Below are 267,521 nucleotides of genomic sequence, written 5' to 3'. Positions count from 1 at the left end.
TTCAAATGCTTTCACCTCAAGGGATTAATTTGGCATTACACTTTATAATAAAATTTCAGTGCAGATTATATTCCGAAGAAAGAAACCTCTAATTAATTGCCAAAAAAGCATACATGGAAATGAAATATTATAACATTTATAAATCTTGTTCATATATCCTAAACAATTGTAAACAGTAATTTCTATGTAATTTGTAAATCGTATTTTTTATTCTTTTGTACTTTTTGTTACAAAGACCTTAAATTACTTTAAAATTTCATTAGAAATTTCAATTTATGATTTCAGTGTGAACCTTAAATTTTATGTGAACTTAAAAAAGCATTCAAGTAGGATATATACTGTTGTTAGGATAGTAAATACAAATATAGTTAGCATGGAACTGTTATGCTCTTGAGCCTCTAAATCTATGTTTTTTTTATTTTTAAGTGTAAACCTTAAATCTATGTTTCTTATTTTTAATTGTAGATGCTCAAAATTGTAATTCCACATTCAATTTTTGGCAACAATTCGAGGTAGTGATTGCGCTTTAACTAAATTTTAATTTTCTATTTAATCAAACAGTGTCATTTAATAAACTTAGATTTTAGAATGATTAGATTATAAATAATATATTATTTTTATTATTTTGAATCTTTTATTTTAATAGATTCAACCTACTACTAGATGAATCATTTTATTTGCACAAATGATTATCATAACTTGATTTAGCGGATAGTCATTGCAAAATGTACCTACTTTTAAGTTAGAATATAATACCAGAAGCAAACGTGTTTGTGCGTCGCTCGCTCGTCGACTATAAACAAAGACCATTCGATCCCGAAGACACACGCAGTAGGCCAAAACCTCCTATGACAAATAACCATTGACGATTTTTATGAAGTACAATTTTCATTGGACGACGAAATGAATTCCTTGCGAACAAATTAAATGCATGATAAAGTATTATAAATGGCATAGTGGTTTTACTACCGCAACATTGACAATCAATCTTTTGTAGCTTCAATTTGTTTGTCTTTCTAACACTAAACATATGTGCAGTTATCAATTCAAATTTTCATTATTTCTCTTGTCAATAAAAAAAATTAAAATCTTGAGGTGTTTATCGAGGTGCTAAGTACACAAGCTCAGTCCCCAGCCATTTTTCAAACCCTAGCCGTCTCTCTCTTTGAGAAACCTCTCAAACCCTAGTAAGTTTTCTTCTTTTTGTCATTTGGGAGGTGGTTTTTGGCCATTCTTGGCCTAAAATCACCTCCCTAATATCTCATATTCAGTCTTTTTAGCTTTGTTCATAGTTTTTATCTTTAATTTTGAATAAAATTTCTTTCTTGGCCATTTATGGTCTAGATCTAGAAAATATTTTTTATTCTAGTATCTTAATTTCATTAGATCTGATCTAATCGAAATTAAGAATAGTTTATTTTCATCGTTAGAGATGAAATTGTTTTTTGCGATGCAAGCGACTTGGATCTCTAAAACAATTAGAGCCACCATCTTACGACGGATTTCATCAAATATCGGTATGTTTTGCGTCAATATCAATGATGTCTTTAATGTTCAAGAGAAGAGATATGTCACAGAAGATGTGATCAGAGACTTTAACGATGAAGTTATAGCTGCTAGTTGTAGCAGTCGTGCGATTAAAGGTAGTATTATCATGGCGAGCGAAGCTAATCTAATTCCCTTTATTTTAAAGGTTGTAATGGATGTCTTCAACAACAACTCTTTGCTTTGTAATATTATCAGTTTGATAGCACATGACTACTTTACCTTAATTAAGATGCATAAATGTTGTTTTAATAGAAAATCTCATGTGGTAGCATATGACTATTTTAGTTTATCTAATTGGTCGGGGCATGTCCCTCCGATTATCAAATTCTATGTATTGGCTGATCAATCAGCTTTTGATTAATAGAACTTTTTATCTCAAAAAAAAAAGTACACAAGCTCACAAAGTTAATATTTCTAGATTGATTTGATATCTAATGTTTACTTTCTTCAGCATGTAATTTTATAAAATCAAATTACTATAGTTATAAAGAAAACAAGTTTTACTATCGAATTTAATGAAATTGAGTAAAATTGTATATAGATGATAAAAAAATTACTATCTTTGTTTCATAAAAGTAGATCATGATGGTTTTATATAAAAGTAAAGAAGACAATTAAATGAGTTAAATTTTTATTATATTATTAATTTAAATATTAAGATATTTTAATTTAAATAATTATAACTTTTGGATTTATAAATTTAAAATTTTATTTAGAATAATAAAAAATTTAAAAATTATGGATCAAAATATTGTTTAACTTGTTTATATCGGATAAAAGAACAATTTAACTTTTTAATAAAGAGCTCACAAGTCAAAATGCAGATATCCACAATGATATTAAAAAAAGGTTTAGATGTATTATAAATTAATCGTTTTAAAATAATAGTTTATTTTTTTAAACAGTTTAAAAAACATAATTAATACTTAAATTTTTTTATAATTTCTCTTTATTTTTTTTATAATCTTATTAAATATTAGGATTAATTTATTTTTTTAACTTATGATAATAAATGATAAACTTTAAATAAGGACAATATAAAAAAAATCAACACTTTAAATTATATTTACTAAAAAAGAAAAAAGCTGATTATTATTTTGAGACGGGAAGAGTATATGTTTGTGGTTTTAATTTTAATAAATATATTATAAATTTTTATTATTTTTATAATTCAAAGCATCTAGTTTTTGTGGATATTAAAATATATTTTCTTCTGTCTTGCTAAAAATCTTGGAGTTCACAACAACGATTACTAATTAAAAGTTATTCTGATATTTGAAATTATAAAAATTTAAATTTTGATATCCAGTAGCATAAACATCAAAATACATTTTTAATTTGTAAAACAAAATTAAAATTCGTGATTTTAAAAGTTTTTAAGCGTTAAAAATAAGAGAATGTTGTCATCCACGCTGATTCTAAATGAAAGCGGGGAAGACCGCACATGACCACATGAAGGCAGTGTCATGGTCAACTTTTAATTCAAACGCGTCACTAATCCAATAAAGCAACGCCAACCAATGTCGCAAAGTGTAATGTCCAAAATCAGCCACATGGCAGCATAAGAAAAGCACGTATAACATACTCTCGTCAGGTGCGAAGCTAAATAAAAGAGCCATGAAGATGAGATAAAAGGTGAGGTTTCAGACGTCGACATCGATTTTAGGACCATCACACAACTGATATAGGACCCACCCCCTAAAAGTTACGGGAGTTCTGGCCGAAAAATGATAACGGCGTTACATGTTTGGCTGTCCTTTTTACTCCGTCTTTCGGGATAATTTTCATTTACTGCCCCTGACTTTTTCTCTTTTACATTAAAATCTTTAAATTTCAATTTATGTCTAGAAAGTCCCTAATTTTCATTCTATATCCTACCAAAATCCTTAACACTTCAATTCGTACATTGAAAATTCATAAAATTTCGTTAAATTCTCATGAAAATATTTTTATCTGCTATTTGGGACTTATGTGGCAGCTTAAGTCTTATAAAAAAACATGAGTAGGACAAAAGAAAAAAATGTTTTTGCCTAGTTTTATAATTTTTTATTAATTATTAATATTAATATTAAAAATATTAATTATATTGTATCACCATCTTATATTACTAGCCAATAATCTCACTTATTTTGAAACATAACAGTATAAGAACTTTTTCTTTATAAAATTATAAATATAAATATACATCGACTTAAGAGATAATTATATACTCCCTCCGTCCCGTAAAGATAGAAAAAGTATCACCTTTTTTTGTCCCATAAAAATAATAAAAGTGGAGTTAGTTAAGTCAAAAATTATCAAAATACCCCTACATGTTTATCATAAAACATTACATGCAAATTTTGAAAAAGATAAATAAATGAGTTGTAAGTGCTATAATTAGTAAAGTGGCTTTGGAAAATGTACATAACTAATTGATTACAAAGGGTAATTTAGACAAATTATCACAAGTTACCTATAAATAACTACTCCCTCCGTCCCACTTTGGAAGTCCCATTTGACTTTACACACAGATTAAGAAAATATTAATTATTCTTGTCTTTTCATGTTTTTTCATGTTTTGCCCCTATTAATGATAGTGGAATTTTCCATAGAACTCTTTTAAGATAACTAAAATAAGGGTAAAATAGGGTATTTAATGGAAAAATATTCTAAAAATAATAATGGGACATTTTAAATGGGACATCCTAAAATGGAATATGGGACTTCTTAAACGGGACAGAGGGAGTACTTTCTTAATTCTTGTAAAATGGGTGCTTTTTCTATTTTTACGGGACGGAGAGAGTATAATTTTACAGTATTACTTGATGAATTTTATAAAACTCATACTCCTTTCAGTCCGTATTATTTGTCTTATTTGACTTTAATATAAAAATTAAGAAAAAAAAATATTATACCTTAATGTATAAATATTTATATCAAGTTGGTCATATCTTAAAACTTATTAATATTTTACCATTCTTATTTTTATTTGTATCATTGTAAAATTATAATAATTAATAGAGATAAATTCTAAAATTAGTGATAAATACTTTTTTGATGTTTTAAAATGACAAATATCAATATATTATAGGACAATTTTTATTTTAAAAAACGCTAAATATTATAAATTGCAGGATAATTTTTTCTTTGCAATGATAACATCTATCGATGAAATAATCATTCAAATTTAAAATAGAATAAAATTATACATTCGTTAAACTAAAATATTAGTAACGACATTATGATTATTTAGAGATTCATTAACACAAATAGATTACTTCGTTTATGTCCTTGATTTTTCTTCTTAATCTTCAATTCATAGCCAGAATATATTTGATTTTTCTTCTCTCTCACCAATTATAAAAATATTAGTAATATATATATATAAATTTATTAATTAATAATATAAAATGGTAGCACGATTTAATTTAATTTTTATAATTTAAATTAACAATCGGGATTAATTTATTGTTATTTTTATTAAAAAAAGCTAATAAAACATCAGAAAGTTTTTAATTACGAGTTCTTAGTATTTTTTTTTTAGTGGGATGGGATAAAGAAAAGGACTATAATGAAAATTACTCCACAGACAACATAGAAGTTTAAGGTGTGGGGCCATGGCCATGTGATTCTGCCACGTTACCTCCAGATTCTCATCTTGTGGTGGTCCCGTCATCCATCATAATCTTCTTTCTATACACTTCTTGTGTCCCTCTTACATTTCTTCAGTTTTTCACTATCACACAATTTAACAAAATGAATTTAATATAAATAAAATGTTGCAATTACTTTTATTATATATTCTTTCATCCGTGATTGTAGAAATATTTTTACTTTTAATTGTACTTTAAATTTCCATATTTAGATTTTTAAAAAAATTATTTATTTATATAATACAATCACTATAAACTAATATTAATAGTTTTAGAAAAAATCATTATAGCCAATTGAAATATTTTGTGAGGAAGGCCAAATTTTTTTTGCCAGAAAAGATAATGAAAGTAGAATAATTTTAAAGATTATTTTTAGATATTATAAAAAAGTAAGAAATATTAACGTTTTTTTTAATTTATGTCAAGTTAAAAAGAGCTAAAACAATTCTATAACTATATAACAAAAGAAATATTGCGAGCAAATTACTTTTCTAGAGGAATAACTGCAAATAATTAAATTTAAATAAATATTATATAGGAAAAAATTTGATTTGTTGAAAACGTCCAAAAATTTAGAAAAAAAAAGAGAAAATAGACAATAAAATGAAATAGAGGACAGTCAAAATTTCTTATTTCTTCACATGTTTTATTAAATATAAATAAGTACTAATTCGTAAATGAATTTTAAGTAAGAGAAATTATAAAAATTAAATTTAAGATTTTTTATTAAGAATGAGTAAATTTTTTAAATAAAAAAACAAAAAAATTGGACAATCCTGTTAGAATTGGAAAAATATTTTATACAATAAGAGTATAGTATGCATGTCCAATTTAAGCCAAAGATTAAAAGATTTCAAAATTTTAATTTCATATGGAAAAAAAATACAATTTATGAATTTTGAGTATGATTAAAAATCTAAATGATCTAAAATAAAAAAATTTCATTTTAATTATAAGTTTTATATTCTTTATTTATTATTCAAAGTTGGAGAGCCAAATGAATTTTCCTTGATTATTTCATTACTATTTTTCTCTTTCATGAAAAATAATATTTTTACTAATTTTATATATCAATAAAAGAGGATTATTGTTCATGTATAGTCGGTTTATTAATAATAATTAGGTAAATAGATAGTTGAATTTTAAAAAACTAAAAAAAAATCAACAAATAATTATAATAAAATAACTAAATTATTGCATTTGTTATTTTAAATGTTAAATAAAATAGATATATAATATTTCAATTTAATTAAATGGATAGGTAATTGAATACTAAAAATAAATAAATAAATTGCTATTTTTTATCATAGTTTATATAATTAAATTAATTATTTTAAAAAACTATAAGACAAGTAAAAATTATATATTATATTTAATCTAAAATGCATGATTAGAATAAATTAACTTATAGTTAAAAATTAAGTATGCAAATAATTAACAAATATTGAATCATGAATCTTTCAAATTGATTGAATACATTATGTCTTTTCAATCAATGTATACTTTTCACTGTAAAAATAAAAAATTCATATTTAAAAGTATATATTTTTTAAATTAGTTTACATCATTCATTTTGCAATAAAATTCGTATACCGATCAAACATAACATGTTACGCTCAATTAATGTACAACGAATTTGTTTAATCATTTGAAAATGGAGGATATTTACATATAAATATAAATACAATTAGAGAAAATATTAAATAAAATAATACACTCAAGATATGCGAGAAAACCGCAATACATATTAAAATATTATATTTAAATTTTTGACTTATATTCAATCAAAATATAAATCTTTTCATTTTAATTTAAGTAAACTTCATTTTTTCTTAATTATACTCTAATTTTGATAAACTATACTTTAATTTAAAAATAAGTATTAGATTTAGTTACGATTAAACAAAATAACAAAATTATAAATATCTAATTGTCTATGATTGCAATATATTCTGAAAATTAGTATACAATGGACAAAATCAAGATATTTAATCATAGATACAAAAGTTAAAAAAACCAGTTTTTTTCATTGATTAAGTATAAAGTTTTAATTTGATTGAGCTTTTCAAACATAACATTCCATTAATATTTTATGATCCATTAAATCAAATTTAAATAAATCAGACAAATTATTTTTCAAATATGGGGTATTTTTCACTCCATTCAACAATTTTATTATATCATAAATTAATTATTAAATTTTTAAATTGAGTCGAATAAGTGTTTAGGTTAATAATTTAATAATTTTTGATATTTAATTAAATTTATTTATGTTAGTCAAGACTAATTAACAAAATGACACTGATAGTAAATAAAATCAACTATAAACACAGTGCTAGATATATATTTAAGACTGTGATGCTACCGCAAATTGCATGTATACATAATTTATTGCTTTTAAATCACATGCTATTAGATGAATAAATAAAATAAATTAGATAAATACTAAAATATAAGATAAAATTTTATAAATAAATTACGAAATACTAGTATATGAACCTACTATGGTTGGTGCAGTTTAGTGTTCCATGATGGAATTCAGTTACCGTTCGAATTTATAAAAGATATCTCGATTATACCGGGTGACGAATCCTAACCTTCGGGCTAATTTTCTTGTTTAGAAATACGGTTTCAAGTTTTATTTAACAATATCGTGATTGCTACAATCTTGAGTGTGTGTCTCACCCGCCGCTCACAATGGTCCATTTTATCAATATGTCGAGTTACATGGACAATGAATTCAATTTCATGCATTTGTTTACGGCGAATGTAATTAATATGCGCTCTTTTTTCATTTAAATAAAAATTTAGAAATTTAAATTAAATCAAACTAAGTATAAAGGCTAAATAAAGATAAAAAAATTAGAATTCTTTTAGATGAATACTCGAATTTTAAAAGTATAGAAATCTAAAAATAGGTTAGTGCAAAGTTAAAGTAGAAAATTACCATTTGTTCCTAAAAGTAGCAACCTTATCTTGTTCTGAAGATGCATCAGGTCTGGGCACTGCCAAATGAGTTTAAAATGAATAATTATCAGTCCATCTCATACTCCTCTTTTACCAAATTTAGTACCTTTCATTATTTCATTCTCCATGTGTCCGACGCAGAATCAAAGATATATTACGAGGACGGTCCTATTATTATTTTTTATTTAATATAGTACTCTGTCAATTTTTAGTATGGATCTGAGTTAATAAATTTAGAAATAAACTACATATGAGAGACAAAATCGTAGAAAGAAATAAAAATGAGAGATCACATCTTTTTTTGATATTATTTTTTAATTTAGTTATTTGACTCGGTTGATCAACATTAAAATTAGACAAAAGACTGAATTGATGACTCAGTTTATTTTCAAATAGGAAGTCCGAAAGTGTAAATTATGACATATGTGAAGGTTCATAGTAATTTGTTCGTTTATTTAATTTATAATTTAATTCGAGAAAAATTCTGATACACGTTTCTTTAATTTAATAACAATTTATAAAAAGTGTTAAATTTATACATCAATTTTTATTTTGTACTATTAAATAGTTAAAATATGATTTGAGTTGAAAATTATTTTCTAATGTAATTTGTTAAAGTAGAAGCTGTTTTTGAGCTTAAAAGTCTCCACCTCATCAAATCACAAATTTTAAAACATAGTATCATTGAGACATAAAATAAAAATAATTAGTGTATAAATTTGACACTATCTATAAATAGTGACTGGATTAAAAAATATTAAAATTTGTGAATTGAAACATTGCAATATAAGTTTAAACTTTTGTATGCAATGTTCATTAACCAATTTTTTTTACTTCAGCATTCCAATTAGTTTGCGGTTGAGCATATTTAAGATGGTTAATTTTTTTTAGATCAACTTATTTAGAAATTGATATGTTTTCAATTGAAGCTGGCCATTTTTACAATATTTTTGTCAAAAACTTTGCTTATTCCGTTATTCGCAAACAAAAATATATGAGCTCCCATTCAATGACGTAAAAGGGTGAAAATGTGAACTTCTTTTTGTGAAGAATGTTTAGAGTTAAAAATACCCATGAAATATTGAATATATCTTAAATATTATTTTGTTAAATCATGATTTTCGTAGATTTAATTTTTCTTACAAGCACTATTTTTTATAATTATTTAAAACAAAAGAGTTCTATTTAAAAAAAATATTCTTTAGCATGAGCTGATCATATAATAAAAATAGATATTATGGGAATCATAACTCATAGAAATAAAATTTTCAAGTATTGTTAAGATTATAAACTTTTTCTACTAAAATTATTGATGAAGATAGCGACTGAGATCCGACTTCCGTTTGGACGGATCGAACAAAGATGAGAAAGATGAAAGTAAGAAAAATGAATGGGTGGCGCTATTTCCAGAGCAAGAATTGATAAGCACAGATCAAATTTTTTTGTTATGACAAATTCACCCTTATTTATGATGAATCTATATCTCTCTTATTTACAAAAGAAGGCTAATTTTGTGAAAATGTGAAGATTTAATCTGTTCCTATCAATTCTTGCTCTGGAAATAGGGCCACCCAAAATGAATTTGGATTTTAAATTCCAAATTTACTCTAATACTTACTAATTTAGTAAAGATAGTTCAATCTATTAAATAAATAATAAATGAATTGAGCAAAAAAAGAAAGAAAGGCGACACTAATTTAGTGTTGTCTTTCCTTTATTGACGATGTAGAATTTTATGACGTTTCATCAATTATACTTACCGTATAATTGTTTTTTGTAATTAATTTTAAAAGACAACTAAAGAATAGGCTTTATAAATAATTACACCCAGATCTAAACAATATATAACTTTTATAGTTAGATTAATATAATTTTACCATGATATTTATAATTAATAGATTTAATTTGTCTAAATATTTACTGATATTAATATAAAATAAAAAATTAAAATTAATAATTAATTAGTTATCATTTGAAAATCTATATTTTGAAACGAGTAAAATAACATTAAAAAAACAAGGAATTGTTCAGCCTTGGAGTGGTCAAAATCATCAAAACTCCGGCAATTGTCTACCTCAATCCAAACCATCATCACATGGTTGTCCATTTTGTGACACATGCCATGTTCCAGAAATATACTAGTAGTAGTTTTTCTTAGTAGTAAAAAAATGGTGTAAATAATAGGTGGGGCAATTACTTTTACAGTAGAAGAAATAATTTGTCCCTCTTAATTAAAAATTGTCTTAAATATTATCAAAAAAACTCTTCAATATTAATATAAATTTAATCAATTAACATTTTTAAATTGTCGAGCCCCTTAAGATTATATTATTCTCTTAATGCATACTACTAATATAATTCAAACTGTTTCAATGCAACATATAAAGTCCATGAAGAATCATAAATAGCAATAATATTTTTATTTTTTAAAATAAATATTTAACAGTACTCTTGGATACTGTTTCATTTTTTTAACGAGTTTGATGAGTTTTAATTTTTATAGAGATATTATACATTTTTTGTGTTTTTTTATTTAAAGTCATAATTACGCCATTGTAAAACTCCATTTTATTTTAATTTGTCTATTGTAAAAAATATATTTATATATAAATAAAAGACATTTTAGATGACTTTTATCAATTATATTTTACATTTATTATTTTTATTTAATCATTCTATTAAACTAATATTTCAATTTACAAAGTTAAATTTTTCCATAAGTGGAGTTAATAAAAAAAATATTTAAATTTAAGTGCTTTAAAAATTGCGAGTTTTAACGTCTTTGATAAATTTAATGAGAATTTTTAATTTCATAAAGGTGTACATTAATTTTTAAATTGATACAGTTTAAAATACCAATTAAGTTTTCATTAAATAATATTGATGTGCGCGCTATAACAATGTATATTATCGTGTTCACACCTTTTTTAAAGAATTTTTTTTGGTGTCACGAATCGTAAAATAATAATAATTCAATTCTAAATTTTTAGACATAAAAATACATGTTAAAATTATGAAACATAGTAAAATTTGTGGTTTAAAAATAATTGAGCATAGTATTTGATGCTTAAATTTAAGACAAACCAAACAATTTTAAATATTTGTATTAATTTTAAAAGACAACTAAAAAATGGAGTGAATAATTATATTTTTATATATCTTTTTAAACCAGAACTTTTCGTTGTTCAAATACAAGTCGATATTAATATTTGATTGTCAGTTAGAACTTGAACAAGTGACTATTAAGGCGTTTTAGTGCATTCTTAAATTTTGAGTCCCGATAGTCTCAGTGTTTTAAGACCAATTTTAAAAATAAACAACTATTACTAATATAATTGAATTCTATCGTTATCAACCAAAAAAATAAAAAATTTGATTCCTTTGCTGTAGATGGAGATCTTATCAGATTGATACCATGTTGTCTCATTACGCTAATCCCACGATTATTTAGTAATAAACTTGTTTTTGATGATCGATCTTGGTGCCGAAAACCATCTTATGATAATAATATACCTTATGAGTAATATACTATTATTTAAAATCTTGTTAATCACAAAAATTATACATACTGGTCAATTAATATTCTCTAATTAAATAATTATTTTTGCCGGCAGCAACTGATACAATCAAGGTACATATGCCAACATTTGATTAAGGATTACTTAATTTGCTAATCTAAACTTCAAAAAATATATCTAACTATTTAGATCTTGTTGTACCATTTAAATGACATATTTTTATTTGCTCAATTCTTTTTCAAAACTGTATGCATCAATTTCATTAGAGCTAATTTTAATATTTTTCTATAGAGTTGGATAATACAATTGTCACGATCCAATTTTAGAAATCGTGACCGACGTTAGAGTATAAGTATGGTTAAATCGAAACCCGTAACTAGTCTCATGGATAAACACTCAATACAATTAATCCTGCACAAAATTAATGACCGGGGACAACCGTGACTCCAACTTAAACTAGCAATTTATATACACAATTATATAACCAGATGCTCTGCTCGAACCCGAGACTTCAACAACATTCCTTAAATAAATAAATTGGATCAAACGTATAGCATTGCTAATAACATAACAAACAGTCAGATCAATCCGACAACCAAAATATAAATAAATCAAAAGGTAAATTAGTTCTACTGCGGTCTAAGAATGTAAAACAGTTGACTAGTTTAAATAAAACAAGAAACCTCCGAGAAAAGAAAGAAGTCGGAGATCAATCCAAAGCTATCAAATCATAAACCTAAAAAAATGAGAAAAACAACAGGATCAAATATACTGATATAAGTTCATACAACTATTTACATTTATTAAATGAAAATCTTTAAAACCTTAAAACACTTTTATACTAGTATATAATAATATGTAAAACAGTATTAAAATGATCCCAACATAAGTGTGACGTATCACACTGAATTCCAGAGTGGACGAGAACAAATCCTCGTCAATTCCTAGCGTAAGCAAGACATTTGCCTGCTAATCTCAGAGTATTCACTGGTACACACAGTCTCGATAAAAGCTTATTGAGTAGCTCGTTTCAATCCATATCCATAATGATTTAAAACTGGTTCGTAAACATTTATATATTAAAATATACAATTTACTTAATAAAACGGTAAATGCGATATAAACTCACTGCTTTCGAATCTACGTGAAAACGTGGTAAGCAACTAAACCTGCTCCAATTTTGAAACACGAACAGACGATGAGTTTAGAAACTAATCATAAGTTAAAATCAACTCACCTCCTAACTCTAAGAATACTACACACCATATAGAACTAGTATCACATCCCACAATCCAAATATATGCCAAAGCATAACAATCAAACATATACATTCCACAGCTAAAGTAATAACCAAGTAACACAGCAAGTGAAGCACAATTGAGTTCCCGTTGATAATATAATCCAGAGTACTTAATATTTTAGTTTAAAACTCTTAAACCAAGTGAAAATCCCAGAGTAGTGAATTAGCCTTCAAGCTAATCTCACATGTCGAGTGACCCAAATCTAACCCGACCCAAAGAACCAAAGTTAAACCAATGTCAAATCCAAAATCTTTAAATTACAACATCAGTGATTTGAAAATCATGGAACTCAATTTCATAGCTTAACAACTCAATTAAACATATATACAACATGCATAAACCTCTTATCAACATTTGACAAAGTTCACCCAGAATAGACACACTTGTGTCAAGCATATAGATGATCCATACAAGGTCTAAATACGCATTTGAAACATCCAATTCAGATCTGAAACAAGAATTGATCTTTAACATAGGCATGGCATGAAATTCCCAACTTACAAACAACCAACATGAATCAATTTGCCAATTAAATTTAAGCAATACCAACATGCCACAATCAAATAAACTGCCCCAACATTGATTACAGACAGCAACTACAACCTCAAACGACAACCAAATCAGCCATTGCACAATCAGGCACTTTAGGCCAACAATCCAACAAATTACCAAACAAATAATTGAATAACTCAAGTACCAATGCCAAGGTACAACTCAGCCCAAGTTCATGCATTCTCAACCAACATATCATGCCCATAACAGTAAATAGACCAAGCCAAAATCATACGAACCACTTTAGCATGCAATCCAAGCAATTAACTTTATAAATCCGAGGTAAAACCCAACAAATAAACATGCTAAAGCCATCTAAACCAACATACCCATATTACACATGATAAAACAGTAGGTAATATCATAACAATCGCACATCAACGAATCGAGGAAGCAATAACACGTTTTAGCGTGAGAAACGGCACATACCGAAATAAGAATTACGAATCGAATCCAGGAACAATTGAGATTAGGTTAGGTCTGATCCTTGAACACCCAAATCGCTGGAATCAAGGAATGGGTAGTCAAGAATCAAAACAAATATTAGAACAACGATTGAACGATATATAGGATGTGCGAAACACTTACCGAAATCAAAAACACACAAAAGAAAGGATGAAATCGAGTGAATAACGAGTTTTTATGTAAATAAGACAGATAGGGTTAGCAAAACTGAAAGGAGTGTTTGTGTTAAAAAAAAAGGTCTATTTATAGGCCCATGAAAATTTTGCTAACAGGGCGCGATGGTAGGCGCGTCGCAACGAGCCCATCACGCCCTACCACAAGGTTTTAGGCACGATGCGAGGCGCACCGGCCTTGAGAAAAAATTATATGAAAAATTATATTGATAATACAAATGTTTTCTTAGTGCTTTTCTAATTTTTATATAAAATAAAATGAAATTTTTAATTAGTATATTTTTATATTATTTTTTTATTATAATGTTGATATCATAGTCAACATAAGTTTTAACTCAGGGCACTTAGAATACTTATGATAAAAGAAATTTTGTAATTATTTTAAATTGAAGTGTTTCGGTCTTAATTTTAGAATCATAGGATGAAATGAGTAGTATTCTTATGATAACTCCTATCGTTTAATTATTAGCTCTGTATATATTTTGTTGCCTATCTGGTTTTCAGAGACTTGTGTCGTACACTTGGTATGGTGGGTGAATCTGCCAGCGGGAATTTTCTGCATTCACAAAATTTAAATACAAAACTTTAATTAAGTGATATTAAGTCTTTTATCACTTGAATCAACCCCTTAGTTATGTAAAATGTCGTTTAATAGAAAAAGGAGAGAGTAATTTGCAAGATTGGTGAGTATAGTATTTGATAGGAGCATTATTAAGTGGTGTCTGTCCACTATTGAAACTGGAATCGGCACCATCAAAAATATGTTTAAGAAGTGGGACCCTAATCATAGATTGGTTGGTTGGTTTACGATCGTGCCTCAGGGGTCAAGGGGCCGAGCTGATTTCACTCGTACAGATCTTTTAGGTATGAGTTTGACATTTATAATTACAAATCAATTGCAACCACAATTTTAATAAACAAAAATTAAATTCAGGGTATCCTATGTTTTCAATCTACTTTTTTTTATTTTAGGGTAAAAAAAAAAGAATAAGTATATAATTGATTTCATTAAATTTTAAAAAATATGCTAGAGTATTTTAAAATTTCATAAAGTCACTAAAATTTGAATAAAGTATAATTATTTAGCGGTAAAAATAGCAGAATTAATTTAATAGAATTACAAAATATACATTTAAATGAATCTTTCAATTAACTAAATATAAAACGGGTCTAACTCGAGTGAGTAAACTCTCCAAAACATTGGTTAGGTATCGATTTCGAGATTCGGTAGAGTCAAAGATTTAAAGCTGATTTAAAATTTGAAAATATAACTACTAATCACTAATTACTGACGTAATTAGATTCTACTTCTGTTAATAGATATATAATTGTTTTTGGTTTTTTGTATATATTTTATAGATTGACTTATATTAAATATTTATATACAACCATATGACCATCTCTAATACAATTTAACACATAATAAACTAGTTATTATAGTATATCGTTTTTCAGGTTAAAACATATCATGGATTCCAATCAATAAAGATTATCACTAGGTTTCATGAAAATGAACAGCAACTTTTTCTTGAGAGCCAAACTATTTGCAAATTCTCATAGTAGCAAATTTTTTAAAAAAATTGAAGAAAAAGTCCAGCAAAATGCAACTGGAGGCATTTAGTAAAAATAACTAATTTCCTTTATGACTAAGCACATGAACTAAGATGGGTTAAAATATTCACAATTCAAGAGCCATTTCTTCTCTATTTTCATGTCAATAATGATTCCCTTGATAGACAATGATTCATTTATTTCCATATGATCCTATGTTAGTCTACATTCAATAACTATGCATCTTTTTAGATTTTGCTATTTTTTTGTTTATGAATATCTTTATAGCTTCCTTGGTATATCCTTATGGACATTATTTATGATATTTTGTGAATTTAAAGCATTCATAACAACTAATCGTTCTACTAGTGTTCTTAAATTGAATTTATTAAAAATATATAATATAAAATTTTAAGTAAATTTATTGTACGAATGCTAAATCAAGGAAATTACAAAAAGATATGAGGATGATTTATAACTACTTGTGATTTTTTTTTATATTTATAATTTATATATTGTTATAATCTAATGTATATTTTATGAGATTTTTGGAAAACAAAGAGCAATGCAATTATTTGTTTCAAAGTAGTAATTTTCCTCCAATTGAAAAAATCTATAGCTATAACATTAAAACAATTCAAGAAATTGTCATGTCCATGTGCATTACAATTCCATATACATTTGATAGTACAAAGTATGAATTAGACTTAGAAAAAAATGTTTTTCCATATTTTGATAAGTTTCTTTGAATGTGTGATGTCACAGTTAGTTGAGGCAAATGGAAAGAAATGAAATAGGTGATGAATGGTCCTATATTTAAAGGGTGGTTTGTTGTGTTGTCCCCGATCCCAAACAACACCCACATGCAATTACATGTGACTTTGGGACACCCAAAAGTCCTACTAATCGCCATAAAGGGTGATGTAGGCCTAAGGCAAAATTCACCTACATTATAACTTATCCTCTTCTGCCCATTGAGTGGGCACAAACTTTTGGGGTCAACAGTTGAAGATTTTTCAGCCCAAAATTCATCCCCCACCATTTGTGTGAGCTTGTGTGATTTTATGACCATTGTTTATCTTGTTATTTACACTTTGATTTATCACTAGTACGCTTCCGTTTAACTAAAACATAATGAGATTTCAATTTGAATAAAATTTATAACTTGATAAAAAAGTTTATGAATTTAACAAGATAAACAATAGTCATAAAATCACACAAGCTCGAGCAGTTTCATTTATACTTCATCCGTTCGTCAAGTCATCTAGTAACCTCGAGCAGTTTCATTTATACTTCATCTTAAGCTCGAAGTAACATGCTCATCTCGTCGAGTTTCTGCAAGTCTTCAAGCATTTTTTATGCTTGCTTCATTTTAGACTTGAGATGTCTCCATTAGCTCCTCGAGCCATGATGGTAATTTGAGATAAAATTCTCATGATGCTCCTTTTTCTATTACTATTTTGGAAAGCTATTTGAACTTGTGTCTCACCATCAGTGTTTTAAAAACCGAACCGGTGGCCGAGCCGGTGAGGCCACCGGTTTCCGGTTCAACCGGTTGAACCGGTTCAATGACCGGTTCAAACGGTTTGATAAATTTAAAAAAATTAAAAAAAATTATGGTTCATCGGTTTTTTACCGGTTCAATCCGATCCGATCCGGTTCAACATCCGGTTTTTTTACCGGTTCAATCCGGTTCAACCGGTCCAACCCGGTCCAACTAAAAGATCCGGTTTTTCGCAGTTTCAGACCGGACCACTGGCCGGTTCGCGGTTCAACCGGTCTGACCGTCCGGTCCGGTCCGGTTTTTAAAACACTGCTCACCATTCAATTATTTGCAATTTATTGTTATAAATGTATAAATAAATAAATATAAAGAATCATATAATTAAGGCTCTAAGTGTAATAGAAAGTGGACCACTAAATTGATTCAAATGTTTGTGTGACCTTAGCCCACGAAGCTAAAAGTAAGAAAAAAATTATACTATGTAAATTTTAAATATATTGTAGTTAACTTTTATTTTTTTACATTTTTAACTCTTTCTTAAAAAAATACTATGATACCTACATTTTAATTACAAATATACAACTTTTACTTTTCATTTACCTATTTTTTTGGCTAAACCGATTCTTAAGTAATTTTACTATTTTATTTCACTTTATTTTTAATAAATAATTTTTATTTAAATAATTTTATACATCTGTAGTTCTTTTGTGAATGGAATTATAAAAAGATTGTTTTCATTTAAAATTCATGATTTTTTTCCTAATTAGAGCCAGCCCAAACTGTTACTTAAAAGTCCAGGCCCATCAACAAAAGATATCCAACGTGCACAAATCACAAGAAACACGTGTTTAAAAAAAGAAATGAAGTGGGAACAAGGCCACGTCAGAGAAGAGACCAGTCCCGAAAGCAACTGCACCGGCGCAAATATCTGACCACAATCCAATCCAAACCAAACCAAACCCAATCTCTACTCTATCTCAGTTCACCACTAACAATGTCGACGGCAACAATCCAACCATCAGCTGCATTTTCATCTGCAATCGCCAAACATCACCTGCCTCTCGGTTTCCGTTTCAACAATGTCGTTCGAATGCCTCAAAACAGCGCCGTTTTCAGAAGACGCAGCCAACGAATTTCAAAGATTGCAATGTCTGCTGCCGTTTCTGAACCGCTTGAAATTTGTGTCAAAGCTTCCGTCACTGTCCCTAATAGACTCGGCGATTGTGAGAATTTATCATTATTTGCTAGTTTATTTAGATTAATTGACGTTCATTTATGTAATTATCATGTGTTTAGAAATTATTTTGAAATTGAATTGAGTAGCAGTAAGATTCGTAATGAGTAAAAAATTGTAGATTAGTGCTAATTGAATCATTAACATGAGTTCTTAATGTAAGATATTTTTTGATAATCAGGCCCATTTTGCCAGAGAGTGTTGTTGACTTTGGAGGAAAAGAATGTCCCTTATGACATGAAATTTATTGAATTCGCTAACAAGCCAGAATGGTGATTATTCTATACAATTGAGATTCATAAATAAATTATTAGTTGGTTCTGTTTGGTTTTCTCAGTTCATATTTTATGTTTACTTTTCGTTTGGGTGTCCAGGTTCTTGAAAATAACCCCGGAAGGTAAAGTTCCTGTAATTAAATTTGAAGAGAAATGGGTTCCGGACTCGGATGTTATTACGCAGGCACTAGAAGAGAAGTTTCCTGAACCCCCACTGGCAATCCCACCCGAAAAGGCTTCAGTGTATGTTACTAATAATATTCCTGCTCAAGCTTTTTCTTTCTTTTGTTTTTCTAATGTTCTGAAGCTTGGTTATTATATTCTTCAAAAAATGTATTGCACTGAACTGTGATTAAATCACATGACTTAAGATGCATGGATAATTTTTTTTATTTATTGGTAAGTATATACCCATTACCATAGGTTTTCAAAATGTTGACTAACTTGTAATTAATTGAAAATTTCATTTCTTTTGGGTGATGCAAAGTGATGGAATTGCTGGCACACTCTCAGGTTGTAAAGAAATGCTGCTCTGAGCTAGATGCGTAGTCGTTTTCATTATTACATACCTTCATTAGCAGTTAAGCATCTTTAAGTTGGCAACTTCCTGCTTTTTGAGTTGTTGCTTGCTTTGGTAATTTCCTGCATTTCGAGTTGTTGCTTGCTTATTAATTTATCATTAAATGCAAGCCTGTGAGAATGTACCCCTTTTGCTATATCTTGCTTAACGTTATTCTATTTGTTCTTGATTGTAATTTTTAAAAGTTACTCTATTCTTGTTTAACTTTTCTAAAGCAGTTTCTGATTTATACTGTGGTTCTATTCTTGAGCTGTTTTAGTTTCTTGATGTAGTGGCTCAAAGATCTTCTCCACATTTGTTGCTTTTCTAAAAAGCAAAGATGCCAGTGATGGAACAGAGCAGGCATTACTCAGTGAACTAGATGCTTTCAATGACTATATCAAAGAAAATGTGAGTTTTTCTTTACTAATTTTAAGATCAGCAATGTGTTTCAAAAGAGAGGATTTACATCAAATGCTTTCACTGAAGTGAGAAGAGAGAAATTTGAATATCGGCGACTAACCCCGATATTTTAGACCTTGCTCTAACTCATACCACACACGTCCGATTGCTAAATCCTGCTCCAATATTTGTTATTTTATGATTGCTTCTGTCAATGGCAAATCTATGGGCTATTTGGCTTCACTATAGGATATATCTTTTGATTTTAAATTTCATTGCATTTGTCAATTTCATATTTCTTAAGGTGCAGATTAATATGATAAGTTTTTTTTTCATTCGTTCTTTGAAGGGCCCTCTTATCAATGGAGAAAAAGTCTCTGCAGCTGATTTGGCTCTTGGACCTAAGCTGTACCATCTGGAGATCGCTTTGGGGTATTTTAAGAAATGGTCGGTTCCGGAGTCGCTCCCCTACGTCAAATCCTACATGAAGGTACATCGATTAGAAACATTGTTACAGAATCTGAATGGCCTTGACAATTGCTTCCTTCAATACTTTTCCTTTCAGCGCTCTGTTTGCTTGATGTCCATTTAAACCTTTCATGTTCGTACCCTGTTACGGTATTTGTTTTGCGGAGATAACCAAAAAAAAGACTAGTGAATTACTATGAAAATATCTGAAAACGAATCGAGTGAATACAGTTCCTCTCATGAAAGCATATACCCAATATTATTTTAACTTTCCAGAAATGTCATGATATGAGCTGTTCATATGAATAATCTCTATATATTCAAAGTCTTCATGACAAAATGAACTTTGTATTGTTCAGGCAATATTCTCTCTGGAGTCCTTCGTGAATACACGCGGTCTCCCTGAAGATGTCATTGCGGGTTGGCGCCCGAAAGTGATTGGTTAGTGTTTTTCAACTGCTGCTATTCTCTCTTGAGGAATGAAAACCTGTAGTTGAGGATAGATGAACTTGGCTAGGGTCAATTCTACATTTTTTTTTCCGGGACATATATGAAGCTCTTCCATGCTGTCCCGTGGAATTTATCAGCAAGTTCAAAACAAAATGAGAAATTTTCAAGCAGTAGTCATGAATCTTGTGTATGTAAATGAAGGATCTATAGAACTCGATCATCTTTAGACATTTTTGTATTTGTGTTTCTAAAGATGCTTGCTGTAGAATCTGTGGTTTCTCTATATTAATCTGACTGATCGTTGTTGCTTATCATGTGATATTATGGTAGTTATATGTTGACATCATGGTTTGCCGTTACATTACATAGAGGCCTTTATTTAAAGGATTTTTCAACTTGCCGTTACTATTTCTACTGTTACATAAGTGTTATTGTTATTTTGCATTAGTAACGAACGGCCTTTATCTACCTAAAGGTAAAAGCCGTTATAAAGTACCGGCCATTACTACCTTTATCTAAACTAGTTTCGCATTACGTGCTATGCACGTGGCTCGTAACGTAACACGTCAATGAATATATTAGTAAATTTATTATAATTATATCAATTTTTTATTTATAATTAATATTAAATTAGTTAAGAATTTTTGTTAAAGTAAATATAATATATTCGGTTATTAAATTTGTTCCATACTGAATTTATTCTTCTTTTGATTTTATAATAACCATAATTAAATAATTAATTTAATTTTATTAATAATATCTTTAAAAATAATAATAAGATAGAAATTTAAATATTAATATATTGATCAAATACAGTATTTTAATTTTGTAGTTCAATCAAACTAAAAGATAGGTATTCCTACTAATTTGGAGACAATTTAGTTATTTTTTACATATTAAAACTAAATTGGAGATAAGTTAGCTACCTATTCTAATTAAGACTTTAATTACAATAGTGATTAATTAAATAACTAATTAGGTAATGACTATAAAACCTTTATTTAATATTAAACTGAAAAGGATTATTCGGTAAATTTGCCTGTCCCCCCCCCATCCGTGCTTTTATATATAGTATAGATATAGATATAAATAACAGTGCTGTGCAGAGAAAACATTTTTTTTCATATTATTTTATATTCTGTTATATAATTATCTTGAATTTCTAAGCATATTTTATTTTACTATGAATACGATAATATATTATTATTAAATAATGAACAAAGCATATATATATATAAAGTTCTTTTCCCTTTTAACTCTTTAAAAATCTATTAATTTCACAGCTTTACAATTGTTTTTTTCTTAAATTGCCACGTTTGACCATTATTGATATATTTCGGTTATAAACGGTCTAACCTTTCATTTTTTTGGCATTGTCTAGCATTGAGGTATTTTTTTTCTTCAACGTATAATATTGCTTTGGCGAATTTTTTTAATTGAAATGACATCGAATAATGATTTTAATTTTTAATCTCATTTATATTTTCTTTTATCTAAAATCAAATAAAACAAAAATGATGTACATTTATTGTGAAGCAAATTCCTAAAGATCTACTCCATAATCGAAAATTTGGTCAACTAATTAAAAGTTCAAATTTGTTATTGTTAGAAATGCAGGTAACATAACAGTACACTAAGGCCTCGCTTGGTTCGTTTTATAACAATTTCTGAGAAGTAACTTACCGGGAAGTGTATTTTTTGGGAAGTTAACTTCCCAGGAAGTTTGGTAAATGTTACTTGTTTCAATTTTTACTTCCCGGAAAGTATAAAATTAATTTTAATATAATATACTATATTTTTAATTAAAAGACATAAATGTCATTTGATAATTTTTATATTGTTAAACAAATAATTTAATTTAAAAATTGAGCAATAAATAATTTAATTTTTGCTTATTATCTCTTATTTTACGATTCAAGTACTATTTAGGAGAGTTTTTAAATATTAAAATTTCAAAAATTATATTTTTTATTTGAATTTTACATAATATAAAATATTTAATAAAAATATTTACTTATTATAAATAACAATTATAAAATAATATAAGTATATTTTTTGAAATAAATAAAAATATTTTTATATGAATTTTAAAAGAAAAAAAAAATTAAGGTTAAATTAGGAAAAACCAACAAAAGTGCTAGGGAAGTTCTACTTCCTTGGATTTTGCTAGGGAAGTTACTTCCCTAATCAAAAGGAAGTCAAACATCCAACTTCCCGGGAAGTAAAATATAAAAATTGAACCAAGTAAAAAAAATTTGCTACTTCCCGGAAAGTATAACTTCTCTAATCTATTTACCTCCAACCAAGTAAGGCCTAAGATTACTGTTCTCCTTGTTAATGAAAACAACATTAGAATTAATAAGAGTCGTTCTCTCTCTTTAAAAATTATCCTCTCTCTCTTCTCTCTAAAAAAGAAATTTATAGACAATTTTTCTTTTTAATTTTGAGCTCTTTATAGAGAAATTCGAAGGTAGATTGAGTTTATCACGTCATCCATAAACTAAACCACTCATAATGCAACACCTCATTAAAATGATGGCAATATCGTAATATCTTCATTAAGATTTCATTTTAATGAGGTGTTACATTATGTGAGCATATTATTACAAAATTTAATAGTTAAAAATTATCAAGCAATAAATTAATATTATTATTTTAAACTTATAAATTCAAAAGATGCATTAAACCAATACGATTTTCTTAGCAAAATAATGTTATTAGCAGTCACACAACAACAATGATATAAAAAAGCATAGCTCATTTTGCTGCAAACCTGTTGCGTTGAAAATTGCTTCCCAGGTGATTGAGCAAGCACTACCTACATGATTTAATTTGTTACTCAAAACAACATTCCAATTTATAAACCCCAAATCATTAAGAATTACACAGTATTTATATCTTTTTTTAGAATTAAATTATTAAAACAACAGATAAACTGAGAATTTGGTACAACAAATTGTTAATTAATAAAAATTACCAAATTTTTTTTTTAGTTTTGTCGATTAGCAATATAATTAGCAAAATGGTATAACGGGGCAGCTTTAGCAGAATCAAAATAAGCAAGTTCTTGATTAGCTTGATGAACCAATTTATCAGCAAGTTTTCTAGCCTCATCAATTCCCATCAATTTCGGATACGTAGCCTTATCGGTAATCAAATCTTTTCCGGCCGTTTTCCCGAGCTCCTCCGATGACTTAGTAACATCTAAAATATCATCAACAACTTGAAACAACAATCCAATGCACCTTGCATATCTTCTTCCTCGTTCAACACTCTCATCGTCAGCTCCGCCTAGAATTGCACCGCAAACCACCGCCGCTTCTAAAAGCTTTGCCGTCTTATGAATATGAATATACTCTAACTCTTTAACGCTAATATCTTTGCCTTCACTGTCGATGTCAACTATTTGCCCAGCGACTAACCCTTCTGATCCAACCGCCGAACCAAGCTCACCTATGACTCGAACGATATTTTCAGGTGACACGTCCTTGGTGGCCCTGGCTACATGTTCGAAGGAAAACGAGAGAAGGGCGTCGCCGGCTAGAATCGCTGTTTCTTCGCCGAAGACTTTGTGATTAGTAGGTTTTCCACGTCGGAGATCGTCGTTATCCATGCAAGGAAGATCGTCGTGGATAAGTGACATAGTATGGATCATTTCTATAGCACATGCAGCTGGCATGGCGGTGGATTCATCTCCGCCGAATAATTCACATGCAGCTATGCATAAAACTGGGCGGATACGTTTGCCGCCGGCGAGAAGAGAGTATCTCATGGCGCAATGGATTTTTAGAGGATGTCGAAGTGGAACTGCATTGTCTAATGCTTTATTCACTTGCTTTGCTTTAGTCACCATATATTCTTGAAACGGGTTGCCGGAAAATGGTATTAAATTGATAGATCCCTCAGGAGGAGCCTCCACAACCGCCGCTGAGGAGGATTTTGAAACTATCATCATCATTCTTGTGGCGGATGAGTGTTATGCTTTTTTTTATTATTGATGTTAATGGAAAGCTTTTTTGATTAATTGTAAAAGTTGCAGCTTATATAAGAAAACATGTGACACGTGTAGTAGGCTAATAGCTTGCCACACTATTAATAATGAAAAATTCTTGTGTGAACCTAGTTCGCCACATAGGATTATGAACTATCCATTAAATGCATGACAAGTGACGTAATTAAATGTCATAACTAATCAAAAAATAGCATTTAATTCTAATTAAAAGATCACTAATTAATGTTCTATTTATTGATTGGTTATAATATTTAATTACGCCACGTGTCATGCATTTAATGGATGGTTTATAATCCTACGTGGCGAACTAGGTTCACACAAGAATTTCTCATTAATAATAGTACTTTTTTTATTATATATATTCTCAGTATGAGTACATTGTTTTAAATAGATTTTACTATATATATTACATCTATAATAACTTATATTTATCTAATTCTAACTTTATATTTATTAATTAAAAGTAATTATATGATTATTAATTTAAAAAATCAATTGCAAAATTATTAAATATATTATTTTATGTGATAAATCTATAAATAATAAATATTGGAGGAATATTAAAATAGGAAAAATAACATTTGGATGATTATACTTTTGTGACAAAGACTATTTTTTCATATTAAAATTGGGAGAAGGTATTAAAATAAAATAAATATATATTAAAATATAACTATAGAAATTTAAACTAAATTAAAAACATAAATAACTACATTATGTGAATTTTGTTTGCACCAACAAACCAAATTCAATACATTTGTTCCCTCTTGCCTAGTTAATTTACTATCATTAAAGTGTCTCATGCATATAGATACTTTCTTTGATCATGAAAAAAAATGTAATGATTTTTTTTTTTTATAATTGTGGAAGAGAGAGCGTTTGTGAGAGGAATTGAATTCACGACCTTGACAATTTGCTGCCTAGCGCTTATAATATTTGAGTTATAACTCATTGGTGTAATGATTGGTTTAATAGAGGGTTTTCTGTATTACACCATTGTAGATTTATACTAGCGGTCCTTTGTTATGTTTTAGGAGAAATTTTTTTAAGGGAATTTACACCCATACTACAGAAAAGTGAAATATTTAAAAAAATATTATTTTATTTTTTTTCTTTACAAATTCTTATCTAGGAATACCTCCTAAAACGTATGCACACGTACTGAATGCAATTATGCTTGAATCTCACTGAGTTGATCATTCCTTTTTGTACTGAACACACGTACTGAATGCAATTATGCTTGAATCTTACTGAGTTGATCATTCCTTTTCGTACTGAATGTAAATTCTTCAAATAATGATTCATTTATTTTCATATCATATGTTAGTGCAGTTTCAATAACTATACATGTTTTTAGATCGACTTAATCACCGAAAAGAGTAGAGAAACATCGGGTGTGGTAAAATTGTTACCAAATATTTTAAAAATGCTTCATTTAATCTATTTTGCATATTGAACTTTTAATTATAGCTATTATCAAATTTAATAGTCTATATTCATTTAAAAAAGCTTAGCCTTTTTAAATTCTTTCATTTTTAATTCATGGAAACCGAATTTCAGAATAAATATAACGAACTGAGTCGTACATGATCCGTTTGCCAGAGCGAATCCAAGAAATACGGACAATGTCCGAGTCTTAAAGGTCTTCCCATGACTAAAGACTATATAAGAAGATTCGCCCGAATCCATAATAAGGCCGAATCGCATATGATTCAGTAAATCTCAAAATAATTTTCGAAGTGTGTCGCCAAAGGACTTGATTGCACGGAAACGGAATAAAAATTCTAGAAGACTTAATTTAATGAAGTCCTTTCCTACTTGAAAACATATTCATATCTAGTAAGATAATCCTATTTAAGAAAAATATAACTCTTATTGAATAAGAAACTATTTTTCTATTTAAATTCATACAACTAAATATGAATCACTATCATATTCCAAGTCTAAAAAATATTCACCATACTTGCTATATAAAGATATAAAGTATGCCCAAACATAATGACATTTAAAGATGGTAAATGAGTGTTTTGAATGGGTTTGGATGGGCTTATTTTGGGTTGGGTAATTTTAGATCATTAATATTGAATATGCAAATACTTCCTCAAGCCCATTACTGATTTAGACATTAGAAAGCTAATTAGATAACCACTGTCCGATTGATCATATATCTTGTTTTGCATTGCAGGTTTAAGCTATCATCAAGAAGGCAGACTCCATTATTAATCAAATTCTTAATTTCATTAGTTGTATTCTTATTTTAATATGATTAAATTCACTTTAAACTCTTGAACTATTAGCTTTTATTTCACTTTATCTCAGTAAATAACTTAATTTTTAAGTACTTATTTTATATATTTGTGATCTTCTTTTACATGAAACTTTATCGTTTTGATTGATATGAAACTATATTGTTTTTTTTAACAATTACGTCCACAAAAGAACCATGGTGTACAAAAAAGAAGTTCAACATTAGATGCGAAATATTTATTAAGAAACAAGTGGAATAAATGCTAATAGTACGTGGATTTATGTTGAATTTAACCTTCTAATGAGTTATTTATATTAATTTAGTAATTAATGATAATAAATTACGATATATGTTTTCTTCTAAAGAACATTAAAATAAAAAAGATTAAGTGGAAAATTTATCAGAAAGAAATTTTATTGGAACTGTCCATATCCAGTTTATCCTTCAAAACCATATCACATCCCGGATCTGGTGTCTGCAAATTAAAAAGGTTTAATTATTTAAAAACCACCCACCTTAAACTTTTTTTGTATTTATATCCTGATTTAGAAAAAAATTCATTTGCATCCTAATTTGGATTTTTATGTCTTACCTCTACCCCAACATTAAAAAAATATAATTTATTGAAAACAACTAAATACAATGTTTATTTCATACTTTTTTTATTAAAAAAATTACAAACAAATCCTTCATCTTTTAAAAACGTTTAAATAAATTCTAAAAATTAATTAATTTATTTTATTAAAAAAAAAATATTTCCATCGGACCGCTACCTGACTTCCTCAGACCTTCCATCCGAATTTTTCAAACTTGCCGCCAGAATATCTCGAAACTGCCGCCGCCGTCCTCCTTCCGTGAAAGGTGGAAAATTTGATATGTTCCTCCTTCATGAAGGAGGAACGATGATTCCTCCTCTTGAAGGAAGAACATATCTGTTCCTCCTTCACGGAATCTGTTCCTCTTATGAAGGAGGGACAGCCTCCTTCCGGTATTCTTTTACGTGTTTTAATTATAAATATTTATTGATTAATTAATATATATTAAATAAAAAATTATTATAATTTGTTAAATTTTGTGAGAAAGAATATTCTTTTATATTAGTAATAATTTTAACGTGTAATTAGAATATATGTTAAAAATGAAGGACTATTTTATATTTTTTTCAAATAAAAATAGGTCAATTTGGTATTTCGAGTGTAGAGGTGAAATATAGGAACTCAAATTAGGGCGTAAATGAACTTTTTTAAAATTAGGGTATAAATGTAAACAAAAATTTAAAATGAGTGGTTTTTAAATAATTAAGCCATTATAAAATTAGACCCGATATTTGATCAATAAAGGCTGAATATATATATTTCTTGGTGTCTTTTCTTCTTGTGCTGAACTATAATTTATTCTGACAAAATTTCTTATATAAAGGAAACACATTTATTTAATTCCCAAATTCAAAGTGCCACTTTTTTCCAAGTTCTTGAAATTCAGTTGATAGTGTGCCGTTTTTGACTGTCGACAAACTTTTCCATCTTAAAAAATATTAATCCACGAGTCCATTCAAATATCATCTACTAATAGTATGCTTTTAATCTTAATTTTATTTGTATATAGCTTGAATTAAATGCTTGATTTAGCTTCTATGGAAAAATAAAATAACATACATTTGAACTGACACGTAAATAAAAAAACTCCCTCTATAGTTTATGCTATTATATATAGACAAATTTATTTGGATAAATAGACAATTAAAAAAATAAAAAAATAAACATTTCATGTATTTTAACAATTTATAAATTTAAACAAAATCAATTGTTTGATAAATTTAAGAATGGTAAAAATTTATCATCTTTCTAATTCTTTTATTAAATTTTCTGCTTAAGAGTGGAAAGTCAAAATCTACCAATCTTATATACATCGATATTGGGGTTGAAGAGTTTAGTAAAATCTATAGAATATGGAATTCATGAATTTATAAATTTTATAGTTTGGTTTGAACATAAAATTTATGAATTTATCATAATGTTCTAACAAATCTACTATATTTAAAAAATGACTGTATTTAGAATTTCCAGTTAGAATGTAAGAGTTGAAATGATGGATTTTTAAGAGTGTAGGCTTTTATGTTTTTTTTATCCAATCAAACTATAGAGTTTATTAAAATTTACGGATAGTGTAAAGTCTATGAAGTTTATTAAAATTTATAGATAGTGTAAAATCTATGAATTTTATTAATATTTACGGATAGTGTAAAATCTATAAATATTGATCACTTAAAATGTCTCATTTCAAATGGTATCATATAATCGATTGCTGTAATAATTTATTATTATATCTTTAAAATTTTATTGATTTTATATTTAATAAATTGCATATTTTATGAATTTATAAATTTTATTAAACTAATGAATTTCAAAAATATCAATCCAAAATGTTTCAGTATTTGACGTATCTTTGTGTAATTCAAAAGATTCATGCATTTACCTGTACATATTTAATGGCTTTTCTATATCTATTTTAATTTTATCTATTTTACCGTTAGATGGAAATGATTTCATCAAAGGGTGAAAAATAGATAAAGTATCCTTTAATTTGTTAAAATTAATAAAGTAACTATAGAAGATGTATTATCAAGTTGGCAGAATCTTTTTATCTTGGCAGGAGTTTGACATTTTCGATTATGTGCGAAGTATTGAGATTTTAAACGTTGACGGAGGAGCTGTTATTTACAGACTATCATCATTTCATAATATCAAAAAAAATTCTTTTAATGATGATAGAATTATTTAGGTGATAGTTTTTCTTAATATGTTATTATTATAATTGGGTGATCCATTCTGTGGCTAAAAAATCTCTGCATTTGCAGCTCTCATCATTTGATTTTGGAATGGCGCCTGACTCAAAAGTGTCGAGGAGTTGTTTTTTTTATTAGCCCATCTGGTTTTCAGGGTTTCGCCCTGACTAATTCGGATTCGACCAGTATCGCGCACCTGACATGGTGGGTGAGTCTGTCGGTGGAAATTTTCTGCATTCATAAGACTCGAACCCAAGACCTTACTTAAGCAATACTAAACCGCTTACCGCTTGGACCAATTTTTATTGGTAGTGTCGAAAAGTCGTTTCATTGATGTATATTTTTATATTTCATTTGATGGAGTTTAATCTATGAAAAAAAGATTAATGCATTTAATGGGTCATATCCATGAAGATGGAATGCAGAAAAATCAAATATATTTATGAGATTCTTTTTCTAATACTATACTTTGTTGACGGCTTTGAATTAAAAACAGTCAAGTTTTTTTTTTATTACGAAAAATAGTCAAGTTAAGGTAACTATTTTTTTTCTTTCCTAATTCCTCAATAACAATAATAACTATTCCATAATGATAGAAAATATGTCTAATTTGAGTTGTCTTATAAATAATGTTTTTTTTATATTTAATCGTATATTAAATGCTTTAATTTAGATTATTTTATAAAAGAAAATAGTATTCATTTTCTATGAGTACATTATAGACAAAAATTGGCAGTTTCTACTAGGGGTGGGCAAAAAAACCGATCAAACCGATTAACCGAACCGAAACCGGAAAACCGAACCGGAAAATGTGGTTAACCGGTCCAACGGTTTAGGTTTAGGTTTTTGATTTTTAATTTTCATGGTTAATGGTTTAGGTTTAGGTTTTGGATTTCTAAAAACCGTGGTTAATCGGTTAACCGGTTTATATATATATATATATATATATATATATATATATATATACATTCATATATTTTTAATAATTAATAAGGTATATTTTATGATCTATAAAATAATATGGATTTTATAATATACACAATAAAATCTAAATATAAAAATATATTGATAGATATTTTATTTAGGAATATTTCTATATTTTAGGAGAATTTATATGTAAAAATATTTTGAAAGAAATTTGTTTTCCTTATTAAAATATTTACTTAACAGAAATAGGAATATTTAAGTATATAGATAGCAGGAAGTGGACGTGAACAACACCACAAACAATTCAAAAAATACAAACCTATCTTTAATGTTACTTATAAATTATTTGTAAATAATAATAGTTTTAAATATTTGCATTGACTTAATTATTCATAAGATAGTTTAGATTTATATTTTTAATATAATTTGAATTTCTATGGTTTTTTTTGTTTGCTAAAAAATTAAATAGAATTAAAATTTTATCTTTTTTTGTCTTTAATTTTTCTAATGGTTATATGGTTAAAAACCGCAAAACCGAAAAACCGAACCGTTTTTGATGGTTAACCGATTTACCGGTTAACCGTTTAAAATTTTAGGTTTAGGTTTTTAATTTTAAAAACCGTATTACAATGGACCGGTTTACAAATCACCCTCATGGACCGGTTAACCGGTCCATGCCCACCCCTAGTTTCTACATACGTTTTAAGTTTAACCAATTAAAATATATTAATTATAATAAATTTAAAAATCAGTTTTAGAAAATTATTATAAAAGTGTATAATATTAATCAATGATATTTCTTAATAGGCAAAAAGAGGTAAAACACCGTTTGGATAGAAAATTTTGGAGGAACAAAATCAATGAATTTTATACAATTCATATTCATCGCAATTTATTGTTTGGTACGAAAAAATAATATGACAATTCATGAATTTTCTAATTCCATCCTTCCTCTATAAGAGGTGGAAAATCAAATTCCATCATTCCTCTATAAGAGGTTGGAATCTTTACTTAAACTCTTAAATATTTTTAGAGTAATGTATAAATACGCCTATAATATTCATACAATGAATAAATGTCCCTCTTGGCAAATTTTATTCTTATGTATTTTTAAAGTTTTTGAAATGGCTTAAATTGTGCCCTTATTATGAAACGGAAAATTACACTGTTTGGACTTTGGAGGAGGAGCATAATTGAGCCGTTTAACTTTATGGTATATTTGGAACAAATTTGTCACGAGGGCTTAATCCGGGCCACATGCCAAACATTAAAGGATAAACAAACCGTTTGCCTAAAAATATTTAAAAGAAATCCAAGCATTAATTAATTAAGATTTTGACTTTTTTTTTTAAATTTCAAATACATTTTATTTAAAAATATATGCTTCAATTTCATACTTTAAATTGATCGGCTCATTTGTTGCCACGTGAGGTAGTACAACAAAATGGATTAAATTTGTCGGGTTAATAGCAATGCTCTTGTTAATAAAGTGCAGGCAACAAAATTACTCCAGTATAAACCCCAGATCAATTCAAGATTAACCCAGTATTTTTATATTTTATTAAAATTAAATTTTTAAAACAACAGATAAACAGACAAATTGGTACAACAAATTACAAACTAATAAAAATCACCACAAAAAAATTAGTTTTGTCGACTAGCAATATAATCAGCAAAATGGTATAACGGAGCAGCTTTAGCAGAATCAAAATATGCAAGTTCTTGATTAGCCTGATGAACCAACTTATCTGCAAGTTTTCTAGCTTCATCAATTCCCATCAACTTCGGATACGTAGCTTTATCGGTGATCAAATCTTTTCCGGCTGTTTTTCCGAGCTCCTCCGACGACTTTGTAACATCTAAGATATCATCAACAACTTGAAACAACAATCCAATGCATCTTGCATATTTTCTTACTCTTTCAACACTTTCATCATCAGCTCCGCCCAGAATTGCACCGCAAACCACCGCTGCTTCTAGAAGCTTCGCCGTCTTATGAATATGAATATACTCTAAATCTTTAACACTAACATCTTTGCCTTCGCTGTCGATGTCAACTATTTGCCCGGCGACTAACCCTTCTGATCCAACTGCCGAACCGAGTTCACCTATGACTCGAACGATTTGTTCAGGTGACGCGTTCTTTGTGGCCCTAGCTACATGTTCGAAGGAAAACGAGAGAAGTGCATCGCCGGCGAGAATCGCTGTTTCTTCGCCGAACATTTTGTGATTCGTCGGTTTTCCTCGTCGGAGATCGTCGTTATCCATACAAGGAAGATCATCATGGATTAATGACATAGTATGGATCATTTCCATAGCACATGCAGCTGGCATGGCGGTGGATTCATCTCCGCCGACCAACTCACATGCAGCTATGCATAAAACTGGCCGGACACGTTTGCCTCCGGCGAGAAGAGAGTATCTCATGGCGTCATGAATTTTAATCGGATGTTGAATAGGAATAGCATCATCCAATGCTTTGTTGACATGTTTTGCTTTCGTCACCATATATTCTTGAAATGCGAATTCAGGAAACGGCATCTTTGGCGCAGTCACGTCGACAGATTCTTGAGAAGGAGCCGCCGCCGCCGCTGCGGCAGAGTTTGAAACTACCATCACTACTCTTGTGGTGGAGGATGATGTTCTTGTTTTGATCGGAGCAAGATTGAAATTGAAGTGAGTGAGTGGGGTTTTGTAGTGGTTCTTGAGGAGGCCATTGAAAGAAGATTTCTTGAAGAGAAGTGAAGTGTCGGAGCTTGGGATTGTTGCAGAAAAGGCCATTTTTGAGTAATGGGATCTTTTTGGAAAAGGATTGAAGAATCAGAAATTTTGTTGGTGGTGAAGATGATGAGGATAGTTTGGTTGTATTTATAAGTAAGAAGTAAAGATGTGGAAAAAAAAATTCAAAGTTGGGTGCTAAGCCTTTGTTTCTTGATTATTCCTTTGGGTGTTCTTTTGGACTCTTCTGCTATTCTTCGTTTAAAAAATAAGTGTAATTTAATCACAATTTATAATCATTTGTAATCACAATTTTTTTAAAAAAATAAGTGTAATTTTAGATTTAAATATATCCGTTCAAATTTATAAAATTGTCGGTTCATAATGTTTTATATATAATTTAAAAAAAAATCTGACAATAAATAAAGTTGTGGTCCTATATATGGATGTAAAAAATCATTTTGTCAATGACAATATGATTGATAAATTGATAAATAGGTTTTTAATTTAATAATCTCCAATTTATACATTTTCAATTAAAAAGATTAAATTATATATTTAATTTTAAGTAAAACTAAATCAGGCTGATTTTTGGTTTGTGATAACCGGCCAGTCCAATTTACTTCGATTCTTAAAACAGTGGTTTCTCATCTTTTCTATCTTACGTACGTACATTAATTTTATTTAAGGCTGTTTTCTAATTTTCTTTGGTGTAATAGTGGACTATATTTATTCAAACGTTCAATTAATATAAAAGACTTTTCATTTTTATTTTTTTATTTAGTTTATTTTGAAAATTAAGTAGTACGAGAAGTTTTACCAAGAAATCAAAAGGTGGGCAGGTGTTTGTGGAATGGCCAAAGGTATCATATGGATTCTCATATTTAGTTCTGTTTTCACTTTAAATCTTACTACTTTTTTATTTTCATTCTTAACATTATAGTCCGGTTACCGTTTTATAAAAATAACTATAATTCGGTAATTATTTTACAACTCTTTATAGTTACGTAACCTTTTTATAGTAATACTATAAATCGGTAACTATTTTATAATTTTTTATAATTCGGTATTATTTTATAAAATTATCATAGTTCGGTGATCTTAAAAATATTTAACCCTTATTTAATTGTTATCTTCTGCTTATATGGATGATGCGTATCATTTTTTAAATAACTCTTTTAAAGTGCCCAGTCGTAGATAACATGCCATATATGTGGGAAGCAATACAAAGTATTTCATTCAATTTAAACCTTACTAATTCTTTTATTTCCATTTAAAGCCTGACATTATAAGGAAGTACAATATAATAGACCTTCTATTAAACAAAGAAACAACTAATATTCTATCAAATTTACCAAAATGATATATAAATGGTTATAAGCTCTCTCTCAGACAAACAAAAAATCCCTAATCTTCTACCGATATTTATTTTATATTTTTAATAGTGTTATGAATTAAATAGAAATAAAAAATATTTTGATTCAAATTATCAAAAAAGAGATATTATGATTCAAAGCAAAGTTTAAATCTACTATGAGAATTCTGATACTTACGCATGCCAATAATTTTCTCAACATATAATTGTTTATTTTATTTTATTATTATTTTTCAACATATGATTTTTTTTCATAATTGGGGAGGGAGAAACGCTTGTAGGAGGAATTAAACTTACGACCTAAACAGTTTGTTGTTCGACACTTGTACAATTCGAGTTATAGTTCACTGGTTATATGATTTTTTTATTATTTAGAATATTTAATAAATACAAAGTTCAGTCAAATCAATTTACATTTTTTAATTAATAATACTCTGGATTCTAAGTCTTACTTAAGAGAATTAATTTTTTTAATATTTGGCTCATACACATCCAGGAGTGGAGGGAGCTTCCGCCCTCCAAACTATTTTTAAAAGCTCAGATCAATTTATTTTTAAATTTGGATTTTTATATAAACTTCATTGAAATTCATCATAAACATTATGTTGGAGTTTGAAAAACAAAGTCTAAAGGATTTATCTTTAATCTAATATTGTTTGAAGTGGATGGAGTAAGCTTTCTTCCACTCTATTAATAAAATTACAAGTCACTGTTAATTTTCAGTGCTTGTAGTTTGACGAGACCAAAGTGCAATCTTACATATTTGAAGATGAATGATATTTTAATAGAGACAAAACAAACGAATTATTATTTGACAATGTTACTCTTTTTACTGTTTTTTTATTAACCAATACTTTATATAAATACGTATGAGCTATACAAATGATAATAAACAATGAGCAGCAATACTAATAGGTTCTACGTTTAATTTTTTCCTCAAATGCTATATCTTTTCTCTTCCATGATAATAAAATATCTTATATAAATTTTATTATAATTAAGAGATGCAACTTGTGAATTTTAACATTTTCTAGGAATAAAAGTTTAAAATTTGCATTGTAAAATAATCCTAAAATATTAAAATATTTGACATAATTCTTTGTTTTTATATAAAAAGTATTTGATATTTATTTGTTATATATGTAATATAAAGGACTACAATTATATAGAGTAGATTAGCGAATCATAGTGCATGGAATGGGAAGTAGTGAAGCATGTGGATTCCGTCCTGCGCCACATTTTGTTGACTGATCTGATTCGTATATTACCAAGACAATTCGTAAACTGCATTTTTAATTATTTTCTTTTAGTACTCAAAACGAGACTTTTGATTTGCTAGTAGCAATTGTTTTCAATATTAGATTGAACCGTTCGGTCTAATCAATTAAATAAAAGAATAGTTAATAGTTAGTTTATATTATTTCGTATATTAAACAGTTCAATTATATATTAAACAGTTACATAAAGTGCCATTATTTATCAAATATTTTATGATACAAATAGATATATTATCTAAATTGATATTTTTAAATTTTGATATAATTATATTAAATAATATAATAATAAAAGTTACTGTATAATTATAAAATTCAAATATATAATACATAATTACAGGAGTTACATGCATAAATTAATTTTTTGATGGGTTAAATATATAATTTATAAAGTTGAAAAAAATTATAAAAAAAATGAAGATTGAATATTGAATTTTCAAATCGAAGTTTTTCTACTCACAACTTCAAAATTGAGTTGGACTCAAGAATCTGGCTGTTGATTAACTTACTCTTGCTTCATTTTTTTATTTGGGGGAAGATGCCTAGATGCATGTGGATATACTGTTTTTGAGACCTTCCATGCATTATCAAATACTAGTAACACTTATTTAGCCCTTCACAAAAATTAAAATTAAACATATAGTACCACTTTTTTCTTAGATCTCACTTAGGAGTTCGTTTTTTTCTTCGGAAATTGATATTGTAAGGGGGGAGTACGGTTCGGTTTAGTTTGATTTGATGTGCAAATTTTAAAATCAAACCGAACCATCTCGTCGTGTCTCTCGCTTTCGTGTTTTTTCAGTGGATTTCTCATCGCCGCGGTTTTTGCATTGATTTTCTCGTCACCGCATTTTTTCGATGGATTTCTCGATATCATTTTTAATTTTTTTTTATAATTTTTTGTGATAATTTAGATTTTTTGTAAAGAGATTATTGTATATCTATTATTTTTTTGCTTATAAATTTTTTCTATTGTTCATATAATTATTTTATTTTTTTCTTGTTCATAGATTTGTTCTTTTGTTTTGATGCTACCGATTTTGTAAATATGAACTGATTTATGGTGTATTTGCAGTTTTTTTATAGTGTATTTATAATGTCTTTGTAGTGTATGTATAATGTATTTTTTGTGTAGCTATGTTTTTATGGTGCATTTGTAGTGTGTTTATATCATACACTATAAAAAACACTATAAAACATACAGATACACTATATATACATCATAAATACACTATTAAAACACTACATTCACACTAAAAAACACCATTTATACACTGCAAAAACAATATAGTTACACTAAAAGAACACGATTAATAAAACACTAGAAAAAAAAATCTTCAAAAAAAATCTTCAGAAGAATTTATAAAAAAATATATAAATCAGTAAAAAGTAAAAAAAATAAGGTATCTTAGAATTAAAAAAAGAAAAAAATATTTTTAATTAAAAAAAATACGATATGTAGAAATATTTGAAAATAATGTAAAGTTGAAAAAAAAAAACACAAAATAGTGTACTTAAATGCATCAGTTTTAAAAAGCTAAGTGGCTCACCGGAATTAACGACCGGACTAGTCCATCACTATATAATACTAGTCTCGCTTTGCGTGCTACGCACGTGGCTCGTAACGTGACTCGTCAGTTCATGTATTATTATTTTAAAACAAAATTAAAAAAATCAAATTAATTTTTTTTTATAAATTTACACATAACTAAAAGATTTGAATAATATTAATTGTGTTGCTAGTGTAGTCAAACTAAAAGATTGATATTCCTATTAATTTGGAAAAGATTAGCTATTTTTTCTATACTCAATTAATATTCCTCTATCATGATACAATTTTATTTTAACTAAAACTCTAATTATAATAATTTTTTAGTAATTAATTATTATAATTAATTTGTTAATGACTATAAAACCGTTATTTAATATAAATTAAAAAGGGTTATTCCGTAAATTTGCCTATATTCCTATTAATTTGGAAAAGATTAGCTATTTTTTCTATACTCAATTAATATTCCTCTATCATGATACAATTTTATTTTAACTAAAACTCTAATTATAATAATTTTTTAGTAATTAATTATTATAATTAATTTATTAATGACTATAAAACCGTTATTTAATATAAATTAAAAATGGTTATTCCGTAAATTTGCCTGTCCCCCCCATCCGTGCTTTTATATATAGTATAGATAGATAAAGGCATATTTAGTTATTTATCTCTTTTTCATAATTAGATTTTATAAAAATACAATTTATATTTATATTTTTGTTAAAATTAAATTTAAGAACTAATGAAAATTTATATCCAATGACAAAGTAAAATATTAAAATATAGGTTTGATTATTAAATAAGAAAGATAAAACTATAAATTCTGATAAATATTAGGGGTGATAAAATAATTTACTCCTTTTCTCCTTTGTATCTTTGCGACAAATAAACATAAAATCATAAAAAATCATATCCAAGTAGGCTATTTTTCTGCCACTAAAACCCTTAACCTGCATATTCTCCAATTCACCAGCTAGGGTTTATCAACTCAAATTATCCAGTTTTACAGTTCAATACACTATCATCTATGCTCATATAAACATTTGTATCACTATTTACTACTAATAATGGCACTTCAAGCAGGTCTCTCCACTCCATTTCTCTTATCTTCATGCTCTGCTCACAGACTCAATCCTCTATTCTTCTCTCAACGACGTCGTTGCATTGCTTTCTCCAATTGGCGTTTCCATCGACCAAAACCTCGATTTTTCGCTGGTAAACAATTAAAACAAAATTAAGTGAAGAAACTCTACTTTTTTTTTAAAAAAATCGTAGTTAAATGCTTATTTACTATGTTGTAAATGAATATTAACTATATCTTTGGAATTTCAATAAAAAAATAATGTAAGAATCTTTATCTTTACTGAATTCTGTTAAAAAATGTATAGCTGCTTGCTAGCATTCAGCTAAAACATGAATATGCTGAATTGAACTATTGAATGCGATACATGTTCCAAACACCGCCTAAAAGTTTTGTTGAATGAAATGTGGGGCTTTTGGAAATATGATTTTATTTTCTATGATTTAGAATTGTTATTGTTAGTTTGTATTTAGCATTTTGCTGTTGTTGTAATTACAGTTGCTGCGTCGGAGAATGGAGTATTTACTTCTCCAGAGATCACAAAGTCGTTTGATTTTTCTTCAGAGGAACGGATATACAATTGGTACTCTGTTTTAAGATGAAGCCCCTTAGTTATATATGGTATTTGTTTTTCATGTAATATGCTGTTCTTGATTTGTTAACTGGTTTACTTGGACCTGCAACTTTATTTAGGGAGGTTCTTAATGTGCATAGTCATGTACATGGGTGTTTTCAGCTTTGCTTTTCTCTTTCAATATTGTTTTCCTTTTACTGATAACAAAAAATTGAAAAGATTTTATGGCATTGATCTAATTCCCTAACAAACAGAACCACAAATATTTCGTCTAGCAGCAGTTGAATCTACTCTTTAGAGGATTTTTAACCGTATTATTAACTTCCCTTGAATATAATAATTCAATGGAGTCAGACTCAGCTTCTCTGCTACTATGAGAACTTTGAATACGAATGGAAAGCAGCTAGAAGTGAGGGTGGCGCAGTTGATAAAAACCATAAATTATAACCAACTTGTTATGCTATTAGAAATTCTGAAAATGCTAATACATTAGTAAATAGCTGCGGGAACTAACCCATGTATCAGTGGGTATTTATTGGATCGCTGCAGGATTAATGATGGAGGGGCAATGATCATTGATGGCAGTCTGTTTTTGAATAGACAATTACTTCCTTGGGTTTAAATCCTATTTTATTTTCATTATGGAGGAAAAGTACACTTGCTGAGAAAGAGATATTTTCCATTCCATGCTCGAAGATAGATGGCTGTTAGTTTTATACTTTTGGTCCGCTTGTTGATTGACCATTAATGGATAGGCTGTGGTTAATTGTGCGATGGGTCAATACAACAACTGTACTGTTTTTCTGTATGATCCAAATAGCGTTGCTTGTCATAAATTCTATTGCCACTTAAAAGATCCGCTATTTCCACAAGAAATGGACTTCAAAGAGTGTCTAAGTTACATTTTTGCATTTCCTGTCTGAGTTTAAAATATGAAGATTATTCAGACTCTATGCTCTTAACCTTGATGGACTCTACAAAGATATTATATCTTTTCAGTTTACTAGATTTTAGTTGAAGCTTAAAATATTTTTATTCAGTGGCACTGATAGTGTGTTCAAAAATATCAGTTTATTTCTCTACATTCCTTAGAATTCTTAAACTCTGGGATATAAATGAAGAGTTTGATTCTTGTAATTCCTCGTTTCTTTTCTCTGCTTATGTGGATTTTTTAAATACAAACTTTGATATCGAAACTACAAACAAGAGTATTTTATAGGATAAGTCAGAAATTAAGAAACTGTAACATATAGATATAGAAACAAATTAAAAATTGTGTGGATATGTTGATTTTTATGTAAATGTCTTTATGATTAAGAAGATGAAAGACATGAAAATGCTACATTCTGATTTCTCAAAATATGGATACGGTGAAGTTTTTAAATATAACATAATGGTTCTGGTGTTGCTTCTTTACATAAGCTATATCAAATGATGTTTTTGATTTTGTATGTTAGGTGGGAGTCCCAAGGTTATTTTAAGCCAAACTTTGAGCGAGGAAGTGATCCTTTTGTGATAACAATGCCACCTCCTAACGTTACTGGTTCACTGCATATGGGGCATGCAATGTTTGTGACTCTTGAGGTGGTGGAAGTTAATTTAGTATATTTGTATCCTATTTAATATCACCCTACATTCTTGATTTTTCTCCCTGGCTGAATTCATCAACAGTAGGCAGAAATTACATTACACTAGGGCTGTTACACTTTGCTGGTGCATATTATGTTGATTCACAGATAGAATAAACTGGCACTTGCACTGTCATTGTTCTTCATATTCTTCTTTTCTGAATAATTTGAAGCATGCGATGTTAAATCATCATCAGAAGTTCAATATGCTGCGTAATCAAAATATTTTTAACATATATGACCGTCTCTAGTTTATTTGGGTGGAGCAAGCAAATCCCTTTTCCTGTTTTATTTGAGTTAAAATGTGAAATTCATTTGCTTATTTTATTGAAAAATACATCTATGTTTACCATTCTACTAAGAATTTAATTGCATATGTGCTTGTTTATTAAAAATTTAAAGCACTACGTTTAATGATTATGGATAGTGCTCTGGTTATATCACAAGTGCTTTGCAATTCTACTGCCTGTTCTTTTTGTTTTTGTTTCAAGTAATTGATTATTCTCACTTTGTCTAACTCTGTGTTTATCCTTGCCAGGATATTATGGTTAGGTACAACAGAATGAAGGGAAAACCAACGCTTTGGCTTCCTGGGACCGACCATGCTGGTATTGCAACACAGGTTTGTATGCAGACTCAGAGTATATGCTGGAACATAGGGCAATTTCCAGTGTCAGCATTGCCCCAGAGTATCCAATTTTTTTCTTGGTGTTTCATCTCGAAATTTCAGCTATGATACTTAAAGCAAATTACATTCGTATTTTACTTCTTATTCATGTATGTATCTGTGTATCTTAGTGTTGCATTGCCTTTATTATGGTAGAAAGTAAAAGAAATAAGTTTATGATGAGTATATCTTTATGTTTCCCATGCTTTTAATCTCTTTAAGCTGATTACAATTGCAACTTCTACTAGTTGGTTGTAGAAAGAATGCTTGCTTCTGAAGGAATAAAAAGGACTGATTTGGGGAGAGAAGAATTCATAAACCGAGTTTGGGAATGGAAAGAGAAGTATGTATTATAACTTTACGTGCAATATTTTCCTTTTGTCTTTCGTTTGTTTCATTCCCAAGTTGTTTGGCTTTCTATATGCTTTTCTTGATACTCGTGTTTGAACTAGCGTGCTTCATGATTTTTCATGTTGGCCCTATCAGGTTGCTTTTTAATTGTTTTTTCTTTTGGATTTTATTAAAGTTTATAATGATTATAGCTCACTCTACGTGGTAGTATACTAGTATGAATTATTATGTTATGTCAGATTTAAAACTAATGCTGATAAATAATTACCGACAAGCAGGAAATAAGCCATCATATGCCTTAACCAGATAATGATATGTTTGGTATCAATTTACTGGTTAAAACTGAAATGACGATGCTGTTCCAAAGGTTGAGGATTTTGAAAGATAATTGATCTTGTGTTTGCAAAATTATGATGAATTAGAAAAATAAGTGGTAGATCTTCTACTTTGTTCATTTTTGCTGTAAATTGGGTGTCTATTTTGTTTGATAATATGTTTTGACATTAATTGCAATGTCTGCAATGATGAGTGGTTTCAGATAATTTGTTTTCTACACATTCAATATTTTGATATGTGTTGAGCGCCTATTTATTTTTGGGTGGGGACTGTGATCGGTTATTAAGTGCTGGTTTGGGCCTGGGCCTGGGGAACAGTGCATTTAGGAAGGCTTTAAAGGAGAAAGTTCAGTATAGAAAAAATTTATAAACTTGCTTTATGATAATACAATTCAAGAACCATTATTGCTTGGTTGTTTTTATTCACTTTAAACATTAATAGTAATAAAGCCTAAGTATTTATAGACTCGAAGTAATGTTCAGCTTACATTTACTGGTAATCTTTCTTGAGACACCGAGCATAATACTACAATCAACTACTAGTCTTACTTGAGTTTGTTGACATTGTTGTTTGAGCTGCTATTAGTGGTAAGATTGTTTTCAAAGATGAAAATGTAATCTTAAGGTAAATTTAACATGATTTCTACATCTAAACAGGTGCTTTTTGAACAGACAGTTTGATACTCAATGCTAGGCAGGCTTATTAAGCCTCTCATGAGGCACTTGTTGGTTTTATTTATTTTTCCTCTTTTTTCTAGGAAATAAGGACAGAAATGTAGAATTTTAATGAATTTGAAGATTGTGTAATCGTTTGTGTTTTCTTAACCTTTTTCCTTTACTCCGTTTTACTCTTTTAAAAATATTTTTGAACATTTCTTACCTGTCATGGTTTCAGGTATGGCGGAACTATTACAAATCAGATCAAGAGACTTGGGGCTTCTTGTGACTGGACAAGGGAGCACTTTACTCTGGATGAGCAGCTAAGTCGTAAGACAGTTTTGTAACTAGTAGAAGTATATGACTCGGTTCCTGTGATTGGAGATAGGATATATGCATGAAGTGTTAAAGTGCTATTGCGGAGGCTGATATTTTTTTTTTCTTTCTTCCTCTCTCTAACTTTCTCAAAATCTTTCTGGTACCTTATTGAAGGACTAAATGACTAAATGAATCCCCAAAGTAGGGGTATGCAAAAACTGAATTGGACTAATTTTCTAAACCAAAATTACGTAATTGATTTGCTTCTATTAGATTACTGGTTCAGTTTGTTCATTTACAAAACCCAATTTTTTAATCTTTTGGTTCAGTTTGATTTTACGATTAGAAAAAAAAATTAATGAAACAATTTTTATATCTATTATTTAACATTTTGAAGACAATAATTTTTATTAATTTTTACTGATTTTTATAAACAATTAAATGTTTCTACCTAGATATTCATAATTTTTGTTGCTATAAATAAATTTGTTTGATCCTTGCAATAATAATAATTTATTTAAAAAATAGAAAAAAAACTTATCATTAAACCGGACCAATATTTTGAATTTCTGTTAGGTTCTGTTTTGGTTTATATTTTTTTTAAAATTTAAGTTCTCAGTTTTATTTTTTTCATTCCATTTTCTTTCGGGCCAAACCAACGGATTACAGACCTCTACTTCGAAGTGTCCCCTAACTGCATTTATTAGTTTCCATGCTGTTTAATGTGATGTATCCTGAGGCCATACCGTCAAATTTTTGCAGGAGCCGTGATTGAGGCATTTATCAAGCTTCATGAGAAAGGTTTAATCTATCAAGGTATAGGCCTAAGTTCCATTTAAATGCTTTTGTAGTTAGCTCATGGATTTATCTTTGAGTTTTATAGATACGTTTAGTTTTACTTTTTCTAATCAGGTCTTTTCCATTTTCCTTTTTCACTCTCTTACCTCTGGTTATGGTGGATAAATTAAACAAAGTTTGTATGGGATAACTGTGGTAGTTTTGGTCTTGTTTTCTGTTTCAAGGTTTTCTAGTTTGTATGATTCGTGCAACTTAATGCCATTATTCTTATTATTTATGAGACTACGTGGTTATGTTGTGACAATTTTGGCTGAGAAAGTTGATATTTTTTCAGGATCGTACTTGGTTAATTGGTCTCCTAATCTGCAGACCGCTGTTTCAGACTTGGTATGCTAATTTTTGCTGAGGCTGGTGAGTGAATCTATTTTTTCTACTGATGATGAAATCTAATGTCAATTTACTTTTTTAATGATTTCTGCATAGGAAGTTGAATACTCTGAAGAACCTGGTACTCTATATCACATCAAGTACCGTGTTGCTGGAGGTTCAAGGTAATCATAGGAATGCGAGACACTTTGTTTTCTTTCAAATTTATAATGCTTTCAATTACAGTAAGTTGATTTTAATTTGCCATTGCTGTGAATTGATTTTTGTTGCTGGGATAACAACTTGCTTGTATTTTTATTTGGTTAGCCTTTGCAGCAACTTTATAGGCTTTGATTTGCTCTAAAATAAAAAGGAAGAAAATTCATTGCCTTATAATTATAATCTTAAGTTTTCAGCCTTAACATGAGATCAGAAACTAGAGAATGTGCAGAGAACTCATGTTTCAAGATATCGAAGTAGTAGTATTACAGAGTTTAGAAATCAGGTAAGTATTATGAGCTGAAAATGATCCATAAGGTATGGACCTGCTTTGTCCAGGTATCTTTTCAACATTAAGACAGCCTAATGGATCTGTTACTAATTAGATTTTAAACTTCTGATCTTATGAATTTTAATTAGTTTAGTTGGCCCTTTGTACAAAAATTTATGAGTTTATGTAAGGGGCGGCTTTTGATAGTATGTGTAATAATCCATTTAATTTCTTTTGCAGGACTGACTTTTTAACAGTTGCAACAACTCGCCCGGAAACATTATTTGGTGACGTAGCCATTGCAGTGCATCCTAAGGTGTGCCTATTTGTACAGTATTGATAATGGCTGTTACTTGATGACAATGTTAACTTCAAATTTAGATAATCATTTACGAATATAAATTTTTGGACTCAGACTTAGAAGTGCATTTCGAGTCGGCAGTTAAAAGTTCAAAATTTAACCTTCTACTCGCCCCTATTCCAATTTAACGAGAAGATTATGTTAGCAGAAATTTAACAATTTTATTTTTATATCCTCATATTATTTTAAATACATCATCTCCCTAAAAAGTTACCTTTCTAAAGACGTTAATTAAGAGGGTTAAAAAAGAGAATTAGGATAAAAAATATTCTATGAATTAAAATTGTCAATTAGAATGAGACACCCATAAAGGAAATTTGTCAATCTGATTGGGAAGGAGGAAGTAGTATTTATTACGGGAACAGTTTACATAAGGGTTTATGATTTGTGAATATGTTGATAAGTTGAGTTTGGTGCACAAAATGACATGTAATGCTATTAGGATTTAAAACACACAAAACCATTAATCATATAAAAAATACATGAACAAATCTCATTGTGGAATGTTTGAATAATTAATAAACTAAAACATATATGAATATAACCTGAAATGAATAAGGAATAAAACCAAACTGGCTCTTTTGTTTTGATTTTATTCACTTGTCTGACCTTTTTCTACTAGCTTGGAATGTTTTTTACTTAATGAACATTCTATTGTAACTACCAATTCAGTTTAATTTTTATGTACTTTGGAATCATATAATTTGTATGCATGGCATATGTTATTCATTCTTATACATTTTATTTATATGAAAATACAAGAAACCGAGTCTACGAAGATTTAAAAAAGAATCTATATTGAAAACAGGAAACTGACATTATCAAATTGACTGACAGAAATGTCAAATTATAGAGCAAAATATATTAAATTGTCTCTTTTTGGTTTGAATATAGACACCAATCAACCTTCATCTATACATGTTGCATGAAGAAGTGTTGAACTTCTTTGCCTCTGAAATATTAATTTTACTTTGAAGTATTTATCAGCTAGCAATATTATTCTGATAAACATATGTTTCTTATAGGAATACACGAGTTCAATTTTATGTTACGTAGAGTCTGTTTGTAATTTTTTCCATAAGAAAAGGATTTGTCACCCATGCACCCCCTTATCAGCTGAGTTATATTACCTGTGGAATGCTATCCACAAGATTTTGCTTCTTCTCCAAAACCTTGAATGATTGAAATAAGCTATGAAAAAAATTCGATTTAGAGCTCTAATCACATTATATGAAGTAGAAGATGGAATAGATTTGTTAAGATTTTACTTCCCAGTTGAAGTTTGAAAGTGATTCAACTATTGTCTATTTCTCTCGTGATTTAATTTTTTGTTTATGACTTTGTGTGCGTCATACTCTTTTCTTATGAAAAGATCTTTCAGGTTAAAGAATTTTTTATATAAATATATTTTGCAATTGAAGTACTGAAATACAATGCTACTGATGGTAATCAGGATGAACGTTATTCTCAGTACATTGGAAGGATGGCAATTGTGCCTATGACATATGGCCGCTTTGTTCCTATTATCTCCGACAAGGTAAAATTATCATCTACCTTTGTTTGATTTACAGAATCATTTCAGTTTTGATGCGATATAAACCTATTTTGATATGCCCAATACCTACCGATTACACATGAACAATAAATCCAAACAAGGTGCTAATGAATGAGCATGCAATAGAAGTCTAAGGTAAGGAAGTATTGTAGCAATCATGAAAGAAGATGTTTTCACATTAGAGTATCACAAAAATCATGAAAGAAAGGCTTCAAATGCTAAACTCTCTGCTCAAAAGGCCTCCATTTCAACTTCCAGAATTTGAGGGGCAGTCCTTTCTTTCATTAAGCTTTCACCCTATCTTTATTTTGTGCCATATACATGACATGTTGACTTAGACACCCAAAGCAAAGAATTATGCAGTTTAATTTCCTAATTGATAGGCTGCCTTACTATTTTTGCGTCCCAAATTATGGTTTTATTAATATTTATAAATTATGAATGAAAAGTCGAAATTCATTTTAGTTAATTGAAATTAAAATTTAGAGCCCCTCGTCTGAAAATAATTGTCCATTTTTTCATTTACACACAATTTATAACACAATTAAACTCTATTTTTTTTTGATAATTGGTGGAAGGGGAGCGCCTATAGGAGGAATAGAACCCACGACCTAACAAAATTGCTGCCTAGTTAATAGATAAAATTTATGATGAAGTTGACTATATTATATTTCCTAGACAAAAATGAAGGATATAATATTATAATGTATTTTTAATAGGTGTGAAAATGTAAAACAAACAAAAAGGGACGGAGGGAGTAATGTTCTTCATATATTGTTTAATGATATTTCATTTCTTGAAATATTCAACATCTGTATTTCGGTTAAATATAAGAAATTTTGTATATTTAATTTTTTAAATTTGATAAATCATTTTATTTGAAGAGTGAGTTATTTCTATGATACTATGTCCATAAATTATACTCCCTCCGTCCTAATAGAGTTGTCCACTTTGAGAAATTTTTTTGTCCCAAAACTCTTGTCCACTTTCAAAAAGTAACAATATTTATACTCAACTTTTCTATATTACCCTTATTTAATATCCACTAATGAGTAAATTGAAAGTAAATTGTAAGTGGACCCTATATTAAATAAGGGTATGACAAGAAAAGTAAGGAAAAATTAATAAAACCCATAGACAATGATTGTTTTTCTTAAACTGTGTGATAAAGGCAAAGTGGACAACTCTATTAGGATTGAGGGAGTATCAACTAATTCGTCGTAGTAAATAAGAGTAAAAAAATTAAATAACATCAGGTAACTCAAATTTTCAAATTTAATAAAACTATTTAATCACGTCCGCCAATGCGCTGGCATTTTTCTAGTTTCAACTAACTCCAGCAAATAACTATATTTAGATTTTGGCAGCATGTTGATAAAGACTTTGGGACCGGTGTGTTGAAGATAAGCCCTGGACATGACCATAATGATTATCTTCTTGCGAGGAAATTGGGTCTCCCAATACTTAATGTAATGAACAAAGATGGGACCCTTAATGAGGTTGCTGGACTGTACGGGTAAGTGTTCTAAATTATATCATTAGGCTGTTTGAAGAGTTATTGCATTGCCGAGAATATATTTAGTTGTTTAACATGCGGCATAACTGTTGGAATTTTAGTGGTCTTGATCGGTTTGAGGCACGCAAGAAATTATGGGAAGATCTTGAGGAGACAGGCTTAGCAGTGAAAAAGGAGCCACACACTTTGCGAGTTCCCAGATCGCAACGTGGTGGAGAAGTATGTGCATATAATTTTCTGTCAACAATATGTGCAATTGAACTTTTATGAATGTTTGCCTCTTCCGCTGGAAATTTAATGGGTTTTCCCTCTTTTTAGGTTATAGAACCATTGGTCAGTAAGCAGTGGTTTGTGACCATGGAGCCCTTGGCTGAGAAGGCCCTTCGTGCAGTTGAAAAAGGGGAATTGACCATTATGCCAGAAAGATTTGAGAAGGTATGAGAATAATAAGAGTGGTCTATTATATTTTCCATTTGACTCCTAAGAAGTGCAAGTTGACCCTGTTATATTCATACTGATTTGCATTTGTATATATCCCAGTAGCTTGCAACTTTTGAACAGTCTCAGTTTAGTTATCCTTTGTTAATATGTATATTTTTATTGAACAGAATACTATTTACCCTGAAAACCTTCATGATGTTTGGTTGCTAGTCATCATTCCACCTTATTTGCTCCAAATAAATTATATTCTTTCTATTAGTATTGAGAAGAGTTGGTTATGCCTTTCTTTTCTTGATGACAGATATATAATCATTGGCTTACAAACATTAAAGATTGGTGTATAAGCAGACAACTGTGGTGGGGACACCGCATACCTGTTTGGTACATCGATGGGAAAAATTGTGAAGAAGAGTATATAGTTGCTAGAAATGCTGATGAAGCTCTTGAGAAAGCTCATGAGAAGTATGGCAAAGATGTCAAAATTTATCAAGATCCCGACGTTCTTGATACATGGTTTTCAAGGTATGTTATCCCATGAATATATGCTTTATTTAAAAATGAAAAGATGTAAGAGACTAGTGAAGTACTTGTACTTGTACTAATGGCTGCAACACGCTTGAAATAATAGAAAATGTAGAAGGACCGGGAAATGATTCATAAAACACTTGAATTGATGGTGCAAAAGGCACTTTTAGCAGGTTTTATTATGTCAACAGTCCATTTTGGTCTGTCATAAAAGCTTGATTTTACATCTAATTTACATAGTTTCTTAGCATCTTCCCTGTGTTTTCTCTTCAATCTCTTACAATTAAGTACATGATTTGTTCGAACTCAAGAAATTAGAATCATCTATCAATATTATGGAATATTGTTTTATACAAACTGGTACCCTAATTACTTTATTACACAAACAATTAGAGTAATGCTTGCACTTCCAATCACTTTGGATATGAAATGATTTTATTGTTTCTCACTCATGCATTCTTTGACTTCTCCCTACAGTGCATTGTGGCCTTTCAGCACTCTTGGGTGGCCTGATGTATCATCAGAGGATTTTAAGAAATTTTATCCAACAACAATGCTTGAAACTGGGTATGAGCTCATCTCTCCGTCGTTATTCTGACTTATCCATTTGTTCTCATGCTTGAAAATGCTGCTTCTGTTGAATGATTTTACGTGGAAGGGACTCATTTTTCAGAAATTCGACGGTGTTGATGACTATTACCTAGCGGGTTTAGTGTTGGACCCATAGTCCTGGGTGGTATACTATTTGGTTTTTAATGGGTTACTCCTGGCAATTTCGGTATTAAAATGTTAAGTCTGAGTGTCATTTATGATGGGCCTCTCTCTCTCTCTCTCAATATTTGTCGACAGTTCACAATCTGGAGTGTTTATTCTAAGGCTGCTAGACTGTCATTTGCTTTCTTTGGTCCCACATCTTTGAAGTTCTGAACTCTGAATATGAATCAAAATGTTCTGTTAGCACTCATCTGAAGTATGAGATTTCTGTGAGATTTGTCTTATTAGTAAATGTTAACATTTCAGAGTATTGGGTAAATGAAAAGAGCATAGAAAGTTTTAGAAGTTCAATTACCAATTTAGAATGCATCACACTCCTCACTTTAATGTTGAGTGCCTTGTCTATGCCTTGTAGGGCTGTGCTTGGAAAAATTGTTCCGTTAATTATTAGTCTAATGTGCAACATGTTATGCCGTGTTTGAAATGGATGAACACCCAACCTGCAGTTTCACTGCATTAAAACTCCAAATTCCCATCCAATACTGTGGTGTCATTTGGTCTGACTTCTAGTCTGTTTAACAAAGGTGTCTGTGCAAGATGGATTTTAGTACAATGAATTTCAGAGGGTTTGTGGTCAATGCTTATTGATTCGTATGTCACTCTATTTTATGTTACTTCCATGTATTTACTTTGTGACGATTTCTGGCATTGATATTTACTTCTGTATTTGGACAGGCATGATATATTGTTCTTTTGGGTGGCAAGGATGGTGATGATGGGAATTGAGTTTACCGGAAATGTGCCATTTTCAAATGTTTATCTTCATGGTCTTATCCGGGACTCAGAAGTTAGTGGAGTGCTTATTTGTTTACATGCATCTATACTCTTAATTATCTACATATGGCCCCATTCACAATGGAGAATAACTATTCTATCAATTCTTTTGTAATTTTATTTGTTACTAATCTGATGCTGAATGTTAGGGTTTTTTTTTTCAGGGAAGAAAAATGTCAAAGACACTGGGGAATGTAATAGATCCCCTTGACACAATCAAGGATTTTGGTACCGATGCTTTACGATTTACTCTTGCTTTGGGAACTGCTGGGCAGGTATAATTTCTTTCCTATAATCCTTATAACTGCTCTCAGAGGAGTGTTTTTGTCAGGAGAGAATGATGCTGTTGATATGCCTCCTGCTGCATGTAGATGTTTTTTAGCTTATGTAATGTTGTTTTACTGGCTTATGCAGGACCTTAACTTGTCGACTGAGAGGTTAACAGCCAACAAAGCCTTCACAAATAAACTGTGGAATGCTGGAAAGTTTGTATTGCAAAATTTGCCTGGTCAAACTGATATCTCTGCTTGGGAAGCTGTACTGAGCCATAAGGTTATTTATTTTTTCCATTTGGATAAGATTAGACTTCTTCCATCGTCAGGTGTACGTGTTTTGATAATGCATGACCTGGTTTAAAAAAATAAAATTATTTTGATCTATTTTCAGTTTGATGAAGAGGAATCCCTGCTCAAGTTACGTTTACCAGAATGCTGGGTGGTGAGGAATACTTGATTTATTGTTTGTAATGCTGATTCCAGATGCCTCTCTAGTTAAGAGAGAAGCTTCCTTTACTTTTCAGGTCTCAAAACTTCATATGCTTATTGACATGGTCACTAAAAGTTATGACAAGTACTACTTTGGAGATGTCGGAAGAGAAATCTATGATTTTTTCTGGAGTGATTTTGCTGATTGGTAAGTTATTTTTCCAAATACACATTGTTGATTTTAACCGTGTAGATTTAAATTTCTCAGTCAACTATGAAAATGCTACCTTCTGTACTGATACAAGTAGATTATAGCTAACGACAAATTATACTACTTGCTATTACCTGATTTTGTAAACATAAATTCTGGATAACTTCACTTTCTCCTTCCCCCTTGAACAATGTTACATCACCTTAACAGTGCATTTGTGGAGCATGACTCATTGAGCATTAAATGAGTTTCTTTGTATAACTGTTCTTAGCAGATCATTTTGTTCTAGCTTCCAGTTCAACTATTATTTCAATTTTTTCCTGATCGAGAAAATACCTAATTGACCATGTCTTAAACTCTATGAAGCACCGACACTTCTCGAAAGTAGTGTATGCAAGGGGGACACAGACACAGGAACAAACCGTGGACACGGCTGAGACACATACTGGACATGGCAAAATAAGTGTCCCAACATTGTTTACTGTAGAGAGGTGGCGCCATGCCAGGAACACTCCTGGGGACCTCCGGGAGTGTTTAAAACTTTTGTTAGAATTAATTTTAAAGAATTAAACTTCTTCCAAACATGTTATTTTATTTGTATGTAGGCAATCATAGTATTATATATATATATATATATATATATATATATATATATATATATATATATATATATATATATATATATATATATATATATATATATATATTCATTATTACTAATTTTCTATGTCCCCGCCTTGTCCGTGTCTCATTTTAAAAAAAAAGAACATGTTCGCCGAGTCCGTACCCGTACCTGTACCCGTGTGCTTCATAGCTTAAACTCTTCTTCTTCTTTCTCCTTGAACTGTGAAGTATCAAAAATTCATATATAACACTTTAACTGACTATTATTTTAGAAAAAAACTATAATGTCCGTTTAAGAGTCCATTAAGTATCAGATCTCTATGTCCTATGGAACATGCCTTTTTCATAGAGTTTTCTGCCTGAGTGAGCAAATTTTAGCTGTTTCTACGGCATGATGCTTTCACTTTTGACAGGTATATAGAAGCCAGCAAGGCCCGCTTTTACAACCCTGGAGTCAATTCAGAAGCATCAGTGGCACAGGCAATTCTATTGTATGTTTTTGAAAATGTACTGAAGCTGCTACATCCATTCATGCCATTTGTCACTGAAGAGCTCTGGCAGGTGGTTGTTTCCTCCTTCCATATTTTAAGTTGTGTAGACGGTCTTGACTCTTTTCATCAGAGTTAGGTAAATTTTGAGAGAATTTTCTGCCATTTTTCTTTTTCCAAGAAGCTATTCTTCAATATTCAATATTCATTTTTCTTTTTCCCTTCCATCTTCCCATAGTTTCTTTTGTGATTTGCTCTATGAGCAATGAGCATATTCATATTTTACACTACCTTATTGCTAATTGTCACTTTTGGTGTTGAGCTTTTGTAGTGGTAGCTTTATTTTAAATTATGGTATTTGATTTAAATTCACCATTGACTGACTAATTGACAAGCAGGCACTCCCTCAAAGGAAAGAAGCTCTTATAGTATCCTCTTGGCCCCAGATTTCACTTCCACGGAATGCTAACTCAATTAAAAAATTTGAAAATTTCCAAGCATTGGTGAGTTTACAAAGATTGTTTCTCTTTTATTAGTTCTCTTCCTGAGAACTCTGCATAACCTTTCATTTGCAATTTTTCCCTTCCTATTTTTCAACTGAATTTTTTCTGGGTTAATTAGACTAGGGCAATCCGGAATGCTAGAGCGGAGTACTCTGTTGAGCCAGCCAAACGTATATCTGCATCTATAGTTGCAAGTGATGATGTCACCCAGTATATATCTGTGAGTTTGCTTAAATTCTCTTTTCTGTAGGTGAACATGGCTGCGCAAGTTTGTCTTTTGTTTTAAATTGATTTCTGAGATGAATGCTGTAGTATATATATGTAAGAATGTTTTCTTAATTGGATTTATGGAGAAGTGAGAAAATCTGGTGTCCCAACTTGGGCACCAGCAAAACATGAGTAAACCCATTCCTTAAAGTGAGAATTCTAAATGCTACGTAGTGCTCCATCAGTTTATTCTATTTGAACTACTGGATTGAGACCACAACTGGGAAAAGGTTTGGACATTTTGTCTCAGCTTGGGAATTTCATATGGCAGTTTAATCTTTTCTACCGGTTCCACTGCTTATTTCCCATAAATAGATAGAGAACATTATACTTATGTTTTATATTTTTTATTTTGTTCTCATTTGCTTGACCAACACAGTCCAATACACAAATCTGTAAGCTAGCACAAATCTTACCCTGAAGATTATCGGTCAAATAATCTGGGTTTAGATTCAGCAGGAGTCTGTTAGTAGTTTAAGAATCCGGTTGGCATGAAAATAGGCACGTGATTGCAATTATTTATATTTGGTCATCCCCATTTTGCCTATTTTTAGTTTTGTGTTAGCCAATAGACTTTCGTTCTAGTTTTATAGTTTCGTTAACGGAGCACAATTTTGTTTGACACCAATAGTTTGAATGCGGGCAAAAGTTGTGTGAACTATGTTATTAATTTATTTGGATGTAAGAAGCTTTTTCAGTAGTTTTATTTTTCAAGCTATTACAACATAAAATATATTGATATACTGATTCACATTTCTCCACTCCTGGTTGATGGTTATATGCGAACCTCATGTTATGTTTGCACTGCAGAGGGAGAAGGAAGTGTTGGCTCTTTTATCCAGGCTAGATTTAGAAAATGTTCATTTTGCAGATTCTCCACCAGGTAGCTCTACCCTGAAAAAACTTTTTCCTTTCTCCTTTTTAGTCTTTATTGTGTATATATATATGTAACTACCTTTGAACATGGGCTAGAGAAATTCACTTATTCTGCTTCAGATTGTGTTGGTAACCTGATGTGTGCTAGTGGTGTTGAACTGTTTGTTCTGGTGAATCTAATTGCTCCGACACTTCAGGGGATGCAAACCAATCAGTACACCTAGTTGCCAGTGAGGGACTGGAGGCGTACCTTCCTTTAGCTGATTTGGTTGATATATCTGCTGAAATTGACCGCCTTTCAAAGCGGCTTTCCAAGATGCAAACAGAGTACGATGTTTTAGTAGCTCGCCTAAATTCTCCAAAAGTACGAACTCCTCTCTTCTTGTACATGTATCTCGCAGTCTTTTATTCTGCATGTCTAGCATTTGTTCTTTGATTTTTTTTGTTTCATGTATGAACTGGTATATGCTTACACAAGTGTGATTTATCATGTGTGTGATTCTACAGTTTGTAGAGAGAGCTCCAGAGGATGTTGTGAGCGGGGTTCGGGAAAAAGCAAAGGAAGCAGAAGAGAAGATAAACCTTACCAAGAAGCGCTTAGAATTCCTCAGGTCGTCAGTTTTGGTATCTCAATAGCCAAAACCAATACCCCTTCCAATAAATTGGTTTTGTGGAACCATCTTCCAGTTAAACTAATGTTTCATTGACGATCATAGAGAAGTTGATAATTATCGGTGGACTAAATTCGAAAGGAAAGCAGTCCAATATGAAGATTTTGACAACACAGAAATTACAAGCAACCAGAGATTCCAAAGGAGGACATGGCCCATGTAAATGTACACTTCTTTACCCAGTAGCATTTTTTTCTGCCATCTTCGTCTGCCGCCATGGAGAAATCTTAAAATTCCCATCTTTATTTAAGGACTTGTGCTTTTTCGTGAATTGTAAAAAGCTGAAGTTCTATTTTGGTTTAAAATTGTAAAAAAGTGATTCTTTTATTAAATGGCTAACTGTATCAACTGGTTTTGATTTAAAATATTTAAATTCTTTAAATTAACGGTTGCTGTTATATAAATTTACAGACTTACATTTTGGTAATATGGTCATGGTTTCTAAAAAGTTGGCAAATGTGCACTAACTGCAACTTATTGCAAATCGATATATCAACCGATAATCTTGTGAATATTGATGATGTAGAATTCCGAGTTGGCCACATCATTAACATATTGAATGGTGCATTTAAAAATTTGGTTTTCAAGTCATTAATTTTTACTCCCTCCATTTTTTTTAGTTGTCACTTTAGGCAAATGTGTTTTTCCATCAATAGTTGTATTTTTAGAAATTCAAAATAACATTAGCTAGTATCTTCCAAATTTATCCCTCTCATAATAAATGACTTTATGGCTCAATTTATAAAAGCATTTATTAAATCGTAGGGTTATTTGAGTATTTACTCTCATAATTTAAGACAAAAATTCCACTTTCTTAATATGTACAATTTTAACTAAATGGACAACTAAAAAAAATGGAGAGAGTATTAGATTTTTAATCGGTGTATCAAATTGTGTGCTATTATTTTGTGAATTTATATAATAATAATCCTAAAATTAAATTGATTTCATAAACACAGTAACCTCTAAAAAAAACACGGTACACGTGACAGACACAGTTACATACATAAGTAGCTTCTTTTGATACAATTTTACCCTATTGTCTTCACCAATTATTCGGTTCTGCTAAAGAAGCTCAAGGAGATTAATCATACTCATAGACAGGCTACAATGTAAACTAGCAAGGATAATACTCACTGCTTTGCAGTATAAATTGACAGTCCAAATGATGGTGAAACTTGTCATTAATTCAGCAATTTACAACAAACAAATTTCCTCATAAACAAATTGCCAAAGTTAAGGGATGATGAGACAGCCCTTAACTTTGGCAAAATGAAACAACTCTCTGAATTTCCATTAAAATTATAACTTTGGTGTAAAAAAAAATGTGTTTGCAAGCTTCCTGTATCTGATGTCCATGCCATTTTATAAGTTTCTAATGCAGCAAAAGCTCTTTTTTGTGGCTTGTGTTCATTTTTCTACTCTGAAAACAACGAGGAAAGTAATTTATAGCTATACACTTCAGCCATCCATCTCTGAGATGGCGATCACTTAAATCAAATTCACCGGCTTAGCACCACGACTGCAGAGTACTTCCAGTAGGTTGTGCAGTATTTGTAAATTTAAATGAACCTTGCAAATTCCTTTGAATCTGCGCTTTAAAATGCTCATTTCAAATTTACCTCCAACTCTCACGTTCTATCAAAATCATAAGAGCAGCAAGGTTTGAATCCTTTGGAAATCATCTCATTGTAATGGTGAAGAGCTTTAGCTCCATCCTTCTCAATGTAGCCAGTGATCAGAGCCTCATAAGTATCCTCACTTGGATCCAGTGAACGTTCTTTCATAATTCTTAAATATCTTTCTGCTTGATCTAGATTTCCACACTGACAAAGACTCCTAATCAAGGATGTGAAAGTAAGTAATCCAGGGGAGAGCAATCGATACTCCATTTCATAGTAGAGTTTGAGAACTTCCTGAATCTGATCGTTTTTCTCATAACCACGAATAAGATATGAGTACGTAGTCTCGTTTGGTGAGAACCCTTTATCTAATATACGAGTAAGCATTGCATTTGCTTGCTTTACTTCCCCAATTTCCCGTAGCTTCCCCACCATTTCGTTAAAAGCCAACAGGCTAGGAACGAGTCCTCTCTCAATCATTTTCTCACAGTAACTCAAACTTTCCTCCAGTTTTCCTGCCTTAGCACAACCCTCAATGAGAGAGTTAAAAGACTCGCCATAAGGCTTCAAGCCCGTGTTTTCCATTTCTCCAAACCACCAATTTGCTTCATCAATTTTCCCTTCACTGCAATAAGCCCCTATGAATGAGGTATGGACAAAAGAATTTGCGCTGAAACCTCGCTTGAGCATTTCTTCATAGACCTCCAACGCCGAATCAAAATTTTGAAGCCTAAGTTTGGCATAGACGGTTAAAGAGTGGGCAACGGTATCAAGAATCATATTCCTTTGTAGCATTCCCTTCAATAAAGCCATACCAACTTCAATTCTCCCCTCTTCTAAAATCCTGTATATCAAACAAGTATTTATAATCACTAGCGGGGGACATCTTTTTCCATTAATTCTATCCAATATATCCACAGTTGCTTGTAATTTCCCTTCCTTGCATAAACCATTGATCATGATTCTGATTGTTGCTTCATTTGGATAAATTTTTCTTCGAATCATGTGCTCATAAATCTTCCAGATTAGAGAATTCTGATTAGATTTTTGGACAACATGAATCAAACTATTATAACTTGTAACGCTCAGAGAGAACCCATGTTCTTCCAAATAACAGCAAACTTCAAAGCCAATTTCAAACAATCTCAACTTAGAATAAGCCTGAACCAACAAGTTAAACACCAATGGACTTGAGACAATAACCTTATAGCTAGCAAGCAAGGAATCTGCAACCAAAAACGTTGAAGAGTCTCCAACATTTTTTTTCAAAACTGATTCAAGCAATGCCTGAGCATCACTAAGCAGTTGGGCCCGAACTAGTATACTAACCATAAGACCATAGGACCGAACCTCGTGTGCAAAATTCTTCCTCTGTGCGGACCAGTGGAAGAATCCTAGAGCCCTTTTTGCATCAATTGGCTCCTTCAGTTCCAACAGTACATTTTCAACCAGCAAGTGGTTAAGCTCAACAGACTGAAACTTTCGACTCAGAGTGTCCCAGTTATAGCCTTTCCTTAAAGAGTAACAGATGGCATTTACAACTGTATCACCTTCAGGTTTTGCAGCATTATGAAGAAACCGAGCTACGAATAACTGATGATAGCAATGGCATGGATAGCTGGAATTCCTGGCTGGCGTTGAAAGCGAAGACGCAATAATTCGACGCAGTAAACCCATGATCATCACCATGTTTAACCTATCATAATAATTAGGGGATGATATACGAATGAGGCAAAGATAATAGAATTACAGATCTCAGCATAAGCACATATAAAAGTGACTGTAACTGCCAGTAACATCAGAATCTAGCATCGAAAATAGAGAAAAAAGCAAGGTTGAGCTAAAAAGAGCTGATATTTTTCCTCAACTATCATAAAATGCACACTAACAGCCGAAATTAGAACAAAAATAAACAGAAAATTCAGCGATTAATACACTCACGGTCATACCATCATTTGCAATATTACTGACATTGCATAAAAATCAGGTGACAAGGCGAGAATAACAGGCATTGATTTCAGTATCACTAAAAAAATCAATTAATCTATAACAAAGTCTTCACTGCATAAGAATCAAAACTGACTTTGGAATGTAATAAAATATGCTACAATTGATCAATAAAGAAAAAAAAAATCATATAAACACTGAAAAGAGATGAACAGAAGCAAACAAAAATCATATAATAAGTGTAGAGAATCCCGAAGAAGAAAAAGATTGCAAATTGCTCATATATCTGCGAGGACCATTACCGTATAAGCATCCATGAGTTCTTTCATTAGCGCACTGTGCTCATCTACTCTATTTTTTAGGTGTTAGTATTACTAGTGCTTTCAAGAGATTGCTCATAATTGCTATTTATTTTATTTATTATTTATATATTTAATATTAATTTTTAATTATTTATGAACTATTAATATTGACTTCTTTTTTTATAATTAGTGCGGGGGGCGCTTGTGGAAGGATTTGAATTCACTACTTTAACAGGTAACTGTCCAGCGCTTATATTATTAATATTGACTTAAACAAAATAAATTTGTACTAGGATTTATTATTATTTTTTATGAAATTTAACTTGAAAAATATTATTCTATAAAGTTATAATTATATTTTAGTTTTTGTCTTTCTCAATTTATATATTATTATTATAAAATATATAGATATTCTTTTTTTTTTCTTAAATACTCAAATTCAAAATCATTGAACTTTGATTGTAATAATATATGAGAAGTTAAAAATGAAGTCTTAATAATAATAATCAAAATTTAAGTATGAGGTAAATAGATTTAGATTTACCTTTAATAAGATTTTCATATGACAAGCCTCTACAATAAAAAACCTCAGTACAAATTTTTGTTTAGAATGAAAAATAACATTTCTTCTATTATATTAAGCCTCCGAACAAATATTAATAATGTTTAAATAAATAAAAAAAATAACAAACGCACAACAAACAACAACATGAGAGCACAGAACAAGCAACAAATGAGAATAGTAGAAACTGTACAGCTTGACTGTAGAATTGAAGCAACAACTACAACTATCACAAATTGATATACAGCACTTCAATTCAAAGAAATGAAGATTTACATAATCAGAAAACAGCACCATCTCATTAAACCTCTTGATGCAGTTTTCACGCCAACACTTTAACACGGTCAGCTAGAGAATCAATCACCGTTCTGTACCACTCTCCGACTAGCTTCTGTGTCATTCATGTGAATGCATCCGGAGATTACTATGTGATGAACAAAAAAAATCTCATCCTGTATAGCTAGCTCAAAATGGTTTTCCCATTCTTGAAGTAACAGTTTCGGAGTTAGTTGCTGTCATCAAGTTTCCGCTATCAGACATGTAGAAATAGTTGTAGTTGATTCTAGTAACCAGATCAGCCAAATGAGGAAAGTTTCCCACATTGAGTTTAAATGAAAGAATCTGCACCACCAGAAAGAAGCAATGTCGGTGAATAAATAGATATTTACTAGAAAGCTAGCGGTCAAGGCAACATAAACTCATTCAGCATGCAAAGAAAGAAAGTTGACAAAAATAGGCCGAAAAGAAAGGACAGGGAGGAGGAGGAGAAGAGTACTCTGAGTAGAAAACCAATGCAGTCATCAAATCTTTTGTCGATCCTATCCACTTCCATTTCACATCTGGCCTTCATTGCAGAAGTTGCTCCACCAGCATTTAGTGTCTGCTGTATGGAGTAGAAATCCAGAGCTAATCCAAGAATATTATTGATTCGACTTGCAATCAAGGCCCACTGAATTCAATCAAAAATCATCAAATATAAAAAACTGAGTCCTCATAAAAACAAGCACTTAAGAATACTATAAACTCCAAAAACAAAACAAATGAGGTAGATAACCACCAGCTTATCTGGAACAACAAAGCATTGCCGCTGAATGGACAATAAATACGCCTCATGTACTTCAATGACTTCATCCAGAGATCCGGCTCTTGCCATACCTTCACAAAGTTCATGCCATGCGCTATGATAGACCTGCTTATTCAAAATCGTAGTTAATGAAGGTTGATAACAGGACGCTAAACAAACTATCAACAGCTTTAACGATGCAGTAAATAATTATGTAAAGTAGCTTTCTGATTTCTGTCTTTACATTTCAACATTAAACTATTAAGAAAATCATTAAGAAAATTCAATAGACTAATAGCAATCATAAATTTGACAGTTAATAATGTTTGTCTTAGCATCCATTTTTGTGTCAACACTATTCTCATCATCCACTAACCACAGTGACAGAGACGTTCATTGAAGTAGTTTCACCTTATCAGAGAAAAAATCTTACCCTATCCATTACATACTGGTGAAAGGCATCTACAAAATGTAGTAGTTTCTGTTCTACCAACCAGTGCTGCTTGCAGCTGTTGTTCATAGTGCCTCTACCCTGCAAAGGATAATAACAGATGATCACGCTGTAAGTAACAAAACAATGGCAGTACAATATAAAGCACTTAAAATAACAATACTTTCTCTCGCTGTCTCTTTAGATAAAGAGGTAAGCAACATAACAGCACTCTTTTTATATGCCTTCTTAATAGCACAAGGTTGTGTGCTTCAATCAATCAAACTAATGGCTACACTAAGAACTGCAACTCAAACAAAATTAGTGAAAAAGAAAAAGAAAGAACCTTCCACATCCACCTCCGGACTTTGTCGAGAGCAAATTTTGCCCGTTTGACCTTCAACAAAAACCTCATCACCTACAACACAAATACAACACCTAAAGAACAAGAAAACCTTAAGATTAAACCTTCAATAGCAGCCACATTAAAAAATAATACCTGGTTATACTTGTTAATTGCCTCTGTATTAAAAATAAGTTCAAGTGGCCAGGATACCTGTAACATATTTGAATGAGTTTAAAAGAGAACAAAAAATTTGAAACTAACTCGAGCATCCTTTACTGTATAACAGACCTTGTATGTAAATTTCAGAGAATCGAGACCATCTATTCCAAAGCTGTGTGAACGATTCTTTCGAGGTGTTGAGGTAAAAGTTGGCGAACTAGGTAACTCATCACCATCAAAACCATGACTCTTGGTGATAGCTACAAATAACGAGTCTGGAGCAATTAGCAGCATGCTGTCAGAAGAATTTCTGATGGATTCCTGTTGTACACAGTGACACCACATCATAATTAATTTGGAAAGGGAAATTTGCTACTATACACTAATGTCTTCTGTTTAGAAAGGTAGATGCTAGTAAGTACTTCTACAGAATTCAGCATTGTAGTCGGAGCCCTCCTCAAATAAAACACAAATAATGATAGATTTCTTTTTTATGTCCAAACAACCATAACAGGAAAAATTGCAAAAATGTATAGATTTAGCCATGTGTAAAGCAAAATACTAATACTGTGTCGTGTCAGTAACCTGCAGTGTCAAGTTTAGCTCAAAATCATCATCCAAGGTCTCTCCTTTGTCCAGTTTGCTGAAAATCAGGGTCAAAAAGTGTTGCAGAAGGTCACCTGAGGATAGCATATAATCAATTTAAAATTCAAAGACAATTTTAGATATCTATTGACCAACATAAACCAGATATTAGATACTTAGAGTACAAGAACAAACCTGAACCTAACAAGTAAATGGCGCGCAAAACTGCAAGCTCCTCCATCAATCTCCAATCTTTCATCAACTTCGACAGTATAAGATGGCCAATATAATCCACCTGTGAAGTAAAAAGAGTTAATAATCAGGACATGCAAAGGGCATACTTTTGACTGAAAAAGAAAAAAGTATGGGAAAGAAGATATAATTTCATATAATAAATTTAACTGATTCACCTGCTTCTTAATGTATACTGTAAGGCACTCCTGCATAATAACCAATGGAAGTGGCATTGCTCTTGGTTCAACACTTTGGAGCCAGCTGAGAAGTCTTGATGAAAGAGTGCTATTCTTCTGAAGAGGCAAAAACTCTGACATAGAAATATCATCCTGCTTCCAGATAGCAAGTATTATTCATATGGACTGATAAAAAATTCATAATGGCAAGTAAATTGTCAATCTAGAATTACCTGAAAGTAAGGAAGAAGAGTGGGAAAAGGAAACAAGGCTTCTAACAATCTTGTATTATCCTGTGAAGGAAAGTGCTCGGATTTGTCAAACTGAAAACCGAAAGCGTAATCTGTTCCTCTAACTGCAGACATCTCCCCACTCTCACAGCCAAATATAGCTTCTCGTAACACCTCATCATTTAAAGGGGGTAAATGAAAATGTTTTGATATGTTCAACATATCCCAGGAATCCTTATGCTTGTCAAGTAAACTTCGGCACACGGTGAGAACTGGATTTTCTGGACAGAGTGATCTTTGTAAGGGCTCCGCTGGAATATACCCTTCTTCTGTATCAGGAAAGGCAATCCCATCGATACTTGCAGATTCTACATCAGGCACTTTTTCAAGTGATGATGAGTTGCCCAGGACCTTATCGCCAATATTGTTGGAGCATGCAGAAGCTGGAAAGCTTTTACCATTTCCTTTCCCCACATTTTCCATGATTATATCAGAAGCCAAAGAATGGACAATATCAGAAGCCAAAGAATGGACAATATCAGATTTGCATACATCATTTTGTAAAAGGTTTCTATACATGTGGTCGCCATGGTCTATGAGACCTGCTACTGATACACAAAAAGTTTCAGATAAAGTTAAGCCTGACATGCTTAGTTGCTGGCTGCATAAATTACCATCAATGTCACTGTCAATACTTCTCCCAGGTGCTAGATAGACAGGAACATGGCGAATCAGCTGCAGTGATTTTCCAGCAGAGACAATGGATTTTGCAATGGTCTGAATAAACAAAGGACATAGTTGAATTCCCTTGTTATTCTGCTCTTTACCCTTCATATGTTTCAGTTGATAACTCTTCTCCCAGAACTCAGACTCATCAACTGAGATTCCTCTATTAGCATAAAAGAACATCTACAGAAAGAAGAAAGATGAACAGCTCAATGTCTCTTCAGGTATAGTATTTCAATTTCCAATTACTTTAAAAGCCGAGAAAAAAAATCCTGAAAACACAAGGCGGCTAAAAATATGATCAGTGATTTGGCTTGCAAAACCTCAATCATTCATAGATGCCTCACAAATATCATATCATATAGAAAGAAATGCTTATTTTTACTAGTTTTAGAGTAGTTGAGATATATTGCACAAAAACGGAAAACGCCGAAACAGCGAAACCATATTTTTTACAGTCATTGGATATGAATTTGAAGTTTTGAAATTTCAGAAGCGTAGCTACCAAAACGTAGGAATCCACAAGTTTTTGTGCAACAAATGGGACTCAGATACTAACTAGACTAAACTGTATTCAGATTTTTGATGCAACAGAAAGGTTAGAACTTACATTACCTCCTCAAAAGGATCATCAAACGTTCCCTTAAAAAGCCATGAATTTAGCCCCTCAATGTATGGTAATAAACTTCCGACAAGAATATGAAGTACCATCATATACGGTTCCTCCTGAAATTAGCATAATAGGCTTTAAAATTATACACAAAAAAAAGGGCTGCAAAAAAAAAGCAAAGCAAGATTCAAGCAAGGGAAATAATCACAACCTCACCACCTTGCACAAGACAAACTTCGTCCAATTTCTTGTAAAGATGGTCCAGGATATGAACAGCGACTTCATTAGGAGAAATAGATGACTTAAGCTGAAAATACACTTGAGGTATGGATCCATGTACTATTTGCAATAAACACTCAGCACCTGAGCAAAGACTAGTATCAATAATATTTCATCAGCAAAAATTCCACAAAAAGAAATATCCACCCCAATAATCTTAATTAAAACAAAACATGATAAGAGAAAGTTGTCTGAAAGATGACAATCTCACATACTCGTCGGAGGAATTGAACCCGCGACCTAGAGCGTTTAGGTACAGCTCATCGGTAAAATAAGTAATATTTCAAGCACAAAAGAGCGAAATTTCAAGGTAACCAAACTATAGCCAAGAAACTCATAATTAAAGAACTCGAAAACTAAAACACACAAACCTTGATAAGGAACTTGACAACCCCAAAAGAGTATGAGTAACTTCAACATTGGATTCACACATCTTCATTTCTTCCTTCAAAGCAACATCTCTCAATCTCTACAAAAAAACCAAACAATCAAAAAACAAACAAACAAACAAACCCCAATAAAACACATAATGGAACATTTACATAACATACACACCTTAAGCCATTGAGAAACAGAAGATGAAAAAGCTCTCAAAGTAGGCATATTAGACTCCAAATTCAATCTATCAACATAAACTTCAACAAGTTGCAAACAAGTAGCAGAGTACATAAACTGGGAAACAATGTTACTGAGGCTGCTGTAAGAAAGGTGAGTGACAATGATGCCATTTCTAACAACTGAAAATCTCTGAGTATTGTTGTCCCAGTAAAAAAGAGAAGTTGAAAAGCCTTGCATCATTCTGAGAACACACTTTACAATCTCTGGTTCAGTTGTTTTGGTTGTGGATAGAATTGGGGTTGCGTAATGTAAGCCATTTCCAAGAATTGAGGAGGTTTGAGTTTGAGCAGACATGGGTGAGAACTGCAAGAAAATGGATCAAAATCGTAGGAAAAGGTGTAAATATGAGGTACCCAGATCGATGAATAAATCAAAGTTGAGAAATTTGTTTAGTTACAGAAGAAATTTTAAACATGGAGTATCGAATTGCGCCTTTCTGGTTCTATTTTGGGTTCAACTGGGTTCAGTTTGTTCTTTAAATCTATGGGTTCAGCTTAGTGCGGCTTAATTTCACCCCTCGTCTCTGATTTTCAGGTCTACTGTCACTTACACCCCTTAAATTTTAATTTTGGCTTGTAAATCACTCGAATTTCAATTAAAAGCCAATAGACTCTTTTTGTGCATTTTTTAATTGGCATTGAGATATTGATATAGCACTTAAAAAGTGTATGTTTTATGAAAATATTTTTAAAAATGCTATTTTAAATTTATGTTTTTTATAAATATGAACTTTAAAAATACTATTTCTATTAAAAATATTTTACATTATAGTTTGGTTTATATATACCTTTTGAATTGAGAGATTTTACTTGTATAATTATGATTTTATATAATTTATGTATTTAAATTAATATATAATCTGATTGGACAAAAAATTATTAAAATTTATCATCGATTAATATCATTTGAATTTCTGCTTTCTAAAAAAAAGTTGAGATTCGTCATTTTGTATGTAACGAATTTTTTTTTAAATTTAAATTTTTTAAAGTTGCTTGCATAAATTTTAAATTAATATATCCATAAATTTAAAATCATGGATGTTCTTTTTTAAATGACATGTTGTAATTTTTAGTTTTGCCCATTTTTATTACAATAAGCCCTTGTTAATTGAAAAAATACAAAATATTCGAAACCTAATGAATTCAAATAATTCTTTGTAAGAATTAAAATAATTTTTTTAGAAATAAGAATTAAATAAATAAATAAAATAGATAAAGTACAAGCATCTTGAGATGTATTTTGCCTTATACTACTATACCCCTTAAAATATTGAAAAAGGGGAAGCAGCACAACGACTACAGGCTAAAGCTGAGTCGTCAAGTCTCATCATTCAAACTAGCCATTGGCTAAGAACGCAATGAACTCCGCCGCGACCATCCTAACCCCTGAACCCAACCACCGCCACCTTAAACCCTCTTTATCTCCTTCGTCCTCTTCATCTGCCGCCAAACTTCCCATCAAACGCAAATCCCCTTCCGATTCTCTCATTCCTACGCTTGATCCCGATGCAATTCCAATCTCCACCGTCAACTTCACCCCCCGTAAACCACCGCCCTCCAAATTCCACCGCATCTGGACCGAACCCGACGAGATCCGACTCCTCCAATGCCTCCTCGACTCCTCCTCTGATCTCACCACTTTTTACAACCGATTCGCTAACACGACGTTGTTCCCTTTCTCAAGACCCCAACTCTCTCAAAAACTCCGCAGATTACGGAGGAAATTCCGCCTCTTCTCTTCCCGCCTCTCTCACGGCCTAAACCCCTCCCAATTATCCCCTCACGATCGCACGCTTTTCGATCTCTCGAAAAATCTATGGAGCCCTCATGTAAACTGCAGCGTAAAATCTGACTCTAAATTTAACACGAAATCTGAGTCTGTTAATGTTGAGTATGCTGAGCGGATCAATTTAGTTGGTGTTAGGGTTAACTTTTCGCCAACTATACCCGATTTAAATAACGGTTTTGGGCCGTTAGATTTGGATGAAATGGATGATGTTGATGCGGAGAAGAAGAGTGGCTCGGAGTGTGTTGTGTTGGAGAAGAATGTGGTGGTTAGAAGTGTGTTAAATGTGTTTGATGAGTGTCTCAAAGAGGCTAGAATGGCCGTTGAGAAAGAGAGATTGCGGCATAATTCGGAATTGGAGTTTGAAAAGAAGTGGAAAGAGCAGGAGGCTGCTGAGATGGATGTTTTCGCCAAGAGGTTGAGGTTGGTTCTTGAGCATTCTGTTAATAGGCCGTCGGTTTCTTGATCTTTGTGAGTATTCTATGCATTTAATTTTTGGAAGGTTGTATATTCTATCTATGATCTGTGTAATTAGCTTTTTTTAGTTTAATGATTATGCATAGTAGTCAGTCAAAATAAAAAAGATTATACATAGTGCAACATTTTGTGAGATTTACTAGTTATTGATCATTCCATTTGAAAATTGATGAATGGTTGATTTCTTCATAAGTTGATTTATGAGGAAACTCTGAAATTAGGCAATTGCATACGTAGTTGCTGTGTCGACAGCTCTGCTTATTAAAGATTTAAGCTTAGTTTATGGAGTTGAATTTGTTTGTTTGTTCATCATCTTGTATTCATATTCTTCTTCTTTTATTACTACTTTTCTTGGGTTTTTGACATATTTGTGTCTGATAGACACAAAAATTCCGGTTTTGTGCCTCCCACCCCCAGCCCGCTATCTGAGATAGCGGGCTGCTTGTTTTTAGAACCAGCCCGCCATATGAGATGGCGGGCTGGTAGCTAATTAGGGTGATTAAGCTAATCACCCTAATTAGCTACCAGCCCGCCATCTCATATGGCGGGCTGGTGAGTGATCCCCAATCATTGGGAATCAGCCCAATGATTGGGGAGAGAGTTGGGGAGAGAGTAATTACATTTGAAGCTGATTGGGCAATAATTGCCCAATCAGTTTATTATTTTGAAAAAAAAAAATTTATTTAACCAATGAATTGTAATTTACGTTAACTATTTTTGGGTTATTTTCGGACACTTCCGAGCGTTATTTTATAAAACAAATTTAAAGAATATTGTAGTTGATCTTTCAAACTTTATAAATGTCATTTGTAATTATTGTTTGAACCAATCTAAATAAGAGTTTTAATCGATAAAAAAAGGTAGAAAAAAACCTGATTTGAATATGAAAATTTAAGAAGTTAAGTTTGACATTAATTTTGAAGATCTTACAAATGTCGAATAAAGTTCGAGTAAAAATGAAAGTCGTAGACGGTGGTGCGGACTATATTAATATCCAATTTATTTTGAGTTAGATCTATTTTAATTAAGTGATTTTAATAGTTAAATTTGCATAATAATGTAGTATTTGATTAATTGATTATAAGTTAAATTTTAGTAATTCACGCTTTTAGTAAAAAACACGACATTGCTATGCTATACTTTTTAAAAATAGATTAACAAATTTAGGGTTTATGATTTTGATTGTTATGAAGTGTTTTTACTGTTTTTAAGCATTTAAAAGCCTTTTTAAACGCTTGTCGTTATGAATTTTTCAAATATCAGATAATAATAAATCACTAGGGTTTTGTAAATAATTATAAAAAAGCCATACAAAGAAATTAAAATAAGTCAAATAATCAAAAATATGTGTACAACAATAAAAAAAGCTATAAAATACAACTACATGTTTGTTCTATCTGGGGTCCGTAAGAGTGTCCTCAAGTTTCGACCCCTGTTCTGACGCCGACTCATCTGGGTATGAGTCAATGGCCGATAAGGTCTGAGATCTGGGCCGGAGCTGTTGTCGCTACCACTTGGACTGACCACATCGTCATCCTCGTCATCAGGAGCCTGTGAGGAGGGGTTCCCTAACCCCAGGGAAAATGAAGGAGGCGTCATGTTAGCAACATCACCAAGTGGAGGTGTGGGAGCCTGCAAATTGCTCACCCACTCATAAGTTAGAGAAAAATGCATTAGCGATGGGCTCTGAGTTGGGCGGGTAGAGGAGGAAGGCGGCTGTGGAATGTACCCCTGAAGAAGCTGGCTAAAACTACCTACTGCAGGCGTTTGAGGACAGGACAAGTTCTCTTCAAATAGTCCTCCGTACTGCTGGGCTGGAGGTGTCTGTGTCGGGGGTGGTGGCTGAAAGGGGGTAAAAGCGGAACCACGGTAAGTGGAGAAGTCCTGCGGTACTGAATAAGACGAAGATGGTGGCGCCTCGGGCTGTGAAGAGGTGCTTCCATAGTGCTGTGTATACCCAGTATACCGCCGAATGAAGTCCTCGGTATTCCCCTGATAATCGACCTGAAAAAAAAAATTATGTAATTACGGTTATTGATGTTATAACTCAAAAAATGTAAATTCAAATTCTAACATACCGGTGTGCCCAGAGGGTCCGGCGTGGCCAGCGGAGTAATGTAAGCGGTCTCCCCAAACCATGGGTCAACATAAGGCACAGAAGAAGGCGGCAATGAAAAAGAGGAAGTCGATGGGCCCTGGGGCTGCGAAGATGTGATGTCGTGGTGCTGCGTATACCCGGTATACCGCCGAATGAACTCCTCGGTATTCCCCTGATAATCGACCTGCAAAAAGAAAAAAAATAATGCAATTAGGGTTACTGATGTTAGAAGAAAAAAAAATATAAATTGAAATTCAATCGTACCCGTGTGTCTAGAGGGTCCTGCTGCGTGGCTAGCGGAGTCGTGCCAGCGGTCTGCCCAAACGATGGGTCGACATAAGGCATAGAAGCAGGTGGTACTGAAAAAGAGGAAGCCCGTGGCCCCTGGGGCTGCGAAGAGGTGCTCCCGTACTCACGCGCAGACCCGTAATAACGCCGGATAAAGTCCTCTGTGTCCCCGTGAAAGACGACCTGGACAAAGAAAAAGCCAGTTGGTCACTGTAATTAATGGATGTAAATTATTAAATTGTACATTGAAATTGAAACGTACCGGTGGGGGAAAAGGGTCTGTCGGGATCTCACGGGTCGGCTCTGGCTGTCTGGGTCTGCCTCTACGACGTCCTCGTATGCGCTATACATCCACGGTCGGCGGATCGATCTCTGGAATAGCGTCTGGCGGAACAGCAGGGTCTGGCGGTGGCCCGCTGACGTTCCGCCGGTCTTCCCTAGTGACTTCTCAGCTAGCCACTAGGGAAGACCGGCCCACCGCCAGACCCTGCTGTTCCGCCAGACGCTATTCCAGAGATCGATCCGTCGACCGTGGATGTATAGCGCATACGAGGACGTCGTAGAGGCAGACCCAGACAGCCAGAGCCGACCCGTGAGATCCCGACAGACCCTTTTCCCCCACCGGTACGTTTCAATTTCAATGTACAATTTAATAATTTACATCCATTAATTACAGTGACCAACTGGCTTTTTCTTTGTCCAGGTCGTCTTTCACGGGGACACAGAGGACTTTATCCGGCGTTATTACGGGTCTGCGCGTGAGTACGGGAGCACCTCTTCGCAGCCCCAGGGGCCACGGGCTTCCTCTTTTTCAGTACCACCTGCTTCTATGCCTTATGTCGACCCATCGTTTGGGCAGACCGCTGGCACGACTCCGCTAGCCACGCAGCAGGACCCTCTAGACACACGGGTACGATTGAATTTCAATTTATATTTTTTTTTCTTCTAACATCAGTAACCCTAATTGCATTATTTTTTTTCTTTTTGCAGGTCGATTATCAGGGGAATACCGAGGAGTTCATTCGGCGGTATACCGGGTATACGCAGCACCACGGCAGCACATCTTCGCAGCCCCAGGGCCCATCGACTTCCTCTTTTTCATTGCCGCCTTCTTCTGTGCCTTATGTTGACCCATGGTTTGGGGAGACCGCTTACATTACTCCGCTGGCCACGCCGGACCCTCTGGGCACACCGGTATGTTAGAATTTGAATTTACATTTTTTGAGTTATAACATCAATAACCGTAATTACATAATTTTTTTTTTCAGGTCGATTATCAGGGGAATACCGAGGACTTCATTCGGCGGTATACTGGGTATACACAGCACTATGGAAGCACCTCTTCACAGCCCGAGGCGCCACCATCTTCGTCTTATTCAGTACCGCAGGACTTCTCCACTTACCGTGGTTCCGCTTTTACCCCCTTTCAGCCACCACCCCCGACACAGACACCTCCAGCCCAGCAGTACGGAGGATTATTTGAAGAGAACTTGTCCTGTCCTCAAACGCCTGCAGTAGGTAGTTTTAGCCAGCTTCTTCAGGGGTACATTCCACAGCCGCCTTCCTCCTCTACCCGCCCAACTCAGAGCCCATCGCTAATGCATTTTTCTCTAACTTATGAGTGGGTGAGCAATTTGCAGGCTCCCACACCTCCACTTGGTGATGTTGCTAACATGACGCCTCCTTCATTTTCCCTGGGGTTAGGGAACCCCTCCTCACAGGCTCCTGATGACGAGGATGACAATGTGGTCAGTCCAAGTGGTAGCGACAACAGCTCCGGCCCAGATCTCAGACCTTATCGGCCATTGACTCATACCCAGATGAGTCGGCGTCAGAACAGGGGTCGAAACTTGAGGACACTCTTACGGACCCCAGATAGAACAAACATGTAGTTGTATTTTATAGCTTTTTTTATTGTTGTACACATATTTTTGATTATTTGACTTATTTTAATTTCTTTGTATGGCTTTTTTATAATTATTTACAAAACCCTAGTGATTTATTATTATCTGATATTTGAAAAATTCATAACGACAAGCGTTTAAAAAGGCTTTTAAATGCTTAAAAACAGTAAAAACACTTCATAACAATCAAAATCATAAACCCTAAATTTGTTAATCTATTTTTAAAAAGTATAGCATAGCAATGTCGTGTTTTTTACTAAAAGCGTGAATTACTAAAATTTAACTTATAATCAATTAATCAAATACTACATTATTATGCAAATTTAACTATTAAAATCACTTAATTAAAATAGATCTAACTCAAAATAAATTGGATATTAATATAGTCCGCACCACCGTCTACGACTTTCATTTTTACTCGAACTTTATTCGACATTTGTAAGATCTTCAAAATTAATGTCAAACTTAACTTCTTAAATTTTCATATTCAAATCAGGTTTTTTTCTACCTTTTTTTATCGATTAAAACTCTTATTTAGATTGGTTCAAACAATAATTACAAATGACATTTATAAAGTTTGAAAGATCAACTATAATATTCTTTAAATTTGTTTTATAAAATAACGCTCGGAAGTGTCCGAAAATAACCCAAAAATAGTTAACGTAAATTACAATTCATTGGTTAAATAAATTTTTTTTTCAAAATAATAAACTGATTGGGCAATTATTACCCAATCAGCTTCAAATGATTGGGGAGAGAGTAATTAACTCTCTCCCCAACTCTCTCCCCAATCATTGGGCTGATTCCCAATGATTGGGGATCACTCGCCATCTCATATGGCGGGCTGGTTCTAAAAACAAGCAGCCCGCTATCTCAGATTGCGGGCTGGCGGTGGGAGGCACAAAACCGGAATTTTTGTGTCTATCAGACACAAATATGTCAAAAACCCACTTTTCTTCCCTCTTGCATGTGAGCTTTTACTTGACTTTGTTTATAGTTGTATATGTACATTTATGTATGCCCACACCTTAGTTTATTGTTAAATTGGGAATTGACAACAGTCTATTTCTGTAAACATCCTTCGACTTTCCACTAAAGTCGAAGATGATATGAAACTTCCAGTTTTTCATTAAGGTGCAAACGCTCGGTTGACCTGTGAAGCGTGGATGTAAGGAACTTCATCTATGAAACCTTTTCAGTTAGGTACTTGAAGCCTGCAGCTTAGATTTTGAGCTAATATTGGTTAAAATTAAGCTGGTATAGATCGACTAGATCGGTGCGGGCACACCTTGCTGTTGACGGTAGGGAAAGGGTGGTTAACCATCTTTATAATTAAAGATCAAGTAAACTTGGTTGTTTGAGGAGTTTTGTTAGGCAAGTTCTATATGATTTTAGCAATATGTGTTAACTGAAAAAAGAATTCTAACTTATAACATGGTTTTCTGCTTAATGCACATTATAACATAGATTCAAGAAATAGATCCAGAAAATTTAGATACGGGCAGTAGTTTGATGGAGAAACCTTGATAAAATAGACAATTGTTGAAATTGTATCTAGTCAGAATAGTATTGTGCATCGGTTTGGTTTAAAAGTAGCAAAATTGAATTAGCCGAATGATAAACCTTTATTTTACGTTAATATTAGGGTATTAATGTAGTCTGTTGTAATAGTTTATTAAGTGAAATATGAGGTTCATAGTACTTGTTAGTTTTGTTTGGACTATATGTGTAAATTTATAGTTTAAAAGAGTTCAACTTTAATATATGGAGCCAAATGAAGAAAAGTTCTAACTGAATCTGAATGAACCAAGCCAAGTTAAAGAATAGTGGAGAATCATATCCAAATACAGGCAAAGCATCCCCTTAATCGGCCTCAGATGAACTAAGCACCAAGACATGTTTAAAATCAGTTGAATTAAGCAAGGTAGAGCCTTAACTGGTGGGGAACTGGCCCTGATTGTGAGGGCCAGGTCAGGGCCAGTTCAAATATGGGAGTTAGCATTTCGGACAGAAGCTTAACTGGCCCGGTTTAGGATTTTTGGGCGTCTTGCTAGGTTTAAAGTGGATTAAAAATAACTATATATGCAAAATAACAGTTTGCTTTTTACTTTGCGTTTCTGCCTCAGATAATGACCAATATCATGAATCTGATTTTATAAATAACTAAACAGTGTTCCTCAAATAGTGGTAAGATTTGTTGAAGTTTTTTCTTTCTATTATTTATTTATAACTAAATTAGTAGAAATTATTGTTGTATTTTCATTCTAGTTCCCTTTGCTTTGGTATTATTTATAAATTACTAAATTAATTTAATTAAAATAGATAAGCTATATGTTATTATTATAATTTACAACTCTTTGTTTTTCACATTTTTATATTGCCACAGATGTAACTTATTTCTTAATAATTGGGGAAGGGGAGCGTTTGTTGGAAAATTTGAACCCATAATTTTGACTGCTTGTCGTCTAACGCTTATACCATTTAAAATACAGCTTGTTGATCACAGATGTAATTATTGGAAATGATTTTCATTGTATTTTTTTTTTAAATATTTAAACCACACGCTTAAAATATTAGGTACCACAACCTATATATAATGAATTTTTCTATAATAGTTATCTTTTTAAAATAATATTAAAACTTAGCTATTAAAAATATATATATGCACGTGGAAAACAAACTCACGCATTAAGACTTAAGTAGCAATTTGCCTCTCAATTTGTAAGCAATGGGCAATTAACACATAAATTAACTTTGTGGACAAATTAGTCATGAACTTGCTGATTATGGTAATTAGCCCCATTTTGAAAAAATAGCTTAAAATTTGATGGGGCAAATTGCCAATTGAGGGACAAAGAATTTACAAGTTCAGGGGGCAAATTGCAAAATTGGGGCTAATTGCCCATAATATACAAGTTCATGACTAATTTGCCAATAAAGTTAATTTGTATGTCAATTGTTTATAAATTGAGGGGGGAATTGCTACTTAAGTCCACGCATTAATGGAATGATGTTTGGTAATTAGAAAATGAAATGTAATTCTCATGTTTAATTTGCTTTTAAGTGCACCTTCACTCCCATTGTCGTCTCATATTTTTCATTCACAATTGATTTTACTGTTTTAATTCGGTTAATGTTATGTTTAGACATTATAGTAGTCAATCCCTAAATGTATTACCTCAATGAGAAATCTTTTCGTCTACCCTTTTCTACATCAAAATATATCTACCCTTTCCTACATCAAAATTTATCTAAAATACTGGAGGACACTAAAAATATATATTATATTTTGATAACAAATTTTGTTCAGTACGTTAAGCTTTTCCTAAGCTTTTGTTTTTTCATCTTTTTTAAAAATAAGTTTATAACTCTTTGTTTTTGTATGCGATAAATTACAATCTTTAAATCCAAGTAAAAGATGTTGGGAAAAGTTGAAAAATACTTGATTTTGTTAAAATAATCTCAAAAATACTTATATTCGTTTTTATTTGCGGACAATACTTACAAAAGAAAATAAATTGCACCTAGCACTTGATTTAATAAAAACATTAAATCAACACTTAAAATCTTATTTCTCTAAACCCTAAATCCTAAATTATACTAAACCATAAACCCTAAATCATGCTAAAGCCTAAAGCCTAAACCCTAAACTCCAAACTCTAAATCCTAAAACATGCTAAACCCTAAACTCTAAATTTTAAATCTTAAACCCTAAACCCTAAACCCTAAATCATGCTAAACCCTAAACCCTAAATCATGCTAAACCCTATATCCTAAATTTTAAATCCTAAACCCTAAATCATGCTAAACCCTAACCCTAAAATCATAATCCCTAAAATTCTAAAATCTAAATTCTAAATCTTAAAAAAATGGAGTTAAATGTTGGATGAATAAAAAAATGAAGTTAAATGTTGGACGAAATAAAAAGGTTGAGTTAAGTGTTGGATGAAATAAAAAGGTGAAATCAAATGTTGGATGAAATAAAAAGGTGGAATCAAGTGCTAGATGAAATAAAAAGGTAGAATCAAGTGTTGACAGAAAAAAAAAGATGCTCAAGTATTTTTGGAATTATTTTTGATAATCAAGTGCTGAGTCTAATTTTCTCAAAGATGTTTGACAAACTCCTAGAGAAAGAATTATAACAAACTCTGTTATTGATCGATTGTGATACTTGTAAGGTACCCCTTCAAATATCAAATTTTTGAACAACACCAAAAACATTGGTAGTGTAAAGACAAACATCATAGTTGATTTTAATGGTTTTATTTGGAGGAGGGATCTATTGATATTGCGTGAAAACTGATTGCATGATGCTGGAGCTGAAGACTTTGATGTTCTCATCTGATTACATTTTGGGTGTTTGTAAATTTTGAATAATTTAATAAATTATAATATTATATATGATCCCTTGATGACGTGAAAATCAAATGTCATTTTATTTCATGCTTTCTAATATATCACATAAAATGGCAGAATATTAATACAGTGTTGTCCGAACTATCTAAATTTTACAAGTTCTGGATAATCTTTAGCCAACTATTACTAAAATTAGCATATGAATTATGATTAGAATAAAAGGCCAGTGGGGAGGCGAACCGAACTCTTTGCACAAATTGGCATGTAATGAGTCAACATTTGTTACAAATATTGATTTTTTTAATAAAATACATAACCTAAAAATTGATTTTATTGGGTGTTAATGTCATAAAATTACTTGTCTAGGCCCCTTAAATTCTTGGGTTTTTTCCCTAAAAATTGCCCCATAAAAAACTTATTCCCAAGTAGTTTATTGAGAGTGAATTTGTAGGTTATTAATAGAGGTGGCAAATAGATGCCCAACCCAAGCACCCAACCCAACCCGCCCAAAGAAATACAACCCATTTGCACCCAAAAAAAGTTTGGGTAATTTTTGACCCAACCCATTTTAGCCCAAAATTTTTTGGGCTAAAATGGGTTTATAAGAATGACCCAATGGGTGAAATTAAGTCCAAACAAATTTCAATATGAAGAGTATTTGAGTTTTTAAAATAATATTTATAAGTTGTATAATTTATTTTTCAAAATAATTTTTTCCGGAGATTTTTTTTTTCGGAATTTTTTTTTTCCAGAACTTTTTTTTTTTCAAAAAATTTATTTTTTTCAGAAATTTATTTTTTTCTAGAAATTTATTTTTTTTTCGGAAAATTTATTTTTTTCCAAAAAATTATTTTTTTCGAAAAAATTATTTTTTTTCAGAAGTTTATTTTTTTCCAGAAAAATATTTTTTTTTGAAAAATTTATTTTTTTTCAGAAATTTATTTTTTTTCGGAAAATTTATTTTTTTCCAGAAAATTATTTTTTTCGAAAATTTTTTTTCCCGGAAAATTTATTTTTCCCAGAAAATTATTTTTTCGGGAGAATTATTTTTTTCCCGGAAAATATTTGTTTCTGAAAAATAATATTTTGAAAAGTAATTTCTTTGAAAAAAATTTAATTCGGTATTTTTTATTTTGAACTTTTTATCTCAAATATAAATTTCAAATATCTCACTTTCTATTTTGGGTAATTTTGGGTTTTCATGACCCAACCCAACCCAAAATTACCCAACCCAAAACTGCCCAAAAATATTGTGACCCAAAATTACCCAACCCAAAAATGCCCAAACCCAAAGAAACCTACCCAAACCCGCCCAAGAACACCCATTTGCCACCTCTAGTTATTAACTTTAAAAGTTTAAAATTTAAGAGAACCACTCTAAGGTTTCTAATTTAATTAAAATAAAATTGATAAATTAATTATATTTTAATATCAAATCATATTCAAATATTAAATTTGAACTTTTCAATCTTGAAATTTCAAAGATCAACTTTATTTAATGAGGCGCCAACAGAACAAATTATAAAACTTGTGCAGTAACAATTTAAAGAAATTTATTATTTCGGCAAACTTGTAAATTTTATTAATAAAATAATTAAATTAATTAGAAGGAGTGAGTTAGTCACACAAAGTTCATAACATGCAAAACCATAAAATCATGAAGTAGGCCATGTTCCCCTCACTCTCACATGCCTTAACGACCGTACTACAACAGAACGCACATATAAATCTTATTCCTTACTTTATTTTAATTCACCCAAAAATTAATTTCAACTCTCCTTTAAAATAATAAATAATAAAATTTTATAAATATTGGACAGAAATTTGACTGTATCACTTTAATGACCAATTTGTGATGAAAAAGAAAAAGCAAGATCATCTTGATTAAATGAACATTTTGTTAGAGTTTAGTACGTCATTTTTACAAGTCATGACAAATATATCCAAAAAGCAAATATAAAAGATGAAGAGTCTAGTTAATAGAAACATTTTACAATTTAATATTTTAATTTATTTTTATGATAATTTAATTCATATCTAATTGAATTTTATATGAGACTATTATAATAAATAATATATAAATTTTACAAACAGATACATAATTTCTTAAAACTTTATAGTAATTTTTTCTTTCAATATTTATGAACTAACTTTTCATAAAAAAAATAAGATTATGGGCTAAAATTATCAATGATATAATTTTATCATTTTTATTTAAAGCTTGGATACAATTGTCAAGATATATAAAATTAATGAACCATACTGTCGAAATTATGTTTTAAGAATATTTCTCTCAATTTAATTATTGTTACGGACATAAAAAATTTATTATACCGAACAATTTATTTTCAAACTATATTCATACTTAGAAGAATTTACAGTTGCTTTTTTCTAACACAATCTCTATTTTTATCAATCTAATGATTTTGTATGGAGAAAGGAATTTATTGACTTTAAAATAAGAAATTAATGATTTTAAGTATATTTAAAGTAATTAAATTAGGATTAGAATTGAAAGTTTATGGAAAATAAACAATGTAAATAATTTGATTACCCTTTATAAAGCTTTATATAAATGTTTTCTTTTGCTTATTTTTTATTTGAATATTCACATTAAAATCTTAATCTTAGTGGATTTTCGCTAGAGCATACAGAATCAACTAATAAATTTTCACCTTTATTAGCTTGATATAATTATATAATATATATATATATATATATATATATATATATATATATATATATATATATATATATATATATATATATATATATATATATATATATATATATATATTGATATTGTAACACTTACATATAGATTAATATTAAATATTTATAGAGATCTAATTAAGAATAATTAAAAATATTATAGTAAAATTATACTATTTGAGCAATAAATAAATTTATTTATTTTTGATCTGAAATTTACTATGGATCTACATTAAAAAAAATTGGCTTGGGACATATGCATTTATAGCGAGATTAAATCTGAGAGTGGAACAATAATAAAAATGAAATGGGATCTAAATGAACATTTTTAATGATGTATTAATTATTTTATATACTGAATGATACAGTTCATGAATGACGTAGTCATATAGAGAGACGCCGGATTGAACGCGAGCTGTTTGTTTGCATCTTCTTCTTCTTTGAGTGTAGTGCCTCCCCCATCATTCACGCCATAAACCTTGCCATTTTTTCATTTTTTTCCACTAACTTTCAACTAATTACCAAAACTATAAACTCACACATATTCAACTAACCAATATAACCCTTTTTCATAATGGGCAGAAGAGTATAATGTAATCCAGTCACATCCAGTTAAAACACTACTTTTTTCAGTCTGTAACATTTATCGTATTTGGCTATTTGAAGTAATTTAAAAAATTATTCATATTTTTTTATTTATATTAATAAAAAATTAACTAAACAAAATGAAAATTCAATTAGACAAACTAGTCTATCAAGACGAGTACCTTAATGTTCAAACTCAACTCAGCAATTAACACCTCAAACTCGAGTATAATTAGTTGTAATAAACTTGCGAGCTGACTCGATTCAATTGCACATATAATATAATAATGGGTCACCTTAATCAATTCTGCATTAATGTGTTGGATCGTATTGATCAATTATCTATGCTTCAAATCCCTATAAATAAGCCCTCCATTTCTTCAGTTTTCCCATCACACAATATTCTTTTGCGTACTACTTAGCTCTAAAAGAAACAAAAAAAAGATGGGTAGCCTCAAACGCAATTCCCTCTTCTTGGTCCTCTCTTTGCTTCTCCTGCTCACTTTCTCTGATATGGCTGAGGTTCGTTCATCAAATTACATTTTTCTTTTGTACAATTAATATTGAAAAATTCTCAAATTCTTGTCTAACTTGAACTGTTATTCCTTGTATGCATATATCTCGGAAAAACAGGCTTATAAGAAGCTTCGGCCTTCAGGTAAAAAAATTGGATCGGAAACTTATCGAGTATTCTATTTCGGCGTTTTATTTCCATTTCCGAAAACGTTTCTGAAATTTTAGTAACATATTTTTTACAAACCGTTGCAGATTGCAAGCCGAAATGTACGTACCGGTGCTCAGCAACATCACACAAGAAGCCATGCATGTTCTTCTGTCAAAAATGCTGCTCAAAGTGTCTGTGTGTTCCTCCTGGTGTTTATGGTAATAAGCAAGTTTGTCCTTGCTACAATACCTGGAAGACCAAAGAAGGAAGACCTAAATGCCCTTGATTACTTACTATATTTTCGTTAAGATGTTGGGATCTTTAATTGTTGAATGAAATGCACTCTTTTTTTAGTGCAAAATGCCCAATCATGGGTAATTAAGTTATTGATAATGATCTTGATTAAAATCAGTTATTGCTAATGATTTTTGTCTGAAAGTTATGGAATTAATTTACTACATAAAGTATCAAATTAATTTCTATTGCTTTATTATTTGCTATTAACATGATACGTACTTACAACCTGTGAATTAATATCGAGTCATTAATTATAATCAATTAATACCAAAAAAGAGAAGGAAGAAGAGAAAGTATGATAAAAATGATTAAGACAAATAAAAAAAATTAGTAAATTTTAAGGCGGAGTAATTACATATAAAATCATAATTTTTACAATGAAATGCAATTTTATCACGATTTTAAAATGTTGTCAATTTTATTCACCGTCTTTTTTTGCAATTCTATTATCATTCGAAAATTCGGCGACTTATAGCTGACGTGGCATGACAAGTTAGATACCACAAGTAATTGATCATGTTGTTAAGTTGATTAATCACATATAAAATAAATACTTTGCACTTCTCACTGAGTAATCACCTCTACATGATCAATTTCAAAGTAAAACTTGTAAAATTCAGTTGTCACATGTCAATTTCCGGCGGCCACCTAAGCATTTTTAGCCTGAAATACCAAAATGAAAAGAAAAAAGTTCAGTGATCAAAATGAAAATAAAAATAGTTTAATGACTGAAATGAAAAAAATTGAAAGTTCAATGATGGTCAGAATCAATTACTCCAAAAACCTTTTTATCCAAAGCCTGATTTGAGTTTTTTCAAGCAAATTTAAACAAATCTCTCGCATTATAATTTTGTATCTCTGGATCATGTTTAGAGAAAAATCTAAAAATCTGGTTATTAATTCACATAATCCTTCCACATATGGAGTGCATGATCCGTGACATTCAATGATAACAATATGCAAAAGCCAAACCTTGATCCTCAACTAACTAGCGAAGCGCCGCAGATAAAAGACCCGCAAGCGGTTGTTGACAATATGAACATGGACATTAGTACCGAGACCTCCTCTCACCAATGTTATCGGGTCAAAATGGATATACAAAAGCAAATTTAAAAAGAACAGTAGTTTCATTCGCTACAAGGCTCCGTAGTATATACTCAAATTCATGAGATTAATTTCAATGAAACTTTCAACTCAATTATAAAAATTACTACAATTTGGTTTGTGCTTGCTATTGATGTCTTCTCAAAGCGGTTGACTTGATAAATGAATTCTTACACGGACAATAGAGTGAAGTAGTTCTTATGGAGCAACGATCGGAGTTCAAGAGGATGTGCATCTACCACATTCTGCTGTATGCAAACCAAATAAAAAATTAGCTATAGCGACAGCTTGTTAAAAATTATTGATATGATCTATTGATCTTGATTAAAATCAGTTATTGCTAATGATTTTTTGTCTGAATGTTATGGAATTAATTTACTACATAAAGTATCAAATTAATTTCTATTGCTTAATTATTTGGTATTAACATGATACTTACAACCTGTGAATTAATATCGAGTCATTAATTATAATCAATTAATACCAAAAAAGAGAAGGAAGAAGAAAAAGTATGATAAAAATGATTAAGACAAATAAAAAAAGTTAAATTTTAAGACGGAGTAATTACAAACAAAATCATAATTTTTACATTAAAATGCAATTTTATCACGATTTTTAAACGTTATCAATTTTATTCACCACTTTTTTTTGTAATTCAATTATCATTCGAAAATTCGGCGACTTATAGCTGACGTGGCATGACAAGTTAGATGCCACAAGTAATTGATCGTGTTGTTAAGTTGATTATTCGGCTTAAAATTTAATTCAAAACTACATGTGTTTGTGAAAAAAATGTCAAACAACAAATTATATTTCTATTAGTGTAAATTACAATTAATTATTTGTAGCATCTGATTTTCACACCATATACTGTTCTCTAGTTGCCATATCAGCTATAAGCAGGCCCGGCCCTAGACATAGGCCACTCTCCAATTTTGAAGGGCCCCATATGTATATGGGGTCCTTAAAAATATATTAAATCTTTTAAAATATATACTCCCTCCGTCCCATTTTATTTGTCCACTATTCTATATTTGTATGTCCCAAAATGATTGTCACATTTGTATTATATATACATATGTTCCTCTTTTACCCTTAATATAAATGGATATAATTCATAGAATATTGTGTACCATAAATACATATGTTTGACTATCTTATATTTTTAATGCAAAAATTAATGACGACTTCTTTTTTAATATAGTAATTCTAAATTAACTCAAAAATCAAAAAGGGTATAAAGGGAAGAATTGTTAGTAATTAAAGTTTTCTTAATATGTATGAAATTAGAAAGTGGACAAATAAAATGGGACGGAGGGAGTATTTAAAATTATTAAAAATGTATAGTTATTGAAAATTTAGTGATATGTATTAAATAAAATATTTTAAAAAGTAATTATATACTTTAATAATTAGAGTTTTAAATTTTAAAGGGCCCCACATTTATCTTAGGCCCTTTAAAAATATATATACTAAACATTTTAAAATCAATTAATACCAAAAAATTATTATTTTTAAAAGTCGTGATAAAATTGCAAAGTATTGATTTTATATGTGATTAATACTTTTAAGATCAAATAAGCAAAAACCTTTGCAAAGTATTGATTTTATTTGTGATTAATACTTTTAAGATTAAATAAGCAAAAACCTTTTTATCCAAAGCCTGATTTGAGTTTTTTCAAGCAAATTTAAACAAATCTCTCGCATTATACTTTTGTATCTCTCGATCATGTTTAGAGACAAATCTAAAAATCTGGTTATTAATTCACATATTCCTTCCACATATGGAGTGCATGATCGGTGACATTCAATGATAACAAAGCGTCAACTTACTTATGCAAAATCCAGAGCTTGATCCTCAACGAACTAGCGAAAAGACCTGCAATATGAAATTAATTACAATGAAACTTTCAACTCAATTATAAAAATTACTACAATTTGATTTGTGCTTGTTATCGACGTCTTCCCGAAAAGGGTTGTTGCAACAATTAACTCGACGTGAAATATGATTCTTACACGGACAATAGCGTGAAGTAGTTCTTATGGAGCAACCATCGGAGTTCAAGAGGATGTGCATCTACCACATTCTGTATGCAAACTTCACAACTTCACTTATGAATCACTTAAACAAGCTCCAAGAACTTTGTTCCATTGGTCATCAACATTCTTAATTAACTTTGGCTTTATATATAGCAATGTTGACTTTTCATAATTTATTTTTCGTGCTAAATCTAGAATTATGCGTATGCCCTTTTATGTTAAGAATTTGTGTTAACAAGAAATGATAGATCAACTCATTCAACAAGTTATTACAACTTTGGGTCAAGAATTTGCTATTGAAGATCTCGGAAAGCTTCAATACTTTCTTGATTTGCAAGTTCAATACACAAATATGGGTTTTATAATCTCTCAACGAAAATGAGCTAAAGAGTTATTAATTAAGGCTGGATCGGAGAAAAACTCTCACTTCAATACTCCAATGTTGCTAAATTCGAATATCAAATCAAGACAAACACGACTTTGATGCTAAACAACTTATGTCAGCTTGGCATGATAGCCGGCCGACATTGTGTTCATAAGATTTGTTAAAAAGTGCAGCAACCGATAGTAGTAAAATAAAGACTCGTACATAATATTACTATTAAATTTAAGAGAAATTCTTAGATAGACTCGGTTTACCACGTCATCCGTAGACCAAACCTATCACATTATGACACGTCATTAAAATGATGGTCTTGTAATATTACTATTCAAAGGTGTAAATAAATAAAAAAACAAATTTATAAGATTGCCATACGTGTCATAATGTGATAGATTAGTCTACGGATGACGTGGTAGACCGAGTCTACATAAGAATTTCTCTAAATTTAGATGGTGTCAAAAAGTCAAATATTTCTCACTTTTTAAAAAACTATCCATACCTTTTAAAAATTATAAACATATTTCTGTTTTATCAATTTATTAGAAGTTTATTTAATTTTTTAAAATCAATATAATATTAATATATGGCAAAAAATTGATTTGGTCAATTTTATTGTTTTATGAAAACATGTTGTTAGAGCTATGTATGTACATAAGGCATGATATGGTGGGGTGACTACATCTAGGTAGCTAGTGAGAGTTGGATTCTAGTATTTTAGGTTTAAGATTTCACATTTTAATTTCAAGAGATTTTTTTGGCTATCATTTTCATGACTGGAGACTCATGCATTATTAATTCAGTGATATTATGGGTGACTATTACATGAATTGGGACTCCTTATGTTTAATTTAATTGCATAAATTTCTATTTGAGAAAAAAAACTCATCATCATGTAATATATAATTAAGTCTCACACTCATTTCTCAATTTAATGATCCAACGTACAGAAATAATGAAGTTGAGAATATTAATATAAACTGATATATTGGAGGAAATTAATGTAAATGAAAAGTATAACTATTTAAATATAAATGAATTATTATATGTTAAAAATATAGAGGACACAAAACATTATTATTGGTTGAAAATATATATAGACTAGAAAACACAAGTCAATCATGGTCTTTCTCCTCATCTTTCTTCTTGTGGTCCACACGTACATCTCATCCTCTAATCTGAAATTTTTAGTGTAATGTTTTAAAGAATGAAGCTATTCATATAGAATCTATTCGGATAGAATTTTTTTTTTATTTAATAATTTAATTAAAAATTAATTATTATTCTAACCTTTTGTAAAAGAAATTTACCATCATCAATTTTTAAATATCATTCACTTTAAATTTACTTTTAGTAATTTATACAAGTTATTCTTTTTCTAATTAATTTCTATCTTTGGTCTAACTACTTTCTAGATTAACACTTTATATACAATTTAAAAGATAAAAAGTTCATAAATTTAGTATAATACTCCTTCCGTTTAAAATTAATAATCACTTTAAAAAAATACAAAAAAGTATAAATACTACCTTAAGAGTTAAATGTTATAAAATTATAAACTATTTAATATTTTTGTAATATTATGAACTTTTAATTTTTATAATTTGAAAAATAATTTTTTTTTATCTAAGATCCATAATTGTACCAATTAAATTTTTAGTTCGGTTTGATTCGGTCAAGCAAACTGAAAGGAAAACTCAACTTTAAACTGATTATAAAAGAACTGGACCGGAATACTGCCTGTGAATTATTATCTAGTCATTAATTATTATCAATCACTACCGAAATAGAGAAGAAGGAAGAAGAGATAGCATGATAAAAATAATTAAGACAAATAAAAAAAATTACTGTATTAAATTTTAAGGTGGATTAATTAATTACATATAAAGTCACCACTTTATACTAAAATGCAATTTTATCACGATTTTAAAAGTTGTGAATTTCATTCACCCCCCCCCCCCTTTTTTTTTTGCAATTCTATTACCATTCAGAAATCCGGCGACTTATAGCTGACGTGTCAACCGGTGCATGATGCGGCATGACAAGTTAGATGCCACAAATAAATGATCATGTTGCTAAATTGATTATTCGACTTATAATTTAATTTAAGATTACATGTGTTTGTGAGAAAAAATGCCAAACAACGAATTATGCTTTAAAATATCAGTACAAATTATAATTAATTACTTGTCACATCTTATCTTTAACACCACACTGTTCTCTGGTTTACATAAGTTGCCGGAGTTTTAAATTGTGATAGAATTGCAAAAAGTTAAAAGATATAAATGAAAATACAATTTTTTAAAAGTTGTGATAAAAATATAAAGTAATAATTGTATATGTAATTAGTCTTTTTAAGATTAAATAAGCAAATAACTTTTTATTCAAAGCCTGATTTGAGTTTCTTCAAGCAAATATAAACAAATCTCTCGCATTATAATTTTGTATCTCTCGATCATGTTTAGAGACAAATTTAAAAATCTGGTTATTAATTCACATATTCCTTCCACATATGGAGTGCATGATCCGTGACATTCAATGCTAACAAAGCGTCAACTTATGCAAAATCCAAACCTTGATCCTCAACAAACTAGCGAAGCGCCGCAGATAAAAGACCCGCAAGCGGTTGTTGACAATATGAACATGGACATTAGTACCGAGACCTCCTCTCACCAATGTTATCGGGTCAAAATGGATATACAAAAGCAAATTTAAAAAGAATAGTACTTTCATTTGCTACAAGGCTCCGTAGTATATACTCAAATTCATGAGATTAATTTCAATGAAACTTTCAACTCAATTATAAAAATTACTACAATTTGGTAATGTCTTCTCAAAGCGGTTGTTGTAACAACTCGACTTGATAAATGAATTCTTACACGGACAATAGAGTGAAGTAGTTCTTATGGAGCAACGATCGGAGTTCAAGAGGACATGATAGCAGGCCGACATTGTGCAAGGAGTTCATAAGAATTGCTAAAAAGTGCAGCAACCGATAGTTAGTGTTTATAAGCTAATGAAATGAAGATCAAAACATATTATCATTAAGGTTTCATGGTGTCAAAAAGTCAATTTTATTTATTTTTTGAAAATTTATTTAAATCTATTAAAAATTGTATATTTATTTAATTTTATCAATTTGTTGAAACTCTATCTAATTTTCAAAATCGATATAAAATGAAAAAAATTAATTTTATCGTAAATGAATAAAAAATCAATTTTTTATTTTTTTTAGAGAATACATGTCGTTAGAGATGTATGTACATAAGGCATGATATGGTGGGTTGACTACATCTAGGTAGCTAGTGAGAGCTGCATTCTAATATTTTAGGTTTAAAATTTAACATTTTAATTTCAAGAGTTTTTTTTGGCTATAATTTTCATGACCGGAGACTCATGCATTATTAATTCACTGATATTATGGGTGACTATTACATGAATTAGGGCTCCTTATGTTTAATTTAATTGCATAAATTTCTATTTGAGAAGAAACTCATGATCATGTGAATATATTGAAGTCTCACACTCATTTCTCCATGGTCGGATGTACATAAATAATGAAGTTGAGATATATTAATATGAAGTGATATATTGGAAGAAATTAATGTAAATGACAACTACAACTACTTAAACATAAATGAATTATTGTTTGTTAAAAATATAGAGGACACAAAACATTATTATTGGTTGAAAATATATACAGGCAAAAAAATACAAGTCTCGTTGAGCTCTCGCCCCAGAAAAGTTTATGATTTCCTCTCCATCTTTCTTCTTGTGGTCTACACGTACACCTCACCCCCCAATCTGAAATTCTAAGTCTAGTTTTCTAAAGGGTGATGCTATTCGGATAAAATCTATTCAGATAGAAAGTCTTTTTTTCATTATTTAATTATTTAATTAAAAATTAATTACCATACTGTCTTTTCGTAAAAAAAACTTACTATCGTCAATTTTTAACAGAACTAGAGTTCATAGTTCTTTATGTTTAAATTAATTGCATGAATGTCTATTTGATAAGAAACTCATTTTTATGTGAATATAGTTGATTCACGATCATTTCTCCATTTAATGGTTAAAATACATAAACAATGAAGTTGACATATATAATATGGACTGATATATTGGTGGAAATTAATGTAAATGAAAATTCTAATTATTTAAATATAAATGATACTATCATTTTCATAAATAGCCGGAGACTCATCCATTATTAATTCATTGTTATTGTGGGTGGGTATTATATGAATTAGGGTTCGTTATATTTAATTTAATTGCATGAATTTTTATTTGAGAAAAAACTCATAATTTGTGAATATATTTAATTCTCACACTTATTTCTCATGGTCAAATATACATAACTAATGAAATTAGATAGTATATAATACTATTTGTCGTATTTGACTTTAACACAAGAATTAAGAAAATAATAAATATATTAATATTTTTAAAACCGGACCGAAACAGAAACCGGCTTCGTCGGAGGTTCATGGTTCAATCGGATTTTTTAATTTTAATAAATATAATTTTTTTAAAATAAAAAATATATAGTATTATAAAAAAATGATAATATATATAATACTGTTTTTTAGATTTTTTATGTAAAAATTAATATATAATTATAAATAATTAATGTTTAAGAGTATATAGAATGATTATTATATATGAGAAATAAAATTAATTTTAATAAATTTATTATTTGAAATATAATAATAAAGAATAATATTTAAAAATATTTAGCATAATTAATTTGTGTTAGAGAAAAAAAAAGAGTGTTGTATATGAAAGAGAAAATATAATTTATTATAAGAGAGAAAAAAGTGTTGAAGAGAGAGAAAAATATATATGTATAAGAGAGAGAAAAGTAAAGTGTGAATAAAAAGTAAAATGTGTGTAAAGGGAGAAAAAAATGAACACATGAGATCTAGACATGTGTAAAAAGGGACCACATAAATATTTTTTGAACAAAAAAAAATACTCCCTCCGTCCCAAATTGATAGGCAGTTTAGGACAAATACAAGTCTTAAGAAATTGTACTTATCAAGATAAAATGAGTAAATTTATAAATAAATACCGCACTTACCCTTATTTATTATAGTAGCAATTTTATCTTTTAGCATTTTTTGTGTTATTTTCAATGCATTCAACTATAATTAATGAAGGTATATATGACAATTAGTCATTCAAGCAATAAATTACTGCCTATAATTTGGGACAAAAAAATGCAAATAGTGCCTATCAATTTGGGACGGAGGGAGTACTTTTAGTGTAATTTTTTGAAAACCGGATCTGGCCGGTTTCGGTCAAAAATCAGATTTTTCCGGTTCGATTTGGTTTTGACCGATTTTTAGAAAAGTTGACTATTGTATATAACCGGACCGGATAGAGGTCCGGTTCCCAATCAACCCGGTCGGACCGGCCGGTCCGGTCCGGTTTTGATACATTGAAATATATCTCAATTTAAAAGCATTTTACTAAATTAACAATATCTTGAAATTTGTTTACATTTATAACTATTATTTTTATTTGTGTATTGTATTCTTTTGATAAATTAATAGGAGATAAATTTGGAAAATAACCAAAAAAAAAAGAATATTCAAATGCGATAAATATTATGGACTGAATAGAGTATGAGCTGATATATTGGAGAAAATTAATGTAAATGAAAACTACAATTATTTAAACATAAATGAATTATAGTTCTTTGACAATATGGAGGACACAAAACAATATTATTGGTTGAAAGTATATACAGCGCAGAGAACATTAGAATCGTGAAGCTCATGTAAGATTAAAGGAGAAAATTTTATGATTTCCTCTGGTCCACACGTACCAGTCTGGAATTCAAGTCTATATCCATATTCGTAATTATGTTGATTAGATTTCTCATGTTGAAGTTAATTAAATTTGTACAGTAAGATACACTTCTCAGTAATAATTGCTATTAACCAATGTAAATGACACATCATGAGATTCTCTGTACAACAAATTCAATCAATCTTTCTTCAATCTTTTGGGTTCTGGCTCCTCCTCACCGCTGCTTTTTCTAACCGGTTTTGCCATATCATTGTCGACATGAAGAACGTTAAGATTCTCATGAGTAGTAGAGCTACAAATTTGACTCATTTTCTGATTGAACATCATAACATCTTGCTCATATATTACACGCACCCCAAACGTCTTTACATGAAGGCCTACGCCATGCGCTGTGAACATAACCTCGGCATGAGAACCCACCTCGGCTACATCCTTCCTGCAATCTATATCCAGGAATTCATTACGAGGCAAATAAAAGAGCCATAGTTGATCTGAACCGACCAATTCCATCTCTATAAAACTGTAGTCAAGTTCATGCCGATAAGTGTGTCCCCTGATTTTGATACAACATGTGAGATCTAAGTCCATGAAGTTTAAGAGTGGTTCAGGGTAGATAACAAAAACAGCACAAATAGCAAATCCTATACTATCCGACCAAACCGGTGGTAGCTCGATACTTATTGAAGACTCTCCGGAACTCTGATGGGTTAACCAATCTGGAACATGACTTCCAGGAACAATAATGTCAAATCCAGATTTTGGATTCGACAAGCCTTGTAAGTAGTTTCTCAGAATCATAAATGCTACATTGTTGCAGGCTTGATTACTCGCAGCCAACTTAAAGCAATTGGTAAAATTGAATCGCGGAGATTGCAAACCAGATAAATCAAAAGTTTCAGGTAATGTTTCCAATGCAGAACATGCCTGTGCACTTAAAAGTTTCACATTTGAAGGAATTGCCTGTAAGGACTGAAGGTTTCCGCAATTGTCTAAATATAAATTCTCGAGCTTGGTAAGGCGGCAGATACTCGCAGGTAGACTGCTAAAGCTGTTACCACTCAGATATAATTCTGTGAGAGACGACAAGCAACTGAGATCACTCGGAATTGTTTCTTCCTGTAGATTGCAGTTACTTAAATCTAATACCATCAAAGAGTACAAGTCCGATGCATTCGAACTGTTCGCTTGCAACAAAGATGACTGAGACTTCCAAATTGGTTGTGGTCGTCCCGTGCATCCGCGAAGAGATAGTATCTTGAGGTTCTTGAACTGAGAGAAGGAAGAAGTTGGTTGGTTTATTGTGGTCATGCTTACATCAAGCTCCTCCAACGATTTCATGTTCCCTAGTTCCTCCAACATGTAGTCAAGAACTATGCAACCAGAAAGATTTAGAATTTTAAGTGCCTTTAAACAATATATACTCTCTGGAAGACTTGAAAGCTTTCTGCAGTCTTTCAAATTCAGTAAAACCAGCCTTTCGAGAACTCCGATCGACTGATCAATTTCAAGCAATTCATCACAGCCTTCAAGAATCAGCTTCTCAATATTTGGTAGCCCTCTAAAATCTGGTGTATTGATGAGGTTTTTGGAGTGACTGAGTTTCATAATTTGCAGCTTGTTAAATTGCTGCAGACAATGACAGTCCAACCAAATAAAAATTAGCTATAGCGATTAATTGGCCATAGTTTTTCAGCTATATTGCATGGAAACTTGTAGGATCCTATGTTTTGGCATTTTCATTTCTAGAATTCTAAAACTCTGCTCAACTTTATTTCTAACCTATTCTTATAATAAATATCATTTGGTTGTTTCCTGTTTCAGCATTTTCCATTTCGATACCTCCATTTTCGTGCAACATTGGATTATAGAGTCCCCTCTGGAGATGCGAGGTCTAGAACCTCAATTGGAACTATTTACCAAAAAATCTTAGCTAAAGAGGAAATAAATGAGTAATGTTTATACCTTTGTGCCCTTCCATAGTTGTTCAACTTGACTATAGCACATATTAAGTTCAACAAGCTCCTTTGCTTGGAAACTACACGGCAATTCTTTAAAACCATATCCATGCCATTTCAGAAAACGTAACTCATTAGAAAGATATTCAAGGCTATGGCTGAAGTGCACATTACGGAAAAATAATAATCTCATTTTCTTCAGTTTCAAGAAAGCTTTGGCATCCAACTGCATCTCTTCTGGTTCCAGCAGGTCTAGGACCATGCCTTCAACATCATTTGTTCCCTAAACAATTAGGTGAATGATTGTAAGCAAAAGAAAACATTATACAAATGAAAATGATAGGATTTCATGAATATTAGAGGCCTTACAGTATTCTTTGTCAAGACATGAAAAATATCCTTGCAAAGCCATAGCCTACTGCGCTTTCCCGGCTCGTCTGGAGATTCCTGCCGAACAATTTTCCATCCCATCTCTTGCAGCAAGTCATGCATCCACAATTTTTCTTCACCTACTACAGTAATGAGAGATTTTTCAATTAGAACTTTTAATCCAATATCAGGATAGAATCCACAACCTTCCAATCTTTTTGTTGTGTGATCTTTCTTCTTCCCTTTGAAGAAACATGCAATATCTAAAAAAATTTGTTTTTCCATATCCTCTAATCCATCAAAACTTAGTTGAAGAGTATCAAGAATTTCATGTTCAGGATTTTCTTTCATCTTGTTTAATGCACTTCTCCATTCATCTAATGTTTTATTAAACAAAAAGGAACCCAAAACTTCAAGAGCTAATGGAAGCCCATTAGCATAATGAACAATCTTAGTTGATAAAACTATATTATCTTTTAGGGGTTGGCTATTTTTGAATGCTTTCAAGCTAAAAAGTTGAAGAGCTTCGGAATGATTCAATCCCTTCGCTTTATATATCTCATCCACTCCATGACTGATAAGCAAATGTTCGTTTCTAGTTGTGATGATGATTCTACTTCCTGAACCAAACCAATTCCTCTTTCCAGCTAAGTTTTGAAGTTGGCCTAATTGATCAACATCATCAATGACAATTAAGACTCGTTTAAAGCGTAGCCACTCCTTATCATATCCATCCCTTTATATAGATTCCATATTTTCACCTTCTTCTCCATTAGTGTCTCAGAAATGAGTTGTTCTTGTAAAGAGACGAGACGACCTTTTGATGAAACTTCCCTAACATTAGCAAGGAATGCTTTTCCCTCAAATTTACTAGACATCCAATTGGAATAAGCTTTTGCAATGGATGTCTTTCCTATCCCTCCCATCCCACAAATTCCAACAACGCGAACATCATCTGATCCTACGCCTATAAGTGAGTTCAGCTCCTCAAGGCGAGAATCCATTCCCACTAAGCCATGTTCAAGAAATGAAGGAGCAGAAGATGCAACAGCTTCTTGGTTGCTAAGGGAATCTACACTGACTAACTTCATCCTGTCTTACTATCGAACCTTGCTAAGCAAGTACTCTCTGGTGATGATGTAGAGAATTTAAATCAGCTGGAAGCACACAAAAAAAAGTAGCCAAAAATGAATCTTGTTAGATATATTTGACTTCATTTCCTATATATATTTAGCTCAATCTATCCTTATATAACTAAGTAAAAGAAATCAAACAAGTATTCCCATCGTTATAGTGAATGAAAATAAGGGTAGAGCCAAGGGCGGACCAAGGAAGAGCTTATGGTGGGCCGTTGACCACCTTATTATTTCGAATCTTTAAAAAATATGAATATACACGTTAGTAGTATAGTTTTCCGGCCTTAAAATGTATAGCACTGACCACCTTAAATTCTTAAATTTTTCCTTCTTATAAATATTTAGTACAATCTTGCCGACCTTATAATAAATTCTGGGTCCGCCACTGGGTAGAGCACTATAAGATCTCCAGCCTTCCAATAAAGATTAAAGTTGCTCAAAATCCATTCAATAATGAAATTCAAAACTGCCCAATATGCAATAAAATGCTTAAAATTCCCAGTAGTAAACCAAAATCCCCTACACGATTACTTACAAATACTTTTTAATAGATATTGGATGCAATAGTAAGTTTGTGTGAGCCAAAAACCTATTAACAGATACGAACATATTCCAACCAACTTTAAAAAAAAAAAAAGTTTGTATGACAATATGAACCCATTATATACTGATCACAAAATTGAAGCTATAATCTTTGAACACAAACAGTACTATGCAATTGAACAGCGGTATTATAAGCTAAAAGCAAGTAAAGGTTTCTCGTGACAATTGAATTTTTCAGCATGTTATAAAATTCATGAGTTTTGCTTTAACACCTAAGTATACAAACTTGGCAAAGATAAGATAAAAAAATAATAAATAGGGATCAGGAGCAGAAAACTTACAAGATCCACAGTTGGTGAAGTTTGAGTCAACTTTATTGAAATTTATAGTACTGATTGCTGCTACACAGAGATGACTGATTTTAAGCTGCGAAATTAGTTGAAAAGGATTAGGTGGACAGATTCAAAAGCATCTTGCCAGTCTTTAAGAAAATTAAAAACAGAGTATTTTATATTAAAGTATTGGAACATGTGGTAGTTCACTACTCACTAGTGATCAGTAATTTAAAAGTATTCCAATTCACTTTTCTATCTAATTTAATTTAGAAAAATCTAAATTTCGGCACTTGAAGTCTTTGAAACTTTTGCTATTGAATCCTTCCAATGAAGTTATTTTGTTTTCAAGTCCTGGACATATGTATTAAAGATGAATATGGGAAGTAGGTAGCTGAAAAGCTGTTCTTAATATTCTGCAGACCAATTATATTACATAGAATCCTCCACTTAGAAACAAATATTTCTTTGTGTAAATAATACAGCTGGGTTCAGAAATTACATCAGTTCTTTGAACATGAAGAGATGCCTGTTTGATTATGAGATCTTTCCCAATTCTTTCCATCATAATTCTTAATTTCAACATGGGTGAGCGTTCCTGGATCTACACATCTGAATGTAACCGCAACTCCATCGGGATTTGATCGCGGTGTGTAGAATGAAGTTATCCCACACACCTTACAGAATGTATGCTTTGCTGTATGTGTACCGAAAGTGTAAGTGGTAAGGTACTGTTTAGAATCTCCCAAAAGCTCAAACCTTTTAGATGGGACAATAAAGTGAATGTTTCCTCGCATCGAACAATCAGAGCAGCTGCACTCCCAAACAACAATGCTGCTTGGAGCTTCGACTCGCCATCTCACTCGCTGACAATGGCAACCGCCGTTGTGAACTATCATTTGCGAATCCGTATCTAAAACGCCAAATTCTTCCAAAAAAAAAAAAGAGAGAATGTCATATAAATAACAATAACCTTAATAAATAGATTGTGGATGATACATGTAACTGAAAAGAAGCATATAATTCCATGGAAATAAAAACTCATGTTTGATTGCCTTCATTTGGAGTAATATAATTGTTTATGGATTTTAAGTGCAAAAGCTCACATTGAATCTAGAATATAAATCCATATACTATCTTAATTGCTTCATATGAAACTGCATGATAAAAGAAATCTACCAAACCCAAAATGAAGTACCAGCTGTTAATTTAACTTTATAGCTCAAAATCACTCTTTGGTTAGGTTCATAATAAGAAAACCAAGTTCAAGTAATGATATCCCATTTCAAGAGACAATATAGAGATATTTATAAGTAATTTACAGGATGTACACCAAAGCAGCGTATTGACATAGGAAAGTCCGAACATAGGAAAGATATCCACTGTACATGTAAGGAGCAGATATGAGAGAATGAAGTGCACAGAAATAAGATTCTAAAAACTGCTGATATAGAAAATAATTTTTTGTTGTCCCAAAAACTATCATATTCACAAACACCACAGAAGTGAGCAGAACAGCAACTACGATAAAGGTTTTACCAAATGTAATTATGTTAACACAACTTTTAGTAAAAGAAGCTGCCATTATCATCTGTATTAGGAGCACTAAGGTCGGACAGAGCCTAAAATAACCTTTTTTTTTTCTTAAATTCTTTTGATGATCAGTTCATACTGGGAAGAAATGGAACTAAGCAGTAGCAAGAAAGAAGAAAATGCTTACGTATCCTAAGCTTTTCAGACATAAACCTAACAAGTAACACCTGATCTTAGTTTAGTGTGAAAAAACTGAAAATAATTGCACAGCCAACTAGAAAAGACAACAATACTTCACCCTTATTATCACATCAACTCAAGATTCAAAAGTTTGTCTCCCCACACCGAATAGTTATAGAATTTAAACCTACATGAGCTTCATTAGAAATCCTTAGTTTTCTTGTTTCCACAGACAGAGAGTCTGCTCCATACATAAATAAAAGGATAATAATAGGAGTCCCGACCCATTGATGCTTCTAGCCACGCCATAAGGTTACATCGAAACTATCCAAACCAAAACCTACTCTGCATGAACTAAGACTCTCATGAAAGATGTAACTCGAACATTAGTATTTTGGTTTAAAAATAAAATCTCAAAGTATTTATTTGTTTGCGTTCAGACATTTCCTATAAGATTAAGGCAAAAGCAACAGCTTCTTGTCAACTATGCTCACTAAAAAAAATTCTTATTTGAAAATAACAGGTTGTGCAAATGTCACCTATACAAGTTTCCAGACAATGAAATTGAGATTTTTACACGGGCAATATAACCTTAAAATACATCTTTATTGAGTAACCTATCTGATGAATCCCAAAACATAGCTATTCACCATGAAAGTTCCATTTCGGGTAGATAAATTATTACAAGGTTCATTGCGAGCTACATCCTGTCAGAGTTTGCTAAAAATTTCAGATCGCCAAGAATTTTGAAAGCAACAGAACTAAGTCAAAGATGCAATCATGAACTCATTTTCAAGTCCTCGACTAACAAGATTCAACAATCATCCCAAAAAATAAATTGATAACAATAGATTAGTCAATCTTGTGTGAAGAATTTATCATATTTCCCTGCATAGAGAACAAAGTTTGGCCTCAGCTAAAAGCTTTATCCAGAATTTAAAGTCCCATCAAGTAAAATTTAAACTAGACCTAGGATTGAGTACTTGAACAGTTAAAAAAATAATTAGACAGTGGACGAGGAAACTAAGACAAACAATTAAAAACAATAATTAAATTTTTAAAGAAGGGAATTTACCTGAAAGTGGTAGGTTATAATAAGTTGCGGATCGCAGAAGAAAATGAAAAATCGGGTAGAAATGGGACAGTAGCCATGTTTTTGTACATATGAAGAAATGAACTAGTTGTCTAAAAAGGGCTGGGCTTTACGTGGGGACGGTGGCTAATGACATCACACCAAAACACAGCTAAAATTAGACTGTTCATAAGTAGATAACAATACATAGATTTAAGATTCAAAATAATCTACAACTTTCAAAGAAAAATCTTCAATTCCTTGAAGTTGAACCAATGCCCGTCTGATGATAAGACCTTTCCCAATTTTTGCCATCATAATTCTTGATTTGAATATCAGTTAATGTCCCTGAATCTATACATCTGAAGGCAACCGCAACCCTATCTGGATTGGACCGCGGCGTGTAGAATGAAGTTATGCCGCAGAATTTACAGAATCTATGCTCTGCTGTATGTGTTCCGAAGCTGTAGAGAGTAAGGCACTGTTCGGCATCGCTGAGAAGAACAAATCTCTCCGATGGAACGCTGAAGAAGACGACTCCTCTCATTGAACAATACGAACAGTTGCACTTCCAAGATACTACGCTGCTCGGCGCTTCGATCTGCCATCTCACTCTGCCGCAGTGGCATCCGCCCGTATGCACTTTTCGTTCTGAACTCATATCTGTTTTTTTTTTTTTACAATCAAACTCACAACTTGTTGTTTTATTTAGGCAAAACCCATACGAAGACTCTTGTATTGTATCACTTTTATTCAAGAAGCCCCTACTCCAAACTTATTTATGTTCGGGTCCCTTTATTTGACAAAACTTAAAATTTCACACCCTTCAATGAATGGAAATTGGAATTTGTGTCTCACTCTCCGTTAAAGAGAGTGAGAGCATGTGTGCAAGCAACAAGTCAACAATTTTGTGCCAACATGGATATTGACCAAAATATATTAATACATAAACATTTCTCTTTAAAAAGTATATACACATCTGTCAATTTTATCAGTTTTACAAAAGATTAATTTTTAAATTATTTATTATTTAAACTCTGAATGATCAGTTGATAATTTAATTAAAAATACCATACAAATACTTATCTTAATTAACCTCAAAGATAATTAATACTCCCTCCGTTCTTTATTAGTTGTTCATTTAGCTAATATTAAACATATCAAGATAATGCTCCTTTTGTCTTAAATTATAAAGAAAAATATTAATATAGCCCTATTAGTTAATAAATGCTTTTTAAATGAAAACATGGAGTCATTTATTAGGGATGGATAAATTTAGAAGATAATAGCTAAAATCACATTGAAATTCTAAATGGACAATTAATTAGAGATAAATATTGCTAAATGGACAACTAAAAAAGAACGGAGGGAGTAGTACTAATTTCTAACAAAGAGCAGGGGAATTAAATGGTAATAATAATCCAAACACTTAAACTTTTGAATGTTGGATGAACAGAACGTATTAGCAATCCCTTGTTACCAAGATTGAATGAACATAACATATTGTTAACTTTGATTGTAGATCCATCTTCTTAGAAACCATTTCCCACAACCACCAACTGAACCCTAAAGCTTCTCAGATTCCCATCAACTAATAACAACTCAAACAATAAGGGAAATAAAATCAACAAACACCGGATTTCACATATACAACACCCTCTTCTTCCCTCTTCTCTATTCGCCGGAGTAGTTCATCCAAGGATACCATGCCAGTTCCACGTCAGTTCAGCAGTTCACTCCCACCTAATTTGCACATAAAAATGTCTTTGTACTGCTAGATCTGACGCATGTGTGTTTCTCTCTTATCTTCATCCACTCCCTCTCCAATTCACTCAACAGTTCTTATCTCTCTAAGTGGACTGTAATACCCCAAAATATTTTAAGATAATTACGTCGTGCCACGTGTCGTGATTTCCGATAAATTAATTAAAGAGAATTTAATTTAATTATATCGGAAATTCAAGAATAAAATCTAATGAGTCAATTAGCGGGATTTAAGGAGTTAATGTTGAAAATTTGGATGTGGAGGTATTTTGGGGCTAAATTGCAAATTATGCAAAGTTTAGGGGCTAAAGTGCAAATTAGCCAATTAAGCCCGAAAATAGAGATTTGAGGATTTTTGATGGAAATATGTATTTTTGAGTTAGTATTATTTATTTGGAGATAAATAATACGTAGTTGAATTAATAGAAAGATTAATTGATTTCGATTTGGACTAAATTGTAAGTTTTGAAAAGTTTCAAGGACCAAATGGCAAGTTAGCCATTATATATATAATTCATACCTTCAGATGAAGGTTACAGAACCTTCATCTTCTTTTTCCTTTCTCTCGTTCTAAACGGCGATACCGTATCGTTTCCGTCGCTCGATTCCGTTTCTCGTCCGTTTCCGACGTTCTATAACTCCAAACGATCGTATTTCGACGGGTAATCACGGTAAGCTTGACGTTTTACCGTTTCGTTGATTATATTTTAAGTTATATCGATTCAAAGTTTTAGGCCACGAAACGATTTTATCGTTTTATCGAGTTTAGGATTGATATATAGCGTTTTGAGCTTAGAATACGCGTTTTGGTTGAGTTTGGAGCGTTTTTGCGTATATAGCAGGTCGGGAACCCCGGAAATCGATTCCGGGGGATCGTGCACGACAGTACACGATCGTGTACTGTGGTACACGAACGTGTACTGTGGTACACGAACGTGTACTAAAGTACACGAACGTGTACCATCATATGGTACACGAACGTGTACCAAGGTACACGAACGTGTACCTCCCTGCACGAGCGTGCACCCTCCGATTCTCGCACCTTGAGTCTTCGTACTTCGACTGAATTAATGGAATTCACGTATTGAATCAGAAATCGAATAGTAGTTAACCTAATGAGGTTATAAGAAGATTGAATTGGGAGTAACTTACGATCCATAAACGAGTTTGATATCGTTTAATGGGATATGCGTGAGAAGCACGACGATTAATAAGAGTTCAATGTGTCGAGTCTCGAGTCTAGAGTCAATCTTAGAATAGGATTCTGATGTGAGTCAAATGTTTTAAAATTGTTTTAGATCCAGCGAGGCAAGAAGGAGCTGGACCAGGAGCTCGGGAAGCTTGATGTTTCTAAAGCCCCGACGTATTTTTGGATAAGCGTTTTCTGTGAGTTTATACGATTTGCTTTTAAAGTATTTAATTAAGCAATTATTTTATATTGCCTTATATTTGAATTGCATGATTTATATATTAAATCTTTAAGTGAGTTGCACGTATGCTTGATTTGAAACCAGTATTGATCCGATGGAACGTGCTACCTATTGAGCGGCAATAGGACTGTGTGATCACCAGTTTTGATTTGATACAGCTGTGAATATGATTAAGTATATGAGTTCTGAAGGTAGATGTATGATTGTGATACGAGAGTGAACTCGGTTACAGTGTAACCTGAGCCCCGTATCTAGTGGGTTAGACCCACCACTGGGATTAAGAGAAGTGTCGCGACTGACGTGGTAGAGTGTGAATACTCCCGGGTCGGATTATTGGATAAGTCTTCCTCTGAATATATACGGTTAACATATTTGAGGATTAGGGTTTCAATCGGATCTTGTACTTGGCTACATATGATTGATTACGACTTTATGTTTTATTTGAATACTTATCAGTAAATGTATGAACTCACTCAGTATATCCCAATATACTGACCCCTCACAGATTTCCTTTCAGGATAAAGACGCTTTGAAGCAACGGACTTCTATCCTACTTCCAGAAGTCTGTATTTTTGAGTATGTAAAGAAACAGTACTTTACTCTTAGAGCTGCAGTAGATAAGTGTTTTGTAAGTCAGCTTGTATGTATAGTTTTCTGTAAATATAACTTTAACGTTTTAAAGTTTTAAACGTTTTACGCTTGCTGCGTTATATATATTGTGACTGCCAGAGGATATGTGTACCTGGCATGTGTGCTTCTGCATGACACGTGTTTGCTTATGTCATGCATGACGTTTATGTTTCGCAAAAAAAAAATTATTTTACGTTTTTAGGCTTGCTACGGGTTTCGGAGCAACCACTCCCATTCCCTAGCGCCGGTCTCGGCTCTGAAATTGGGTCGTGACAAAGTTGGTATCAGAGCATGGTCCAGTTACCATTGCTTATGTTAGAAGAGTGATTGATTTTCCTAGGATTCTACTGCAGCACATAGGACTCAAGTCTTGTCTTTGTTACGTATTCGTTTGATTTTCAAACTTTCAGCTTTCCCTCTAGGTTGTGAGTCTGTCTTACGTGTGTGTTCATATGTGAAGAGATGCGCGTTTATTACGGTATGCGTTTGCGATAATATGCGGTTATGTGGCTAAGTAACGCTGTTTGTCTTGGTCAGGATGTCTGACCAACGACAAGAAGTAGAGCGAGCTGCCGCTGCAGCACGAAATGTTATAGAAGGGGCGCATGACGTCCATCCAGAAGCTCAAGATGAGTCTTCTGTTCACGGAGGAGGTGGTGGCCAAGAGGCCCAGGCGCAGGCACCTGGAGTGCAAGCGCAAGCCCAGCAACCTAATGTTGTGGGTTTTGATCTGAATCAGTTTCTTACGGGAATTGCGGCTATGCAAGCTAATCAGGCTGAGGTGCAGAATATGCATCGTGAGCAACTACAGCAGCAACAGTTGCGTAATGTGGCTTTCACTGACCGAGATATCGTATTGGCTTATATGCGTCTCAAACCAACTAAGTTTGACAGTACAGGCGATGCTCTCGATTTCCTCGAAGAAGTAGAACGTAATGCTCGACGCCTGCAAGCTAATGAGAGACAGACCATCATTATGGTGGAAATGTCATTGAAAGGACCTGCGAAAGATTGGTTTCAGCAGTATATTCAGCCAACCATGGATACTATGACCTGGGCTGAATTTGCAAACCACTTTAGGGAGTACTTTTTACCATATGCGGTGACGGAGAATTATCGTAGTCAGTGGTTGACCCTTAGTAGAGGCAATCGGTCTGTGCAGGAGTATGTGACGGAGTTCACCAGAGTGAGTAGGTTTGCACCAGACCTGACTACAGACCCTGTTAGAGTGAACTCAAGGTTTGTAGAGGGTCTAGGAGCTGAATTTGTGAGTCTGACGTCTGATATCGGAAGAACCCTAGTGCATTTGATTGATAGCGCTAGGCAAATGGAAGTTTCTTTGATCCGTTTTGGAAGAATTCCTGACCCTTCCAATGTTGCACCTGTGAGAGATAATACGTTTCGTAGCGTACAGAGTGCGCCTACTCAGTCATATGTTGGGAATTATTCTCGATACACACAACGTCAGCGAGAACGCAAAAGACCTCGACGCGGAACACGAGTTAGTACCTCAGGCACCGGATTTAGTGCCAGATCGATGAGTGACATGGGAGGCGGAGTTCCTTTATGTCTGAACTGTAATAGGAGGCACTATGGCGCGTGTTACACTGCTAATGGAGCATGTTTTAACTGTGGTCAACGAGGTCACTTTGCTAGAGATTGTCCAAGGCAGATGCCCCAAGGTTCGATGACTACTGTAGTACAGCCTTCCTATCAGCAGCAGAGAACTGCGCAGCAGATAGCGTCAGGATATGATCAAACAGGAAGTACCTTTACTGGCCAGAGAGGCCGTGGTTATGCGAATCGAGGAGGCAGAAATGGCGGAGGTCGTGGTACTGGCCAGACTTCGCAGGCTGGCGGGAGTCAAGCTAGGGTCTTTGCACTGAATCCTCAGGAGGCTCAGGCTTCCAATGCGGTGGTGCAAGGTACCTTTTCTATCGCTTCTCAAGACACATTAGTTTTATTTGATCCGGGCGCTACACATTCGTTTGTTTCGCCTAGTTTCGCTAGTAAGTTAGGAGTACAACCAGCGTATCTTAGGAATCCCTTATCTGTAGCTACTCCAGTTGGAGAAAGTGTGGAAGTTAGTATCGTTTATCCGTCTTGTCCTGTGAAAGTTCAAGGACGAGATTTGTTAGTCGACTTAATTTTACTCGAGGTATTAGCTTTTGACGTCATTCTAGGAATGGATTGGCTAGCTCAGCACTATGCCAACGTGGATTGTCGGAAGAAGACGGTGACGTTTAACACGCCCGGAATTGAAGCGGTTTCAATTCGGGGTGATAAGATGGAATCTTCTACGAGTATTATTTCAGCTATTAAAGCTTGTAGTATGTTGAAGAAGGGACGTCAAGGATTCTTAGCGGTAGTACGAGACGTGGAGAAGAAAAGTGTAAATTTAAGTGATGTGCCAGTTGTGTCGGAATATCCAGACGTTTTTCCAGAGGAATTACCTGGATTACCTCCAGATCGCGAGATTGAATTTTGTATCGAATTGGCTCCTGGCACGAAGCCGATATCGATACCTCCTTATCGAATGGCGCCAGCAGAGCTCAAAGAGCTTAAGGATCAGCTAGAAGAATTGTTTGATCGTGGTTTCATCAGACCGAGTGTATCCCCGTGGGGTGCACCAGTGTTGTTCGTGAAAAAGAAGGATGGATCGCTTCGACTATGTATCGATTATCGACAGCTGAATAAGGTGACGATCAAGAATAAATATCCGTTACCTAGAATCGACGATTTGTTCGACCAGTTACAAGGAGCGAAGTTTTTCTCCAAGATTGACCTGAGATCAGGCTATCATCAACTAAAGATTCGCGATGATGATATTCAGAAGACTGCCTTTCGAACTCGATATGGACATTACGAATTTCTCGTTATGTCATTCGGATTAACGAATGCGCCAGCAGCCTTCATGGATTTGATGAATAGGATATTCAAACCGTACTTGGATCAGTTCGTGATCGTGTTTATCGACGACATTTTAATCTATTCACGTTCAGAAGAAGAGCACGCTCAACATCTGCGGATAGTACTACAGACGCTAAGAGAGCATCAGCTTTACGCCAAATTCTCTAAATGTGAATTTTGGCTAACGGAAGTGGCTTTCTTAGGTCATGTGGTTTCACAAAGCGGCATTAAGGTTGATCCAAAGAAAATTGAAGCTGTGATAGAATGGAAACGGCCTGAATCAGTTACGGAAATTAGAAGTTTCCTTGGTTTAGCGGGATATTACAGACGATTCGTACAGGACTTTTCGAAGATCGCTGTACCTTTGACGAAGCTAACTCAAAAGAACGCGAAATTCAACTGGACGGACCAGTGTGAACTCAGTTTTCTGAAACTGAAAAAGTGTCTGACAACGGCACCAGTCTTAGCATTACCAGAAGGAACGGAAGGATTCACAGTTTACTGTGACGCGTCAAGAGTTGGACTAGGATGTGTCCTTATGCAACACGGTCGAGTGATTGCATACGCTTCGCGACAGCTCAAGAAGCACGAAACGAACTATCCGACGCATGATCTAGAATTAGCGGCGGTAATCTTCGCGCTAAAGATCTGGAGACATTATTTATACGGTGCTACGTGCGAGATCTTTACAGATCATAAGAGTCTCAAGTACATTTTTGACCAACGAGAGTTAAACCTCAGACAGCGGAGATGGATGGAGTTACTGAAAGATTACGACTGCACGATACAATACCATCCAGGCAAGGCCAACGTAGTGGCAGATGCCTTAAGCAGAAAGTCAGCTGGAAGTCTCGCGCACGTTACAACAACATGGCGGAGGCCATTAATCAACGAGATACATACGATGTTTAGCCAAGGAGTGGAGTTCGAAATCTCATCTCTCGGAAACCTAATGGCTCAGTTAACGATACGATCGACGTTGATAGACCAGATCAAGGAGTTACAAGCAGACGACCCTCAATTGAAGCATCTAATTGAGGAAGTTCAACAAGGAAAGAGTCAAGATTTCAGTATCGTCAACGGAATCTTGAAATACGGCAGTCGAATGTGCGTTCCAGATGCGGAAGACTTAAGACAAAAGATCATGGAGGAAACTCATGGAACGATCTATAGCGTTCATCCTGGTTCCACGAAGATGTACCACGACATCAAATCAACGTATTGGTGGAGCGGAATGAAGAAAGACATCGCAGAGTTCGTGGCGAAATGCCCGACTTGTCAGCAAGTCAAATTGGAGCATCAGCGACCTTACGGATTTCTTCAGCCGTTACCCATCCCGGAGTGGAAGTGGGAGCAGATCACGATGGATTTCGTAATCGGTTTACCCAAGACGCAAAAAGGGTTCGACTCTATTTGGGTAATTGTGGATCGTTTGACGAAGTCAGCACACTTCATACCTATCAAGACGACTTATTCTGCAGCAAAGTTAGCAGAGATCTACATCGATAAGATCGTGAGCCTACACGGAGTTCCCGTGTCAATCGTTTCAGATAGAGGTTCCGTATTTACCTCTCATTTCTGGAAAAGCTTACAAGACGCGTTAGGAACGCGATTAAATTTCAGCACTGCGTTTCACCCTCAGACGGATGGACAGTCTGAGCGAACGATTCAAACGCTAGAAGATATGCTTCGACTTTGCGTATTAGACTTCGGAGGTAGCTGGGATACGTACCTACCTCTAGTCGAATTCGCTTACAACAACAGTTATCATTCGAGCATCGAGATGGCTCCATACGAAGCATTGTACGGGCGAAAGTGTCGATCTCCTATCTGTTGGGACGAAGTCGGTGAACGAAAGCTCACTGGAACAGAGATCATCCAGATTACGTCAGAAAAAGTACCATTGATAAAGCAGCATTTGAATACTGCTTCCAGTCGACAGAAGAGTTATGCGGACCCCAAGAGGAAGGATATCGAATTTCAGCTCGGAGACTACGTGTTTCTCAAAGTATCACCGATGAAGGGAGTAATTCGTTTCGGAAAGAAGGGAAAATTGGCTCCGAGGTATGTCGGACCATATCAGATCGTGGAGCGTATAGGCTCAGTTGCCTATAAGCTAGACTTGCCACAGGAGATGTCGCAAGTTCATCCGGTCTTCCATATTTCCATGCTTCGGAAGTATGTACCAGACCCTTCTCGAATAATTCAACCACAAGTGGTGGACGTGAGCGAGGAACTAACTTACGAAGAACGGCCAGTGCAGATTGTCGATACGCAGATACGACAATTGCGGACAAAAAGAATTCCGATGGTGAAAGTTCTATGGAGGAGTCAATCCATAGAAGAGTGCACGTGGGAGACAGAAGAGGATATGAGGCAGAAATATCCATATCTGTTTACTCAAGGTACGTGGCTAATTTTAAATTCGAGGACGAATTTATTTTAAGGGGGGGTGAATGTAATACCCCAAAATATTTTAAGATAATTACGTCGTGCCACGTGTCGTGATTTCCGATAAATTAATTAAAGAGAATTTAATTTAATTATATCGGAAATTCAAGAATAAAATCTAATGAGTCAATTAGCGGGATTTAAGGAGTTAATGTTGAAAATTTGGATGTGGAGGTATTTTGGGGCTAAATTGCAAATTATGCAAAGTTTAGGGGCTAAAGTGCAAATTAGCCAATTAAGCCCGAAAATAGAGATTTGAGGATTTTTGATGGAAATATGTATTTTTGAGTTAGTATTATTTATTTGGAGATAAATAATACGTAGTTGAATTAATAGAAAGATTAATTGATTTCGATTTGGACTAAATTGTAAGTTTTGAAAAGTTTCAAGGACCAAATGGCAAGTTAGCCATTATATATATAATTCATACCTTCAGATGAAGGTTACAGAACCTTCATCTTCTTTTTCCTTTCTCTCGTTCTAAACGGCGATACCGTATCGTTTCCGTCGCTCGATTCCGTTTCTCGTCCGTTTCCGACGTTCTATAACTCCAAACGATCGTATTTCGACGGGTAATCACGGTAAGCTTGACGTTTTACCGTTTCGTTGATTATATTTTAAGTTATATCGATTCAAAGTTTTAGGCCACGAAACGATTTTATCGTTTTATCGAGTTTAGGATTGATATATAGCGTTTTGAGCTTAGAATACGCGTTTTGGTTGAGTTTGGAGCGTTTTTGCGTATATAGCAGGTCGGGAACCCCGGAAATCGATTCCGGGGGATCGTGCACGACAGTACACGATCGTGTACTGTGGTACACGAACGTGTACTGTGGTACACGAACGTGTACTAAAGTACACGAACGTGTACCATCATATGGTACACGAACGTGTACCAAGGTACACGAACGTGTACCTCCCTGCACGAGCGTGCACCCTCCGATTCTCGCACCTTGAGTCTTCGTACTTCGACTGAATTAATGGAATTCACGTATTGAATCAGAAATCGAATAGTAGTTAACCTAATGAGGTTATAAGAAGATTGAATTGGGAGTAACTTACGATCCATAAACGAGTTTGATATCGTTTAATGGGATATGCGTGAGAAGCACGACGATTAATAAGAGTTCAATGTGTCGAGTCTCGAGTCTAGAGTCAATCTTAGAATAGGATTCTGATGTGAGTCAAATGTTTTAAAATTGTTTTAGATCCAGCGAGGCAAGAAGGAGCTGGACCAGGAGCTCGGGAAGCTTGATGTTTCTAAAGCCCCGACGTATTTTTGGATAAGCGTTTTCTGTGAGTTTATACGATTTGCTTTTAAAGTATTTAATTAAGCAATTATTTTATATTGCCTTATATTTGAATTGCATGATTTATATATTAAATCTTTAAGTGAGTTGCACGTATGCTTGATTTGAAACCAGTATTGATCCGATGGAACGTGCTACCTATTGAGCGGCAATAGGACTGTGTGATCACCAGTTTTGATTTGATACAGCTGTGAATATGATTAAGTATATGAGTTCTGAAGGTAGATGTATGATTGTGATACGAGAGTGAACTCGGTTACAGTGTAACCTGAGCCCCGTATCTAGTGGGTTAGACCCACCACTGGGATTAAGAGAAGTGTCGCGACTGACGTGGTAGAGTGTGAATACTCCCGGGTCGGATTATTGGATAAGTCTTCCTCTGAATATATACGGTTAACATATTTGAGGATTAGGGTTTCAATCGGATCTTGTACTTGGCTACATATGATTGATTACGACTTTATGTTTTATTTGAATACTTATCAGTAAATGTATGAACTCACTCAGTATATCCCAATATACTGACCCCTCACAGATTTCCTTTCAGGATAAAGACGCTTTGAAGCAACGGACTTCTATCCTACTTCCAGAAGTCTGTATTTTTGAGTATGTAAAGAAACAGTACTTTACTCTTAGAGCTGCAGTAGATAAGTGTTTTGTAAGTCAGCTTGTATGTATAGTTTTCTGTAAATATAACTTTAACGTTTTAAAGTTTTAAACGTTTTACGCTTGCTGCGTTATATATATTGTGACTGCCAGAGGATATGTGTACCTGGCATGTGTGCTTCTGCATGACACGTGTTTGCTTATGTCATGCATGACGTTTATGTTTCGCAAAAAAAAATTATTTTACGTTTTTAGGCTTGCTACGGGTTTCGGAGCAACCACTCCCATTCCCTAGCGCCGGTCTCGGCTCTGAAATTGGGTCGTGACATGGACTCTCCTCAAATCAGAGCTAAACGGGTTAGAATGACAATGGAAGAGGCGGAGGCGGCGGAGAGTAAACAACAATGGTAGAGACGGAGGCGGCGGAGAGCAAACAACAATGGTAGAGGCGGCGAAGAGTGATGGTCGGAGGCAGAAGCCGCAGGGAGCGACAGTCGGAGGCAGCAGAACCGCCGAAATTGGATTGTTTTCAAGCACCATCGTAGAATCAACGTCCATTGCAAAATTACTCTTTAATCGAAAACTTAATTTCAGTTTACTTTTCAGTTTGTGATAAAACTGATGTGAGTTGTTTGCCATGAAAAATGTGATGTTTTAAATTTTGTTTTTCAGAGAAAAAGTTTTAATTAGTGAGAGAAAAGAGAGATAAGAATAATATCATGGGAGACTAAATGGCAGGCAGTGGCGGAACGAGGGAGGGTCGAAGAGGGTCGGCCGACCCTCCCTCGCCGGAGAATACAAGGGACCGGTGCTATTCCATCACTGGTCCCCTTTAACTTCGACCCTCAGCAGATCGAAGATCTGCTGGTTATCATCTCAGACCAGTTGCAGCGGCGCTGCAACTTGTCCTTTTTTAGGTTTTTAATGGGCCGAACGACATGTCGTGTCGTTCAGCCCAGTTTTAATTTATTTTTTTTCAAGTCGTTTGGAACATATCCAAACTACATGCCGTTTGGATTTCACGCAGAAACAGAAAGACACAAGTCTGTTTCTGTTTCAAACGCACAAAGCTGAATATTCATAATCAACCCCTCATTTTCTTCACTTTTTCTCTTTTGTTTAAAACCCTAATTATTAAATTGAATCTCTTTCACTCAATTAATCACTCTATACCATTTAATTATTGAAACCCATCATTATTTCTACTCAACAATCAAAGGTATTGTGATTTTAACCTAATTTTTTATATTCTTTGTAATTAATTTAATTTTTTATATTATCTAACATTAATTTTAAATTATATCTTTTTAGGTTATGTAAATTGATTTAGCAATGTTAAGTAGTAGGTTATTTTAATTTGAAATTTCGACCCCCCTAATTTACCCTCCTGGTTCCGCCACTGATGACAGGTGGAATTCTTTTCTTTAAAAACTGCTCTGTTAATCTATCTATACTATATATAAAAGCACGGATGGAGGGCAGGCAAATTTACTGAATAATCCTTTTCAGTTTACTACTAAATAAAGATTTTATAGTCATGAACTAATTAGTTATTTAATTAATCACTATTGTAATTAAAGTCCTAATTAAAATAGATAGCTAAATTGTTTCCAGTTTAATTTTTAGTATGTAAAAAATATCTAAATTGTCTCCAAATTAGTAGGAATACCTATCTTTTAGTTTGATTGAATTACAAAATTAAAACACTGTATTTGGTCAATATATTATTATTTAAATTTCTATCTTATATTTTTAAAGATATTATTAATAAAATTAAGTTAATTATTTAATTATGGTTATTATGAAATCAAAAGAAGAATAAATTCAGTATGGAAAAAAAATTTAATAACTGAATATATTATATTTACTTTTACTATTAATTATAAATAAAAAATTGATATAATTATAATTAATTTACTAATATGTTTATTGAGGAGTTATGTTACGAGCTACGTGCATAGCACGTAATGCGAAACTAGTTAATAGAGAAGGAGAGTGAGATAAAAACACCAATTTCCGTCCATCGGAGGGTATAAAAATTAGATATTGCCAAGTAAAGGGACTTGGACGTGAACAAGTTTAGAATAAGGGCTTTCTGAACAAAAATGATATAATATAAGGGTCTTCGTATGGGTTTTGCCTTTTGTTTATAGTGCTACAGTTTTACCAAAAGTATAAACGAACAACTTAAAATATTGAAGAGGAGTTTATTTATTTTGAAGGTAAATATTGGGGATGTATTTGTATCTTTTACTCAAAATTAAATTGTGAGAGAAGCCCATAAAACAAATCTTGTCGATGTCATCTTACTGTGCTGACTTGACACTTGTTTGGATTCTACATAGAAGATTCTATTGTTGAATGATAGCATAGTGTGTATAATTTGTGTAATTGTGGAGGAATTTTTTATGTGCTGTGTATTTATGATTATTAAACTTTTTGTACGAATTTTATGATGCTATAGTGTCCCTGGAAATCTTGAAACATACTAAGCTAAGGTTATCAACAGAACATGCTTTACATTTACTCGACAAATACACTGTTCATCTATAGACAACAATACGTACATTTAAGTTTCAAAATAATCTACAACTTTAACACTATGGTATGCCGTATGCCTTACATCAATTCCTTGGACTTGAACCAATACCCGTCTGATGATAAGACCTTTCCCAATTTTGACCATCATAATTCTTGATTTCTATATCCCTTAATGTCCCTGAATCTGTACATCTGAATGCAACCGCAACTCTATCCGGATTCGACCGCGGCCTGTAGAATGAAGTTATGCCGCAGACATTACAGAATGGATGCTCTGCTGTGTGTGTTCCGAAACTGTAGAGTAAGGTTCCGTTGGGTGTCGCCGAAAAGTACAAATCTGTCGGACGGAACACTGAAGGAGATGATTCCTCTCATAGAACAGTAAGAACAGTTGCACTTCCAAGCCACGACACTGCTCGGTGCTTCGACTCGCCATCTCACTCTGCCGCAGTGGCATCCGCCCGTATTCACTTTTAGTTCTGAACTCATCTCTGTTGGGAAATCAAATGTTGAATAGCGGTGGTTGTGTGTCTGTAGACTGTAGCCACCTCCAGTTTACTTTTTACGTGAAATGGAGCATCGACACCGTCTAAGTTTGGGAGAGGGACAATCATTAAGTGGAAAATCATAAATTTCATTAAAAATATATATTAAAAATAGGCTAATTACATATTAAATTACTTTTTTTAATTTTATTTTTCAATTATCATATAAAATCAATACCTTTCAATTCTATGACCATTTTAATATCCGATGATTTTAAGCTGACTAGACAAATAAAAAGTGATGTGGCAAAACACGTCGGATTCCACATATAAAGGTTGAATGAAAGAGTCCACATAGATATGGAAACAATTTAAAAATCATTGCACCGAGAAGAGGCAGACAGTAAAACATATATAAAAATAGATTTCATATATATTTGCCAGTTTTCAAAATTTAAAAAAAATATTATAATTTAATATATAATTAGTTATGATAAATAAAATAACAGTATAATTCCTCCTGATAGTATATGAAATGAAAAATATTCAGAAGCAGTTTACTTTATCATTTAGGGTAAACATTAGGGATATATTTATATCTTTTTCCAAATGAGCATTATAAATGGCAATAGATATATTATATTGGGATGTAAAACTGATACATTCAAATTAATTATATAAAATTAAACAAAACTATCAAATTGAAATAAATTTATTAGTTTTAAAAGTTTTAAATAAATTTATATAAGTCACAAAGATTTTACCTATTTAAACCATTAGATCTACAACCACGAAATGAAGATCTCATGTTTGATGTAATTGCAATATTTTTACTCGTAAAAGAAACTCGTGATTTTGTGAATACAAATAAGTTCTGTTATCCATTCATTTTGTAACTATCAAACATAAATAAATGAAATTGAAATTTAAGATATGATTTGAATTGATATATTGGAGGAAACTAAGTCAAATAAAAATTATAATTATAATTATCTAAATTTATTGTCTCTCTGTTTAGTGTTCATTAAAAATAGATTGAGGAAAGAATCAAACTAGTTACTTGTATTAAATAATAATTCCAGAGCTTCTCTCGTCTGTTTACCTCTTATATAATTAACAATGGGATAAGAATCAGAAGTACACACAATTAATAAATTTTCAATATAGTCAGCATGTAAAAAATTTACAATGTCTAATTTTTTTCACCAATAAAAATTACTCGTAGAACCTAATAAATTTCATGGAGAAAGTGTACAAAAATTCTGCTACAATATTGTCATGAAAATTGTGATAGTATCATTGTTAAAGAAGTTTTACATTAGATGTCCACTTTTTATTTTTAATTAATATATTAAGTAAAATTATTTTATATTGATCAGAGCATCAAATTTTAAAATTTATGTTGTAGTTGCAAAACACGTTAAACTTTAGGATTATTTTCACAATTTATCGTATTCTATATGATCTATTTTACTATTAGTAATTAGTCATCAAAATAATATATATATCTTCATTTAAAAAATATTTTTTTATTAGCAAAACAAATTGTAAATATACCATGGGCATCTTCCTCAGGCATAATAAGCCTTTTTTAATTTTATTATTTCAAATACACCTTTAAATTTTAAAAACAGTTTAATTATACCTCCAAACAAGCATTAACACCGTTTGGACGAGGGTATAACTAAGCAGATTTAAATAGTTATCAGATTTTTAAAATAAAATATTGAAGAGGAGTTTATTTATTTTGAAGGTAAATATTAGGGATATATTTATATTTTTTCCTCAAAATTAAATTGTGAGAGAAGCCCATAAAACAAATCTTGTCACTCGTTCTGTAGCGTGTTGGCCTTCATTGTGCCACATACTGTTTGTATGGCTACAATTGGTTTCTCTCAAATTTAGCCAAACCCCACTTATGTTCCATATAATGATGCAACTCTTCGTCACTTCAACTTCTCGCTCTCTTCAGGTTAGTTTAGTCGAACTGTTTTGAGTTTCTTACTCTTTTTATCCGTTGATTTTCATGTTCCGATTGCTCCTTTTCTTTTGCGGGTTGGTTCGTTTTGTTTTTATTCCTAGCTGAGTATATTTCTCGTGTTTTTTGGGTCAAGCTTGTCCATGTCATCTTACTGTGCTGACTTGATACTTGGCTAGATTCTGTATAGATGATTTTATTGTTGATTGATTGAATAGTGTGTAATTGTGAAGGGATTTTTAATATGCTGTGTGGTTTATGATTATTGAAGTGTTTGTAAGCATTTTATGATGCTCTAGTTCTTGGAATTCTTGCAACATACTGAGCTAAGATTGTTTCAGAGCTAGATGCTAAAATTAGAAGAAAAAAAACTGTAAGTTTTTAGGCAGAATTTGTAGAAAAATGTTCCACAACTTATCTTACTTAAAAACCCCCTAATCTGAAATGGACTTGCTATGTAATATAACTCAATGACTGTATTATAGTATGCTTCTAAAATAAGAGTTCTCTTGGTATTCTCTTCTCTTAAGATTTTTTTTCACTCGAGTGCGCACAGTACAGTAGTTGACCCTGAAATCATGTGGTGGTTGTATTTTGTGTAGCTTTGAGCTGTTGTAAGGGAAATGCTGGCTGGTTTCATATCATTCTTCTATTGATCTTTCCCATGGCACTTCAAGCAAACAAGGTTTCTGGCAGAACTTTTGTGAGTCCGAGGACAAGTACCTCTAGATCCTATGGAGCTATATGCTCTTTTGCAAAGTCAATGCCACAATGTAAGCTACAGTCTCAAGATCATGGAATTGAGTTGCGGCAACTGAGCAGTGCTCATCTCTTGACAGCAAAATTAGGTTCTGGTGATAATTTGTGGGGAATACATGTGCAGTCAGTTAGTCACATTGCCTTTCGGAGGTCATCCACATTGTGCCATTCCACACGAAGTCCTGGGACTGAGGAGAAAGAACGTGTTAGATCTTATGGTGATTGTTCTGATACCAGGTCACATTTTTAAATAGTGTTTGTAATTTTTACTTTTCAACTTCCATTCAACATCAAACATTTTTCCATTTAAATGATTGGACTTTCTTTTTAAAATTCATGCACACTATACTTCTTTTTTTGTTTATATTTCATAAGGGGGAGTTGATTTCTTCTTGTTGCATGAAAGGATGCACTGATATGAATTCTGGGAAATATCAGTGTCCTATGGTCTATCCCACCAGACAACCAATATTGAAACAGAATTCCCGACCTTCTAGGCATTTGGTACATGATGGACCGTTGAAATTGTGTTGTCACTTCTTATGATCTAATGGTAAGGGGTCATTAGGTTCAATATAGTGTCGAGGTTTAAATTCTACCATTGTGGAAATACAGAAATGAATCTGTTTCTCTGTTAACATAGAACAGTAGGGTTGAATGCTGATGAAATAGAAATTGTGTAACTGCTTTTGCAAGCTGAAGCATATTAATTAAGCACATATGTGCACATCCCTGTGGGCATTTGTGGAGTAAATGAACATATGTCTTTTGTCAATCTTAATACTTGAAGTGGATTTGCCATCGCCTATCACAAAGAGCATGTATGCTGATTTTAAGACATTAATATATCATAAACTATATAAATTTGAGAAGCGCCATTTTAATGTTTCAGTCCTTTTCTACTTTTAGAAATAAATGATATTTCATGATTTGGTTTTATGACACTAACTGTTATAAATCTTGAGACGATAATCTTGAGTGATATACGTACAATTGTTAGATATGTGATGTTTCATTCTAATTTGAAGAAAATGATGCAAAAAGAGATTTAAGTTTTGTAGTTTTCCATGATTTCATCTTTAACATGGTTGTCATTGGTCTATGCATCGGTGCTTCTTGCTTGTTGATATGCAATTCTTTTCATATCCTGTTGATATTCTACTCCTTGCACATCCATGTATGCATCTGTTGACTATGTGGGGAATTTCTTTGAACTCAAAGTACAAATGGTATTGTCAGTGCACAAATTAGAGAAGAAGATGAATGCTCAGTTGCGTCTGGGACAATTCTTCACCCAAATCAGGGATTAGCTGAAGCTTGCAAGTTTGTGTACAATGATGCAAAGTTTGTAAATGAAAGAGCTCGTCACGACATGATCTTGATCTCACGGTAAATTACTTGCTTCATGTTCTCCTTATCATATATGATTAGATTGTAATGATTTTCAGTCATCTCCTACCTTTATAATAGCCTATACAAGATAAAAAAGCAAACGTTTTTGAAGCTAGAATAGTGCAGAAGTCAAAGCCACACCCTAACAGAAATTTTCTATTAGGCTGTGGCTTAAAGTAATGGATTAACAATAACTTGGTTCTTTTCATATTTTTTATATTTGGTGTCTCTAATTATTTTGGAAGTTTTCCCCAAGGAGATTTTTATTCACGGTTTTTCCAATTTCGTTTTCAGTGGAATTATGAGACTGGATGCCCGTGCACGCAAAGATATTGCTATTATTAGCTCAGGCTTTCTTAAACTCGATGGTAAATTCCTTTTTTCTTCTTCCTCCATAAATGACATATTTACAAGGAATTTGAAATACTATATTACCTTTACTGTTGCTATCTAGACACTAGAGTGGAATAATTCCCAATTTTGTGCGATGGAGAATGTCATATGGGCAATGAGTTCCCGATGAAAGCTTTTGTAATTTTTCTTTTCCTTTTATACTCTCGGAGAGTAGGATGAGCTATGTTTTCTAAAAAAGGAAATTTCCATTTAATTTTTAGAAAAAAAGAGTAATGTATGGTAAAAGTTTTAAAGTAAAGGAAAATAAGATAAGGTTATTATTAATTCTTACCCAACTCTTCAAAACTTTTGCCTCCTAATAGTTTTTTCATTCCAAACATGGGTTGAAAGCTACAACTTTCTGAAACCCTCCTCAACCCTCAATCTGAAAAGGCTGGAAGTAGACCGTAAACCTTAAGCTATTAACACAATGGATGGGGAGACTATATTGTGAAACTGGAAAGAAAAAAAGAATTTAACCTTCTATATATGATGTTTAAATCCCTAATTGTTTCAGGATGTCTTTATTCTAATTTTTTTTATTTCCGTATCGTTTTTCTCCCTGGTAGCTCGAGCAAGACAGGACACGGAGAAAATTGATCGCAATGTGAAGAAAAAAGCCGAGCGTCTTCATCGTCTTGCAGAAGTATGTACATGGGAAAATAAGGTTTTAAAAAAAAAACAGTTGTACCTATTATTATTTAATGGTTATTTTTATCTTCCTGCAGATTTTAAAGGAAAGAGCTGAGTCTAGACTAAAAACTGCTGCTGATAAGCATTGGAGTGATGGAGCTTTAGAGGTACTGTACCAGCGTCTTTTCTGCTTCACGGTCTTTCATAATTGCTTCGTATAGTGATTAGTGAATATGGATCTAGAAGAAAATGTCCGGTATAAAAAATATTATTAAATGTCTCTGCATTTAATGGTGTTCGTATTTTAGACAGTTAAGTTATCTTCTACTTTTGATTCAAGTGTTAAAAAAATTCAATCTTGAGTACGAAATATATAGAAGAATGTCAGGTTGTGCTCTTCATTAGTAGCTGCTTTTAACTCTCTCGTATCATTTAAGCACAGCGATAACATTATTTTATCCCTTGACGTTGTTAAGTGACGTATTGTTTCAGGACTATTTTGGTTGTTTGCTAGCTGTATCTCCATGTAACACATGCAATGTTGCCATTTGTGTTTTCAAATTTGTTGCTCTTATGGTCATATATGCATGAAACACAGAAGTTCATATGGATCGGGCAGAGAAATAGGGAGGGAAGATATTAGCTTTCAAAAGATTGAGTAAATGATGAAATAAGCAAATAAATGGCCAGATTGGAGTCAAATCGGGAAAAGTAATCCTTTAATATGTTGTTTATATCCTTGGTCAGCTTTTCTGTTGGATATGTTTGTTTTATGTGCTCTGAAAAATTAAACCTTGTATGTGGTGTGGACGTCAAATATGATATATGTTGATAGAACCTTCGTAATTTTTTCAGGCAGATATACGCCGTGCTGACTTACGTGCCAAGCAACGAGCAATGGAAGATGCCCTAATGGCTTTGGAGGTGAGTTTCTTTCCTGTAGGCGTGCTTGTAAACATAACTTCATTTCACTTCTTTATTCTCTACATTGGATGACTTACCTGTAGTATTGCTGTTAATTTGTTACTACTATATGTTTGTTTTTCTTATATTGTCAACTTGCCTCTTGGCAAAAGACTATTTACAAATATTAAATGATGTTCTGCGTGCAGTTTGTCAAGAATATCCATGATTTGATGGTGAGCAAAACGTACAGCTTGTAAGTTTGTTTTCAAATGACTCGTCTCCCTTGTCTCTTTCTTTTGTTTAATCAATATTTGAACTCTCCCCTGATTTATGTAAAATTCTTCAACCCTGAACCCACTAATTTCTGAGGTTTTATTGGATATCAGCTCTCTGCAGAAGGAAAAAGGTTCAACATCAACTAATGAGTTTCTGGGACGTATTATGCTTGAGAAAAATGGAAGGACTCTGGATTTCTTTCCTGGAGAAATTTCTACAGATCGCATTACTGCTATTCAGGTCCTTATATTAATGGCCAATTTGAATGCAGTTTTCTCCTCCCATTCTCCCGGGAATCATAATTTAACTGTCATTTGAACTGATGAATTGCAGGAAGCTTATTGGGGTATGGCATCTGCATTCTCTGAAGCTGATGGTATTGACTATACTGATCCTGAAGAGGTCTGCCACAGTGTCCTTGGTCCTAAATCTAATTCAATTTACAAATTGATGTTATTATGATCACTATATTTGATTATTGTCCTTTTCATATCTGGACCAGCTTGAGTTGTTAGTTACAACTCTAATAGATCTTGATGCAATGGACGGCAAAAGCAGTGTATCTTTATTGGCAGAATGTTCAAGTTCTCCAGATGTTAATACGAGGTATGGATCTTGCGCACAACTTTCTTTTTCGATGATTCAATGTAATGATACCTGATTTTCACCTACATTTCTTTAAAAAGGAGTAGCAATCTTATTATAGTTCATACTTCTTAGTGTACCTATTTAATGAAATGGATATCGTGGCATTTATAAATTCTTCTTTATATCCCTTGGTGCTTTGGAAAACCAATCCACAGAGTCGCTGCATCATATGATCGTCCATGACTGTTAGTTTGTTCTGTCATTTCCAGTACTATACCTATGTAACCCTTGCCTGCTGGAACTAGAAGTACTAAAAAATGAATCCAATAAATTTTGTTTTGTTTGATCTAGTTCATGAATCCGGTCGTTGCATAAGAATCTCTCAACTCTTTTTTTCCAGTAGACATTACTTCTGTCATCCGAGTGTTTGTAATCACTTCTATTTTGTTGAGCCTGTATCAGAACCGTATTAATGGATGTTAATTGCTGGTATGGAGGTAAGCTTTTTAAGCTGCTTATCATGCTGCTGGATGAATTCTGAAAAAGATGGAAGGATATGAAAATTTTACACATTTAAACTTCTTAATGGTTGTGTCGGTTTAGTCAATAAAATCAAAAACTAAATCATTTTATAAGAGAGAGAAAATCAAACTATACCAAATATTTATATTAAATGTCGGTTTGGTTAACTGAAGTTTATAATTTTCTTCGATTTGGTTTGGTTCAGTTCAATTCATATAGGTTTGGATCAAAATATATATGGTAGCTAAATCTATACATTATTAATTTACTTGCATATTTATTTATTTGTAATTTATGTATATATCAATTATCAAAATGATGTCGTTTTGGAGTTTGGTTTTTCAATTAGTTTGGTTAATCAATCATAAAAGCTAAACCAAAATCGAAAGCCAAACTTTCTACTCATCCACATTCAAATCAATCATGTTTAACTATTTTAATCAAATCAGAATGAACTTAGGTCTGGTATGGATTTGAAAAAGTCTAATTTGGTTTTTGCTCAGTCCTAGATGTATCTGTTCCTGGCTCCTGCATGACTATTTTATTTGGTTAAGTACTGTATTAGTTATTTTTTTCTTATGTCTGGCGCTCAGGCAAGCATTGGCAAATGCATTAGCAGCAGCCCCATCAATGTGGACACTTGGGAATGCAGGCATGGGAGCTCTGCAGGTACTTCACATTTTTATAACAATTAGCAATTCAACACTTTTTATTTCCAATAATGTCAGTCAGAAACGTACACTGGCTCTCCTTGCAGAGACTGGCAGAAGACCGAAACCCGGCAATTGCTGGTGCAGCATCAAGAACTATTTATGAACTGAAGAAACAGTGGGAAATAGAGGAAGGAGATAGCTGGAGGTTCATGATGAATAAAAAATTTGAAGAGAATGATGCAGCTGACCAAGAAGATACAGAATGAGAATTGAGCAGCACATCCATACACTTAACACTGTAGATATGTATTTGTAGACAGTAGGTCTATAAATTACAGGTTTAACCCATTAATCCAACCAGATGTAATGAAAAGGGCCATCATATTTTAGTGGTCCTTTAAATTTATATCCAAGTTATGCTCAAGGATTTAGATCTGCCAGTCTTATTCCAATTTCAGGAATTTATTTGGTGGATTCTACCAGCTCGTTCTTCATGGATCATGTGCAAGAAATTTCCTATGAAATATGTGCTCATATTTGTACCATGTACAAGCATTATGTAAGGCCATTTTGGCTCCTAATTGTTTACAGAGGTGTGTATTTGCTTTATTAAACAAAATTACAAACTTAACAACCATATTTATAAAAAGTAAAGGTGTTTAAGAAATAAATGAATTGGCCCCCTCAGCCTGAAGGGCTGGTTTTGCCCATGGTTTGCTCATGAGAAGCTCCATTATGTGTGTATTAGAGGTTCATAATTATGATACTCCATTCCAATTGTTATCATAAGTTCTAAATATCCAGCATCTACAAACATCCCACATGGTTGCTAATTCCAAATTTGATTCAGTTTAGGTCCACCATTACACCTTTGCATTGTTGATGAGCTCCATTTCATCACCATTTCATTTTCACAAAATTGTAGGCTCCATATCATTCCTTAAGTTAAGCTGCCAAAACTATGAATCTGCAGTGAAACGACTAAAAACTAAACCGTACTGAATCAATAATGATCGATTCTGTTCATTATTAAACTATATTATTCTTAATTTTAGCTTACTTTAGTATTTTTAAAAAGGAAAAATTGCTACTGTATTTCGATAAAACCAAACTGAACCGAACCATACGATAGTAGAGCTCTAACTAAAAGTCCAATGCTGGACCTAAATTCCTTTAAAAGGATAGAAAAAGGAGAACTGAGCCTTGAGAACTTTTGGCACATTGACCCTTAAAATAGTTTAAGAATTGCATTTAGGAGGTTTGTAATGTATAATTAAATTAGGTTAATTAGATTCCTTAATTAGCACTCTGTTAGTCTGTAATCCAGGCATGAACTTTTAAAAAGCAAAAGCAGAAACAAAGGGACCATTAACCCTAATTTGATCCACTTTCCCTCTCTCTTTTCTTCAATCACTTTTTCTTTCCATAATGTCTGCCACTGTTTGACACCTATGTTTCTTCATCATTCTTACCACCTTTGCTTTCCCTTTTATTTTTCAATATACTTACTATCCCAAGTTTCTCCCCCTTTTTTCCTTATAAATATCATTACAAATTGTACATTTTTTTCTTTTTAATTTCAAGTGCATGCATTTGAAAGAAAAAGTTATGATGCTATAACCCCAAAATATTTTATGTATAGTTGATACTATTATACTAGAAATTTAAATGTAGCTCCGTATTATTATTCTGTAACCCACAGTTTTTTTAATTATTACAATAGAAAAGGAAAATCGAATTTAAAACTCTTGAATCGAATATAATGCCTTTAGGAACCACATTTTTTTATGTTCTCTATAGTTTTATGTTTCAAAATGTGGTATTAAGTTTTTCTCCTCTTAAATATATATTTTTTGATTATCCATTTAAAATATCTTTCACTTTATTTGAGCAACTACATACCTTAAGTTCCAAAAAAATTATTAACTAATTTACTTAATGATGATTTCCAAAAAAGTTCTTTTTTAATAAACAACTAGATTAATTTGGTTAAAATAACTATTATTCACACGAATAAATGCTTCTACTTATGTTTATGTTTCAATAATTTTTACTCATAATATTAGATTTTTCATTATGTCTATCTAAACCTCACAAGTCTGTCCAAGCAAAAGGAAAAAAAAACAATAACAATAAGTTAAATTTAACTTACTAAGTTACTATAAGCAATAGTTATAAAATTAGCTAATAAATATAACAGTATATATACAAACATAAAAATAAAACTGCATGCACTGAATTGATAATTTACCAGTTTATAAAATGAAAAGAGAAAAAAGAGAAAAATAATAATTAATAATGTTAAAAACACATGAAAATTTTTACTACTTTTTTTTATATAATTGGAGGGAGGAAGGGCGCTTATGGAAGTAATTGATGCCACGACCTAATAAATTGTTACCCAACGTTTATATCATTTGAACTATAACTCATTGGTTGAAAATTCTTACTAGTTACTAGTTAGTAGTTAGGTAAAATGTCAATTATCTATTATCCTATTTACCTTTCATTCTTGCTAGAAATGGCATCAAAGATGACTAAAGAATCTATCTTAAAGAGGCAAATAAGTAACAAAGCTAATATAAGTAAGAATTTAGAATTAATCAAGAGAGATTAGTTGCTAATTAAAGAGAGCGTCTGTCTTAACAGTGGCACTGCAGGTGGGCCCATCTGTATTTTACAGAAATATGGCCCATCTCCGAAAGAATGTGGGCCATATCTTGCGCGTGTTTCGCCAAAATCAATTAAAGTGGGACACTAATGCCTAAATTGGCTCTGTTTGGATGCAATGATAACATTGTTCTTGCTTTAGTTTTTTTGGTGTATGATTCTAAATTTGAATTTCTGTGATATTTTTAATTTTTTAAATAGGCACATAAATTTGTGAAAAATAGCAAAATTTCTCCCTATACTATAAATAAAAAGGCATGGAATTTTACTTTCACGCGTTTTTAATTTTTTATTGCATAAGATGAGTGATTTATTTATTTTATTACAATAAAAAAGAAGAATCATGTTTGAAATTTACGGCCGAAATATAATATTAATATCACTTGATACTGTAAAATAGAGGGGAACTTTATAATCCAGTGCTTTATTTTCAACAGATTAGTTTTAGTTTCATTTTCTTAAGTAGATTAAGTAGCAAAATATGGATAGCAAAAGAGGATTACATAGAATCCGTAGGTTTTACAACTATGTGACAGGCCAGACTAGAAAGTGTCACCTTTATTATGACATTACATTAGTATATAGAATATAGTTATTCATTATTCAACCCTTAATTTCTAAAGTATTAGTAGATTAATTTCTAAAGTATTATTAGATTCACCAATTGGGCATAAATAATTAGTGCAATGATTATTTGCAATTTTTTTTTAATAATTGAGGAGAAAGGAGCGCTGATGGAAAAAAATAAACCATGACTTTGACAATTTATTACCCAACACTTATATTATTTAATTTACAGCTAATTGGTATTTGCAAAATTTGAATCATGTATGCTGAATCATGCACATATAAAAAAACCAAAAATCACTTTGGAATACAATTTTGTACGATCAATAAATCGGCCATAAGAGCACCATAGTGGTATAATGTCTTGAAGTTCAGTAACGGATTTAGTCAAATAAATAGTTCGTACACCGAATTAGTAATTTCAAGAAAAAATCGAGCACGATTTATTGTTTTTACAAATGTAAAATCGTAGCTAATGAATAATAATACAAAATTCTATTATTAGATTAGATTTGATTAAATAACAAATAAAAGTATCAAAGCAAAACATGACAAACATTCTTCAGTTTCCTCTTCATATCTCTCTCTTTCTCCATTATCATCTCTCAGTTTGTGTAAATAAACCAAAAAAACCCGAAGAATATAGAATGGCAGCCAACAAATTTGCAACCATGCTGCAGAAAAACACCCACAAATTTACTGTAATTCTAGTGTATGCACTTCTCGAATGGATTCTAATCATTCTCCTTCTCTTAAACTCTTTTTTCACTTACCTTATTACCAAGTTCGCCAACTACTTTGGCCTTAAACCACCTTGTCTTTGGTGTTCAAGAGTTGATCATGTCTTGGAATCCAAGAACAACAATTCTTACAGAGATCTTATATGTGAAACTCATGCAACAGAGATTTCCAAGCTTGGTTACTGCTCAAAACATCGAAGATTGGCTGATTATACGCACAGTATGTGCACTGATTGTTCGGTTTCTCGGCCTAATGATCATACGAATACCAATAATGAGTGTGTTCCGATTACGGCTTTTCTTTCTTGGATTAGTAGCAGGGAAACACTTGAAAGTGGTGACGAGATTGTTAGATGTTCTTGCTGCAATGAGAACTTGAACAACAGCAGCGATCTTTATCCGCCGTTTTTGTTGTTAAAGCCTTCCTGGAAAACTTTGAAGTATACCCAGAAAGGTTTGGTCATAGAAGCAATAGATGATGATGATGATCGGAATGGAAACGATGATGATCTATGTAAAGATGATAAACTAGGACACTACAATGAACGAGAAGAATTTCAAATGCTTTCTGATGTTGGAAGTTTTGGTCTTAAAGATTCGATAGAGGAAGAGTGTTCGGGGTCTGAATCGAATTTGCGTTGCGAGGAAAAGGACGGGAATGCAGATCCGAAAACAGATATTACTTACATTATAGAAGAAGATTTTTATAGTATGGATTTCCGTCCTCGATCTTTTGATGAAGATATCGTGCAGCAGCGTTGTCTCGGTGAAGAAGATAGATCATTTGAGATCATCAAGCTGAAGTCTGACAGCAGTAATCTTGAGTGTGAATTGGATCGATTAATTCCGGTCGAATTGATAGATTCGTCAACTTTTGCAAATCACGGATCATTCGTTTCATCAAAAGAAGAAGATCTGGGAAATATAGATGATCATCAAGATGAAACTTTTGAATTACAGATTGAAAGAGAAGATACTGTGTCAGAAAATCAAGAAAATACAAGTTTTGCAGAAGTTGAAAACATGAATGATGGTGTGAAATCTTCAGCTATAAATGTGGAGGAAATGATTAGAGATTTAGTCGGTGAGGCCTGCGAACAAGTTATTTCTCTGAAAGCTGCGCAATCTATTATCGCTTCAGTCAACAATGTTGAAGTAGCAGACACAGAAGAAACAGATGTGATTGAAGGTATGGAAAAGTTTTTCTCAGCTTCTGTTTTTCTTTCCTAATACATGCTTTCAATTCAATATATAACTAATGTTCTTGTATTACTGTTCAACTAAAATAGCAGTTCATCAGGCAGGAATTAATGACTTCGTATTGTCCGTTGATCAGACAAAATCCAAATCCTACATAGAACTGTCTGATCGTGAAACCAGCCAACCTCAAGAACAAGAACCTCCACGAGGAGATGATGCAGAAACTCGTATTGCTCAAGAAACGCACATGGTTTGTGATGATAATGGTAAGCTGCATCCATATCATTTTCTATTTTACGAATTAGACATTCATTTTTGCAAAAATAGTAAGAATTAGGAAAGAACAGAGTTTGATACAAGTTTTTAACTTCTTAGGTTTACAAGAAAAAGAAAAGACTTCAATGGAAGAAACAATGATCTCAGCTGATAAGTATCAGGAGATAATAACCCAAGATTCATCTACGCGATCAGAATCCAATGATGCGGATGAAGAGAAGTTCCCCGAGACACCAACATCTGTTGACAGTCTTAACTACTTGCATAAGAAATTGCTTCTATTTGAGAAAAGAGAATCAGGAACAGAAGAGTCATTAGATGGAAGCGTGATAAGCGAGACTGATAGTGCAGATCCAGTTCAAACTGTTGAAAAGCTGAAAACGGCTCTTAAAGCTGAACGGAAGTCTTTGAATATTTTATATTCGGAACTGGAGGAAGAGAGAAGCGCTTCTGCAATAGCCGCAAACCAGACTATGGCCATGATAAACCGGCTCCAAGAAGAGAAAGCAGCAATGCAGATGGAAGCATTGCAGTACCAAAGGATGATGGATGAACAATCTGAATATGATCAAGAAGCTTTGCAGCTTCTTAATGAATTGATGATGAAGCGAGAACGAGAGAAGCATGAGCTTGAGAAAGAATTGGAAGTATATCGTAAGAAAGTTTTGGATTACGAAACCAAAGAGAAAATAAGAGTGTTGCGAAGAAGTAAAGACGGCAGTGTAAAGAGTAGAAACTCGTCTGCTACTTGCAGCAATGCGGAGGACGTTGATGAGCTATCTATTGACCTTAACCGCGAAGAAAGAGATGAAGGCAGTAACTATAATAATACTCTTGGTGTTGAAGGTATAAATTTAGAGGAAATAGCACTAGATTGTGTAAACCAAATAAGTTCGCTTGATGACTCGTTGGCCGAATTCGAGGAAGAGAGGTTGTCTATTCTAGATCAACTTAAGGCATTGGAGGAAAGACTAATTTCTTTGAATGAAAATGAGCAGATTGAGGACAAAAACTCAGTGGGTAGTTCCTCAAAGTATAGTGAAAAGGGATATGATGAAAGCTACGAATTGAGTACTCCGGAAGAAAACGGGACTTCACAGGAGTTGGCGAAAGATAAACATTATACACATAGGAAAACCATGAGTTCAATGGCAAAAAACCTCCTTCCTCTTCTGGATGCTGCTGATAATGAAACTGAAGAAGGGTTAAGATTTGAAGAAAATGCAGCATCGGAATTTGTTGAAATGGAAAACTCTTTCCTTTCCAATTTAGAATCAGACATCAAGAAACTAGCCCTTGAAGAGGAAGTCGATCATGTGTACGAAAGACTACAAGCTCTTGAAGCAGATAGGGATTTCCTAAAGCATTGTGTGAGTTCAATAAATAAAGGAGATGAAGGAATGGAACTTCTCCAAGAGATTTTGCAACATCTGCGGGATCTGCGAGCAGTCGAACTACGGGCAAGGAACATGAACGATGATCCTCTGGGGTAAAGTTTACACTTAAAGAGCCAATATATTGAACCTGAGATGTGACATTATTTCTTTCTACCACAGCAATTCAAGGAACAACAAAAATGTCAAAAATATTGTGGAACTCCATGTTTTCTGCAAAGTTCCAGGAAACTCTGAAGGAGGGGGCATTCCTGGATAATTTTGATTGCATTGACAATCATATGCAGACTAAAAATCTAATGTCAGCATCATGCTCTATCATTTGGTCTCGGCTTACTACAAGAAAAATGTAAAGCCGAAAGTTTTGCAATATTTCCTCCAAGCTGCCTTTTCCAGGCAACGGAGAAAGACAAAGAGGAGTGCATAAGTCTACCTAGTTTGAGTGTGTAGGTTAGGTTTTACTCGGAAAACAAATTTGGTTTCCTTCTTATTTTCTTGTTCATTTGTTTTCCATAGGAAATACGGGGAAGGAGAAGAAGGGTAACTCTTCCTTCTCCAGTTTGTTCTCGTGTCCCGTATATCATATGGGTTGCAGTAATGTGTCAATATTTGTAAGCATCAAAATTTCTGCTTGCTTTTACACTAGTAACAAACTTGTGAATTCAAAAGCTTTGTTTGCATACTTGATTAGCAGAAATTGTAAACATGTTCTGCACTTTGCATGAATCGTAGAATCTCTCTCGTGGTTAACTCCTATTTTTTCTTACGTCTACATTATCACTTCCTGATGATATTCGACATAGACTAACATGCAGAAAATATCGTACTTGTTTTATTCAGTTGGCATATCTACAAAGCTAGTTATCAAATTCTAAAAGGTAGCAATTCCGGTACAAAATCCCAATTCTGTTGTGTCTACAAAGAGTTTATAATGGTGAGGGTTTCATATGCATGCAGGCTCTTGCGCTTTAACCCAATTACAATTAATTACTCTCACCAATTAGTCAATCAATAATGAAGTCCCAATTATGAGAGACTGAGTACTGAGAAATGTATACTGGAAAACTGTAAATCATGATATTTCACTAGTAAAATTGTTAATGGAAATCTATCTAAAAATCCAACTTCAACAAATTAGGCTCCCATGGATAAAAAAGCAATAAGATTAATTAAATAAAGCTCAAAATTACCTCTATGATCCTTATTGGAAGCACAATAAATTTACTCAACTGAAAACTCAAACAACATAGTGTGCTTGTACTTCTCTCCAGGATGAACTACAACTGAAGGAAAATTTGGTTGGTTAACAGCATTTGGAAAGCCCTGAGTCTCAAAACATACTCCTGAATGTTTGTCATAGACAGCACCGCCTTTTCCAGAAACGCCATTGACATAATTTGCAGTATAGAACTGCATGCCAGGAGCATCAGTCCACAAGTTCAACACTCTACGACTAGAAGGGTCCTTCACCTTAGCTGCATGTTTTAGGCCTTCTTTATGTTCTCCGCTATCAAGGACATAGTTATGGTCATACCCTAAACCCTCGACTTCACTGATTGAGCTTCCAACTTGCTTTTCTGAAGTGAAGTCAAAAACTGTGCCCTTAACCGGCAAGAATTCTCCAGTAGGGATCGAGTTCTGGTCTACTGGCGTTACTTTGGATCCCCATATTTGAACCAAATGCTCTAGCACATTCCCGGAACTGTGGCCCGCTAAATTCCAGTAGGTGTGCTGAGCTAAGTTAATTGGAGTAGACTTATTTTTTGGAACTGCTTCCATCTCCAGCCTCAATGATTTGCTTGAGGTTAGTGTATACTTAGCAGTTACAATAACATCTCCGGGATATCCTGGTCTCAGGAACAATTTTAACGTCACCATCTATTTAATACAATGTTGAGGAGATCATGAAAATGTATAAGTGCTCACCTTCCTCGCCGTCATGACTTTCATATTTGAAAGTAATTGACGGTTGATCGCTGCTTTTATTATGTTCCACAATATCCCACATCACTTTGTCGAATCCCTTATTACCACCTGAAGAGTAAGGGCCATTAATAATTGACACAATACTTACACATCAAAAAGTTACAATAAAAAACAAACAAAATAATTTTGTAGATTATGATTCCAAACTCAACAAATTATAAAAATCATAATCCAAAACTAAAGGACCGCGCACAGAGATTGATTGATTCATAGATGTACGAAATGGCTGAGAATCATTACCATGGAGACTGTTTGGGCCATTGTTTATAGCCAAAGAGTACTCCTCCCCGTTCAGGGAGAATTTCCCGTCCTTGATTCTATTCGCGACCCGTCCCACAATACAACCGAAATAAGGTGCATTCCCTTTCTGCTCAGTGAAAAACAACAATAAATTTCATTAAGAATTATTCTTCAAAGTAAAGTAAAAAACCCTTGTTAAACACACTCTATTTTGGTCATAATAAATACTAAAAAGATTAAAAAACAAAGTTCTATGGCATTCAAAAGTTTAAATTCAAACTGAATATTCCGTTTTTTATTAGGATCATTATGATAGAATAGATAAAACTGACCATATAGGCTTCGATTGAATCAAACCCAAGAACAATATCATCAAGCTTCCCTGTAATGCGAAATCAATCAAGAAACAAAATTTATTGAATTGTTATTAACATGAAAAATAATAAAGAAAAGAAAACCTTGGTTATCGGGAACAAAGAGGGATGTGATGGTGGCGCCATAGTTGGTGAGATGGAGATGAATGGTTCCATTGTTGAGTTCAAAGAGCTGCTGGCTCATCTTTTTTATTGTTTGGTTGTGTTTTGGTGGAGTGTTAGTGTTAATATATAAGTAGAAAAGTGGTAAGCGGCTCGATATCGCTTAAGTAAAGTTTTAGAATTTGAGCTTTGTGTGCGGTCGAATTCGGATTAATCACAGCCAGGCCTTAAAAATCAGATGGACAATAAAAAAAAATATAAGTAGGAAGATCAGAGTTAAAGATTCTGATTGTCAGTTGCGTTGTGTCAGATAAGTCTGTCCTATTATAACGTTTGGATAAACATTTTATGAAATCAAAAAGGCCAAAGGTACACAAGAATACTTTAAATTATTCAAAAAAAACCTATGCACTCTTTAATTTTTCTCTAGACCATTTAAGTCTTCATTATTTTCAAATTGTGCAAAAAAATCCACTAATTGTTTTGTGAAGAACATTTAAATCATTTTAATTTACTTTTTACACTTGGCCTTCAAGTTTCTGGTAAATATTTCAAACATTAAAATTATTTTTGAACCTTTTTCTTATATGTTTATGAGATACATAATTAACGAGTGTTTCTAATGGTGTTGGATGAAAATATTTATTTGTTCTATTTTGAAAAGAAAAAGGGTTTGATTAATGCCCAAAATTAGTTTAAAGATTTAATAGTTTCATACAAAACCACAACCTTTCAAAAAAATTCAAATTTATCACAGTTTTAAATTCGACGAATTTTAGGTGAGAATCCATGAAAGATTTGAATTTTTATTAGTGGTCGTAATAAAATTAAAAAAACAATATAAATACGGTGATTTAATTTGTAATTAACTCTTACACCAATTATCTTCCATGCCACTTTCTGTTAAGCTAGTCAGTAAATTTTTTTGGATTTCAAACGGCGATATATTCAGAGAGAGAAAATTGAAAGGGAGTAATTTTATATAACAACTTTTGAAGGTCGTGATAAAAATGAAAAAAAATGTAGAAATTAAGTGGTGATTTAATATGAAATTAACCTTTGATCATACTACAAATATAAGTTTTACCTTTAACCTTCATCAATTGTGTTGACAAAATAATTGTATACTACTTATTTCATTCGGGAAATATATTGAGCCACATATCGATTTCATTTTCGACGAGTCTTTAAATGAGCCCAATTGTTCATAATCAAACTTTTAAAATTTTCATCAAGGAAGAAAAATTAACTTTAATAAACAAAACAAAACAATTATACAACATTAAATGTATTTCTAAGCAGATGAACAACTAGATTTATTTATCAAACCGTAATGAGATCCAGAGAGAGATAAGAATTTATAGTTTTTATTAGGTATAAAAACTAGGGCCGATCGGCCCTTTTATTTTTTTGGGTATAATTAAGCCCTCTTTATTTTTAAAAAGAACAAATAACCCCTTTTGTCCAACACCATTAGAAACACTCGTTAATGGCTGACATGTCTTTCATAATCATATAGGAAAAAAGTTTAAAAATAATTTTAATATTTAAAATATAAACCAAAAATTTAAGGGGGTAAGTGTCCCAAAAATAAACTAAAGGGGTTTATTTGTTCGATTTTAAAATAATAAAGGTTTAATTGTTCAATTTTAAAAACAAAAGAGCTTAATTGTGCCTAAAAAAATAGGGCCGATCTGTACTTTTAAAAAAAATCGAGAGTTTTTTTGTACCTTTTGACTTTTATTATTAAGAAAACGATGAAAACAAATAATATTAAAAAAAGAAAATTAAAGTAAACTTGAAGCTATCATTATAGATAAAAAAAGTAGTAAAGAAGAAATACTAGGATTCAAACTCTAATTATAAAAAATTGGAAGATACAAGTTTGTCATATCTACATATAAGCTAATTTTGCAGCTCGCTTCTCTTAATGATGAGAGCACGATTGGATTTAGTCCTCATAATAGCCCTCCGCCTAGCTTTCTTCAATGGTTGTTTCATGATTTTCATGGCGTTTCGTATAACTGTAGTGTGTCATTTTCTTGTTGTTATACTTTGTCTCGTTTTCTTGTATAGAAAAACAAAAAGACAAGTTAAATAATATGTTATTTTTATTTAAAATTCATTATCAACTATCATTATATTTTAAAATAAATATAGCATTTAACGAGAATATAATAAAAAGTAAAAATAAATTTACAAAGTTTAAAATATTAAATATTAATTAATTTTAACTGTGAAAATAAAAAAGAAAAGAAATGATTTGAAATAGAAGAAAGTGGCATAATGCCATGTCATCGATCTAAGTGGGGAGTATACTGAAGCAACATCTAAGCCGTTGGATGATGATCAAGATCAATAGCATGAGTCCCTAATTTGATAGTTAGCTCAACAAATTTATAGATCAAACAGCAAGTAGAAGAGTTAATGAGTTGTGTAAGATTTTAGGAAGAATCTGAATCTTTGTTGGATGAAATGGAAGCACTTCATCACCTCTACACCCCTCCACCAGTCCCTCCTTACCCTCAGGTTTTTATTACATTCTTTCCCATCACCTTTTTTTTGTAGCTTTATTTATTTTTTTGTGAAATTTTAAACTAATTAAAAATATTTGATTTGTAATGATCCTTGAAATTATGTCTATGATCTTCATATGCTGCTGTTTTTGTAATTGATTGCATTACATATGGTTTCTTGTTGTAGAATTTCTGGTATGAAGTGTAAAGCAGCTTCATCAGTTCATTTTTTTTGACAGTTTGTTGCATATTTTGAAGAAAGATGATGTCTTTATGTTAATTTGTTACTGTCAGTGTTTTATTGTGTCTTATGTAAGAGAAGTAGGAAGGGTTTTGTTTGTGATCTGATGAATTCTAAGTTTTTCTTTTGTAAGACAACTAGGGGTGGCTTTATTTTGTGATCAGATGAAAGCTAAGTTTTTTTTTTACATTTCCATGCTTTATATCTTTGAATTGCACGGAAACGAAAAACGCTGAAATAGAAAATGACAAATACTATTTTGTAAAAATAGGTTATAAATGCAGAGTTTCAGAAGCATTTCCGGGAATGAAAATGAAATGCCGAAATGTAGTATTCGAGAAGTTTCCATGTAATGTAGTTTGGCGTATATCATTCTAGTTTCATTTAAAAAGAAAAATTATTTCTGTTTGTTTGAAATTTTGTAGTGAATCTGTTTCATTTGTATTTTTCTCTTTTTAAGTTTTTGACTTTGATGTAGATGATATGGTCAGCAATTACGGCACTTGATGAGCAGAATGGCTCCAACAAGACATCTATATCAAAGTTCATTGAATCAACATACGGTGACTTGCCTGCCGGTCACAGTCAACTACTTTCTCACCATCTAAACAGAATGAAGGAAACCGGCGAGTTGGTGTTTTGGAAAAACAACTACATGAAACCCGATCCTAATGCACCTCCAAGGCGTGGTCGAGGCAGGCCGCCTAAGTCATCTAAGGTTACACCGCCAACAGGCAGTGTTGAAGAACCCGGCAAACCTAATGCACCTCCAAAGCCAGTGAAACCAAAGCCCGCAGGAGCTGCAGGAAGTGGAAGGCCGCGAGGGAGGCCACGCAAGATTGCGCGCACCATGGAGGATATGCATGGGACTACCACATCTTCATCAATGGCAATGGCTGGAGGAAGTTGAAGCCCGACTCTGTAACTGAAGAGAGTGTTCAAAATTAGGTTGACTTGGAGTATCTTTAGTAGTAATTTCTGGACTGACCTTTAGTAATGTAGTAAGTTGTACGGGTTAGGTTGTGTATGTGTGCTTGTAGAATCAGATGGTCATAGTTGTTGTTGAGGAACTTTAACTTATTTTGTAGATAATAATTTGCTAGTAATTAACTTGGAACAGTTCCATTTCCTTTATTAAATAAATTTAACTTCTTTAACTCAATTTAGTTTCTATTCCTTCAACAATTCATTGATTCTTCACTGCTCAAATTTAAGATTATTGTTGTGACTGAATGGGTATTGCGCAGCGGAATTGAAATCATCGTAATATAATTCTACTATTAGCATAATTGAGAGAGTAAAAAGTTTCTTCTTGCTGCCAAAATATTTGAAAAATAGGGGAAATCTTTGAACTTTTAACTTGGCAAAATTACAAAATAAGACAATCAGATAATGTACCCAAAAAAGCCCTCAAATTCCGAATAAAATTTGGTTGACCCGGAACCTGTCTCTGTTTTCCTCCAAATCCCTAATTTCCCAATTCAATCTAAAACCCCTCAAATTAAATTTACCCATGTCAATTTCTTCAATATCACGAATTCTTTCACTTTCAATCACACCAAAAACATCAAAAATCTCAACTCTACACTTCACTACGTCATTATCAGATAATCTATATACCCACTTGCAAAACAGTCCTCACAATGTTGAAACAGCTCTTAATTTAATCAAACCTAAATTGGACTCCAAATGTGTCACTGAGGTGTTAAACAAATGCACACCTGGCAACATTCAAATGGGTCTCAGGTTTTTTATCTGGGCTGGTTACCAGTCAAATTACAGGCATAGTTCTTTTTTATATGGTAAAGCTTGTAAATTATTTAATATTAAGCAAAACCCATATGTTGTTCTTGATCTGTTTGAAGCTTATAGAGTGGAGAATTGTGTGGTTAATATCAAGATTTTTAAAGTTGTTTTGAATTTGTGTAAAGAGGGTAAGCTTGCTAATGAGGCCTTGTTGGTGTTGAGGAAAATGTTAGAATTTAATATATATGCCGATGGAAATGCTTATACTACTGTTATTAGGTTGTTTTGTGATAAGGGCGATATGGATATGGCTCAAACATTGATGAGGGAGATGAGTTTGAACGGTCTTTATCCGGATATGATTACGTATGTATTAATGATCAAAGGATTTTGTGATGTAGGCAGACTGGAAGAGGCTTGTAGGTTGTTTAAGGAAATGAAAGGGCATGGTTGTGTGCCTAATGTGGTGGCTTATTCGGCACTTCTTGATGGAGTTTGTAGATTTGGTAGTGCGGAAAGGGCATTAGAGTTGTTGGAGGAGATGGAGAAAGAGGGTGGGGATTGTAGTCCAAATGTTCTAACGTATACCTCTGTTATTCAGAGGTTATGTGAGAAGGGGAGGACAATAGATGCGTTTGCAGTTTTGGATAGGATGGAGGCTTGTGGTTGTGCTCCGAATCGTGTCACAGTTAGTACTTTGCTGAAACGTCTTTGTGTGGATGGCCATATGGAAGATGCCTATAAGTTGATTGATAGAGTTGTTTTGGGAGGTGGTGTTTCATATAGTGATTGCTATAGTTCTCTTGTTGTGTGTTTGATAAGGGTTAAAAAATTTGAAGAGGCTGAGAAGCTCTTTAGGAGGACTTTACTTAGTGGAGTTAGACTTGATGGCTTGGCATGCAGTCTCGTGATTAAAGAGCTATGTTTGAAGAAAGGGGTGCTTGATGGATATTGCTTATATGATGAAATTGAGAAGATAGGATTCTTACCCACCATTGATTCTGATATCTATTCAATTCTTTTAGTTGGACTTTGTCAACAAGGCCACTCGGTGGAAGCCGCTAAACTTGCAAGGTCAATGCTTGATAAAGGAATACATCTAAAACGCCTTTTTGTTGGTGAAGTAGTTGAACACTTGGAGAAATTTGGAGTTGCAGAGCTAGTTACGGATTAGCTTGCGTCTGATAGAGCAGGATCTTTGATTTATAGTTATCAATTTTCTGCTATGAAGAGATGTATTAAGAACGGGTCTTTGGAATTTATTCAATGAAACAGAATGTCACAATATATTAGTATTTCTAAAAGAAAAGGAGTGCGATGGGGCAGCTGTTGTTTTAGAAGTTTTCTCCAAGCAGGTTGGCATTTGTTATTAGATGCTAAATTTATTCCTTAACATCCTTAATGCTTTCTCTCCCCTTTCTTTTGTGTGACATGTAAAAGTTTTTCGGAATAATACGATTGACATATATAGAACCTGCAATGTTTGGAGTAAAGAAGACAATTTGATCTCGTTTCATGTAGAAATCAGCATACAATTTAATCTCCCTTACTTCTTCTACTCAAGTATACAATGCTGGGGTCACATTTTTCCCAAAAATGATAATTTGCAGGCCAAAAATCACCTTTTCTTTTATAAGTTATCGTGGGGAAGAAAACAATGAACATAAGTTGTATTATATGCTAGTAATGAAAGGATTTGGCTCCATAGCTAGTTGGTCGTAATATGTTTCCTGTAAAAATCATATTTTGCTTTTGAAAGCTAAAATGTTTGGCTAAAGATACAAAAATGTTAAATAATCATGTGTTTTCTGTAATTTGGCCTAATCAAAGAGTATTGCTGTGCTGATTTCCTCCACCTTACGTTAGCTTGCAATAATCTTGAAAAAATTGAAAACAAAATTTGCCTTTTCTTATGTTTTCTGTATCAATATTAAGTTCCAACATCTCTTTATCAGATGAATAGCCGCCACACTGATTTCTTGTATAGGCTGCATTAAGAATTATCAATATGCTACTGTATAATTCGCATCTTAGAATTTCATTAATTGTTTTATTTTTGTGATGTTTCAGTCACACCGCTATTGATAGGCTTGTCATGGTATTGATCATTTACTCGTACTCATTCCTACAAGAGAGTACTGCTTTGCTCCTTCTCTGAGAGATATTTGCCTAGCTGTGGATTCAAATTCAATGGCAATGTTGTGTCTTCACAAGAAAGTAGAAAGAATTTCTATGGAGCAACGAATGCTATTTCATCCGACTCTGGTCTTTATCATCTTCTTGCTTGTAGAGAATGCGTTGCAAATGGGTACTAGTCACATATGCTCATTCCCGCTATTGTTATATGCTACGGTTAGTTTTACTACACAACTCATTTTAGAAAACTTAATGCTGAGATTGGTTGAACCTAGATGCTATATTACTATTCACTAATTTCTTCTGTCAAATTTGTTTCTGTTGAAATAATCGATAAAAAGGAAGAAAGAAAGGTTCTTGAGATCTTTTTCTAAATATTTTGTGTAATATTTAAAAGATCTTTGAAAATATTTTAATGATATTTTTTAGTGCTAATAAGTAATAAGTATGTTATTGTTAGGATTTCTGATATTTTTAAGGTGTTGACTATTTCGTATTTTGAATAGGACGAGTCAAATAACTTGGTGCCCAAGGTACAACTAGTATATATATAATATATATTAGGATTTAAGTAAATTTCAACAAACAAAAACTTAAATTCTCAGAAAGTTTAAGGTAAGTATGAAAACGTTCAAAGAAGAAGGTCCACTGATGGCTTGGTGTACTCATTGTGGCAGATTTGGCAAGACACAATATGATGGTGATTTCAAGTAAGTAATAGTTAGCATAATGTTGTGATAATTACAACTAAATAAAAATATCCTAATTTTCAATTGCTGATTTTGTTGCAGATGCTGTTCGCAGTGTGGGAAAGTGTTAGCGGATGCGAGGCCAGAGAATAGGAAAATAAGAGTATTTGCGAGATTCCGAAGGAAGGTCATTAAGAAGAAGCATCTCAAGAAGAAGACAACTTCTTCCTCAATCATTGAGGAAAATTACCATTCTGCATGATAATGCCATTTATTTTTAAGTCATTGTACCATTATTTTGGTGGGTTAAACTTTTATAGCTGTTTTTTTTGTTTCGATTAATTATACATATGTAATCGCAAATTAGAATTAATTTTCGTTTCAATTGATTAACCTAAAATAAAAAGTTGTGCCTATTACTCACAAATCAGAAGAATATACATTTTATTAGACCTTTCTTATATGTTGATTGTTGAGTTCATCTTGTCAGGAAGTTTGTTGTTGAGCTTCTTAACAAACTTGCACCTTTTCAGTAATCAAGAATATCCTGTATTTCTTACTGATTAATTATCATGGATTTGGCTTAACAAAATCGCCCTCTTTTTATTAAAAAAAGAGAATAATCGAGGCTATCCTAAAATTAAGTGTCGATGTATATTTTATAGGAAAAATGAATTTAATTACTCACAATCTTAATGTTTTTGCCGAATACACCCGATCTTTAAATCTTGCCAGTTTGGTCCACCATTTTTTTAAATCTTTGCCAAATATGTTGATTAGTCATTTGAAGTCAACATGGCAGAGAGTTGTATATGTCAATATTGCAACAAATCAACTTAAAATGAGTCCGGCTTAATTTCACAAAAATTGAAAACATGTTGGACCAAACTAGCATAATTTAAAAATCATGGTACATTTAAACACTGAAGCTTTAGTGCATAAATTAATTTTGCCTATTTTATACATGCATTATATGCTATACAATTGATTTGAATTGAACATATTAAACTGTAAGTTTTTTGGTTGAAATTATATCTATAATATTATCTTATTAGATTATTAATGAGGCATCATCGGCATTGAAAATATCATCATCGAGTACCGCATACCGATGAAAAAGCTCTCCAGGTCGGACTTGAATAACCTAAAAAAATATATTTAAAGCTATTTTCTATATTGAAATTATCTAAGGCTTAATCAATTTAATTTAGTTGATTAAAACTGATTTAACTATATAGGCACCCTTGGCTTGGGATAGATGGTTTTTAAAATCCATAACTAAACCTATAGATTTAAAACAAGTTGACTTTTTAAACTATATGAGGAAGTAACTATTTTGAATTTAAATTCTTGGATAAATAATAAATAATATTTATTCCTAAATTTTAACTCTTGTTGAATTGAAAATTATTATGGAAACAAAAGAATGTAATCGGATTGATTTTTAGATCAAACCTGTTGAACTAGCCAATTTGTTTCAATTTTAAAACGAACAAAGGGTCAACACACCCCTGAACTTGTGACACAGGGTCATTTAACCAAGTTTTTGGTTGTTTGAATAACTAATCCCAAAACTCTTTATTTTTGGGTCAAATAACCCCATAATTGTATTTTAAAAACGCGTAAAATACAAGTTTGAGGTGAGGAATGCGAAATAGAAATTAAAAAGTTCCCTAATTGTTGCGAGAAAATTATCCTAAATTTATTATTGCAATAAAATATGTATTATAGGTTATTTGACCCAAAAATAAAGAGTTTTAGGGTTAGTTGCTCAAATAAGTAAAAAATGGATTAAATGACCTTATGTCACAAGTTCGGGGGGCCCACCCTTTGTTCATTTTAAAACCGCATTTTCAATAATGCGGTTTTAAACTAGCAATATTGCAACAAATCAACTTAAAATGAGTCCGGCTTAATTTCACAAAAAATGAAAACATGTTGGACCAAACTAGCATAATTTAAAAATCATGGTATATTTAAACACTGAAGCTTTAGTGCATAAATTAATTTTGCCTATTTTATACATGCATTATATGCTATACAATTGATTTGAATTGAACATATAAAAGAGTAGGTTTTTTGGTTGAAATTATATCTATAATATTATCTTATTAAATTATTAATAAGGCCTCATCGGCATTGAAAATATCATCATCGAGTACCGCATACCGATGAAAAAACTCTTCAGGTCGGACTTGAATAACTTAAAAAAATATATTTAAAGCTATTTTATATATTTAAATTATCAAAGGCTTAATCAATTTAATTTAGTTAATTAAAACTGATTTAACTATATAGGCACCCTTGGGATAGATGGTTTTTAAAATCCATAACTAAATCTATAGATTTAAAACAAGTTGACTTTTTTAAACGACATGAGGAAGTAGTATTTTGACTCTTGTTGAATTGAAAATTATTATGGAAACAAAAGAATGTAAGCGGATTGATTTTTAGTTTTTAGATCAAACCGGTTGAACTAGCCAATTTGCTTCAATTTTATAACGAACAAAGGGTCAACGCACCCCCGAACATGTGACACAAGATCATTTAACCCACTTTTTGTTTGTTAGAGCAACTAACTCTAAAACTCTTTATTTTTGGGTCAAATGACTCCATAATTGTATTTTAGAAACGCGTAAAATACAAATTTGAGGTGAGGAATGCGAAATAGAAATTAAAAAATTCCTTAATTGTTGCGAGAAAATTATCCTAAACTTATTTTTGCAATAAAAATATAAATTATGGGGTTATTTTACCCAAAAATGAAGAGTTTTGAGGTTAATTGCTCAAATAAGTAAGAACTGGGTTAAATGATCCTATGTCACAAGTTCAGGGGCACGTTAACCCTTTGTTCATTTTAAAACCGCATTTTCAATAATGAAAAGGTTTTTTTTTGACGAGTATAATGAAAAGTTATTACCGAATTATAACTCAAATGATATAAGCACTGGACAACAATCACCTAAGATCTTTCAATTTCTCCCGCAAATGCTCCTCCCCAATTATAAAAAAATAAGTAGCAAAAAGTTATTTGGTTATGAATATATTTATTTTTTTAAATTTTTAATAAATTGTCTTTATTAATATATTAATTAAATATTGTAGAGTTCAGAATGACGTGGCCATTGCTATTTCTATTGCCATATTTTCCTTACAAAAAAATTATCCGGGCATGACCAGAGCCCCAAAAGAAATTAAAAAGAATGGCGCAATACTATCCATAGTAAGAGCTTGATATATTTACAGAGATTAAATACTACATTACCTGAATCAGGTTTCTCCAAGGACCATGCATATCATGGTGGATCTGCATTTCCTAGTGCTATAATTCTTCCACTTGGATTGAAAATCCACAATGACACCGTTTTGTCGTAACTGAACTCTCCTCGTCAAAGCTTTGATCTTCCGCCAAATAAACATGCTCGTGATCTCCTGTTAGAGCCACTGATGGAAAATCTGATACAGGTTCATGTCTGCCATTTTTATGATGTCCTGGAGACTGGCGCTTTGGTTCATTATCAGCATGCACTTCTGGTTTAGTATTTCTACCTTGAATGCTGCTTGACATTTCTTCGAGTGGCGGACTGTTTCCGTAACACTTGTTTAATCTTTGTCGAGTTATGATTGATGAAAGAAGTTGATACCACCTAGAAATAGCTTGCGCTTCATTTCTTTTCCTCTCTTCAGCTTCTCTTATCTCAATTTCTTCATCATATGCCTGAAAAGTGGAAATCATCAACATAATTTCAGACTCGATTTGCTTCTTAGATCAGGAACTAAAGACAGACAAATGCATATTATCAGCAGTTTGAAGAAATCGCGATCATCTCAAACAGCAATGTTATGCATCTTCAAAGGTGCAGAAACTGTAATTTCAATAAATGATGAACCATTAAGGAGCAACCATGCCAAATTATGAACAAGTAGATACTTCCAAACTGATAGACAGTTTAGCACACGAAGTAAAAAAATTAGTAGGTAAAATGAATTAATTTATAAAGAAATTCCACGATTAGATTATTTCCTTTTCCTTTTTAATGCACTCTTAGTAAGGGTATATACGGTATTTAATTACCTAAATAATAATTAAGTGCCTATATTATGGAACAAAAAACTTTATATAGTGTCTATCAATTTCAGGCGGAGGGAGTATAACAATTACCTCTAAAATTGCATCCTTAAACTCGGTGCACACCACAATACCCTCAAAAACAGGAACAGATCGACCATTTCTGAATTCAAAACCAACCATGGCAGGTGCATAATCGATTTCCAGTCTCTTGGCAACATGAAATATCCTTGGCAGCCTCAAGTGCACAGTCCCTGGTGGAAGGCACTTCTCAGACCACACATCAACTTGACCGCGCTCATTCTGGAATTGAATTCAGATTTATTAGTCATGAATGATACAACTTCATTAAACTAAAAATAAAAAACCAGATGTGTCTATATCTCATATGTTTAGAGAATTGTATTTGGCACTCTAAGGCACATTGTCAAATGGTTCAGAAGCAGCACATCTAGAGATCATATCAAAAGTCAACCCAATATAGCAATTAAGATAACAAAATGATTCTAAGCCACTGGATATGCAGTTCTTCTACCAACTAAAAAGCCATATAAAGTTCCTATTGTATATACCTTAAGAGCTCCAAAATATATCACAGAATAAAAATATCAATGAATTGCTTATTTCCTAACGGATATAACAGTCTTCTTAATACAGTTAAGATTAATACATCTTTTCATTTGTAAAACTTAATCAATCTCATAGTCCTATTCAGGATATTATCTGACAGAAAAAAATTATTACAAAATAGTTCTTTTTTGGATGAGATACAAAAAGGGAGTCACCCGGTGCACAAAATGCTCCCTGGCTATTACTGGGGATAGAAGGAGGGCATGCTGCAAACCCACAATATCTAGGTCATTAAATGAGCAGCTTTACTACTGCCCTAAGGCTCGTCCTCTTGTTTTAGATGAGATGCATATTAAAAAAAACAAATGAAGAAAAAAGTCTAAAAAAGTGTAGAGCATGTCTAACACAGATAAGTTCATGAGGATCTGAACTGCTGACGCAAGGAACTCGGGGGAAATAAATTAGGACATATCTGCACAATGAACATAATAGAAATTCACCCTTGGCACAATGCCATTAACAGCACGTGGCAGCTTCAAGGGTTCTACTTGCCACTTTCCGTAAAGTTCAATGTCTCCTTTAGAATCTGTGTCGCCATAATCATCATCCTCTGGAAAATTTAATTTCTTGAGCTTTACAGATTGCTTCAATACCTGTAAGATACAGATAATTTCTAAGAATAAGAAAAAAAGAACTACCTATAAGACGAATAAACTTAAATTATAGATAAAACATTCGCCAGACAGAACCTTTGCAGGATTTTCATTGTTTTTAACTTGCAGCCCTTCACGCAACCATCTTTGTTCTGTTTTGAGAGTTTGCACACAAGCACGCGGGTAAACTGGATGGCCAGAACAAAATCCTAGAACGGGACCCCTAGGATGAAGTATCTGATACTTTGTAAGCCATCTTTCAATAGTATATAGTTGATGGTTTTTATAGGCCTGCATATAGAAAACAAAATATTGTCACATTTTCAGAGAAATTAAATGTCAAAGTTAATCTCCACACTGATAAGTATACTTGCTGATTAGTTGGGAGAGGCTCGGTTAGTGCCCTAGTCTCCAGCTCCATATCCTCAAGAGAGGCTCTAGATGCAACGGGAGTGTTCCTCCCAGAAGATTCTGCGCCAATCTTCCTCTTAGATGCTTCAGGCCCTTCGAGTAAACCTGATTTTACAGACAAGTTGGTACCCACTGGAAAATGATCCTGTATAGAAACATTAGAAACTCTTGATGCTTTTACACTCTCATGTCCATCTGAGGCATCGATATGGTGCTTTTCCATATTCACCAGGCCTCCGGTAGCTCCTGACTCTAACTCTCTTAATGGGGCCATCACTGCATCCCACCAAGTCGAGTCAACTCTTTGTGGCGCTATCTTGTACCACTTCATACAGTACCTGCATTAATGATCATGTTATAACATCTGATGACTGGAAGGTTTATGAATTTTAATCTACTAGCACAAATATATACCATATGTGGACAACAATATACAATACGCAACAGCAGTTTTTTTTAAAAGATTAAAAGTAAAAGAAAGAGAAACAGAGACAAGAAGAAAAAAGAAAAGTAAATGATTGGGGGCATTAATTCAAGATAAATTCAGAAAGATGCATTATTTAACTTAAACTGTGCATTTTTACTGTCCATTTAATAACTAGAACATCAATAAAAAAAATTCCCGCACACCATCCTTAATGAAAAGGAAGAAAACCTCAATCATTTTCACATTACATCTTCCAGGAAGTGCCTTACCACAAGATATCAGTGCTTCATAGATCACAAGCATTGCAAAAAGAGATTCCTAGTGCAATAATTAACAAAGCATATCAAGAAATCCTACTGAAATTAGAGACAATAATCCCTCGGGAACTTTAGCTATAGTGATAAGGTACAGTGTGAAAGTTGCACTTGATCTAATAAACATATCTTACAGATCTAACAAACTAATAAACTGGGGAAAGAATTATAGCTCGTACATAAGAGAGATAATGAGGTATAATATTTTCTAGTATGCCTAATTAGAATTGTAACTGTGCCCTGGAATGACAAGCATACAGAAAAAATGTAACACAAGGAGATGTATAACCTGCGGGTCACATCTTTAGCACCATGCCCAGCAAAAGCAACAGCATATCTTAAAGATGTTTTACATGCAGCAGCTGCAGCTTCAACCTTCTGTTCTCCATCTATAATTGCATTTACAGCATCTACATGAACCCACTTTCCGGTCAGGTTTTCTCCACAGCAGTATACTTCTGCCCAATACAGAGGCGATCCTATTTTTTTCGATCCAACTGCAGTTGAGATTCCATGCGAGGGAGAATCTTCATTTCCAACTATTTTAACTCTTTTAAGTGGAGAGGAGATATTTGACAAATCATTAGTGGAGTTTCCAAGATCTGATCTCATGCTACTTTGAGGATTTTCAATTGCTGTTGCAGAGAGAGCCATTTGCAGCTGCATCTCAAATTCAATATCACTTTTCCTCTTTGAATCCTGAGATTTTGAGCTACTACATAATTCAGAATCAGTTGTTTGATTTTTAATTTCAGTTACAGCCAGAGGACCTTTACAATTAGATTTATTGCTACTTAGGGAACAATCTTTCCTTGTGCGAGAAACCTTCACAGAAGTGCCACGAGCATTGTTTTTCTCATTGCATGAGAATGATTTAATAGGAGAAGTAGAAACCTCTTTTGTTCTATCTACCATCAATGTTGAAGTACTAAACAATCCCCTATGCACTCTACTTGTATCTTGAGTTGAAGATTCACATTTGTCAGCATCAGGCTTTATGGAGGCAGCATCTAAAATGGAGACAAACCTGAAAACAAATATACATTGGAAGGAAAAAAAATCTAAATCTCAAGATGGACACAAAATCATAGATTTTCTGCAGAAGTTTAACAGACCCAAGAGTGTGTTTAAATGCATGCTACCAAATACAATTCTAAGTGAAATTGGAGATAAATTTGTATTCAACATGTTTGCATGACCAAACATGAGACAAATTTACCAAGATAAGCTTCAATATGGCATGACATGAAACTGTTGAACTCATAAATGTCGGGCAACTCTATTTGCAGATAAAATAATCACGGGGCACTTTCGCATCATTTGAAATATTCTAGATCCAAATCTTCAAGAATATCACTAAGACAAATAAGTTATCCAGCTTAAATTGGCACTCCAATCAAATGAGTATGGCCACGGAAGTCAGGCTAAAGCAGTAGAGGATAAATTTAATAAATCAGCACATGGAGGCCTAAGGATCGAAAACAATAAGAAATTAAAAAACAATCAAGGAGAAAAATACCCAAACCCTGCAGTGAAGAAATAGAAGCAAACTGAATGCATGCTGCATAATTCAAAAAGATTATACTAATACAGTGATCTCATTTCTTTAGTACCATAATTATATTGCACAAATTCCTAACGAGCAGACATTCATGAGGGCCTTGAAAGGTGTTGAACAAAGTTAAATCCTAACGAGCAAACATTTTGATCTTTATGTAAAAAGTTAAAATGAGATGTATGATGATGAAGTGGATAAAATGGCTACAAGTATCTGTCATGGCATACAATTAATTACTATCTAAGTGGTTGTTTATCATTTTAATTTGTAATCATCTAAGAAGCTCTGATGCCTTAGATTTCTTTCTTTGGCACTAACCAATGTAAAAATTTGACATATCGAAAATAGCAATTGTGATTAATGACCTTTTGTAGCCATCTTATCCACTACATACCATTCTTACTGCTACTATAAAACTTTACCGGGTGGTAAGCTTCAAGGCTCTGAATAGTGCCACTGATAATGCTGCAATCTGCAAAAAAGATTAACCCTTTAATTTTTCTCCCAGATGAAACATGTACTAGCATACCTGAATCTGTATCGCTTTGATCCCACTCAAACTTGAAGCAGATACGACATGTCGTTCAAATAACAACATTTTACATGAAATGCAATTTAAGACCCATTATAAACAAACTTGAAGCAGATTCCAGAATAAGATATCAGGAACCTACCTCTTCTGGAGTTCCTTGACGACTTTCAAGGGCAAAGGCCAAAGCTGACTGAAATGATCTTTTCTCCCCACAAGAGCTTCTAACGTGAAAGTTATTATGAAACTGCAAGTTTCTCAGAAGTTCATAAAACAAAACAGAGCAGTGACAAGTAATGAAATTCAAGCAGAAGAAAGCTTATCTCACGAAAGAAAGAAAACATCAAATGATCATACCCAGCTAACAATGGGAGATAAAGCATTAGCACTGAGTTTTGGGACTTCTGATATTTTCATTAAGCGTACTGGGAGCAGAGAGAGTAAAGAGGCCTGCCATCATTAACAAGATTTGCAAAGTAAGAAAATATTGTTAATGGTCTTGTGCTTAATTCACTACAGCAAAGGCTAAAGCCCATAGGCTAACTTGTATTTGTGCTTGTGTGAGTGAAAGAGAATGAGAGGAAGAAATGAAAGAGGATATATAATTACTAGTATTAGTAGCAAGGCAAGTAAGCATGCAACAACAGAAACAGAAAAATGAGAAACGAAGCATTGATGATCAACAATGCAACTATTCGTCAAAATTTACATATTTACAGATATTTTAAATAAAAAAATCTTTGAGATCAGGAACTTTCTAATATCTATTAGTTCTTATAAAAACGATCAATTTTCAAGTAAAAAGTAATGTCATGAGATTTGTACAAGAAGTTAAGAACATGGACTGCCACCAAAACACAAGGTATGGTCAATTATGCAGCATAATATAACTTCTATGCTGGCCGCGAATAGAGAGATGAGATACATCCTCTAGGCCAACAACAAGCTCTGGAGAGAACGAAAACCTAGGATTTGGCTTATCCACTTTCTGTTAAGACTTCCATGGGGCGTCAAGGCTCAGCAGTAGCACGATGCAGCAAACAAACAACAGTCATAGTAGAAAGATTACCATTTAGCAATATTAAAAACTAAGACACAGACAACAACCGACCTGAATAAGAAGATCATCACAAGCAGTGTCAATTATTCTCCCCCTAGCAAGTAAGCAAAGTAAGTGAACCCTATGTACAAGCTCTGCCACCTCCTAGAAAACAGAATCAAACACCAGAATGTAACGTTTTGATCAACTAAAAGAAACCTCAAATGCAAAATCACCTTCTCATGAGCAGTAGCTCGACGAACAGACTTCTTTTTAACAGAATCAGAAGGAGACTCATTCAACTCAATAACAAGAGTCCTATCCTTTCCGAATTCCGGCATTGAAGCCGCAGACCCGTCTTCCCAATCAATACCATCATCATTAACATCACCATCAACTCTATCATCAATCCTTTTCTTAAGAATATCAAAACTCTGACTACAACTTTCATCAACATTATTGTCAGCATTAATTCCATCAACCTCGTTCCACGTAACAGCTTTCCGTTTCCCATTTCGTTTACTATTGACACGCGTTACAAGTTTATCAACTGCTTCCTTTGAAATGTCGTCTAATTTCCCTGCAAAATTCATCAAACATATAACGAAATGTCAGCCCGGAAGTAAGGAAAGAAGAAAACAATGCAATTAAAAAGTTAGGGTTTGGGTTGAAGAAAAAGTTAGGGTTTTGTGGATTAAGCAGAAGAACAAGAACCTTGTTGTTTATTGTAGTTTCTAGTGGTTCGCATTTTTGTTTTTTGGTATTAAATTGAAGAGTCGCGCGCTAAAATCAACTGTTTTTAGGGATTTGTTTGTTTATATATGAAGGAAGTTGGGGGTGGTATACAGTATGCGCAAGTGTACTGGTGACATTATGGGGACTCGGATCAGACCAATAAATACTATCAGCACCAGTAAGATTTGTCAAAATTACTGTTTTCTCCTATATTTTACATAAATCATGGTTTACTCCCTACGTTTTTGATACTTCAACAAAACTACGGGTCCAAAGGCATAATTAAGTGGAATCAATTAGTGAACTACTTCAAGTTAATTTGAAGAAATCGATTCTTGGTATCAAATTTGAGCTACTCGAATTATCAAATTAAGTTTGAATATTAACTTATTTGACTCGAACATCTTGTGAATCTAATTAACTTTTAATTAATTGTTTATATAAATAATCAAATCAAGTTTAATTTTTAATTATCCAATCTATTTCTACCTTAAATTCCTAAAATAAAATTTAATCAAATTCAAATCGAGTTTCGAATGTTGAATTTTATAATAACCCAAGACGAGTCCTAATGTGACAATATTTTCACTCAAATCAACTTAATTATTCTCTTAACACCTTCCGGGATAAATAGTATAAGCAATTTTTTAGATATTGTGGGGCAAGTAGTATAATAGACAAAACCTAAGGAGAGAAATGTATAAAAAAAATATCTGAAAAGATAACGTTTAGAGAGAAAGAAATGGCCTCCTACTCCTAAGTCCTACCTCTCTCGCTTGCTGTAACATACCCCCACCTTTTATCCTATCTTACTTAATAATCCTTTTCTTTTCCTTTTGAACCAATTTCATCCTTTTCTTGACATGCTAAAATAGTTTGGATTAAGAAAGAAATGGCAACAATTAGGCCATTAGTTTCAATACAGAATCAACCAATCATCATGTATTCTCAACAGAAACATCAGATTCCAACTCAAAAGCTCAATTTCAGCAGAAGAAAAGCGGCCATTGCAGCACTAGCTTCAGTTTTAGTGACGGGGAATGCGTTTGCTTTCGATTTCAGATTGGTAGCACCAGACACGACGCTTGAAATGGCAGAGAGTGGAATCAGAGAGCACGCTCAGTCTCTGTTGGCTATTAAGCCATTGCTGGAGACGGAATCATGGGGTGAAGCTCAGAAGCTGCTACGAAGAAGCTCTTCTAATTTGAAAATCGATTTCTATACTATAATTCAGAATAAACCTGCAAGTGAAAGACCTCTGTTGAGGAAGCTCTATTTTGATCTTTTCAATAATGCTACCAAGGTAACTAACTCTTATATTTCTGTTTCCTAACCTCGTTTTATACTAACTCTAATATTTCTGTTTCGTAACGTCGTTTTATACCAATATGTCGTTTTTATATACATTTTGTAACTTTATATTTGGTAAAAAAAAGGAGTATAAGATACACAATACTAAAAATGAAAAATTTGAAATTATGCGCTTCCATAAAGTAAAACTAATATAAAAGTGAAACGTTGAAATTTAACATACGAATAATTCATTTATTATTTATATATAACACAGGTCTAATTTGATGAAATTTGCAGCTAGATTATGCAGCAAGGGACAAAGATACCTCGCGTGTTTGGGAATGCTATAAAAACATTGTAATAGCCCTTCATGAAGTTCTGGGCAGAATATGATATTAAACTTTGTTCAATGAAATCTAATGATTTTTTTATTTTATATGAAATCATTTAAGAATATGATAAAATTCAATTAATTGACAGCAAACTGTAAAAGTTCTATTTGTAAAACTTAATTTGATTTCAAACGTAGAATATGGGAATAAGAATAACTAAAAACATAACCTTTGACTAACTACAGCTTAAATATCAATTATCCCTGAAATTCATAAATTTTACCTCCTATATTCCACATGATTCCATGGCCGAATTAGATATTTCTGACCAAAATAACAATTATAACCAACTTTTTTGACAAAAGTAACAAAAATAAATTGTATCTTAAACTATTGTGCAATTGATAACAATTAACTAGCTTGTTTGCAAATGAATGTTGTGTTTATTGTTTAAAACTTTGGATCAACAATGAGAAACAATTATTCAACACTAACCATTTTCAACTTGCAAATTATTTACTTATTCATTTTACAACAATATCTAAACACCTTTTCCCATTAAAACAATAACTAAGGACCTATTTGCGCAAAAAAGTAAACTGAAGGCATTATCCAAAACTTTGAACACTTCTCAGATCAGAAGTGGAAACCCAGTAGGCAGTGGCACGATCTCCACTTGCTCATCCACTGCAGAATCCCCCATTGGATCAATCACTTGAACATCAGTTGCATATGAAACTCAGATGAAACCTCAGGGTCTCACTCCAGGGAAGAGTTCTGATATTTTGTTGAACACATCCATAACCTCTTTGTCATTCTGGTACTTGGATATGCTAAGTGGATTCTGCGAGCACTGCAAAATTTAACAAAATCTTAACAACTACACTATTTTGATTTCAAAAAAAAAACACTATTTTAAGGTCAAATTCATATTTCATTATCGGCTCAGAGTCTCGGACATACATCCATGATGGCTTGTTGAACTCTTGGATTTTGAAATGCCATGGCAACATCAGGATTCGCCATGATTTTCGAGATTACTTCCTCAGGTGTGAGACCGATTTGATCTACACAAGACAATTAACCAGTTGTGAGATGACAAAACAGTAATTTTGACCAAACCCCAGGTGTTGATAGTAATTATCCCAAAAGATAATCAGTGTCAAACTCACCAAATTGCTGCTTAACCTCAGGACTGCTGAGATCAAAATTTTTCAAGGACTCCGTCATTCGATTGTCCCATTCACCACTTCCACTCATATTATTTCTGAAACGGAATAGTACAAGGAAAAATTAGATCCAAATTGCTGCAGCTTAATGGCAAGACTGCTAAGATCAAACTTTTATAATGACTCCGGTTGTCCCGTTCACCACTTCCACTCATATTATATCTGAAAAAGAATAGTATAAAAAAAACTAGATCCATTTACCTGGGGGGTGGGTGTAAAATTATGATAAAATCAGTGGATGGCTTGGTGCTAATAAAGCAATAAAACACGAGCAGCTAATTTGAGTTCTGACATAAGGAAGACCTCACTCATGGAAAACTAGGCTAGTTTTGTGAGAATTGTTTTAACTTTTAAGAAAATGGAGAGCCTATATTTTACTTAAACTGGATTGAGAGCCTGTTTCCTAGTGGGAAATTACAAATAGGGATATTAGTGGACATATTAAGCATTGTATTTTTTATTTTTAATTCAGTTAATTATGAGGCTTCTCCAAACCCAAAATAGTTTCTAAATTTCAAATGAAGTCATTCTGATCTAGATTTTCAGCTTCGTCACTTCTACATGACTAGATTTCACAATACAGAGGCTATAAAATCCATACGCAAGAATATCAAGCAACCAAAAAAAAAGTTTCACAAAGTTAACAGACGTAGATTATATCTTACAGCATTTCCTCCAGCTGCTGACGATATTGTGGGTTTTGTAGCATCCCTGCCAAATGCACATTAATTACATTATGTACAGCTTAATAATTAAGATAGGGGAACTAAAGAATATAAATGAGGAGGAGAAGAAGATAATATTCAAAAGGATGTCTTGGAAAAATATATTTAAGTTTCAGCCTTCTTAAGAGGAATTATGTCACTGAATGGTTCAACTTACATTTGAAAGTAGAAGGATTCCTCATCTCCTCGGGTAAATATCTGCAATGATATCAAACAAAAAAAAGTTAGGAAAAAACAAATAATTGCCGACTTAGGAGGAATTGAAACAACAGTTACATTATAAGCCATACAAATGAAGAAGATGACAGCTGCTTGAACTAATCATAGTCGTTCGTTACCAAACGGAGAATTAAAATGGAAATCATCATACTGACTATTAAATAGACTAGAAGAGCAGAAATAGATTCAAGTTAAAGAAGCTGCATTACGGGTAAACCATCTTCTGCACTGTTGGATCCTCCATCATTTTCTCCAAAGCTTCCACAGATAAGCCAGAACCTTCCTTTCCTGTCCGTGAATATATATGAACTGATTTAGCACTCATTCAAATATGAACAAAAAAATAACGGAAGTTAAAAACAAATGGAAAGTAAGCATAACAGGATCAACAATGTTAGTGTGTGCGCGCGTTCAGAAAATATAATAAAAAAATAGTTTCAAATCATTTAGTCAGAATAAAGCAATTTACAGTCAAGAGCCAATAATACTTCATCTAGACTGGTGACTCAATATGCTCACTGGAGCAGCTACCAAATGTGAACAAATGAAATTCATGTGCACATAAAATACTAATCTTACATGAAAAAGCTACACTAAACCGAGAATTATAGAGAATTGAGAAACAATATTCGCTCTGGGGGTGGTTTTTCAACATCACAAAATTGAAAAGAATGTTAATTCTGAAACACCTTTAAGGCACATCTCCCACTCTTCAAATTTTTAACAAGTACCAATGAGCTATAACTCAAATGGTATAAGCGCGTCAAATGGTAAAACTTATAAGCGCTACGCAACATTCTCCTACGTCGTGGGTTCAATTTCTACCACAAACGCTCTCCACTCCCCAGTAATGAAAAACAAAACACAATCAACAAGTTGCACCAATTCTGTAAGCCAATAATACTATAGCATTTAATAGCAAAATGCTTCATTCTCTCCACCCCCTCTTGTGCATTCTCCATTTCACCTAACCCGACCTTTGCCTATACCTTAGTATTCGTCAAATTATCATGAAAAGAAATCTCAAAATGACAACCAGGTCAAGCTGAATGTATTATACGAGCAATTCCTCACTCCAAGAAGTCTCACCTATAACGACAAAAAAGCCAACAAATATGTTGAGAATTTTCACTTGCAATTTTACTTACCAGTATACTGAGAACCCCCAAAAGCATTAGGAATCTGGTTAAAAGCAGCTCCATTTTGAGAAACCTTCCAAAAAATTCAATCCAAACATCAGTAATTCAAACTAGTAACTGCTATACACCATATTGGTGATAAAATGAAAACAAAGGAGACAGAAAGAGAAAGTTGGAGAGAGGGAGAGGGCTACTTCTTGGGAAAATTGAGTTTCTTTGGATGTGCTTGTCTCAGATACGTCCCCATTGCTTTCAAATGGACTTTTTGGGAACGTTTCCTCAGGAGAAACATCTACAAAAGCTGCGATTATAAGTTGCATTAGACTTCTTAAGAGAAAATGCTTTAAAAATATCCTCACAATGATCTCCTACAAGTTTGGTTTCATCAAAGAACAAATGAATAATTGATTCCAGTATTCCTATCATTTCAATGGTAGTTTGTCAACGGGAATCAAGAGATATGCTATTCAATAAATTACAAGATGCAGTGCATCTTCAAGACAGCGTAGCCAATATTTATGTAGAAAAAAGCACCATATCAATCTATTCAGGGACACTGTTAAACAATTCTGCAGCTAGGGATGCAGTACTTTATATTAAAGAAAAACAAAGATGAATGACATTTTTCTAGCCTAATTTTCACACAGTTTCAACTACCCAAAATCCAAGTAGTCGTACATCAAATTCAGGAAATAATTTAAAATTAGGCCTGGATTGTTTTATGCAGTTGGATGAAATAACTGGCATTTAGGACATCCTTATAGCTGACATAATAAATCAACAATTCTATTATCTCCAACATAAGGTCTAGGATTCGAGATGCTTAGAGAAAAATTATTGCATTGGCAAGCAAAAAATTTCTTACAGTATTTCTTAGTTTCCTTTTTCGTCTCTTTCTCATCTTTGGAGTCAGTATCTGAAGCTGCTTCTACTTTCATTGCAGGAACATCTACTGTAACTGTAGGTTGAGAAGCAACTGATGGTGAAGTTGATGCTGATGAAGTTGGATATGAAGGAGAGGAAGCAGGTGTAGATGTTGATGATGATGGAAATGGTGGTGTGCTAAATGGTCCTGCTGCTGCTGCAGGGGTTGGAAATGGAAAAGGAGAGCCTGGAGAAAAGGCTGGGTTGGGAGAGCCTGGGTTGTTGAATGGATTATTTTGCGTATTCATCTGATTCATCATAGTTTTGAAAGCTTGCTGCATGGCATAATTCTGAGAGAAAGATGAATATTTCAGTTTTCAACTTTTCGCTATTTTAAAGATGGGCATGAAAAAACTATGAACCAGAATAAAAATAGCAACAGAAGGAGACACCAAAGTATTAGAATTCAAAACAATTTTGATAAATATCAAAGGCTATAAATTTTATCTAACAATTATTGAGATATAAAATATAATAAAAATAGCACGTGTAGAAGGGCTGAAAGTATTTCTGAAAGATAAATCAAGTACACAAAGCAACAAATAGAGTGTTTCCACTAGAATTAAATACATCAAAGCAAGAAATCACTCGATTATTGGAGAAGTTGACTCTACAACGTGCATTTAAATTTATGACATCTTTCCCTAAGAGATAATTAAATGAACTCAATACCAGATCACAAGAAAATATAGATTGACAGAGGATGGACACAATATTGAAACCAAACAAAATTGGGAAATGTAAAAAAAAAAGGATAAGTAAACATAATACAGGAAGTAAACAATGTTGTTCAATAAATTCCTCTCCTGAAAAAGAAGGGATGGACCAAATCTGTTAGCATTGCTAATGCATGATTATATGCCAAGTGAATGTTGTGAAAATGTGTTCAATAAATTCCTTCAAAAAGTAAATCATACATATTTTATCATGACGGTCATTTCTTCTCAAGATGAATATTACATGATCCCGCATCCTATTCTATTTCTTTGATCTCTTAGATTGGTATTGCTTATAAATAATATTTCATTTGTAGCCAAGTGCATAAAGACTGCAAAATCACAGATGCCAAGCAAAAATCACAAGATTGATATGCATGTGAAAAAAAACTTTGATGATGATAGAAGAAAGAATAAAAGCAGATCTCAATGAATAAGTAAATTTTGACTTCGACTTTTAAAAAAATACAACATAAAAGGCTTTATCACATACTGCAGTTAGCATTATTAAGATACAAAGACTGGGTATCTCAGCAGTTTTAAGTTGGTAGCAAACTAATGAAATAGCTATCTTTAATTAGACTTTGGAATTTTCTAGAACAAACTGTACATGAGTCGAGACTGGAAAATCACCTGTAAGATGCACATTCTTTGGAAAAATGATGAAACGGTTACTCCATTCAAGTCCAATGGCACTTTTAGGTTGTTTCTTCCAAGAACACTCATCATATTTTTAGATTGTTTTCTCAAAGAAGATAAATTATATTGTTTTGTGTTGCCAGTAGGAAAATGATAAAAGTGCACTTGATGTCTACATTTCATTATCTACAGTTGCAACTTGCAAGCTTGAACAGAATTCTTTGTATTTATTCTATTATGTTTTAGACTTCTCAAGAGTTTCCGAAGGGGGAGTGTTTGACCATTCCCAACAGCAGACCTATGCATGCAACAATGATAAACATTGAGCAGGTTTGACAAACAGCAGCAAAAATGGAGGGAGGTAAATCGAACTTGGCTCCATCAACATTTTCATGGTGCAAAAATTAATGCAAATCCAAGTCACTTAATTCCTGTGGAACTTATCTGGCATATGTTGAGTTACAGCTTGCAACAAAAGGGTGACATAATAAAAACAATTCAACAAGAATCAATGGACTCTCAATGTAACACATAAAGTTCATCCTGATTTGATTATCATCAATTAATCCCAGCAGAGCAAAATAAAGTCCCAAAATTGTATACCTTAAAGAATGAAAAAACTCACCTTTACTCTCGTAGCCGCCTGCAATTAGAATTGGAAAAACTGTTAATGTACTGCCGCTGGGAAAAATAAGAATTCGAATACATAAATAAAAGAACAGAAAATTGAGTGGTAAAAAGTGGTTCTTTTTCTCACCCATGTAAAAACTGCAGATAGCCCAACCCCAACTCCAATCCAAAACAGAGGTGACCCGCTACAAACACAATCAGCAACAAGAAAACAATTCAAGAAAATAACAATCATCCTTTATTAAAACTAACAGCCAATCAAATTCATCAAATTCACAATCCCTCGTATGCAATTCAAAACACTTACAAAGATGAAGAAGAAGAAGGAGGCGGCAATGGCAGTGGATTAACACCAACAGAAGAAGTTTGCTGACCGCTCGAAAGGCTGGCAAAATGCTCTGCACCTAAACTCCCTAATCCAAATCATCATCATAAACAATTAGAATATCAAAAGCTAAGAATCACAATTCAACTGCAAATAATTTCAAATTACTTAAATTCTTGTAAAATTAAAACGCTTCGTTAAATTAACTAACTGTGCTCTTAACCGTCCCTGAGTTGAATACTGAACAAAAGGATCAAATTGCTTACTGCTTTGAGAAATTCGTCTTGGAACTCCAGTGGAAGAGCTTGAATTAGAAAGAGCAGAGACGGTAATGCTTGAATTACGACCAATAATCCTGTAATTACGGGGAGATAAAGGAAGGACTCTAGTAGTTCTTGAGAACTGATTAATATGAGTAGGGTTTTTGAAAGAATTAGGATAACACCCCATAACTAATTGTGGCGAAGAAGAGGATGACGATGACAGTAGCGCCATATTCAAATTCTCCATTTATTTTGTTCGGATTTCGAATTCAAGAACCTCTCGTACCTAAAAGGGAGACAGAATCAACAAAACTAATCCGAAGTGAAGTGAAGAATTGAAGAAAAAAGTGGTGTCAGTCTTTGTCGTTTCAACTCAGAAGCAATGACGATGTAGAGACTAGAGAGATGGCACTGCTTGCTTAAGCCCATAATACTAGTCCAGCCCAATTGTTTTGCAGTCAATAAGGTATGCATATTTAGGAAAAGGATATGAATACACCCTCAAACTTATGTTCTGTACATTTTGTTCCCTTAGCAGAAACCTTCAAGTCATAAATTATGGCACAAATAAACACAAAGCATCTGGTTAGACTGGGCTTACTTTAATGATTTATTAATGAGGAAATTACACCATTTACCAAAAAAAATGAAAATAATTACAAAATTACATGTTCACTTTTTTCATTTATAAAAATATTAATAATATTTACAAAAGTACAAAAAAATAAAAAATAACATCAAACATACGGTGTATACTGTGGGTATAATGTCAGTATACTAATAAACTAACATTATATTAACATTATATAAACATTATACCAAAATTATACCAACATTATATATACTGAGATTTTATTAATATTAAATAAAAGTTAACCAAAGTTATATCAAATCGTATACTAAAAATTAAATTTATAATATACCAAAATTATACCAATAGTATACCAAAAGTGTACACATCAAAATATACTGAAATTTTATTATTACATCAACATTACACCACATCGCATACTAAATATTAACCTAACAATATACTAAAATTATACCAACAATATACAAATGCTTTAGTTTATTACCAACTATAGTGAAAAATACATATAAAATAAATATACATGTTATCAACTAGAAAATATATATAAAAATTTATAATCGATATACCAAGAATATATTGAAATTATACCAATAATAAACCAAATATTATTTTTAAATTATCTGATTTATAGTTTTAATATTCCAAAATTATACCATAATTATATCGACATTATACAAATCGTACTTTTGTAATTAATTTTCATTTTTTGGTACTTTTGTAATTAATTTTAAATCAGTCGTATTTTTGTAAATAAAAAAAGTTTACAGGTACTTTTGTAAATATTTTTAAAATTTTAGGTACTTTTGTCATCGTCCCTTTATTAATTTCAGTTTTCCAGTTTATAATCATATAGTAACTATTAAAAACAATTAGTTTCAAACAAAAAATCATAAAAAAATTTAAATATAAGCTAATAAAAAAATTATAATTATTATTCTATTTAATTTTTCTTACAAACAAAGAACAAGTATTATGTATAAAAATTATTAAATTATTTTTTTAAATATTTAAAATTATAATTTACAACTTTTAAATATAACGCTCTAAATTTATGAAATATATAGCATAAAATAATTTGTTGCGTACAGATGGAATTCAATTTTTCTCACAAAAATATATTTATTAATTTGGTTTTAAATGACTATGTGAATGTCATATCAAATAACATAAACATAAATAATTCGATTGATCAACCTGATTAATATTGTTGCGAACTATTGAATACTGTCCGAAATTGCATAAATTTAAATATTTTAGAATAACAAAAGTTTGAAGAGATTGAAATTTTTGTGGTTTATTAATAGTTTTTTTTTTTGACTTAATTACTTAAAAAACTCTCACCTTTAATTATTTTTTTTCGTTTATACCCTGACCTAAAAAAATTGTCACATATACTTTTAACGTTGTTTTTATGTTTCACCTCTACCCTCGAGGTATTAAATTTACCTCTTTTCATTTAAAAAAAAGTTTAAAATAGTCCTTCATTTTTAGTATATATTCTAATTACACATCAATATTATTAATTAATCAAAAATACCTTCTTCTTTAATAAAATCATTTAATGATAATTATTTAATTATTCCCGACCTACAACCGTACCCCGATTTAAAAATCCGCTATCAAATTTAAAAACCATAAAAAACTCTTTAAACAAAATTAAATTAAATTATTTTTTTTAAAAATAATTTTTCGCCCACCACCACCGGGAATCGGCGTCCTCCTTCCATAGAAGGAGGAACAGATCTGTTTCTCCATGGAAATGAGGAACAGGAAGGAGGAACACGTTATTCCTCCATGGAAGGAGCAGATGCTCCTACTTCTCCGGTGGCGGTAGCTTTGAAAACCGATTTTTTTCAATAATAATATTAGCGGTTTTTTAAATCGGAGTGTGATTGAAGGTTGTAATTAATAAAAAATATTTTATTTTATTTAAATTAAAAAATTAATTAGTTTTAGAATTTATTTGAACGCTTTTAAAGCTGAAGTATTTGTTTGTATTTTTTTTAATAAAAAAAGGTATGAAATAATCCTTAAATTTAATTGTTTTTAATGAATCATCTTTTTTTTTTTGAAGTTGAGGTAGAGGTGAAACATAAAGACAACGTTAAGGATATATGTGATAATTTTTCTAAGTCATGATATAAAAAAAAAGTTAAAAGGTAGGGTCTTTTTTAATTAATTAAGCCTTTTTCTTTTGGTCAAAGGTATTAAGAAAACAGTTTAATAAATTGCTAATTATAAACTCCTAAATTACCAATTAAAAAAATTTTAAACAAAAAGGCCCCTGAATAGCTAGAACACACGTGGGAAGATATAATTGGGCGTGACAGGGAATCAAATTAAAATCAAAACCGTATACCGTGTAGAAACCAAACCCTAATGGTATTATATAAACCGTGTATCCTCTCCATCTCTCTACGCGTAAATCCTTCCAACTCTAGAACTCAACAGAAGCCCTAATTTTTATCTTTCTCTGAAGGCGAGAAAAAGAATCCCAAATTTTTTCAAACCCTAACCCTAAATTTTTACCCATAGTCCTCTCGTTATTGTTCTCTGTTCCGAAGCTTATAGCTCCTCTCAGATCTGTTTGTTTCTGGTTCTCATTTCGCAGATCTTTCAATTCGCTCGAGGTAATTGAACTATTTCATGTTTAATTATTAAATTAAACTTAGGTGTTTATTGTTTTGATTTGTATTTTATAGGATTAGGTTTTGGAATTGCTTTTAGATCTGTTTTTTAAAGTTTTAATCAAGGGCTGCAGATCTGTATTTAACATTTTTTTAAAGGATAAGTATGCTTTTGGTTTACTAATTCTAACATTTTATTGAATTAGAGGCATGACCCTATCTTTGTTGTTCAAACCCTAATTATTGCAATTAAGATTTAGATGATTTAAAGCCGTGAAAAAAAGCCGTCCTATGTCATCCCAGTAGAGATGTGATCCTTAGTTATTTGGGCAATTTAACTGGCACTTTGCAAATGCAATTTTGAGTCTTATTTTTTTAATTCTTATTCTGTTGCTGACCAATGTCTATGGTATTTTTTTATATCAGGTCTACTAGCTTCTATATCAGAAGATTGTGCTTTAGCTATTTGTTCAATGGCTACATCTGTTGATATGTCTCTTGATGACATTATAAAGAAGAACAAAGAGAGAGGCAGAGGCAGAGGTCGTGGTATGGCACGACCTGGCCCTGTCCGTGGACGTGGCCGTGGCCGAGGTGGGTCTTTTAATGGTGGAAGAATGGCAGGAGTTCGTAAAGGTCCTCTTTCAGTGAATGCCCGGCCATCACAGTTCTCAATTGCAAAGGCAAGCTAAAAACTGCGATGCTTAAGAAATCCACCTTCTTTTGAAATTCAACTTCAAGAGGATAACTAAATTTGATATAGCAAGTCTTATCCAGCTGCTCAAACAGCAATTCAAATAACAGTGGATCTCTGTGATTTAGAAACTCAAATTACAGTGGATCTTAAATGCAATTTGTTTTTCGTTCATGGATTTGACATCAGCCTTTTTAAAAAAAATTGATGGCCATTGCATATTTGCTATTATCCTTCAGAATTTCTCATACTTGTTGGTTATGTGGGCTCTATATTGGGGTTTGCTACAGATTGATATCATAAAGTAATTAGCTTTTTTGAGGTCCATATCGAGCTAGCTATGCTGATTATTAGCATAATATACCGTGGGGCTTTAGGAGTTGAGTTCTCTGGAATGGAGTTGACACCTGTAATAGTATCAGGATTCAGAACATAAATAGATCCCCATATAATCACTGTTATATATTAATAGTGTTTGATGTGCTGCTTATTTAGACGGGAAGTCTGTGAAGGATCCTCTTGCTATGTGGAATTTCTACAATGTGAGATTCAGTAATTCTCCTAGTTCATGGTGTTTATGCAAAGGAGCTTCCTTCGCTTAACTTCAGAACTGGAGTTGATACATATCATAGCAGCAGTTTACATATGCAGCGGTTGATTTCCATACTCTCGAACCATCTGTTAATCAATTTCCTGAAGTTTCGCTGCATGGTTGCTTGAGCCTTTTGCAATTCTACAGTTTTTATAATCTTTTCCAAATTTTACCGAGATTGATATTGAAGAATGATGAATGATCTAGTAGCTTGGTGATAGGCTGACGTGTTCTGTTTCTTTCACCAGCCTGCTCGCAGAATCAGGAACTTGCCTTGGCAACATGATTTGCTTGAAGATAGCATTAGAGCTGCAGGGATTACTGGAGTAGAAGTTGGTACCAAGTTGTATGTTTCAAACTTGGACCCTGGAGTCTCCAATGAAGATATAAGGGTACAAATACAACTTGAGCTAAATGCTTTCATCTTAGATGCGTTGTGAGATGGATCTCTGATTTATGTTTTCCTGCAATTCAGGAGCTTTTTGCTGAGATTGGGGATCTGAAGCGATATGCTGTTCACTATGACAAAAATGGTCGCCCTGGGGTAAGTTATATGCATTTTTTTATAATATGCTAATATTAGCTGTAGAAGTCCATCATGTTTCTTGTTTTGTGCTTTTCTACATTTTTATTTATAAAGCTCACATGTCCTGTTGAACTACATCTAGAATTTTTACCAGCTAATGTTGGCATGTTTGAATGTCTTGTAAAATTGACTGTTTATATTGGTTCTAGAACAGTGTTTTCTGTCATGGTTTTATAGTGTAGAGATTTTTGTGAATTCATTCATATCTAAGCTTCGTTTCTATAATATGATTCATTGTTAAAGCATTATTCTTCTTGTTGTGTTTTCCTTCTAAATTAATTTTTAACAGAGCTATCTTGTTCATGATTTTAATAGTTTATGTTTTCATGGGTTATCTATTCGGTTTGATCAGTGAAATTCAGTGTGTGCTTCTGTAAACTTGCTAACATCTTAACATCGATTTGAACTGTACTTTTTTTACAGGGATCTGCTGAAGTAGTTTATACAAGAAGAAGTGACGCATTTGCTGCGCTTAAAAAGTATAACAATGTACTTTTAGATGGGAAGCCCATGAAAATTGAGATTGTGGGTGTCAGTGGAGACACTCCCTTCTCAGCTCGAGTTAATGTAACTGGAATAAATGGAAGGAGGAAGCGGACTGTTGTCATGACGTATGTAATTGTATTTTTTTTGTTATTTAAGCTTATTCGCAGTAAATTGATCAAAAAATCTAGAAATTCTTCTTGCTGCTAGTAATTGATTAGATTTTGGGAAAATGCTCGGGTTATTTCATAATATAATATGTTGTCTGCTAGTTTAACTGCAATTCTGAAACTTCTGTTGAGGGCACCTTGTGTGGGAAGTTTTGCATTGTAAAGACTATGAGAAGCTCATACTTGAAATGTTCTGTATTTATTTTTGTCGGCAATTTTTATTGACTGTGTCTGTTTGCAACATAAACATGCAGGCCTGGACTAGGTCGTGGAAGAGGCTCTGCTCCAACTAATCGTGGTGCTGGGTAAGACTTTTTATTGAAATGCATTCTGCTTGAGCACATATTATTGGCTGCATAGTTATTATTTCAAATGCGGTGGTTTCCTCATTAGTATGTTCATTTTGCTATTCTCATAAATATGCAATCTTGCATAGCTTTTAATGAAAAAAGTGTCGATCATATTTAAAAACTTAGCTTCCACAACTGATATTACTTTAGGAATTATGAACTTCAGCTGAAAATCTCATAATATCTTTTATAAAGCCTATGATTAATTTGATCTTGCATGCATACTTCAGTTGGTTATTCTGTTTTGTTGAATTGGGTGTCATTTTGAATAATTTCCGTTAGAATGCATGTGTATTTCATTAGAGTGTTTGAGATTGCAATTAATGATCTGTTATGTGTTAGCAGTCGTGGGGGTCTGAGAAATGGTGGTCGGGGTCGTGGCCAACTTCGTGGTGGTCGTGGCCAAGGTCGTCTTGGTCGTGGAAAGAAGCCACCTGCTGATAAATCGGTTGATGAGCTTGACAAAGAGTTGGATAACTATCACGCTGAAGCTATGCAGACTTAAAGATGATTCCCAAAGCTTGGAACTTTAAATCTTAGTATCAGTCTATATTAGTATGTTTAGACGGTGTTAGCTTCTTGTGTGGTTTCAACTTGAGATTTTCTAGCTTTATTGTAAATGAAAATGGCTTCTGGATTGTGGTTCTTTTCAATATTATGAATTTTACTTATTTTTGTTCATGTTATTGAATCAAAGCTAAAGTTAATTGTAGAAATATGGAAGCTACCTTGTTCTTTGTGTAGTCTATACATGGCTTAGGATTTATTGCGAGGTGCATTTTGAACTCAAGTCTCTTGGTTAGAAGAATTTTTCTTTTTCCTTTTTAAGACCAACCAAGAATTTGCAAAATTGAAACAGTAAACAATTCATCCAATGTGCGCTCAGTTGCAAAGAAACAACAGACAACAAAGCTACATTTTCTTCTCATAATTGAAGCAAATTTAAGCTCAAAACTTAGGCATACAAAAAAAACTCAAAATTCATGAATCAAAATAAGAGGAAAAAAACTGGAAAAGAATGAAGAGAACTGCGATGATAAGGATTCAGGACAAGGGAGCAAGAAATCTTTGTTGAAACCCAACTCCATTAAATAATTCACCTGGTTTGAGCTGATTTAACCTCCACTTTTTACTCCATTTCTCTCCCTGCTTTTGAAGCAGTTTTAATATTCTTGGACTCGGTTAACAGTTGATCAACCAGTTGATTCCAGTTTGTCCGTGCACTAATTGGTCGTGATTTAGTTTCCGAAGCACATTCGCTTCCTTCTTCATCGTAGGAAGGCCCTGCCTGTGATTCTTCAGCATGGGGGATGTTCAAAGTGACAGCTCTTTGTAATGCAGCCTTATGTTCATTTTCATGAGTCTGCTTTCTCTCGAATCTCGGCACTTTCGGAGGTGTTGTCATGGTAGAGTCATGGCTTTCCTTCATTATCTGTAAGAGATCAACTCGAAAATTATATTTGTTTCAGCAGAAAAATACCAGGGCCAAGAAAAGTGAACTGAAAGCTTCAAACTCTCCGAAAGTAATTTATGAAAACAAAAATAAAATCAATATACGGAAGCAAAATTCAACAATTTTGTGCATCTCAATTTGACAGATTGCAGATAGGCACAGCCAAACAGCCAAAATGAGAAATGAAAGAAGAAAACTTATCAGCATACCTGAACGGCCTTCTCCGACTCTCTTTTTATCCAAAGGATTGCATGATCCGATGTCGTGTTGCATGATAACAATATGTGTTCAAACCTTCCATCTACAGGAATAGCAGTTCTCACCTCTGGCGGGAATCTCCCACACCTGAAACACACAAAAGGAAGAGTTCCAAGTCAATTTCACAATTTCAGCACGAAACTTGGGCAAAAGGATTTGTAAATTCACCCAAGTTCCCTAGAAAGTCGCATCATAAGGCAGTAATATTTTTTCCTTCCTTTCACTAAATGGTGTCTAAGTGTTCATACGTTAATGATAGTATCTTGCACCTGAACGGGTGGCTGAAACCACCAGCCACCCCAACCTAATTCAAGACGAACACCAACTTCCTGGTAAGATGCCTGCAGTTAAAAACTACCTATATGTCCAGACACAAATTCGAATTGGTTAGAAAGCTTTCACTTTCAGAGTCGTGCCACATAGGACGGATGTTTCACTTTGTGGCAGGGCACTTGGGTTCTACTTCTGTTGGTCACCTCCAATCACTTCTCGAATGACTGCTAATCCTGAGTTAAACCTTGCCGAATTGAGCGATTCTCAAATAACAATAATACCAACGAAATGAGGCACATGTAATTACCTTATTTTACTACTTAGGTATCAAGCTGATCTCATTCTACTACTGTATGCCAGCCTGAAATGAGCCAATCTGGATACAGTATTATGGAAAGGGATTCATCTGTGAAGATCTCTATAGAATATATGCTAAAGATCATGCTATGTTTGAGTTGTTAAACGGACACATGACATACAAACTATAAACATCAAATCTCACAGAAAACTAAAATATTATCTAAGAACATGTCAGTTCGGCAATTGTGTTAGCAAAAGATAAGCATGAAGGATGGAGAACAATAAGGACAGATAATTCCATTTCTTTACCAAAAACAAAAGGTATTCGTAGCTTATACGAAGGATTCATGTTAATTATGCATATGTGAAGACAAATAGTCTGATCAAAGATCAATTAATTGACACAGCCGATGATTTAAACACATTACCTGCAAAACTTTCTCTCTACAATGTGATACATTCGTCCAGGTGCATAGAGTCTTCTTGGATCTCTAAGCTTCCTTCCTTCTGGTACGAAGGTGTCCCTCAAGCAAACCAAAAATAACAAGCAGGGCAAGCTGTCCAAATCATCAACACCTGGTTTACGAGATAATACTGATAGTTCACTCCATTAAATTTACGAGGGAGAGAATTAACATAATCAACTGAGGTAAAAGTAATAGTGATTAAAGGACACAAACCAGAAGATTGACTTAAATATGTCCTCCAATGGAGTAGGTGTTCTTGGTAAGAAATCATCCTGGATAAAGAAAAAAAAAGATCATGTTACTAATGTCAAGAACAAGAGGCATGAAGTTCAACAGAGAACATGAATAACAAAACAAGCATTAAAATTCTCAATGACATGAATAAAGATAACAAATTAGATGCATCAAAACTAATAACGAGCAGAGCAACAAAAGCAAGAGTAATCTAATACAATAGACAATGATTTTAAGTCTGGAAACATAGAATTAGACCCAACATCCCCTTATTATCTCATCAGTTTTAGCTTTGAGACCAAGGCGAACTAAACCTCTAAACTTCATCATAATATCTCCAACATCAACTATGGATTAATTTCATCTGTTAACCAAACTCAGAGAAACGGTTATAAATATAGAGTTTCCGCGTTCCGTTTACTCAATAAGTTTTCATGCAACATAGTTGAGGCTTTCTTTGTATCATCAGTAACAGCTTTGATATACTATAACATCAAGATCAAGACAATATAGTCAAAAGAACATAACTAAAAAAACTCCTAATCAAGATTACCACAATCAAAATCCACATACAAGAGCTTAATTAAAAGGGGCAAACAATAAATTCAAAATGATTACCTGCAAAATAATGGAATTAATAACATCAGCATACTTAACAGCCAAGTTAAGTGACATACATCTAGCCGGAGCCACAGCATAACACCTAATTTTCTCCTTAGGAATACCACCCAACCGATCTCTATGATTCACCACAATAATAGTCAGCAAAGATGCCACTCCAGACCCTAAAGAATGTCCAGCAAAAACCAAACTATACTCTCTCCCATTCTCAATCCACAAATTCTTCAGCGTCTCACTCTCCTCATTCAAAAGCCACACAGCAGATTTCAACAGACCATGATGAACATAACCTCCATCAAACATCTGGCGGCCCAGTTTGTTATCCAGCAACGTTTTATAGTCACTCTCTTTGGCCAAATTCAAGCCACGGATGGCCAGAACTATCTCTTTGAATTCATGGTCGACGTAGATTATGTAAGGAGGTGAACGGCCCTGAGTTTGCTGGTAAGTGACACGTTTGACAAAGGAGTTTGGATCGAGATTTGGTGAGTACTGAGGATTTTCGATGTCTGATTCGTAAACTGCGAGGATTAGACTGCAGATTCTTGGGACTGGTTCGAATTCTTCTGGGGTGGCTAATGGCCATGACTCACTGTCGTCTGAGCCCACGTAAGTGCAGCGTTTCCATGCCCATCTCACGCATCCGAAAACTACGACATACTCGAACCCACATGAGACTGACATATTTTGAGTTGCTGAGATTAAATTTAAAATGTTTTTGATTTGATGGGTTGGTTGATTATAATGGGTGGTGTTAAAGTGGCAGTTCAAAGTTGAAAGCTGGGAAGTTAGGAATAGGATGCTTCTGGTCTATTCTAATAGTTCGTTGTCTATTCCAAATTTGGTTGTAAAATTGAGGAATGCGAATACTTATTGTCTGCTTATTTTATGGGTCTAATTACTCAAAAAAAACCCTCACCTTTAATATTTAAAATATTTAAAATTGAGTAAAAGATGTTATATTTAAAATATTTATTTCTTTATTAGGGTCAGCATGTTAAAATATTCTGAAATATATTCTTGACAATGAGGGTAACAGTCCCCTTGGTGGACATGTGTGATGTGTGGCTCCGCCAATCTAGATTATGTCTGTGGTGTGAAATTAAAATGATAAGGCTTAATTTTTTAAAAATATTTTATTTTTTTATTTAAAATATAAATTTTAAAAACGGTTAGTTTAATTTATTTTTTAATTTTAATATTAATTATAGCTATTTATTAAAAATAAAATGAAAAATATTCAATTAAATCTTTAAGCAAATTACTCTAAGCCTCCTCACGTTTGTCATAATTCGCAGTTTGGTACCTCTTATTTGAAAATCAAACGATTTATTAATTCAGTTTTGATTTTGTAGACTATAAGACCCTTCTGTTAAATATAGGTAGTAAATCGTTAACGGAACGAAATATGAGATATCAAATCGTTTGAAAGTAAATTTCAAATTATTAATGGAACTAACAGAAGGGTTTTATAGTTACCAAATCGTTTGATTTTCAAACAAATAATACCAAACAGTGAATTATGACAAACGTGAAGGGTTTTAGAGTAATTTGCTCTAAATCTTTTATATTGCTACATATCTTTTCAATTTGTCTTTTTTACCATCAAATTAATATATTTAAGTAATATATATAACTACTTCACATATATAAATATAAATTAATAAATATTAATTTAACAATTATATATAATTTTTATCTAATTTTATATAAATCAAACGAAATCGAAACGAATCAAAATCGATTGTAAATTTTAGTAAACCGAATTGAAGTTTTGCATAAATATTTGGGGTTATTTGATTAAACAAACTGGAGTTTTGCATAAATTTAACTAACCGAACTAAAGTTTTGCATAAATTTTAGTAAGCCGAATTGAAGTTTTGCATAAATATTTGGTGTTATTTGATTAACCAAACTGGAGTTTTGTATAAATTTTCTTTTTCCCAAGTTAGAGTTAATTATGAAGATTCAATTTACAAGGGGTGAAAGTCATATAACAAAGACTTACATATGATCTTTCAACAAATTAAACTACAAAATAATAGACAATAATAAAATACAAACAAAAGAAATCAAAATACAAAGAAAATTCTAAATATAGATCCCAAAACTTAACACAACGAAATTGTTGGAAGGGTGTTTCGAAATTTTCTTGCACCGATTTGTCAATCAAACCGTTTGAACCGTTGAAGCCTACTATTCCGATCGTTGATTTTAATCTTCATTAAAACTCAATAGAGATAGATACATATCCTTTTCATTTCTTAGATCTATAATACTAGAGTTAAATCTCAAACAAACACTAAAATTTCTCGTGGATCTAAGAAATACAAACAAAGGAGAGAAAAAGACTTTAACTTTATTTCTAACAAACAAGAAACAAAACTCAAATCAAACAAAACCTAAACTTTTATTCTTAGATTTATTGAGATAGAAGTAGATCTAGAAAAGCCGGAAAATTCATCTTCTCCCATCTCAAAAAGATGAAGAGAAAGGAAGTTTTTTTTAGAGAGAAGTGAGAGCACCAAATTTTAGAGAGAGAGAGAGAGGCAACTTCACTCCTTTGTTTGATGGTTGATTTAGTTTTGCATAAATTTGACTAACCGAACAAGTTTTGCATAACTTTTTGGTTAACCGAAACTGATACTAAATTTTTGTTTAATTACCTAAATATAAATTGGTTTTAAATTTTATTAAATCAACCCGAACCCAAATGAACCATGCTCACCCTTACTTCTATGAACAGAAAATTACACAGAATGTTCCATAAAAGAGTTTAGTCAAGTGCAGAGTGACTAACTATGCTGACTCAATAAGATGAGTAGGCCAACTGCTAGAGAGTTAATAAATTTACACTTCCTAAAATTGAAGTTATTATCTACTTTAGAAATTAATCACCTAATTTATACAAACTTGAGCAACTGGGCATGACTAAAATTCCCTCAAATAACCACTAAACACTCTATAAATACAATTGCTCTAATTAATCACTTGAACAAACCATTAATTTGTCAATTGAAAGTTGATTAAAGGATGGAAATATTATTTCATAAGCTAGTAACTTTAGTTTGTGCATTAATTTTTGTTGCAGGAAAATTAACAAGTGTGGCTGATAATGCTGCATCAACTGTTACATATGTGTTTGGTGATTCTTTGACAGAAGTTGGAAACAACAACTTCCTTCAGTATTCTCTTGCAAGGTCCGATTATCCGTGGTACGGGGTTGATTTTTCCGGCGGGCAGGCCACCGGAAGATTCACTAATGGCAGGACTATTGGTGATATAATATGTAAACATATTTATTTATCTTACTGATATTTTGTTAGAGGATACTTACTATGATAACTTTTTCAGCATTATGGTTTTCATCTAAATTTTAAAAAATCATTGTTTCCTCCCTAGATTTAGGTAAGGATAAATCGAGTCGAGTCCACTTGTGAACTATTCGAAATTGATAGTATTTCAACTCGAGTTAATTACCAAATCAAGTTTGAGCATTAAGATACTCAATTTGATAAGCTCGCTAACCTAATCAACTTTTAATTTTTTTATCATTTATAATTATACATGTTTACATAAATATTAAAATTTTTTTATTAAAATTTTAATTATTCATGTAGAATTTTATCTAGTCTGATCAAGTCAAATCCTAGTCTCAAATGTTTTAAAAAGTTCATGAACGAACTCTTAAAATGAACTCACGGGTTCGTGCTGAGTTGTACTTTTAATTTTAAAGTCAATTTAAACTCAAATTTGATAGTATTTCAATTCGATAGCGTTCAAGCCGGTTTTCACGCTTTAAATTTTAGAGTCGATTCAAGCTTAAAATTTATAGTGTTTCGGCTCGACTCGATAATGCTATTAATATCAGGTATTAGAAATCTGAAATCTCGTTTATAAGAGTAATTTTAGTTAAGTAGGACTCAATTATTTATAATGATGATTTTTTAAAAATTTGGAGAGAAAAATATTTTAACTTATCACAGCTGATAGTAATTATTTCTTTATTTAATTAATTTAATGAAATGTTTACCCTGTCTAATTAATATTTTCTATCTTGAAATGTTAATGTTCATACATGTGAAATTTGTAGCTGAGAAGCTTGGGATTTCATCACCACCACCTTACCTATCATTGTCAAAGAATGATGATGCATTACTAAATGGGGTTAATTATGCATCCGGTGGAGCTGGAATCCTTAATGACACTGGACTTTATTTTGTAATCTTCTGTTCTTCTTATTAATCATTAATTGTTAACAACTTAATCTAATTCTATAATTATGTTACTAAACTGTATACTAATCATATTATTGCAGATTCAGAGATTATCTTTTGATGATCAGATAGATTATTTTAACAACACCAAAGAAGTCATCAAAGCTAAAATAGGAGATGAAGCTGCAAACAAACTTACCAATGAGGCTCTATACTTCATTGGAATTGGTTAGCTACTCCATACGAATCGAAAAATTCAGTTCGATTTGATTTGACACTATAATTTTGTTTAATTTTCAAGTTCAATTCGAGTTTCCAAGTAAAACAGTTTTAGTTAAGTTTTGCAACAATTAGATGGAACTAAGAATAACTGAACCTACTAGTTCGGTTTTATTTTAACAAAAAAATTATAATATCTTTATAGATTTGTCAAGTTCATCTAATTATTTACTCTTGGATACCTTTGCAGGCAGTAATGACTACGTAAATAATTTCTTGCAACCATTTTTAACCGATGGCCAACAATACACACATGATGAATTTCTTGAACTCCTAATTTCCACATTACATCAGCAACTTACAGTTAAAAACCTTCCATAGCTCATTTAAAAAAAAATCGTGTTAAAATTATAAAACACGCTCAAATTAAGAAATTTCTTTTACAATTATTCCGAACTTATAAATACTGGTGTTGTTGATTGCAGAGACTACACCAACTAGGTACAAGAAAAATGATATTCCATGGGCTGGGGCCTCTAGGGTGCATTCCTTCTCAAAGAGTGAAATCAAAAAAAGGGCAATGCTTAAAAGGAGTGAATGAATGGGTTTTGGAATTCAATTCAAAAGTTCAAAACCTAATTTCCTCTCTAAATCAAAAGCTTCCTAATGCCAAATTCTTATTTGCAGACACTTATGGAGATGTTTTGGATTTGATCAACAACCCAACTTCTTATGGTAAATTCTAGCTTAGTCTCATTCAACATTTATTAAACTTTTCAAATCTTTAAACATTTTTAAATTTAAGGTATATTGAACAAAATCTAAATTCTTTTACATAAACCTAAGCTCACTAACATCCATCTATAATATAACATGTGATATGATTGAGTTAAAACCACCAATTAATTAGTGATTTTAAATAATCATACCACATGTAATACAATAAAAGAATCAAGTAAATTTATCATTTTTATATTTTCTTCATCATCATTAAAAGTTATTTTCTTTAATATTTTTCTAATAATCAACTTATTTCTTTCAAAATTCATTCTTAATAACAAAAAATAATTGTTATATTTTCCAACACAATTTATAATCATTTAATTACCAATGAAGATAAAAACGAATATTGACATCTTCAAAATATTAAACTAATAATATTGAGTTTAAATATCATTAGTTTAACATTTCAAAAGCACCAAATTCTCTTTAAATTCATGAAAAATTAAATAAACTACAAACAATATCAAAAATAACAATTACTTCTGAAACTAAGAATAGATTCTAAATTAGTAATTTTTTGCAAACAGGTTTCAAGATTTCAAACACTTCATGTTGCAATGTGGACACAACAATAGGAGGATTATGCTTGCCCAATTCAAAACTATGCAACAACCGCAAAGATTATGTGTTTTGGGATGCATTTCATCCTTCAGATGCAGCTAATCAAATCCTAGCTGACAAATTCTTTAAACTCCTCTTCTCAAACCCTAATTCTACTAAAAATCTAATTTTGTAATCAAAAGATCATATATAATAAGGGGTTATATTCAATTAGATTGAATTGATTGCTCTCAGTCAAAGGCCATATATTTTCCACATGAGAAAAAACTTGGAAAAAAACAGGGTAAAATCCTCCTTTGATTAAGCCAAAGAATTACTCATAAGCACTTGAAAATTGCATTCATCCTCATCTCTAATCAAGTGAAAAACAGTAAAGATTTCACTTAATTAAAGAAAAAGAATCATCAAGCAATCATCAAGAACAAATAAGCCAAAATCCTTGGCTTAATCAAAGGCTGATTCATAAACCCTAATTAGATTCCAAGAATCTCTGATTCAGTGTGGTTAAAGCAAATGAATCATCATTGAGCAAATTACTAAAATGTAGAACTTTCGAGAAAAAGCAAGTATTCATTGAAATACAAAGATTTGAAATCTGCTTGTCCATAAAGTACAGATTTCTTGATGTTGCATCGCTTTTCGTATTCTTTGAGCTATGAATTAAACAGCTTCGAAGAATGATACGCAGATGCTTTCCGGTTAGATCCGAACATAGAGATTTAGTGGAAGATGAAAACAAAAATCAGAATTTGAATTTGAGGTTATGAATTAGGGTAAGGGAAAGGTTTTATAGGCTATAGCATTAGGGTTTTCGCAAAACGGGTCCATTTTGGTCATTTTCAATCCGACCCTATATAAAAATTGGTTGCTTTAATTTAAAATTCAATGAAGGTTAATTTTGCCCCTACATTTGGTGCAAATGGTCAATTAGGTCTTAGAATAAAAAAAAATAGATTGACATTTTGTCTCGTTTTCTTCTCTCACTTTCAAATTTTCCAATAATTTTATATCAACTTGACTCCAATTTGTACATAATGCTTCAATCGAATTTTACCACAACATTGTGGGGGTAAAACATGCTAAAATACCAATTTCTGAGGGGTTTCTTTAAAGTTTAAACCATAAACATGACCTAATCAGATTCTAATTTTCTCATTTAAAGAAAACAGCATCATAAATTACAAGAATTCTGATTTCAGATCACAACCAGGCTATGGTTAATAGCTCAATGACAATTGATGTTTTTACATAATCTGATAAAAATAAATGAATATGTAGCATTTTAAATGGATTTTTTTTTGCAATGCACAAAGGTAGTAAATGGAATAGCAATCACAGCTCTCATTGAAAAGAATGATAGAATTCAGTTTTGAAGCCAAACTCAGTCCAGGCTTGTTTTCAGCTTCTTTTGTACAAAATTTTAATTTAGCCACTAACCCAAAAATCCATTCAAACCTCCACCAAATGAAGAGGTAAAAATGGAAAACCATTCCACAAAAAATTGGACGAGTTTGCAAAACATTTCACCATTTACCACCTAGCTTCTACAACAAAACTAAGATCCACATTACAACTCCTACAAGCATCCACATGCTCATGAATCTTCTGTGACAGGCGTCTCGAGCAGGCGAATCGGAGCTTGTAGAATTCATAGATGGTGCTGTTATGTTTACTAAACTGCCATTGATCCTGCCAGAGCTGCAAACAGAAATCCATGACAAATTAGCAACGTCCGCTCTCCGTGCTACGTGCAGAATATGCGTGCTAATAATGTACAATGCCTAATGCAAATAACAATATACTCGTGTGTTTGATAAGTGTATGCAATTGATAAGTATAGAGTTATTATAGCAAATTTTACCTTCCAGAAAATAAACAGGTGCCATGACCTACACCATTGTAACAAATAGGTTATCATAACATGAGCTATGTATAAACAGCAACAAAATTTAATCGGAACGAACTTGAATAAATATAAATAATATAAGTAGCTGTGATACGCAATGCAGTATTTAAATAACTTGGAGCTTACTTGGATTTGTGGTAGTGATAGATGCCACTCCATTGAAGTCACAAGTTCCAGGAGTCTTCCCCATCTGATGATAGTATGTGTCAAAGGCATAGGTCGCATGCGCAGCTACATTGTCTGGTTCATAGCACGATTCGCCCTGCAACAAAGATGAGCAGTCGACCTTTCCAGGTCCGCATGCCCAATCCAAAGCAGCCTGCAGCATCTTCGGATCAGCACCGTCTTTAGCAGTGCAGAATGTTTGGTTGGTTGTGTCATTGGCTAATACCAAACCAGACCCAGTCAAGTGCAAAATGTAAACAGGCTCTCCATTTGCATTAAATAGTCCCCAGTTTTTCTCCGAAACTGGTCCAGCTTTTGTATCTTCATTATAAAGCTCATAAATATATGTACTAACAGCAATTCCAGGATGTTTTGGGGTTCCAGTTTTGTTCAAAACATGCCTAATCAAATTACTGTTGTATGTGTTGGCATTGTCTGTAGTTGCGTCTGGCTCATTAGGGTCGCCTTTAGACGGCCAGCCGGATTCAGTCACCACAACAGGAATGTTGGTGAAGTTTAAAAAAGCCATAGCAAAATATGCTGCATCAACCATTGCATCAAAGACATTGGAATAGTGGACCAGAGTATTGGCATCGACAGCTTCTTTGTTGGGAGCAAGAGGCTTGAGGAGTGCGTAATCCAACGGAATTACACCGTTTGATTGCATATAGTCATAATAAGGATATACATTGAGCATGAGGTACGAGCCTGAAGACTGCAAGAAATTGAACATGGGAACCAAAACAGGATTCCAGGACCGGTTAAAGAAAGCTTGCGAAGGCGGGAAAGAATCAAGGATAATAGAGGAAGAAAGGGGTGTCGAAACTTTGATTTGGCGATCTAGATTGGACGCCACAAGTGCCGAGTGAATGAGTTTCATGGCATTGACAAGGACCGATGCTGCATTCGGAAGAGTGGTGAGAATTTCGGAACCTACTGAAATGGCTGTGATATTAGTGGCTGGATAATGAGCTACAACATTGCGGGAGACCCAATTCGCAGCCGTGGAATTTGACTGACCGATTCCTAGGAGCTGTTCATTGGGGACAGAGACCATAACCTGAATGCCAGTATTTGCAAGCGCAACTAACATTCCACGGTCAGCATTATATAATCGGACATGCCTGATTTGCTGAGCTTTGAGCAGAGCTGCTACTTGAGTTGGGTGGGGCATGTCCGATAAGTCTGTTCCAATATTAACACCAATAAATGGTTCTGCAAGCAGGGGAACACACTTGTTAGAAATAAATTGAAACGGATACATTAAAACAAACTCTGAATCACAATGTCAAAAACTAAGACTCGACAAGTTTCCATGCAAAATGGATGGTGATCAAGCCTTATGGAATACATAAATGATCATTAATTCCACCAAGAGTTACTCATTGCAAAGTAATACGCAGAAGAAATGATGAAAATAAAGTTAAATTCCTCACAACCTACCCGTTTTTACAACTTCTCTATCTCAAATTTTCTCCATTCCTCTCTAAAAACTAACACTGAAACACATGTACCACTCCTTATTTTAATTCAAAGTAAATTAATTACTATGTACCACTCTTTGTTCTAATAAAAGACATGCATCTATCTATTCTCTTGAAAATGAAGCTCTGATATTTTACTCACTCCTAAGGGAGTTTAGTATGGCATTTGAGGATCATGTCTGCAAAATATTTTGCAGTTCAACTTTTGTTAATAAAATAACATCATTTGAACTATGTAAGTTCTTAGTATATTTCATTGGCATTTCTCCAAGTTACCAAATATGCAATGAAGAAAATAACAGTTAAATGTTAATCAAGCATGCTGGCATTACATTTATATAATGAATTAATGATATACTACTACTAGATCTTGTAGAATAATTTTATACATATTCATCCATGCTTTGGGGGCAAGAGTAAAAGTATTTCAATATATTAAGGAATACGAAATAAATATAGAAACATAGCTATTTGGCCCATACTCAAATGAGTCATTAAGTCCAAGAAAAAGTGCCTAAATTCTCTAATTCTTGGATATTAAACTCTGTAGATCACTAAGCTTTCCTCAAATTACAGTAAGGTCACTAAAAAAACTTTTGTTACAAAATGGTCATTGAACTAAAACTTTTATTACAAAGGGGTTCAGCCATCTAAAACGTTGCGTTTTAAGCAAAAACACAATATTTTTGCTTACGTGGCAAGCCAAATTTACAAAAAGGAACATAGTTCAATGACCTTTTTGTAATAAGAGGTATTATCTAGTGACATTTTTGTAATTCACGAAAAGTTTAGTGTTGTTTTTGTAACAACATAAACATTTTTGTAGTAAAAAGTATAGTTCAATGATCATTTTATAACAAAAATATTTTTAGTGATCTTTCTGTAATTTGAGTAAAGTCTAATGATCTACAGAGTTTAGTATCCCTAATTCTTTTACTATTTGGACAACCAAAGCATAGACCAGACACCAACAAAGACTAAATACAAACAATTTATGAGCTGCCATCTTTTTTCTTTATTCATTTTGCTCATTGTTGAAGTAAATGGACATATATAAAAAAAAACTTTACTCCTTAAAAATAAATAAATTAGAAAAACATTCACATACTAGCATTTAATATGCATATTTAAGACCCCTAACTACCCTTTTTCTATCATACTCTTAATCTCCTTAATTAAATACACTAAAACAAAATCACTTAGCTAAAAAGCTAAAATCTTCACTAAAACTCAATGTATAGACAAAAATATAGCAAAAAAAAAGAACTAAAGCTGACCTTCATCAAGTGAAGCAAGAGAAGCAGAAGCAGAAGCTAAAAGAATGAACACAAAAACAACCATGGATTCAACCTTCAATACCATTCTCATTTTCTTTAAAGAATTTCAAGAAAAATGAAAAAGAAAAAAAACTTAATAATGCAGATAGAGAGAGACTGTGTTTTTCAGTCTGAAAAATGGTGAGAGTGAGCAAGAAAGTAAAGAAAGTGGGGTAAGAAATATATATGGAAGAAGAAGCAAAATAAAATTGTGTTGAATTAAGTGATCACGTGGACACATTTGTCAGAGAATGAAGGGTCAAGATTTGATCTGCAGAAATTGTTTAGGACACAGTAACCTATAGGTAGTATTTATGCATTGGATTTATGCTAAGAAACCCAAACCCAATGCAACTTTTGCTGCTTAAACCGACCAATAGCTGCTTGCTTGCTAGCCGTTTCTTGCAGGGATCTTTGCTGTTAAGTCCCTCATGTTTTCAATTTTTTAGCATTTTGTTCTTCTTTTATTTTAGGCTATAGATTTTAGTCCATTGTTTAACTTTATATTACCATGAGCAATTCAAGAATTACAAAATAAAGGAGTGAAATTTAGAGTTTAGAATTAGATGAAGGAATATTTGAGTTGAGTATCACTTAAAAGAGAAGAAAATAAAATTTTGAAAAATGAGAATAAAACAAAAAAAAATTGAATTATTCATGTTTGATTAAAATACATTCTTGTTACAAAATATTTGTTCATTTTGTTATTTTTATACTATTTAAAAAATACAAAATAAAAGTAGTTGACAATTGCAAAACAGAGAGAACTTATAAGATAAGAGTACCTTTTTCATCAATGAGAACCATCAATTCTCCATTTTAAATAAAAATGAGGAGTGAGAATATGATCGAATTTTTAAAAAAATTCCATCTTTTATTTTTTTACTCAACCAATAAATATTTTAATAGATCGATCATATTTTCATTCCTTCTTATTTTTTTTTTTCATTTTTAAAATTAAATCAAGCCATATTTTAAACTTTTTATTATTGTATAAGAAGATAATACTGATATTTTTAAATACATTCAAATGTAATTAGTTTATGCTATAAAATACTGTATATCTCATTGTCCAAAAAAAAGTCTCATTTATATTCTGAAAGCAGTATCAAGATTTAGATGCTTAACTATTAAGAAGAATTAATAAATTCATTTATAAAGAAATGTTGGGGTTGAAATGTTTAGTTTTATAATAATAAGATGGAAAGTGTCTACATGGGCTAACATAAGGTGGCTTGTTGTATTTAACTGTTTCTTGAATGTGTAAAAAATATGTAGTGGGCCCCTTTTAGTACAAAACAAACAAACAGTGAGATGGTGGGGCCGACGGTACATAACTCTCAACGGTCAAATTTATTTATTGTCCTTGTTTATGATTATTGGCTGCCTTTTCCACGTCCTCATCCTTTGCCTTTTCCCCTTAATAATAGGCAAAATCATTATCTTTGATCCTAATTGGAAAAGGCCTAATTCCTTAAAAAAAACCCAACTTGCACTTTTTCTTCGTTTATACCCTGACCTTGTAAAAACACCATTTGTGCCCAATTTTGGATTTTTATGTTTCATCCCTACCCAAAAGCATTAAATTATACTCTTTTCATTTGAAAAAGAGTTTAAAACATACTTTTTTCTATTTTAAAATATACAAATAAATCCTTAAACTTAAAAAATAATCAAATACATCCAAATAATTAATTTTTTTTAATTTTATAAAATAATAAAAAAATTAAAAAAAATTATTATTATTTTAAATTTTTTTGTCGGAAATATTTTTTTAAAAAATTTAAAAAAATTCGGAAATATTTTTTAAAAAAAATAAAAAAAATATTATTATTTTTAATTTTTTAAAAAAGATTGTATTTTTGTACTATTAATAACATTAATATCTAATTAGTATATAAGTTAAAAATGAAGGATTGTTTTAAACTCTTTTTCAAATGAAAAGAGTACAATTTAATGCTTTTGGGTAGAGATGAAACATAAAAACTCAAAATTAGGTACAAATGGTGTTTTTACAAGATCAGTGTATAAACGAAAAAAAATACAAGGTGAGGGTTTTTTAAGGAATTAAGCCATTGGAAAATACCATTACCAACCATATTCTTAAAAAAAAAAACATATTCTTTTATGAATAAAGAATCAATTCACCCCTCAACTTGATACGAAATATCAAATAAGTCATTTTCGAACAAAAATAGTCAAACGAATCTCTCAACTTATCGCTTCCGTATCAAATTGCACCTCTCTTAGAGAATGAAACACACCCTCCAATTTGAAATGGTAAAAAAATTAAAATTGTGCTTAGTGTTTATCTCATTTCTAAATTAACGCTTAAGAATTTTTAAATTTTAATTTTCCTCTTATATTTTAAAACATCAAAAATTAAATTATTTTCTAAACCAAAATTGAGAATTACTTTTTAAATTTTTTACATTCCGTAACTACCGGAGGAGCCATCGTCTGCCGTCACGTAATACACCTAGTCTTCATTTTTTTTAAGATAAATAGCCGAGTTCATCCTCAAAGAGAATGGACTCAGATCTGGATTCATCATCTTTGAAGATGAACTCGATCTGTATCATTCTCTTTGAGAATGAAAAAGAAAGGTATGAAGTGTAAAAGTGCTAAAAAAAGTTTCTCAATTTTCATTTAAAAAATAATTTAAATTAGTGTTTAATCTAAGATCTTTATTAGTGTTAATTATGATTATTTTTTTAATTAGATAATCCTACTTTTTTCTTTTTATCAAAAAGGTGAAATTGATCCGTTTTTGCCAAGTTGTAGGTTGAATTGTCCGATTTTGTTAAGTTGTGGGTTGAATTTCATTTGCTCGAAAATAACTTATTTAGTATTTTGTGGCAAAACGAGGGGGTGGAATGATCTTTTGTTCATTATGTTTAAGAACAAATCAGCCTTACATGACTTTTTAGTCTAAGAAACACGCTTATATTTTAATATTAGTTCAAAAGTGCACCTGGTAATTTCATAAACAGTCCCCTAACTTTAATCTCTATCCCAATAGTCTTTAACGTTTAAGTTTTAACAACATAACCCAATATTCTTGACTTTAAATTGATATCCAAACACTACATTCATGCCATCTATTTTTTGCTAACACAGTTAGTTTTAATAACGCGACATGTCACTTTATAATCCATTGAATGATGTTTCCTACATTGCTTACAATATTAATTTATTTAATTTGACAATTTTCATATAAATAGTCACATATACTATATAAATACCAACATTACATAAAACAATTTTATATTTAAAATAAAACAAATACAAAGTCTATTACAATGATCATGATTGACATAACCCATATTTGACCATCTCAGTAAACCTGAACTCCACTTGTACATAAGTTTGTATGCTAAGCGACTAAAGGGATTATGTTCTAATGCATTTGGAAGATTATTTTTTTTTATCAAATGCTAAAATTTGCATTGATAATAATAAAAATTAGATAAACGATTTTTTGACATATTAAGTAAACTATTTTAAAAAGAATGATAAGAGCTGTAAAAATATAATCATCGAATAAGACTAAACTAACCATCAAAGGTCACCCAAATACATAAGTCAAGATAACTAGATTTAAAAATTAAATTTAGTTAAAATACAATAATAAATTATAAATCTAAATAATTACAATAAAAAAAGCAATAGATCTAAGATCTAAGGGACAATAATCAAATTAAAAAATCTAAATTTATAAATTAACCTTCTAAATAAACGATTTCTGCCTTCATCATTTGATGTGAATGCAGGGTCTTGCTATAGTCCGCGTAGGACGCGAGGCACCAACTCTGGCAAAATGAAGCATTAGCTATTTTCCTGCAAGGTAGCCAAAGGACGAATCAATGCAGAGAAAAGAGCAAATAAAATTCTCATAGCAATTTTATCATTTAGAATTCATAAAAAAAAAAGAGCAATGAAAGTTCTTTGAGAAGGAAACTAATGATAGTAAACAAGTCAATGCAATCTATTTTAATAAAAAAATGATGAGACATGAACAAGGCAACACTTGAACTTCTAATTCTAAGTATTTCTGCAGTTTGAACTTTAAAAGAAAACTATTAAACTAGCAGAGATCATGCTACATGGTACAAATTCAGACTTAAGCCGAAAGAAAAGTAACACTAGAAACCCAGCTCGCCAAAGCAATTGGCAATATTCACATCAAGAACATGGGACTTGGTCAAAAGAAAAGAAAACGCAAAAGTTAAATTTTTGCCCAATTTAAATAACAGTGAATATGCAAAAAGTTCTGCAATCTAATCTATTTCTCTCATATAACTAAATCATTAATTTAAATCCTAAATTTGCAAAAACTGAAGAAAACATATTAATTGAACATAGATGCAACATGTTTAAGCCCGCTCAAGTCTGGGCCAAGTCCACCCAAACTCGATAGCTCAACCATGAACAAGTATAGCCCATAGCCAAATTAATTACAGTGCAATCATAAAAAAAAGAGAAAATTACACATATTACGGGCTAAGCCTATTTTATTCTCAAACATACGGTGGCAATTTCTGTTTTGAAATATACAATCTCTCTTTTGATATATACAATTTATAAGTTTGTTTTTAATTTAATAACCTTTATTATTGTTATTTTGTACCTTCATTAAAAGGGAAAACTATTTTACAATCTTCCAAGTTTGGTAATTTAAGATTCATGCGAGATTCTTGCCATTAAACTCTCCACTATTTTTGACCATTTAATTCATCAATCTAACCTACGCATTTAGAATTTTTGGTGCACAAGAGAAAAAAGTTTTCCATCGCTTCTACAATCTGAGTCAGATCTCACTTGAAAATGGTGGCTACATCGGTTCTCTGCAATTAATCTCTTGTTTTTTCTTCAAATAAGCATCTTTTCCTTCCAATCGGCTTGAGGAACCAGTTGTTGCCGTGAAAGTCCTTTCCAATTTCATATTTTGGTTCTGAGGAAACGTCGGCCATCTATTCACGAACGGCGGCAGCTTCATATTAGACCGCCACTGATTTTGATCGATGAAGGTGATGATCCACGCCGCCGCTTGAATTTTGGTCAACAGAGATTCATTTGTTTTTTTTGTTTATGAACACAGTTGTTATCAGTGAACAAAATGTTACTTTGTTCTTGTTTAAGGTTCTTGTTTTATGATTTTGGTTAAATGTTATGTTTAATTCTGTTTTAGTGTTATGTTTCTTGTTGGTTAACCAATGGTGTACTAATTGTAAACTAATAATTTTATTCTTTAATACACTAATGGTTAACTTTGGGTAAACTGTTGGATGTCTTCCAATAATGCTACTGATTTTCTGTTGTAATTTTTTTTCACTTATATATCTGTAGTTGTTTATTAATGGTTAATTAATGGTACACCAATAATTTTATATTTAGTACTCTGTTAGTAAACGTTGGGTCAACCGTTGGTAAACTTGTAATAAAGTTTATTTTGAATAAATCATTAGTAAATTTGAATTGTGTATTTTAAACAAAATCTTTTTAAATTTAACGTTAGTAACCTGTTAGTATGCCGCTGGTTAACCAAACCGTATTTTGTCTGAATATTGAATATAAAATAAAAAATTTGTTAATTATCTTTTTTTATTAGTTAAAGTTAACTAATAAGTGATTACTGGTTAACTGACAGTTAATTAATTTGGTGTACTGTTAATTTTAGGATATATTATTGTTAGATTTATCTAAAAATGATTTTATGATTTTAATAGTTTTTTTATTAAATTTAATTTATTAATGGTTAACTACATGTAAACTGACAGTGTATTAGTTTTTTTTACAAATAAATGAATTTATATTGTGTATTCATATTTGTTGATTGTTTATGATGAGTTGATGAATTTTTTTGTTTTGTTGGATTTTTTTTATTTTTCAAATGCTTGTTGTTTTCATTTTTTTAATCATTTTATTTTTTTGGTTTTCTTTTGCCGTTTATGGCATATAATTCAAATTATCAACTACTATAATTAAAGATTATTAAAGATTCTTGAATATTAATTGCTATATATTTATGCTTTGAGATTTTGTAGGAGATTTTACTTTTAACTACTTCCTTCCTTTTATATAGTTGACAGTAATCCTCAAATATCATAAAGTTATTTGTGCAATTTAGAAACTTAAAAAACATGTCATCAATTTTTTTTTGATCAACAGTAAAAATCTAATTAAATATAGCCATATAGGGTACTTATTTAAAGAAGCCTAAAAAAAAAGAATTAGCTAATTACCTATATTAAAAAAATATTAACATTTGATAACCCTAAAATTCTAACTTGATTTACATACCCCAAACGTGTCAGCCACTTATGTTTTTACTCTGCGCTTTATTTTTTATACTCCACTTATACCTAACATGTTTTATTCCTATTTTCTTCTTCTTCTTCTTCTCTTCTTCAGCTTATTTAAAGTGAAAAAAACAATAATAAATCAACAATTAAATTCAAAATCTTCAACTCATAACAATTCAACAAATTGATTTTTTTAATTATATCATTACTTTTTAAAAATTTATTGTGACTTTCAAATTTAATTTCGATCCGCTCGAATTTTTAATTCGTAATCAAATAGTTTCAAATTTCACTTCGAATTCAAATCTAACGATCATAACTTTCTCTAAAAATAAAGAAAACTGTAAATTATTAATTTATTTGTTCTCATTAAAAATTTATTAAAAACGGTTTCAAACGGTTTCAATTGCAGTTTCAAACTGTTTACAAAAGTTTCAAACAGTTTAATACAGTTTCTAAAAAACGCTTTCAAACAGTCTAAAAATAACAGTTTCAAAACCGTTTACAAAAGTTTCGAATAATATAAAACAGTTTCAAACCGTTTACAAAGGTCTCAATCAGTCAAAAAAGTTTCTAAAAAACACTTTCAAATAGTTTAAAAATAACAGTTTCAAACAGTATAAAACAGTTTCAAACCGTTTACAAAGGTTTTGAACAGTATAAAACAGTTTCGAGAAAACAGTTTTAAACGATTTCTAAAATTAATTTAAAACATTTGAAAACCAGGTCAAAATATCATTAATGAAGAACATTACGATTTTTTCAAAAAAAAGTTATAAAAAATTCCAAAAAACGATGCTACAATAATTTAAAACAACATAGAAAAATAATAGAAGGAGAAGAAGAAGAAGAACTTTCTCATCTATTACCATCATATTATCTATTAAGCTCTTTTTTTATTCAATTTTTTTATTTTAAAGTTCATTTGTATAATGTGGAAAATAGAAAAAACAGATTCAAAAAAAACGAAGAAAAAAAGTTGCCGAGGAAAGAAGAAGAAGAAGAAGAAGAAGAAGAAGAAGAGAGAAAAAAGGAAAAATAAGAAGGAAGAAAGAGAAAAAAGAGAGAAAATGGGAGAGAAAAGAAAAAAACGAAAAAAAAGGAGAAAGAGGAAAGAGGAAAAGAGGAGAGAAAAAAAAAAGGAAAAATAAAATATGCATGTGTTTAAAAGAGGAGAGTAAAAATACAAACGAGTTATTTTGCTAATTGAGGTACAACTAAAAATAATAGAAAAATAGAGTAAAAAAGTAAATTTTTGAAATTGAGGTATTTAGAACAAATAAGTTAAAAAAAGGAGTGTTTTGTGCAAATTTCTAAAAAAAAAGGCTTAATCACTTAAAACCCCCTCACTTTTTTACCCCTTTTGCAATTACACCTTGACGTAGGAAATTTTTCAATTGTATCTTAATGTAGGTTTTTATATTTCAATTGTACCCCAAAACATTAAATTGACATCTTTTCACTTAAAAAAAAGTTTAAAATAATCTTTAATTTTTTATATTATTAATAATATTAGGGTCTAATTTAAATATAGGTTAAAAATGAATGATTATTTTAATTTGTTTTAATGAAAAGAGGTTAATTTAATATTTTGGAGTACAATTGAAATACAAAATGGCAAATTAGGGTTAAATTGAAAAAATTTCTACATTGGGTATAATTACAAAAAGGGTTTAAGGTGAGGGGGGTTTTGAGTGATTAGGGGAAAAAAATTACCGAGACTCACTGTCTGATTCTGCAGTACTGCTCTCTCCTCCGTCGCCACCGCCACCTGTCGCCGTTAATTAACTTTTCGAGGTACAACTCCTTTCCCGCTATCTCTCTCGCTCTCGCGGTGTTTTCACTGACCTGAACAGAATAATTTACCTCGTTTTAGTTTTTCTAGTAGCATTAAAGAAAGCATATGACACAAAAATGATGGCTGAATCGTGTGTAATTTCGATAAAAACGGAGCCTCAACCCGAAATTGATTGGTCCAATGAGCTCGATCATGTTCCGTTCCTGCTCCGTCGTCAAATGTTACTGTCAAGCAAGCTCATAAATTCCTGCTCTACTACTAATAATAACAATACCAGTTCAACGTGAGTAATTTATGTTCAGCTCTCTTATTTTATTTTATGTTAGGTTTATTTGTTTTTATAAAACAATGAAACTTATGTTTGAATGAACTTGCAGGACTCTGACGAACGGTGATATAAAAAATGAATTCGATTCTCAGGTATTTTAGAGGCATTTTGGTTAGCAGTAAGAATTACTATTATTGTTGTAATTATTTACGAATTTGATTGACTTTTTTTAAGCTTATGCAGACTAGTTTATGTATATTGGGATACTCAGTATTTTGTTTGCTCTAACATTTATCTATTGAGTGTAGTTCATGTTTATATCAATCAATCATAGAAGAAATTTCCTGATTTATTTTTGATTTGACTTCCTTCTTATCTATCTGATGATGACTGATGGGTGAATTTTATGTATGGAAGGGCTGGCTAGTGCATTTACCGACGTTGTTTTCTGCCATTTGTTTTTTAATATCATTTTCAGGGATTTCCAAATGGAAAAGAGACTCATGAACAGTCAATGCAACTGCAAAATGATGAAACTAAATCTTCTTCTGCCGTTCATCTTGTAGCACCACACAATGAAGTTCAAGCGGGTTGTGGTATAGCTGATAAGTGTTCAGAAAAGGACTCTGCTTGTCAAGTAACGGCCTTGCCAGATGATTGTATCGTCCCTGAAATTGAATCGCATGTAAATGTTTGTTCAGATCACGTATAATGTTTAGAATTTATTAAATAGCCTTTGTATTGGATAAGTTGCCAATATATGCAAGGTTTGCCAAATTCAATGCTACCAAATATGCCAAAACAAATGAGAGTTTTTGCTTGCAGAGTTCACAAAAAGACAGCGCCAGCTGCACCATTAATGGTAATGTGCAAATACCGAAGCTTGATAGTGAAATTTCCAGAGACTGGAAGGACTTTGCAGATGATCTGGATCACATTGTACTGAAAGAACGGCAGAGGATGCTCCTTCTAAGGTATATTTTTAAAATTATGTTCCAAATTTTGAGGTCTATTCCTTTCCCTCTCTTAACTCTTACATACTTCTTTATGTTGCTAATCATTTTTTCTTTAATTTCTATCGCAGTAAATTATTGAGATCGGAGAAGCCAGTTCGACAGGTAATTTATTGCTTTCTTCATCGGATAAATGGCATATATTTTATGTTTCATTTAATCAGTAGTTGAAGACTGCTTTAATGTATCTGAGGTATCCTCATTTGCATCTCTTGGCTGAAAGCCTTTTCCTTTCTCACTGAATATTTAGTTTATTCATGGCTTTCTCATAATGAAAGCAATGAAGTAAGTCAAGTGAGGCTTATGCCTGTTCTCTTTCATTTACTTGTGACTCTGTACTCGGTTATGTCTTAACTTTAGACAATCTCATTCTTCTTTCTGGAACTTATTTCTGTATTCCAAGTGCAGCGGTTGGTAAATGTATAACTGGTTGCAGTGTGTAGTGGATAAATGCATTGCTTGATATCTGTGTCTTTAAGCAGATGCAGTGTAGTGTGACAAAGGCTTTGTAAAAGTGGTGTCACTTTTTGAGATGCTTTGCTATCGTATATTTCGTTCCATTTGCAGATGCTTTATTATGAGGCGGTGACACCTATTTTAGTTTTTTTTATAACAAACCTTAGTTTAGTGTTTTAAAGTCTTAATTCTTTCCCGACAATATGTATGTTTATATGGAACATATCTAAGGTGGGCTTCTCCGCATTGATATTTGCGAATTGCCTTATTGGCTTATCCGATGTCTAGATCAGATTAGATTGCAAAACACATGTTGATCTTTTAAATCAACAATTCAAGGAAAAGTAGGAATCTGTTCTTTTTCTCTGTGTCCTAAAATTATGGTTTTTTCACTGTGAAATTGAATTAGTAAACCTTTAAAAGGAATCAGTTTAGGAACATAAGAAAAGAGCATGTAGACATGTTACTATGTTATGGACATACGAGAGTTTATTTTTTGTTCATGAATATATGATATCTATTACTTCTACTAATATAATTTCAGGAGACACCCGTGGAGTTAAATCCAATAAAGACTACTACTAATATACCTGCAAGAAGAAATAGCATGCGCAGTTCAACTATGTTAAACTTGGCCAAAGTGAAGGCTGAACCATTGTATAGTAGTGAATTGCACAAGCCAGGCATGAGTGCTGCTGCTAACCTCTCATTGAACATAAAATCTGTGAAGAGTGAAGTGAATGTCTCTGCTGAACTGAATAGAGATGAGGTAGATGACATGCAATTGCAACAGCGGATGAAGCTACAGATACCAGAAAAAGATTCCAAATCAAATACTTCAGACAATTTTCAGTGCTCGGGGAAAGGTTTCCCTTCTGTTGAGGAAGGCCCTACTGTTATGCAAGCTACAAACCCAATACGTACTAGTTGGCCACGGAAAAGGAAGAAAACTGCCACGTAATGTATTTTTGTTGCTTTTTCTTTTTTATTTGCTCTTTTACATTCTTGCATACTTATTCTTGTTGAAAATAATCACAGGGATTCAATTGAAACAGCTCTAGAGGAAGATGCTCCCGGACTTCTGCAGGTAAAGGACGCCCGCTTTACCATTTCTCATGACATCCAGTTTTTTCTATCTGATTATTTTATTTGGCAGGTGTTGATTGAACAAGGGGTGTCAATTGATGAAATGAAGCTTTATGGAGAGACAGAAAATGATGAACCCATTGATGAATCATTCATTGAAGATGGCTTTGCAGATCTTGAAGCTGTTATATCAAAGGTTAATCAAACACATGTTCCTAACGTTATGATTTCTATCCAGTGATAGATTTTTGTGTGTTTGTGAAATTCAACTCAATTTTTTTTCTTTTCGTTTCTTTTCTCACTCTCGTCTGTGTGTCTACTGACCTCTTATTAATTGAGAGGTGGTGAGGTAGGGGCAGGGCGTGGGAAGTGGGAAAAAATTTCCTGACCTTCTCATGTACAAACTTTTGCTATCAACTAGTTAAAGTTCCTCTGGATTAAGAAAGCTTACAATATAGTAGCACTGTACTGAGTTTTATCTTCCAGAAAATATTTTTTTTTCATTTTGTGATGTCATTGACGCCAACTTTATTTCTTTGTCACAGATATTTTTTCACCAGAGCTCCTTTTTAAAGTTTGGTATTTTAAAGTGCACAAAGGGTACAAAACCCAGTTATTGCTTGGCTTGTCTATTCTCACTTGTGGAGCAGGTAATAAATAAGCACATAATGTGGTGATTTTAACACGATTAAGGTCAACAATAAATCGATATGTATTTTTTTTTACTTTCCTTTATCCAATATTTACAAAAGCATTTTGCAATTTTCATTAATTGATGGCCTATCCTTTTCAGACACGATATCTTAGATTCCGCAATTGGCCTGCTGAATGGGGTTGGTGTCGAGATCTCCAGTCATTTATATTTGTCTTTGAAAGGCATAAAAGGTAATGTTGGAATTTTTTTTTTCCTAAAGTTTATTTCTGCTAATTGGCACCGGCAAATAGTGGTAAAGGGTTTTACTTGATTGCAGAATAGTGATGGAACGTCCTGAGTATGGCTATGCAACCTACTTCTTTGAGCTAGTTGACTCCCTAACCATTGATTGGCAGGTCAGGCGGTTGGTGACTTGTATGAAACTTACTAATTGTGGCAGAATTAACCTAATTGAGAATAAGACATTAACGGTAATCACCTAAATGCTTTTTCTGTGCACTGTTTGTCTATATATGGTAGTTAGGTTAAATCAATTGGAGCACTTGCATATGAAGTCACCTTTTCCTGTGTTGGTTACTTGTGTATTTATTTCTATGCATAGTTCATGCTCTAAGCATGCTTAGACTAGCTCAGTTGCACAAGCTCAGTTGCACAATTAATTCATTTCGTAGCTTATATGTAAACTTGTACTAATGCATTGTATATGCATAAACTTTACACAAAATAGAGGCTCGTCTGGTTAAACTTACTCATTTCTGTAAACCGACAAATGTGTTGATATAATTGAAGTTCGTAATCAAACTGTAAGCACTGGTCAGCTTGTGTTTATTCCTAAATTCATTACACAGATTCTTAGTCTTCTGAATGGGACTGGGAAATACCTCAACCTTCACTGGTTGAGGATAAGTCAGAATTCTGAAATACCATGAATAACATTATTCCATTTCAATACTCTCTGACATTAGTTTTTTCATGTTAAAAATGATCCGCGAAGCTTATATGACTAAACAAGTTCATTCCGTAAATTTTTTAAAGATAAAGTTTTATGAAGTGTGCAAAACCGAACCCAAATTGATAGATTTGGTATGGTGTGAACGAAATGCATATTCCTCATAAGCATATCTATTCCAAATTTATAGAGCCTGAAACTGTGCCAATGAATGATTTTGATGGTCTATGAGCAGTTTTTTTATGAAAGTTTTTGTTGTATAATTTGACCTTAACAAGTGCTATCACCACATGTTTTTTATAATTAGTAATTATAAATTGATATATGATCCTTAACATGTAGCTTTAGCTTCACAAACATCCTCAACACTAATATAATTATTTGTTGAAGCATTTGCATTTTTATTATGGCTCATTGATCCCTGCCTCTGTTTTCTGTTGCATGTAAATCTTTGATTAAGGTTGGAGAAGATTTAGCGGAGGGCGAGGCGAAAGTGTTAATGCAGTATGGTTGGGTACCAAATAGCGGCTTGGGGACTATGCTTAACTACCGTGACAGAGTGTTTCACGACAGGAAGAATGAGAAAGACACGTCAGAATGGAAATCAAAAATAGGTAAGTTACTGATGGATGGTTATAAAGGGGGAAGTCTGGTTTCATCTAGTATTCAGGAAAAATCTTCAGAAATTATGGATGATGAGACCCCTGAAATTAAGACGGAACTGTAATCTAGTCTCATGGTGTGCTTATTGTTAGAATTTGATAGATGAAGCAATCACTAGGTTTGTGCACAGTGAATCTAACCCTTAAAATATCCAAAATAGGTCATCCAAGTCTGAAGTTTAAAAAAATTCAAATCTGATTTGTATTTCATATACATGTGTGTGTGTGTTGGAGGCTTGATGGACTGTGAATTACATAACATGAATATATTATTACTTTACGTTCACTATAAAGATGATAAACACTGTCTAAAATAGATGAATATGGTGTCGTTGAGGCTTGAAGTCGAGATCTGCATATGAGAATGTCACCCAAGCCAACTTTGAGATCCTCATTAAATTTGATTTTTCCATTAGAGGGAGCTCGGAGGACTCAATGATTATTCGTTCGCCGGAATCCAAAGTAAAAATTTTGGTATTGGACAAATTATTAAATTTATTTTCATTAATAATTTTAGACTCCATAGTCCAGGTTCCAATTAAGCTACATTCGAGACTCCTTTTTTGGATCATTATTTGGCCGACCCTTAAAGACCTTAAGCTGAACTGATAAAACAAGTTGAATCCGTTTATGACGAAGATCAAGATCTGTTTATTTGAGAACAGAAGACTTGTCTTCTAATTTCTATAAGTAAGAATACACGTTTATTTAATATTTAGAATCACGAAGCTCAAAAAATGAACTTTTATTTTTTTATATGAATGGGAGAGACATTTGAACTTAATATTTTTAAATTTGAATGTTTATACTATCTTTTTATCATGAGGTAGACGTGAGCTGCACATTTGATGGCAAGTCCTCGTCATTACAAATAATCAACGTTCATATATCATTGCATACGAGCAACAAAATAATATAGAGATATGGATATACCAAACAATTTATATACCATCATATACATATATGATATATTAATATATTCTGCGCGAGGTAGGTTCGAACTCCTAATCTCCAGATATAAGGTGAATATTCCGACTACAAGGCCACACTCTTATGTACTTTACACTATGAGACTGTGCGAGTCTGTTTAGACTCCTACTCATTTTGCTTTCTATAACAAAATCATTTTAAGATGGGGAAATAATTTTCTAAAAAAAAGACTACATAAGGGTGACCTCATTCATGATTAATGAAAACTACAACAAAACTTGTCATCTTCATTGTTCTTTGTTTGTTATCATTGTTTACATTTAACATTAAAACTTTTGCACCAATGGGTTGCTTCCTTTTTGATTCATCACAAATCCAAGTATTTGATTGATTGGAACCTCCAACTTTCTCCAAAAGTTATGTTCCCTTTCACTCATGAGAATGCTATAAATATTTATTACTTTACTTTTCCCTTCCAAAATACAAAAATGAGAAAGAAAAGCAACCATCCAAGTGCATGTTAATATAACCACATGTTACATAGACGACCGTGGCTAATACTTTCTTTATGAGGTTGTCTTGTGTCCTATAATTTTAAGGAAGAAAAATAAAATAAAGAAAAAATTAACCGTAAAATAAATTAGAAATCTTAGCATATTTTGTCATTTTAATATAAATTTTCACTTTGATGATCGAAAATATACACTATTGTTTTTTTTTTCAATTCGGAACATTAAATAATATTTCGATAAAAATTGTGTTGATATGAATGAAGCGGACTTAGAATTTTTTTTATAAGGCGAATAAAACTATACTGAAAGTTTATAAGATGGGTAAGATTGACAAATTATAAATTTAAGGTGGGCATACTATAAGTTTTGAGGTAGAAATACTATAATATACTATACTATTCAATTCTATATTAATACTATTTTTTAATAAATTTAAAATTATAAGATAAACAATTACCTACCATATGATTGTTCTATGTCCGTACTGTTCCAACTTCCACCATCAACTCAGTTTTTTTTTTTTTAGAATTTGCTTGGTCTTTTGAATTATAAAAGAATAATAATTTGTTTTACACTACTAAAACTAAATTTTGTGTTTAAATTATATAATCGCTGAAGTTTATAGTTTATTTTTGCAATTATCTGAACAAATAAAAAGTTTCGATGACGTTATGCATGACATATATATGTAGTCTTATGGTAAATGTTATTTTCATAAGTGCTTTTAACTCATATTTCTTCCCTTTCGTTTCTTTACATTATCATAATGCTCACCCTAAAAATTATGCATTACTGAAATAGAAAAGAAATATTTAATCAAAATTAATTACTAGATGTCCATTTCTTTTTGCCTTCCAAGTATAAATTGTAACGTTCCTCAAATGGAAATATGCCCTCATTCCTAAACAATAAATTCATTTAAATATTTAAATTAACTTGTTATATTACGAGCTATGTGCAAAATACATCCAATAATAACTGATATATACAAAAGTTAAAACCCATATATTTTTATAGTATTTGCTGACATTCTAAATTTATTTCTTTTAAATGTATAAAGTGGTAGACACCAACAAACAGTGGCGGAACTACCCTTAGACTTGGGTAGGCTTCAGCCATGGCTCAATATATATATATTATTGTAAACAGAATTAACAAATAACTATTGTAGCTTAATGGATGAGTCAATCGGCATTTTGTCTATGTTTCGTAGACCTCAGGGGTTCGAATCCATGTGATCACTTTTTCCTTATTTTAATAGAAGTTTTAAATGCTTTATCCAAAATAATTACTTTTTATACTCTGTTAAAAAAAAAATTAATAAGAATTTATTTGATGCTTCTTGTTTGGTAGCAAACATTAAACTAGTTTACATTTATAATTTTACACAAAAAAGGATTAAAGTGTAAAATAATACAAACTTAATAAATTTTATAAAACCACGAATTTTCCTTTATTTTAATAACTTTTTTAAATATATTTTTAAATAATGATTTTTCATACTTTGCAATTATATAAATTTATTTCATCTTTTTAGTTTAGTATCAAAGCTTAAATTAGTTTACATTTATAATGTTACACAAAAAATCTATTAAAGTGTAAAATAATTCAAACTTAATAAATTATAAACATTTTAATTTAAAACCACAAATTTAATTTTTTAATGTTTTAATTTTAAATTTGAGTGGTGAAATAATATTTTATTGAAGCATGTGTATATTTAAGTACGAGGAGTCTCATAATAAATTTATAAAATTTAGAAGAAGAATAACTATATTTGACTAAATCACATATTTTTAATAATTTATTCTAAATTAGTAAATTATTTAGCCCGGGCTGAAAAATAATTCTGGTTCCGCCACTGCCAACAAAGTGATTCATCCTACCAAACCAAAAAAGGAAAATAATTATCCATTATATCTTCAACAAACTGAAATGACTTTTAACTATAAAAAGATTTATATATGTGTGATAGAGTGATTGATACAAGTAACCCTGCCGCCAAAATTTAATTGATCGCATCAAAGACTAAGGAAATGGATATGAAAATATAAATGGGTTATGTGTCTTGAATCTATTTACTCAATAATTTTTATGTAAAATGATATGATTAATTATTTGGGTAGTGTACTCTCCAAAACATGATGTCTCCATATCATATATTGCTAATTATGTCCAATAATATTTAGGATACCCCAAAATCTAAAAAATGGGTACACCTTTGCATAATCCAAAATAAAAAGAATATTGTAGAAGAATGAAGCATGAGAATGCCTATATTAATGGAAGTTGCAGAAGATAAGGTTCCTATAAAATTATATAAATGAGAGAATCAATTAGAATAGTATATAATAAAATATAAAGGGGCTTTTTGTATACTTTTATCATCATCGTTTGAGAAAGTGATGGAACTTAAAATAGGGTAGATGATTTTCAAATATTGTTGAATGTTTTGATGGTGGGGCTGTTTGAATATTGTCTTCGAGTATTCTTTTATTTTATACTTTTTGAAAAATTGGGTGCTATTTATAATTTCATTCTGTAAAGATTCTATTATTTTTTCACCGTAGAATTTGCTCATTTGAGATCGATCTACCGTTATATGCAAGTACAAATTAAAAGTTCTTACTTTGTTATACACGTTAATATTGTGGTTATTAAGAAGGAAATAATAAAAAAAGCCTAATAGTAAAAAAAATTCAAACTTTTAGACTTTTTTTGTTTATATCCCAAACTTTTAAAATTTTAAAATTTAGCCCATTTTTGTTTTTCAATTTCAATTATAGCCAATTGCTCAAATTTTAAGGGGAAAAAAATTCAATATACGCTTCATATTACTTCATGTTTGTATTTTTTTATGGTAAAATGATAAATTAGAATAATATGAAGCATTATGAACGATATATTTAAATTTTATTTCACTTTAATTTGAGCAATTGACTATAATTGAAACTGAAAAATGAAAAATAGACTAAACTAAAGATTTAGAAAGTTTGGCCATAAACAAAAATATCAAAAAGAATGGGATATTTTTTTTTTATGATTAAACCAAAAAAATTGGCTACTCATCCAACTACCTATTACTAATTAGAGTATGTTTGCTGGTAGAATACCTGTTTAATAAGATCTGTAAATGATATATTTGTTTAGTATAAATAAAAAATGTATATTAAAATAATAATAATATAACTTATATGATATTAAAAAAAAATTAATAAAAATTTAATATTTCGAGTGGAATGGTGAAGCCACCTAAGTATGCAAGAGAATATATGGTAACGCAATTCACCTTTTCACTTGTAATATTTCTGACATCAAGATGACAAAAGCATTGCTACAACAAGATGTGTCAAAAAAATTGCTAAAAATTAGTAAATGCATGAATGGATATTATATTTAAAGGACATTTAAAGAAAGAAAAAAAATGCACTCATTGGAGCATTGATTCATAAAAAAGGATCATAAAATACACAAAAGAAACATAAGGCAGATAGATCAAGATTTTAGGGCCCTATGGAGTACATGCGCATCATCTGAAACAGACACCGCCCCTCTTCTTCCACAACCGCCCCAGTAACTTACTGTGCATCCGTCCCATGCCATACACCAACATTATAAAAAGTGGCTGACAAATCAGACCATACTAACGGTTAACTTTTTATGAAATATGCGTATATTTATCATTTTTATTATCTTGACAATTCTTTGGCTAAATACATTTTCATTCTATTTTTTTACGTTATTATTTTTGTTTCGTTATAATCCCTGCTGCGTAAAATACTAAAAATTTGATATGGACGAAAAATTACATTTGTCATTAGTTTGGTGTATTTATAAAGTATTTTGATTACAGATTTTAAATAATTTGATATCTAGAAGTGGGGTATTCTTAAAACTTAAAATATTTTTAAAATGACTAGAATGATAATGTATTTAAGTTGATCACTTTTATGATACAAAATTAAAGAAAGAAACAATGCTTCATTGTGTCTTATATTGTTGGATTAATATCATAAAATTCACCAACTTTACACGTATTCTCATTTTAATCATGCAGTTTGAACTTTTTCATTTTCATGCACGAACTACCACTTTTTCTCAGATTCATGCACGGTGCTTAGGTGTCACAGCTCCATTGGTATAATTCGCTGAAATGGAGGTCATTTTACATTAATGAGTGATGAGTGCACCTCTGCACCGTGCATGAATTTGAGAAAAAGTGATAATTCGTGCATGAAAATAAGAAAATTTAAACTGCGCGATTAAAATGAAAAAATGTAAAGCTGCCAACAAACTAAAAAAATTTGTTAAAATAAAAACCCCACTCAGTATTTGGCAAATGAATTTGTTAAAATAAAAAATGTAAAGCTGCCAACAAACCATAAATCCAGAATTCATAAACAAAATATAAATGAGTTCTTCTGCAATCTTCTTCGCTTATTGTATCTCTCTACCAATTCATTCTTCCACTACCTTTCTACTTTCTTCCATGGAACACAATCATTGTTTGAAGGACACACATGATATAGCTACATACCCTTTTCACATTTCTACTTTTTTTTCTTATTTTTATAAATGCATATTAATTATTGTATGCTTTCGACGTTTATACTAACAAATTTAATGGTGTTAAAGAGTCGCATTTTTTCTATTTTTAAAAAATTATAAATCTATCTCACTTTGGTCAATTTACTATAAATCTATCTAATTATTCGAAATTAATATAAAGCTTTTAAATGTGTATTTTTAAAAAAAAAATTAAAAAAAAAGAGTTGCCGATTTAAATGTAATGTGGTTCGGATAAAATATACTTTTATATTTTATACCAACTTGACATGTCACGTGGATACAATTGAATTAACTTTGTAAAATAACTAAATTTTCGGCGCAGTGGTCAAATAATGATAAATTTACAATTTTTTTAAAAAAAATAACAAATTTTTAAAAAATCGAAAAGCTTTAATATTTGACATAATGAACCTATTATTATATGCTTTGGACGTTTTTCATATTCATTGTGACTTATTTTCCGAATAGGATTATATGTTTTGCCATCTACCTATCTATGCATGAATATTATAAAAGCCAACATTTATTTTATTGAAATTAGAGGCATAAGTTTGGTGGAGTAGGGCTTTATTTATTTTTATATGACATTAAAATAGTAAATACAAAATACCATTAATGATTAGATTTTGTCATTATTAAACGTAACCATGGGATTTGCAAACGAAAAGCTCACATAAAAGCCAGGATACACATATATATACACTTTCTTTTGAGTTGCCCATTAGTGGATTACTCGTCAACATTTTCTTTTGCACTTTCTTTAATTCATGTTTCTTGTTTTGATTCAAATTTAGGATTAAGTAATAACTAGAGATATTCTCTCAAAAATAAATAAATAACAAGAGATAAAATAGAGTAGAATCAACAAGCAGACTATTATAATTTATTAAAAAAAGATATTAAAATTAATCCGATATTATCATATCAAATAAAATTAAATCTAAATTAAATCTGTATATTCGCGTCAATTTCATAATTGAAAATAAATATTAAAATAATTGACTCAATGGACTCTTGTTCAATTTATACTACTTTTTTTAGTTAGAATCATACTAACTATCTACTAGCTTTATTAAATAGAAAATTTTTGTTCAATATTCCATTGTAACCTTATTAAATAGGCGATTTTTGTTTAATGTTCCATTGTACCCTTCCTGAAGTGCATATAAAATTTTACCATTAAAAATTAAAAATTATTATCATAACCAAAACTATATATAATTTTATTTAGTTGACTACTCATAATCCAACGGCCTAATGTCTTAAAAAAACCCGACCTTTTAGCCCCTTTTCAATCATACCCCGACGTTGAAAATTTGTCAATTTTACCCTATTTTGCATTTTTGTGTTTCAATTGTACCCTGAAAAATTAAATTAACGTCTTTTGCGTTTGGAAATTTGTTTAAAACATTCTCCATGTCTCGCATATATTGATTGTATATTTTTAAAATTTATTTAAATTTAGTTAAATTAATTAAGAATTTAAATTAGTGTTAATTTGATCATGGTTTTTAGTTAGTTTTTAAAAATAAAGAACTTATTTGTACTTTTTTGAATAAAAAAGAATTTAATTTCATGTTTAGACTTAATTAATTGAATGATTTCATCATTTAAGTAAAAAAATTAACAAAAATTAAAATATTGGGGTACAATTGAAAACGGAAAATTAAAAAGTGGGTAAAATTGACAAATTTTCAACGTCGGGGTGGAATTGAAAAAAAGTATAAAGGTGAGGGGTTTTTGAGTGATTAGGGCTAATCCAACTACATGTCATTCATATAGTTTTTAAGTTAATTCATTTGTAAAAAATAAAATCAGGCTATAAGTTAGGACAATCTAAATGAAAAGTGCAATATAAACTCGGGACAGAAAAAATAGCGTTAAAAAATTATAGATAAAAATCACTTTCATCTACTTCACAATCATGAATAGTTTAATTCCAATTATCAATTCTATAGTTATCTCAATCTTTAAGATTTTGTACTAATTAGATTTGATAGATCTCAAAGTAACCACTTGAGTGTATGTTTTAGTGTCAAAATTGTCGTATGTATATGCCGACATATCGGCACTTTATCGGAGCTAGCTAGTCCGAGCCAAAGTCCAGATGGTTCACAATATAACATAGGTTTTATGTAATGTTTTCATATGTTCAAAGATCCAATGTGTCAGCCTAATTTAAACTATCATCAATTCTATATTAGTTGAACTAATCTTCTGGTTTAATTTAACAATTTTGTGGTTTTAAAATGGCCTTTACATAATAACTGGGATAAATGATTGCAGAGGTATTCAAAATATCGCTTTATTACATTTTGGTAATTAAATCTTATTTCGTATCATTTTGATTATTAAACTTTGATGTTTTGACCAAAATAATAGCGTGACAACCGTATTTTTTCATGTGCCAATGGTTTTTTGCTTATATTTTTTGAAAATGTGCCACTTATGAATAATTATAGTGAAGAGTTTTCAGTCATAATATGTGCATAAATTGAGTTTTTTGGCGCAAAAAATAAAAAAAAATGGCTACCACATGCATTTTATTTCTAGAAAATCTCCCGTTGAAATAAAATTAAAGTTTAGTTTTAAATTTAAAACAAATTAAAGTTTAGTAATCAAATTAAAATGAATTAAAGTTTGGTCACTAAAATACAAAATTACCCTAGGGTTATTTATCCTTATAATTGTTTTGAAAGTTTCAGGTTGAATTTATTTTCTTTTATTATAATATAAGAACAAATTATTTTACTAATATAAAAAAATTCTATATTTTTTATTTTCGTTTATCATAATAATTATGAAAAAAAAGGTTGATGACATTTATTATTATAACAAAAATAAAAGCTAATTTGAATTTAAATAACCACCAAGTGAAGTGAGTAATACTATACTAGTCGATGATTTGGATGATGGTGACAAGGGGAGCACAAATGGGGGAGCTGAGAACTAATGCACCAAATCACTAATTCATTTGACCAGCAAATCACTTCGATAACGATTTCAAACAAAAGTCAAATACGGTTTTTATATGCTATTGACTATTACACACTCACCGCGTGCACTTTCCACGCGTCCTTTTATGAGTGGAGCCAGTCACATCAATTATTTCACGTACTTGCTGGGTCCAGGTTGATATCCACTTTACAAGTAACAAAAGTTAGCCAATAGGTGTTGGACAAATGGATTTTAGGGCCACATCATAGCATGGGCTGCGCACAAATCTGAGTTGGTGAGGTGGAAACATGATTTGGTGGTGGGTGCCCATTTTGGCTTTTTGTTCTGAAGTTCATCTTAGGACACGTATCATTTGGTTTCTAAATTCTTTAGCAACATTATACGAGTGCATATAAATTAGAAACAATATTTACATCTTCTCAAAAAAAAAAGTTACATCAACAATATTTACTGATTATAATTCATCCATTATATATAATTTGTTTTATGAATCATGATTATAATATTAACAATAATTTATAACATCATCTATTTTTTAAAATAATATTAATTAACTAATGTGGTGTTTATTGATTTGTTAATTATATTCATAATATTTACATTGTTTCACAAGTAAAAATATCATATTTTATCCAGTGACGTAGGCAGAAATTAAATCTAAAAGGGACAAAATGTACTATTTTTATAAATAATATGTAAAATTTAAAATTTATTAAAATTAAGGGATTAATATATAGTATTTTTGGCTTAATTACTTAAAAATCACTCACCTTGAACTGTTTTTTCGTTTATACCCTGACGTAGGATAAAATTCATTTATACCCTGACGTATGTATTTATATTTCACCTCTATCCCGAGGCACTAAATTAACCTCTTTTCATTAAAAAAAAGTTTAAAATAGTTCTTCATTTTTAATCTAAACTAATTAGAGTTTAATTATAAATGAATTTTTCTCTAAATGAAGGACTATTTTAAACTTTTTTCTAAATAAAAAGAGGTTAATTTAGTGCTTCGGGGTAAAGGCGAAACATAAACACATACGTCAGGGTATAAATGAATTTTTTCCTAGGTCAGGGTATAAACGAAAAAAAAGTTTAAGGTGGGTGGTTTTTAAGTAATTAAGCCAATATTTTTAGGTAACTAATACAAATAAAAATTAACTTTATATAGAAAATTGTATTTTTTGAAAAAATAAGAGGGGCAAATGCCCCTGTTAGGGCTGAGCAAGAACCGAACCAAACCGAACCGAACTTCGTTGTTTGGTTCGGTTTTCGGTGAAAACGGTTTGGTTCGTTTTCTACTTTAGGTAAAGTTTGGTGTTCTGTGTTCGGTTTGATTTGAGTATTTTGAAAACCTAACCGACCGAAAAACCAAATTAACCGAACTTTAATATAAAATATATATATTTTTTGAAAATAATATACATATATACTTATTTTTATATGTTTTTTGTCTTTATATCTTAATTATTGTTGATATATGAGTTTATAATTGTTATTTAAATATATATGGAAGTTTATTAAACTCTAATTATTTAATATTTCAATTAATTTTAATATAAAAAATTTAAAAAAAAATAAAACATAGTGAAATTCGGTTTTAACCGAACCGAACCTTACCGAACCTAAATTTTCAGTTTGGTTCGGTTCGGTTTTTTCACCTCCAAACTAAAAGTTCGGTTCGGTTCGGTTTGAAATTTTTCCAAACCGACAACCAAAAAAATCGAAAATTTTCCAACCGAACCGACCGATGCTCACCCCTAGCCCCTGTTAGCATGCATGTGGCTCCGCCACTGATTTTATCCGAACAAAATAAACATATTAAAAGAATTAAATAATTAATTAAGTTTTTTTTTTATAAAAACATGCAGAATAATCTAGGGGCGGATAAACTAGAATGAGTCACACCACTTGGGGCGGAAGGAGGAGATGCATGGTGAGTGATCGTTTTTTTTCATCAATCATAAATCCTTTAAAACTATTTTAGTTATTTGAGTTATTTTTTGAAAAGATGGACCGCTTTTTTTTTTTTTTTACTTCTATAATTCCTATTTTTTATTTATATTATTTAATTTTCTTTCACAAATTTGTTTAGAATAACAAATAAATCAATTGTAATATAAAAAAAGATTTTACCCCCTAAATATGAAAGTGCCAAGACCTAAGTAATGTGAAGTTGAAGTGGAATTAATTAACCGTAGAAAACTGGCCACAAAAATCCACTAATAATTTTGAATGGCGGTAATGTGCTTGCCATATTGCCCTTGATAACTACAACTAATACTTCACTTTTTCATAGATGTTTGTTTTGTTTACATATGGTTTTAACATAAAAACATACTATAATTTACAAATAAAATTAAAATCCAGGAACTCAAAAATGAATTATACCAACTGGATTCCATTATTAACCCGAGTATGGGATAATTAGAGGTTTAACAGGAATTAAACTGTAAATTGATTGTTATAATAAAATGTACTCCCTCCGCCCGTTTAAAAAGGGACATATCTCAATTTTTTTGTCCCACATAATAAGGCCAAATCATGATTTTTGTGTCATTCTACAAGGAATGCTCTCTTATACTCTCATTTTCTCTTTCTATAATTAAAGCTAATACTCTACACACAAACTACAGACAATAATTAATAGGGGTAAAATAAGAAAAACCGAGAGTAATTATTATTTTCTTAATCTATGTGTAAAAGAATATATCCTTTCTTAAGTGGGTCGTCCCATAAAAATAGACAAAATAAAGTTTGCACATGAATTAAAAAAATTATGGTAAAAGTAGTTATATTTTATGAATTTCCACTAATAATCTTAATTTAATTAATTAAATATTTTAAATATTACTCCCTCTATTTTTATTTAGTTGTCCATTTAGCCAAAATTGTACTACATATTAAGATAGTGGGTGTTTTGTCTTAAATTATATATAACTCTATTAGTTAATAAATGTATTGTAAATTGACTCATAGAGTCATTTATTAAGAAGGGGTATATTTGGAAGATAATAGTTAAAATCACATTGAAATTCTAAATGAACAACTAATTAAAGACAAATATATTTTGTTAAATGGACAATTCAAAAAACAGAAGGAGTATTAATTTATATTATAGAAAAGGTAATTATTATATTGAAATTGTAATTAAATTTTGAAAAGATAAATTTATTATTGATTTTTGTATTGTATAGAGTGATAGTTAATAATAATTTATAGAATAAAATAAAAATAGTTGAAATTGGTGAAAGTTAATATTGGTATTATTTAAATTAATATAATGACTTTGTCTATATTTTAAGAGATTTAAAATAGTTATTTTGTCTATATTTGTGGGACGGAGAGAGTAATTAATTATAAAGAAAGAACCAAGATAATGCAAATAAACTAGTTTCTAAATAACATTTGAGCCAGTAAAAAAAAGTAACATTTAAGCCACTACAAAATTATGTTTTTAATATTAACATTTACAACAATGTTAGAATCATTCCAAAAAATGTAAAGTTTGAAATTTAAAATAATCTGTTGATTTTTTTTATAATTTTACTATCATGTTGAATGTGTTTGAGTAAAATATTAATTAAATTTTTATATTTAACATATAGTAAAAATATAATTAATTAAGTTTAAACTATTAAAGAAATAACAATTAAAACCTGAAAGTTTTAAATTGCTTTTTTTTATTATTCTATATTTAATACCACATCCTAAAATTAGAATTTTTTTAATTAAAATTAAATATAAAAACTATAAAGGTCACTGTTTACATTAAATCAAATCTGGTCACTTTAGAATAAACAAAACGGGTCTTTGATAGAGCTATTTAGAAAAATTGAAAATATCTGACCATTTTAAAAACTCACCGGTCAGTAAAAAAAAGAGTCAAGTAGTAACTCATTTTAAAGATATTGATGATAACCTTTCTCTAATAAATAATAACATTATGACAGTCGCTTTTTTAAAATCGTCCTAATATTCAGGGTTCGATAGAAGAAGAGAGAGCTAACTCTTTTATATAGTCTATTAATATGTGGATTATATTATTATTTTTTATTATTAAGGAAGGGATGCTGGGAGAACGAATTGAACCGTAATTTTAGAAAAAAATTGTTCAACACTTAATAAAACAAAAAAGCTTGCATTAAAAAAATCGGCTGGATCAAACTAGATTTGACAATTATATTTTAGATTTAATATATAAATGAAAAAAATAAAGTCAAATTGAATAATTAATTAAATAAATTTAGTTTAATTTTCAAAATAAATTGTTTTAATTAAATTTCAATATAAATTGAATTGAATAAATAAACTAAACAATAAATAAATAATTTTGATTCAATTTTTAAAAAAATACTTATAAATTTGATTAAATTGGAAACAATAGACAATCATATTGACATTGGTATAAAAAAAATTAGCTATTTAAACTGTTTTTTACTACTAGTAATTATGAATTTAATGAAAAGGAAGGGGGAATATTATGCAAGTGTGAATGTGACCCGCAGAGGAAAAATAAGGCAGCAAGTAATTGGTCCAAGAAAAACATAATTTTCATGGTTTCACATTAAATTCAAACATCGGTTCCACAAATCCACTTCACTTGTTTGAATCATTATCCAATCAAAACTTTGAACAAATTATCCAATTCAACACTTGCCATTATCTAACTATGCTTTTTTTCTGATTGTATATTTATATTGCTCTAACCGCGTTTTTTGTTTGTGCGTATTCGGTTAAAGCTAGGATTCAATATTTCACGATGCAATTGAAATAATAAAATACAAAATAAAATAAAATTGACAAACTTTCAACGTTGAAATAAAATCGAAAAAAAATTAAAAAGTCGGAAATTTTTAAGATATTAGGCCATTATTTATTTAGCTGCTCAATTTTAAAAATAAAAACATACTTATAATTTAGAACGCTAAAATTGAAAATTGAGGAGGCGCCGCATATGCCGGTTATTTTCTGAGCGGTGTAGATTTCCAGCGCCTCGAAAAAACTGGTCGAGATGGATACATCACCTTTTTTCCCTCTTTTTTTTACCGGAAGGGTCATCTTCTCTTATGGCCTTCATCTCCCTTTCGGTAAGGAATAAAACTAAATATTACATGTATTATATTTTTTTTTTTCATTTACTATTTCTCTTATTATGTTTTTAAATATGTTAATATCATTAATGAATACTTATCACTACTTATAATATTTACATTAAAGTAAAGTACCAGATGACATACTAATAGTTTAAAAAATTACAAATTTTAATATGTTTTGCAAATTTAACACGAACTTTCATTTTTGACAAATTAGCACATAAACTGTCATTCTTTATGCACTTTCAGACACCGAGCAATTTTTCATCAGAAAAATACTGTTGTGTATAATGAAATAAACAATATTCTGACGTCCACATCATCATTTTTAACAGAAAATTACCGGTGTTTAAAATTACAAAAAATCAAAAATTGGTTTTTGAATTTGCCATAATTAAAAGTTCGTGTTAAACACATTAATTTTTTTAAGCTCCTAAGCCTTACAAATATAGAATAAATAACAAAAATATTTTTATCTCTACTTTTTATATTTTTTGTTATCATGTTGAATTTAAAAGTGTTAAAAACGTTGATGGTTGTAAAATAAAAAGAACTGATTAGTAAAATGTCAAACCTCAATAAATAAACAATTAAATTTTTTAACAAGCATTAACAGAAAATTAATTTTGGTTAATATTATAAAAACCTAACCACCAATTAATTTTGATAAATATGTAAATATTCCTATAAAATAACGAAAAGGTTGTGCCATAATATAAAAAGGGATTAATCCATTTTAAAGCCTTTTTTTATATAATTAGAGGGGAGGGAGAGCTCTTGTGGACGGAATCAATCCCATGACCTAGCAGATTGCTGTCAGTTTTTATATCATTTGAGTTATATTTTGTTGGTCATTTTAAAATCTCTTAATTTTATATTTTTTGTTTATCTGATTTTTAAACTTTTATATGTTCTTATCTGACGTATTCTCTAAACTTCTATTTAGTCTTATTTAATTTTATTTTTTTTTATTTTTGGTTTTATTTGGTCTTTGGACTTTAAATTTTTCAATTTTTTAAACCATCAAACGCATAAAAACCCATTTTAAATAATTATACTTCAAAATTAAAAATTGCCCCACATGAATGTTTTAATGGTTTTGCATTAAGACATAATTTTTTTAATTTGACTCCCCGGCTTGCAAAAAATATTACTTCCTCCGGTCCATAATATTTTTCGCATTTGAGAATTTTTTTTGGTCCATAATATTTGTCACATTAGAATTTCAAGAAAGCATTAATTGCTATTTTTCCAAAGTTATCCCTAGCAATAAATACTCCGTAAGATTAAAAGAACTAGTCAAATAGTATAAAACAAGTGGTAATTAATATGGACAATTTAGTAAAATTATACATAAATTAAGACATATTTATTATTTTCTTAATCTATGTGAAATGGTCAAATGTGACAAATATTATGCACCGGAGGGAGTAATGAAATTGCATGTTTATAGGATTTAAAAATAAATTATTTTTCCAAGTCAATAATTCTGCAGTTGTGCGCGTTGAGCTTGAAGATACTTTGACTGATACTCATTGACTCAGTCTACAGATTAGCCATGCGCTGCATCATTTCTTTCATTTTTCTTTTATCTTTTTAAAAAAATTCCACTTGTTATCACTGATCTTAACACACTATGGATCTATTTATAATTGTTGTTTAAATGAAATTTATTTTTAACGTGCTTAGGCAGAATCTCTAGACTGATTCTCCAAATTTTTTGAAAATACTTTTTTCCAACTACAGTGTCAAACACATCCTCAATAAAAAAAATTTGTATTTTCTAAAATTGAAAATTCTCTCTTGTAATTAAAATATTTTAACTTTGATATATTATCCATTGAATTTTTATTTTTTGACAGTAATTATTCATTAAATCCTATGTATAATTCCTTTGATATATATGAAGATGTGGTTACAACTTACAAGCATAAGATATAGTGGTTTATGAATTTTAATATTGATATACGGTTGGACTAATGTCACTGTTACTATTAGGCTACGGTTTTAACTTACACGATAAAGCAATCTCTGAGATTTGTCACGACCCAATTTCATGGATCGCGACCGGCGCTAGGGTATGGGTATGGTCATACCAAAACCCGTAGCAAGCCTCGCGGAAAACAATCAAACATATAAACCTGCAGAAACACTGCTCGGGGGCAACCGAGACTCCAACCTAAGTCTAACAATATATATCACAGTTCTAATATAAACAACTTAAATATCTGAAATACTCAGTTGAACCGAGTCTCAACAGCATGCTTTATATATAACCAGATAAATCGAGAGTATACATACCAAAGGTAATCATAAAATAATCGGACCAATCCGACAATTCAAAGTACGATAAACAAAACAAATACTAGTTCTACTGCGGTCTAAGAGTTTAAAACAATAGACTAGTTTTATTAACATAAAAACCTCCAAGAATCAAGAATTGGAGATGACCAAGCTTTTAAATCATAAACCTGGAAAAAATTGGGAAAACAACGGGGTCAGATATACTGAGATGAGTTCGCAATACTATTTACATTTATTAAGTTTAAAACCCTTAAATCAAAACCTTTTATACTAATATAATATGATTATGGAATAACAGTATTGAAATGATACCAGCGTAAGTATGACATAGCATACTGAAAAATAAACCCAGAGTGGACGGGAACAAATCCTCGTCAAATTACCAGCGTAAGCAAGACCATAGTCTGCCGATCCCAGAGTATATACTGGTGCACACAGTCTCGATACAAGCCTATCGAGTAGCTCGTTTCAATCCAGATCCATAATCCGTAAAACAGTTCACAAACATTTATAATATTAAAATACGATGCGGTACTTAATAAAGCGGTAAATAGCACTACAAACTCACTGCTTGCTTATCCACGTGATCTTGGCAAACAGCTAACCCTGCGTAGACTCCGAAGCACGAGCAGTCGACGGGTCTAAAATAATAAATAGGTTAATATCCGTACGACCCCTAACTCTAAGATCACTAGACACCACGTAGGACTAGCACAATTAAATAACCAGATAAATCACAGAGAAACACAATTTTCAAATAAATTGTAATGCCGTAATTAATTCAAGACTATTGAGTTCGCACTTAAATCCAATCCGAAAATATTATTAAAATAATATTTAATTGATAAATAAAATCAATTCCTCAAATAGTGGATTAGCCGAGTTTTTCAAAACTACCAAGCTAAGCCCACATGTCGGTGACCCAAGTTCAAACCGACCCAACCATAAAACCAGAGTTTATAAACTACAGTTTATAATTAATATTAAATAAAATATTAATTAATATCAAAATAGAACTCAATAGCTTGAAACTCAAGTAATTAAATATTACCGGCAATTACCTCAATTAATTAAAAAACAATTTAAAAGCTAAAACGTAATTTTGGTAAATTTGACACCTTAAGCCAATAATGTCAACTACGGTAATTACCCAAGTAATTCTCCGATAAAAAAAATTAAAATAGAAATATCGATATCCGATTATAATTATAAAAAATAATTTAAATTATAATCCAAACAAATATTATTTTTAGATTTAATATAGTGTTATCAATTAATAATTCAAAAATCAAAATGATAATTGAGAGTTCGTTTTCAAAACGCAATAACCAAAACAATAGTGTTTAAATAATCATACGAAACAATTTAAATTCATAAAAATTGAGAGTTAAAGTCAAGTATGAATTTCAAATAAACAGTAAGCAAAGGAATGGAAATTATGAAAATAATGGCCAACATAATATGAAACCTGAAGCAACATGAATCCAATAACCAAGTTTAAAGCCACATAAGCAACAAAGACAAATTTAATAATCAAGTTCAAAGCCACAGAACATATTAAACTTCAGATTATTCCCGCCAAAATCATTAAATCACAAACCAAGACAACCAATATCAAACACACTAACAGAAACGAATCAATGAATTCAAGCCAACAGTCATGAATGATCTATATGATACAACATTAACGTAACAAATAGAAAAACTAACATGGACAGCTATTAATCATATCAATCTCAGTTTAACAATCACTCAAACACTAACAGAATGATTAATAATCTATGAATATGAACAGTTACAGCCACGTTGGCTTCAAACGACGAAGCCGAGCCAACAACATGAACAACATAAATAATCATAACCCTAGCAGTAATACTTTAGTCAATCAATCACACATCAGATTTTATTCCTAAGCACACATAAACAATATCAGTAACCAGGGCATAGAGATCGGCAACAACAAAACAGATTATACAGTCAACAAATATCAAAACGGTGAACCGTAACGGCGCTAAAATGCAAGAGATTGGACGTACCGATTCGAGATTGAACGCCTAGGATTAAAGAGAATGAGTTGAGCTGATGTGGTGAAGAAGAATCACAGAAGAAAACTATAATATTAATGAACAGAATTTACAAAACGAGAGATACGGTAACGAATGAATAACGATAAAAAGAACGTGAAATACTTACTGGATTTCAAGAGTAATGGAGAGGGAATGAACGGTGATGTGTTTCTGAGTATTTTGGTTAGAGTAGTCGGCTAGGGTTGGTGTTTAAAGGATAGAATGAAATAGGGTTAGGAAAAAAGAAGAAGAAGAAGTTGCAGTCCGCAACAGAGAAGGAATGATCAAATGTTTGTTTGTACAAGTTGAAATCACATGGGCCATGACCAATCCCATGGGCCAATCCCATGGCTCATGGCCTAACTCAACCAAACCAAAAAAAATAACATTTAACAAACCGAAATAAAACACAACCCGAACCATGAATCTGCAAACGACCCTAAAAATTTCCGAAAATTCATCGGAAAAATTTAAAACAAATTACGGGGTATTACATTCTCCCCAACTTATTAAAAATTTTTCCTCGAATTTACCACAAAACCAAGTAATATAAAATCAATTGTATCACGCATGAAATTACACGTAACTCAAATTACGGAGCTACGCATCCTCAACGGAACGAAAGAAAATAATTACTCATAACAATTTCTGATTCCCAAAATAAATTTACGAAAAGGTGACAACTCAACGGAAACAAAAAAAACAAAAAAAAAACGCACAACTCAACTTAAGCGAAAAGAAACCGCAATCTCAAAAGATTAAATCAAACTCTTACACAAAGGTAATTTTATCACAATGACAACCGAGGAGAGTCAAATGAAACGAAACATAATTTAACCGAGAAAAAAAAATCTGAAATATACAGGGTGTTACATTCTCCCCAATTTAGAGAAATTTGGTCTCAAGTTTAAAACTGATTTGAAAACTCGAAAGATCACCACATGCATACGTAAAAAAAAATAAAAAAAATTGAGCTCAACAATTCGGTACTTCAAACAACTCTCCAAACACCACGTGTGAACGAATTAAAAATTTATTTTTCAATCAGAAATAATCAATACGCTATACGAGGAAGAAAATTTTCAAAAAGAACTAGCTCGAGTCTCCAAGATTACCAAGCAACACCACAAGTGTAGGAACAATCTCACAATTCAAATCGTAATCTTACTAAGCCAAACTCCAATGCTACAAATCGAAATATACAGACACTCTCACTGAAAATAATCTTACATCCCTTAACGCCTACGCACTATATCACTTATAATGGTCGCAACATCAAACACCTCATATGAGAAAATGCTTAACAACAATTCAAAATGTCATCGTGATCAAATACGCTCTCTCAAAATAACTGTTGAAAACTAACACAATTAGAATCGTCTCGGCTCCACCAACTAAGATCAACTCGATAGTACCATCGACATTTCGAACCAAATCGTAAGAAGCACACCAATTACTAAGGAATACATAATTTAAACTCATGAAAGTAAAATCTTTCATCCTCAAAATTTTATATCGATCACTATAACCTCGAATTCTACAGGATAACATATAGATCAAATCGCAATTTAATCAGATTATTGGTTATGCTCAAAACAATTTTTTTTTAGAAAAACGCTTCCCGCAAACACAAATATATAATAACGCAATCCACTTTCAATTTGAAATCACTGGCACCTCAATTTATTTTTCACTTTCAACCGAAAACAATTAACCCGTTGAAAAATCCCTTTGTTCGTAAACGTACCAACAAAATAAAAACCCTTTTTTTTTTGTAAAAATCGTAATCGGATTTACTTTCAAAATAAATTCACGATTTTTATATAATCTTTCGTTTAGAAAAGTCGTAAAATTTATTTTTAAATCAAACTGTTAAAATTACATCACTTTTCCCAAAATAAATTTGCAAATGAGAATCCCTTTGTTTACGAAATAGTTTACATAGCGGTATCAAAACTTTTTAAACAGATATTAAATCTGTAAGGACAAAATTGCTTTTAGTTTTTTTTTATTAAAACACACGCAGAGCATAACCAATGTTCTTCAAACAAAACTCCTCAAATCATATACTCTAAGCTGACACAACTCTTTAATCTGAACTCAATATTTTTCCGCACCTACCACAACTAAACCTCGAGTGCAACTTATAACCATAGCTCCTATTTACCAAACGCTGATACTCCAACAACATAGAATAAATCCTTACAATGCCATTTTTTCTTAAATCAGTACCGTCGTCACAGAGTATTTGTCTAGTTTCCCACCAAATAAAAATTTCAAAACCGTTTGAAATTTAATAACCTTTTAAACACTATTTTCACAATATAACTCGCGAGTTTTAAACAAAACATTTTTCTGGTAAAAATCTCACTGATAAAATTTATTTTACATAATTGTGCGCCAGGGTGATGACAGCTCTCATCCCCAAAGAGTTGCATTCAACCCTAATAATTTAATGCTGTGATGAATGTTCTAAATGCATGTATCAATTATTTATTTCTCTTTTAATTAGTGATCATACTCAATGCTCAATGCAATTTTCTATTCGTGGCATTTCAAATGCATGTTCATGACATGTCTGGGCACAATTACGTGATAAAAACATTTCAATTACTTTAAAAAGTAAATATTTGAAATCAATTTTCCTTCGAAATATTTTCTAGACATTACAATCTGTGAGACGTGCACTCGTCCATCTTGACATATTTTCCCATCTCCATTATCCTAGTCCACCAATTTGAATTGTAAAAAAGAATCCTCCTACATCAACAATGAAACTAAAATTTTACCTAACAACGAATTTTCTCTCAAATCAATTTGAAAATTTTCCAAAGGCATCAAAGCAACACAACCGCCTTCACAGCTTCACTATCAGTTTCGGTAATTCCCTGATCTATCTAAAGAAAACATCAGTGTATTACTACACTGATCAAACTCGATTCACAGAATCCATATCCAATTCCAGAATGCTAACCGCCGCAAATTTTGGTATTACTATTTATCACAAACGATCCCGACGCAAACGCATAACACTCGAAATTCCACGGACGAGACAAACACTCACGAGTAGAATTATTCCACCGGTGCTAAGTAATATAGGACAGCTTTGGAACTCGAATATGAAAACAGATCTTGAGTATCATTCCTCAAATTTTTTGATAACCAAATTAATCACTTCGAATTTTAGAGCCCAGACATTCGATCCAACGGAACCAATTTGAACATCTAAACTAATCGCAGGGTTAAAACAAAGGTTCGAATTGCGTATCGACACCAATGCCAAAGCTAAACTAATGAAAAACTAGCGAGAAATATCCTCACGTGACACTCCACGCAATAAGGTCAACGAGAACTAAAACTGATACGGCATAACTTAAGCAAACACTATAGACAAGAATACTAACACAGTAATATAGGTCAAGAATTGATCACACATCCAAAAAGCACTTAAACATCTTGTAGTAAAACAATTACTCATTAGGGTAACTAACCAATATAATTCCAAAAGATTAAGCATGCAACATCTTATATGGTCAACGAATTCCTACTGACATGGTGACAACTCAAAACAACCCGTAATTGATGAAAATTTAAATCATACAATAACATTTTCAACACATCAACTTAAATCAAAATAATAAAAATATTGGTCAAAAAGTACTTATCAAAATCCACTTCGAAAGATAAACTTTATAAAATACATTTCAAGTATCATGTCGAGCCCCACAGTTCTAAAAATCATTTTCCGGAAAAACCTATTTTTATAAAACAATAGATATAATTGTTCCCAAACGCCTCAATTTAAAATCATGGAGTTAGCCGAGTGATTAGCACTTCCAAACTCAACTCCAAGTTTGGGTGACCCAAGTCAAACCCCATAATATTCATTTATAAAATATATACGAAACATTTTTCAAATCCGGAAAATGCATTTTAAACAATTTTCAATCCTTTCAAAAATAGGAAGCTTGACGTCTCCCAAATGACAATATCAAAACATCTCCCAAGAAAGAAAACAACTACTCTTTAACAACCTTTTCAGAAACACAAGCTTAGTCAAAACTAGCAAAACGAGTATAAGACCAACAACACCAAAGTGTTGCTATCCAAATATGGTAAAAATTATAAAAGTAATATTTAATTATCAAAACGGTATCGCCTTTAAAATAATTTTATTTCAAAACAAACATTTTCCAATCCTTAGTCAAATATAATTTTTTTGAAATATACTGATTTCATTTCACTGGTGAAATTTAGAAAAATAATATATTAGGGTCTCATGTACAGATTGCCTATTAAACTATATGCGTCATAATACCAGTTAGGCCAAAAATTATTCCTCACGGTAATTTAAAATTAAAACGTGGCCAACAACGTAATTTATAAAACATGAAAAAGATTTTTCGGTCAAAAATCATTTACACCCAAAAAATGTTAAAGCCTGACAAAATATCATTTTTTTTAAAAAAATCAAGGCTCTTGGCCAACGCTAGAAATACTCTCAAACAATTCAAACTCAACAATTTTTATTAAAGGCATAAAACAGAAAAAAAAATAAAAAAAAAATTATCACCCAGTGAAACGCATGAACAGCATGATAAGAAAATAATATCATGCTCAAGCATGAATTAAAGCAAATTACCAAAATAAGATTTCCCTAAAAAATCGAAAGCAATAAAATCACCCAAGCGAAAGAGCATCAACAACATAAATATTAGCATCAAATCAAGACATAAAAATGACTGACTCGACACAATCCTATCGGTGTAGGCAGAAAGTTTTTAAAATCAAAAGATGACGTTTCAAAAACAAGACATGAACCTAATTCCGCAGTAGTACCTATGACTCAATAACGACCTAACAGAGTAAACACATAGCAAGCAAATGGCCTTGGTTTGAAACCAAAGCTCTGATACCAACTTTGTCACGACCCAATTTCATGGATCGCGACCGGCGCTAGGGTATGGGTATGGTCATACCAAAACCCGTAGCAAGCCTCGCGGAAAACAATCAAACATATAAACCTGCAGAAACACTGCTCGGGGGCAACCGAGACTCCAACCTAAGTCTAACAATATATATCACAGTTCTAATATAAACAACTTAAATATCTGAAATACTCAGTTGAACCGAGTCTCAACAGCATGCTTTATATATAACCAGATAAATCGAGAGTATACATACCAAAGGTAATCATAAAATAATCGGACCAATCCGACAATTCAAAGTACGATAAACAAAACAAATACTAGTTCTACTGCGGTCTAAGAGTTTAAAACAATAGACTAGTTTTATTAACATAAAAACCTCCAAGAATCAAGAATTGGAGATGACCAAGCTTTTAAATCATAAACCTGGAAAAAATTGGGAAAACAACGGGGTCAGATATACTGAGATGAGTTCGCAATACTATTTACATTTATTAAGTTTAAAACCCTTAAATCAAAACCTTTTATACTAATATAATATGATTATGGAATAACAGTATTGAAATGATACCAGCGTAAGTATGACATAGCATACTGAAAAATAAACCCAGAGTGGACGGGAACAAATCCTCGTCAAATTACCAGCGTAAGCAAGACCATAGTCTGCCGATCCCAGAGTATATACTGGTGCACACAGTCTCGATACAAGCCTATCGAGTAGCTCGTTTCAATCCAGATCCATAATCCGTAAAACAGTTCACAAACATTTATAATATTAAAATACGATGCGGTACTTAATAAAGCGGTAAATAGCACTACAAACTCACTGCTTGCTTATCCACGTGATCTTGGCAAACAGCTAACCCTGCGTAGACTCCGAAGCACGAGCAGTCGACGGGTCTAAAATAATAAATAGGTTAATATCCGTACGACCCCTAACTCTAAGATCACTAGACACCACGTAGGACTAGCACAATTAAATAACCAGATAAATCACAGAGAAACACAATTTTCAAATAAATTGTAATGCCGTAATTAATTCAAGACTATTGAGTTCGCACTTAAATCCAATCCGAAAATATTATTAAAATAATATTTAATTGATAAATAAAATCAATTCCTCAAATAGTGGATTAGCCGAGTTTTTCAAAACTACCAAGCTAAGCCCACATGTCGGTGACCCAAGTTCAAACCGACCCAACCATAAAACCAGAGTTTATAAACTACAGTTTATAATTAATATTAAATAAAATATTAATTAATATCAAAATAGAACTCAATAGCTTGAAACTCAAGTAATTAAATATTACCGGCAATTACCTCAATTAATTAAAAAACAATTTAAAAGCTAAAACGTAATTTTGGTAAATTTGACACCTTAAGCCAATAATGTCAACTACGGTAATTACCCAAGTAATTCTCCGATAAAAAAAATTAAAATAGAAATATCGATATCCGATTATAATTATAAAAAATAATTTAAATTATAATCCAAACAAATATTATTTTTAGATTTAATATAGTGTTATCAATTAATAATTCAAAAATCAAAATGATAATTGAGAGTTCGTTTTCAAAACGCAATAACCAAAACAATAGTGTTTAAATAATCATACGAAACAATTTAAATTCATAAAAATTGAGAGTTAAAGTCAAGTATGAATTTCAAATAAACAGTAAGCAAAGGAATGGAAATTATGAAAATAATGGCCAACATAATATGAAACCTGAAGCAACATGAATCCAATAACCAAGTTTAAAGCCACATAAGCAACAAAGACAAATTTAATAATCAAGTTCAAAGCCACAGAACATATTAAACTTCAGATTATTCCCGCCAAAATCATTAAATCACAAACCAAGACAACCAATATCAAACACACTAACAGAAACGAATCAATGAATTCAAGCCAACAGTCATGAATGATCTATATGATACAACATTAACGTAACAAATAGAAAAACTAACATGGACAGCTATTAATCATATCAATCTCAGTTTAACAATCACTCAAACACTAACAGAATGATTAATAATCTATGAATATGAACAGTTACAGCCACGTTGGCTTCAAACGACGAAGCCGAGCCAACAACATGAACAACATAAATAATCATAACCCTAGCAGTAATACTTTAGTCAATCAATCACACATCAGATTTTATTCCTAAGCACACATAAACAATATCAGTAACCAGGGCATAGAGATCGGCAACAACAAAACAGATTATACAGTCAACAAATATCAAAACGGTGAACCGTAACGGCGCTAAAATGCAAGAGATTGGACGTACCGATTCGAGATTGAACGCCTAGGATTAAAGAGAATGAGTTGAGCTGATGTGGTGAAGAAGAATCACAGAAGAAAACTATAATATTAATGAACAGAATTTACAAAACGAGAGATACGGTAACGAATGAATAACGATAAAAAGAACGTGAAATACTTACTGGATTTCAAGAGTAATGGAGAGGGAATGAACGGTGATGTGTTTCTGAGTATTTTGGTTAGAGTAGTCGGCTAGGGTTGGTGTTTAAAGGATAGAATGAAATAGGGTTAGGAAAAAAGAAGAAGAAGAAGTTGCAGTCCGCAACAGAGAAGGAATGATCAAATGTTTGTTTGTACAAGTTGAAATCACATGGGCCATGACCAATCCCATGGGCCAATCCCATGGCTCATGGCCTAACTCAACCAAACCAAAAAAAATAACATTTAACAAACCGAAATAAAACACAACCCGAACCATGAATCTGCAAACGACCCTAAAAATTTCCGAAAATTCATCGGAAAAATTTAAAACAAATTACGGGGTATTACATTTTTGCAAAGTTAAGGTAAGTAATTCTTACAATACCTATTTTAACTTCACCAAATTATAACCTTTTTACAGTCATTGGCGACGTCTATTTAAAATACAGCTAATTAATCATAGTTTTAATATTAAATGCATGCATGGTACGTTTTCTCAAGCTTGACAATTGAGAGATACTATGTACACATTTTAAATTTTAAATATCATAAATATTGAATGCCATTTGAGCTACAACTCGTTGGTTAAAATAAATCATGTGGACCTAATATAAAACGTGATATTAAAAAATTGTTTATGAAAATAAAATAGTGATTATATAATTGATTAGCCAACAATGATCGAACCCTATTTTTTTTAATATGAAGACTATAATACCATATCATATCAATCAATTCCAAGAATTTTGAATTTTTAGTCGAGATTTCAATCATAAATTTATTATTTCTTACCATAACCAGTGTCAAAACCATAAATTTTACTTAAGGGGATCAGAATATTATTCAACCTAACAATTTGGTGCTTTTCAGGTCAAATAGTACTGTCGTTCAACTAATTGTTTTTATTTTTTCTACCGGAACAAAAAATTATTTGATCCAATTTTAAAAAACAAATTACTTTGCTTAAAAAACAATAATAATTGTATGATACTTCTTCACTATTAATTCTGTTAAACTAAAAATTTATATGATTGATTGGTCAAATGAGTGAAAGAGTAAAAGTTCAGAGGTCGAATGAGTGAAAGAGTACAAATATAGGGTTTAAAAATATGCATTAACCGTATGACACATTAGCTGAAAATATATATTCACTTTTTTCTTATTTTGTAATCGAACGCTTGATCCAGCTAGACAAGAAGGGGTCAAATAATAATGTCATTTTTATAGGTTAAGTAGATAGAATTTACAAATTTAAATGTCAAATATGTTAAATTAAAAGATAAGAGATCAGATGAATTAATGGATAAAAATTCAAGGGTAAAGTGATACATTAAGCCAAACAATAACATTAAATGATTAATACTAATTTTTAGGAAAAATAATTATGATCGCATCTTTTTTTTACTTAAAAATAAAGAGGAAAGGTAGAAGTAGCTTTTCTTTTCTCACAAATCATAAATTTTTTACTTGCATAAAAGTAACTATTCCCATATAAAAAAAAATCTTAAAAATCTTAAAAGCCTTTTCTAGCTTTCTTCAATGGCATCTCAAATGTCAATGGCAACCAGAAAGTTCTAGAATTAGACAAGCAATAAGCGTCTTAACGGAAGACAGCCAAATTAAGAGGAAATTAATCGATGAAGAACTCTAGTGTGAAATCATATTTAGACAAGTTAATGGGGAAAATAGCACTCAATAAACATTATGGTTAAAGTTTTTTCTTGAACGCTACTTTTCATTTGTTAACGTTCTAATCAAAGCCTATTAATTTTGAGAGCTAATTTTATGAAAAATCATTATATTGGCATATTTTTTTATTTTAATTATTTTTTAAAAAAATTGTCATATAAAATAACCATCTTTCTATTCTTTACAAATTTATTACCAATATGTAAATGTGGTGTCTTTCTCTTCCCAAATAAATGTCCTAATTAAAACACAAAACACCTTCATCTTCCTCTTTTTTTGAAGATTCCGGTTGTCGAATAAGTAAAAATACATTGGATTTTTACATCGGTGATAGATTTGCAAAAATAAAATAATGGATGATATTGTAGTAGTAGTGAAAGGGAAGAGTGAAAAGGCAATTTTGATAAAAGAAATAAGGGTTTTTAAAAAAGTTATGTTTTTTGTTTAAAAATTATATGATTAAGTGTTTTTATTTTTTTTAGTTCTTATTAATACAATTGATTTTATTTGTTATAGGTATAAAATGAAAAGGAAAGGAAATTTAAATTTAATATATATAATCAATAGCGGAGTTTAAAAAGACAAAATTTAAATATTATGATATATTAAATTAGCAGATGTCATATAATAATAGTTTATTTTTATATAGTCCATCAATTCTCTTACTAATATTATAAAACAACTCATTATTATTTCAAATAAAAAATAAAAATTATATTAAAATTTTTATTAAATATATGACTGACAAGAATTGGAATAAGTAAATGTTTAATAAATAATTATTATAATAAGTAATTATAATATTCTTTTTAACATTTTGTACTAAAAAATAAAAACAAAATTCTATATAAATTATAATATTTTTATGCTAAATTTAGTATAAAAATAATATTGTATGAAAGCTCCGGATGGATAAAAAATATTAAATAATTATAAAATTTAAAATTGCAGAAGTTAAAAAGTTAGTTAAATAAGTTAAAATGAAAGATGTGTCAGTCTAACAGATAAAAGGGTGTAAAGCTAAAAGCAATGGGAAGTTGGGAACGAAAAAAACCTTTAAATACGTAAATAGGTAAAATGATGCATTAAATGTAAATAGTTTCAAGCTAGTGCATCAATTTAACCTTTTTTTTTTTATGTAAAGTGCATCAATTTAACCTGAATTTTAGACTCCGAACTAAAAAATATAATTATAACTATTTAACAAAATCTTTATAAATTTGGTTTTATTCTTCTTAATTTTGCGTTGTCCTATTATTCTTGAATTACAATTCTATAATAACTTACGAAAAAATAGATAGACTACCACATTATTCATATACTAAGCCAACCAATCATTTTATAGTACGTTTTTAATATGATGGTAATAATGTATCGAGTAATGCTATATAACCCACCTTCTTTAACCCACCTTCTTTAACCCACCTGACGTGGCAACAAACTACTGGATGTATTAAAAGTTGTTTTTTGAAATATACATTTTTGGAGGGGGATTGGACGAATTAAATGCTGCCACGTAAGGAGGGGCAATGAAGGAGGTACAAAATAGTGGGTTAAATAGCATTTTTTGTATCGAGATTAAAATTTACATATTTATTACATTACCGTCACCATATTAACATGATTGGCTCCATGGATCACATATTAGACTGAGTTTAATTAAAACTTTCTCATGCATACTTATAACATTTCAAGTAAGGTATTCAAAAATACTTATTTTAAAATTATTATATGTCAATTTTTTATTTTTTATTTAATAAATATTCTAAACGAGTTTCAACTATAAAACAACATTTTTAATTTTTTCATACTGATTAATTTATATTTCAGATAGTAAAATTTCAACCTCAAATTTTAAACGATTGCACATTTCAATTTAAATCAGGAAAATTTTATCAACTTACATTCAGTAGATCAAATTATTTTTAACAAACATTGAATTAAAAATTTACCACTTTCCTTATTTCTTTCATCCAATAAATAAACATAATGATAACTCTCTTCACCCACTTATATACAAATTAAAAATAATCCACAAGTCACACAAAATAGAGAACCCAAAAACAACCCAATAAATATTAATTCATATACAAAAGATATCTTCCTTTTTTTTTGGACTTTTATTACTTTCTCCAAAAGAGTAATCAAGAAATTAATGTTTTATCTTTTTTCAAAAAAGAAAAGGCTAAATCAAAGATAAAGTTTTCCCAGAATGTTGATAATTTATTATCTTCTTCTCCGTAGCAACTATCAAACAAGCTACAAATAATGTAATTACAGGATTCCATAAGCCCAAGAATCTTGATGATCAGACCCAATATTTCTTTGGCACTGACTGATAGAAGAATGATCAACAGCAACATCACCATCATTCATTAGCAAATCCCAACAACTGCTCAACTCATCACCCCACAAGTCAATATCATTGTTCGGCCACTCAAAATCTGTAATTTGCAGCTCTTCAAACAAATTATTATTATTAGTAATATTGCTGTTACTGATGGTTGAATCTTGACACATTGATGAAGTTGAAGAAGATGATGATGAAGTAGAAGTTGTTGATGATGAAAAGATTTCTTGTGGCTCAATTAAAGGAACTTCATCTATGCAAAATCCATTGGTCATCACCATCTGATCCATTGTATCAAATGTGTAGTCTTCTTGATGATCATCAACTTCTAGTGGAGATTTTTGATCAGTTTCTTTAGTTTCTTGTATTTCAGCTAAGTTGGTATCATTGGAACTTGTTACAGGTTGAATCTGTTCTTGTTTTTGTTCTTGTTCTTGTTCTTGAGGTGGTGTTTCAGTAATGGGTAGTGGCTTGTGAGTTAAAGGGTCAATACCCATTTTTCTAAGCTTTTTCTTGATATGAGTATTCCAATGATTCTTGATTTCATTATCTGTTCTTCCTGGTAAATGAGATGCAATCTTAGACCATCTGTCAAGAACAAGAAGCAACAAATTAACTTATGTTTAAATTAAAAAATAATACTAAGGAATAGTAACAATTCATGATGATGAGGAAGAATTTGGGGCCACTTGTATTATATCGACCACTAGGTATAAAGTTGTAATTTTAAAGAGACACATCATGCATGCTTATGACAAATATAGAAAATTAAGATAAGGTAATTAATGAACAGTAATCATGAGTGGTATTTCTCTTTAATAATGCACCTCTTATACCAAGCCTACAATTTTGGAATTTTCTCATTTTAGAAAATTCCTTTTCACTAAAATGATCATATTGTTTGGATTATTAAAGAAAAACTTGAAGTTGGTCCAAAAAGAGGAATAAAAACTTTACCTATTACCAAGTTGAGCATGAAGATCAATCACCATTTTCTCTTCAAATTCTGATAGAAGACCTCTCTTCAAATCTGGCCTCAAATAATTAGTCCATCTCAGTCTGCAACTCTTTCCACACCTCAGCAATCCTAAAAGCAAGAAAACTAACAGTTTAGTAACCGCGCGTTTTGTAAAAATAACTATAGTTCGGTAACCTTTTTATAATAATACTATAGTTCGTAACTATAAAAATTATGAAAAAGAAGAAGTAATGGAAAAACCTGCAAGTTTAGGAACAGCTCTCCAGCAACATTGGCCATTGGTGAGAATAAAATGAATAAGTTTTTTATCTTCTTCAGCTGTCCATGGTCCTTTCTTTAATCCAACTTTGTCACAGCATGGTTGTCTTCCCATTTTTCTTGCTTGTGAAATTCACAGTTGCAGAATAGAGAAGCAAGCTAAAGTGTTTTATATGTTGATTCTTGAGAGATGGTGCTAATAATAAGAATGCACAAAGAGATGACTATGGCAAAGTCTAGAATTATACTTGAGCCATTCCTTTACCTACTTATATATATATAAGTTTTTTTTTAAGCAAATAGTCATGGTGGGACTACTTTATATAAAATATTTTTATAGTTATTTAAAATAAATATTAAAAAGCAGTAATTTTAAATTAATATAATGTTGTTAAATATTAAATAAAAAGTATATTGATTTTTTTAATAACAAAAATTATTTAAGATTATTTACATATTTTTAAAACATATGAATAAATACATTTAATTTTATTTCAAGACTAATTTTTCAATTTTTATAATTATGTCCACTTTAAATTATTATTTTATGTAATTATGATAAAATTTTAAACCTCATTTTTAAAACAATTTTTTTACATTTTTATCAATTGCGATCAAACATTTGTACTAATATTTTTTAGAAGTTAGACAAATATAATTAAAATTGATCGTAATTAATAAAAAAACATAAAAATTTTACATTTAAAAAATAAAATTCAAATTTTTTCTTCAAATCATAAACATTGAAAATTTTAATCATAATGAGTAAAAGATATAAAAATTAAATTGAAAAATAGTTTGGCCTTTCATTTTATACAGATTATTAGGAAAGTAAATTACAGTTAATTTATGTAAATCGAGATTATAATTTGTTCATTCGAACCAGAAAAAATTACTTTTAAACTAAAAACATCATACTTACATATAAATCAATCCGAAGGACATGGACTTTTTACTCCTTAGTATTTCTTGTTTTTAGTTATTTTTATGTATATTCTCAAAAAAAACATTATTTTTAGGTATATTTACTGTGTTTCATGGCAAGTATACACGTGTACCTAGGCGTGTACACGTGGGAAAGTTGCACTCAGAAAGGTCCAGCTCATCAACCTTTCTTTGCTTGAGTTTGAAGCGTGTGATTACTACTACTCCACCCCACTCTTACACCTCTTGTATTGTATCCACTCTTCACAATAAAGTTGACAAGTTTAAGTTAATTAATATTCACAATTTATATCTAATGGGAGTTGGTCCAAGTGGCAAGCGGCTTGATATCGCTTAAAGTTTGGAATTCGAGTTCTTGTGAATGCAGAAAATTTCCACTGACTGATTCACCCACCATGCTAAATGCGCGACGTGGGTCGGATCCGGATTAATCAGGACGAAAGCCTTGAAAACCGGAAAGGTTTATCAAAACAAAAATCACAGTCTATAACTTCTTTAAAATAAATAATCGCATTTAACTTTATAATAGAAATTGTCAATGGTACGGAGTTGTGACATTATCTAAGTAAGTTTTTATAATTCAAATCTATTTTTTAGTTATAAAAAATATGGTGAAGTTTGAACTTTTATGGATTTAAAATTTCTCATTTGAATGTATGTTTGTTCAATGATAATTTTAGTGGATTATTAAGAGTAGTGGTCAAATATTAATTTTTCTACATGTTTTAGTACTTATTCAAATAGTTTGTTACAAGGAAGGCTAGCAGGAAAGCGGGAATGAACCAAATTGTATGATTTTTTTGTATATAAATGTTTTTAGTATTAAAAGTCAATCTATTATATGCTGTCATTCAGTAGATAAAATTTATATCTTTCTTTTATTCGTTGTCAAAATAGATTTAAATGTATTTATGTAATTTAACAATGATAAAAATTTGAGTGTACTCTTCCATAATTTTTCTAACTTTATGAGATTTTTCTACATTTTGAGGATTTCAACACTCTTAAAATTTGTATAACTTTTATAAGATATCAAAATGTCATACTGTCAAATGATTCTAGATTTGTGTTTCATAATCTAGAACGAAATTGGTAAGGAAAATTAACATTAATAGATTTAAATTTAGAAAAATGGATAAAGGATATTTAGATACTGTGCTATTTTTATTAAGTAAGTAACGATTAATTTATATCTAACTGTATTTAAAGAAGATTTTTGTTTATAGTACCAAATATTTTATTCATGAAAATTTTAATTAAAAATTACATAACAAAATACAATCAAAATGTATAAAATTATACATTCAATCACGTGATAAAAATTTATATTTAAATTTTAAAAATGTGTTGGCAATTTTTTAGACCTCGGTGATTCGCCCGCTTTGCTCAATGATTATTTCAAACCACAAACCAACTACATTGTTTTTAAATAAGTCTCATTGAGACTCAAAAAAAAATCTCTTTAATAATAATTTAAATTTTCAGATGAAGTTTTAAAAATAACATATACTATGAAGACAGATTAAAACATAACATATTAAAAAAATTGTGTTTAGGAAATTAAATTTTATCAAATTATTAGAGGAAATGGTCCACCACCGATCTATAAAAATAGGCTGTGAGTAAATTAAAATTTCAATAAAGAAAAAACGAGAGAAAAAGAGACGAAGCAATTATAATATGTCTAAAGAGTGTAATTTTGTTTTAAATAAGATTGTTAAAAATATAATTAAATTTAATAGTAAAAAATATCAAATAAAGATAAAGTTATCTATCTATCTATCTATAACTATCTTGTGTGGTGGGGGGGGCGGGGGGGGGGGGGGGGGGGGGGAGTGTAATAGGTTTTATTAAGGGTATAATTGATATTAAAAAATAAAACATGTTTTAAGTTGTTATTATCACATAAAACACTAACAATTTAATTCTAACATAACCAACTCTAACTAACTACAGTAAAATAATAGACATTAAATTTTAAATACAATTTAAAAATAAATTGTTATGTGCCGACTTCACTATAGATAATTATATAGTAATTATCTTTATAGTTATTTATGTGAAATGACATTTAAACACTACAGTAACACTACAAGTCTACAACTAATAGATAATACCGATATAAAGATACATGATATTAACTAAACAATTTGAAATTTAACTATATATAAATATGAGTTTGTGTTGCATAAGAAATAGAATTACATGACTTTAATTTTCTTTATAAAATAGACATTAAATTTTAAATACAATTTTCAAAAAAAATTGTTATGTGCCGACTCCACTATAGATAATCATATAGCAATTATCTTTATAGTTAATTACGTGATTCAATGATATTTAAACACTACAATAATACTACAAGTATACAACTAATAGATAATATCGATATAAATATACATGATATTAACTAAATAATTTGAAGTTTAGCTATATATAAATATTTGAGTTTGTGTTGTACAAGAAATAGAATTACATGACTTTTATTTTTTTTTATGAAATAGACATTAAATTTTAAATTCAATTTCAAAATAAATTGTTATGTGTCGACTCCACTATAGATAATCATATAGCAATTATCTTTATAGTTAATTATGTGATTAAATGACATTTAAACACTACAGTAATACTACAAGTCTATAACTAATAGATAATACAAACATACATGATATTAACTAAATAATTTGAAGTTTAGCTATTTATAAATATTTGAGTTTGTGTTGTATAAGAAATAGAATTACATGATTTTTTTTATGAAATAGACATTAAATTTTAGATACAATTTCAAAATAAATTATTTTGTGCCGACTCCACTATAGATAATCATACAACAATTATCTTTATGGCTTAATATATCATTTGACCCCTAAACTATACACTTTTATTCTCTGAGACTCTTAAACTAATTTGATATTCTATTGGACCTCTGAACTTTATTTTTTGTTCTATTTAACCCGTCAACTGCAACTTTTTTGCCGATCTGACCTTTTTCATCCAACGTGGCAAAAACGCGTGTTTTCAAACACTTTGAAGCGCGTGAAGGATAATTAAAGTGCATAAATTGTTCTATTGAACCTACGAACTACACTATTTTGTTCTATTTGACCCCTGAACGTATTTTATTTTCCTATTATACCTTCAAACTTTTAATTTTTACCCATTTAACCTTCTCAAAAATACAATTATTTAAGAGGTCAAAAAGAACACGAAATTAGTTTAGAGGTCGCAGAGAATAAAATGGTATAGTTTAGGGGTCAAATAATGTATTAAGCCTTATCTTTATAGTTAATTATGTGATTCAATAATATTTAAACACTACAGTAATACTACAAGTCTACAACTAATAGATAATACCAATATAAACATACATGATATTAATTAAATAATTTGAAGTTTAGCTATATATAAATATTTGTGTTTGTGTTGTATAAGAAAAGAATTACATGACTTTTATTTTCTTTATGAAATACATTAAATTTTAAATACAATTTCAAAATAAATTGTTATGTGCCGACTCCATTATAGATAATCATATAGCAATTATCTTTATAGTTAATTATGGAGTAATTGATCCTGAAGATCACTGAACTTTCAAGTTTTTTTATTTTAGTCACTAAACTATTTTTTTTTCATTTTGATCATTGAACTTTCATTTTTTTTCATTTTGGTATTTCAGGCCAAAAATGCTTAGGTGGCAGCCGAAAGTTGACATGTAATAACCGGATTTTACAAGTTTTACTTTGAAAATTTATCACATATACATAATTTCACTTCAAAAATGAGTTTTTAGATCAAATAATGCATATATGGCAAGTTTTCAGGTTAAAAAAATTAATTCCGGCTGCCACCTAAGCATTTTTGGTTGGAAAATATCAAAATGAAAAAAAATGAAAGTTCAGTGATCGAAATGAAAAAAAAATAGTTTAGTGACTGAAATGAAAAAACTCGAAAATTCAGTGATCTTCAGGATCAATTACCCGTTAATTATGTGATTCAATGACATTTAAACACTACAGTAATACTACAAGTTTACAACTAATATATAATACCGATATAAACATACATGATATTAACTAAATAATTTGACATTTAGCTATATATAAATATTTGAGTTTGTGTTGTATAAGAAATAGAATTACAAGATGTTTATTTTCTTTATGAAATATTCATTAAATTTTAAATACAATTTTAAAATAAATTGTTATGTGCCGACTCCATTATAGATAATCATATAGCAATTATCTTTATAGTTAATTATGTGATTCAATGATATTTTTATGAAAGTAAATTATACTATAAATATGACGTTTCTCTAGAGAATTGAGTGCAATCACCCATTAAACCTATATTATTATGGAAGATTAATTTATGGCAACAAAGTGGTATGATAGTTTTACTCGCTTGTTTGTGTTATAATGTAATTCTAATGAATATTTTATTTTGTGTCTTTTTGTGCTAATTTGGATTACTTGATTTGATAATTTGTAATTTGTATGGGAAAGATACTAGATGAAAGTTGGTGCAAAACTACAAAAGAAGTTATTGTCCTTGCTGAAGAGGTGTGTATTTTTTACCTTTTTAATTTGTTTAAATTAAAATCAATTGATTAAATTAGAATTAGAAATTATTAATTTAATTAATTAACGGTTAACCGGAAAAATCATCTTCTCCACCTTTAAGAAGATGAAGAAAAGGAACTTTTTTTTTTAAAGAGAAAAGTGGATAATTTTTAGAGAGAGAGAGGGAAATTTTATATTTTTTAAAAAATGGAATATTTATCTTAATTTTCTCTTAGATAAAACTCTTAGTAAGCCCATAGTTCATATTTAGCTCAATCCAACGGTTCAACCGTGATATGTTAGTTATATTGAAACATGCCAGCTTCAAAATATAACAGAATTCCGAACAATATCAGGAAATTAACCAAAATATTACCAGTTAAGCGCTAATGTAGATACTCATAAAACCATATAGAAATTATTCATATAAAATATTTTTCTTTAACAATTATTTGGAATTCAATTCCGATCAACGACCATATTGTTTAATGAATTACAAGTACAATACATCTAAATACATTAATTATTTATTAACCTTTTGATTGCAATGTAATTTTTGATTCGTATTTTAGTTACTCCAATTCTAATATTAAATCACAAAAAAAAATTCTCAAAACTCAATAACCATAAATGTGACACGTGCTCCATCGTGATATTGACGGATCACACGTCACACGTCGAAAACTTACATCTCGACAATGCGGGGCATTACAAGAAAGGTGTTAGAATGGCTCAGAATAATTTTTCTCCGACCTCCACTTTCCTTAAACGAGGTTTCCATTAAACTAGAGTTTTAACTAGTCAGCAATAAACTTAAATTTTCAAAACTAATAGCAGTTTAGTTCTTTTAAAGAGGAAAACTGAAAATCCATCAACAACAACAATTTAAGTTTCAAAGATTCATTCCTAACCAACAATTTTAGTTTCAAAGATTTACACATTTTCAAAGATCCTAGAAAAGTTTAAATGTTTAAGTTGTTCACCTGAATATATAGCAAATGACTGAGAAATTCTTAGGTAGACTCAGTCCACCACGTCATCTATGGACTAAGCGTATCACATAATGACACGTCATTAAAATGATGGCAATCTTGTAATATTACTATTTAAAAGTGTAAATAAGTAATAAACGAATTTACAAGATCACCATCATTTTAATGACGTGTCATTATATGATAGACTTAATCCACGGATGACGTGGTGAACTGAATGTACCTAAAAATCTCTTCAAATGACTATATATTTATATCTTTAAACAATCTCCCCGTTACTCTTTTGATTTGAGAAAAGAGAACAATCATGTTTTTATAGTTCAAGTCTTTGAACTCTTTTAGTTTGAGAAGAGAGTCATTATATTTATAATCTTCGATATTCAACCACAATCTAGAAATCTCACATGCTATAAATTTAATTTTTTTTTGTCTTATTTATTTAATTTTGTTATAGATATTTTTGATAGCAAAACATATATACTAGTCAATGTTACAAAAATAATTCTTTGTACGCGGTTTTCGCATGAAGCCACAATAGAATCTTAATACTTTCACATCCAAAAATGATAATATTCTTGTCAAGCCACAAACACAAAACAAACAAACAATCAATCATTTTTCTATAGTCTTTGAATTCAAGAATTTTTGATTTACATGCAAAGTTGGCTATTCTTTTTAACTTTCCTACTTACTACTTGCTAAATGTACCTGTGGCTGTGGAGCTCTGCCTCAAACCCATCAATTTGTTCAACCATAAAAAAAAATCTTTGCATTCTATTTTTTGTCACGTTTTATTTTGGTTTATTAATAATACTAATAATTAAGTAAAAGATTAAGTAGTAACTTTTTGTTGGAAAAAGGGTCAGCCTATGTTATGAATTTTGGATTAGGAATTATTTATGTCTTTATATTTTGAAAAGGTGAAAAAAAAAATAAACAACTACTATTATTTTAAAATGACTCTTTCAGACCACTAACGTATTTTAGAAAGGCGAATGACATTCAGTGTGAGGGTCTAAAAAAGGCCACTTAAAATCTTTAGTGGCTTGTTTGCATTTTTTCACACTATAAGTAATTTTTTACCCAAACATTGAAGGCATATGTGATCCTTATCTCTTTTTTATTTTTAGATTCGATTTTTTAGTGAAATATTTAGTAGTAAAATTTTAATAGTTTACCCCTGGTAAATTTTTCCAGTTCGTCATCAATCTCCCATAAAAAATTTAATGCATAATACTTGTCTCTTTCAGATAATTAATACTATATATCTAGATATACGCACAAGTCAAAAAGTTCTAATGTCAAAGTCATTCCCATGTTCAACACAGTTTGGTTTTGCATGTTTACTTTGTTTTTGTACGATTTTTAATGAATATGATTGACCTAAACCTTTTGATTAATTGTTGATTTTGCATCAATTATTTAGAAGTGGGATAATTTTATAAATTTGAGGTCATTCTAACGTATGCATGGCGAGAGACTTAGTAAAATGACGCGTTTTTCATTATTAGTTCCTTGTTGAAACTAAACTGAATTTCTCCTTTTCTAGCAATAATAATCAAATGTATTGATATAAATTACTTTTTAGTAGATTTATAGTATTATATTATCATTTGAGAAAGAAATGCATAGTGATATTAGTGACCCCTGGCCAATAATTAAGTTGGAGAAATATTTTTCTTTCAAGGTTAATGAATAATAAGCAAACATGGTATATAATTTTAAATAATTTGTTTCAGTGTTGTCCCACTAATATTTGTTTCTAGGTGGGCCAATTTGTTATATATACATATGAAGTATTTCTAATTTTTATTGTTTTGTACAAATATAACTTAAGGTTTTAGTTTTGAACTGAGATATTCAGATTAAAATGAAAATATTTGGCCTAATGATATAAAAAATATCAACTTTGTGTAAATTTATAAATCTACAATAATTTAAGTATAAATTTTTAATTAATTTAGTTATACCAATTTTTCGTCTAAGTACAACATGTTTATCTTTTTGGTTCATTTTAGATAGGCTTAATCTTTTAAAAATATCCCACCTTTTTGATATTTTTTTTGTTTATTTCCGCCTTTTAGAATTTTTGATTTTAGCCCATTTTTTAATTTTCAACTTAAATTGTAGTTATTTATTCAAATTGGAGTGGAAAAAAAATTTAAAAATTCCTTTTAAATTACTATATATTATTTCAATTTATATTTTTATCATAAAATTTTTTAAACATGAAACAATATAAATATATATTTAAAAAATTTGTCACTTCAATTTATATAAATAAATATAATTGAAACTGAAATTAGAAAAATCTGCTATAATTGAAAATTTTAAAGATTAGGTCATAGAGCTCGGCCCAAATAATAAGAAGATTGTCTTCTTTACATTGTGAATATTTGAGCCAAGCCCAACTGTTTTCTTGATCATCTGAGCCAGGCCCAGCGCTCTTTTTGTTTCATCTGAACATGTTGAGTAAATTTTATAAGAATACAATGCATATATTTTCAGTTTTAAATTTACTAAGGGTATTTACATAAATATTAGGAAAATTAAAAATATTTAAAGAAATATTATTTGATTATATTTTCATACAAATATAAATTTTTTTAGAAAAAATAATTACAAAAATATTATTTAAAAAAATATTTGCTGATATAATTTTTGAATTTTTAAATTTTGCATATATATAAAGTTCACATACAATATGAATAATAAACGTATAATTTTTTTTAGTTTTTTATATATTTAATATACAATTTGTATATAATACAAATAATATATTGTTTTAAAAAATAATTTAAATAAACTATAATAACACCTTTGTCTTCTCTTTCACAGCAAAAAAAAAAACTAAAAAAAATAGTAAACAAAGAACGAGTGATCTGAAATTAAAATTTAAAATTCTAAAAATTCTAGAAAATAAGCTCTAAATCTATACATACAACAATAAATTAACTTCACAAATTTTCAAATTGAAAGAAGAAAAAAAAATTAATATTTTCATATCTGATTTAGTGTTCCGGCGAACTGGCTTACAGCTGACAAGTGGTGGATGACGAATGATAGAGGTTTGGCTGATGAGCAGTAGAGGCATCTTACGGCTGACGAGCGACGCCGATAATGGGACGGTGACAAGCTAATGTCGGTGGTGGTAAAATATTTTTATAAATATAAAAGTATGTAAGTGCTTTAGTAAAAGTTAAAAGTTAAAAGTTAAAATTATAAAAATAAAATTGACATACTTTGTTTGTAATTATTTTATAATTTTATAGTATATGAACTAAATTTTTCAACTTACTAATATATAGATTTTTAAATTTTTAAATTACCACCCAAAGTTGATGATGGGTGTTAGTATAATAGATAGTTATAGTTTGTTTTTTAGGAAAGATACTTATAGTTAATTTAATAATTTTTTAAATCATTCATAGAGACTGATTTTCATATTTTATAGCAAATTTATTTTCAAAATGCATCAATTGGGAAGTACTTTTTTTTTTATCTTTTATTAAACTCAACTTTATCCGAGTTGAGATCGAGTAGTTCGAATGTCATTTAACTTCAACTTCAAATTTATAATTAAAAGCTAAGTGAGGCCGAACTCAAGTTTGAGGTTTGTATAATATGTTCAAGTTCGACTTCAATCTTATCATAACTCGAGCTAGTGATGGAGGGAGGGGGAGGTATGGAATGATAATGACCCCTTCTATTTTTTCAAAAATATTAAAATTAGTATCAAAACTTTTAATATTTTATCATATGCCCCCCAGTTTTAAAATTATCTCCTTCAAATAATATATATATATATATATATTATAACTCAGCCTTCTTACTATTGTAATCCTGCTTCCGTCACTGAGTCTCAAGCCCCAAGTACAGGCTCGGCTTAGCTCGGCTCAACTTTTTTACCGTCTCAGTAGGAAATTTTTTACAAACCGTGCTTCCATACAGGTTAATTTTCTTTCCACTATCCAAATATTTAACAAAATGATATCTTGCACATCTACAAATAAATAAAATTCCGAGGACAGCGGTTATTACAAGAACAATAACAGAACACTTAACTGACAGACGAACACAAACATAAAAACATTATACTTTTACTGTCTTTCAAGTTTCCTTCTTTCCTTAAACTTATCAATTCTTTAGGGTTCCATTCATTAATTTCTACTACATCTTCTCAAAGGTTAAATCTTTTATCTTAATGGGTTTCTTTGATTCCATTCTCAACTGGCTCCGCAGGTACTCAACCCACCGCTTCACTCTATTTTTATGTTTTTTTTACTGCTTCTGTTTTGGTGGGCTGTTGTATGTGTGGTTGCTGAATTATGGTTTGTTTCGGTTCTGTTGGACATAAAGATTAGTTGAACTTTATAAGTTATACTACAGCTTAATAGATTGGTTATCAAGTGATTAATTCAGTATGTTTCTTGTTTTTGTTTGTGTATAAAATCTTACATTTGGTCTTCATTTTATCAATGCTTCTGGTGGTTGAGATATTCAAATTTTGGTTGATAATTTAGATTATAGACTGTGGCAGGCAAAAATTGATTGCAATTCAAAGTTCTAGGATAGGAAATGTTACACTTTATGTTATTTAATGAGGTTTGTTTTTATGTCTAATGGGACAATTTGTTAAAAAAAATTGTTATAATGAAATTCAGGAACATAGAGATTTAACAAGTGAACCTATGTAGCTATTATATGCGAAAAATGTTTAAAAGGGAGTTGTTTTTTAGCTGATTAGCTTCATTGCTGGTTGCTGATAATACAAAAGAAAATTGTAACAGAAAATGTTGAGTTGCATTACATGTAGTCGATTACAACAATGCGTCTGCCTATTACTAAGGTTGCCTTCCTTGCTATTGTTGAACAAGAATTTAGACGATTTATGTTTGCTTTGCTGATGTGTAGTTCGTTTCTCTTAACTTTTGTGAGGGAAGAACTTGAAGAACATATAGATATTGGTTGATGACATAGTTGAAACAGGCTTTATGTTCTAACTACTTTTTAGCTTGTAAATTTATAGATCTATTTCTCTACTGTTTCTAGTGTAATTCTTCTTTGCAGTGGACTAATTATGTTTTGATAAACTTATTTTCCAACCATAGTGATCCAAAGTTGAGAGATTGATCTAATGTCAAATATCTGGATTAGCTAACTAGTTTCTAAGTTACGGAAATTCGTTTTGTGTAGTTTATGAAAATGTTTAGAGTTATGTAATGGGGGGATTGTCTTTGTTTGAGCTTCTTTGCACAAGATGGAATACCCAATTTATATCATAATTTGAGGACTCCCCACTTTATGCATCTATCCGAGTTAAGCTAAATGTTAATAGCATTGTAAATTTGATAAATCTAATATGTATCTAATATGTTTGCAAATGATTAAATTCTATGTACTGAGCTAAAAAGAATACTTTGGAATGCATAAAACATCTTTGTATGACTAGGAATAGTTGTGGGTTTATTTATGAGCTTATCAGCTAAGTGATGTTTGCCTAGATGACATGGTTTTGATGTGTCCATGAAGAAAGGAAACTTGTTACTCTTCCCAATGCATTTCTAATTATTGTCATACAATGCTTTTCAAATTTCTGCTGCAATTTGGATTGGTGAACTTAAGTTAAATGCAGCTTAAGGAAATGTATTTTCTATTCGAGTTTCCGTGGATAATACGGAAGTTATTGTAATGGTTATAGTTTAGGCTTATAGTCCTTCACTAGTGAAAAGCTATAGAATTTGTATTGGCCTTCTTATTTCTTCAGTTTCACAGTGAATATGCAAATGACTCCATAAATGATGGTCATTTGGCAAACTATATAAACTTCCTCGTGCTCATTTTCTTTGTGCTTATTCTTAATGCCGGGTGTGGACATTCATGTTTAACATTGATCTGTTTTTCATGCCGATCTAAATTCTTTTTGTCTTCTTGGTTGTCGTGGAAATTAATGGCCGCTGTATCTGTTACATTGTCAATGTTGCCAGTATTTTCATTGTTGAGATATCCATATCTGTGATAATATGTGGTGAATTTTGGTTTACTTGATCTACTAATTTTAGCAACTTATAAATTAGACATGCAATGATTTTAACTTTTATATGAGAATTTTTTAGCTGTTGGTTCACACTTCATATTCATTTAGAATGGTGTTGAGTATTTTAAAGACACCAGCGTCGTGATTAAAAATTCATGCACATGCATATTCAAGTGTTTTGACCCATACTTTTTAAGCAGAAATGCGCTGCAGAGAGAAGAAATTTTCACAGTGCATCAAACAAAAGCAATTTTTATTTGTGAAGCTAGCTATGAGCCTATGACTATATATCTTGTATGAGTTTCTTAGGCAAAGGATTTTTTTAGCTGCAATTGCTTTCATTTGTGTTTCTTACGTCATTGCGTACCGTAAGATCCCGATAAGATTAGTCCAGCTGTGCATTGATTTCTGTTTGTTTTCAGTTTATTCTTCAAACAAGAAATGGAGCTATCCCTTGTAGGCCTTCAGAATGCAGGAAAGACATCTCTTGTTAATGCAGTTGCTGTAAGTAAATATATACCATCCACCTTTGTATTCTTTTGGGTTAATTGCAAGCGTGTTTTGCAGATCCAACACGAAGTTTTAATTTCTACAAATTGAAACACGAACTTTTATTTTTGTGCACTTCGAATCACTAATTGAAAATTTAATGAATCGGCGCTGATGTGGACTATTTGACCCATCTTACCATTGGATTGTTCGAGCAATGGGTTCTGGCGTTCGAAATCACTACCAATTGATTGAATTTTAAACAGTGATTCAGATTGTAAAAAAAATAAAAATTTGTGTTTCTAATTGTAATGGAAATTACAAAACAGATTATAGTTAATAATTTTTTTTGCATTTAAGCAATACTATTTTCTGGTATTTATAAATGGTTTTCTCTTGACATCTTTTCATCTAATTTTCCAGACTGGAGGGTACAGTGAGGACATGATTCCAACTGTAGGTATCTTTTCCCTGTACAAAATCCATACAAAAGCACTATATCATATTTATAACATGTTTATAATGTAATAAACTCTTACATGATGGATATCAGGTTGGGTTCAACATGAGGAAAGTCACGAAAGGCAACGTGACCATAAAGCTCTGGGATCTTGGAGGTCAACGGAGATTCCGTACCATGTGGGAACGCTACTGTCGTGGCGTCTCTGCAATTCTGTAATAAAATCTTAACCGATTTAATTCTAAATATTTTTTTGCATTTTTTTGTTTATTGACATGCTCTCCTGTTTAATAATAAACAAATATCCTTTATGCAAGGACAGGGTCTCACATTGACTTCCTAGTCTACGTATATTTTTGATTGATGCACAGATATGTAGTTGATGCTGCTGATAGAGACGGTGTTCCCATTGCACGAAGTGAATTACATGACCTCGTAGTAAAACCTTCCTTAACTGGAATTCCGTTGCTTGTTCTTGGAAACAAAATAGACAAATCTGAAGCTCTTACTAAGCAAGCTTTGGTGGATCAGCTGTATGTTTAAAAATGCTCGGAGAAATTTGTTTTCATTAGTCGTAAGTAATTGCAGCAGTTATTTAAGTTTTGTTTTGGAATTTTTTCAGAGGCCTTGAATCAATTACAGATAGAGAAGTGTGCTGCTATATGATCTCATGCAAGGACTCGATTAATATAGACGTCGTTATAGATTGGCTCATCAAGCACTCGAAAACTGCAAAATGATCCGCAACTCAAACATATCATCCTAGTCAGTGCTCTTGCTTCGAAATCGACGGAGGGTAAGATTCTAAGCTTGGAAGCACAACTTGTGAAATAGTAATCCCTAATGGGGTAATACTTCATCTGTTTGTTCTTTTATCAAACATGTTGTACAGCTGCAGAACAATTTATCCAAGTTCTTGAGGCATTGTTTAATTTATTTATTTTTAACTCCCATACTTTCTTTTATGCTTCTCTCTAAAAATGCTCATTTTATTAAGGGTTAATTACATATAAAATCACCACCTTTACATGATTTTTCAAAAATAACTCGACTTTTAAAACGTCTCAATCCAGGACACATTTTTAGGTAAAATTTTGTTGACTTGGACACCCAATGGGCATGCCACGTCAGCAAAAACGCCGTAAAAATTGCCGATATTATTTTTGAAAAGAAATGAAAGGTGGTGCGCTAAATTGACACGTTTTAAAAGTCGAGTTATTTTTGAATTTTCGTGTAAAGGTGGTGATTTTATATGTAATTAACCCTTTTATTAATTTCTTTAATTTCTTGAAGAAGTTATTGGTTCGATTATTCTTGTTTTAGTGTGTTTAGTGTTGCTGGAGTTGAAAAGCTGAATGATCATTCGGTATATGCGCTTGATAGAATTCTGTTAAGATCATGGGATGAATTCTTCCCACAAGCACGGAAAATTCCCTCTCCCCAATGATAAAAGGAAAAGGAAAGAAAAGCTTGTGTTTGGTCATCTTTAAAATTTGTTATGCATTGAGATTATTGGTCTCCAAGATTTGCATTAGAATTTCAGTTAATTTTAAAAATATATACTCCTTGCGGTCCAAAACGATAGTCCACTTTCCTCTTTTTTTTTTCTCAAATAATTAATTGTCCATGTTCCTAATAAATCACAATTTAAAGTGTTGATTTTTCCATATTGTCTTATTTAAAGTGTAACATTTAATGCCATAAGCCTAAAAAGTAAATTAGTCATAATATATAATAAGGATATGATAAGAAAAATAAAGATAAAATTGTGAAAATCTAGAACAGGTCGGTTGTTTTTCTCTATGGAAGAACAGTTCGGGCTGTTTTAACGAACGGGTTCGTCCCGTTCGTCTTCTCCGGTGATTTTTTTTATTATTTTAATTTTTTGTTTAATTTTTAGTTGGAATGTTTTTTTTTTTCAGAGATTGTAGATGTGGTTTTCGGTGGGTGTTTGGGGGTGGGTGGGTGAATTAGATTTAATTAGTTGGATTTTGAAGCATTTAATTAGATTTTGAAGCGTTTAATTGGATTTCAAAGTGTTTAATTTTGTTTCGAAATATTGAATTATGTTTCAATTGTTTTAATAAATATTTTAATTTTAAATATTTTTTAATTATTGATATTTGAATGAAGAGGATGAAAATTGTTAAAAAAATTGTAAGTATAAAATTGGTAAGTATTTTAAACATTAATGATTTTTTTGAATATTTTTCCTATGTACAACGTCATTAGTTGACAGAAGAAACTAAGAGAGTCAAGTTTTCGGTGTGATGTGAGCCGTTTTAAAAACTACAGAATGTAAAGTGAGCAACCTCGACATTAGCAATTTATTATTCTTTTAGTCTGATTTCAGGGGTTAAAGTGAACTTTTTATCTTTAATAAAATAGTTAATGTTGTGGATATAAGAAAATATTTTATAAAATGATTAAGTTTTTTTCTAGGACCTTATTTTTAATTAAGAAAAAGGTGCAAAACAATAGAAATAAAATTGTTGTCCACCCCAAAGAAGTGTGTTTTTGTACTGTAGGTGGCAACCATGTTGAACATAATATATATTTATTTTGCCAACCTGGGTCAGAATGTCCTTTGAATCACAACACAAAGTTACATTAATTTAATTAAAAAAGTTTTGATGATCGATAATCAATAATCATATAAATGAATTGCTAGGTTGGCTGTGACATTGCATATCATGTTCACTCTTGTTATTTCAATTTAATGCCACCACGTTATGCCATAATGTGCTATAATGTGCCAAGTCAAGAAATCATGGGCGTGGATATTGAATAAAAGATACAGTGTCATATAAATTATATCATTAAAAATTAAATACATATTAACTTAATTAGTATTCTCACTTTCTAAAAAATGATGAAGATTTCAAAATTAATCCACATATGATCACATTAATTTTTTAGATAAAAAAATATCACGATATGATAAATGTAAAAAGAAAATGAGCTATTTTTTATTGTGTGATTCAAAACAAAGATTCACATTTGTCTGTTGTTTGTATTTTATCACATTAGTGTGTGACTCAAAACAAAAATAAGTACAAAATAAATAATTAAATAGAATTTTATTATCTGTTGGTCCACATTTTTATTTTTTTTCTTAGTCATTTTCATGTGATATGAGTATGTTGAGTGAGGTAGTTATAGTTGCCTTGTTTTTATGTTTTTAAATTTTAAATTTCTGGGCCTATTAAAAAGCACAGTAACTTTATGAATATTGTTAACTAAATAATTATTACTCTATTCCGGAAATATTATTATTTTCCAAGATCATCATCAATTTGAGTGAAGTATAGCAATTTGTTTCGGAAATAATTAATTAAAGTTATTTGAGTAAAGTAAAGCAATTTGTTATTGCTATTATTATTTTAAATTTTGTGACCTTCAACATGATTCAGCTGATGTGAAGCAACATGGAGCAACTATTTAGAGTATTTACCATTCAAAAATTTTAGAGAAAAAAAATAATTCAGTCATAAATTCAGTGCATAAAATAATAAAAGTAATTAATCAACCTATTTATTTTATGTTTTTTTTAAAATAAAAACCAAAACCTTGACAAATTTAACAAAAAGAAATGAAAGACACACTACCTAATATATAAATTCTGTTAACAGTCTTAAAGATATCTTAATGTCTTGGCATCTGATCTTAACAAAAGGGAAAAAGAAAGACTTATGTCTGAAACCTCAAGAAATGTGAACTAACAACTCAGTTTCAACAAATTAATTTTATCAAATAAGCAATTGCAATTGGAAATATATGACCTAATTCACACTCATTAGACACATATAGAAATTTATTGTAATCCTTTTCAAGTAATTTATACAACTCTGTTTCAACAAACCAAAGTTCCAACTCAATCCAATTTTAAATTCCAACCACATTAGTGGGTCAATATCGAAAAAGTAAAATCTGGGTCTTAATAATTTGATGTATATTTTTTTTCTAAATTTATGATAATTTAGTTTTGAATTAAATTGATTTGATAATTTAAATCAACGGAATCATATCTTGATTAATAACAATAACTAAGAAACAACGAGTATTTGTCCAAATAACATACCATGAATTGACATTTAATTGCTTATCAAATTGACTTAGCACCTGCCCTAATATTATGTCTCTCTTACTACATAATTATACCTTCATTTTGAACATAACAATAAAAAGAATAATAATTCAAAAAATACATATGCAAAAGCAAAGTCGCGCAAGAAAAGTCGCACGAAGACATTCTTTAGTCGTTGGATCCAAAATATCCTTTTGTTAACTTAGAAATTAATTTAAATTCAACGCCAAGAGAGCGTGTAGAAATTAATTTAGATTCAACGGCTAGAGAGCGTGTTCGCCTGATTTTAAATTGGAATAATCAATTATTCAATATATATCATCTGATGAGCAAAAGTTTAAGAAGAAAAAGAATTAAAGCAAAAGCCAAAAAAGTTACTTAATGGAGTTGTTAAGGATTTGAAAGTATTAGGCTTAATTTCTTAAAAAACCCCCACCTTGCACTTTTTTTTCGTTTATACCCTGACCTTGTAAAAACACCATTTGTACCCAATTTTGGGTTTTTATGTTTCATCTCTACCCAAAAGTATTAAATTGTACTCTTTTCATTTAGAAAAGAGTTAAAACATACTTTTTTCTATTTTTAAAAATACAAATAAATCCTTAAACTTAAAAAATGATCAAATATATCCAAATAATTAATTAATTTTTTTAATTATATAAAATAATAAAAAAATTAAAAAAATTATTAATTTTTTTTAATTTTTTTGTTAGAAATATTTTTTAAAAAATTAAAAAAATTAAAAAAATAAACAAAAAATTCGGAATTATTTTTAAAAAAAATTAAAAAAAAATTATTATTATTTTTAATTTTTTGAAGAAAATGGTATTTTTGTACTCTTAATAACTTTAATATATAATTAGTATATAAGTTAAAAATGAAGAATTGATTTAAACTCTTTTTCAAATGAAAAGAGTACAATTTAATGCTTTTAGGTAGAGATGAAACATAAAAACTCAAAATTGGGTACAAATGGTGTTTTTACAAGGTCAGGGTATAAACGAAAAAAAAATACAAGGTGGGGGTTTTTTTAAGAAATTAAGCCAAAGTATTATTATACATCAAACTAAAAGAACATTGCTAATTATTCACATTTCACACCAGCAAAGTGAAAAAATAATAATGTTGGAATCCACCTTTCACACACAACATGAAAGGTAATTAAAGTAGCATGTGCACAAGTAAAATTCTCTGCTATAATTAAAGTAATTAAAGAAGAAAGGAAGTAGAAGCAAAAAATGAACAAAAATGCACCAGAAATAAACAAACAAATTGAAGCACTACTAATGTAATGAAAATATCAAACAATTGAAGATCAATGATCATTCTTTAGTCATTTAAGCAGATGGTGGTGCACCTGAATCGACCGAAACTGTCTGTAATGTATCCTCGGTATCATCATCATGCCCGAGTGAGCTTGAACGACAAAGCTCCTCGAGTTGATTTCTCACTTCGGCCATTGACGGGCGATTATCAGGATATTGAGTAGTACAGTTGATTGCAAGTTGCAAGAGCTGAACCATGTCGTCTTCTATATTTTGATATCGAAGAAGCTCAAGATCAAATACCTCGGAAGTCCATTCGTCTCTAACAACGGATTGAACCCATCGCGGAAGGTCTACTCCTTCATCATTCAAGTGGGAATAAGTTGGAGCCTTTCCGGTAAGAAGTTCTAATAGAAGTATTCCAAAGCTGTAGACATCCGCCTTTTGTGATACTTTGCGGGCATCTGTTACTTCAGGAGCTCGATAGCCATCGATACGGTTAGGTGTTGGGGTAGGACCAGCAAGATGAGCAAGGCCGAAATCAGAGACACGAGCTTCATAGGATGTAGTGAGTAGGATATTTGATGACTTTATGTTTCCATGAGAGTTTGCTTTGCCTTGGGAGTGGAGGTGTGCGATTGCTCGTGCAGCTCCGAGTGCAATGCCTGACCTCGTCTCCCAATTCAACGGAGTCCTACCGGATCCTCTATTTCCTGCAGTTAAACAATACAATGATCTAGCCTATTTCCTCTAGCAAATTGAAAAAAGATCAATTGGCTTCTATGTTGCACGGAAACTTATCGAATTCTACGAATTGACATTTAATTTTTACTTTCGAAAATACTTACGGAATTAACTTCAAAATTTTATATTTATGACCTAATCTTATCAGAAGTATCATTTCGTCGTTTCCCATTTCAGCATTTAACGTTTAGCATTTCTATTCCCGTGCACACGACGCAAAAACAGAAAGAAATTATATGCAAAGACAATAAGTACTGACCATGTAAGAGAGCAGACAAGCTTCCCATAGGCATGTAATCATAAACAAGAAGCTTTTCATCTTTGTTGAAATAATAAGCCCTCAATGCAACCAAACTCTCATGATTAATCTTCCCGACCGCCTCGATCTTCTCTCGGAAATCCTTCTCGGACACGGTCACATCCTTCAACCTTTTCACAGCTACAGCCATTCCCATCTCTAAAGTAGCCTTATAAGTAGTCCCAAATGTCCCCTTCCCAAGAACCTCTGCAGAAGCTCTCAATAAGTCTTCCAAATCAAACACTCTTGGTGTATTCCCAAAAAACACCAAACCCTTATTACTCCCACTACTCTTAGCCACTGCTGCCGCCGCCACGGCAGCAGACCCTCCAAATCCGGTGCTGCTAGCATTACCACCGCTATCCGTGGCTGGCTTATCGCCCGGAATCTCAATTTCAACAGGCTTTGGTTCGCGGGTTGTATCCGAAACACCAGCATTCTCTTTGGTTCTCTTTTTCCGACACAAGAAAATCAGAATCATTAAAATCAGCAATAACCCTATAACACAACCGATCACAATCCCGGCAATTGCTCCACCGGACAGCTTGTCATCGTCACCATTACCACCATTTGAAGTACCATTGCCATTACAAGGTGGCAAAGGCTTCCCACAAAGTCTAGTTCCTAAAAAGGAATTTGCAGGCTTGGTAGACAATTTCTCAGGAATTGGTCCACTTAAATTATTAAAAGAAACATTAAACTGATCGAGTGAATTCAAATTCAAATCAGGAATAGAACCGCTAAGCTGATTCTCTTCCAAATACAGAGTTGCAAGCCTAGTCAATTTATTAAAGTTCAACGAAATAGCACCAGTAAACTTATTATCAGCCAAATTAAGCCGAACCAAGTTCTGCAAATTGAACAAAAACTCAGGAATCTCACCGGAAAACGAATTATGCTGCAAATAAAGATTTCTAAGGGAACCAAGCTGGCCAAAATCAGCAGGAATTGTCCCGGAGAGTGCATTAAAACGAACAGAGAGAGACTGTAACTCAGTTAAATTTGCAAGACCTAAAGGAAGCTGACCAGAAAGTCCCATGGCAGGTAAATGTAGCTCAACAACCCTGTTTTTCTGACAGTAAACACCGACCCATGAACATGGATTACCGTTGGATATGTTCCAGAGTAAAGATCGCCCACCAACTGCTTTTCGAAGAGCTTCAAGAGCTAGCCTGTCTGCCGTTAGATCTGAGTTTATAGTAGAACAAGAATCAAGAAAAAGAATGGTAACTAGAGAAACAAGAAAGTGTAGCAGTTTCTTGGGTTGGCGTTTCATTTTTCAATGAAAAACCAACCACAGTTCTTGAAGAAGAGTGTGGTTGTGTTGTATGTTGTGTTGTTGTGTGTAATTCAAGAATCAAGAACTGAAAATGTAAAGAAAATATGGGAATTTGTGAATTCTTGAAATCTTGAAATGTTAATAAAGGGAAAGGGAGAAATTAAAGAAGCAGAAGGTGCTTTAAAAATTTGTACTGTTAGTTTTTTTTTTTTAAATAGTACTGTTAAAATTTAGAAATGAAGAGAAGAAAAAGAAACTCCAAAAATCTGATAAATTAATGTACTTCGGTTTCTGTTTGGCTAAACCTATTTTGGGTCCTTAAATTATATAATTTGGTTCATTAGATCCTTCAACTTTTATTTGAGTCTAATTTTAATTTTTTAGTTTATTAAATTCCTAAAATTTTATTTTTTGATTCATCTGTTATCTAAATTTTTATTTTTTGATTCATTAGATCCTTAAATGGATCTCTGTTTAAGGACCAATAAACCAAAAAAAACTAAAATTTAGAGATCTGGAAAAGTTAAATAGAAATTGAGGGATCTAATGACTTAAAAAAATAGTTTAAAGGCTCAAAATGAATTTAGCCTTTCTGTTTCTATTAGTTTTTGTTGTGTGGACTTTACCGAGGAGGGAATGGTAGACTGCTTTGGCCTGCAGATAAAAGTGAGTGCAGTCGCGGTTCATTGGATTGCCTTGTTTTCATGCGGGTCCCAATCTTGGGAGGCTTTGGATTTTCTTGAGTGGTTAGGGTTTGATTTGAGCTCATTAACAGTAAGGAAAAAATGCTATTACCTCCCTGAAGTTAGATTATAGTAATTATTAGTTCATATTTTTTTAAAACGAAATATATTCACCCTCTGTCGGAAAGTCATTATTTAGTTTGAAATATAAATTTAAAAGGGTCATCAAACTATATATTTTGTTTCCAAAAGGGCATCAGACTACAAATTGTTTTTCAAAAGGAGTATGAAAATATAAATTAACTTTAAATGATGTGTCATCTGGAGTTAAATATGTCAGCAAGTTAGTGACGCTTTTTCGGTGAGTGAACTCTCATCGAAATGAAATGATAACTTTAGTATAAACAGTATGTAATATCTATTTTATAACTAGTTGAATGTTCAATAATGTATAAAATTATACCTTTGTATTAGTGTGGCGGAAATTTTAAATTTGATCGTAATTGGTAAAGAATGCAAAATTTTAGATTCATAAAGTGAAATACAAAAGCCAGTGTACAATTGTAGCAAACTTTTTGAAATTAGATATAAGTGTAAAACATAAAAGAAATTGATTGCAGTTGATACTTAATATAGAATTCGGATTAAAAAAAAGAACTTGACCAAAAATAATATATTCTGAATTTATGTTCAACCTTATTTTCATCCAATTTTTTATAAACAAAGTATACATAAAAAAAGTGTTTAAAATTCATTGTAAATCCGACCCATTGCTAATCCTACCCACAAACTGAAACAATTAAAAAGTCAGCAATTATTTTAAATTAGAAAAGTTTGGTATATAAGGTTGTACGCGCCTGTTTTTTGCAATAAAATATATGCCAAAGGAAAAAATCATTTGAAATATTCGATTATGTAAAAAGGTGTTGATTATATGGCTGGAGTAGTCTGTCTTGTGTTTTTATACAAAGTACAAGCACCGACTAACACATTAGCCTCTCTATCAAAATGATTTTTGCCTTTTCTTGTTTCCCTTCCAAAATCTGCGTAGCTGTCTATTATCTTTCAATTGTTTTACACTTATAATTGATTTTTCTTAATAGTATTTTATGTTTAAAGTGTAACTAAGAATATTTTTTTAATGTTTATTTTAGAACAATTCAAATAACTTTGTTTATGTTTGTAGAACAAAAAAAAAGTATATACTAATATTTAATGATAAATAGCTGTCTAGTATAGAGAAGAGGATATATTCAATTAATTTGGATTGAAGTTGAGATCATTAGGAAAAGCTTAATTATTTCAATAGGACATGGCAGAGTCTTATTAATATTCATTTTGAGAGATACTAAAAGTGCAGACTGGAAGAAAATTAATTAAGATTAAAAAGAAGCTGACAGATACTGATACTGTCATAAGTATTACTACTTAACTTATTATAGTATTGTCCTCTTAGTCAAATTGTAGAATATTAAAGTAATTAACAGAAAAGAAGAAGAGATTCTTAATTTAATTTTAATAAATTTAAAAAAAGGGTTTACTTTTGCTAGCTTTATTAATTTTGACGATTGCCGAGATGGTTACACGTTAGCTTTGCCTCGCCAAAATAATACTCCCTCCGTCCCATTTTATTTGTTCACTTCCTATTTTCACACATATTAAGAAAACATTAAATACTAACCATTCTTCCTTTTGTACCCTTTTTTAATTCTTGAGAATTACTATATTGAAAAAAAAATAGTCAATAAAATAATAGCAACATTAAATGCCAACACAAATGTAAGAATAATATCCTTTAATATTAAGGGTAAAAGAGGAAAATATGTGTATAAAATACAAATGTGACAATTATTTTGGGACATCTAAATATAGTATAGTGGACAAATAAAATGGGACGGAGGGAGTACTATATCAAAGCATCAGTTAAATAAAAAGATGCTCAAAGCAAATTCCCAGCAATTTTTTTATTTGCCATTCTTTCAATAGATAGCTATATTATTCAGTCAGACTATTAATCTATTTAAAAATAAAATAAAATTTTAACAGTGTAAATAATTTGATAAATTTATAATATCATTAAAAAAATTCCTAGAAACCATTGCCAAATTATTTCCCACAATATCCTAATATTTCTTTTTTATAGAAAGCCAGATTAAATTCATGTGGACCGAGAGATTTGCCATTATGCATACTAAAATTGGCTGCTCTAACCTCAACTATCGAATAGGAGAATTCAAAACATCATTATGGATTTCTCGAATACAAGGCACAACATCAATATGATCAAATTCAACTGAATCTGAAAATAATTATAGTAAAATTAAGAAGAGAAATTATAAGATTGAGAAGAGAAGAAAATAAGTTAAAAAAACAAGGAGATTCATGCAATTCTTGTTCAAATCTCCCATTATTTATACTACTGACTACATATAATATAGTGTTACAGTTGGAAATTAACTACTACTCCCTCCGTCCCGTTTAAGAAGGGACATATCTCAATTTTTTTTGTCCCACATAAGAAGGCCAAATCATGATTTTTGTGCCATTTTACAAGAAATTCTCTTTTATACCCTCATTTTCTCTTTCTTTAATTAAAGCAAGTATTCTACACACAAACTATAAGACAATAATTAATAGGGGTAAAATAAGAAAAGCCAAGAGTAATTATTATTTTCTTAATCTATGTGTAAATAAAAGAATCTGAAACCTTTGAGAAAAGATTGAAGATTGAAGAAAAGATTGAAGGAGAAAAATGAGTTATTTTCATTAAGTGAGAACTGTACTCAGCTCTCTTGATTTATACAACGAGAGAATTGACACCTGTCAATTCTTTAATGATTAATGACTAACGGCTATTTCTGTTATTTCAGCTAACAGAATTGTTGACTGTACAACCACTAACTTATTTACTAACAAACTAACTTCCTATTTAACAAACTTAAATTAACAAACTTTAACAGATTTGTTTAATTAAAGCCTCTTGCTTCTAAGCTTGATTTTGATGCTCTGTTACCCCCCCTCAAGCTGGAGTATATATATCATGTATACCCAGCTTGTTGAGAAGGTTCTGAAAAGAAGAGGTAGGAAGAGGTTTTGTAAAGAAGTCAGCCAATTGTTGATCTCCTGAGATTGGAAAGAGATGTACCAGTCCTGATTGAATCTTCTGTCTGACTATGTGGCAATCTATTTCGATATGTTTGGTTCTTTCATGAAAAACTGGGTTGTGAGCTATGTAGCATGCAGACTGATTATCACAATAGAGTTTTGCTGGAGATGTCTGTTCTTCTTGAAGATCTTTCAGTAAGAAAGTTATCCATTGAAGCTCACAGACAGTGTTGGCTAAAGCTCTGTACTCTGCTTCTGAGCTTGATTTTGATACTGTCACCTGCTTTTTTGTTTTCCATGATACTAAAGCTTCTCCAAGAAAAACACATAAACCAGTAATGGATTTCCTGGTATCTGAACATGTGGCCCAATCTGAATCTGAGAAGGCTCTTAGAGATAGACTGTTCTTAGATGGAAAGAAAATACCTTGTCCTGGTGATTTCTTAAGATACCTTAATATTCTGGATATTGCTTGAAAGTGTATCTCAGTTGGACAGTCTAAGTACTGAGAAAGTTGCTGGACAGGAAAGCATATATCTGGTCTTGTACTGCAGAGATAAATTAGTTTTCCAACTAATCTTCTATAAGCTGTTATGTCTTTATAAGCTTCAGAACCACCCTCCTTAATTAGCCTGGTTAATGCAGTCATTGGAGTTGCAGATGGTTTGGATCCCAAAAAACCAGTTTCTGTGAGAAGATCCATTGTATATTTTCTTTGACACAAGTTAATTCCAGATTTAGACCTTGCTACTTCAAGTCCTAGAAAGAACTTCAATGATCCTAAGTCCTTGATTTTGAACACATTATCCAGAAAAGTCTTGATACTATCAATCTGACTTTGATCATTACCAGCCAGAATCACATCATCCACATATACCAATAAAGCTGTGAATGATTGATTTTGCTTCTTTAAGAAGAGAGAGGAATCTGAGGCTGCTTGAACAAAACCTTGTGAAACTAAAGCCTCTGTTAACTTCAAATTCCACTGTCTGCTTGCCTGTTTCAATCCATAAAGGGACTTTGTTAATTTACAGACTTGATTTGAGTTAGATATAGACAAACCTGGTGGAATCTCCATATAAACTTCTTCATGTAACTCTCCATGCAAAAATGCATTGTTGATATCCAGTTGACTTAAAATCCACCCTTTTGCAGCAGCTAAAGCTAACAAAACTCTGATTGTTGTCATCTTTGCCACAGGAGAAAAGGTGTCTGTATAATCCACCCCATTCTGCTGAGTGTATCCCTTGGCAACTAACCTTGCCTTGTACCTTTCAATAGTCCCATTACTATGATATTTTATTTTAAAAACCCATTTACAGCCAATAGGAACTTTATTTGCAGGTAAATCAGTTAATATCCAGGTTTTATTTAGTTCAAGAGCATCAAGCTCTTTCTGCATAGCTTCTTTCCAACAAACATGTTTAATAGCTTGACTATATGTTTTTGGTTCTACTGTACTATCAACACTGGTTGAAAAAGCTTTATGAGATGTATTCAATTTATCATAAGACAAAACTTGAGAAATTAGATGAGGTGTAGTCCTAGATTTTTGACATACATAGTCTTTTAGATGAACAGGTTCAGTAACCTTCCTATGTGATCTTCTAATAGGTTCTATAGTCTGTTTACTAGTTCTTGTATCTAACAAAGGTTCAACCTGATCACTTATATTCATAACAGACTCATGATGCATTTGAACATTTAAATTGTCATTATCATGCATATTTATATTCATGACAGGCTCAGAATGTAAATTGTTAGGCATAGCATATGGCAAATGATAATCTATATCAGGTACTTCAATAGCAGCAGGCAAAACAACAGAAGTATTGGACAATATAGACAGGTTTTTATAAGGAAACAAACATTCATAAAACTTCACATCTCTTGATACAAAAACCTGTTTAGATTGTAAATCATAAAGTCTATATCCTTTTGTATTTTCAGGATAACCAAGGAAAACACACTCAATTGCTCTTGGTGTAAATTTATGCCTGTTATGAGTAAGTGTAGATGCATAAGATAAACAACCAAATACTTTTAAATTATCAAAAACAGGAAATTTTTTATAAAGAATCTCATATGGTGTTTTATTTTCTATTACAGGAGATGGTGTCCTATTGATAAGAAAAGTTGCATGAGAAACACAGTCAGACCAAAAACATAAAGGAATAGAAGATTGAAATTTTAAAGCTCTTGCTACATTTAATATATGCTGATGTTTTCTTTCTACAATTGCATTTTGCTCAGGAGTATACACACAAGTAGTTTGATGTATAATACCTTTAGAATCATAAAAACTGGGCATATTAAACTCTTGACCATTGTCTGTTCTTATACATTTTACTTTAATAGAAAATTGTGTCTCAGTATAAGTACAAAAATTTTGTACCAACAACCTAACACCAGATTTTGATTTTAACAAAAACAACCAGGTATATCTACTTTTATCATCAACAATTGTCAAGAAATACCTATGTCCATAAATTGAAACTGTTCTTGATGGCCCCCATATATCAACATGTATCATATCAAAACAATTATTAGAAACAGAAGTACTTAAAGGGAAAGAAAGTTTCTTTTGCTTTGCTAAATGACAAATCTTACAATGAGAATCACTAGGCAATTTTATTATAGAACATTGATCTTGCAAACATTTCAGTCTAGAATTGGCCAAATGTCCTAATCTATTATGCCACAAAAAATCATTAGCAATAGGTTTTGCATTTACAGCATTAATAGAAATAACACTTCTATTCTCAAATTTAGATTTATCAAGTTGATAAAGTCCTCGAATCTTTCTAGCTAATCCAATCATCCTCCAATTGATAACATCCTGTATAATACAGACATCTTTATGAAGAATTAAGCAATATTGATAATAAGATGTTAATTTGCTAGTTGAAATCAAATTAAAGAAAAACTTAGGAACAAATAAGACATCATGCAATTCAAACTCTTTACTAAACTTAACAACACCTATATGTGTAACACTTATTTTCTGAGAGTTTGGCAATGTCACAAAAACATTATCAACAGGCTTATAAGAACTGAAATAACTCATAGAACAAACAATATGATCAGTAGCACCTGAATCTATAATCCAACAATCATTCTCAAAATTAGTATAAACAGAGTTAATATTAGAGATTTTCATACCAGCATCAAGGTCTGTTGCAGCAGAAGTAGAAACAAAATTTGTTGATATTGTATTAATCTTGTGACCACTTGTTGATGCATTCTGCTGTAACATACTCATGAGTTGTTTATACTGCTCTTGTGTAAAGACAGGTGCCTGTTCCTCTTCTCTATGAATATCCTGATCTTGACTCATAACACAATTCCTTTCTGCCTTTTCATGCTCAGCAAATTCACCATTATTATAACAAATCTGCTCTTGATCATTATAATACCTTTCTTGTTCACTTTCAGCAATAAACTCACCCACTTGATTGACATAGCCTTGTATTCTAGGCCTAGGTTTATATCCAGGTGGATATCCATGTTTTTTAAAACATATATCCACAGTATGTCCACTTATACCACAGAAAGTACATAATGGTTTATCAACTCCAGAAGACCTATTCACAAACATTCTATTACCAGTAAAATTTCCAGGTCTATTGTTATATCCAGAAGGTCTTGCAAAATTCCCAGGTCTATTAGTACCAAAATTATTACCAGTAAACTTTTTCTGAAAATTAGAATTTCCTTGAGTTGCAAAAACTGCAGGTTCAACTATTTGTAAAGCAGAAACAGATTCTGAAAAACCAATCCCCATTTGTCTTTCATGTTGCAATACCAAAGAAAATACTTTATTAATCTTTGGTAAAGGCTCAACCATTAATATTTAAGTTCTAACAGTTGCAAAATTTTCAGTTAAACCTTTCAAGAAACGAATTATATAATCATCTTCTTGCTGAGTTTTAACAATCTTTAATGCTTGACAAGAACACTGAGGATTACAAGTACAGGTCGGAACAAATCTTAGATTCATATACTCATCCCACAAGATCTTTAACTGAGTAAAATAATCTGTTACTGACAGATTGTTCTGTTTGAAAACATATATTTCCTCTTGTAAGTCAGATATACGAATTGCATTACCTTGAGAAAACCTGTCAAGAAGATCCCTCCAAGCATCTAAAGCTGTATCAATCCAAAGAATACTTTGTGCAATGGAAGGTGACAAGGACCTAAGAATCCAAGAAAGCACCATAGTGTTACAACGTTCCCAAACAGCATAAATCGGATCTTCCTTCATCGGAACAGTAATGCTACCATTAACAAACTTCAGTTTGTTTTTAGACATTAAACACATTTTCATTGATCTTGCCCAAGAATGATAATTTTGTCCATTTAAAGGAGGAGAAACCAATATTAAAGATGGGTTTTCACTAGGATGTAAGTAAAATGGATTTGAAGGATTATCAAATTCTGAGTTAACATAAGCCATGTTTTATAAGAATTTTAGGGTTTCAAGAAAAAGAAAAATCAGAAAAGAAAAGAAGATGATGAAGAACAAAGTAATAAAGAAATTGATATTTGAATGAAGAACGAATTGAATCAGATAAACTTTGAAGAACGAATTGAATCAGATGAACTTTGAAGAACGAATTGAATCAGATGAAAAGAATTAGAAGTAATTTGCAGCGGTTTTGATTATTTAAAGCTCTGATACCATAAAAGAATCTGAAACCTTTGAGAAAAGATTGAAGATTGAAGAAAAGATTGAAGGAGAAAAATGAGTTATTTTCATTAAGTGAGAACTGTACTCAGCTCTCTTGATTTATACAACGAGAGAATTGACACCTGTCAATTCTTTAATGATTAATGACTAACGGCTATTTCTGTTATTTCAGCTAACAGAATTGTTGACTGTACAACCACTAACTTATTTACTAACAAACTAACTTCCTATTTAACAAACTTAAATTAACAAACTTTAACAGATTTGTTTAATTAAAGCCTCTTGCTTCTAAGCTTGATTTTGATGCTCTGTTAGTAAAAGGGATATGTCCCTTCTTAAGTGGGACGGAGGGAGTACATTCCTATAATAAAGAAGGTGCATATTTACACATTACATGCTAAACTTAAGTACCCGCTACCTAATCAGATGGAACATAATTAATAACTGATGACTAACTGTTGAAAATAAGAAGATTCGCGTATCATTTAGGAGCTGAAATGGAGTTAGTGTTTGATTAGTTTTAGGATGAGTAAAAGGGTGAGTGTGAGATACTCATATGCCTTGTAATTCTGATAACACTGACTACTGTAGAACAACACTAATTTGATCCAAGTTACACTTATGCCGACCACAACTTCATTAACATCATTGCAAAATTCAGCAATAAATTGTCGCCAGTGTCCATTGTCAGATCTTTCGCTTTGATCCCGGTTGATACGGTTAAGAAGAGAATCTCTAATATTAATTTTTTATATACTATATTAATAAAAATATTAAATATGAATAACATTATTTTAATTATTTTTTTAATATTAACTTTTATTTTATTTTATTTTTATAAATAATAATAATAATAAATATTAATTTATCTAATTTTAAATTAATTTATATATTTACTTTTTATATTTAAAATAAATAATATTGTACAGTCGACCCTCTAATAATTAATATACACGGTGGGCTAAAAAATTATTAATTATTAGAATTATTAATTTATTAAATATCTTATATGACATAAAATTGAAACTGGTTCCCTCAAATTGTATTAATTATTAGAATTATTAATTTATTAAATATTATTATTAGAGAGTCTATTGTATTTTAAAATAAAAATAACTAACTTAGTTTCTAAATTTAAAATCTTATCATTTGAAAAATAAAATAAAGAGTTAAAATGATGACTCTCATGTAGAAAGTTATTTTCATCATACGGAAATCAATAAACACACTGACCTTTTCATTTTTCTTAGGAATCGGGAGAAAATTTGTTAGCCACTCGATAACAAGTAAAATGAAGATAATGCAACTTTTTCATTTAGGAGGTGATTATTTAAAACAAAATATTCATATGCATTTTATATTACTTTATGTTTGAAATTGATGATGATAAAAAAAAATATGAAGCAATATAAAAAGCGTGTTTGAACTCCTATTCACTCTAATGATCAGATGACTACAATTGAATCTCAAAAAGAAAAAGAAAAAATAAGCTAAAATTTAAGATTTTAAAATTGTGGATTATAAACAAAAAAAATCAAAACGGTGAAATAAAATTATGAAGTTAAAAAAATAAATCAAGCAAAAAAATTACTATTTTGAGGCTATTAACAATATTTTTGAGGCTCACGTCATGAGTAATTAATTTTTTTGGAAACATAATTTTCTTAAAGTATATAATTTTTGCAAAACTTTAAAAGATTATTCTATAACAATCTTAGTATTACTTGTTATACACGCAAGAATCTTATTTATAAACAAATAGCTATATCAAATACGAAATATTATTGTCAAACTCATACCATACTATAACTATATAGTATAATGAATTCAGGCAAAAAGTCTGTGAACAGCTTATCTGCGAAGAAAAATCTGTTTTTCCGGCGCCATCATAACTTTACACATAGAGATGATAAACCGGTCAATCCTGAAATATGAGCTACATTTAGCTCAACAACTTGCATAAATGCTGCTCAAATAATGGCAAGAGACACTTGATTCAACGAACCGAATATTTTCATTCAATAATTTAACAAACCTAATGTTGCGATGTGGTCATACAAATACTCCTGGATTATCCCTAGGGTGAACAAATGGCCGGTTCGTGTTATAAATCATGAGTTGGCTTAACGAAAATTGAAGAATTAATAAAATTTGAAATTATCATCTTTACACTAAATTATATTCCTGTCGCGTTCTTCAAAATTTGTCATTTTATTTAGCACCTTTTAATTATGTTACAATTATATCACTGTTTGAAAATTCGGCTATTAATAGTTGACATAGCGATCAAAGAACGACGCGACTTGATAAATTATATTTCACAAGTAATTGCTCACAATTTGAATTGATATTTTGGAGCATAATTTATACTCTTGGGAGGAATGCTATTGTTGTCATTCCATAAGCATTAGTCTGAAGAAATGTAAAATGGCCTCAGCCTAAATAGAAGTCCGTCAAAACTTTCAAAACTTTAGCTGGAACAGCCCGATGTAGCATTAGCCTAAGATTAACTGGGCTGTTTAATTTGGGACTTCATTCATCTGCTTACTGGGCCAGCCCAATTTACACATGTGGAAATTACACTGTATATATATTTTCATATAAAAATATGTCTTTTTGACAAAAGTGCATTTTTAACTTTTATTAATAAAATATGTTCTTACAAATTCTATTAGAAATCTACCAAAAGCGTATTTTATAAATAAAATAAAATTATATAAAAAGTAAAATGAGTGTCTTTCTGCAAACAGTTTCACGAAAATAAAACATTTTTATATGTTTTTAGTAATCTATGATTTTTTTTAATAATTTCACATTTATGTGTTAAATATTAATGATTCTTATTATACTTTAACATTTTCTTATTCTTTTCTCTTTTAAAATATTATTAACTCTTTATACAACAACAACAATTATTCTGTAACATAATAACAATTAGAAAATTTAAATTTTTTATTGTTAATGAAAATTTATATATTTATATATTTTTCTGATTAAGATTAAAATCTTTATATATATATATTAATGTTATACTTTTTAATGAGACAATTATCATAAAATGAGGTTTTAAATAAAATTGTTATAAATTTAAATTTGGCTTAATGTATAATTCGACTTATAAACTTGTGGTTATTCACCTATCTAAGTTTCCATCTTTCAGTTTAATTTTTTTGGACATCTCGACTTTTCAATGTTATCATCCTAACATTTGAAATAGAGAGTGACAACAAAAATATTGTTGTGTCGATGCCACCTAATTTGGCACATTATGAAAACTGATAGATAAGAGGTCGGATGTGTTAAAACTAAAAGATGACTAGTTAAATAGATAAAATAAATAATTTTTTTTTGTTAAATATATATTATTAACTGACTGAAATATACTTATCAAAATTAAAAAAAAATTAACATTTTATAAAGATTTAATTATAAATAAAAAAATTAAGTATGGTTGAGGGATTAAGTTATTGAGAATTTAGAGTTATTTGTACGGCATATTATTATAACTTATGAAAAGGATAAGTAAGTGAGTTTTACTTTCCATCAGAGGGTCGGCGGGCATGATGGCTCTATAATTCCAACCCTAGTCTTAATCGTGGTGGATGTGTAATAAAAAATATATGAACTAGAGATGACTATCTCCTAATGGAAAATGACATATGGATTAGCAACGGATTAGGAGAACGAAAATACATGCACCGAGAAAAAACTGAAATAAATTAATTTAATATTATAAGTTTTTTTAAATATTTTAGACTTAGTTTAATTTTAAACTATATAATTTTTAATTTAATTTTAGTACAAGTAAAATAATAAAAAACCGAACTAAAAAATAAACCAAATCAGCTAGTAATTTAATTTTATCTGAATTGAAATTTAAAAATAACAAATTTTTAATTAAATTAAATGCATACCACTGCAAGCACCTTCTACATTGAAATTAAAATAAATTTATTATATTTTACATTCATAAATCGGAAAAAATGAAAACAAGTCATTTTAGTATTTTACTAGTAAAAAAAGACTTGTGCTCAACTTTCTTCTTGAGTGGCGGGTAGGACCATGCTAAGTGAAAGCTAAGTGAACTTTTTACTTTCAAAACCTTACTTTTTGTATAACTAGTTTCGCATTACGTGCTATGCACGTGGCTCGTAACGTGACTCGTCAATGAACATATTAGTAAATTTATTATAATTATATCAATTTTTTATTTATAATTAATATTAAATTAGTTAAGAATTTTTATAAAAATAAATATAATATATTCGGTTATTAAATTTTTTCCATATTGAATTTATTCTTCTTTTGGTTTTATAATAACCATAAATTAAATAATTAACTTAATTTTATTAATAATATCTTTAAAAATAATAAGATAAAAATTTAATAAATTTTTTCCATACTGAATTTATTCTTCTTTGATTTTATAATAACCATAATTAAATAATTAACTTAATTTTATTAATAATATCTTTAAAAATAATAAGATAGAAATTTAAATAATAATATACTAACCAAATACAGTATTTTAATTTTATAGTTCAATCAAACTAAAAGATAGATATTCCTACTAATTTGGAGACAATTTAGTTATTTTTTACATACTAAAAACTAAATTGAAGATAATTTAGCTATCTATTCTAATTAGGATTTTAATTACAATAATGATTAATTAAATAAGTAATTAGTTAATGACTATAAAACCTTTATTTAGTACTAAACTGAAAAGGATTATTCAGTAAATTTGCCTGTCCCCCCCCCCCATCCGTGCTTTTATATATAGTATAGATGAAAAGGATTATTCAGTAAATTTGCCTGTCCCCCCCCCATCCGTGCTTTTATATATAGTATAGATTAAGGTAAAATTCATGTGGAGACCCATATACTTTACAATTTTAATTTCAGAAGCTCTTGTATAAATTTATTCGCATCCACGTCCTTCTACTTATCCAATTTCGACAAACACCCTTAGTTAAACTGAAATTAGCAAATGTGTCTCACTTGTGTCATGTGAGAGTGAAAAAAACAGTTATGGCATTTTAACTTTTAATCTCCATAAAATTTGCATAAAATAAACATAAAATATTCAATATAATATTCAACATATATTTTCTTTCTCTTCTTTATATCTTTTAAGGGTTATTAATAAAATAAATTTTAGCGTTTTATTCTTATAGTGATTTAATCTCATCTATACTATATATAAAAGCACGGATGGGGGGGGGGGGGAGGACAGACAAATTTACCGAATAACCCTTTTTAATTATAGCTAAATAAAGGTTTTATGGTTATTAATAAATTAATTATATTATAATTAGAGTTCTAATCAGAATATAATTGTATTATGTAATTTAGATTTACCGTAAATTACAACTATTTAATAGCTAAGACTAATTTGATTTTGGATAAAAACAAATTCTCACATAATTGCTTCATCATTATCAATCTATACAATTCTTATTCGTATATAACACCAGAATGTTAGGTTTCGACTTACCTTTTTCATAGCTAATCTTCCATATGCATCCTTATCAATACTAATTCACTTTAGCAGAATATGTAGTGCTATTTAAGGCAAAATAAGTAATTGATATTATAGTTTAATTGTTTTCATAGCCAAGGACATAACAGGTTACTATTAGTATAAAAAGAATAAATTGACGTTAAAAATCATTTATTTAAAATAAATAAGACTAATTTATATTAAAATTTGACTATTTTTCTAACCAAAAAATAGCCATTACTATTTAGGATGAAAACAAGACTAATTGATTTTAGTAATTATATATATAATTATTAAAAATATATAATAATAATTCTAATTATAAATAAAATATATTGATATATTTGTAATAAATTTAATTAATATAAATTGAGAAGTCACAACGATCCACATGCATAGCATGTGATGCAATAAAGTAAATTACTTTCAATAAATTACTATTTAATTATTATTTGACATTTTCTATTCAACTTTTCTATAATTATAAAATTTGAGTATCAATTAAAAATGTTAAACTATTTAAAAATCATCTAACATATAAAATAAGATAAACTATTCCTAATTAACTATTATTCTAAACATTATTTCATAATTTAACGAGTCACACTACGAGCCACGTGTGAAACACGTAAAGCGACACTTGTATATATAAAAGCACGGATGGAGGGGGAATAGGCAAATTTACTGAATAATCCTTTTCAGTTTACTACTAAATAAAGATTTTATAGTCATTAACTAATTAGTTATTTAATTAATCACATTGTACTTAAAGTCCTAATTAGAATAGGTAGCTAAATTATCTCCTATTTAATTTTTAGTATGTAAAAAATAACTAAATTGTCTCCAAATTAGTAGGAATACCTATCTTTTAGTTTGATTGAACTACAAAATTAAAATACTGTATTTGGTCAATATATTATTATTTAAATTTCTATCTTATATTTTTAAAGATATTATTAATAAAATTAAGTTAATTATTTAATTATGGTTATTATAAAACTAAAAGAAGAATAAATTCAGTATGGAAAAAAATTTAATAACTGAATATATTATATTTACTTTTACTATTAATTATAAATAAAAAATCGATATAATTATAATAAATTTACTAATATGTTCATTGAGAAGTTACGTTACGAGCCACGTGCATAGCACGTAATGCGAAACTAGTTATTTAAAATGTTACAAAACAAATCCTAATTTTTTTTTTGCATTTTGTAATTCAAACTGATTTTCGGAAAACTAGAGCTTTTTTGAAGCCATTTTCATTTCAAAGTGTTAAAAGTTTTTGGAAATAATAAAGAGAAGAAAGACTTTAGTAGTAAATGAAATAAACATGTAAAAAAAAAAAAAAAAAAAAGCAAACAAAAAAGTAAAAATACTTAGATTTCTTAGTAATTAAACTGAAAAAATTAATTTTTTTTTTAAAATAAGATTGACAAGATTTCTCGAAAAGGGATAAAATGAGGTATTGATAACATGTTAGTTTTATTGAAATTGTTTGTACGAAGAAATATTTTTCAATCCAAAACATTGTTCAATATATATACAATGTTTTAGGTTCAATTTTATACTGGATGTATAGATATAAATTAGGAGTATCCATTATGTAGATATAAACAATACCGGTCAAACTAAATAATTATTTTATTTACTTTGATTCTCGATTAATTTAATTAGATTAATTAAAAATTTGGTTAATTTAGTTCGTTCTTCAGTCTAATTTTTTTGCATAAGACTAACTAACAGAACTGTACATATATCTTCTTTTTTAAATTAAGATACAATTATATTCCGATTAAGGTTTAATATCAATTTATCTTCTAAAAATTCGGTAAAAATTGTTAACGTGTCACTATCTAATTTTATGACGTTGTTAATTTTCACCGGATTTTTAAACGGTATATGAATTTGAGAAAAAATTAATAGTTTTTGTATGGAAATAATAATTTTTAAATGGCATGATTAAAATAAAAAAATAGTATAAAATTTGTGAATTTTTATGATATTAACTCGTCTGATAATCTAAAACAATAGTAAAAATATGTAAAATGGAAATGATGCTACAATAAGCAAACAGTGTCTTTTTCTTCTTTCTTTTGATAATAAAAGCAACACTACTAGTGGGCACCAAATGGGAGACAACAAGGACATAACCAAAGTGGAAGAACCACCTAAACTAAAGGGTTGACAATTCATCAATGTGATAGCTCAACATTAATGCTTCTTTTTTTTTTTTTGAGATAAAAATTTCTATTAATCAAAAGCTGATTGATCAGCCAATACATAGAATTTGATAATCGGAAGGACATGCCCCAACCAATTAGATAAACTAAAATAGTCATATGCTACCACATGAGATTTTCTATTAAAACAACATTTATGCATCTCAATTAAGCTAAAGTAGTCATTTGCTATCAAACTGATAATATTACAAAGCAAAGAGTTGTTGTTGAAGGCATCCATTACAACCTTTAAAATAAAGGGAATTAGATTAGCTTCGCTTGCCATGATAATATTAACTTTAATCGCACGACTGCTACAGCTAGCAGTTATAACTTCATCGTTAAAGTACTTAATCACATCTTCTGTGACATATCTCTTCTCTTGAACATTAAAGACATCATCGATATTGACGCAAAACATACCGATATTTGGTGAAATCCGTCGTAAGATGGTGGCTCTAACTGTTTTAGAGATCCAAGTCGCTTGCATCGCAAAAAACAATTTCATCTCTAACGATGAAAAAAAACTACTCTTAATTTCGATTAGATCAGATCTAATGAAATTAAGATACTAGAATAGAAAATAATTTCTAGATCTAGACCATAAATGGCCAAGAAAGAAATTTTATTCAAAATTAAAGACAATAACTATGGAAAAAAGCTAAAAAGACTGAATATGAGAGATTAGGGAGGTGATTTTAGGCCAAGAATGACCAAAAACCACCTCCCAAATGACAAAAAGAAGAAAACTTACTAGGGTTTGAGAGGTTTCTCAAAGAGAGAGACGGCTAGGTTTTTTTTAAAATTACATCATTAATGCTTCTTTTACATGGGTAATACTACTACTAATATTTGAGTTGAGCCGATTCAGTTGAAATACTATTGATTTCAATCTTACGAGCTTTAAAATTTTAAAATTCAAATTAATTAAAATTCGCTTGAATTTTATTTTTAAAGCTTATAGTTAATATAATACTTGAAAAGACCGACTCAAAATGGTTATTAATATAACAATACGAATATTTTAATATTCGAATTGAGACTGATAATTTACTCAATTTGATTATGAGTGTTCTTTTTTAAATTAGTTTTGAATAATTTGTGAGTTGATTCCACTTAGCTATACCAAAAAATTTCAATACAATATCTCAAATAAATTTAGAGAATGGAACTTCTAGTTAATGGTATGTATTCTTCGCTCTCTCTTACTTATTGTCTACTCAAACTATGAAATAAATAGAAACAATACAATGTAGTGAACCTTGAAAAACATTAGAGTCGCCACATCTAAAAATAGAACTAACATCTCTTGCATGAAAGTACATTGTTAAAATCTAAGAAAGATTTTGCTCTAAATTAGTACTCACTTAAAGCATAGTTACAAACATGACAAATGGCAATTTTAGAGAAAAATTCTCTCTTTCTTTCCTCAAAAAGAAACAAATTTCCCACTTTCTTTCTTTAGTAATTGTCAGAAACTAACTCAAAAGACTGTCACTTCCAAAAATCTCATATCTTCTATCACTCTTATGTGCTAAACCCCATCATAAAGCTTCCAATTTTTCTGCATTCATTTAGCTCATAAGTTCCGACAAAAACAAAGATTATATGATTATGCTAATATAATTATCATTTATCAAAAATAAAAATGTATTTTGAAGTACTAAATTTTCCGAGAATCCTAGATTGTAATTTCCTTTTTTTGATGAATTAATTAATAATTTCTTATTTGAAAAAAAAAATCAATTTTGCAATAGAATTCATATTTCGAAATCAAATAAATCATTTTTAAACTTTTAAACTCATCTTCACCCATCTCCATTTTAAGAGGCAGAAGAATGTAAAAGTCTTCATCCATCCTCATAAGAGGCAGAACTACATAGAAGGATGAGGAGACAATCGCCTCTCAAACTTTTCTCTATTAAAAACTCCTTCAAACTTTGAATTTTTGTATAACTAACCCTTTTTGTTCAAACTCCTTTAACTTTTTATTACTAAGCACCCCCCGCTAAAATCTAATCCTAATTTCGCCCATGATCCTCATTCATTAATAGAACAATTGATAGATTCTAAATTCTAACACAATTGTTTAGAATGTTACTTCCCCTTCTCAAATTAGCACTCTTCTATCATTACATTTGTTACAATTCTTGTACTATGCATATATGCATTACGTTGATTATACTCTCTGCTACTCAAATTACACTTATCACCATTCCCATCAAGAAAAACCAAAACAAATTAACCAAAAAAGAACTAAACAAGTTAATAATCATTGATTAATCACAAATTAATATAGTACACTTATACTAAACACAAAACTTTAAAAAAAAAAAAATTAAAACCCTCCCACTGCCGAACCCTAATCACCTACCTTGAATTGCCACCACCACCGTGATGAAACCCACCTGAGCCGTACACGTGTCCTTGATGATGATGATGGTGATGACCCATCATCATCATCCCACCATACATCCCTCCACCGCCAGCTCCACCATTGAACCCCCCAGAACTAATTCCACCGCCACCCCCGCCACCACCGTCAGCGGCGCCACCAGCACCACCAGAAGAGCCGCCACCAGCGCCGTCTTTCTCCCCTGGTCTACCCATGGTAGTCTTTTCACCCTCCATCTCTCTATACTTTTGTAAGTAAATCTTTAAAGGCTCAACATACTCTTCAAACCCAAGTGTAGTCATAGCCCAAAGTAAATCATCGCCGTTGATTGTCTTCCGCTTTTCACGCTGACACTTGTCAGAAGCTTCCCCTGTAATAAAACTAATAAATTCCGACACGCACTCTTGTACTGTCTCCTTGGCATCCTTCGAGATCTTCGCGTTCGCCGGCAACGCTTTCTTCATGATTCTGCTTACGTTTGCAATCGGTAGAAACCTGTCCTGTTCTCTTGCCGACAGTTCGCTACAGTTCGCGTTGTTATGCCCTCCTGATTCATTGTCTGAATCCGCCATAACTATAACAATCTTCTCCAAACCTGTACAGCTTTGTTTTCAAGACAGAGGGGTAATTCGGGAAAATTCGAAAAAAATATCGCCGGCGGAGGAGTAGGAGAGTTTGGAGGGAGGGGAGAGAGAAAACGAGGTGGCGTTTGTATGTGTGTGTGTTGGGGAGGGGATAAGATCCGTTGGATTAGAGGGGTAATAAGATATTATGTGTGACACGTGGCTTTATACTGGCCGTTTAATTGTCGATAAGAGGTGGAAAACGTGGGAGTTTTAGGAGGGTTGGATTGAAAGTGGGGTCTGTTTGTTTGGACGGTGGAGCGAGTTGACACGTGGTAAAGGTGAGGGTGTTTTTTGTTTGGTTTGGAGGTATCAGAGATTCTTTAGGCGGCTGCTGCGGCTTGGCTTGGTGTATCAGCTGGTTAGTGTTTATTTATTTAATTTTGTTTCTGTCGTATCTGCCGTTGGATCAGACATTTGATTGTCGGCAATATTCAATTACATAAAATCAAGCCTTTAGAAAACATAAAATCAAGCCTAAAAAGCACTATTAACACTTCTAGGTTGCATCTAATAAAGTTTATACTGCTTCTTTAAGTTGGATTTAACCAATCTCAAAATTATAATTAAAAAATAATGTTATTTTTCATATAGATATTTTGAAGTAATAATCATCAGCAAAAAGATTTATCAATTTGTTTTTCAAAAAATAAATTATCGTATAATACTATTCTCTCAATTTGTTTTGACACTATTGGAAAAAATTGAGGACTGCACTCCCAATGTAGCGATTCTCAGATTTCGGTATGACTTGAAGTTGAGTGTTTATCCCACATAACGGATGTGTCACGTTATTTTACAACAAACCAACAAACATTTACGATAGGAAAATTTTATTTATTTCTTATTTTTTTTATTATTAAATATTTACACATGACTAACGCCTCATTAGTTTGTTGCACGAACGACGTGGCGCAACCGTTGCGTTGTATAATTATTCCTGGCAGTTGCATTTAAAATTGTGTGCAGGGATTGATTCAGAGGATGGTTGCATTTGGACTCCATTTATAGCAAATTTATGGATACCCATAAGAAGCTGTTTAGCTTACAACTGAAATCAATAAACTGAAGAAGGTGATAGTTCAATTAAATGAAGAGACCAAATGCCACACTTTTCCTTTTTCTTCTTCTTCTTATACAGATGTTAGTTTTGATTTCATTTTGAAAAAATACAAACGAACAATGCAGATAGGTTCCATATGAATAAAAAGACTTATTTGATCATTTGCAATAATTCATTCGGAATATTAATGTGAACACAAAAATATTATGATTTTAGTAATCTTAAAGTATAAAATAAATATAATATTTTGAAATTAATAATTAATTCAAAGATTTCATATCAAAATTACTCATATACCATTAGATAAATATCACAATATATTTTTTGATGAATATAATTGTCATAATATTAATTGCATAGTTTGTCTTTTATATGATAAGTAATCAAAACAAATCACAAACCAATACTATTAGTTCACATATTAATTTTGTGACAATGTTCATTTAACAATTCAATGACTATTAAAAACGTAAACTCTAAATGCCACGTATATGTTGCTGGACAGTTTTTTTTTAAGCCCATTCGGTTTTTAAGGCTTCGCCCTGACTAATCCGGATCCGACCTGCATCGCGCACTTAGCATGGTGAGTGAGTCTACCAGTGGGGATTTTCTGCATTCACAAAACTCGAACCCAAAACTCTGTTTAAGCGATATCAAACCGCTTACCACTTGGATCAAACCTCATTGGTGTTGGGCAGAAATTTTTTTGTTGAATAAAATTAAAGTTTGATAATTAAATTGATAGTACAAATTAAAGCTGGTCACGAAATTGAAAATCATTGTGGGTACTCTTAGAATTAGTTATCCATTGATTACAGCTATAAGTTAGAAATATGATCAGCTATAGTACATATTAGAAAATTAAATTCTCACAATCAAATACAATATATAAACATCTTATTTATATCTCTCATTTCTAGTACGTTGCTTACAGAGTAGGAAGAAATATAAAAAGAATAACATAATATGCTTTTTCAATTTTATTTTTGTTTTTATACTCTTCATGTTTCTGTTTTGTATCTAAAAAATACACGCTGTACCTTATGTACTAAAAGTTTATCACCAATATATCTTAAGTATTTGATATGTATTTATGATATATTTTTATATTTAAAATGTTCAATTTTTAAGAATTGGAAAGTATTTTTGTATAATTTTGTGTTTTTCCCTACAAAATATTCATACAAAGTATGTTACACATCTATATTTTACCAAAATTGATCAAATTTTATGTTTTGGCATATAGCTGCATTTGTCGATGACGAATCTACCGAGAGTGATAGGTTCAATCTGGACCGCCGTCAATAAATTTCAGAAAAAAAAAAAGAATTTGTAGTAAAATCATGACCAGAAGGAAGTTAGGTTTGATCTGCCGAAAGTCAGAACTGGACCAGCTATTTCACAAATTTTCATTTCAACTTTCGTTTTTATGCAAAATATAAGTGCACATAAAAAAGAGAAAAAAAAAATGAAAGGATCACTTTTGCAACTATAAATTGAGGGTTGGAATTATTTTGCTGCTTACTGATTAGTGATTAGGAAGCTTCGTAAGTGTTTGAAAATGAAGTGACCATTCTGTAATCATAATATGAGACAAATTAGTCCTTTGTAAACCTGTCAGGTGTCTAGTTAAATTTTAAAAGAATATCTGATGCACAAAACTACTTAATTTTCTGCTAGAGGATGAATGCTCGTTTTGAAGAGAAGCAAAAGGGTAATAAAGTGAAAAAAAATCAAAGATATAATTTCATATCAATGAAGAAAGTGCTATCAAGTAGCCCCGTTCATGAGTCTGGATATTCGTCCGTCCGTCCTCTTAGCGTCGGGCTTGACTATAACTTTTTATCTAGAGCCCTGTCCGAGCCCGACCCTGTATATTATGTACAGATAACTTCGTTTTTCTTAACCTTTTAAACTTAAAACTGAACCAAATAATTTTTGAATTTTGTTCTCAGAACAATTTTTTCCTTCAATTCAAAACGGTTCAGTTTTTCATTATAGATCAAGTGCAAGTAGGTGCAATTCTCTAAATTATGGTTCTTGACAAACCTTATTCCATTTCTACTTTTAAGCTATGTAACAGAATACTGACTCAACAAACCAAACCCATTATTCTCACTACAAATTTGGACATTACACATAATTTCGCATTTCAAATCTTGCTTGTGATGTTAATATTTCTGATTTTAGACGGCTTAGGACTGGAATCCTTAGGCACCATTATAGTAAGAAGTCCATTCTCCATCTGAGCTTTAATCTGATCCAACTTCACATTTTCTGGCAATTCAATTTGTCTACAAAAGTTCCTTCTCCCCGTCCCTCTCTCAGCTACGTGCAATACTGTCTCCTTTCCTTGTTCCTCTTCCTTATCCACCTCTGCCTTTATCTGCAAAATGTTCCCTTCTTCCACCGCCACCTTTATTTCCTCTTTTCTGTAGCCTGATTGACAAATATAATTAGCTCCTACTAAATAATTTTTAGTTATTGTGTTAAAATAGACACCGCGAAATGATGTTATTTTAAACTTTGCTAGGGTAAAAATGAAGTTTTATATTCGAAACGCCAAATTTTAAGCACGTTTATGTTTTCGGATTGAATGAAGTGTTCGTGTATACCTGGAACATTGAGTTTGAAGATATGAGCAGAAGGGGATTCAATCCAGTCCATGAGAGCAGTTGATCCGGACCATTCACGAAACACAGGGGGATTCAAGAAAATTCTCCTGAAAGGATAGCTGAAAATACCATCAGCCATTGATATTTGCAACAATTGATCTTAGAATTTTGAGTTTCAAAACGCTGTTGTCTATTGGTAGAGCTGGAAAATTGTTGTAGTATATTTAAAATGGAGAGCTTTGATATGATGTGAGTGAATCCAGAAGGTTCTTTGGGTTTTATCTTCTCTGTTTCTAGGGCTTTCTGTAGAAGGTCCATCGTTAGAAGATAAGGTAAGAAGACAAAAGTGTTTATCATAAATTTCTAAAAACTATTTATTGCAAATTGAAATTTAAAAATACGTAAACATTACTGTTATTCTGAGATTAAATGTTAATACTATGCCCGTACGGATTTGGTCTAGTGGACTAAACCTCAGCCATCTGGGCGCCAAAGGTCGCGGATTCGAACTCCGGCTACGTCCTTTCTTAATATAGAGTGGTTGAGTTGGGTTGCTGGCCATTATAACCCAGAATTATCAGGTATGTGGGATTGCGGGCGATCCACATCCCGAAATTTGATAATGATATTGAATTTCGTCTCAGTACAGTGAGTCCTCGTCGCCAAAAAAAATGTTAACACTATTCTTTTATTTTTAAATAAATAATTGAAACTTTTATGAAATGTAAATTTTAATTAAATAAAACAAAAATGAAAAATAAGTAGTTAATTTTAATAATTATAAAATATAATAATTTAATTTTAATTTCAATTTCAAAGAGTTTGTAAACATTAATTATAATTTTTTATTATTATTGAGTTCCATGAATTTATTTTAATTTTTTTAAATATTTTTTTATCTGATTTTAAATATTAACTCTTGTAGGAAAACTCAAATTATAAAATTTAAATTTTTATGAAATAAACTGAAATTAAATACACAAATTAAGTAGATTTATTAAATTTCTGATCGACATGTTGCTTAATGTACACATTTTCTTTAGTTTCTGAAACGTTATTTTTTTCTTAATTTGGTTATCTTTAAAATTTATAAAAAAATTATTAAATGAAATATTTCACTAATAAAAATAATAGATATACAACATGCATGGTTTTGGTTTAGTAGTCTAAATTTCATCCATTTAAGTGCTACAGTAGCGGGTTTAAATTCCGGCTGCGGCCTTTCAAATAATTAGAGTGTTGCTGACTTTATAATTCGAAATTACCGAGTATCTATCTTGCAGGCAACCTTGATTCAAAATTTAAAAGTGATTTTGAGTTTCGACTCGGGAATAAATATACAATTTAATCAAGATTAAACAAAAAGACAACAAGTAAAATTTTAGAAAAAATAATCTAAAAAGGAAAAAAATTTGGTATGTTCAGAATAGATAGTAAAAAAAATTTATAGAAAACACAGTATTTTATATGAAAATTCCAAATTTTTTCATATTGGATCGCTTAGTTTCAACATGGACCTTACTCTAGCCCATCTGATTGTAGAGTGTGGTGACCTGCTTCAAAAGCCCACAATCCACATGCACACAATTCGCCTCACATCCTTCATGATTTTTCCACACTTCATGATTAGAAAGAGTGGAATATAGAGGGTGAATATATTCTCAATCCAGAAAATGAACCACAACCACATTGCCAAACACCATTCTAAATTTTCATTAAACATATTAATCATATAAATATTCATATCTTTTGTTTTATCAAATCACATAACCAAGTTATAAAAAATTATTTGGAGATTTTTATAATTTTATGATTTAAAAAAAAAGGTTTTGGATGAAATTAAATTTATATTTTGACTAAAAAATTGACAAAAGAGGTAGAGGTAAACAATTGATTTTTTAAAGATTATAAGAAACTAGTAATTATGATTTAATGTCGGAAAAATTAATAATTATCTCTATTCATTAATCTGAAAGTAGTCTGATTTAGAATTTTATAAGTCTCAAATGTGAATTATCATACAATCACATCCATTTATTTTGATTAAAATTTATCACATTTATGATAATTAAAATAATACTCCCTTCGTCTCGTTTAAGAAGGTACATATACTTTTTTCATATGGGTTAAGAAAATATTAATTAGTATTGTATTTTCTCATTTTCCCCTATTAATGGTGGATTGTAAGTTGCGTTTAAAATTATAGTCATTAATTTAAGAAAGTGAAATGAGGATAAAAATGAAAATTGAATAGTATATATTTGTACGGAAAATTCGATATGACTTTTTTATATGGGACATCTAAAAATATAATATGTCTATTTTTAAACGGGACGGAGAGAGTAATAAATTTCTATAAATGTACCTCCTCAACGTCCATTGTATCTTCAACATATTAAAGCAGTTAGTATGTATTTTTTTTTCTTTTTTGATAATTAGTTAGCATGATAATTAAGTGCATAAAGTTAATGTAATAGTATTTTTTTTTTGCTTTACAAATTTCCCAATGCAAGAGGAAACATAGAGAATATAAAGTTAGGAAACTTTTTTTTCGTCTCTGCTTCCTTAACCTATAAGCTCCTATCATCTAAGGATGGACCAATATATGAGTGCATTATTGCTCCTTTTGGCAATGCAAAAATGATTGATTGTAAAGAATTAAAGTGGTCTAGTCATACATTATGTCAAATCCCTTTTTGCTATACTATCCAATTTTTGATCCAATTGGAAATGAAGCTCCTTTACAATCTCTATCAAAACTTTAGTTTTATTAGGATCATAAGAATCACCAAAATCTCTAATTAAATAAAGGATTTGAGGATATACTTTGTGATTCTTCATTTTTTGCTTAAAGACAAAAAAAAAAGAGAAATTGCTTTTGTGCATCTCTACATTATGCTAAGCTAACATGTAATCCACTTCAATTATGTCTTTATTCTTAAAAGATGGCAATTTCATCCCTAATTTGATAGAAACATGGCCCTCCTTGCCCAAGGTCATGCTTTATATCTCATATTTTTTCTTTTGTTATATGATGAAAATATAAGGTTCGAATCTAAAAGTTTAAGATAATATTTTCATCACATAAGAATATACTTGATTATATTTATGTAACATAGTGCCCTTTCTCATCAAATGATAATAGTGAGCTACTATTAATAGCTAACGAATTGAAAAAAAATTTACAAACCAAACCAAACTGACTTAAATTTTAATAGCATCACGCCAACCAAAACTCATTAGCTCGTTGGTTAAATCGGTCGGTTGGGTATTTTGCACCCCATACTAATATGTCATAGAAATAATTTAAAATATTGAAATATATCTTATTTTTCTCAATTAAGCCCTTTATTTGTTATTAGATTTTTGAATAGGCGAAATGACCAAAAAAGACCAAATCTTTCATGAAAACTTCACAAAAGTCCAAATCTTTCAATTTTATCCAATTTGTCCTGAAACACATGATTTCGTTTGAATTTTGTCCAACTACATAATTTTATTTGTGTGGCGTTGATGTGGGGGGCATTGCCATGTCAGCGCCATGTAGGCGCCACATAGACAAAGTTACATAATTGGACAAAACTGAAACGAAATCATACATTTCAGGACAAATTGGATAAAAATAAAAGATTTGGACTTTTATGAAACTTTCATAAATGGTTTGACATTTTTTGGATATTTGGCCTTTTGAATATAATGAACTCAAAACACGAAATTGCATGGTCAAACAATTACATTTTTTTATTCATGATATATTCAGAATTTTTATCATAGATTTGATTTTGATTTTGTTTTTGTTTTATTTTTATTCTTAATTAATTTATGTTAATATTATTTTTAAATATCTAATTTTTAATTTGGAGAGCTCAATATATTTAAATTATATTGTTAAAATAAAGTTTGAAAACTATTTTTACGAAAAGCTTTGCCTCCGATCTTCTCCCTTGGCTCCTGCCGCCTTGTCCCCAACGAAAAAGGCTTGAGATTTTCTAGTAAGGTTCTCACGTTTAGGTGTTTAGTGAGAAAAGGAAGGGAAAATGAAATGTAAAAGTGGCTTTAGTTTTAAGAAATGATGCACTGCAATTTTGGCTCGAGATCCAATTTTATTTCTCAAATTTCGCATGGCAAACATTCTTTTAATCAAGAAAATACCAAATTGATCAAAAATCGAGAATAATAGTATTTGCTGTAAAATTTGAAAGTATGGCGACCGAAAGCATGTTGATATTTATTTTTGAGAATAATTTTAAAATATTAAAATAATGTATAGTAAAATATAAAGAAATTTAAATGATTTGACACACATTTATTAATTGTAGATATTCATCTTTTTATTCAAAATTCAGAAAAATATATTGATGAGTTCATTGATATCCAGAGAAAAAAAAATTCAAGTTTAAGATGA

At 31.2% G+C, this 267,521-nt stretch overlaps 30 protein-coding genes, 1 long non-coding RNA gene and 1 pseudogene across 47 annotated transcripts; 15 read left to right on the top strand and 17 right to left on the bottom strand.

The window, feature by feature from the left end:
- Positions 1-18,098: 18,098 nt before the first annotated feature.
- On the top strand, positions 18,099-20,913 carry LOC126679046 (glutathione S-transferase DHAR3, chloroplastic). The gene is made up of 6 exons (XM_050373983.2): positions 18,099-18,437; positions 18,630-18,720; positions 18,823-18,966; positions 19,576-19,693; positions 20,034-20,174; positions 20,512-20,913. The coding sequence occupies exons 1-6, from the start codon at positions 18,209-18,211 to the stop codon at positions 20,596-20,598; spliced, it is 810 nt and encodes a 269-aa protein (XP_050229940.1). The 5' UTR covers positions 18,099-18,208; the 3' UTR covers positions 20,599-20,913.
- A 2,434-nt stretch (positions 20,914-23,347) lies between these two features.
- LOC126676824 (geranylgeranyl pyrophosphate synthase, chloroplastic-like) lies at positions 23,348-24,602 on the bottom strand. Its single transcript, XM_050371113.2, has one exon. It carries the CDS (start codon positions 24,558-24,560, stop codon positions 23,592-23,594), a length of 969 nt encoding a protein of 322 aa, XP_050227070.1. The 5' UTR covers positions 24,561-24,602; the 3' UTR covers positions 23,348-23,591.
- A 7,502-nt stretch (positions 24,603-32,104) lies between these two features.
- On the bottom strand, positions 32,105-33,410 carry LOC126676436 (geranylgeranyl pyrophosphate synthase, chloroplastic-like). Its single transcript, XM_050370644.1, has one exon. It carries the CDS (start codon positions 33,353-33,355, stop codon positions 32,219-32,221), a length of 1,137 nt encoding a protein of 378 aa, XP_050226601.1. The 5' UTR covers positions 33,356-33,410; the 3' UTR covers positions 32,105-32,218.
- A 4,975-nt stretch (positions 33,411-38,385) lies between these two features.
- On the top strand, positions 38,386-55,434 carry LOC126677035 (valine--tRNA ligase, chloroplastic/mitochondrial 2). 4 transcript variants are annotated; one of them, XM_050371463.2, is made up of 27 exons: positions 38,390-38,708; positions 39,073-39,157; positions 40,606-40,732; positions 41,315-41,398; positions 41,692-41,786; positions 43,025-43,116; positions 43,867-43,920; positions 44,237-44,289; positions 44,386-44,453; positions 44,999-45,074; positions 46,573-46,656; positions 48,042-48,190; positions 48,292-48,409; positions 48,509-48,625; positions 48,933-49,153; positions 49,634-49,723; positions 50,606-50,717; positions 50,869-50,979; positions 51,119-51,256; positions 51,371-51,421; positions 51,504-51,616; positions 52,657-52,804; positions 53,130-53,234; positions 53,353-53,454; positions 54,312-54,384; positions 54,575-54,741; positions 54,885-55,434. In XM_050371463.2, exons 1-27 carry the CDS (start codon positions 38,561-38,563, stop codon positions 55,011-55,013), a joined length of 2,910 nt encoding a protein of 969 aa, XP_050227420.1. In that variant the 5' UTR covers positions 38,390-38,560; the 3' UTR covers positions 55,014-55,434. The 4 variants fall into 4 exon arrangements, with proteins under 4 accessions (XP_055961342.1, XP_050227420.1, XP_050227421.1 ...); XM_050371464.2 differs by having other exon boundaries at positions 38,647-38,708; positions 39,073-39,195; XM_056105367.1 differs by lacking the exons at positions 53,353-53,454; positions 54,312-54,384; positions 54,575-54,741; positions 54,885-55,434 and having other exon boundaries at positions 38,386-38,708; positions 52,657-52,870.
- Positions 55,435-55,973: 539 nt separating this feature from the next.
- LOC126679295 (pentatricopeptide repeat-containing protein At1g66345, mitochondrial) lies at positions 55,974-59,018 on the bottom strand. The gene is made up of 2 exons (XM_050374292.2): positions 58,920-59,018; positions 55,974-58,366 (listed from the first exon to the last, which is right to left on the bottom strand). Exons 1-2 carry the CDS (start codon positions 58,928-58,930, stop codon positions 56,680-56,682), a joined length of 1,698 nt encoding a protein of 565 aa, XP_050230249.1. The 5' UTR covers positions 58,931-59,018; the 3' UTR covers positions 55,974-56,679.
- Positions 59,019-59,629: 611 nt separating this feature from the next.
- On the bottom strand, positions 59,630-65,441 carry LOC126676799 (uncharacterized). 2 transcript variants are annotated; one of them, XM_050371084.2, is made up of 15 exons: positions 64,875-65,441; positions 64,691-64,788; positions 64,252-64,414; positions 64,046-64,156; positions 62,708-63,613; positions 62,475-62,627; positions 62,260-62,359; positions 62,065-62,159; positions 61,609-61,800; positions 61,474-61,530; positions 61,321-61,392; positions 60,978-61,076; positions 60,539-60,670; positions 60,257-60,430; positions 59,630-60,102 (listed from the first exon to the last, which is right to left on the bottom strand). In XM_050371084.2, exons 1-15 carry the CDS (start codon positions 65,229-65,231, stop codon positions 59,947-59,949), a joined length of 2,865 nt encoding a protein of 954 aa, XP_050227041.1. In that variant the 5' UTR covers positions 65,232-65,441; the 3' UTR covers positions 59,630-59,946. The 2 variants fall into 2 exon arrangements, with proteins under 2 accessions (XP_050227041.1, XP_050227045.1); XM_050371088.2 differs by having other exon boundaries at positions 64,252-64,403; positions 64,875-64,966.
- Positions 65,442-66,196: 755 nt separating this feature from the next.
- LOC126676802 (probable transcription factor At5g28040) lies at positions 66,197-73,703 on the top strand. 2 transcript variants are annotated; one of them, XM_050371092.2, is made up of 2 exons: positions 66,197-67,193; positions 73,270-73,703. In XM_050371092.2, the coding sequence occupies exon 1, from the start codon at positions 66,295-66,297 to the stop codon at positions 67,186-67,188; it is 894 nt and encodes a 297-aa protein (XP_050227049.1). In that variant the 5' UTR covers positions 66,197-66,294; the 3' UTR covers positions 67,189-67,193; positions 73,270-73,703. The 2 variants fall into 2 exon arrangements, with proteins under 2 accessions (XP_050227049.1, XP_050227048.1); XM_050371091.2 differs by lacking the exon at positions 73,270-73,703 and adding an exon at positions 72,588-72,847.
- LOC126676801 (leucine-rich repeat extensin-like protein 5) lies at positions 68,495-70,019 on the bottom strand. The gene is made up of 4 exons (XM_050371090.2): positions 69,848-70,019; positions 69,562-69,768; positions 69,278-69,481; positions 68,495-69,203 (listed from the first exon to the last, which is right to left on the bottom strand). The coding sequence occupies exons 2-4, from the start codon at positions 69,640-69,642 to the stop codon at positions 68,580-68,582; spliced, it is 909 nt and encodes a 302-aa protein (XP_050227047.1). The 5' UTR covers positions 69,643-69,768; positions 69,848-70,019; the 3' UTR covers positions 68,495-68,579.
- LOC126676800 (leucine-rich repeat extensin-like protein 5) lies at positions 70,104-71,562 on the top strand. The gene is made up of 4 exons (XM_050371089.2): positions 70,104-70,209; positions 70,289-70,495; positions 70,576-70,779; positions 70,854-71,562. Exons 2-4 carry the CDS (start codon positions 70,415-70,417, stop codon positions 71,475-71,477), a joined length of 909 nt encoding a protein of 302 aa, XP_050227046.1. The 5' UTR covers positions 70,104-70,209; positions 70,289-70,414; the 3' UTR covers positions 71,478-71,562.
- A 5,823-nt stretch (positions 73,704-79,526) lies between the features above and the next one.
- Positions 79,527-80,228, top strand: LOC126676803 (protein RSI-1). The gene is made up of 3 exons (XM_050371094.2): positions 79,527-79,664; positions 79,776-79,800; positions 79,911-80,228. Exons 1-3 carry the CDS (start codon positions 79,587-79,589, stop codon positions 80,090-80,092), a joined length of 285 nt encoding a protein of 94 aa, XP_050227051.1. The 5' UTR covers positions 79,527-79,586; the 3' UTR covers positions 80,093-80,228.
- A 9,256-nt stretch (positions 80,229-89,484) lies between these two features.
- On the bottom strand, positions 89,485-93,875 carry LOC126677551 (disease resistance protein RUN1-like; annotated as a pseudogene).
- A 291-nt stretch (positions 93,876-94,166) lies between these two features.
- LOC126677552 (uncharacterized) lies at positions 94,167-108,219 on the bottom strand. Its single transcript, XM_050372227.2, has 3 exons — positions 108,065-108,219; positions 96,564-96,691; positions 94,167-94,703 (listed from the first exon to the last, which is right to left on the bottom strand). Exons 1-3 carry the CDS (start codon positions 108,217-108,219, stop codon positions 94,279-94,281), a joined length of 708 nt encoding a protein of 235 aa, XP_050228184.2. The 3' UTR covers positions 94,167-94,278.
- Positions 108,220-110,285: 2,066 nt separating this feature from the next.
- LOC126678662 (uncharacterized) lies at positions 110,286-110,691 on the bottom strand. The gene is given in 2 exon segments (XM_050373558.1): positions 110,286-110,502; positions 110,504-110,691. Coding segments are annotated over 2 exon segments (405 nt in total).
- Positions 110,692-112,529: 1,838 nt separating this feature from the next.
- LOC126677390 (senescence-associated protein AAF, chlorolplastic) lies at positions 112,530-119,375 on the top strand. Its single transcript, XM_050371974.2, has 13 exons — positions 112,530-112,659; positions 113,268-113,661; positions 114,664-114,813; positions 115,111-115,184; positions 115,779-115,855; positions 115,938-116,009; positions 116,698-116,766; positions 116,955-117,001; positions 117,135-117,264; positions 117,358-117,426; positions 117,527-117,630; positions 118,728-118,803; positions 118,892-119,375. Exons 2-13 carry the CDS (start codon positions 113,330-113,332, stop codon positions 119,051-119,053), a joined length of 1,362 nt encoding a protein of 453 aa, XP_050227931.1. The 5' UTR covers positions 112,530-112,659; positions 113,268-113,329; the 3' UTR covers positions 119,054-119,375.
- A 3,180-nt stretch (positions 119,376-122,555) lies between these two features.
- LOC126677155 (myosin-binding protein 2) lies at positions 122,556-126,360 on the top strand. 2 transcript variants are annotated; one of them, XM_050371643.2, is made up of 3 exons: positions 122,556-123,953; positions 124,054-124,230; positions 124,340-126,360. In XM_050371643.2, the coding sequence occupies exons 1-3, from the start codon at positions 122,573-122,575 to the stop codon at positions 125,731-125,733; spliced, it is 2,952 nt and encodes a 983-aa protein (XP_050227600.1). In that variant the 5' UTR covers positions 122,556-122,572; the 3' UTR covers positions 125,734-126,360. The 2 variants fall into 2 exon arrangements, with proteins under 2 accessions (XP_050227600.1, XP_050227601.1); XM_050371644.2 differs by having other exon boundaries at positions 122,557-123,953; positions 124,057-124,230.
- Positions 126,361-126,689: 329 nt separating this feature from the next.
- Positions 126,690-128,558, bottom strand: LOC126677156 (uncharacterized). The gene is made up of 5 exons (XM_050371645.2): positions 128,319-128,558; positions 128,193-128,242; positions 127,861-127,987; positions 127,561-127,668; positions 126,690-127,481 (listed from the first exon to the last, which is right to left on the bottom strand). The coding sequence occupies exons 1-5, from the start codon at positions 128,416-128,418 to the stop codon at positions 126,856-126,858; spliced, it is 1,011 nt and encodes a 336-aa protein (XP_050227602.1). The 5' UTR covers positions 128,419-128,558; the 3' UTR covers positions 126,690-126,855.
- Positions 128,559-130,730: 2,172 nt separating this feature from the next.
- LOC126677672 (HMG-Y-related protein A-like) lies at positions 130,731-132,255 on the top strand. The gene is made up of 2 exons (XM_050372416.2): positions 130,731-130,865; positions 131,572-132,255. Exons 1-2 carry the CDS (start codon positions 130,812-130,814, stop codon positions 132,001-132,003), a joined length of 486 nt encoding a protein of 161 aa, XP_050228373.1. The 5' UTR covers positions 130,731-130,811; the 3' UTR covers positions 132,004-132,255.
- A 231-nt stretch (positions 132,256-132,486) lies between these two features.
- LOC126677671 (pentatricopeptide repeat-containing protein At5g47360) lies at positions 132,487-136,130 on the top strand. Of its 2 annotated transcripts, XM_050372415.2 has the most exons (5): positions 132,487-134,194; positions 134,910-135,191; positions 135,482-135,508; positions 135,653-135,685; positions 135,767-136,130. In XM_050372415.2, the coding sequence occupies exon 1, from the start codon at positions 132,607-132,609 to the stop codon at positions 134,011-134,013; it is 1,407 nt and encodes a 468-aa protein (XP_050228372.1). In that variant the 5' UTR covers positions 132,487-132,606; the 3' UTR covers positions 134,014-134,194; positions 134,910-135,191; positions 135,482-135,508; positions 135,653-135,685; positions 135,767-136,130. The 2 variants fall into 2 exon arrangements, with proteins under 2 accessions (XP_050228372.1, XP_050228371.1); XM_050372414.2 differs by lacking the exon at positions 135,482-135,508.
- A 2,641-nt stretch (positions 136,131-138,771) lies between these two features.
- Positions 138,772-146,077, bottom strand: LOC126677778 (DNA repair protein RAD4). Of its 3 annotated transcripts, XM_050372558.2 has the most exons (12): positions 145,949-146,072; positions 145,471-145,814; positions 145,307-145,399; positions 144,553-144,645; positions 144,341-144,442; positions 144,089-144,138; positions 142,398-143,135; positions 141,327-141,705; positions 141,053-141,247; positions 140,804-140,956; positions 139,827-140,036; positions 138,772-139,382 (listed from the first exon to the last, which is right to left on the bottom strand). In XM_050372558.2, exons 1-12 carry the CDS (start codon positions 145,980-145,982, stop codon positions 138,987-138,989), a joined length of 2,787 nt encoding a protein of 928 aa, XP_050228515.1. In that variant the 5' UTR covers positions 145,983-146,072; the 3' UTR covers positions 138,772-138,986. The 3 variants fall into 3 exon arrangements, 2 of the variants coding, with proteins under 2 accessions (XP_050228515.1, XP_055961422.1); XR_008790574.1 differs by lacking the exon at positions 138,772-139,382 and having other exon boundaries at positions 139,955-140,036; positions 140,709-140,956; positions 145,949-146,077; XM_056105447.1 differs by lacking the exons at positions 145,307-145,399; positions 145,471-145,814; positions 145,949-146,072 and adding an exon at positions 145,035-145,276.
- A 595-nt stretch (positions 146,078-146,672) lies between these two features.
- Positions 146,673-147,698, top strand: LOC126678013 (psbQ-like protein 3, chloroplastic). The gene is made up of 2 exons (XM_050372863.2): positions 146,673-147,272; positions 147,560-147,698. The coding sequence occupies exons 1-2, from the start codon at positions 146,862-146,864 to the stop codon at positions 147,653-147,655; spliced, it is 507 nt and encodes a 168-aa protein (XP_050228820.1). The 5' UTR covers positions 146,673-146,861; the 3' UTR covers positions 147,656-147,698.
- Positions 147,699-148,064: 366 nt separating this feature from the next.
- Positions 148,065-154,775, bottom strand: LOC126677644 (protein TIC 40, chloroplastic). Of its 2 annotated transcripts, none has more exons than XM_050372366.2 (13): positions 154,407-154,775; positions 154,123-154,228; positions 153,943-154,000; positions 153,811-153,828; positions 151,772-152,120; positions 151,101-151,207; positions 150,916-150,979; positions 149,977-150,055; positions 149,706-149,746; positions 149,489-149,534; positions 148,767-148,861; positions 148,558-148,661; positions 148,065-148,447 (listed from the first exon to the last, which is right to left on the bottom strand). In XM_050372366.2, the coding sequence occupies exons 1-13, from the start codon at positions 154,648-154,650 to the stop codon at positions 148,346-148,348; spliced, it is 1,413 nt and encodes a 470-aa protein (XP_050228323.1). In that variant the 5' UTR covers positions 154,651-154,775; the 3' UTR covers positions 148,065-148,345. The 2 variants fall into 2 exon arrangements, with proteins under 2 accessions (XP_050228323.1, XP_050228324.1); XM_050372367.2 differs by having other exon boundaries at positions 154,123-154,219.
- Positions 154,776-157,374: 2,599 nt separating this feature from the next.
- Positions 157,375-161,178, top strand: LOC126676503 (THO complex subunit 4D). 3 transcript variants are annotated; one of them, XM_050370719.2, is made up of 7 exons: positions 157,375-157,625; positions 158,049-158,305; positions 159,157-159,300; positions 159,384-159,452; positions 159,918-160,105; positions 160,402-160,452; positions 160,840-161,178. In XM_050370719.2, the coding sequence occupies exons 2-7, from the start codon at positions 158,096-158,098 to the stop codon at positions 161,000-161,002; spliced, it is 825 nt and encodes a 274-aa protein (XP_050226676.1). In that variant the 5' UTR covers positions 157,375-157,625; positions 158,049-158,095; the 3' UTR covers positions 161,003-161,178. The 3 variants fall into 3 exon arrangements, with proteins under 3 accessions (XP_050226676.1, XP_050226677.1, XP_050226678.1); XM_050370720.2 differs by having other exon boundaries at positions 157,377-157,625; positions 160,843-161,178; XM_050370721.2 differs by lacking the exon at positions 157,375-157,625 and having other exon boundaries at positions 158,163-158,858.
- Positions 161,179-161,351: 173 nt separating this feature from the next.
- On the bottom strand, positions 161,352-164,959 carry LOC126676502 (uncharacterized). The gene is made up of 5 exons (XM_050370718.2): positions 164,101-164,959; positions 163,462-163,520; positions 163,210-163,338; positions 162,160-162,295; positions 161,352-161,929 (listed from the first exon to the last, which is right to left on the bottom strand). Exons 1-5 carry the CDS (start codon positions 164,785-164,787, stop codon positions 161,627-161,629), a joined length of 1,314 nt encoding a protein of 437 aa, XP_050226675.1. The 5' UTR covers positions 164,788-164,959; the 3' UTR covers positions 161,352-161,626.
- Positions 164,960-167,097: 2,138 nt separating this feature from the next.
- Positions 167,098-170,116, top strand: LOC126676593 (GDSL esterase/lipase At5g37690). Its single transcript, XM_050370827.1, has 6 exons — positions 167,098-167,392; positions 168,197-168,324; positions 168,422-168,548; positions 168,790-168,902; positions 169,025-169,274; positions 169,850-170,116. The coding sequence occupies exons 1-6, from the start codon at positions 167,137-167,139 to the stop codon at positions 170,056-170,058; spliced, it is 1,083 nt and encodes a 360-aa protein (XP_050226784.1). The 5' UTR covers positions 167,098-167,136; the 3' UTR covers positions 170,059-170,116.
- Positions 170,117-171,200: 1,084 nt separating this feature from the next.
- On the bottom strand, positions 171,201-175,046 carry LOC126679007 (glucan endo-1,3-beta-glucosidase 2). Its single transcript, XM_050373946.2, has 4 exons — positions 174,716-175,046; positions 171,916-173,169; positions 171,745-171,772; positions 171,201-171,581 (listed from the first exon to the last, which is right to left on the bottom strand). Exons 1-4 carry the CDS (start codon positions 174,804-174,806, stop codon positions 171,428-171,430), a joined length of 1,527 nt encoding a protein of 508 aa, XP_050229903.1. The 5' UTR covers positions 174,807-175,046; the 3' UTR covers positions 171,201-171,427.
- A 7,690-nt stretch (positions 175,047-182,736) lies between these two features.
- Positions 182,737-188,226, top strand: LOC126678206 (uncharacterized). 4 transcript variants are annotated; one of them, XM_050373109.2, is made up of 13 exons: positions 182,737-182,856; positions 182,948-183,140; positions 183,235-183,277; positions 183,604-183,810; positions 183,951-184,099; positions 184,210-184,243; positions 185,139-185,551; positions 185,633-185,681; positions 185,751-185,876; positions 186,226-186,330; positions 186,474-186,565; positions 186,652-186,805; positions 187,745-188,226. In XM_050373109.2, exons 2-13 carry the CDS (start codon positions 182,974-182,976, stop codon positions 188,009-188,011), a joined length of 1,806 nt encoding a protein of 601 aa, XP_050229066.1. In that variant the 5' UTR covers positions 182,737-182,856; positions 182,948-182,973; the 3' UTR covers positions 188,012-188,226. The 4 variants fall into 4 exon arrangements, with proteins under 4 accessions (XP_050229066.1, XP_050229067.1, XP_050229064.1 ...); XM_050373107.2 differs by having other exon boundaries at positions 182,741-182,856; positions 182,945-183,140; XM_050373108.2 differs by having other exon boundaries at positions 182,746-182,856; positions 182,936-183,140.
- A 29,296-nt stretch (positions 188,227-217,522) lies between these two features.
- Positions 217,523-219,303, bottom strand: LOC126678207 (transcription factor MYB20). Its single transcript, XM_050373112.2, has 3 exons — positions 219,039-219,303; positions 218,777-218,906; positions 217,523-218,407 (listed from the first exon to the last, which is right to left on the bottom strand). Exons 1-3 carry the CDS (start codon positions 219,169-219,171, stop codon positions 217,744-217,746), a joined length of 927 nt encoding a protein of 308 aa, XP_050229069.1. The 5' UTR covers positions 219,172-219,303; the 3' UTR covers positions 217,523-217,743.
- Positions 219,304-229,480: 10,177 nt separating this feature from the next.
- Positions 229,481-233,489, top strand: LOC126678208 (ADP-ribosylation factor-like protein 8c). Of its 2 annotated transcripts, none has more exons than XM_056105622.1 (6): positions 229,481-229,503; positions 232,012-232,093; positions 232,502-232,534; positions 232,632-232,753; positions 232,910-233,071; positions 233,161-233,489. In XM_056105622.1, exons 2-6 carry the CDS (start codon positions 232,031-232,033, stop codon positions 233,276-233,278), a joined length of 498 nt encoding a protein of 165 aa, XP_055961597.1. In that variant the 5' UTR covers positions 229,481-229,503; positions 232,012-232,030; the 3' UTR covers positions 233,279-233,489. The 2 variants fall into 2 exon arrangements, with proteins under 2 accessions (XP_055961597.1, XP_050229070.1); XM_050373113.2 differs by lacking the exon at positions 229,481-229,503 and adding an exon at positions 229,585-229,794.
- Positions 233,490-237,692: 4,203 nt separating this feature from the next.
- Positions 237,693-240,425, bottom strand: LOC126678204 (probable inactive receptor kinase At1g48480). Its single transcript, XM_050373106.2, has 2 exons — positions 238,894-240,425; positions 237,693-238,603 (listed from the first exon to the last, which is right to left on the bottom strand). Exons 1-2 carry the CDS (start codon positions 240,206-240,208, stop codon positions 237,963-237,965), a joined length of 1,956 nt encoding a protein of 651 aa, XP_050229063.1. The 5' UTR covers positions 240,209-240,425; the 3' UTR covers positions 237,693-237,962.
- A 3,166-nt stretch (positions 240,426-243,591) lies between these two features.
- Positions 243,592-246,320, top strand: LOC126678725 (uncharacterized). Its single transcript, XR_007640711.1, has 2 exons — positions 243,592-246,005; positions 246,109-246,320. It is a non-coding gene; the product is annotated as an uncharacterized LOC126678725 (long non-coding RNA).
- Positions 246,321-258,463: 12,143 nt separating this feature from the next.
- LOC126679454 (nuclear transcription factor Y subunit B-3) lies at positions 258,464-259,565 on the bottom strand. Its single transcript, XM_050374487.2, has one exon. It carries the CDS (start codon positions 259,385-259,387, stop codon positions 258,791-258,793), a length of 597 nt encoding a protein of 198 aa, XP_050230444.1. The 5' UTR covers positions 259,388-259,565; the 3' UTR covers positions 258,464-258,790.
- Positions 259,566-262,523: 2,958 nt separating this feature from the next.
- On the bottom strand, positions 262,524-263,400 carry LOC126678052 (15.7 kDa heat shock protein, peroxisomal). Its single transcript, XM_050372920.2, has 2 exons — positions 263,117-263,400; positions 262,524-262,940 (listed from the first exon to the last, which is right to left on the bottom strand). Exons 1-2 carry the CDS (start codon positions 263,253-263,255, stop codon positions 262,654-262,656), a joined length of 426 nt encoding a protein of 141 aa, XP_050228877.1. The 5' UTR covers positions 263,256-263,400; the 3' UTR covers positions 262,524-262,653.
- Between the last annotated feature and the right edge of the window lie 4,121 nt (positions 263,401-267,521).

The sequence above is a fragment of the Mercurialis annua genome, linkage group LG4, assembly GCF_937616625.2.
Source record: "Mercurialis annua linkage group LG4, ddMerAnnu1.2, whole genome shotgun sequence".
Lineage (NCBI taxonomy): Eukaryota > Viridiplantae > Streptophyta > Magnoliopsida > Malpighiales > Euphorbiaceae > Mercurialis > Mercurialis annua.
This window is presented reverse-complemented; position numbering and strand designations above follow the sequence as displayed.

Excerpts from the sequence above, each read along its gene's own strand:
- LOC126678208 (XM_050373113.2), top strand. The coding sequence starts at position 229,757 with ATGGGTTTCTTTGATTCCATTCTCAACTGGCTCCGCAG. Across the intron at positions 232,535-232,631 it reads GTGAGGACATGATTCCAACT|GTTGGGTTCAACATGAGGAA; the intron begins GTAGGTATCTTT and ends GATGGATATCAG. Across the intron at positions 232,754-232,909 it reads CGTGGCGTCTCTGCAATTCT|ATATGTAGTTGATGCTGCTG; the intron begins GTAATAAAATCT and ends ATTGATGCACAG.
- LOC126676593 (XM_050370827.1), top strand. The coding sequence starts at position 167,137 with ATGGAAATATTATTTCATAAGCTAGTAACTTTAGTTTGTGCATTAATT. Across the intron at positions 167,393-168,196 it reads GACTATTGGTGATATAATAT|CTGAGAAGCTTGGGATTTCA; the intron begins GTAAACATATTT and ends TGAAATTTGTAG. Across the intron at positions 168,325-168,421 it reads ATGACACTGGACTTTATTTT|ATTCAGAGATTATCTTTTGA; the intron begins GTAATCTTCTGT and ends ATATTATTGCAG.
- LOC126677390 (XM_050371974.2), top strand. The coding sequence starts at position 113,330 with ATGGCACTTCAAGCAAACAAGGTTTCTGGCAGAACTTTTGTGAGTCCG. Across the intron at positions 116,767-116,954 it reads ATGCCCTAATGGCTTTGGAG|TTTGTCAAGAATATCCATGA; the intron begins GTGAGTTTCTTT and ends TTCTGCGTGCAG. Across the intron at positions 117,265-117,357 it reads ATCGCATTACTGCTATTCAG|GAAGCTTATTGGGGTATGGC; the intron begins GTCCTTATATTA and ends GATGAATTGCAG.
- LOC126678206 (XM_050373109.2), top strand. The coding sequence starts at position 182,974 with ATGATGGCTGAATCGTGTGTAATTTCGATAAAAACGGAGCCTCAACCC. Across the intron at positions 185,552-185,632 it reads AAAAGGAAGAAAACTGCCAC|GGATTCAATTGAAACAGCTC; the intron begins GTAATGTATTTT and ends AAATAATCACAG. Across the intron at positions 186,331-186,473 it reads TATTCTCACTTGTGGAGCAG|ACACGATATCTTAGATTCCG; the intron begins GTAATAAATAAG and ends TATCCTTTTCAG.
- LOC126678207 (XM_050373112.2), bottom strand. The coding sequence starts at position 219,171 with ATGGGAAGACAACCATGCTGTGACAAAGTTGGATTAAAGAAAGGACCA. Across the intron at positions 218,907-219,038 it reads AGCTGTTCCTAAACTTGCAG|GATTGCTGAGGTGTGGAAAG; the intron begins GTTTTTCCATTA and ends TCTTGCTTTTAG. Across the intron at positions 218,408-218,776 it reads CATGCTCAACTTGGTAATAG|ATGGTCTAAGATTGCATCTC; the intron begins GTAAAGTTTTTA and ends TGTTCTTGACAG.
- LOC126678052 (XM_050372920.2), bottom strand. The coding sequence starts at position 263,255 with ATGGCTGATGGTATTTTCAGCTATCCTTTCAGGAGAATTTTCTTGAAT. Across the intron at positions 262,941-263,116 it reads CTTCAAACTCAATGTTCCAG|GCTACAGAAAAGAGGAAATA; the intron begins GTATACACGAAC and ends TTTGTCAATCAG.
- LOC126677035 (XM_050371463.2), top strand. The coding sequence starts at position 38,561 with ATGGCACTTCAAGCAGGTCTCTCCACTCCATTTCTCTTATCTTCATGC. Across the intron at positions 38,709-39,072 it reads AAAACCTCGATTTTTCGCTG|TTGCTGCGTCGGAGAATGGA; the intron begins GTAAACAATTAA and ends TTGTAATTACAG. Across the intron at positions 51,422-51,503 it reads GTTTACCAGAATGCTGGGTG|GTCTCAAAACTTCATATGCT; the intron begins GTGAGGAATACT and ends TTTACTTTTCAG.
- LOC126676502 (XM_050370718.2), bottom strand. The coding sequence starts at position 164,787 with ATGTCAGTCTCATGTGGGTTCGAGTATGTCGTAGTTTTCGGATGCGTG. Across the intron at positions 163,339-163,461 it reads ATATTTAAGTCAATCTTCTG|CTTGCCCTGCTTGTTATTTT; the intron begins GTTTGTGTCCTT and ends TGATTTGGACAG. Across the intron at positions 161,930-162,159 it reads AGTCGGAGAAGGCCGTTCAG|ATAATGAAGGAAAGCCATGA; the intron begins GTATGCTGATAA and ends GATCTCTTACAG.
- LOC126678204 (XM_050373106.2), bottom strand. The coding sequence starts at position 240,208 with ATGAAACGCCAACCCAAGAAACTGCTACACTTTCTTGTTTCTCTAGTT. Across the intron at positions 238,604-238,893 it reads CTTGTCTGCTCTCTTACATG|GAAATAGAGGATCCGGTAGG; the intron begins GTCAGTACTTAT and ends GTTTAACTGCAG.
- LOC126676801 (XM_050371090.2), bottom strand. The coding sequence starts at position 69,642 with ATGCCTTATGTCGACCCATCGTTTGGGCAGACCGCTGGCACGACTCCG. Across the intron at positions 69,482-69,561 it reads AGGACCCTCTAGACACACGG|GTCGATTATCAGGGGAATAC; the intron begins GTACGATTGAAT and ends TTCTTTTTGCAG. Across the intron at positions 69,204-69,277 it reads CGGACCCTCTGGGCACACCG|GTCGATTATCAGGGGAATAC; the intron begins GTATGTTAGAAT and ends TTTTTTTTTCAG.
- LOC126676436 (XM_050370644.1), bottom strand. The coding sequence starts at position 33,355 with ATGGCCTTTTCTGCAACAATCCCAAGCTCCGACACTTCACTTCTCTTC.
- LOC126677778 (XM_050372558.2), bottom strand. The coding sequence starts at position 145,982 with ATGCGAACCACTAGAAACTACAATAAACAACAAG. Across the intron at positions 141,706-142,397 it reads GCTAAAGATGTGACCCGCAG|GTACTGTATGAAGTGGTACA; the intron begins GTTATACATCTC and ends TCATTAATGCAG. Across the intron at positions 139,383-139,826 it reads TTAAGGATGCAATTTTAGAG|GCATATGATGAAGAAATTGA; the intron begins GTAATTGTTATA and ends TCCACTTTTCAG.
- LOC126677155 (XM_050371643.2), top strand. The coding sequence starts at position 122,573 with ATGACAAACATTCTTCAGTTTCCTCTTCATATCTCTCTCTTTCTCCAT. Across the intron at positions 123,954-124,053 it reads AGAAACAGATGTGATTGAAG|CAGTTCATCAGGCAGGAATT; the intron begins GTATGGAAAAGT and ends CAACTAAAATAG. Across the intron at positions 124,231-124,339 it reads CATGGTTTGTGATGATAATG|GTTTACAAGAAAAAGAAAAG; the intron begins GTAAGCTGCATC and ends TTAACTTCTTAG.
- LOC126677156 (XM_050371645.2), bottom strand. The coding sequence starts at position 128,418 with ATGAGCCAGCAGCTCTTTGAACTCAACAATGGAACCATTCATCTCCAT. Across the intron at positions 128,243-128,318 it reads CTTTGTTCCCGATAACCAAG|GGAAGCTTGATGATATTGTT; the intron begins GTTTTCTTTTCT and ends TTCGCATTACAG. Across the intron at positions 127,988-128,192 it reads ATTCAATCGAAGCCTATATG|AAAGGGAATGCACCTTATTT; the intron begins GTCAGTTTTATC and ends TTCACTGAGCAG.
- LOC126679007 (XM_050373946.2), bottom strand. The coding sequence starts at position 174,806 with ATGAGAATGGTATTGAAGGTTGAATCCATGGTTGTTTTTGTGTTCATT. Across the intron at positions 173,170-174,715 it reads TCTTGCTTCACTTGATGAAG|AACCATTTATTGGTGTTAAT; the intron begins GTCAGCTTTAGT and ends CCCTGCTTGCAG. Across the intron at positions 171,582-171,744 it reads ACCTGTTTATTTTCTGGAAG|CTCTGGCAGGATCAATGGCA; the intron begins GTAAAATTTGCT and ends TTCTGTTTGCAG.
- LOC126676824 (XM_050371113.2), bottom strand. The coding sequence starts at position 24,560 with ATGATGATGATAGTTTCAAAATCCTCCTCAGCGGCGGTTGTGGAGGCT.
- LOC126676503 (XM_050370719.2), top strand. The coding sequence starts at position 158,096 with ATGGCTACATCTGTTGATATGTCTCTTGATGACATTATAAAGAAGAAC. Across the intron at positions 159,453-159,917 it reads ACAAAAATGGTCGCCCTGGG|GGATCTGCTGAAGTAGTTTA; the intron begins GTAAGTTATATG and ends CTTTTTTTACAG. Across the intron at positions 160,106-160,401 it reads AAGCGGACTGTTGTCATGAC|GCCTGGACTAGGTCGTGGAA; the intron begins GTATGTAATTGT and ends ATAAACATGCAG.
- LOC126677644 (XM_050372366.2), bottom strand. The coding sequence starts at position 154,650 with ATGGAGAATTTGAATATGGCGCTACTGTCATCGTCATCCTCTTCTTCG. Across the intron at positions 154,001-154,122 it reads CCTTCTTCTTCTTCATCTTT|CGGGTCACCTCTGTTTTGGA; the intron begins GTAAGTGTTTTG and ends TTGTGTTTGTAG. Across the intron at positions 151,208-151,771 it reads AAAGGAAACTAAGAAATACT|CTTTTGTAGATGTTTCTCCT; the intron begins GTAAGAAATTTT and ends TTATAATCGCAG.
- LOC126677671 (XM_050372414.2), top strand. The coding sequence starts at position 132,607 with ATGTCAATTTCTTCAATATCACGAATTCTTTCACTTTCAATCACACCA.
- LOC126679046 (XM_050373983.2), top strand. The coding sequence starts at position 18,209 with ATGTCGACGGCAACAATCCAACCATCAGCTGCATTTTCATCTGCAATC. Across the intron at positions 18,438-18,629 it reads CCCTAATAGACTCGGCGATT|GCCCATTTTGCCAGAGAGTG; the intron begins GTGAGAATTTAT and ends TTTGATAATCAG. Across the intron at positions 18,721-18,822 it reads TTCGCTAACAAGCCAGAATG|GTTCTTGAAAATAACCCCGG; the intron begins GTGATTATTCTA and ends TTGGGTGTCCAG.
- LOC126677672 (XM_050372416.2), top strand. The coding sequence starts at position 130,812 with ATGGAAGCACTTCATCACCTCTACACCCCTCCACCAGTCCCTCCTTAC. Across the intron at positions 130,866-131,571 it reads CAGTCCCTCCTTACCCTCAG|ATGATATGGTCAGCAATTAC; the intron begins GTTTTTATTACA and ends ACTTTGATGTAG.
- LOC126678013 (XM_050372863.2), top strand. The coding sequence starts at position 146,862 with ATGGCAACAATTAGGCCATTAGTTTCAATACAGAATCAACCAATCATC. Across the intron at positions 147,273-147,559 it reads TTTTCAATAATGCTACCAAG|CTAGATTATGCAGCAAGGGA; the intron begins GTAACTAACTCT and ends TGAAATTTGCAG.
- LOC126676802 (XM_050371092.2), top strand. The coding sequence starts at position 66,295 with ATGAACTCCGCCGCGACCATCCTAACCCCTGAACCCAACCACCGCCAC.
- LOC126676800 (XM_050371089.2), top strand. The coding sequence starts at position 70,415 with ATGCCTTATGTCGACCCATCGTTTGGGCAGACCGCTGGCACGACTCCG. Across the intron at positions 70,496-70,575 it reads AGGACCCTCTAGACACACGG|GTCGATTATCAGGGGAATAC; the intron begins GTACGATTGAAT and ends TTCTTTTTGCAG. Across the intron at positions 70,780-70,853 it reads CGGACCCTCTGGGCACACCG|GTCGATTATCAGGGGAATAC; the intron begins GTATGTTAGAAT and ends TTTTTTTTTCAG.
- LOC126676799 (XM_050371084.2), bottom strand. The coding sequence starts at position 65,231 with ATGTCTGCTCAAACTCAAACCTCCTCAATTCTTGGAAATGGCTTACAT. Across the intron at positions 64,157-64,251 it reads GTCTTGTGCAAGGTGGTGAG|GAGGAACCGTATATGATGGT; the intron begins GTTGTGATTATT and ends TGCTAATTTCAG. Across the intron at positions 61,077-61,320 it reads TCCGGAGGTGGATGTGGAAG|GGTAGAGGCACTATGAACAA; the intron begins GTTCTTTCTTTT and ends TATCCTTTGCAG.
- LOC126676803 (XM_050371094.2), top strand. The coding sequence starts at position 79,587 with ATGGGTAGCCTCAAACGCAATTCCCTCTTCTTGGTCCTCTCTTTGCTT. Across the intron at positions 79,665-79,775 it reads CTTTCTCTGATATGGCTGAG|GCTTATAAGAAGCTTCGGCC; the intron begins GTTCGTTCATCA and ends TCGGAAAAACAG. Across the intron at positions 79,801-79,910 it reads TAAGAAGCTTCGGCCTTCAG|ATTGCAAGCCGAAATGTACG; the intron begins GTAAAAAAATTG and ends AAACCGTTGCAG.
- LOC126679454 (XM_050374487.2), bottom strand. The coding sequence starts at position 259,387 with ATGGCGGATTCAGACAATGAATCAGGAGGGCATAACAACGCGAACTGT.
- LOC126677552 (XM_050372227.2), bottom strand. The coding sequence starts at position 108,219 with ATGGACGTTGATTCTACGATGGTGCTTGAAAACAATCCAATTTCGGCG. Across the intron at positions 96,692-108,064 it reads CCGCCTCCGTCTCTACCATT|AAGCCCAGCCCTTTTTAGAC; the intron begins GTTGTTTACTCT and ends CGTCCCCACGTA. Across the intron at positions 94,704-96,563 it reads TTATAACCTACCACTTTCAG|AATTTGGCGTTTTAGATACG; the intron begins GTAAATTCCCTT and ends TTTTTTTGGAAG.